General features: G+C 43.4%; 3 protein-coding genes and 1 long non-coding RNA gene across 4 annotated transcripts; 2 read left to right on the plus strand and 2 right to left on the minus strand.

The window, feature by feature from the left end:
* Positions 1–57,727: 57,727 nt before the first annotated feature.
* LOC128323679 (uncharacterized) lies at positions 57,728–84,979 on the minus strand. Its single transcript, XR_008306421.1, has 4 exons — positions 84,197–84,979; positions 80,402–80,497; positions 59,740–59,828; positions 57,728–57,940 (listed from the first exon to the last, which is right to left on the minus strand). It is a non-coding gene; the product is annotated as an uncharacterized LOC128323679 (long non-coding RNA).
* Positions 84,980–85,031: 52 nt separating this feature from the next.
* On the plus strand, positions 85,032–99,930 carry EDEM2 (ER degradation enhancing alpha-mannosidase like protein 2). Its single transcript, XM_053247225.1, has 11 exons — positions 85,032–85,264; positions 87,010–87,120; positions 87,438–87,477; positions 88,018–88,123; positions 89,024–89,149; positions 92,760–92,971; positions 94,599–94,740; positions 95,863–95,987; positions 98,114–98,258; positions 98,976–99,097; positions 99,373–99,930. The coding sequence occupies exons 1-11, from the start codon at positions 85,164–85,166 to the stop codon at positions 99,871–99,873; spliced, it is 1,731 nt and encodes a 576-aa protein (XP_053103200.1). The 5' UTR covers positions 85,032–85,163; the 3' UTR covers positions 99,874–99,930.
* A 2,073-nt stretch (positions 99,931–102,003) lies between these two features.
* On the plus strand, positions 102,004–156,641 carry TRPC4AP (transient receptor potential cation channel subfamily C member 4 associated protein). Its single transcript, XM_053247224.1, has 19 exons — positions 102,004–102,302; positions 116,835–116,963; positions 125,463–125,579; positions 130,474–130,531; positions 133,929–133,984; positions 135,453–135,581; positions 139,393–139,594; positions 140,219–140,407; positions 141,353–141,495; positions 143,570–143,701; positions 143,946–144,004; positions 145,389–145,490; positions 148,261–148,344; positions 148,989–149,079; positions 149,901–150,041; positions 150,131–150,239; positions 151,162–151,274; positions 151,792–151,998; positions 153,816–156,641. Exons 1-19 carry the CDS (start codon positions 102,156–102,158, stop codon positions 153,951–153,953), a joined length of 2,346 nt encoding a protein of 781 aa, XP_053103199.1. The 5' UTR covers positions 102,004–102,155; the 3' UTR covers positions 153,954–156,641.
* Positions 156,642–157,523: 882 nt separating this feature from the next.
* On the minus strand, positions 157,524–233,795 carry MYH7B (myosin heavy chain 7B). Its single transcript, XM_053247223.1, has 43 exons — positions 233,679–233,795; positions 232,228–232,390; positions 229,682–229,785; positions 218,539–218,682; positions 217,119–217,275; positions 216,052–216,079; positions 213,262–213,358; positions 212,441–212,464; positions 208,698–208,790; positions 208,127–208,190; positions 207,924–208,022; positions 202,346–202,449; positions 201,565–201,703; positions 200,298–200,416; positions 199,566–199,715; positions 198,730–198,900; positions 195,713–195,892; positions 195,481–195,613; positions 194,828–194,901; positions 191,104–191,191; positions 187,518–187,635; positions 185,602–185,725; positions 185,008–185,144; positions 184,370–184,625; positions 183,441–183,683; positions 182,227–182,403; positions 181,073–181,218; positions 180,389–180,479; positions 178,758–179,147; positions 176,637–176,763; positions 174,542–174,660; positions 173,030–173,226; positions 171,745–172,094; positions 170,246–170,370; positions 167,773–167,888; positions 167,267–167,459; positions 166,785–166,988; positions 162,805–162,930; positions 161,084–161,254; positions 159,957–160,061; positions 159,160–159,255; positions 158,648–158,785; positions 157,524–157,633 (listed from the first exon to the last, which is right to left on the minus strand). The coding sequence occupies exons 2-43, from the start codon at positions 232,325–232,327 to the stop codon at positions 157,622–157,624; spliced, it is 5,829 nt and encodes a 1,942-aa protein (XP_053103198.1). The 5' UTR covers positions 232,328–232,390; positions 233,679–233,795; the 3' UTR covers positions 157,524–157,621.
* Positions 233,796–252,699: the final 18,904 nt, after the last annotated feature.

A 252,699-nucleotide genomic window follows, 5' to 3' on the forward strand; every position in this document is an offset into this window, starting at 1 on the left:
GCCCGGTTTGGTTCCAACTTGGACTAACCAAGGTCAATTCGGTTCAGCCGTTCCGGTTTGACCCCGAACCTGTTGAGCTGTGCCAGTTCTGTGTTGAGCCAAGCTCGAACCGAGCCGGCTCATACACTCCTAATGCCAAGGAGCCTTTTTTGGAAGGGTGGTATATAGATTAAATAAAACAAACAAACAAACAAATAAGGAAGAGAGCACTCCAATGGAAGCTAACTTTTTCAAGCAAGATGCAAACAGCGGGTTTCTCCCAGACAATTTATTTTATTTATTTATTTTTACATTTTTATACCGCCTTTCGTTAAAAGGAAACCCCAAGGCGGTTTTCAATGGGCAATATAGAAAAGCAATTGGGAAACTTCTATATATTGCCACAGTAACAAGACCAGACATCACAGGAGCTGTAGAAATTTTAAGCAGGAAAGTGAGTACACCCACAAAAAATGATTGGATTGCAGTTAAAAGACTGGGAAGGTACCCTAAAGCTATAGCTCATTTAAAACTTAAATTGCCACCAAGTGATAATCCTGGTGTCTCCAGACAATATCTTAGACTGAACATTTTTACGACCAGAGCATACTCTGCTGTGTGAGGACTTTAATGTTTCTTCTCACAACCCTCAACAGTAGGAACATAGGATGCTGCCTTATATCGAGACAGACCATTGGTCCATCTAGCTCAGCATTGTCTACACTGACTGGCAGCGGATCTCCAAGGTTACAGCAGGAGTCTCTCCCAGCCATACCTGAAGATGCCAAGGACTGAACCTGGCACATTCCGCATGCAGAGCAGATGCTCTACCACTGAGCTATGGCCCCATTTCCTAAAAGGAATATTTTACAGCAGACAGCACTCACATGTCGTCACCCATCCAAATGTAGCAAAGGGGACAAATCATGGTCGCTACCACAAGACCAGCTCTCCTCCACACATTTCATGCTTCAGAAAGAGAACAATGGTCACGAGGCATTCTTAGGTTATCAGAAAAACAATTTGCAAATCAGAAGCCACAAATTAGAAGCCACTGCTGAAAATTCATTGTAATTTACTCTATACTCTGCCACTATCCCATCTCTCTCTCTATAATTCTCTAAGGTGTACCCGTGGCTAATCCCGTGTGTGGCAGCTCTCACAAGAGTTCACGAGCAGAAGCACCTGATTGGGCAGTGGAGATTCCAAATGCAGATAAGGAGGAAGAGCCTGTGAGAGCAGAAGCACCATGGTGATTGGGCAGTGGGGATTCCATTTGCAGATAGGGAGGAGGAGCCTGTGATGGTTAAGGTCAGTTGGAATGCAACTGTTACTAGTCAGATGTTCTTGATTGTAGAGGATTGGAATCTATATATATATAAAAGGATAGTGGGTAGGCATATGAGAAGAGAGGGTCATGAGGGAGGAAAGAGTCCCTTCAGGAGAAGGAGGCTGCCATTGTGTGAATTAGATGAGGGAACAAGGTCTGTTAACTCAGGAAGGAGAGGGTGGAGAGAGAGAGAGAGAGAGAGAGAGAGAGAGAGAGAGAGATCAGTAGGTTAACAAGGTTTCAACTCTTATTATCCCAGTCATCTCAAAGAAATATGTTCATAATCACAGAGATACTGATGTTGCCAGATTTTGTAACTACCCAGGGGTCTGCAAACAGAGGGGTTGTGAGGGAGGAAATAGCTCCTTCAGGGAAAGGGAAAGGAGGCTGCCACTGTGTAAATTAGATGAGGAAACAAGATGAACACGATCTGTTAACTCAGGAAGGAAGAGAGAGAGAGAGGGTGGGGGGAGAAAGACAGAGGGGAAGAGCAAATGGAGGAGAGAGAAAGAGAGAGAGAGAAGGAAGGGCGAGGGACGAGCCCAAGCCTGTCAGCGGCCTGAGGGGAATGAGCGGCCATGGTGGTGCCTATTGGCAGCAAGGAAGGGCCCAGTCAACCACTACTGCTGTTTGGGGCTACCGAGGCCATTGGCATAGGGAGGGAGGCAGGCAAGGGACGCACCCGGGTCTGTCAGTGGCCTGAGGGGAACGAGCGGACATGGAGGTGGCAGAAGCAAGGAAGGGCCTGGTTAACCACTGCTGCTGATGCTCCTGTGGGGAGGAGCAGGAGCAGGGCTTGAGTGAGTCAGTCTCTGGGGATAGGAGGCTGCAGCTTGGCCAATAGGCGCCAGAAACGCTTCGGCCGCAACCAAGAGTGTTGAGGGGGATGGAGTAAAGGGATGGAGGAATGACCAAGAGGGGTGAGGGGGATGGAAGCAACCAAATGGAGGAAGAGGAACAGGAGTGTGGCTCAGGTGAGGGTGGAGAGATCTCTGAGGTGAGGAGGGCTAAGCTAGTATGAATTAATCCATTTCCAAAAGTATGGTTGAACTGGCTTTTTCTTTAAAAAAAGAAAACAACACACACACACACACACACACACACACACAAAGTCATGTTATCTGGGCAAATGGATACTTTGCCCAACCCAATTACCTATGTTAATAATTTTGATATTTTAATGTATAGTATTTATAGAACCTTGATACAGGTTTTTTTTTAAGATACCCACAGCAGTTCTGTAACAAAACCAATTTTAAAAAAACCTTTCAAAGGGAGGATAGCAGGCCCTTACCTGCTCCATGCAGCTTCCTGCTGTAACAGCGGCACTCCCTCCAGCGCCCAACACACAGCAGCACAGTACTGGCATGCATATGGCCTCTGTGCATGTACAGAGTCCATGTGCATGCTGCTGCCGTTCCACCACTGCACGTGAGCTGCTAGGGGGAGCACCACCACTGCACATGGGCTGCTAGGGGGAGCACCTTTGCTGCACAGAGGCTGTTGGGCACACCGCAGCAGCAGGAAGTTGCATGGAGTGGTAGTGGAGCAGGTAAGGACCTGCTGTCCTCACTTTTAAAGGTTCCACTCTCTGCCCCCATCCCTGCTGCCATATTCAACCTGCCAAACCAGTTCATCTGACCCACCAAATCAGTTTGGCTTCAAACATTCTTTTGTATTGTTTTCAGACACCAGAAAAAGTTATATATCTTACACCATTTAGCCTTCTTCTTACTCCTGTGAAATGCACATTTATTTTCATTTCTTGGTTATTCTGACCATGCTAATGGAACAACTTGTGCAATGAGGGAAAGTGTAGATGATTCATAACACAACTTATCTGGATCTGAGCAGGAGTCTTTTTCTGTGACCCGAGAGTTGCACCACCCCATTTCTGGACCTGAGTACACCTATGCCACTTTACTCGGGTCATTGTCCTTTGCAGTTGTTTTTTTAATTATTGCCAATATTATTGCTATTACAATCTGCCTACTCCATTAGAAAAATACCTCACTCTGTTTACGTTTGCTCAAATATCAGTCTCACTGCTATTAATGAGATTTCCTCCCAAGGAAGTGGGGAGGGAGGAGAATCACAGGTTTTGGGAAATGACTGTGCATCTACTTAGATACTCAGATGCTAATCAGAGCCTTTTTTAGAATATTGTTCACATCCCAGCTTCTTCCATTGCAGTGATTTACATGGCAGAAAGTCAAACTTCCCATTTTAATGTGTGAATGCAGAGAAACCACCACATCTATCCACCTGAAATTAAAGTGACATCATGGCTCCACAAAGATCTCCCATAGATGATATTTTCTATTTGGGAGGTAATAATGGTCAGTCTGCGCCCAGTGGGATTTGCATAGCAGAAAGTCAACAGGATATATATGTTTTAATTAGGGGTCTGCGTTTCATTTTGGATACAAAACGCTTTGTGACCAAAACAGGCTATTTCGGCTGTTTTGAAGCTGAAACAAAACACCCAATGCTCAAAACAGAAAATTTTGTAGCCAAAACAAAATGTCCCTGTTTCAGATACAAATCGTTTTGTTGTTTCAGCTGTTTTGGAACTCCATTTTGCAACTGCGAAAAGACTTTCTCCTTCAGGCTCCATTTTGAGTTTTGACATCTGTTTGAATTACCAGCCCTTCCAGCCTGCAGATTGGCCAGCAAAAGCATGGGCTGATCTGCTGGCAATTGCCTCTTTATCCCTTTTAAGGAAATTTAAGGGTAAAAATTACCCTCATTGGCCAGTAGGACAGTGTGCACACTGCACGGGGCAGAGTGCATTTCATTGTTGTTGTTTCACAATGTTGTGTGTAGATCAATTGCATTTCTGGGGGCGATATGGATGTGCATGACCTTTAGAAATCTGCCTGGTTCTTTGCAAAGCTCTGCTGTTGTTGATGTGTGATGTTGATGTTATTTGGGGTGGATTCAGGACAGAAAGGGGGCTTTGGGGGCAGAAGAGTGGGTCAGGTGGTAGTGCCCTAATGGGTGCCTGCTGCCACCCAGATTCCAAAGGAATAAGGAAAAGGGCTGATTTTTACAGAATTTCTGAAGTTTACATGTCTTTGGGACAGATTCAGGGCAGAAAGGGGGCCTGAGAGGCAAAACAATGCGTTGGGTGGCAGTGCCCTAAGGGGTGCCTGCCACAACCCAGATTCCAAAGGGATAGGGCAACGGGCTTATTTCTTAGGAATTGTTGAAATTTTCACGTCTTTAAGGTTCCCCCCCTTAGGAATAATGGAGGTTTAAATCTTTAATTTAATGAAGTTTACACTTCTTTAAAGTTCTTCCCCATGGGGAATGATGGAGGTTTCAGCAACCCCATAACTTCACTTGGGGGGCACCGGGGTGGCCTAGAGCGAGTGGTGGTATAGAGCATATAGGATGCCAACCACCACCATGGGTGGCTAACCCATGAGGTACTGGGTTCTGTTGTTTCTGAGGTGTTTTGAGTGTAGATTCTCTGGCAGCATATGAGAGTAGATTCATGATTTGTCATATGCTACCAGAGAATCTACACTCAGAACACCTCAGAAACAACAGAACCAGCAGCCCATGGGTTAGCAGCCCATTTGGGTGGTTGGCACCCTATGTGCACTACACCACCACTCACTCCCGGCCACCCCAGTGCCCCCCAGGTGGAGTTATGGGTCTGCTGAAACCTCCATTATTCCTAAGGGGGGGGGAACCTTAAAGACGTGAAAATTCCTAACAATTCCTATTCCTTCAGCTATACTTTTGCTGAAACTTCCATTATTCCCTATGGGAAAAATCTTAAAACTTTAAAAATTCACCAAAAATCAGCCCTTTGCCCAATTCCTCTGAAACCTGGGTGGTAGCTTCCACCCATTGGGCACTACCACCCCCACCCACTAGTTTTGCCCTGGGACCATTTTTAAAAAATCTAAAACATTTTGGATTTGGATTTTGCAATTTCAAACAAAGAACAAAATTGGGATGTTTCGGATTGGCTGATTTTGAACAAAGAACAAAATGGGGGTGTTTTGAATTTGGGCCAAAAACAAAACAGAAAAAAAACCCAAGATGCACAACCCTAGTTTTAATGTTTTCTGATTATAGTCATTATATATTTTGCCAAAGCAAAAATAATAGTAGCATTAGCGTTATATAACTTATTATCTCCCAGCACACACTAATCTAAAGCATGCAGAAATTGCAATTAGACATAATATTCTTTTAAAAGGAGGAAGTGGGTGGTCTCAGCAGCATAATCTATGCATGTTAATCCAAAAGTAAATCACACTACATTCAATGAGGTTTATTTCCAGGATTGCTGCCAAGTTCTTAAAGGGGAAGGTTCTGTGAGAGGGAATTGTTTCAGGAAGTGATTAATTAATGATCAGTAGCAATCTCCAGAGAGCTGGGACTTTTACACACAGCAGGCTTTACCGAGAGTTTATTGGGAGGCTTTACTGTGAATTCGAAGTTGTCCCAAGGAACCAACGGAAATAGTGGATTTTTTTACCCTGGGTATAAATCAGGCTACATTCTAATGCTCAGTGAAAAACCTGAAATGTGTGTGAACTGCTCTCTGATAACTCGCAGGGACTTTGGGGTAAATCTGGCCAATATGTGAATGCACCCCCCCCCCATTCTAGAGGAGATGCGAGTTAAAGGGCTTTAAAAAACCCTTGTGAAAAATGCCCCGGAGGCACTGTTTTATAGCTGCTTCCCTCAAAAACTCAAAATAATCTTATATAAATTTAACTAAAAGTTTATTCCAAAACTCCATTTTCTCCTCTTTTGCTTCCCTTTTCCTTTCTGACTCCACCTCACACTCTCTACAGGATCCCCACTGGGACAAATTTATAAACAACCAAACATAAAAGATAGTAGATAGAATACAATGCATCCCTCCCCTTTATAACAACTAGAATTTAATTGATTTAAAATCAGTGACAAAATCTTGAAGTCTTTTAGGTGGTCCCCCGTCATGCACATTTCTCCTAACTGTTGGGTTCTCTGGCACAGCAGCTGTTAGTGGTGTTCTTTCTGGTAAAAAGGATTGTCCATCACTTTCTTCAGCCTCCTCCATGAAGTCAGAACTGGAGGCAAGATCAGAGTCCTCTTCAGTTCCTCTCTCCAGACTAGACTCCCTCCCCACTTGTCTCATAGTATGCATGTGGGAAAGTCTCGAACTGTTCAATTTCTATCTAGGGATGTGCGAACATGTTCGAATTCAAACCTGTTTGAATTCAAACCAGGGTGGTTCGAAGGTTCGAATTCGAACTGAACCAGCCATCAGGTTTGAGCTGCAGGTTTGAATTCGAACCAAACTGGGGGTGGTTCTATTTGAACTGGTTAGAACCAGTTTTAACTGGTTCTGACATCCAGAAATTGGTAGGATGGTAGATGGCACCCAGGGGTACCTGCCACCCAAACCCCAAAGCAATCGGACACTCGTATGATATTTTATGAATTTTTGAAGTTTGTTTTAATTTTTCTCTCATAGGGTATAATGGGAATCGAACCATCCCATTATTCCCTATTGTGGAGCACCCATGGGTGCCAACAACCACCCAACCCCCAAAGCAATCGGACACTCCTACGATTTCTTATGCATATTTGTAATATTTTTAATTATTTTTCTCATAGGGTATAATGGGACCAGAACCAGTCCATATCCCCTATTGTGGAGCACCTAAGGGCACAAAAGCAGGGTGGATGGTAGACAGACAAGGGTGCCTACCACCCACAAAATCCCAAGGCAATTGGACACTCCTCTGATTATTGGTGAATTGTTAAAGTATTTTTGAATTCCTTATAGGGAATAATTAGGATTGCAGCAAATGTATAGCTTCACATCGGGGGGAATGGGGTGTTGTAGAGCAGAGTGTGGTGGGTGGTAGTTCCTAGGGTGGGCAAGGAAGCTATCAGAATTATTTGAAAGGAATTGGGCAAAGGGCTGATTTTTAAGTGATTTTTGAAGTTTATGCGTCTTTAAGGTTTTTCTCCATAAAGAAGCATGGAGGTGTCAGCAAATGTATAGCTTCATGTTGGGGGCAAAGGGGTGGACTAGAGCAGAGTGTGGTTGGTGGTAGTGCCCAAGGGGGGCCAGGAAGCTATAAGAATTATTTGAAAGGAATTGGGCAAAGGGCTGATTTTTAAGTGATTTTTGAAGTTTATATGTCTTTAAGGTTAGCAATGAGAGTGGATTCATGGTTTGTCATTGAAAATCTTACATGCTACCAAAGAATCTACACTCAGAACACTTCAGAAACAACAAAACCCAGTACCCCATAGGTTAGCAACCCATGGGGGTGGTTGGCACCCTCTTTGCACTAGACCACCACTCACTCTGGGCCACCCCAGCACCCCACAAATGGCTTTAAGGTTTTCTCCATAGGGAAGAATGGAGGTTTCAGCAGCCCCATAACTGCACTTGGGGGGTGCTGGGGTGGCCCAGAGCGAGGGTGCCAACCACTTCCATGGGTTGCTAACCCATGGGGTACTGGGTTTTGTTGTTTCTGAAGTGTTCTGAGTGTAGATTCTTTGGTGGAGCCACCATTCATTCATTCATTCGATTTCTATATTGCCCTTCCAAAAATGGCTCAGGGCGGTTTACACAGAGAAATAATAAATAAATAAGATGGATCCCTGTCCCCAAAGGGCTCACAATCTAAAAAGAAACATAAGATAGACACCAGCAACAGTCACTGGAGGTACTGTGCTGGGGGTGGATAGGGCCAGTTACTCTCCCCCTGCTAAATAAAGAGAATCACCACATTAAAAGATGCCTCTTTGCCAAGTTAGCAGGGGCATATTGCTGAGCCTGGATGATTGCATCAAGCTTCCTTGTTTTATTTATTCATTAAAACTTTTTGTGTCCTGCCTTTCTAGCAAGCTAGAACATAGGAACATAGGAAGCTACCTTAAACTGAGTCAGACCCTTGGTCCGTCTAGCTCAGTATGGTCTACACAGACCGGCAGCAGCTTCTCCAAAATTGCAGGCAGGAATGTCTCTCGGCACTATCTTGGAGATGCCAGGGAGGGAATTGGGACCTTCTGCATGCAAGTGCTCTTCCCAGAGCAGCCCCATCCCTAAGGGGAATATCTTATAGTGTAGTCTCCCATTCAAATGCACACCAGGGTGGACCCTGCTTAGCAAATGGGGCACTGCATATTTGCTACCACAAGACCAGCTCTCCTTCCAAGCTATTCAAGGCAGCTTACTATACCAAAATCTTACAAATATGGAGTAACCAAAAATGCTGAAAGGAGCAACCAAAAAAACCCATGGAAAAGAAGAGGTGCACTCTAAGGGCAAAAAGCAACTTTAAAACAGACAGAATACAACAGACACTTAAAAGCACGTCACTTTTTTTTTTCTTTTGGTCTCCCACCCCTTCCTTTCCAAGTTTCTCAGGAGTCTGGGCAGAAGGGGGAGGGATGATGCAGAAGTTTGATAAATCAGAAACAACAGAATTTCAGGGTTTTTTGTTTTTTGTTTTAAAGCCAGACTTAATGAGGAATGTGCACAGGAGAGAGCAGGGGCAGGTACAAGCAACCAAATGTCAATATTCCATATTATTATTTATTTACACAGTCAGACAGGTGTTATTGACTGGTTTGTTTTATCCAGACATCGAGTCATTCCCAAGGACCTGGGATGCTAGAATTTTATTATCAGTGTTGTTGCTGTTATTATTATAGATATCGTCGCAAAATATAGGCTGTTCCCAGTAAAATTGCTTTTTGTAATTGGCTGATGGTGGTTTCTGTGGCCTCTATGATGTTGGTGGCCCCTTCAAGTTATTTTGGAATTGCACCTAGGGTGCCAATTACCACTGGGATTATTTGGGTCTTTTTCTGCCACAGCCTTTCAATTTCAATTTGTAGATCTTTGTATTTGGTGATTTTTTTCTATTTCTTTTTCTTCTATTCTGCTATCCCCTGGTATTGCTATGTTAATTATTTTAACTTGTTTTTCTTTCTTCTTGACTACAGTTATATCTGGTGTATTGTGTGGCAGATGTTTGTCTGTTAGTAGTCGGAGGATGTCCCATAATATTTTTGCATCTCCATTTTCTACAACTTTTTCAGTTTTGTGGTCCCACCAATTTTTGGCTACAGGGAGCTTGTATTTTTTTTGCAGATGTCCCAGTGTATCATCCCTGCTACCTTGTCATGCCTTTGTTTGTAGTCAGTCTGTGCAATCTTTTTACAACAGCTGATTAGGTGGTCCACTGTTTCATCTGCTTCTTTACGAAGGCGGCACTTGCTGTTTGTTGTTGATTTTTCTACTTTGGTTCTTATTGCATTTGTTCTTAGTGCCTGTTCTTGTGTAGCCAGTATTAGACCCTCTGTTTCTTTCTTCAAGTTGCCATTCTTAAGCCATTTCCAGGTCTTGGAGATGTCTGATTTTCCACTTATATTGTGCAAATAGTGACCATGCAGTGGCTTCTTATTCCATTTTTCTGCTAGGTTCTTGACTTGTTCTTTCTTGTAGGCCTGCTTTCTTTCATTGGTGTTGAATAGTTTCTCGTTCTTGACCATTTGAAGTGCATCTTCTTCACCGTCCTTGATATATTCTTCAAGGCCTCTTTTCTCCTCCTCTACTGTTTGATGGACTTGCAGCATTCCTCTTCCACCTGAGCTGCGAGGGAGGTAGAGCCTATCGACATCACTGCGGGGGTGCAGAGCATGATTGATGGTCATGATTTTCCTGGTCTTACGATCTAGCGTCTCTAGCTCTGCCTGGGTCCAGTCTATTATTCCTGCAGTGTATCTGATAACAGGTATAGCCCAGGTGTTTATGGCTTGTATGGTGTTCCCGCCATTGAGTTTGGACTTGAGGATTTTTCTAACTCTCCTGATGTATTCACTTCCTATTTTTCTTTTAACTTCAGTGTGTGCAATGTTATCAGCCTGAAGAATGCCCAAGTATTTGTAATGTTCTTTCTCTTCCAGGTTCTTGATCTTGCTTCCATTGGGCAGTTCTCTTCCTTCTCTTTTTGTTATTTTTCCTCTGTTCATTATTAATGCAGCACACTTTATTATTATTATTATTATTATTATTACTATTACTATTACATTTTATATCCCATCTTCCTCCAAGGAGCCCAGAGTGGTGTACTACATATGTAAGTTTCTCCTCACAACAACCCTATGAAGTAGGTTAGGCTGAGAGAGAAGTGACTGGCCCAGAGTCACCCAGCAAGTATCATGGCTGAATGATTATTTGAACTCGGGTCTTTCCGGTCGTAGTCCAGCACTCTAACCACTACACCATGCTGGCTCTTCTAAGTTTCTTAACCTTGGGCCCCCAGATGTTGTTGTACTACAACTCCCATCATCCTCAGCCACAAAGGCCATGGCTGGGGATGATGGGAGTTGTAGTCCAACAACATCTGGTGGCCCAAGGTTAAGAAACCGTAAGGCATACAGAAGGTAGCAACAAGAGTACAAAAAAATAAACCAGCAAGAACTTCTGCATGTAAATGGCTGGGGATGATGGGAGTTGTAGTCCAACAACATCTGGTGGCCCAAGGTTAAGAAACCCTAAGGCATACAGAAGGTAGCAACAAGAGTACAAAAAATAAACCAGCAAGAACTTCTGCATGTAAATGCTTCATTTCTCTTACACATTCAGTTCAACATGGAAACCCACACAAATAAATGCCAAAAAGCCCTCTATCTGGAATTACCCCGATCTCTCGCTCCCCACTCCCCTACAGCTAGTGAGCTGGAAACTCTTCCAAGTTATTACATTTAAGGACAGGATCTCCAAGAGCAGACTTGGCTGAGCAGCTTCATATTACATTTGCATTAGTTAAAGACAAACAATTCAGAACCATTTATCTATAGAGTGCAATCTTCTATTTAAACTCCGGAAGGTGGGGGCAGGTGAGTATGATTCTACAGCATAGGATTTCTGTGGCACTACTTAGATTAAAAGATATCAGGATGAGTTTGTGCAATGATCAAAAGATTTTGCAGAAGCTGCACCTGTCAGAAGAACAAGTTCAATTTTGTATAGACAAAACCAAAAGTGGAGTTGGCATAGCATAAGAGATAGGATTCTGAAGGAGAAAACCGATGCTAAGTGCAGAAAATGTATTTAGAGCAAGGTGTGTAAATATAGGATTAAATGCTAATGCTCGATGATAAAATTATATTGCTCGTTCATTAGACAATTCTTAATTAATAGTTTCTTGATCAGGGCACATCCTGGAAAATAAACAGAATGATAAGAAATTTTATTCACAATCACATAATGCACCAAGTTGGTTGTTTAAATGAAGTTGGATGGGTTGTTCCTTGATTATGAGGCTCCTTTGCATTAGCGGAGATAGATAAAAGGCCCATCATATTTGGATTACTTCAATGCATTGTACGTGGGGCTGCTTTTGAAGACTTCTCAGAAACTTCAAATAGGACAAAGTGCATTTGCTAGGTGACCAACTCAGTCCACATAGAGAATGCATGTTGCCAGTTCTTGGTAGCAACGATTCATTGGGAAGCATTATTATTATTATTATTTTTAATGAATTCAGGGGTGCCATAGCAGTTCATGAAGCAGTTCTATAGAAAGAAACCTTCTATTTAAACTCTGGAAGGTGTGGACAGGTAAGTACAATTCTACAGCATAGGAATTCTGTGGCACTACTTAGATTAAAAGACATCAAGATGAGTTTGTGCAATGGCCAAATAACTAGGATTGTGCATTTTGGGGGGTTTTCGGTTTTGTTTTTGGCCCAAATCCAAAACACGCCCATTTTGTTCTCTGTTTAATATCAGCCAATCCGAAACACCCCAATTTTATTCCTTGTTCAAAATTACAAAATCCGAATCCAAAATGTTTTGGATTTTAAAAAATGGCCCCAGGGCAAAACTAGTGGGTGGGGGTGGTAGTGCCCAATGGGTGGAAGCTTCCACCCAAGTTTCAGAGGAATTGGGCAAAGGGCTGATTTTTGGTGAATTTTTGAAGTTTAAGATTTTTACCATAGGGAATAATGGAGGTTTCAGCAAAAGTATAGCTTCATGTTGGGGGTCAGGGGGGACAAGAGCAGAGTAGGGTGGGTGGTAGAGCCCAGTGGGAGCAAGGAAGCTGCCAGAATTATTTCAAAGGAATTTGGCAGAGGGCTGATTTTTAGAGATTTAATGGAGTTTACATGTCTTTAAGGTTCCTCCCCATAGAGAATGATGGAGGTTTCAGCAACCCCATAACTTCACTTGGGGGGCACCGGGGTGGCCTAGAGCAAGTGGTGGTATAGAGCATATAGGGTGCCAACCACCACCATGGGTGGCTAACCCATGGGGTACTGGGTTCTGTTGTTTCTGAGGTGTTTTGAGTGTAGATTCTCTGGTAGCATTGAGAGTGGATTCATGGTTTATCACTGAAAATCTCATATGCTACCAGAGAATCTACACTCAGAACACCTCAGAAACAACAGAACCAGCACCCCATGGGTTAGCAACCCATGGGGGTGGTTGGCACCCTATATGCTCTATACCACCACTCGCTCCTGCCCACCCCAGTGCCCCCCAGGTGGAGTTATGGGGCTGATGAAACCTCTATTATTCCCTATGGGAATAATATGCGTAAACCTCAAAAATTCCTAAGGAATCAGCCCTTTGCCCTATTTGGAATCTGGGTGCACCACCCCTTAGGGCACTGCCACCCAACCCACTGTTTTGCCCCTGGGGTAATCCAAATCTCAGGATAATGTCCTGCAATAGTCTTTTAGTTACTTTCCTTGCTTTATTTGTTCTACTTGGAAAGGCTTCAGTCCAACAGAGTGGAGAGAGTCAGAGAAGTCAATTTCAATTGCAATGCTTTTCCAAAGAACAAAACATTCCATCCGAAACACAGTCATTTCAATTTGGAGACAAAAATCTCTGTTTTTTAATTCTTGATTCCATTTTGGTTACAAAACCTCCAAAATTGCCATTTTGGGGCACAAAATGTTTTGTACCTGAATTGAAATGCACAAGCCTACAAATAACACCAAACCAGGATTATTTCAGGTGGTGGGGATGAAACTCTTAAAGCTCGGTAGGAGTGGTGTACTGTTGGCTTGCGGCAGCAGGTGGGGGGGTGTTGTTAGGTATTTAAGAGATCCTGAGCCCAGGCCTACAAGCACTTTTTGTTAATTAAACTCATTCATACCCCTGCTACAAGAACAATTATGTATATGTGAAGGAAGGACTCCTTCTCTTTATGTTTTGTAAATTATTTTCATTGTATTGATTTGTTCTATTTTCCCTCTGGTTCTGTAAAGCTCCGCAGGGGTTAAAAGGTTGCAGCCTCTGACTGACAGCTAAGTCTGAGGTAGAAGGTTGTGTTGCTACTGGGTTTTGGAAGGAACGTATCTAAGTGATCTGATTGGTTCTCTCTAGGGTGCTTTCCAGAGTAAACCCTACAATGGGGTCATCATGACAAATGCCGGAAGTGTGCTTCCACACTTCCTGCGTCGTGACACCGCAGTCCCTATGGGGAGAGCAGGGAACTGTTCACACTTCCAATGCCTTGTTCAAAATTTAATCACTGTGATATAGAGCAAGGACGTCGTACATCCGGCGTGAAAAAGTTGTTGATTTGGGAGTTGTTAGTTGCTGCGAGACTGCTCTCCCTGCTGTTTACGTCCCGAATGCAACTTGACAGAACTGTTCCAGCAGCTAGTCTGGAAAGCGCCCAGGCTGAGACAGAAGATTCTGGTTGCCTTAGGTAAGAATCACCCTGATTGAGTTGTGTGTACCTTTTTGGGAGGGTGTGGGGGGGAGGGGAGAAACGAATAAAAGGACAGGAGCAGCAGACTGCTGTGTGAGCTGGAAGGCTAGCTAAGTAGAGACCAGGGGCGTATCTATGGTGGGGCAGGCAGGGTACGTGCCCTGGGTGCCACTTGAAGGGGGCGCCATTTTTAAAATTATTTTTTTTAATGGCTGCCAAAAACAAAATGGCCACTGCGCATACTCAAATGGCCTCTGTGAGGCCCAAGGCCATGCCAGGCTTCACAGAGGCATTTGAGCATGTGCGGTGGCCATTTTGTTTTCAGCGGCCATTTTAATATATATGTGTGTGTGTGTTAAAAAATGGCCACCGCACATGCTCAAATGGTCCCTGTGAGGCCCTAAAGGCCAGCGGGGGGAGAGGGAACCTTTGCAGACCCCCCTCCACGGCCTTTAGGAAGCCCCCTGAAGGGGCTACAGGTTAAAAAAATTAGTTTAATATAAGTCACTGTACAAATATACAGATTGGCACTATGTACAGAGAATCAGGGCTTGTGAATACTGAGCTAAAGCTTATGAGCTACGATTATATTCATTTGCTCTTACTTTGCTTCTTGTGATAAGTGAGTTAAATGTGATGTCTTAATAATATGGCTGTTAATGGTGAGTTTGTCTTTGAATCAGTGTGAAATCCTTTGTATTAAGGCCCACTGCGGGTTTCTTGCTCTCTTTCTCTCATTTTAACTGTCTTTCTGAAATACTAGAATATATTCCAAGCAGTGACACAGTTTACTCTGCATATCCTTTAATTATTTTCAGAGTATCTGGGAAAAGTCAAATTCTCCATTTATTTTTAAAACGTATGTAATAGTGATGCTACAATGCATAGTAGAGAATTAGACAGGCACTTCTGTTTAGTTTCCCAAGTACACCGCCACATAGTATTTGGGTATTTCATGAGCCCCAGCATACTGAAATTTGTCGTTTTCCAGCATTTTTTGGTCTCCACTGCTAAATAGTTTTTGAAATATTAGAAGATTAACAAGCTTGACTTGTATTTTTGAGCTGATATTATGGTAAAGTTATCTGAAAGATGGGTGTCAGATGTTTGGACGGGGGCGCAATTTCAGTGCTTGCCCTAGGCACTATTTTCCCCAGATATGCCTCTGGTAGAGACTGGCTGAAGCTACTAGGAAAGTGGCAGTGAGGGAGCTTGGCCTACTGGACCCTGGTAGGCCTTAGTTTAGAAGGCTAGCAAGCTTGTTTGTTCTATAGTTTTAAATTGCACTCTTGCCTAACTGAATTTTTCCATTTGTTCTTGTACTGTTGTTGTTGTTTGTTTGTTTGAAGATTGTATTCTAGTAAACGTATTCTTGTTTTTTCACTATTTTACCATTGTCTCTGTCTGTTTTGTTCCCACCTCACACCTACATGCCCTATTTATTTACCACTCTACTGAGTTTTTGTTATTCTTGAGAGGCAGAGGTTTCAGTGACTGGAAGTGAAACCAGTCAAAAAACCTAAAAATCCTAACCTGGTGGCAGTGGGTGTTTAGACTTAGGGCCAGGCTGCCCAGCCACAGCCAAGCCCTCACAGTGTGTTTTTTAACATCTCTAATATTATAAACCAGCACCTATGATGGTGGAAGCGCCAGAGAGCAAGGTGAGGTTAGGAGTTCTCTCCCATGCTCCGTGCAGGTGCCTCCACTGCTGTACTTCCTTTCTGGAAGAGGTTGTGGAGGAAGAAGATAGCTGGTGAGATTTCAGGCTCTCAGCAATTCATTGGGAGCCCATGCCCCATGGCTACCCACTAATGTGGCCCCTAAGCAGGTGTCCTTTTTAGGTTTTTTTTAAAAAAAACTAGTTTACACTGCTCTTCTGTCAGCAACAGCAGTGCTAGAGCTCTTCCCGGTGACAGGTTTCAGCTGTCCATACCACCTCAAAATGCCCCAGAAATTATTCTGGTTGACATCCTTATTAATGCTGTGTGCTAGCAGCCAAAAGAAATATACAGGCAGTAGATGGATTGTATTCTGCAGCACAGGTGTTCAAGTGCAGAGGAGAGTGATTTTAGCTGATCTCCCCTTTCCCTGGAAATGCTCTGTGCAGCCTAGTAATGCATCCCTGAAGGTTGCTTGGTATGTTCAGATAAGGTAAAGGTAAAGTGTGCCGTCAAGTCGGTGTCGACTCCTGGCACCCGCAGAGCCCTGTGGTTGTATTTGGTAGAACGAAGGGGGTGTTTACCATTGCCTCCTCCCACGCAGCATGAGATGATGCCTTTCAGTGTCTTTCTATATCACTGCTGCCCAATATAGGTATCAGCAGGGATTTGAACCAGCAACCTCATGCTTGCTAGGTTTGAGAAAAAGGTTTGAGAAAAACTGGGCTACATAAAACAAAATGGCTGCTGAGTGGAAGTGGCTTTAAGCACACACACACACCATGATGGCAGTCCCCATGTGGTCAACCACATTGAGCAGTACATCACCACAAGGTCTGAAGCCTCAATGACTTAACACTGGGATTGGCACATTTCTCCCAAGCCGACAGCAGACCATGTTCTAGGGCTGTAGCAGCATGCCTCATATTCTCTAGAAGTACAGTTTACACCATGAAGAAGCTTGCTAACACTGCTTGCACTGCATTGCAGACAAAAAGGCTATGCATATGAGCAGCCCTACCCAGGTTAGGGAACCCTACCCGGGTAGGGCTGTTTGTGTGCCGCACCAGGATCGAGCCCAATCGTGGTGCTGCCTCCCGCACAAGCCCAGGATTTGTACCCAGGCTTTTACCTGGTTTAAAGAGCGCAAGTGCACCCTTTTCGCCAGGTACAGGGTCGTTTGTATGCTCAGGCTGCATGCAGCCCAAGTGTACAGAGTCAGGTGCCTAGAGCATCCAGTTCCCGGGGGAATCCCCCAGTGCACCACACTTATCTCACGGTGCTGCATTGTGGGATTCCCGGCCTCCAGCGATCTGCACTGCATGGAGCAGCACAGGCGGGCGCCATCGGTGCATCCACAATGACCCACAAGTATCATCTGTGGGGGAAGGTAGGTGGAACTCTGCCCCCCCCCCCACTCCCCAACTAGGCGGGGATCGTCTGAATAACTTTGAAATGTTATGGGAGAAGGCTGTAATTGCTGACTGCATTGTAAGCTGCCTCCCACTATCTTCCCTGAATTCTTAGAAAGTGAGTTCTGGTCACTGAATCACAGGATTAATGAATTTCAGAGAACAACACTGTATTTTTCAATGCAATTTTTTTTTATAGCGATGGATTGTTTTGAAGGGGGAAAAGGGGGGGGGGAGGCTATTTGTGAGCTGTACCTGGCATTAAAATGGTGCATTGTGAGGAGTATATTTATTGTGTGCTCCATTTCTGTGAGAACATTCAAATTGGGTTGTAGGAGGTCACTGAATAAAGTGGTGGCAGTAAATGCAAAGGAGAATTGACAAGTTAGAGAGGGAGAAGCGGGTATTTCTTTTCCCTCTTGGCGGCGGTGGTGGGGGAGAGGAAATATTCTTTCTTTTCTTTTTCTTTTTTTGCTTCAGTCGTGTTTGTAATTTAAATGTGAAACTACATTGGCCAGAATACTCACTCACATTACAAATTCAACTCCTCCACTTTCTCTTCCATGTTATAAATGAAGAGATATTAAATACATGTTGTACATGAAGAGATGTTAATACTTAGTATGAGAGAGCCTTGCATGTGAAAATACCTAGGTGTGTATCCCTGTAAGCACTTGGAGTTCTGTGCACTCCAAAAGAATGTGGTTAGAGTGCTGGACTAGGACCGGGGAGACCCGAGTTCAAATCCCCATTCAGCCATGAGACTTGCTGAGTGACTCTGGGCCAGTCACTTCTCTCTCAGCCTAACCTACTTCACAGGGTTGTTGTGAAAGAGAAACTCAAGTATGTAGTACACCGCTCTGGGCTCCTTGGAGGAAGAGCGGGATATAAATGTAAAAATAAATAAAGAAAGAAAGAAAGAAAGAAAGAAAGAAAGGAAGGAAGGAAGGAAGGAAGGAAGAAAGCATGGTTTGTTACTTCAGGTTTTCAGAAGTGCTTGTAAAGTCATCAGCTTTGGCTGACATCCAGACTAGCATTAGATGCTCTATCTATCTATCTATCTATCTATCTATCTATCTATCTATCTATCTATCTATCTATCTATCTATCTATTTCAGGCACATTTTGCAACCCTCAGGGATATATTTTCAGGAGGTACCATGGGCTGCAGAGGGAAGGGGAAATGAATGAAAATCACCCCTCTGCCATTGCAGGAACAAACCTCCCCCCCCCCCAGCACATGCAACCTTTAGTCTGAATGTCAGCCATTGGCCACGTAATGGTTTCATGTAATGTGAAACCAGAGGTTGCCAAACCCATGGTTATTTTTTGTAACCATGAATTGCACTGCAAACATTTTTCAACGGTAGCCCGGCAACCTCTAGTTTGAGGGTAAGGGAGCCCTTCCCTCTTCCTGGTCCGTTGGGTCTGCATCCAAGCAAGCTCCATAGTGCTCGCGTTTCCAGATTGTGGGCAAAGCGTCAGAACATTTGCAAGCCACTGACCACGATCCTCAAGGGGGCACGCTGAGCACAATTGTGCCTTTTCAGAATGGTCTTCTTGCCCTCAGCAGGGAATGGACATTTAAATCCTTTAAATGCCAAGCAAGCCCTTCTTCTGACAGAAAGTGCACCGCCACCTTCATAAGAGCCCCACAACAAAACAGTCTCACACAAGCACAATTTCTGGCAGCGGGAGGATGCCAAAGTACACTATTATTCTGTTACTCCAGGAAGGGGGAGATATATATATGAAGGAGGGCAAAGGGTCCTGGGTTCTGGCCCACTGTGACCAAGGATACTCTTGTGATGGCTCACCCCAGTAGAGCAGTCCATGGAGACCAAACCACACTCCTGCCCCTGTGTCAGCTTGCTGGCCGGGTATTAGCCATCTCATGAGAGAGCCAGTCCAGTGGGGAGGACCTTGGGCCTGTAAACCTTCAGTTCTCCATTGGACTGCACTCTCATGAGTTGAGCCATCCAAAAGAGGGGGGCCCTACTTGTGTGGGACCCCCATTCTCTCTAGTTAATGACAGAACTTTTGCACAGTAACCCCCTCCTTTTCAGGCAAGCCTTTGACGCATGCAAAGGAGAATTTGACACTCCTTGTATCTGGGCGATACTGGGTGGGCAGACTGGGGAAACACTGGGACCGGGGACATATCTTAACTCTCATTCAAGTTCCCTGGGTTCGGACTGGCATTGCGGCATATGTAGATCAGCCGCCACAGGGAATCATGGGAGAGGGGAGCCCCAAATTCCAGCAGTCCCAAGAGAGTGGGATTCAGACATTCACAAATTCCTACTTCTGCACCATTTAACTGTTTTTTCATTTTACGTGTGAATGCGGCCATCGTCTCCTACAAAGGAGCTTCGGTTTATAATACCAGACTGAGGACCCTTTCCTAGGAAAGATTTCCATATTACTTCCTAAGCACCTACAGTACATTCTGTGCTTCATCTGATGGAAGCTTTTCTCTCATGGAGCAAGATCGAGTCTAAAGGTTCACCCTCCAGGCCATTATGTTCAACGTTTGTAGGCTGTGGTAGAGGAACTTGCTCCTGTTCTGTGAGAAGGGGTCTGCACACTGATGGACGTTGAAATGGAGGTCGTGAGACAGATGCAAGAGGAACCACCACTGCCTTGGCCCAGTGTGTTAACTTCTTATGTGAGACGCAAAACAAGAACTTCTGAACTGTTCCTAGGGCTTTCAGTTAGATATATTTAACTTAAATCAACTTGTACGCTCAACAAACTCTTTTGAACATATCTGAGGAACACTTAACTATACAAGCTAATGGATCTTTGATAATATCTTTTCAGCTTTCCAGTGCTTAACAGTAAAAGTACAAAATGCGCCAGCTATGTAAGTGTTTGGTTGTCATAGGAAGTCACTGGTTGTGGTCCATCATGTAATGATTTCTGGGCACCAACAAATAAATTACACAGTTTAAATTAAAGAGAGTGCCCCACATTTTTGGAATATCATAAATGTACCTAAAAATCATACACAAACAAGGTTTTCTCCGAGATCTTTCTAATATGAAGAACTTCCTTGATGAATAAATATCTTAATTAAATACAAGTAATTAAACTAAAAGCCCTATCAAATGTAGCTTGTCACTCAGCACACAACATTTAATTCAATCTTTTTTCCATTCCCTGGTCCCTTTCCCCCCCCAATAAACAAAGTCATTCACAGAAGATCAAGTTTCACTAACCCAGAAAACAGACGACGGTCAATCAACTAATTGACACAACCAAAGCTTTTATATAAATGTTGCCTAATTAAAGCTCATATAAAATTTAATATTTCAAGGACTGCTTATGTTACAGATTACTCTGTTACTAAACATGCCCTGCTCCATGAAAGATTGTGGGACCATGTTAGAACGGTTGGAATATATGTGTATTGTCTTTGTCCTTGCCACTGATGTTTGTATGTATATCTGAGTTTAGGCTTGCAGTGGAGTATAGAATGTTTGTGTCAGTCATCAGTTCTGCAGACTAATTGGTCAGTTTGTATTTCTTACCGGACTCCTGAGATGGTTATTTTTCTGTTAGGATGATTTTTCACTCAGAGTAGGACTGTTGTTTATGATTTGATAATAGTTAAGCAATAAACCTTAGTAACTTTGTTCAATAAACTTAACAAGCCTCAGTTTCCGCTCTGTTACACTCCGTTACAAAAACAACCAGAAAGACAAGCCATACATTCATGCTTCACTAAATGCACCAGTCCTTCAACTACTCAGAAGATATGTAGACTCTATACAACTATAAGTTAACAACGACAACAAATATTTATATATCGCTTTTCAACAAAAGTTCCCAAGATGGATTCCTGTCCCCAAAGGGCATACAGTGTACAGTCTAAAAATAAAGATGATGGACACCAGCAACAGCCACTGGAGGGATGCTGTGCTGGGGCTGGTTAGAGCCAGTTGCTCTCCTCCTGCTCAGTAAAGAGGATCACTTTTAAAAGCTGCCTCTTTGCTCAGTTAGCAGGGGACTGGCTGACATCTAGACCTATAAAGTACAGTACAGGCACAACATGAGAAGTGTCGTGATGCTGGTGCTTTTGACCAACACACTCACCAGCACTCGGGGTGTGTGTGTGAATTTTGATTACACCACCTAAAGTGCTCTATGCCACCCGAAAGTATGTCCCTGAGGGTCACATAGCCCACAGAGACATACTTTCGGGTGGCACCAAGTGCTTCTGGGGGAATAAGAGGTTGTCAAAATCCCCCCCTCCCGCTTCCTGCAGGAGTGCCAGTGTTGAACATAGTGCCCGCACTTTGTTAGTCTGGGTGTCAGCCACCGTTTGTTTCTTTTGTTTTACCTATTTCTCCAAGTTTGGACTGTCCAACTGGAAGAAGAGAGAGAGAGAGAGAGAAAGTGGATGGCCATTTCAGGAAGCAGCCTGGTAATGCAAGAGTTTGGAATAGTGTTTATCTGGAAGGAATGAGTTGCCTGTTCAGGTTATTGTCAGAAAGTTTTACGTATACATCTGTAGTTTTGTTAAGAGCCTTTGTATATGTTGTCCTTGCATTCAGATTTTATTGTTGTATTCAATTATGTATAATTGTTCATTATTATTTATGTTTATGTTCTAGTACCCTTAACAAAAGATTTTATCTAAAACACGTTGGGCCTAATAAAAATACCAGTGAAGCATCTGAGCGCCCAATCCCATCTCTCTTTTGTTTCTTTGGTAGTACCTATGCCCTCCTCCTCTTCCACTGCCCAGTTGGACAAAGCAGTTTTCTGGTTGATGTCTAGTCAGATTGACCCATCTTTGGTTCAAATAACTTGGTTCAAATACTTGGTTAGACATCCCAGAGGATGTAATGGGCACAATTCACCACTTGTGTTTACATATTCTGTTGCACCCTTCTCTCCTAGGGACTCCATTAACACCAAGGGCCCAAGCATACATGATGAAGAAGATTCTTATTAGCTTTAAAGCAACTCCTAGGGGTGCTAGGGAAGAGGGGCTGACACCCAGGTGTGCACTTGCAGGAGGACATTGCGCTAGCACAAAACTGTTGCTCTCCAGACTAGTGTTGCACTACTGCAAACATGTTTGCAGTTGCACAACAGCTTTGCAACTGCAGCATGCCTTGTTTGTTTTCATGGGGACAGTTGCACCATAGATAGAGCACAACAGCGCAATTCTGCAAATCCACATTTTTGACACAACCAAGCTAAATTCTTGTGCTAGCCCAAATGTGCTCATTCCACAAGTGATCAAAATCACACACCCCTAGCTGTTATTAGCCCTGCTGGGAGGAAAACCCAGCACAATATACTTGTATTTTCCCTCAACTGAACTAATAACAGCTTGGAAGGGGGAAATTTTGAGCTGGGAAATTGCATGGGACAAGAGTTAATTCTTCCCCAGGCACCATTGCTCTGATCCAACTTGCCCCCTCCTCATGTGGCTGCTTTAAAGATTGTTTAAAAGTCATGAATGTTATGACAGATGTGACACTCACATGTGCTTTGGCCCCCAAGACTTGATATTTTTTTCTAAATGACAGGTAAACATAGGAGCAGAGAAGGAAGAGGATAAATTAGCATCATTCTTAGAATTTCCTTGAAGTTCTTAAGGTATCTAACTGAATACATTATGGCTCCTCCTTCCGCAAACTACAGTCATCCTCTACAGTCATCCGCAAACTACAGTCATCCTGGAACAATGATTTGGAGAAAAGCTAGTTTACACAATTAAATCTTCTGATGTGCTTGTAATGCTTATAAATGTCACACACACCCACAAAAAATGATACAAAATAATTAAGTGGTTAATAGTCACAGCCAATGTACAAAAACAAAAGGGAAATATATTTAAAGGCAATCCACCCTTATCTAGTCCCAGTTTTACATCATCAGCACTGGAGGGACATTGGCTTAGATATCTCTTTGTTATCTCTTCCAACTTTGTAGTTATCAAGGAGATGTATCATTTCGGTAGTCGGGAAAAGTGTAAAAGGATAGCTGTGGATAATGGAAGCTCGTGTAATATATTTTTTCCCCACTTCTTACCCCCACCTAACTACTGAACTGAATAGCTGCACAGAAAACTATCTACAGTTGATTTGAATCCACCATGAATAAAAATCTACATACCATGGAACTCTATAATAAAAACTCCTGTGGTTTTTTAATGGAACCATTTTGGAATCTTTAACTACATTCTTTATCATGTGTGCCTCTACCTGGGTGCTTGGAGGCTGGTGGGAAGGGGCTATGGGTTCTGCTGGTCACTCCAGCAACTTCCCTGCCCTACCAGGCAGGTCAAACATTGTGAAAGCATTCTAGAATTGCCAGAGGATGGCCGAGAGCAGTAAGAGTTGCTGTGACTTCCCACTCTGTTGTCAGGGTCAATGGGAGTGGGGCTGCTGGTGATGCGATGAAGCCTTGCCAGTGTGAGAACAAGGCAAGGGCTACTGGGAAGGCATCTGGGTCCTTGGAGGCCCTGCTGGGTGGGGCCATGACTGGAGCCAGGAGCTGCCAGCGCAGTGCCACCAGTCAGGATTGTGTGGGCAGGCAAGCACAGCTTTCTACCAGGATTCCTGCTTGTGTGCTCCATGGCGTCTCCCATCCTGGTTAGATGTCAGCTGGCATCATTTTGATCATGAGAACCAGTCCTAAGATAGCCATGGCCCATTTGCTGGCAGATGAGGACAATTACTCAAAGTTAGCAATGCCTAACTTGTCCTTTTAATTTCAATGGGAATACTTTGAGTAATTTTCCTCATAACATGACTAACTAGTCTGGATACTGCCCACTGCTTTTTTGCAATTTAATTTTGAATAAATTAAGCCCGCTCTCCCTGCAGACGAGCAGCCGCTCATAGCTGGGTGGCCAGATTGGCTGCCCACACGGCTGCCAGCTCCATCACAGAGCCAGCAGGGGCTGCAGGGATTGGGGGCTGCATGGCCCCCAGAAGATCCAAGATGACCCACGTGAGCACGCGGGGCATCCTGGAGAGACCCCCGAGCCGGGGAGGCTGCTTGCAGGCTCCCAGTCAGGGGTCTACTCGTGTGTCGCCGCATGTTGTGGTGACACACGAGCACAAAAACAAGGTTAATTGAGTGATTGCTCCATTAACCTCATTTAAGGGGAGGGGGATTTACCGTGGCTAGCTGCCAGAAGCCACGCAGCTCCTGTTGCAACACGTGATTGCCCCAAAGCGGGCTGGGCTCCCTGAGCCTGCTTTTGGGCAATCGTGGGAATAGCCTCATTATTTCCTTCTTCAATGAAATGTTTGCTTCCTTCAGCCAAAACCTGAAAGGGTGTCCCTGTTCACCCCCCACCCTGGTTTTACCACTTAGACAACAGTTTGAGAAACAGTCGGCATTTGAGGGTTAAGCTCTTTTCAACATCTTGGGGGTTATTTATAAAGCGATTACTCTGGAGTTCATTAATGAAATCAGGCTTTAATACACCTGAGCTACATGCATGATCTCTTCATTGCAATTTATAAGAGCCTGTCAGTAAACCTTCAAGAGCCAAGTCTAGTGTGCTTTTCATCTTACTTAGGTTTAGCTACCTGGTTTCTAAAACACTGGATTGTTTCACAAGTCAAGAGATGGATTTTTAAATCCTTCAAATCTTGTGGCAAATATACAGATCTTTGTCTAGAGTTACAAATCCGATCAGAAGGTTTGTAAGCCCCACAAAAGATTTATTGGAGAAAGTTTTCATTTAGAAATGTATACTTTCCCTTCTGGGACATGTGCATAAGTGACTTATGAATAAAGGAGGATTCCAGACTGCTATTTGGGTTAGACTGATAAATCCTTCTCTTCACTTGTCACACCCACTCGTCTAAATCCTGATCTAGTTATTTGGTGCCTGCTTCTGCTTAGAAACCTGGTGATAGTTAGATCCTGTATTTTGTTAAAAGTAGAATGTTCACAGCTTCAGCATTCTGGCTGGAAGTGCAGTTTCCAATCATTGTCTCCATTTTCCAATGAGGGGCTTAAGAATATATTAGAATGGTTTTGCCTCTCAATTGTGATGCTGTGCACACAGCTAGCTGTGTTTTTAACAGCTGCTGGACAACCAGATGTTAAAGCAGTACAGCTTTCCTTCTCATGCAGCCCCTACTAATGAAGCAAAGAGGTAGGTACCTTTTAAAGTGGTGATTCTCTTATATTTAGCAGGGGGAGAGCAGCTGTCCCTATCCAACTCCAACCTCATCACAGCCTCTCTTCTGTGGTTGTTGCTGGTGTTTATCTTTTTTTTCTTTTTTTTTAAGACTGTGAGGTCTTTGGGCACAGGAAACTATATTATTTAATGCTTGTTTCTTTTCTTATGTAAAACATTTGAAAACCTTTATTGAAAAGTGGTATATAAATATTAGTCATAGCCATCGTAGTCCATGCATTGAAAACCAGGCCAGATCCAATCTTGCATTCTCCTGGACAAGAATCCTGTTGTGTATCCTTCCTTCTTGTTCAAGAAAGACACTATCCTTCCTTCAGCAGAAGTATGCTCATTTCTGCCATCTTTAGCCCATCTTTCCTCCTGTTGTCCCCAATCATCAGGACAGCAATGGGGAGCATGGATTAAGGATTGTATTATATCTGGGGTATTAAATTTTTAAAATGTGTTTTAAAATGTGTATTAAATAAATCTGGGGTATCAGACATTCCTACATGTTTTTGTTAGTTGCTGTTGCCATACTCTGGTGACGATCATGGAAAACCAACATGTATTAAGAATGGGAGCAGTACTGAGAGATCTCTGGAGGTAAGTTCTATTAAACACAGTGAGCGCTTTCTCGCGATCAGTGAGAAAGGATTCCGATCTGCAGAGGAGGAAGCTTTAAAATGCTTACCTCCTTGGCAGATATCGAGGGCTCCTTCCTGGGCAGGCGGATCGGCCAGACAATTACCAGCTACTGCCAGCAGGATGGAGGGTCGGGGGCTGGGATGCGTCTTCTCAGCCCCCTGGAACTCATACAATGCACTGTGTGAGAGGGCAGTGCATTATAGGTATCCTTCTGGCACTGGCTGGGAGGCTAGTCATGTGTAGGTGCCATGCGGAGTTGTGTGGCACAACACATGAGTACTAAGTCCAATTTTAGGGCACCCTCACACCCAAAACCCGGGCTAAGTGGATTTGACACTGGGAGCTGCGCGGCTGCTGATGGTTCACATGCACTGGCAAAACCGGGCCGGGCTTCCTTAGCCCGGTTTTGCCTGAACATGTGAATAGCCCCAGTGGCTGACATTCAGAGCAAGGAAGTCCTAGTGCAGCGAGAGAGCAGCCTAACAGAATTTCACAAATAACTGCAGTGGTACACCAGGGAAGTGGCAGTCCACCCCTTCCCCCGGAAGCCATCTGTGCCATCTGAACATAGGTACCCAAGGGCTGCTTAACCCTCAGGAACATATTTTCTGGTGGCACAGAGGGTTTCCTGGGGAAGGGGAGAGTGCCAAAAACTGCCACTTTCCCAGCACATCAGTGCAGTTATTTTGGAAGTTCTGTAAGGCTGCTTTCTTGCTCCACCAGCACTTGCTTGCTCTGAATTATTATTATTATTATTATATTATTATTATTATTTACATTTATATCCCGCTGTTCCTCCAAGGAGCCCAGAGCGGTGTACTACATACTTGAGTTTCTCCTCACAACAACCCTGTGAAGTAGGTTAGGCTGAGAGAGAAGTGATTGGCCCAGAGTCACCCAGCTAATATCATGGCTGAATGGGGATTTGGACTCGAGTCTCCCTGGTCCTAGTCCAACACTCTAACCACTACACAACGCTGGCTCACCACTACACCATGACAGGCAGTGTGACTTACTTCCACATAAACAGACATAAAATTGTGCTGTATATCTCTTAAAAAATGGCCCAGGTAACTTTAGGTCCTATATACAACATGGAGAAAGGACAATCTCACTTGGTATGGCTTTTGGAGATTATTATTCAACAAAGTGCCACAGTCCCTTTGTGGTGCACACTTCTGTTCCTTCCATACTCTCCCTTAATATTTCTCTTATTTTTTAAAAAATGTATTGACAGAATGGGAGCAATACAGAAAGAAAGTTAAGTGAATTCAAGTCCCATTAAAATTAGTTGGATGCAAGCGCTTCTTTCTTATTGATTTTGGTGGACTCGAGCATAGCCTTAAATATCTTTGGATTGCATCCAGCATTATTTTGGATGTGTACATAATTGTTAAATGAGAAATCGGCACCTGCCCCTACAGCTTCCATCTGTAACTCTGTAATCAAATACAGTCTGGCTTGGGATAGCCCAATGCTGATACTGCACTCATACCAATTGCTGAAAAAATCAATGTGGACATTATGCCATGAGGCTGTGCTCTCCAATGCAGATTCTAAAGGTCAGGTACATGCTCACAATAGTAGTCACCTTTGGAAAACACCTAGTGCAGGTGGTCATGTTTTCTAGGTTTTTATACCTCAGTATTGGTGTACAACCATTAGTGTACAGCTGGATCACTCTTCTTATCAAAAAGTGGATGTCCTGCAGGCAGATACACTGGATGCCAAAATGGGCCCAGGAAGAAGGATGCAGTGGGATTCTGTATCCTGGAGGTGTCGGAGATGCAGCTCCTGATGGCATTGATGGCATTGACTCTTAGCACCAGCAACCATATTGACCACTAGGGGCAATATGGGTAGAGCTAGTGAGCAAGGGAATTCCCTCTGTGACTATACTAGCTCTACTCTGCTTCGCTTTTATTAGACTGATAGTCTCATGTTTCGTTCCCTCACCTGAGAGACAGACTTCCTCTCCCTCTCCTTCCCCTTCCTGATGTAGCAAAATGGGCCCAGGATGTAGACATGTGGGCCTTTCCTGTCTCTCTAATGTATTTCCTAAGTAAACTACTTTACTTAGAACTTTAACTTCATGTCTCCAGACAATATTAATTAGCAGTGTTCTCCTTACTTGTGCACTACCATTATGGGTGGGATAGATAAATGATTTTCCCTCCAAATCTCTCTAACAGAGAGAGAGAGCCCCTGGTGGCGCAGTGGTAAAAACTGCTGCCCTGTAACTAGAAGGTTGCAAGTTCGATCCTGACCAGGGGCTCAAGGTTGACTCAGCCTTCCATCCTTCCGAGGTCGGTAAAATGAGTACCCAGAATGTTGGGGGGCAATATGCTAAATCATTGTAAACCGCTTAAAGAGCTTCCAGCTATAGAGCGGTATATAAATGTAAGTGCTATTGCTATTGCTATTGCTATTGCTAACAGGAGGGCCTCTGAATATGCAGGAAAATCTTAAGGAGGTCTTAAAAAGACCCTCAATATTTTTTTAAAAAATACCCTAAAACTGGAGGGGATGAAGACCTGCGCTTCTGCACTATCCTTAAATTAATGTACAGTATAAAGCTGCCACAGACCAAATCAACCCATTGGGCCATCTAAGTCAGCATTGTCTACTAGGGATGTGCACAAAACCAGTTTGTCTAGTTGGGTTTGAATCTGAACCAGATGTGAACCAGCATGTTCAGTTTTGCCCTCTGGAATGGGGGGCTGGGCTCGACTCAAATGAGAACAGGTTTGGAACTGGTTCGAGGGTGGCAAGTGGCATAAAAATTCATTTGAAAAAATATTGACTTACCACTGCCGAGGGCTGCGGTGTCCTCAAGGTGGGTCTCCGGCTGTTCCCCCTCCCCCAGCCAGCCTCCTCAAGTCTCCCCAGGCTGATTCAGCCCATTTGGGGGCCATTTTGGCCCTCTGCGCACACGCAACAGCCATTATGGGCCACCGAACATGTGCGCGGGCCATTTGCATGCCCAGGGAGATGCGTGGGGAGGCTGGCAGGGGGAGGGGGAACAGCCCAAGGATCCCTCATGCAGCAGCAGTCCTTGGCAGTGGTAAGTCTTTTTTTTAAAAAAAAAAATGAATCTTTACATCATTCGCCACCCTCAGACCAACCCTGAACCACCCCGAGAGCTTTGATCTGACCTTGGATCGAACTGGACCCAGTTTGGTCCAAGCTCAAGTCCTCGAACCAAACTGGGTCAAGCCCTCAAACCAAACCGGTTTGAGTGCAAACTGGTTCGATTTTGAGCCAGTTCTCACACCCCTATTGTTTACACTGACTGGCAGTGATTTGCCACAGTTTCAGACAAGGATCTCTTCCTGGCCCAACCCAGAGATGCCAGGGACTGAACCTGGCTTTCCTGCATGCACATCATACACTCTACCAGTGAGCTACAGCCCCATACTGCTATCAAGCACTGAGAACAGAGAGCAACATGCTGGCACCAACACTCAGAAGGTCTTTTTGAGAGTTAAACTGAAGAAAAGCAAGATAACTCAATCCTCCCCTCCTGAAGGCCAAAGGCAAGAAAGGAGCAAGTTCTCTTCCCTCCTTTGCCCCTCATGCCGGGGCAGGGGGCGGGGCAGGGTTGCGTGCCTTGAGTTAAGGAATGAATGCATCTTGCTGTGTTCATCCCTTGAGCACAATATAATATTTTATGATGGTTTCAGGGCCAAAAGGCAGCAAAGCAAGCTCACACATACACACCTTGGTTCCTGAAGCCATCGTGGGGGCTCGGCAGTCTGCCCCACTTATTTCAAAGGAATTTTTTTGATCAAGTATGTGCACTAAGGACTGAGACAGAAGAAAGCAAGACATGACAAAGATGAACAGAAAGGAAGGTATTTGGGGGGGGAGTGGCAAGATTAGGGGTTAATTGGTAGTTGATGCCCCAGAAAAAGTGACATTACGACAGTCCAAGAAAGCACTTAAAGTAGTAGTAAGTATTAAGGAGAGATTTAAAGGAGGCCATGAGAACCTCTCTGCTTTTAGGCTCCAGAATAAAACTAGGGCAGTGATGATGAAACGGGGGGAAATGTATTGGTAGAATGCATTTTCATTCTATTGCTCTCTAGTCACCAACCTGGAAAATATAATCACTGTAACGGATTGTTTCCTTACAGCAGGGCTTCTCAAATGTTCTTATTGTGAGCTTACCCAAGTCAAAATTAAAACTGTCTGTGCCTTCATTAGCATAAACAAGACAGAAAAAAGATGCATGCGTCACTTGACAGTGCTTATTCTCACCCACAAAGCAAAAACTAAGCACCTCTGATGAATAGAAAGGTAGCAGGGCCATATGAACCATCACCATACATTAAAGCAGGGGCTGAATATTTTGCCCCAGATGCAAGTAGTAGGCACATTTAGCTGCTCACATATACATTAAGCCAGGGGTGGGCAAACTTGGCCCTCCAGCTCTTGTTGAACTACAACTCCCATCATTCCCAGCCACAATAAGTTCAACAATAAGTTGACCTTATTGATTCAACAATAAGTTGTGCCTGGGAATGATGGAAGCTGTAGTTCAGCAACAGCTAGAGGGCCAAGTCTGCCCACTCTTTCTTTAAGTCAACATGGTTGTAGACAGACAGAAAGCATGAGGAGCAACTATTCACTTAATTTTGGTGGGGGAAGGGGGAGAAAATATGTTTGGGAGGACTTCAAGTGCCTGTGAAGCCACAGTTCTCAAGCGTATTCCTTTCAAAGAATTGGCCTGCCTCCAGCTAGGATGGCAGTAGGATAATGTTCTCCACTGAATCAGCAGAATAAATAGCATAATAGTCTAATAGCAATTTAGTGCAAACATGGATAACCAACAGTTCCACTCAGGAGCACACCTAGGTCCAAAAGCAGTCCGAACCTGAAGGGCTTCAGAAGGGGTGCCCCTGCCGCAAGGACAACCTTAATTTTTTGTCCCATCGCTGCTCCTGTTTCTGGGGAAAGGGGCTCCAAATGATCGGGGGGCAGAGGCCTGGAAGTCTGTTGAGGGGCCGTAGAAGCCCGGCAAGGCGCTGTGTGGGATGACCTGGCAGCTGGACACACCAAAGGGGAAGCCCTGCTGGGTGGCAAAGTTGGGGCCAGGCCTCCGCTCCGACGGCCAAGGAAGGGCGCGTGTCCTTTGCCCCCCGAGGGCATCCGAAGTGGCGGTGGCTCCTGCAGGCCCGGCATCCCACTGACGGTTGACTCTCACCTGGAAGGGCAAGTCTCCGGTGCCCTGTGCCCACTGCTGTTGCACTGCTGCACAGCTGCCCTGCGAGATATTTGCCATCCATCACCAGCATGCCACATTCCATATTAACACTATGTAGGCACACACGCCGGACAGGCCACTGCCATGGTGGGAGGCCTGCTCCACTTGCCTCTCACACACATACACACACACACACACCCCGGGGTGAGAATAGCAAATATTGGCACTGGGTAGTTGCACAGCAGCAGGGCTCTGGGAGGCCCCCCCCCCAGGCTCCCCAGGAGGCAAGAGGCCACAGACTGGGTCCCCGAGGTCCATGGCTAAATGCGCTTCTGGCTCTACTAGATACAACTGAAGAAATCACAGAAATAAAAGCATTGCTTAAAGAGTGAAGTGCCATTTTCAAATAAAAGGGTCTAGTCAGAGATAATCCATTTGAAGTCACAAGACAACGTCTGGACTAGTTATTCATGAAATCAATGAGACAAGTTAGACGTGTCTAATTTATGTCCCATTAATGCCAATGGGATTAGTCATGACTAACTCAGTATGGATGTTGTCCACTATTTGCTATTAGTAATTTTAAAAAACCAAAAAACCCTCCATCTTCAAGGAATTCAGGAAGTTACCCTAGAGACGCAAAACACTGCAAAAACAAGAGGACGATCCTTATCTACCTTCCAAGTATTGTTAATCAATGCAACGGCTTGGATAGAGGCCACTGCCCATTCTGTCTCGATCTCTCATCTCTATCAAGCATGGAGAGTTCTTTGCATCATAGGCAAACACAAGATGCTTACATCAATCAGTCGCTTCATTTATATACCATATTTTCCAAATTGTGCTCCGAATGGTTTACAACAGACAAAAATTTAGCAACAATTCAGAATGCAAACTAATAGGCGGGTACAGAGCAATGTCCGCTCAGAACTACTTTGGCCTGTCACAAGGTTATTCCCTTCCCTTTCCCCCAGTAGAGATGCTGTAACAATAAAGGTGGTCTAATATGATATGGCACTTTTTAATTACTGAAGGAGAAACATTAAATTTAAAAAAAAAACTTATTAAACTACCCAAGAACAGATGCAGCTTTAAACTTTGGCTTCAAATAGAAGGAAAATAAATTGCTTTCTTCTGCATTTCTGTGTGCCTGTAAATCAGAAATGCTCTCACCATCTCATACTGCTTCTGTTTGGCCATTCTCCCTGTCTCTGTTTTCATGTTTTCATTTTTCTATGGCTGTATGGAACATATTTCTCAGTTAAGTAGTTGCTTTCGAGAGTTGTTGCCATAACAACCGTTTCATTTCACGATATGCACACTATCTCTGAAATACAGAGTTTCTCCTTAAAGGAGCATGTGCCACACACATCAAAAGGGAATATGCACTCATTATTCTTACATTATTTTGCAGGAAAATAGATGTTTTTCAGTAAATACATTTTCTAACTTGATTCTGTTTTTTTGTTCACTGGAACTATGGTTGGTTGTTAGGAAGAGGGAGGTTTAGCTTGCCCATCATACAGTATCTTATTGTTTCCAACCCCCTAAATATTGAGAATCCTCAGTGCATTTCCCTGTTTTTTCAGGTATTTGAGTTAACAGTGCCACAGTTAATGCATTTTAAATCTATCTCAGTAGATGTAGATTTTGTTTGCATAATTTTACTAACTGTTTAAGAAGCCTTTCATTCCAATCCTGAATACATTTACCTAGAAATCCCACCAATTTCAATAGAACGTTATTTCCAAATAAGTTATAGCTGCCAGTTTCAGACTTTGAAAGGACTTCATACCTTTAAGGCGGAATCTAAATGCAATGACTTGAGAGTAAATCCCTGTCGGGGCACAATGGGAGGGGGCATGCCAAAGCCAGGGGCACTTACACCCAGGGCTGGATGAGCCTGCCCAAAAATGTGCGGGTCCCGGATGTTGGCCCCTTTTGGTGATGGCAGCACCCCACCCAGGTGTGTGATGGCTCCAGTGGCCCAAACAGCTGGGATGACAGGGACCATGAGAGTCTCGGAAAAATGGTGCAAAGTCATGCAAGATTTCGGGGTGGGATTTCAGGCTAATCCCAAGTTTCATGCCAAGAGCATGAGTTTCATGCCAAGAGCATGAGGGACTATTTAAACATGAAGTGTGCCAATCGTGTGGCCACAGACATAGGAGGGCATAGACTGAACGAGCCTGGGGATTTAGCTAGCTGAAGGCCATAGAAGGGGGCGGAACCTCCCCTCCCCAGCCAAAGCCCTGAGGCCAACCGTATCCTTTGGGCCAAAGTGCCCTGTAGAAGACCCCAGGCTATACAGGAGGATCACAAATGGTGCCGAAACCTTGGACTTTGGAACACAGATGAGCACCTGAGGGAAGACGGGTTGGTGACTGTTGTAAGCTTAAAAACCGGTGGGATAGGAAGGCACAATGTCGATGGACTTGACACAATCTGGGCAGTGGCTCGTGGAACATCAAGCTCTGATTACAAGGTGGTGCAGCAACGGTACCATGCTCAGGCAGATTGAATTAAGGGACTGTGTAGTGGCTTGGCAGCTCACCACCCAGTGCCTGTCATGACTAGAGGGGATGGGGCTGTTTGCAGGCTGCTGGCACCACTATTTCACCTCACAAAATTAACCCCAAAGGATGATGTGGAGGATTTCCTTGTAACCTTGGAGAGGACCACTGAAGTGGCCCAGTGGACACAACATGGTATTTTGGAATATTGTTCTTAAAATTTTAGTTTGTACTACTTCCAGGGGGGGAAAATTCTCAAGAGGGCCTAGTCGGGCACTATATAAAAGCTGCAGATAAACTTTGATTGTAAAAGGTTTTATGGCAGCTGGAATGAAAAGGGCTCCCCGGTAAAGTAAAAGGACCTGATACCATTAGCCGATTGCTGAGCGTTTTGGATTACGTAACTGAGATGGGCTCTTCAGTCTCCTGCAGAGTGAAAAACAACTCCAAGATATTTAAAAATTCTCACTTGTTCGATTATGTGGCCATTCATAGACCATAAGTGAGACTTGGGTCATTTGGCAAAGACCATCACCTTTGTTTTCAAATAGTTGACTTCTAGTGCCTCTTCTGCACAATAAGCACTTAATATAGCAAGCGCCTGCTTCAACCCAATTGGGGTCTGTGCTAGCAGGACCATATCATCTGCGTATAGCAGAACCAGTGTGTTTATTAGTCAATTTGGGTGGATGGAAAGCTGGATTATTTAGGTGGGGTACCAGGGAAATTAATATAGAAATCAAACAGAATCGGGGCCAGAATACAACCTTGTCTTACACCGATTTGAGTCAGGATTTCAGCCAGAAGATGTCCTCTACCACTGCAACGCATCCTCAGGTGGGAGTCTTCATGAAGTTTATATATAAGTAACAATAGGTGCATGTCTGTGGTGGAGTCCCTAGGTTTTAACCAGAGTCTTTCCCTTGAGATGAGGTCAAAGGCTGCTCTGAGGTCAATAAAAGCCATATACAGAGCAGTCCTTGGGCCATGGTATATTTCTCAACTAGATGCTGTAGGATATGAGCCTTGTCAATAGGGGAATGCCCCTCATGATACCCAGCCAGCTCAGGTACCAGAATGTTGTTGGATTTGAGCAAGTCTAAAAGCTTCCCATTTAAGTATTTAGCATACAATTTGCTGACAGTGGCATATCTAGGGTGGGGCAGCCAGGGCACATGCCCTGGATGCCACTTGAGGGGGCGCCAGTGCCATGCTGCTTCCCACCCCCTCCCCAGTTTGCAATTTTTTTAAATAAAAAAAATTAACCTGATTTTCGGCACAGAAGCCATTTGGGAGGCTTCCACGCATTGAGCATGTGCGGCAGCCATTTTTAAAAATAATATTTTTTTAAATGGCTGCTGAAAACAAAATGGCCACTGCACATGCTCAAATGGTCCCTGCGAGGCCCTAGGCCATGCCAGGGCTTGGCAGAGGCCATTTGAGCATGCGTGGAAGCTTCCAAAATGGCCACTGCACCGAAAATCAGCCTTTAGGAAGCCACGGAAGGGGCTACAGGTTTTTTTTAAAAAAATTAATATAATATAAGTCACGGTACATATATTCAGTTTGGCACTATGTGCAGAGAATTGGGGCTTGTCAATAATGAGCTGAAGCTTATGAGCTAGGATTGTATTCATTTGCTCTTACTTTGCTTCTTGTGATAAGTGAGTTAAATGTGATGCCTTAATAATATGACTTTTAATGGTGCATTTGTCTTTAAATCAGTATGAAATCCTTAGTATTAAGGCCCACTGGGAGTTTCTTGCTCTCTTTCTCTCATTTTAACGGTCTTTCTGAAATACTAGAATACATTCCAAGCCGTGACACAATTTACTCTGCATATCCTTTACTTATTTTCAGAGTATCTGGGAAAAGTAAAATTCTCCATTTATTTTTAAAACTCGTGTAATAGTGATGCTACAATGTATAGTAAAGAATTAGACAGGCACTTCTGTTTAGTTTTCCAAGTACACCTCCACATGGTATTTGGATATTTCATGAGCGCCAGCATACTGAAATTAGTAGTTTTCCAGCATTTTTTTTGTCTGGCTACACCCACTGCTAAATAGTTTTTGAAATATTAAAAGATTAATGAGCTTGACTTGTATTTTTGAGCTGATATTACGGTAAAGTTATCTGAAAGATGGGTGTCAGATGTTTGGACAGGGGGCACAATTTCAGTGCTTGCCCTAGGTGCTATTTTCCCTAGATACGCTTCTGCGAGCGATAATTATCTGGCTCATTTCCCCCCCCCCTTTTTTGTATATAGGTACTATAATGGTGATGCCCCAGTCTTTAGGTACTTTTGCAGTGCAGTCTATATAAGTAAAAAGAGAGGCTAATATGGGAGCCCATCACCTCAAATTAATGTATTGCCTCAGTTGTTATAAAATCACTCCCTGGAGCCTTGCCAGGCTTAAATTGCTTCACCAGCCCCTCGGTTTCTGAGCAGGTGACAAAATCCCAGCATGGCAAGAGTTCAACGTCTAGTTCTAATCTATACACAGAGGGGCCTTCCTGCGTGTACAGTGCATGGAAATGACGTTCCCACACCCCAGCTGGTATAACTGATGATGGGTTGAGCGGTACCCTCCCCTTTTATATTGATTTTCAGGAATTGAAAAAGGTTGCTGCCTTTGATGCATATCCTATGCATCAGATAACAAGCAAAATCTATTAAAACAATGCCCCTAGAGATCATTCACATTATTGCATACCCCACCATAAGAGTTTACACATATCAGTAATCAATATCAGTAATCAATAGTAAATAAACTGGAGCCTCAAATTAACTGGAGCCTGTCACTCATGCTCAGATTGTCTAACAGTCAGTTCTGTAGTTGACATCTGATTTCCCGAGGGGATAGAGTCAGTAGTCATTTCTGGCATTGGGCCACCACCCTCTCATAGGATGATGGAAAGTTCAGATCCTGTGGAGGTGTCCTGTATACCCCCTTCAGGTACAATCAAGTTTCCAACTATACTACCTCCACCCACCATGGGTTCTTGTTTATTTATTTATTATGTATTTAAAATATTTCTATGACACCCAAAACTTGCATCTCTGGGCAGTTTACAATGAAAATCATTTAAAAGATTAGAAACATTTAAAACCCAGTATTAAAAATATTTAAAACTAGATTGTGGTCCATCCATGACAAAGGGGAAATCACAGGAGTCCCCACCCACAGAACACCACCCTGTTCAGAGTGAAAGACCAGATCAAGCGTGTGACCAGCAATATGCGTCAGTCCCAAGACCACCTGGGATAGGCCCATAGTCATCATGGCCGCTATGAACTCCTGAGCTGCCCCAGACAAATTGGTCCCAAAGTGACCAATTTGGGGGGCAAATTGGTCCCAAGTCCCCCAGCACCACAAGCCTGGGTGACTCCAACACCAAGCCCAAGACCAAGTCCATCAGCTCAGTTAGGGACTCCGTCGGGCAGCGGAGTGATTAGGACACCAACAGAAGCCTCAGTCTATCCCTGGTCTCCAAACTTAGGTACAAACATTCAATATGGTCAGACACTTCGATAGGGATCCAGGCAAGGGAGATATTGTTCTGGTAGACCACAGCCACTCCACATCCCCGCCCACTTCCCCTCCTCTGCTCCTCAACAGAGTACCCTGGGGGAAGAAGTCGGGACCAGACTAGGCCACCAGCCTCCCCCAACCAAGTCTCTGTAATACATACAGGATTGGCCCCTTCATCCAGAATCAAATCATGGATGATTCCAGGATGATTTGTTGACTACCACTTTTGGACAGCTCCCCAGGTTGGGGTTGTTGAACGCTGGAAGGCAAGGTAATGCACTGTCACAAATGATCTACATATCTATGCACCACGTGGCCATCTGTCAAGCTGACCAAGTACGACACTGGGTCTGTAACCCGCTTGACCATGGCTGGTAGCCAGAGCAGACCTGAACCAAACTTCTGGGCATACACAGTATCACCTAACTCAAAACCTCAAGATTCTGCATGACTGGCTTTGCTGTTTTTGCCATATACACCCCACCAAATACGGGTTCAATAAATCTAACCATGATCTTACCTTTCTGCCCATTAACATTTCAACCGGAGACAATCCTATGGCTGACTGAGGAGTAATTCTGTAATTAAACAAATAAAGAGCAAAATGCACCCCAATATTTTCCCTTGCTATCCTAACAATACCTTTCTTAAAAAGACTGCACTGGGTGGTAAAGTGCAGGTGCAACATGTGTGATGCCATTACTTTCCATGAACTGTTTAAACAGCTAACTTGCAAATGGGCTCCCATTGTCTTTCACAAATACTTCAGGCAGCCCATCAACACTAAAATACATCCTCCGTTTTTCAATGGTCACTTCACTGGTAGAGGTAGTTATGGGATAAATGTTCACCCATTTCAAATGTGCATCCAAAATTATCAGAGGCATCTTTCCCAGGAAGGGACCTGCAAAATCAGCATGTAACCTTCTCCATGGTTTATCAGGCCACTCACATGAATGGAGAAGGGCCACAGACAGGGCCTTCCTGCTTTTCTGACACACAGTGCAGGTTTGCAGCACCTTCTCAATGTCCAGGTCTATCACAGGCCACCAGAAATAACTCCTGGCCAAACCTTTCATCTTAGTAATTCCAGGATGGGATCCAATTCATTTAACAGGAGCTATTTGCCCTGAAATGGAATCACGACACAAGCACCCCAGAGTATACACCCATCCTGTACAGAGTATGCACCTGTCCTCAGCTCATACTGACATTTCTAATATGGTGTAAAGTTTTTTATCGGCTACTTTCAGGCCATTTGGGGAGCAAAGATTCCCAAATTTTGGGCAACACTGGATCCATATCCATCCATGACTTCACTTATGTGGTTATCACTGGAGGTGTGTCAATGTAACTCAGCAAGAGTACATGGTCCTCAGCTTGCCAGCTGTCTCACACAATAGAAGGCAATTTAAAGCATCCACATATTACCATGTCTCTATATGACAGTGTATTAATAGTAGGTGTGTGCAGAAGTGGTTTGGCCCCTTACCGGCAGTATTGAAGCTGAGCAGTGACACTCCTGCCAGCAGCCCACATGGTGGTGGGGCTCCAGCACTCATCCGGCCTCTGCGCATGGTGTTGCTGACCATACAAATGGCCTCCGCACATGCAGGGAGGCCAGGTGAGTCCTGGAGCTGTGCCATTGCAGCCGTGCATGGGCCGCTGACAGGAGCATCACTGCACCAGGCAGCTTCCAGGTAACTGACACCGGTTACCTGGAAGCTGCCCGGAGCAGTGGCGCTCTCACTAGCAGCCCGCACACAGTTGAGGCAGCACTGCCATGGTGCTCACCGGGCCTCCACGCATGTGCGGAGGCCATTTGCATGGGGAGCAACACAATGGGCAGAGGCCAGGTCTCTGGCCAGGATTCAGAGGCCAGGTCAGTGCTGGAGCCCCGCCACCGTGTGGGCTGCTGGCAGGAGTGCCACTGCTCAGCTTTGGTACCGCCAGTACAGGACCATCTCCTTTACTTTTAAAGATGCCTCGAGCTGTTTCAGTTTATCAGTTTGAGCTGTTTCGGTCGACCCAGCCAGTCAGACTGCAGTTTGATCCAAATTTGGTCCATATTCAGACCGAACCACACAAAACAGTCCAGGCACACCCCTAAGTAATAGGCCCTCAACTGTATTTGTGAAAATGTTGCACTTCAAAGGTAACAGCTAGTTCTTCCCTAAGTGTGAATAATTACATTCAGCAGGGGACAAAGTGCATGAAACCCTATGGGTTTCTCTGAACTGTCTTCCATCTGGGCACTTTCCAGATTAGACCCTGCAATGGGCTCACATCGTATCTCAGAAGTGTGCTTCCACACTTTCTGCGTTGTGACACCACAGTCCCTATGCGGACAGCAGGGTGCCGTTCACATTGCCAAAGCATTGTTTCGAATTTAATCGCTGCGATATAGAGCTAGGACGTCGTATATCTGGCATTAAAAAGTTGCTGTTTGTTCGGGTTGTTAGTTTCCACGAGACTGCTCCCCCTGCTGTTTACGTATTCAATGCGACTTGCCTGAATGGAGGCATTTTGCTGCTGTTGAGCAGCTAGTCTGGAAAGTGCCTTCCTGGGGAGCCAAAAACAGCCCCAACACTGTAGGATGATACTTCACAAGTCAAAATCAGATCTTTATCCAGCTGCTAATGCACCAAAATGTCAAAAGTCTGCAGTAGATGCTTAGATGCCTCAAACACTTTCCTTTGTGATACTCCCCACTGCCATTTCACATTTTTCCACAACAAGGTGTACAAGGGCCAAAGGAGTGCTGAGACATTAGGCAAGAACTTGCTATAATAATTGATCATCCCCAAGTATGCTTTCAGTTCAGTAGCATTGCGTAGCATAGGTGCCTCTTGAATAGCCTTCACTTTGTCCCACGCAGGATAAAGGCCTTTGGCATCTATCTTATATCCCAAGCAGGTGACCTTGTATCAAAAAAGAAAATCTACTCTTTTAAAATCATAGTCCTGCTTTCTCCAATCTGCCCAAGACCTCAGCCTTTTTCTTTCCTTTTTTAAAATGCTCCTGTGTGGTGATTCCTGTAATGAGCATATCAACCACAACCTGAAGGATCCCTTGTACAAGTCCCTCCATTATCCTTTGGAAAATAGCAGGTGCAGATGGGACCCCAATGATAACTGCATGTTGATAGCAACATATGGTTTAGAGTCTTCATCTAATACTAATCACTGGTAAGCATTACTCATATCCTATTTTGTAAAGCATTCTCTCTCAGCCACTGCTGAAAACATCCGATTGCCGAGATGCATTCCCCCTGATGATGATGATGATGATGATGATGATGATTTTGATGATGGAAGCACATTTCATTCTTATACATGATATTTTTTAGCATGTGTAAGAGAGAGAGAGAGAGAGAGAACTATCCATCCTTCAAGGCCCTCCCTACTGTGCATTTGCATGAATCACCATCCTAGGTGTTACTTCTCTAAGGGCAAATAATTCTGCTGACTAGCCATATCAGGAGTGATTGAATGATCCGATCACACCCAAGGCAGACACTGATTGGAAGGAGGCACCAGAGGTAGGGGAGGTTGATTGAAAGAGGCAAAGTTAGAATAGTAAATCATTCACAGATGTAGTCTGCTTTGTAGGTGTGTACATTTGGCTCTCTAAAGACTTCAAGCTAGCGCTCTCTCTCTCTCTATTTCTTGTGACATGCGAGCAGTTTTGTACTATTGTGAGAAAACTACTAGTGTGTCACAAGAAATAATATTTCCCCCTGGTTTTTTCCCTCCTTCTCATGTATACTATTGTTTTCCTTCTCTTTCCTTCCATCTCCTGCCCCAGCATTGTGTATGATATTTTGTTGCTTTGCTCCTCCACCATCTTACCCAAGGGAGAAACTGTGCACCATATGAAAGGTGTGCTGCAGCCTTCTCTGAGATGCACAAGGGAAGTGGGGGCACACTTCTGGAATTGCCCACTGCAGCCAATGCTGGAAGCAATGCACGATTTGAACACACTGTGGCATTACAAGAGATACTAGATGCACCTGTAGAATGGCTTGATAACTTTTGTATTTTTTTTTAAAGAAACAAACTAATATTGTGATGCTATTGGAGTGACCCAGTGAACCAAAGTTGTGCAGCCCTGATCTGCATAAATGATTATCCTTGCATGATCTAGAGAGCACAGGAGGTCTCTCAGAGCCTGGACTTGACTAATCCAAAGTAAGAGCCAGCATTGTGTAGTGGTTAGAATGTTGGACTAGGACTGGAAAGATCCAAGTTCAAATCCCTGTTCTGCCATGAAACTCACTGTACACACACACAGCCTAACCCAGGCTAGGGCAGCCTAGCCTGGGTTAGGCTGAGCATGTGAAGCACCAGGATCCGCGTGGATCCTGGTGCTTCCACCCAGCCAAACCTTACTTTCAAACCCAGCTGTTAGCCAGGGTTAAGGGTGCAAGTGTGCCCTTAACCTGGCTGCCGGGATTGTGTGTGCACCCGTGCTGCTGCTTACAGACCGAGAGCACACAGAGACTGCCACCTAGAGCACCCGTCTCACAGGGGTATCTAACAATGCACTTCACTCATCACGTGGTACATTGTGGGATACGTGGAGGCTGGGATGACACATCCCAGCCTCCAGTGATGCACGCTGTGTGCAGCAGCATGGATCGTCATGTGGGAGTACAGTCCACGTTTCCCGCCAACATGGGATACATTTTGCACAGCCTTTCCCCCACCGATCATGTGTGAATACCCTTACTGGATGACAGGGGCCAGTCACTTCTGTCTCAGCCTAATCTACCTCACTGGGTTGTTGTGAGGATAAACATAACCATGTACACCATGCTGGGCTCCTTGGAGAAAGAATGGGATATAAATGTAAAAATAAACAAAAACAAAAGTGTGTTCTGGCTTTCAACCTAAACTTGTATTACATTTAACAATGTAATGCAAGTTGGAGAAACAGAAGAGCTTTCTAGAGTGACTTTGACGTGATAATTGTATTGCTTCACAGTTAATCAAATATGCTCTGTGTACCAGCAACAAGTATATGTTTCAAAATGTCTTATTTGTGAACATATCCCAGCTGCTTTGTGATTTTTTTACTTTGCCACTTAAACTGTACAAGAAACAAGAGAGAGATTACTGATACTGTCAAAGGCCATACATTATTCCAGTGTTTCCTACGCACGTCTTGGACTTCCCATCCTCACAATAACTCCCACTTCCATTTTTCTCTTTTGAACATACGAGCAAGAAAGAAATATATATACCTGTCCAATACTGGTCAAACTGATGAGAACAGATACTCGGAAAAAGTATTACCTATCAGAGAAGTGTCAACAGGTGCTCTGTAAGATCTATATTGAAGCAGGCTAGCAGCTCAGGTTAACAATGTTTGTTTAAAGTGTACCTTTACTGACATGGCTTTAAATGGCTCAGCAATCATCACATCAAAGCTCAGAGAACGTCCAGTTTAACCTACCATGATGCTTGGTCATACAATGGAGGGATTGTATGAGAGCTCTTCAGTGAGCCAAGGAAGTCAGCTTTGAGTCAGTGAATGTGAATTGTGTGGTCTAGCATTTAGTGAGCTAAACTAGGATCTCCTAGCAGTAATCCAATACTGAACACTAAGTCTGCAACCTATGTACACTTACATGGGAGTAAATTCCATTGGGTGCGGTGGGAAAGTTGCGCAGAATTGTGCTGTGTGGATCTAATGCTTAAATTTGTGCAATATGTAAATCCTACATCAATAATTCCAGCAGTGTCCCAAGGGCAACCACCAACATCATTGCACCTGAGCTGAGCCCTACTGGATCAGACCAAAGTCCCATCTAGATCAGTATCCTGTTTCTTACAGTGGCCAACCCGGGGCTTTCAGGAAGCCTAACAGCAGGACATGAACCCAACAGGCTCTCCTGCTTTGCCTCTCCAACAAATGCCATTCAATAACATGCTGCTTCTGAACATGAAGGTTCTACTTAGTCTTCATTGGTAATCATTGTTGATAGAGCTATTATCCTCTATGACTTCGTCACAACCCGAGCCTTAGCCTGAGATCACTGTGGCAGCGAATTCCATCAAATAATTATGTATTGTGTGGACACATATGTTTAGCTGTCCTGAATCTACTATTAATTAATTTCACTGGCTGATGCTGAGTTCTAGTATTAAGTAGGGATGTGCACAGAACCGGCAGGTCCACCAATTCGACAGCAGTGGGGGTGCCACTTTAAGAACAGGAGAGGGTGCACTTACCCCTCCCGCTGCTTTCCCCCAGTGGCATGTGTCTTTTGGAAAGCCCACCGGGGCAGCAGTGTACCTCCCTGCCACCCCGTTGCCCCCGTCTTCCAAATATGACTGGAAGTCTCCTACGTGCTGGTGCGCGCAGGTAGCAGGTAGCACACAGATATAATCCAAAGGGCTCAGAGAAGGAAGTATATAAATTATTTGTCCCATTCACAAAAAGTAATATGAGGTGATAGCCTAAAGCAGTTTATGCTTGGTATGACTAACTGCTGAGTCAAACTTCTATTTCCTAGGCAAATAGAACTGTATGCTGCCAGTGGAAACCAGATGCCTGTAGGAGTGGCGTGCTTCTGGTGGTGGTGGTGGTTTAAACACAACATTCCTCTCCTCTCATCTCCTACAGTTCTTCTCCCACAATTCTCTGACATTTCTTCTTGGGAGGAATGTTGAAATTTGGAGAGAATGGCCGGGTTCTTATGATCCGCGTGATGACAAGGAAAGGAGAATCAAAAGAGTTGTGTGGCACACACGCTCCCAATTTCCAACTGTAAGAACCTGGAAATTTTCAAGAGCCGAGTTGGCACCGCACCTACCCAACATGTAACCAGGATCGGCAACTGTAGATCAAATCCTAGATTACCGATCAGTTACAGGTTGAGTTGGCCTAGTGCCAATCTGACATTGCCACATTTCTGAGTTCTTATGACTGGAAATCAGAAGGCACATGGCCTGAAAATTTTCCAAATTTTCCAGTTCCTAGTCAGGTAGCCTTGTGAGGGCCTGAGGCTACTTTGTTAAATGTAATGCAAGTATATTTGTTTATATTTATTTTTATATTTATATTCTGCTTTTCCTCCAAGGAGACCAGAGCGGTGTATATAGTTTAGTTTCCCTTCACAACAATCCTTTGAAGTAGATTAGGCTGAGAGAGAAGTGACTGGCCAAAATTCACCCAGCAAGTATGAGGATTTGAACCCGGGTCTCCCCGGTCCTAGTCCAGCACTCTAACCACTGCACCACACTGTCTCCATGCTGTTAAAAGACAGAACACACTTATTTTAAAGTAGCCATGTAGGTCCAGACTCTGAAAGACATCTTATGTTTTCTAGACTATGCACAGAGAATCATTTACAGAGATCATTGGTTCTTCAGCTAGTGAGTTCTTCTTACCCATAACCTGAGAGGTCACATCAATAGCATCACAATGTTAGTTCATTTCCTTTTTTCAAAAAATTAGCTGCAGCATGCAATCCCATATCTCTTGCAATGTCACAGACGATGCATTGCTCAAATTCTCTGTGCCTTCTTTGTGGCCACCCCTCTTATTTGGAACAGCCTCCACCCGCTGATTCTTTTAGCCCCCTCCTTAGTGGCTTTCAAGGCCCTTCTCAAGATCTACCTTTTTTTGCCAGGCTTTTGGCCATTTATTTATTTAAATTATTGTTATTGTTCACCACCTAGATTCTTTGGAGGCGGTATACAAGAAATTCGAGAGAGAGAGAGAGAGAGAGAGAGAGAGAGAGAGAGAGATTGCCAGCAGCCTTGCATGGGATTTCTCCTTCACAGGAACTCTGAAATTCCAGATACATTTTCAGTTTCTCCTTTGGAGGAACACTGAAAACCCTGAGATTTGGAGAGAATTTCCACTTTGGAGAAAGTCCTCGAGGGCCTTCCTTCCCTCTGTCCTCACCAATGAGGGCAGCCGGAAGAGAATGTAGGGTCCTGTTCGTCAGTCTCTCCACTGCATCTCTGAGCAGACAGCAGTACGAGCCATGCAGAGAATTAATTTCAAACATAATGAACTAGGAGGGCTAATAAACAACAACTAGGGACAGACAGATAGCGAAATGGCAACCGGCAGATACAAATGAGATGAGATTTTAATATAGATTGGTTTGACAAAGATAGACCTCGGGAGCCTGCATCTTGATCAGAGATCACCTCGTCATATGGAAAGCAGCATTTTATTGAGAATCCAGTGATTGTTACAGATGGTAAAAGGAGCATAGTGTCCTTCAGAGCAATACTTTTGGAAGAAATGAAGGAAAAAATAAAGGATAACCTATAGGAACTATTCATCTAACAATGCCTCTAGAGAAGTTTTCATGCCCTCTGTTGCCCCTTGAGTTGAAACCATACTTAATGCTGCAGTTTCAGAGACCAGAAAACTTCACTTGACAAAGCAAGTTTTCCTTCAGATAGTCAATTGATTCTCAGATGTATATGCCATTCAGCTGTTCATCCCTAAGATGTTCCTAATTAATTTAGACATTTTTAAGAAGTACATAATATATATTCTCCAATTAGAAGCACGGAAACATTTATTAATTAGAAACTCAAGTTGCCTCATGTTCCACTCCTGAAACTAATGTTTCCTTAACTTGCTGTGCTATAGCATTTCCCTACTGAAGCAAATACAGACAATAATATAATAAATACATCATTTGTCAGCAGCCATATCATTTTTCTTCTTTTAGTTGGCTAAAGGTTTAGTTGCCCTGCATATTATCACTTTTTTCTTAATCTAACAAATAAGCTGTTTTCAAAATATTCAATCTGGTTAATCTTAGGCGGTGTGCAAGCCAGCATGGTTCAAGGCAGGCTTGACATCAAACTAGCTTAGTTCAACAGGTTTGGGGTTGAACTCGACCGGCTTCAGCTGGTCTGAATTCCAAATGAACCGATTTGGAGCTCTACTGCTAAATGGGAATCCGGTGAGGATTTCCCTTTGCCAGTAAAGGGGCGGGGGGCTTCTCTAAGCCTAAAGGGGGCGGGAGGGGAGTAATTTAGTACTTAAAAGTACTAGCCGCAGCAGCCACAAATGGCCTTTGTGCATGCGTGGTCACTAAAATGGCCTCCATGTATGCACGGAGGCCCAAACCAGGCCAGAGAACCGGGCCACCACCAGCCCTGGCTACTCAGGGTGAGGCCAGGGGGGATGGGGGAGAGCCACCACCAGCCCCGTCTCACACACACAAACACACCTGTGGCCACCATTAGTACTAGTAAGTACTAAATTACTCCCCTCCCATCTCTTCTAGGCTTAGTGAAGCCCCCTGCCCCTTTACTGGTCAAGGAGAGTCCTCACCAGATTCCCCTTTACCAGTAGAGCTCCAAACCAGTTCAACCTGGTTTGGCAGTCAAACCGGACTGGGTCAGGTTCGACCAGAACCAAAACCAAACCAAGCCAGCCGGTTTTGTGCACATCCCTAATTAAGCTCATATGGACACATTGTGTTTTAATACTGCAAGTTAAGCTGCCTACCATTCCAAGCAGCTGCCTTCATCTGAGGACATCTGCCATAACAATCCAATGGTTTAGTTATATTGGTGCAGCCACTCCGTATGCACGGAGGCCCGAACCAGGCCAGAGAAGGCCTGAACCGGGCCGCCGCCAGCCCTGGCTACTCAGAGTGAGGCCAGCGGGGATGTGGGGGAGCAATGCAGATGCTCTACCACTGAGCCACAGTCCCATCCCCTAAAGGGAATATCTTACAGCGTTCACATGTAGTCTCCCATCCAAATGCAAACCAAGGCACACACCCTGCTTATCAAAGGGGATAATTCATGTTCATTACCACAAGACCAGTTCTCCTGGTTCCAGGAGTTCAGCTACACCGTCTTAGGTATGCCATGAGAGTGAGGATGCCTTATTTTCTGGAGGGATATGGGCTTCCCAGTAGTGATTTATTGGCAGGGATTGATTGATTGGTTGGTTGGCTGCATTTCTATACTGCCAAGTATAGAAATCTCTAGGCAGTGTACAGATTAAAACATAATATAAAACAAAACATTTAAAATTCATAAAAACAGATAAAAATCACAATAGATAAAAACATACATTAAAATTTAAAATTTAATTTTCAGTTAAAAGCCTGGGGAAACAGGTATGTCTTCAAGGTCCTCCTAAAAGCAAACAGAGAAGGAGATGTTCTTATTTCAGCAAGGAGCATGTTCCAAAACCCTGGGCAGCCACAGAGAAGCCCTGGTCCCAAGTTGCCACCAAACGAGTTGGCGGCAACCATAATCTAACGTCTCCAGATGATCTTAATAAGCAACAGGGTTTACGATGGAGAAGGCACTCTCTTAAGTACCCTGGAGCTAAGCCATTAAGCAGGGGCGTAGCAAGGTTGGAGTGGGCCCAGAGATAAGATTTTAAAATGCCCCCCCCCAAAGCTCAGCTCATGCAGATCTCTCTCTCTCTCTCTCTCTCTCTATCTATCTATCTATCTATCTATCTATCTATCTATATCTCCTGTGTGCCACATCATCCTAAATTATTTTTTAAAAGGTTTTGTAAATTGTGTACGATGCAAGTCATTTAATGGTACTAGAGAAAGACATGCTGTTCTGGTAGCTCCAGGTCTTAAAACTTACATCGATTTTGGAGGATGAATACAACTGAAGGAAGCCTGGGTGGGTGCGTGGCTGGGGGAGTCAGTCATGTGACTTGCCTCTGGGGGCACCCCAAGGCAGTGGACCCCCAGACAACTGTCTCCCCTTGCCCTATTATAGTTACGCCCCTGCCATTAAGGGCCTTATAGGTAATAACCAGCACTTAGTATTTTGTTCAGAAACATATCGGCAGCCACTGCAGTTCTTTTAGAATCGGTGTTATATGGTTCCTTCGGGTAAACTCAGAGACCAATCTGGCTGCTGCATTCTGTACCAATTGTAGTTTCTGGACTACATACAAAGGTAGCCCCACATAGAGTGCATTACAGTAATCAGGCCTAGAGGTTACAAGCATATGTACCACCTTTTTAAGGTCATTTGTCTCCAGAAATGGACGTATCTGGTGTATCAGTCGAAGCTGATAAAAAGCACAGCCTCAACTGGGAAACCAGGGAGAGTCTGGGATCTAGGAGCACTCCTAGACTACAAACCTGATCCTTTAAGGAGAGTGTAACCCCATCCAAAACAAGCACATCTAAACCATCTCTGGGATCCCCCGACCCCCTACAGATAGTACTTCCGTCTTGTTAGGATTTAACTTCAGCCTGTTATCCCTCATCCAGCCCAATATCACCTCCAGGCAGACACTTAGGGGGGGTCATGCCATTTCCTGATGAAATTGATATGGAGAAATAGATTTGGTTGTCATCAACATATTGATAGCAACCCAGACCAAACTTCCTGATGATCTCTCCCAGTGGTTTCATGTAGATGTTAAAAAGCATTGGAGACAGTATGGAGCCCTGTGGAACCCCACACTTTAGCTCTTGTTTTTCAGAACAACAGTCTCCAAGCAACACCATCTGGAATCTGCCAGAGAGGCAGGAGCAGAACCACTGTAAAACAGTGCCACCCAATCCCACCTCCTTCAAGCAACCCAGCAGGATACTATGGTCGATGGTATTGAAAGCTGCCGAGATATCCAAAAGGATCAGCAGAGTCACACTCCCTCTGTCAATCACCAGTTGGAGATCATCCATCAGGCTGACCAAGGCAGTCTCAACCCCATAGCCCACCCAGAAGCCAATCTGGAAAGGATCTAAATAATCTGTGTAATCCAAAACTGCCTGGAGCTGAGAAACAACCACTTGCTCAATCACCTTGCCCAGCCAAGGAAGATTAGAGGTTTGGAGGGTCTTCAAATGACCCCCTAGTATTGTGGTGAGACCACAGTGTAATGTGGAGATTTTCACAGGCAAGGGCCATCTGTACCAGATCTTCCTTTCCAATGGAGGAGGTATGTCTTTGAACGATCAACTAGCTCCTTTTTGCTTGTCTCTCTTGCAGTATTTTTGCACTGTTTTAAGGAGGTTTTAGCCACCTGAGATGTTAGCCATTTCTTTTTCTGCCTTGAGTTGAAGGGGAAAGTCAGGGTGAACCGATGATGTTTAAAAATAAATAGTAATTAATTAATTAAAGCAGCTCAATAAAACTGTAGAGCAGTGACCTCTCACAACCCCAAAAAAGGGTTTTCATTTGTTAAAGGTCACTGCTATGCAGTTTTACTGAGCTGCTTTATGAAGGAATTGAGTGTTTTCTTGACAAATATTAAAATCAGAATGTGTTAGGAACACCAATCGTAGCAGCTGTCCTGTTAATGTACGACACGGGCAGACCTCTCTTCAGACATGGTGACCAAAGAACAGGAATCACACAGGCTCAGGAGCAGGCATAATCCCAATCCTCTGCTGCATGTTGTTGATGAAACTGCCTCGAGGGTGATTGATCGGCATCCCCAGTACGGGCAAATGTGGGGAATTTAGCTCAGAAGGGGAGACAGTTCCAAGCAGTCTTAATTTATGCAAGCATATGAACTCATGAAAATCGGCTTGAGAGAGGTTTTAATTAAATCAAAAAGGAGTTTATTGAAAGAAAAATAATAAAAGTAGTAAGACTAAGTTACTAGGTGGTCCTAATGTAAAAGCAATACAAATATGTATTTATGTATTTATGTTTGTTTGTTACATTTATATCCCACTCTTCCTCTGAGGAGCTCAGAGAGGTGTACATGGTTATTTTTATAACCTCACAACAACCCTTTGAGGTAGGTTAGGCTGAGAGATACATGACTAGCCCAGAGTCACCCAGTGAGTTACGTGGTTGAATGGGGATTTAAAATTGGGTCTTCCTGGTTTTCCCAATTCTAGTCCAACACTCTAACCACTACCCTATGCTGGCTCTGTTATGTTTTAAAAAAACATAATACAGCCAGCATAAAAACTTTATGTTTAAAAATAGACTATTGTAAGGCACATTTAGCTTGAAGTTCCAACATATGTGTAAATTCCCAGGTGGGCTAGAGAGAGTTACTTTAAGATGGGGGGGGGGGTAAGGTTTCAGAAATAAGAGAAAGGGATAGATTCAGCCCTGAAGGAGCTGGGCAAGAGGCTACATCACCTGTCCTCACGAAGATCCGACTCAGGAATCTAAAGACTAGCATCTGGCCGGGGAGGCAAAGTGGGGAGCAGGAGAGTTGAAGGAGTTAATGGGGTTCCTCATGAGGAGAGTTCCAGCATGAGGCCAGCTGGATAGATCGGCAAGGGGACCAATCTAAAACCAGGCACAATGAGCTGAGCCTCGGTGTGAGGACAATGAATTGGCCAGGCAGGTAGTTATTTCAGCTTGAGTGGCCCCAATGGAAAGGGGAATACTTGTTGTAGTGTAGTGTTGTAGTGTAGTCCCCAGTGTAAAGCACAAGGGATCACACTGAGTCATGAGGTTAGGGATACTTACACCCTAAAACATGCCTTGGGGGCACTTTTCTGTTGTCATATTTTGCTGTCTAAAGCTGTTCGGGTGGACTTACCTGGAATGCATTGTTACTGATCGTTGTTTCTTGGTGTGTGAATCGCCTATTGTATTCAAGGCTGATTGTAATGAAAATCAAAGTGTGCAGGTGTGTCAAAGAATATCCTCTGTTGGGACTGACTTTCCCTATAATTCTATCAGAAGTTTTATGGGCACCTTTTCAAAGTTATGTCACTGACTCACCCCTATTGTGATGGAGGCTGCTGTTGCACTTGTCTTATCTGCTTTCCCTTCCTAGCCTAATTGCTTCATTAGCAATAAGTGTTATCTCTCTTGCGAGAGGATGAGGGGAACTTTTAGAGTTCATTTCAAGTCCAAAATGACCTTGGATGCCAGACAACTCGCAATAGTTAGTTCTGGAGTCTGCTTAGCTGGGGGCCCCTCATAGAAAGAGTGGGTATGAAACTAATCCTCTTTCCAATTTGTATTTCTGGTGTTCAAATCTAGGGGCAACCAGTCCACTGCAAACTAAGCAACCTGTCCCCATGTATCATATAAACTGGGAGCAAACATTGTGGTGTAGCTCCTGAGCATAGCAAAAGTGTAATCTCCAAGCCTGAAGATGCAGCTGTAAACAGGGAGGTTTCTGGGAGCCAGGCAGAATAAGCTTAGCTGGTAACAATGTATATCTGCACTGGGCTAAGGATAAATCTTTGGCAAGCTATGTGGTGAGTGTTCTTACATTCTTAACCAGAAATGCAGCACTTTTATTGGAGCTACAGATGATCTTTTTAAAATACCAATTTTAGCTCATACCAACCAGGAGTGTTGTTCTGTACTTCCAGAATGTTTCAAAAAGAAATAATTGGGTATATTATCATTGTTTTTTATCCTAAAATTATGAAAATACCTGTAATTCTATATCTGTAGAACAGTACTGATTCCTTTTTAGACATTTTCAAAGCTTCTTGCATGGATGGATGGCCTTCCTATGAAAGAAACCTACTAATAAAGTGTCTGTTTTGCTTTGGTTTTTCCTTTTTGTATTGTAAAAGTATTCTAAGTATCCATATACTTAAGGAAGTATACCACCTATATATTTCTTATTCTGTCCAAAAACTACAACCTTAGATTTTCCAGGATTCATACTATCTGCCTTGCTGTAAAAATTACAGGATAACATCTGTGAACACTCTGAGATAATGGGTGGAAGCACAAATAGTATTTCCATGAATGGAAGGAGTTTTGTTCAAGCAAGGAGAAAGGGATGGTTTTCACTTATCTCTTCTTCCCTCTGCTGTTCCTCCAAAATCTGCTCTAGAGGGTCCCCTCCAGGGACATATTTTTAGGAGGCATAAGGAATGCAGAGATGAGGCAGGATTGTTGAAAGTCACGTCTCCCGCCTTGCGCTAATGAAACTTCTTCCATTTGCAGAAATTTAAGTTGGTAACCAACCCAATGTCTGTGGACACTCTAAGTAATAGAGAAATGCTAAAAAGCCTAAAGCCATAGTAATCTGATGTCTGCACAATCACTGGAAAGATGTTACTTATCTTTGTAATGTGTCTGTTGCCTGGTCTGAAATAACTGCAGTTCCCTCTTCCTCTCTAAGGGAGTAGGGAGCACAAGATGTCCGTTATATGGCTTATCTTCCCCACTGTGTTACATGGTTTATTTCTAAATAAATATAGAGGGATGGTATGATTGGGAATTAGTGGGCAGTCATGTATGGTTTTCCTGGAGTGATCTCCTACATACACCTGGCAACTGCCCCACAATTCATGAGAGGAAGTTACTTCCTCAAGTCACAAATTGGGCACGGGAAAATCTTTCTGTAGAACCATTTTGTGAGCTATAGAAGTATCCATAATGTATGTCTGGCCTGCAGCTAAGTTTCCATCCATGGTGAAGGATTTACTTTGGCATCAATTTCTTGTTGAAAATAAAACTGTTCTGAGGGCAGGATGTTGCTTTTAACTAGCCTGAGATGACTAATTATTAAACTCATTTTCTAAAGGTTAGCATATACAGAAAAGCAATTATACGCAGATTAAAACAAGTTCAGAAACCTGATTCATTCTGAAAGTATGGTAAACCTAAGTCTTGTACTATTTCTGAGTTTTAATGACCTCAGGAACATTTTATTTAACTTAGATGTCAAATGCAATTTCGAAATGAGAGATGAAATATATTTCATGCCTTTTTTATATAGCAGAGAGCACAATTTTCACAGGCTGATTCTTTTAGTGAATTCCAGCAGCTTGGCAGGAATGCCATGTAGATTGGCAGAGGAATACATGCAGCTTTAACCCTTTAGGCTCGGCACTTTGAGATACATTATAAAAGGAGTGGAAAGTAGATAACACACAGTCTTGTTGTTTCTTCCTACATCTCAAGGACAGACATGGAGCTCCTGTTTCAACTTTCTCAAAAAGCAGCTGCAGGGGAAGATTTGGACATGGGCCACAGCACAGCAGGGTTAAACCTTTTCCCCACCACAGTGGTTATTCAGTGCAAATCACCATCCTGCAACTGCCAGAGGCGCTCTTACCCCTGGACTTCTGGGCCAAAGACCAGGGACTCCACACCCCCTGGGGGGCCCTCAAATCCTCTTTAGTCTGTCCCGGGTGGTGTGGTCGCCACGCTGCTGGCCCGCGCACTGCACTGGGCAGCCGAGCATGACTGTGACCTGCGCTGGCAGCCAAGCATGACCTCTGCTTTGGAGACAGAGGGGGGAGTGGGGAAAGAAATATGTGGGATGGGAATATGTTAAGTTGTGTGTTGAAATGTTTCTGCTAATGTATATTTGCATAAATATATCTATTTTATGTTCTTAAATTCCTGTAAGTTCAGTTGCTGTTTGTGCCCTCAAGAACCCACATGTTAAAAATACTGGGGGGGGGGGGGGGATGATGCTTAACTTGCAGTGGGGGGGGGGCCTCCAGAGGTCTTTAGGTCCAGGCTCCAAAATCACCTAGGTGAACCTCTGGCAATTAATATTAGCCAGAGAGCGGGTTGGGGGTGGTGGTGTAAATAGGCACCTATATCATACTTGTATGTTCCTTACTCCATAGATAATAGCAGCTCTGGGTTATTTAAATCAGGGAAATGGCAAAAGGTTACTCCCTGCACTATCCAAATCAGCTCACCAGGGGTGTAGCAAGGCCAAATGGAGCTTGGGACAAAGTGAAGATTGGCCCCTGGTTCCCCTACAGGTCCACACCTTCCTCTCTGGAGAGGAGGGAAGAAGGAAGCAAAGAGCAAACAGTCGCTTAGCTAGTGGGCGCTATCCAGAAACCCCTGAGGTTTCAAGATTAGTAATAGACTTACGAATTTCCAATTGTTTAAATGCACTGTTTAAAAATAATAATTGTTGTTGGTGTAAGAAAGGGGGGATGTTGTGTGGAAATGTGTTGTAATATGTGTTGCGCAGATCCATCTTTGTTTGTTTGTTTGTTTATTATTCCTCTGTGTAAACTGCCCTGAACCATTTTTGGAAGGGCAGTATAGAAATCAATCAATCAGTCAATCAATCGGATCAGACAGTAGGTGGCACTTCCTTCTTCCTGCCTGTACTTGTTGAACTTGTCTCTTCCTGTTAAAGTAGTCTTAGCCTATAATGGCTACCTTCCTCTGAGATCTCATGACAGGTGCCCTTTTTCTCAGGGTCCAGGGACATTTGTCCCCCCTCCCTTTGAGTAATATCAGTAACTTTATTTGTTGGCTTGGTTAGGGTTTGACAGTATAGCTTATAAGAAGAAATGAAATCCCAAGAATATGTATCAAATTATATTAGGTGTTGCATAACTGAGAATTATTATTTATGTTAAGGCAAATGTTCAGTGAATGGTTACTAAAGAAATAATTAAAATTAGATGGTTGAGTCCTGAGTGATAATTTTTATTTATTTTTTATATCTGTAACTTTGCAAAATACAGATATTGAACTATAGTCCTCAAATACTTTCAGTATGAAAATGGGTACCAGAAAACAGAAACAACTAGAGTGTATGCCAGCATAATGGAGAAAGTAACAAAATTCAAGTGACAGGGAAAGTTGTCCCGCTCGAAATCCTTTCTCATATGTAGCTCTTAAGGATAAGGAGCCTTCTCAGGGTCTATATCTGGCAGCTCTAGTTTAGATTAGGTCTCTTAAGGCTAAACACTACTTTGGGAACAAGGTTTAATCAATGTTACTTAGATGTTTTGTGGAAAGGATTTATTTAGGCTTACCTTATTTATTCACCATTTCAATAAGAGTAAGGGAGAGTGGCCATTATAAAGCGAAATTAGTGAAATAGGTAAAAGTGATTCATCCCACTGGGGACAGAGTACATGCAACTTATGTTTCCTTCAGACAGATTAAATTATTAATTAGTACTTATCTCTTTATTTAAGGTATGCTATGACCTCTAGTGGTTAGAGAAAAGCCACCCATGGCTTTACTACAGGAAACAGTGCTCCGAGTTCATTTCAAGCAACAGTTCTGTTGAAAAGAAACAACCCCTCAAGAAACTTCACCTGTCTTTACGGAGATCTAGATATTCATCCCTCTACCACTGCTACAGCTCCACTGCTGGGTGGGGGCAGTGCCACACTGCACTGCTTCAGATACCAGCGGGAGGCTTGGACCAGCCCTGATGACCATTCATCACCTCTAATAGGAGTGAACAGGGCTGCATTGCACGAAACTGTAGCAGAGTTGGCAGAATCACAAGACAGCTGTGCCTTAGGACTGGCAAGCTAAGGCCTAGGGTGTAGACTTTCTTTGCAGTGCAGTCTTGCTTCTAGCTTATTAATACTGTCCAACAGCTCCAAGCAGTATTTCTGTAAGTAGACCCTTAAGGAGTATGGACTATACAGGCATCAAGAGGCGTCATTAGAGCTGAAGTACTGACGTTCTATGCGGTTTTAGGAAATTTCTGTTCTCTTCAGTTTGCTACAATGGCACTCTGAATCCTACTCAGAAGCTGAACTGTCTGCCTGGAGTCTGTGTAAATCCTGTGCTTCGGGTTACAGACAATCAATTCACCACGTGGAAAATTTTGCCTGTTTCTTAAATGTGTGCTAGTGCCACAGTACAAATGATCATGGTTGGCTGCCGCTCCTCTATCCCTAATTACTGGCTCATCCTGTTGGCCTAGCATGGATACACATGTTCTCCTATCCCTCTGTGCACTGCTGCAATGGTTTGGTCACTATTTCCTGCTTCTTTGTTTACAGACGTAGATCTGTTCTTGTGTTCATTAAGTCATCCTGCTAATGATGTTGTCTTCATTGTCTTCCATCTATCTGTCTGTCGATCATGTTTTTAAAAGAATGTGTTCCTGTCTTCCTGTCTTTTTGGAGGGGAAGTCATTCTTTTTAAATAAAGCCTGGGAAAAAACCTCTTGGTTTAAAGAGGAAAAAATGTAATAAAGAGCATTGCCCACATGCCTGTGAGGGTGGCGAAGAATGAAAAACAAACCCCTATTGTGTATCATTTGAATTATCCATGCACATTCTCTACATGCAGTGAGGGAGTGGATTTTGCCTTAAATTTTTTTGTTCTTTTTTTTAATGTGTTTGTTATGCATAAGTGGATGTCTGCACAAACTATTTCAAATAATTATTATTCAAGTTGTGTGTATACACACACACACACACACACACACACACAGGCACACTAACCCATGATGTGGGAAAATGTTTATGAACAACCATTAAATATTAACTTTGCACACTGAAAACAAGATTAATGGTATATACACATTCACCACCTGACCTGTCATCAGATCACACACACACACAAACATAAACTCAAAGAAACTGTCACGGATTGCCTCTGGTAGATGACCTTTTACCACCACCACCCATAACATTGATTATACCGGCATTTCATGAAAAGTAGTTTCAAGGAGCATTGGTTCAAGGAGCATTGTACTTACAAACAGTAAAGTCAGAAAGAATCAGTGAGGATAGCTAGATCTGAATTTGGATCTCCTCGGGGCCTGGTTGAGATTCAGGAAGAAGTGACACCGTCAGTTCCACAGTCCACTATCAGATCCTTCAGTCTCTCCTTCATAGCTGCAGGGTGCTTTCCAGATGGGAACTTAAAATTGCTTCGCTACATATAGGCTCAGTATGCGTCTGTATGGTCTAGGTACTGACACCCTCTTGCATATAGGAACAGCAAGGTGCCGTTTGCACAGTCACAGCCTGTATTTGGATCTTATCTTGAAGTTTCAGGTTTAAAGCATTGTATGTGCATGATGAAATATTAGCTGATTTTTTTAGTGCTGCAAACAGTTTGCAGGCTTGCTGGGCTTACTCAGAACTCAAATGATTTAGTTCAATGGGCTTCCTCCCAAGTAAGGGTTCATATGATTGCAGCTGTATTTTTCCCTTTGCCTTTTAGAGATGTGTGTGTTTCTGTATCTGTGTGTTGTATGATTATTGTTGTAATTGAAACGACCCATCTGCTTCTTAGTCTTCTTGTGTGCATGTTTTGCTTTGGCGCTCCCTTTCATTCTCTTGCACAATGGTACCAGTGGTACCGGGGGGAATCGCATTTCTTTTTTGCAAGAGCCCGGCGCAAATTCACTGGGGCGGGGGTGTCATATCACCTGTCCCCTCCTGTCCCCTCAAAGCCTCAGCAAGGGAGGGAGTGATGTAGAATCCAACTGCTAACTCTAACCAGCTTCAGAACGTTAGGGTTTGCTATAGGATTTTACACTATTTCCTCCCACGCAGTCTTCAAAGCACCCTGTTACAACAGCTCTGTGGGCAGAGACCCTTTGCTGAGTCACTGAAAACAAAGGGCCAAGGGGAAACATTGTACTTTGAATTGTCTTGAATGTTGGAAATGGTGGCATGTTATAAGCACCACAGTATGCTCTTATCTTGCTGGTGTCTGGGAATTTGCAGTGATTCTACCTTGGGAATAGTATGCATTGCTGAGACATTGCTGGTTCCCTTTCATTCATTCGGGACATATGCATTTGCAAATAAAAAGGTTTTCATAGACACTAAAACAACATGTTCTCTCCTCTAAGGAAAAACCTGAAATGGCTGCCCCACACTTGCCACCTTGCAAGAAAGGGCGAGCAAAGGAATACATGCATATTTTTATTGTTCATTGGTTCAGGAACAAAACTAGGTTATTCTGCTGTTAGCTTCTGTGTATGACAGTTCACTGGAAACACTTGAATCAGATAATTGGAATCCAGCTCTCCTGTTGACAACAGTACTATGAAGAAAGGAGCTGAATATGTAGAAGGAAATGATCTAATGGTTTTCATCAGTTCTTCGTTGCTAGGGAGAACGCTTTGTCATTTGTCTGTGTCTGAGGCAGCCCATTCCTCGTCATGGGTATGCTGTTGTCTTCATAGAGAAACCACATAAAGATAATGATGAGGCAGAAAATGGAAATATGGTTACAAGAAGTCATTCTGTTGTTAGACTTGATCATGGGAATATGCCAACACAGGTCAGGATCACAACTTATCATGTCTTTGAAAATGTTTGAAAAGGTGGTTTGAGCTCTTGTTTTAAGCAGGGCTAGGTGATTTGTGCACCAAAACAATAAATTGTGCATGAAATAAATTGAGAACATTTGCCAATAATTCCTTGTTTTCATTAAGTTATTCTGTTTGGGGGATTTAGGCCAGGGGCAGAGGGAAGAAGAAGACAAGAAGGCAGATGTGTATGGTACTTCCACACATTTTCCTGAGTCTTGGAAATCCTCCCCCAAACTCCTTTTTCTTTCTGGACATTTGGAAGACACCTTTAGCACTGGTTGCTTCCATGCCAGAGACAGGGATGGATAGATCTCTCAGTTTCCATGCCTTCCAAACTTTGCCCATGCTACTTACATTTCTATTCCACTAAAAATCCTTGGATTTTTATTTTTTATTTTTTTTAGCCTGCTTTCCAGTAGACTTATGAGATCACCCGGAATTCCATGTGTGTGTGTCAGTGTATCCGTACCCCACGCTCCGCCCCCATCAACTTTGCAATGCCTGGACCAATATGAACCAAATTGGGTACAGTTGTAGGGACACATAGGGACATCTCAGCGGCATAGTTTGTGATGATGTCATCCACCTCAATTAAAGATGACACACAGGTAAACCTTTGAGGCACAAGTGGGCTAACATGTGAACCGCTTAAACAATTTGAACCAAATTTGCTACAGCTGTAGGGACATATAGGGGTGCCCCAATGGCATAGTTTCTACTGATGTCATGTACCCCAATCCAAGATGGCAGACGCATGAACATTTGAGGCACAAGTGAGCTAACTTGTGGACTGTCTAACCGATTTGAACCAAATTTGCTAAAACTATAGGGACAGATAGGGACACCTCAGTGGTGTAATCTGTGATGATGTCATCCACCCCAATTCAAGATGGTGGATGCATAAATGTTTGAGGCACAAGTGGGCTAACTTGTGGACTGTCTAACCAATTTGAACCCAATTTGGTACAGTTGTAATGAGTGATACATTGGGACACTTCAATGGTGTAGTCTGTGATGATGTCATCCACCCTGACCCAAGATGGTGGACGTGTGAACATTTGAGGTGCAAGAGGTCTAACTTGTGGATTGCCTAACCGATCTGAACTAACTTTAGTCCAATTGTAGGGATAGTGAAAGGAAAGTAGGCAGATTAGTTTTTACTAGAACAACTTGTTAATCACTGGGGGGAAACAACATATTTAAGTGCTTGTTTAAATACATATAGTTTCGGGTATCTACACATATTTCCTATTCAAACAACTGAGCCAACAATACATTGTGAAGTACAGATTTAAATATATATTTCCCCAAAAATGTACAGAATGCATAGAATCTATAGACATATGATTGGTTGGGGAGCAGGAGAAGTCCAGATGACTTCTACCATGTATTCCATAGCAAATTTTGGCAAAAGAAGAAATCAGTAACATCCCTAACCTTTTAGTGCTGCTGAGACATTGTTTTTCCAAAACTAGTTGGAAGCAGAATTAAAAGGGTGGTTCTACACAGCATTCAATACAGTGCTGCATTATTGATCAATGCTCTTTCCATTGGCAGGATCACTGTAATGCTTATTCACAAACAAGTTCTATTCAACAGAGGACCTTTCCAGTGTTAATTAAATATTTCCTCTTTGCATCTTGAGTCCATTTTATTACTTACTGTTGAGTGGGGCAGTAGAATTACTGATGAAGCACCTGTTAATTGCCTCCTATAACCTCTCATAACTGCCTCAAAGCCAGTTTCTGTTCCTGTAGGGAGAGGAAGGCTTTGTTTAATTATTTTCTCTCACTTTGTTTCTGATCATTTTTAATAGTAAAATACCATTTAGTTCAGACAATTTGTTGAAACGGAAAGCTTTCAATTAAATGCCCAGAAATCATTATATGCATCAATAAAACTTTGCCTCTCTACACTGGACAGGCTGGTCTTGCAATTGAATTTTAAAACTTTAAAATTCCTACAAATCATGTCTGAAAAAGGGGGAGGAAAGCACAGAAAACACTGGACTATAATGGGCTGACACTGAAGTCTGAATTCTCCATAAAAGGTGAGTGAATAAACTATGGCAATTCTAGGCTATACTATTATTGTGGAAGCAATCATTAAATGAGAAATAAAGAAGGAAAATCTGATGTCCTCGGGGTGTATTTCTCTGTGTTATTTTTGATTCAGTGTCCTGAAAAATTTCAGAAAACATATACAAGATTAACCAAGTCCAATGACTTCCATTTCTATCTACTCTGGCTGCATTCTCACAGTCACAGTGATCAGGGCAGTGGTTCCCAAACCAGGAGCCTCCAGATGTTGCTGAACTACAACTCCCATCAGCCCCAGCTACAATTTATTATGGCTGGGGATGATGGGAGCTGTAGTTCATCAACATCTGGACGCTCCCAGTTTGGGAACCACTGGATCAGGGTTAATAAGGAAATTAGGGTTGCTGAGTCCCACTGAGCTAGTGCTGAGAACGAAAATTTCCCAAACAATCCTGGTCAAATTGCTGTGGTTAAACTTCATTTAAGCTCCTGGATAAATGCAGTTTAACCACACAGTTTGACCAAGATTGCCCAGGAAACTTGCATTCTCAAACCAGCTCTGTGGGGTTCAGCAGTCCTGGTTGATTATTTAACCAGGATCACCATGACTTGGAGAACACAGTCCGGATAATTGCTCTAGAAATTGTTAGAATGGAGTGTCCAAAAGGTTAATGACTTTTGGAGTTATTAGCTTTTAATTAATTTTAGAAATATCTTGACTCCATTGCCTCAGGATCCAGAGTGCTTCTTAAAAATGCAGTGTATAGGGCTGCTCAACTTAGGCCCATCAGCTGTTTTTGGACTACAATTCCCATAATCCCCAGCCACAGCAGTCAATAGCCAGGGACTATGGGAATTGTAGACCAACAGCTACAGGAGGGCTGAAGTTGAGCAGCCCTGGTTTATAGTAAGTGGCTCTGCTCATTTAACTACGTCTTCACTGAAAATGCTGTGCTGCAGTTTGGTTCTTTATCAATGCATAGCTGAGCCTCAACTAAGTGGTAAAAAACTCCACTTTTAAACTGATGCACCTTTCTGGTCCTCACGCTACCAAGTGGTTACATGGAATGTTGTGCAGATCATATTGTAAATGCTGGCAACTTACTATGCAACCAGATGGTTCTGTAGATTGTGGCAGAGTTCTTAAAGCTTCAAGTACGTACTGCCCAAATTCAGTATTGTTTTAGGAGGAAGGTGAGCCCATAAAGGAGACAGGTTCTGGGGTCGAGGTTCGGGCCTGAAGGTGGAGGAGGAAATGGTTTGTACTCCAAGGCCGGTGGGGGTCATAAGGGGAGAAGCAGGGTGGAGCCCCACATGGCAGGTTGAACCTGGTGGAGACGCGCTCATGGCTCCGGAGACACAGCGCGACTCGGCCCACCCAGTCCCACCTTGCCCTTGAAGAAAGACTGTTCTTGCAAACATTTCTACACAACTCTTCTAGCGCCCGTTAACGTAACGGGCTTCATGTCTACTAGTAGAATTATAAAAGCAATATGGGAGGTTGGTATGCAAAACAAATGTACATTTTTTCTGTCCTAGTGAGAAGATCTGAAAATGTTGGTTCACATTTTCAGTGTTGTTAATGCTGAATTGTGGTAAAGTTTGCTATGGAAGGTACTTTTGAGCTAGCACCTGTGACATCATCTGCACACATCTCCCCCATTCCTCAGAGTAGACCTGAAACTATTCTTTAAATATCTACAAGATTTTTAAGGCACAGACAGCCCACCTGGTGCATAAGAGGAGGAGCAATGCTGACATCTGAATTCAACTGACTGGTACATATACAAAGGGCAGGTGCAAAGTTGAAATCATACCATGGGTGAAGAACCCACTATGACCACTGTCAGAGGCTTATGTTAGTCTTCACTTTATGAGAAAGAGCAGAGCTGTGAGCCCATCTTTGACTTCTGCAAGGACTTGAGCATTTTGTGTGTTGATTCAGCAGTGTGAGTTTAAGCCCATGATTATCCTTTAAAATCCTGTGAAACACTACACATTTTCTAAACTAAGCTCCCTAAATTGTTACCATTTCCTTTTCCAGCCCAAGAGGATAAATGAATGCACACTGATAATCATTTAATTGCCTTATAAACAACAAGCAATTAGCACTACTTAAATGCTCCAATGGCACAAATGGCCTACTAGGAAGACACGATAACAGGTCATTAGATAGTGGGGTTATATAATGGAGAGCCAGACAATTGAGAGTATAAATACATTTCTGTTTCTTGCTGTGCTACTGAGTGCCATGCAAACAGAAGTTATTTGTCTCTTAGGCTCTATAACCAAATACCACTGGATTGAACACCACCAGTGTTATTACAGGGTAGTGTAAGTAAATATGAACAGAGTTCCCATTGTAATGTTAAGGGAAACTGGACAGGTTGCAGTGGGAGGTGGATCCCTGTCCATTTCTCTTCCTTGATTGAACAATGGGGATGGAAATACACAAGACATCCTCCTTTCTGCTGCTTAAGTAACAACCATATTGCAGAGGAAGGCATCAAGAACAGCCAACATCCTGACCAGCCATGCACCTGCACACCAGGAAGAAGCCTCTCCACTGCAGAAAGCTTCCTAAGCTCCGCAGCAGTTGGTGCAAAAGGGGGAATGATTTTCGTCAATCTCTCCTTCCATCAGAAGAACCTTGGACCACCCTAAAATATGTCCCTGAGCATCTTCATGCGGCCCCAGGAACATATTTTGGGGTAGCAAAGGGGAAAGAAAGATCAGCGAAAACTGCTTCCCCTTGTGCAATAACTGCTGCGAGACTCAGGAAGCTCTCTGCAGTGCAGGAACCTTTTTCCCATGTGCAGGCACAAGTCAGGATGTCCACCAGTCATGGCAGATCCACCCTACATACACTTCTTGGAAGCAGGAGATATAAGAACATGGCAAGAGATGCAGAAGCTATCTCTCTCCTTGTGTCCCATATTTCCAAGCAGGAAGCCATAGACTGCAATTGTTTCTCTCAGCCAGAGTCCAGGCTCGGACTGGCCCACAGGGCAACAGGGTATATTTTTGGTGCTGCGCCCCACCTCCGTGCTCAGCAGCAGTGAGCAGTCCCAACTCCCACCCGGGCACCTCCATCCGCCCTCTCGACAAGCTCAGGAAGGAAACCCCACTCATGGATATCTGCAGTAGCAACAAGTAAAAAGAGGGTTAACTTGTTGCTCTCCCAGCCTTCATGGTTCGTCTGGAGGCTGGAGGCTACTCCCGAGCTCGGCGTTTTCCAGAGCCAGGCTGGCTGTTGGGTTTGTTGTCTCCCTCAGAGAAGGACAATAAAACTTTTTTTTAAACCAACCCTGTGCGGGGGGTTTTCCTCCCCGCCTTATTAAAAATATTTATATGCTGCATTTTAGGAACAAAGTTCTCAAGATTCACACAGTTTTTCACATAATGCATAATCAACTTGTGGAATTCTCTGCCACAAGATGTGGTGACAGCCAACAATCTGGATGGCTTTAAGAAGGGTTTAGGTAACTTCAAGGAGGAGAGGCTATCAACAGCTACTAGTTGGAGGGCTATAGGCCACCTCCAGCCTCAAAGGCAGGATGCCTCTGAGTGCCAGTTGCAGGGGAGTAATGGCAGGAGAGAGGGCACGCCCTCAACCCCTGCCTGAAGGCTTCCAGCGGCATCTGGTGGGCCACTGTGTGAAACAAGATGTTGGACTAGATGGGCCTTGGGCCTGATCCAGCAGGGCTGTTCTTATGCTCTTAAAATGACTAAAATAGCAAAATATGAGAAAATGGTTCTTTCTCAGTATGTTTCCCCTTATAATCATTACTATTTTATTTTGCTTTGTGTTCGTAACAGTAGCTCATATATAAATAACTTACATATTGTCTTTTAATGGACTAAAATACTCCAACTTCTTGCAAATAGCTTCACAAATGCCTAAAATGAATGTTAAGCATTTCCCCTCCCCCACCAAAATGTTTTTATACACTTGCTTCAAAATAAGACTTTGCAAATCAGATCACAAGAAACTAATTTTGAAGACTTCCTTGCCAATGAAATTGGGGTAACTTCATATATGGCATTCTACTGACCTGTAAGAGATCAAATGGGCCTGCTTGCTGCTGTGCTAGGTGTAAAAAAATGCTATTTGAATTTGCTTCTAAATGTACATACTTAAGATTAGAGTGCATGTGGCTAAAAGTCAACATGTACATATACTTTATTATGACACACATGCAGGGGTGTAGCTATAATTGAGCGGGTGGGTTCAAAGTACCCAGAGCCCCCAACTTCTGAGGGGTCCCCAGCTCCAACCTTCCCTATTTTCTTCATTGTCTCCCTCACTCTAAGGGGCCACCAGGGAGAGGGGTGAATACAGGCCCCCTCTCCCCTAGCTACGCCCCTACATACATCCTGTTAATCCAAAGAGTTCAGGGTAGTGTACATATTATCTGTATGAGTTAGTAAAGAGAGAGGGGTGGGAGAAAGACTGGTCTGCTTACTGGTTTGGAATGATCTGCCAGCAGGGTGGGGTGGGGAAACCAATCCTCCAGAAGACCTAGGAGTTTCCTTTTCCCCTCTCCATCCCTTCTCAGATTATTTGGTAGAATGTGGGGTTTGGGGGTGGGTGAGTTTCTGGTGATTTGTTTTCTGCTGAAAGGGGATTTTAATTCAATTTTTCAATGTTGTGTTTTATAAGAAGGGCCTGTGAAATGCTAGTTTCCTCACTAAAAAGGCTTATTTTCCAATACAGTAACTGTATTCAGACATTACACATGATGTTGGTACATATACATGCTTTTGTGTGAATAACTGTGCATGAATTCATTTAAAAAGCAAACTTTGATATAGGCCCGTCAAATCCACAGTACAGACAGGACTGGAGATGTATTGTCATGTGCTGAACATAATGTATGAATATCTGCAGGTATGTGTGTGCAGAGATTGTACATTTGTTGAACATAACATGTTGAGTAGGACTTGTTAGGTGTATTTGTCCACTTGTCTGCAAGAAGATCTATTTTGAATAGTTCCTTTCTAATTTCTGTCTTGTGTTCTAGGGGTGTTTTGCTATAATGTAACTTATAGTGCAAAAATGCATGTTAAGATGCTACTCAATTTAGTTGTGTTTGCATAGTGATAGCAAGTAGGTCCCTATTTTCAGCAGTGAAATGTGGGAGGGTATGGAACATAAGAAGACATCATCCTGTGTATGGGTGATTCCTCTGTATTGCAGGATTAACTGATTTCATGAAAATAAAAATACAGAGTCCTGCCATCCTATGTACCCAATTTCAGAACTCTAAGCCCAGCCATTTTGGAAATGCGGGGGGTGGGGGGTGGGATGTACTTTTTATGAAGGCAAAGGGCTGATTCCTTCACATTGGGGTGGAATGATGGTCCAAGGGGGTGGGCATCCATTCCAGAAGTTTCTGTAACTTTCTGCCATGAAACAAGTCTCTTTTTTTTTTGAAATTTTAAAAAAATCAAAAAACCAATTAAACAGAAAAATACTCCCATCCATTCTGCCCAAAACCTGGCGCCCTCCCCACATACATTCCACCACCCACTCAGTGCCCCCAGTCTGGCCCTACCAGAGACAGCCCTTTTTTTTTTTAAACCTATCCCTAATAAAGGCATTGTGCCTCTTTTTGGCTGTTTAAAACCCCATGAGTGTGAGTTGCTAGAACCCCATCGTTCTTTGGGGTCCAGTTTTCTCCCCAGGGTCTCTACAGGTGCAATCTCTAGATAAAGAGCAAATATTACATGCATGTGTATGTAAAAATCCACAAATGAACATTATGGTATCATGTAGTGCATCATTTTGAATTACTGATAACGGACTGGAGGACAGTTATTCAAGCATATTCTTTAACCTAAACAACAAAGATGTTATTGACTTTTAAACCTATTGCAGAGTAAATGAATACAGAACACAGCCCATGGAGTAATGGAGGTAGGGATCTAAGCAATATGAAAATGGGGCATTATAAGTATGCCCGTTTCTATTTGTGATATGTTGGAGGTTATGAGAGGCACTGGAGAAAATTGAGAGGAGAAACTATGGTTCATAGAGGTTTCCCCACACTCTTTTTCCTGATCTGAGATAGGAAAGGGTGATATGATACACAGCTGCTCATGTCTTGATCAAGGACATAGGCCATGACCTGGTGGTCAGCAAGGCTGGAGTGGGCCCTAAAATTAGATTTGAAAATGTGCCCTCTCCTCCAGCCACAACCCCAGATGCCGGCCATGCCCTTGACACTGACACATCTCTGTCAAGGGCGTGGTCAGCATTAGAGCACAGACACATCACCTACTGGCCTCTCCCAGACTGCAAATCCTTCATTTTCTGGCTGGTGGTTTCCTGTTTCTCCCTTGCTCGGAGTGATGGAGAGAAAGGAAGCACCCAGCTGCTAAGCACTTGCAGGAAGCACTCTCCAGCTGGGAGATGCTGATGGGTGGCATGACCAGGCCCCAGTGCTGGGCACATTCCTTGCACTGACATCAGAAGCATGCTGACACACTGGCATCAGCAGGTGGCATCAGGACATGGATGAGCCATCTGTCTGCCTCTTCTAGCCAGCGAGTGTGCCATTCGCTGGCTGGGTGCTGGAGGCGGGGGGACAAGGGACCAGCATTTGCCCCTCCCTACTGAACTATAGCTATGCCCCCTTTTGAAGAGAATGCAGTCAGGAGCTAAAACATGTCTTGGGTCTATGGTAGAAGAGCAGTTTCCATCTGTGGTTGCAAATAATAGTCACCACCACTGGGAAAGAAAAATCCCCTCTGAAAGTGCTTGTGTTGATTTGACCCTCAGCATTGTTTTAAGAGTCTCCTATTTAGTTTGGTCCCCCTCTCAGTACTGTAATCAAATCAAAGTCTAACTTAAGCTATCTTTACCTTCTAAGGAACCCGTCTGAATTGCTGCCAGCTGAAAGCATGGTGCTTTTAGTTAAAATAAGCATGCAGTTCAAATTCCCCTCATCAAATATAGATGAGACACTTTAAAAAAAATACAGCCTTGCCATTAGACCATGAGAAAGAAAGAAAGAAGCCCAATTTGTTTCCAAGGGTCTGGCACTGAAATGGGCTGTGATTACACAAGAAGGAAGATGTTTCTGAAAGCATTAAGCTGATCTTAAATGAGATGACCACAATTTATTTTTAAAAATGAAAAATGGACAGTATATTCTAGCCTCTCTAACCAAGGCCTCGAAAGCAATGTTGCTATGAACATAAGAATGCTACAAGCCAGCTATACATGTGGTAACTTTTCTGAAGTTGCTTTTTGATCTTTTGATATTGACTCTACCTATCACTGTGAAACAAAAATCACAAAGCTTTGTATTCACTCATTAATTTTTGGATGTTAAACCAGAAGTGACTGAAAAGTTAACACAAGGATAACTGGTTTATAGAGGCTAAGTGTTCATTTTGTTTTTTTGATCCTTTGACTTTCAGCTCTTCCTACTGCTATAACAAGAATTGTCTCATCTAACTGTAGACACAATTCAGTCAACCTTACAACACAGCCCTATGCATGCTTACTCAAAAGTAAGTCCCACTGCATTCAGTGAGGCTTACTTATAGTGGAATTCTCATGCTCGTCATTTAATGCTCTTCGTTTAAACCAGATTTGCTCTTCAGAAATACAAAAATATGTGTTATGTATCCTAAAGATAAAGCTCTGATTTCTTTTTGTTTCTACAAATCCAGCCAATTTTTTTTAATGCATCATAACACAACCATTAGCCATGATCACATGTCTCCTGGTATGGCCAGCAACCCTGAGTACCTGGACCTGCATTTCTATCAGTACCATCCTATGTACAAATTATCTCCAACACATTCACTGTTTTTTGTAGATGCGCACACAAAGTGTTCAGATGTCCAAAGGCTTTTTCCTCCCCTAGAAGTAGCTGGGTGCTGAGCAATGGAAAACTATCTCCCCCGCATCCCGTTTCCTGACCCGGATTCAAATTCTAATGGTGTTTTTCAAATGATGTCAGTGACCACAGAACACTGTAAAGGGGTGGAAAGAATACATAAGGGGCACATTCAGAAAAACTCAGTTAAATTGTGCACTGATTAAGAATGAACACTTATTATTGTAGTTCATCATTGGTATCTTAGTGCTTAATTACAGTGCAATGTTATATTCCAGATGATGCAATTTAATTAAACTCTAAGCTGAGCAAACTAAATAAAATTTAATTAATGTGACTCCTAAAGGTCCCTTGTTATGTCTCCTAAACGTACAACATATTGCAGGTGCAAGTGCCATTTCCCTCAGGAGACCTCATTTTGCTTCCTCAATATCGTACCGGATAAATGTGTACACCCCCCCCACACACACACATTAGTGGCGGGAGGCTGCTTTAGTATGTGCATCATGGAAAAACAACAGCACTGACTCTGTATGTACAAACTGTGTCAAAGCAGTCAAACTGACAGCTTTGTTTAGCAGCAATCCATTAATTGACAACTGGATTTACGTGGCTTTCGAAACCACTGAGGGCTCATTTGCCTTATCACTAACAAAGCAAATGTCTCCAGTCTGAACAAAATGCTCAGATGAGCCACTTTAAGCTAAACAACCTCAAATGAGCTGTGACATATTTAGGAAGAACTCATTGAACACAATTTTATAATAAGGGAGATTGCTTTCATGCGCTGCTAGATTTGTTATGCAAGCAGTTGAAAAATCAAACATGGAGAAGGCTGCATTTGCCAGAACTCTCCTTATGTTGTTCGCAGTCGCCTTCTTGTGCTACATTTGAAAGAATTAATAGCAATCTGCATTGGTTAAAACACAAACACCCTCTCCCTGCTCCATGTCACTTCCTGCGGTTAGAACCATTCAGTGGACAAAAACGTCAGCTTTCACGTAACATGTGAACAATGTGGAGCATGGTTATCTCCATGCAGTAGTTCACCGTGAACCAAAGCATAACATGTAAATAAGCCTCAGGCATAAGAACAGCCCTGCTGGATCAGACAAAAGATTCATTTAGTCAAGCATTTGTTTCCAACAATGGCAAACCAGATGCCTCTGGGAAGCTCACAAGCTTCCTGGTGTTTGTCCCCTGGTGTTTGTCCCCAGCATCAGTTATAGACAAGAGATACGCTGCTTCTGAACTACCTAGTGAGAGTGCCAGACTCAAACCACTGAGCCACAATGTCAGAAACAATCAAAGAGAGCTGCTGCTCATAACTCTTTTATTTCTATTGTACTTCTCATTTATTTCCCTGCCCTTCTACAGTATCATCTTCTATGTCAATATTAAAACTACTCCAGAATAAAATATCAAAACAGATTAAAACCACCAAACTAAGAGTTTTGTTTATGAAAAATAAGTAGATGCAGTAGTAGCAGCAATGAACAAACAAAACAGCACAAAATAGTTCCCATGTTAACACTGACAAAAGGCTTGAAAGAATAACACAGATTTTACCTGGCGCCTAAAGATAAACAACAGATTCCAAACAAATATTGCTGGGTGGATATTTCATAATCAGGGTGCCACCACAGAGGAGCTCTTGTCCATGGTGCCCATTTGACTAGCCTCCAGGGATGGGGCCCTGGAACAGGGCTTGAGAAAATGGCCTCAGTCAATGAGTAGGTTCATCCAAGAGAAGGTGATCTGCCTTGAGATCTCCTTACGAACTAGTAAAGAAACATGCTTAAATGGGGTGTTGCATGTCTTCAGATTTCTTCCTGATGTCTATATGAAGAAAGTCTTCTGCTGCTGGGTGGAAAGCTCAACTCCTTTTTCTTCAAAAGCATAGAGACATCAGTCCTTCCACTCTGCCTCTCACTCTGGCGTGGTTGATTTTCCATTCAAAGCAACCCCAAGGCAGAGTGGTTGTGTTTGTGCTAGCTTGACTGATTTCTTATCCAAAGTACTTGCATGTCAGGGTCTCCTGCTTGGAACAATCATCTCCTTCTCTGGTCCAGATGGAGCAGAAGATGTTGACTGGCTGTCAAAAACTGCTATGCTTTGTGATCTCCTAAGCAGACCACTATTGCCTTCTCCATTCCACAAACTAAAAAAAAAAAAAGGTGTGGGGTGGATGGGTGGGAATGTCCTTGTGCCAGACTGAATGGTTGGATCAAATTGCTACATTTCAAGATTTCCTGTATTGAATGTGATCCTTCACTCCAGACCAGGCCTAGCATCATATCTCAACTAGTTGTCAAACGTTGCTGGGCTTTTTGTAAGGGAACTGCTGCTTCAATTATAGGGCTTGCACAACCAAATTAAGAATGTTAGTGTCAAAGTGTTAATCAGACATTGTTGCATGCTATTTCTGTGGGGACCTCTTCCAAATACTGCATCGAGCAGTTGGCCTGCAATTAAACCATCATCTCTCAACCCAAACTATTACTCAGGGTCATTGTGAGAATAAGCATTATGTAAGTGCATATTACAATGCTCTGATCCCTTGGGATAGGACAGGAGGATTTGTTTTATTTTACTTTAAGAAACTGAAGATCCAGATATTTTTGCTCACCTCTCACTACTGAATGGGAGGCATGGTGTGCATTCTGCTGAGTGCATTCCAGGAAGGACCAGGGATGTCAGCAGTGCTGTGACTGGCATTGCATTTAACTTGTCCTTAAGAAAAGAGTAAACTACTAGACTAAGACAAATCTCTTTTTATAAACCCTTAAGTTAAGACACATATCCCCATATCAGCACTGGCTGCTGATGCATTAGCATCAGCTCAGACAGGTATTTAAGACAATTCACTCATGCTCTTTTCACAGCAATTTTCATGTCACAAAATCAACAATTATTTTGCATCACAGCGATTTTCCTAGAGGAAACATTTTCTAGAGGAACATTTCTCGACTCTTATTCCAAGCAAAACATGTGGAACTCCACCATCACAGGAAAATTTGATACTTATAACTGTCAAAAGTAAGTGTAAAGGACATAACAAAACAGACAAGTTGTTCACTGATGGCCCCTTAACATGACAGTCTTCATACACAGTCAGTCAAGTAATATGAGAAATAAGTAGATTTGCTGAGCTACTATGTGGGGTGTGCTAACCCAATGGAGGAAAATTCAGGGCACATTTTATCCAAGCTAATTTTAAGCTTTGTTTCCTAGTATTTCTGAAGTGCCTTAAAAACTGTGCAATCCAAATCCAGTGTTTTTGTCAAAATAACCTCACACAGTTCACTAAGTTTAACTAGTCTGCAACATCATCAGCAAAGTTGTTACAAAAGCAGGTGTGTCAAACAACTCTTACTTATTTTAACCATCTTTCAGAGAAGCCCAAAGGCCCTTTATTGTAATGTCTAAGGTTGTAATGTCAAAGGTTCCTGTCTAAATGATATAGAATCTCTACACAAAGAAAACGCAACATATCTTCCTTTTCCATCTAGGTAGTTACAAGAGCTCCACGCCACAGGACCCAAAGACCTTTAAACCCTGCTTCAATGCAAAAGATCACAGCCACAACCCCTAGGAGGCTGAGCATTAAGGCTAAAGAAAATGAAATCACATTCTCCCAAGTTTCACAGCACTAGGCACTGTAGACAACATTCATGCATGCAACTGCCATATATCCCCATTTTTAAAGTTGGCACACTGATAACATTGGTTTCCTTCTCCCCTTCTAAAACATACCACTAAAATGAGCCACAAAGCAAATGGAATTCAGTTAATTTTTTGGAGACATGTAAAATCTTCCCATTGCAATGAGAGTTCTTTACATTTTTTAACTCCTTTTCTTAAACGGCAAGAAACCACATTTTTTCAACACTCCATGCAGACAGTGCTGAAAAGCAACTGTTCATTACAGTAAAAAACCTGGAGATTATAAATAATAGAATTATCATTATAAGTATTTAATATAAATACTTATATAAATATAAATATTTAATGTGCCAGTAATGCTATACCTACATGTACCATAGAGAACACTCTTCTTCATTTTTATATCTTAACTTATTTGCTGAATGCATGCTTGTTAAATATCATACACAGCATTCATATAATGCTTTCAAGGTTTAAAGCACTTCACATGTATTAGGACAGTTCATGCAATCATAATAAGCATAGGAGAAGCCTACAACCCTAAATCAAGAACTGTGCATACTCCTGTTTGCCAATTGTCTGTCAAGATCGGAGGCACTGTCCATGCTCATGTGCTAAGCAGCAGCTGGGTTAGAGAATTTTCCAGTTTCCCTCATTCAGCAGCTGGGTACAGCTACTCAGTAGGAGGGAGCCCTCCCAACCAGACTTAACCTCAGTGGCACTCTTACCCTTGGACTTCGGGGTCATAGTCCAGGGCCTCCACACCCCCTGGGGGCCCTCAAATCCTCTTAAGTCTGTCCTGGGTGGTGTGGTCACTGCTGGCCCACACTGTGCTGGGCAACCAAGTGTGATTGTGACCTGTGTTGGGTGCTTTAGAGACAGAGGAGGGAGTGGGGAAAGAAATATGTGAGATGGGAATACAGTTGTCCCTCACCAACCACAAGGGTTCTGTTCCTGGAAAACCTCACGGTTGGTGAATCTGCGGTTGGCAAGGCATAGGATTACATTGTAAACAGAGGGTTAGGGGAATCATGAGTGCCGAAGTGCCTAAAAGCCACAAAGAATGTTTTTAAAATCCCCCTGACCCCCGTAAAATGTCTTCTGACCCCCAGAACAGATCCCCTGACCCCCGAAATGACCCTGTGACAATGGAAATGACCCCCAAACCCCCCAAATTGGCCCAAACTTCCCCCAAATCACCCCTGACCCCTGTAAATGATCCCTGACCCTCAAATTGACCCCGTGACCCAAGAAATCTGCCAAAAAAGGCCAGAAATTTTAGGAAATGGCACCAACCATGAATACTCAAGTCATGGCTGGTGAGGGGGGTGACAGTTTGCCAGTCACGGATACTCAAATCCATGATTGGCAAACCCACAGTTGGCAAGGGACAACTATGTTATAGGTCTGGGGAGAGGAGCTCCAAAGGCCTTTAGGTGATGATGCTTAACTTGCAGCAGGGCAGGGCTCCAAAATTACCTAGGTGCACCTCTGCTTGTCCTACCCTAATTATGATCGTGTAAACTGCCCTATTACTTTGTTGTAGCTGTTACAACAACCTTGTAAGGTGAAAAATATTATCCCCATATTTCAAGGGGGGGCTGAGAGGGTGGGAGTTGCCTTAGGCCACATGGTGCATTGATGACAGAGGCATCATTTAGACCAGGGGAATTCTGAGTCGCAGCTTGATCTCTTAGATACTTTGCTACAGTAACTCTCTCTCTTTTCCTGTGTTAAAAACAACAGACTACATGAACTGCCTGATTTTACAGTACAGCAGTGGGATGTCCTGTCATTTGTAAAGAAAGCTGTGTAATGTTCTTTTCTCTTTAATCTACAATGACATAAATTTTTTTTTAAAAACTGCCTTTTTTGAACTGTCTACCTTGGCATTTGGCTGTATTTCTTTTTCTTTCATTATGTTAGTCAGGTGCTAAGTAAATAAAATCAATTCTGAACTTATAAAAAGCAATTGAAAATGTCTAGTCTTTTATAGCAAAGACTCTGTTGTGGCAGCCCACAATGCTTCAAACAAAATCAATCATCATTTCACCCTGCTCTGTGTGCTACTAAAATTAAGGATTTATGTTAGACTGCTAGGGGAAATTATTTTTAGAGAACCACCTTCGCAAGATTTTTACTGTTCATAAAATCCTTGTTTATGGTTTCCTCCCATCACAAGCAATCTCCTCCATTCCAGCATGAATTATAGATATTAATGGATGATCCCGATTTACATACAGTTTCCATCTTAATGGACACCAAAACTGCAGCAAAGGCAACAAAACCACTTCAGGTAAATGGTGTACAGTAAACAAGTCATCATCACCTTAAAAACATAATGAACCAAAAGGTGGTTGATATAATAATTACACAGTATCCTCTCCACGATCCCTACTGCTTTAAGAAATTTGCATTACTTTATCAGCAGTGCATTTGTAAGAGAAGAATGCCTGAGTTGGATAGCAAGATGGTTGGAAAAAGCACTTAAATGCAATGTGGCCTAAATATTTTAGTGATTATTATGACCACTTGAAAGCAGCAGATTCAGCATCCAATTTTGCGTATGTTGTATTAAGACCTATGAGTTCTTGCTAGAAATATATGATACATAATAACAGGTATGATCCAGGAAATGTAAAGCACTTTTAAGGCTACATGCTTATATCCATTTACTTGGGAGGGAGCCCCACTGAATTCTGTGTGAGTAGATACTGGATTGCACATCCCATTGATTTCCGTAGAAGAGTTAAACAGGTGCAATAAATCACTTCCACTTGAACGTCCTTAACTTTTGGGTCATTCTCAGTAATTATTCTTATAAAGAATGAGTCCCACCAACAGAAACATGGTGTCCCCTTCTTCAAGGGACTCCATTATGTTCACCATCAGGGCTGAGCTGTTGCCTGTTCACCTGAAATGTCCTGTTCATCCAAAGATAATCATCACCACAAAATAGACAGCAGAAATTTCATTTTCTCTAACTTTTCATGGCATCATTATAAACATAATCACCAGATCACATGATGTAATCAAACTGCTGTAATGAAAAGTAAGCAACCCTACAACTGGCCAATTTCTTAATACCAATGCAGCTCAATTTCCAAGTACTGTATCTAACATGGCTGAAGTGCAAAGACATTCAGTAGAAAAACACCTAAGCTGTTTTTCAGAAATGTATAAAGGTTGAATACCAGTACGCTTTTCCTTCATCCAACAAAAAGCAATACCTATTTGCCTCTCAGGTGTTAGCTACACAAACATAGCCCAATCCAAACTATATGCACTGGGAAGGAAGTACCATTGAGTAGAGTGAGACTTGCTGGTATGAACACTGAGGACTGCAAACCTAAAAGTAATTCTAGGTGATCAATTTATAGAGCAATAAATAGGTTGAATGTGTACAGAGTAATAAATGTGTTGAGTAGCCTCAACAAATGCCTTTCCTCAACAATAGCACATTTAAACAGAGTCAAACAGCTATATTTGATCTTTCAGAAAATGTTTCTCTCTCCTCTCCACTAGAATATCAGTTGCTTTTGTTGGCATGGATTTAATTGCCACAAGTGTTATGGGCAGCTATTAGATTGTGCCTAGGGTATCAAGTGACCAGCTATACAAGTTACTACCTCCATATTACTTTGCATATTTTAGTGTGTGTGTCTCTGTCTGTGTGTTGTGTCCCTGCGAGATATCAGGGAGCAATTCACACACAATTTGGGTTTTTCAATGCGTGTTAGAGTGTAGCCCGGTTAATATCCAGGGGCAACTTCGAATTTGCAGTAAAGCCTCGCAGAAAACCCATGGTAAAGCCTGCTGTGTGAAAAATACCCAGGGAATCAGGAAGAATAGGGGCTGAGGCTGGACATAGCCAGGTTAGCTGCTTGAGCCTATGTGGGCTCAATTCTTGGAGTCCTCTTCAAGCAGAGAAGAGAACAGCAGCATACAACTGTGAACCTTGAAATCAGCAGGCAATATGAAGCCTCAGGAGGATTGACTATTAGAGATGTGCAGACAGGTTTGACGTCGAACGTGTTTGATGTTGAACTGGTTCGGTTCGACTGTTTGGGGGTCAAACCAAACCACCCTGACCCCGGACCAAACCCTCCAGGGGGGATTAATTAATTAATTAATTAATTATTCATTTTTTAAATTACACTTACCCCCTCTGAGGGAGTTGTTCGAGGCAACAAGGGAGTTCGCGGAGGTTCCCTCTCCCCCCGTCAGCCTCCCTTATGCCATAATTCGGCCACTCGTTGGCCTTTCCCCCTCGGCGCGGTGGCCACTTTGGAGGCTGCTGCACCTGAGCAATGGGCCTCTCCGTGGCCTGGGTCACCCTCCGTAGCCCAGTCTGGCTTGGGTCCAGTTCAGACTCGAACTGAACTGGACCAGCCAGTTCTATGCATACCCCTATTGACTATGTGTGATATAAATACTATATGCTTGGCCTTCTACCCTTGCCTGGCCAGTGAAGCAGTAGCTTTGGCCTGCTACTATTCAGACCCCAACCTCTGTGACTGACCTTTCTCAGAGACTTGGGCTGTAGAGCATGTGCCTGGATTTCGGTATGGCTACCCACAGGCTGCAAGGCCTATTTCTCATATTACAGCAACAGAAAACTAATTTTTCTCACTGAAATAGTTGAAGTATATCTCCTACCGTGCAATGTCTACTTCACACAGGCATGATGAAGCATTTGCGTGTGTTTTGTCCTTTAAAAATAGCCTCTTTAGCCCCTCTTCTGTAATGTTACTGCTCTGCATCTCCTGCTCAAGATCTAGCAGCTTGAAAGAAACAGAGAGTCTTTTGCTTCCAAAGTATCTAGTCCTCCCGCTTTGCTTTCCAGTCACATACTTCATGTGTTTCAAAAATACTTTAGTCAACTTTTAGAATTCAATAACTGACTTTGATAGAGAAATTACTGTTCCAGTGTATGGTAAATGACAATGGTCTAGAACACTGTTAAATTTAAGTCTTGAAAATGAACTTTAATAAAATGTGCTCCAATAATGTACTGTGACAGCTTTTAGAGAAATCAGCTTCAATACTCTGATTCTCCCAGGAATGCAGTGAGATATACTCAAGCAGCCTTGAGCCATGGAATAAGCAAGCAGACAGCTTCATGATAAATGGTCCTAGAAACCTAAATTACAACTGCACCAAATGAACAATATGTCCAAATTATTTGGTGGCTTTTTTGTTGCAGAGACAGCTGGCATGAGCGTAGCCTGCTATCATCTTGGTCTACAAACCTACAGTGACACCTAGTGGGCAAATACCCAGTCAAGAAACAACCCAGGCCCTTGCTCAGAGGCTGCTGCAGGCTAAATGTCTCTCTTCTAAACAACAGAGCAGATACATCAAAGAACAGCAAAAATGTCAGGTTGCCTACCAGAAATGCAACACTTACTGGAGCGAGGCAGTATTGGGAGAGGAGTAGCAAATAGCAAGTGGAATGTGGAAGGAGGTGGCATGATCCCCTTCCTTTCTCAGATTTTCCTAGTGCTAGAGTACTCGAATTATTGCTATTATGTATATATATATAACACTATCAGTATACATGGCCCTTTACACAGTGAGATGATGATGATGATGATGATGATGATGATAAACAGGCCTCTACCCCAAGGACTTTACACTCTAAAATTTGACAGATGGGAGCTTCCCAGTGGGAGCTTTCCTTCTGGGGCACATAGCAGCTGCAAAATGCCTGATCTAGATTAGGACCACATAGGTGAAGAAATTATTTTTTAAAAAACCATTCCTCCTCTGCAGTATCAGGGACCCACACATCTGCATTATACACACACACATGCACAGAGACCCCAAACATTCAATAGGTAATGAGGGGAAATGACACAGACACAGGTAACAGATGAATCGGTTTGGTGTCGTTATCTACCTGTGGCCAAGTTCAAATGTGACACCGACGCCCATTCGCGTGTCAAAGCAGAGTTGAATAGGGCAGAGGTTGAAATTTGTGTACATCCAAATGTGCGAAATTGTGGTTTTGTGGCAAAAGTGATTTGTGGTTTCCCTCACCAAACTCCAATTTGAACTTTTGGTTTGTAGTGAGTTTCGCTGCTCCAGTCTGAGGTTTGAAGGTGGCAATGTTGCATCCGAATGCAGATACCACCATAACTGTGGTTTCGTGCTGTTTCTGGAACTGTAATCATAGAGAGGGTGGCCCAGACCTACCTAGGAACACACTCACTCCATGCCTGCTGTGCTTCTCACTGGCCGAATCTCTGAGCATTTGCCCTGCCCCCTTGCCTCCACGCTCCTCAAGCCATTGCCTGGCAACAGGGACACTGCCTTATCCCATCCCAAGTTTCTAAGCTTGTCAAAGGGAAAGGTCACACAGGGGCATGCCCACTTTCCACTGTGTCTCTTGTTTTCCACTCTGGCAAACAGAAGAGAAAGGGAATGGGAAGGCAAGAAGTGCACTATGTGTTTTGGTCTCCAAAAATGAATCAGTAAAGAAATTGAATAAATTTCCCTTTTTCCTGGTGTGATGGCCCCACTTTCCTGGGATCACTGATAATCAGGGCTTCCCTCTACCATGATTCCCCGCAGCGGCCAATCTGCATACACGGCAACTCCGATCCAAACCTGGGAAATTTGAATGAGAATAAATATCTATCCCTGGTCCCAGTTTTTTCTCAGTCTGCCCACCCGGTGCCACCCAGACACATGGAGCAGCCACTACTCCTTGGAAGTATGAAGGGGTTGCCTGGAGAGGAGGGGGTCACACAAGCGGCAGCCCCTTGATTTGGATGGCCTACCTCATGAGAACGCAGTCCGACAGGAGGACCAAAACTCACTGAACCTCTGGTCCTCCCCAGTGGACTGACCGTCTCATGAGAGGGCTAATCTGTTGTCGGCAAGCTGACACAGGGGCAGGAGTGCTCTTGGGTGTTCCTGGACTGCTTTGCTGGGGTCTGCCATCGCAAGAGCATCCTTGGTCATAGTGGACCAAATCCCAGGGTCCTTTGCCCTCCCCCATATACATATTCCCTCCTAGGTAGTCATCATGATCCCTTCCCAGAGTAACAGAAAAATGGTGCCCCCCTGCATTCCCCCATTGCCAGCAATTGTGCTAGTATGAGACTGTGTTGGTGACGAGGGCAGCTGTGCAATAGCTGTTGGGAGAAGGGCTTGGATGCCATTTAATGGGATTTAAATGCCCTTTTCCTGCCAAGGGTGGGAGGTCCATTCCGAAAAGGCATGAACGCACCCAGTATGCTCCCTTGAAAAGCTAAATCTAACAATAAAATCATGGCTAATGGCTGCCGCCCCACCTACATTCCGACACCTTGCTCAGAGTCTGCAGCCAGTGTCCGAGTCTGGTGACATGAGCACCACGGAGCTTGCTGGGAAGTGGCCTCGGCAGACCAGGAAGAGGGAGGGGCTCCCCTGCCCTGAAACCGGAGGTTGCCAGGCCACGGTTGGATGGACGTCTGCGATGCTATTCAGTTACAACAATTAAACTTAGGTTCATCTCAGGTTTGCCATTACATGTGAATGGGGCCTGAGTGCCTAATTAGTTCCAGTGATACATTTAAATTGGATTGCCTGTATCTATTCTGGCATGTGCAGCATTTGCATGCCAGCACTGCATAATGTTGGGCCTTGAAATTTGGTTTTTTAATGTTGCACTCATAAGTGCAGCTACTTGGCTAAAACCTGACACTGGCTGCATAGTATCCTTCACGAGTGCTTTTTATACACACACACTTTGCATTTACTTAGCATTTCTATCCATCCATCTAACCATACATTTATACCTGGCTCTCTACCACTCAAGAGATTTACAAAACAATATCAGCATAATACATTCAATAAAACAGCATTATTAATTAATTATTAATTATTATTTAACATATTTTATACCGCTCAAAACTTACATCTCTGGGTGGTTTACAACAAAAAATGCCAACAGAAAAGTTAAAACATTAGTTAAAACAAATAAATGACAACAGAGAAATTAAAACTTTGGTTAAAATAAAAATGACAGCAAAAAGTTATAACATTACAACTATTTAAAACCTTAAAACAATATTTTAAAACAATGTTAAAACTATTAAAATGGCATTCAATTAAAAGGCTGGGTGAACAAATGTGTCTTTAAAGATTTTTTTAAAATTGTCAGAGATGGGAAGGTTCTTATTTCAGCAAGGAGTGTGTTCCAAAGCTTTGGGGCAGTAGCTAAGAAGGCCCTTCCCTAAGTAGCCACCAGATGGACCTCTCCTGATTATCTCAATAGGCAGTGGGGTTCATGACAAAGAAGACATTCTCTTAAATACCCAGGGCCCAAGCCATTTAGGGCTTTATAGGTTATAACCAGCACCTTGTATTTTGCCCGGAAACATATCAGCAGCCAGTGTAGTTCTTTCAATACAGGAGTAATATGATCTCTCCGCGATGACCCAGAAACCAACCTGGCTGCCGTATTCAAGACCAACTGTAGTTTCCAGACTATGTATAAAGGTAGCCCCACATAGAGTGCATTGCAGTAATCTAGTCTGGAGGTTACCAGCATATGTACCACTGTTCTGTGGTTGTTTATCTCAAGAAATTGATGCAGCTGGCATATCAGCCGAAGCTGATAGAAGGCACTTCTGGCCACTGCCTCAACCTGGGACACCAGGGAGAGGCTTGGATCCAAAAGCACCCCCAGACTGTTCCTTCTGGGGAAGTGTGAGCCCATCCAGAACAGGCAGATCAAACTCATCTCCCGAGTTTTCAACCCCGCACAATAAGTACCTCTGTCTTATCTGGATTCAGTCTCAGTTTGTTATCCCTCATCCAGTCCATCATCGCCTCCAGGAAAGCATTTAGGCAGGTTATGCCTTCTTGTCCCTATGAAGTTGACATTGAGAAATGGATTTGGGTGTCATTTATTCATCATTATAATGAATAACATACAGAATTGGTACCCTGCAACACTACAAGCATCAAGCAAAATCTAAGCAATCGGCAGCCTAACTTATAACACATCACCGTCAAAAATAGCTTTTCAGAAAGCCGACAGGTTCAAGCCCCATAGGGCCTCAGTGGGTAAGGTGTTCCATAGGCTGAGAAGAAGGAAGGGTCTGCTTTGTTCCTACCAGATCTTATCACCTTTAACATTTGATAGAAGAAGCTCTTATGTTTCTTTTTAGATTGTAAGCTCTTTGTGGACAGGGATACATCTTATTTATTTATTTCTCTGTGTAAACCGCCCGGAGCCATTTTTGGAAGGGTAGTATAGAAATCAAATGAATGAATGAATGAATGAATGAATGAATGAATAAAAGGAGCTCTGAATAAGGATTTCCAAACAGATGTTAATGGGCTTAGGTGGGGGCACTCCAGGAAGATCTCTTTCAGAGGAAACTAATATTAGAAATGATGCTGATCCAAGAAACAATTTTCAAAGAAATAAAAGAATTGTTGTACCTCCTCCCAATATTTAGAGGTAAGAAAACACCATGTGAAAGCAATTCACTTCCAAGTCAGGGAGAAGATAAAAAGATGTTGACTTCAAAATAATGGAAAATATTTTCTTTAGGGAACTGAGTATCTATTCTGGAATAAAAAGCACCACTTGCTGATTGTATGTAAGTAATAGTAGAAGGATTAATTGCCAGTAGCTATGTATATAGTATCCAAGACACAAAGGGATTATAACTGTGTGTCTCTGTTTGATATAGAGCCTTCTGCCCAGTGTTGGATCTGCAATTGCAAGCCAATCATCTTATTATTAAACCTAAAAAAAATTTTTTTGCAGAATTCTTGAGGAAAAGGGTGCTCACCATTATAAAGCAGTTATCACTAATATTGGAGATGCAGTCTTTTAAAAAGCTTTATTGTCCAAATCCCTTAATATTGTAGGCATTTTAAAATGTTAGCATATAAACCTACTCTATCACTTCATCAGTTAACCATCAGATGGCAGTAGTTTAAAGAGCTTTCAGAAAATAAGGGTTGTTACTGTGTGGGATATTTCTGTGTAGGATAAGAAGAATTAACATTCCATAATCAAGTCAGCTATGAACACACATAGTTGCTATTATGAATATAAAGGAAAGCACAGTGGAGAATTTGTTTTGTCCCCAAAAGATCTTGAGCCATGTCTAAAAAGGATTCTTCAACAGATACAGTTATGTATAGGGGATATTATTGGATTCATCATGTTCTACTGAATCATTTCAGTGTTGCCACAACACAGAAGAGCTGACAAGAGTGCCATATGGGCTACTTTTACATCTTCAAATTGGTTTAGGTGTGTCTTCAATAAAATAATGCTATGAAAGGTTGGTTAGTTGGTTTACACACAGGAAGCTGCCATATACTGAGTCAGACTATCTAGCTCAGTATTGTCTTCACAGACTGGCAGCGGCTTCTCCAAGGTTGCAGGCAGCAATCTCTCTCAGCCCAATCTTGGATAAGCCTGGGAGGGAACTTGAAACCTTCTGCTTTTCCCAGAGCGGCTCTATCCCCTAAGGGAAATATCTTACAGTGCTCACACTTATAGTCTCCCATTCAAATGCAACCAGGGTGGACCCAGGGGACAAGTCATGCTTGCTACTACAAGACCAGCTCTACTCTCCAATTTGTAATATTGTAATATTATCTATAAAGTTTTTATCCCGCCCTTTGACCAAGGAACTCAGGATGGTGTACATTAAAGTAAAGTGTGCCATTGAGTCAATGTCAGCTCCTAGAGACCACAGAGCCACTATTTGAGCTCAAAACGGCTGTTTCAAGTGTTTTGAACTCAAAATGAAACACCCTTAAAATAAAGGGCCTGTTTCGAGCTTGAAACAAAAAGACCCCGTTTCGAGCTCCAATCATTTTGTGTATTCCAAGCGCCATATTGGAGGGCTGATTTCCCATTGCTGATTGGTTTCCTGGCACTGGCTTCCAATTGGCTTGCGATCTCCTTGCTTCTTGGTTGGTTTGTTATTATCCATATCAAGTGTTGTAATGGGCAACTGTGCCCCCATTGAGTGGGGGAGGGAGGGAGGAGGGGAGAATACAAAGGAGAGAGTTGCCAATGTATTTAAGGACCTAGGAGCCAGAGATCCCTTACAGTGTACCAGTGCCTCTTGAAGAGGAAGGACATCAGGAGACAAAGGACAGCAGACTGCAGCAGCAGAGGAGAGGAGAGTGGTTTTGTGTGGCCCTGCCTGGTCGAAGCAAGAGAGAGAGAGAGAGAGACAGAGTGCATGTGGCTTATCTGTCTCTTTCCCCCACTCCTTTTAATTTGCAGTGCCAACTGCTTTTCTTTTCTTTTCTAAACTATTTGTAATTGTACCAGCAGTCCCAGTGGCTTTAACTGGGTGCTGCTTAGAATATTTTTCTTTTCTTTTGTGGATTTCTTCTTCTTCTTCTTTCTTGTGGCCAACCAGCTCCAGTGGCTTTAATAACTGGGTGCTCCTGTGCTGACTGTTTTTGTATTTCCCCCCCTCCCTTTTGCAGCCCCTGGCTACATGTCTTTGCTGCTGCTGTGTGCCTGAATTGGACTGCATTTATTTTATTATATTGCAGGCTGGTGTGCTGTGACTCCTGTCTGGTGCCCAGCCTGCCCAGGCCCTCTCTGTTTCCCTGGTGTTCCTTTTTTGTTGTTTTTCCAGCTTTTTTATTGTTTGGGTGGGTGGGTGCCCGGCTGGTGCTCACCTGCCCTCTCCCCAGCTGTTGAGTCTCGGCCCCTGTGCCTCAGGGAGCAGCACTTGGCCATACTCCAGCAGAAGAGACTGAGAGAAGATGCCAGAAGGTAAGCCCCCCTTGGTCACTGGTCAGGTTATTAGAGAACATAGAGTTCTTAATCTTTAAATAGGGCTGGGCTTGAGGAAGGGGTTTTAGGTAGGCACTCGGACTATAGGACAGGAGGGTTGGGTTAACTTAGGAAAGGCCACATTAATCCCCTTCCCCTTTCCTTCCCCTCTGCTCACCTCATTGTTGCTCGTTCCCCTACAAAAGCCCCCCCCATTCAGGATTAAGTCCAAGTTGCCTTTTCTCTGATTGGTTCCAAGACCAACTGTTCTAAGGCACAGTCATTCAGCATATCTAGAAGTTGGACCTCTTTGTCCTGACCTGACTGTGAATTTACCCAGTCTATGTGTGGGTAATTGAAGTCACTCATTATTACTGCCCTGCCTCTCCTTGACGCCTCCCTGATTTCCTCCTGCAACTTCCAGTCACTGTCAGCGTTTTGATCTGGAGAGCGATAGCACGTCCCCAGCAGCACATTTCCTTTCAGGCCTTGTATTGTCACCCACAGGGTTTCTATGGAGGACTCTGGTCCTCCTAGGTTTTCTAGCTTGTTAGATTTTCAACAGAACTGAATGCTTTTAAGCATTCCTCCAGCAATGGTAGAGCCAGATGACCACTGTTTAATGGAAGACAGGATGCACCGTTAACTGCATGAGGACGGATGGACTGGTGTTGGATAGAAAAACAACAGCCTTCTATGCATTCAAAGGTCATATGATCTCGAATGCATTCTCTTTTAAAATATAAAATGCACGTTATAAACAGTTACAAATGCAAACTGGATTCTAGGTTTGGCAATACCTAATGTGCCTGCAGAAGCACCTGAACTCTCGGCTCCAACACGGGATCACCTACTGAAGTTGTCTTGCTGTAGAGTCAAGACAACCAACTACTGTTTAGTCATCAAACTTTGTCTGGGTTCCTTTGTCTTTGGCAGGAAAAAAACTTTCAACAAACTTCTTCACATTCAGAATAAGTAATTTCTGGAAAGTGGTGCCACAAGGTTCAGTGATGGTCAGTAGCTTAGGAAGCTTTAAGAAGACTGGGATTAGGCAAATTCGTTAAGGCTAGTCTCTATGATAACTAAACGGCGCCCCCATGTTCAGTAGTAGTGTGTCTGAATTCGAAACACGGACTGAGGACAGACAACATGTAGCTGTGGGTGTAGCTGTGTTGGTGTAGCTGTGTTGCCTTCATGTCTTGCTTGAGAGTTCCCCAGAAGCAACTGGACGGCTGCTGTTGGAAACAGAATGCTGGACTAAATGGGTCTTCTTAAATCTAAATGCTTCGAAGGCATTTCTGTTTCATGTATGTTCTTTTTATCACCTTCCAGCAGTCTAGACTCGCCTTGCCTTCTACGATCAACATGTGCAGCGCTCCCTGCTGGGGAACGGTCAAAACTACAACCTGCGGCACAGCCGGTCACCTCCTACAGCCAGCGTTGGCCTCAGTACGGACAAACCGTACGGCGCCCTCAGCCGGACAAACCGCGCGCACCCTATTTTTGCGACTAGCAAAGCCAAGGCGAGCTCTCAGAAAACTGTATAGAGCTTCGAACCTCTAGGAGCACACCAATCCGTTCGGCTCGCGTCACCTCTACTCTGGGCGAGGGCGGGACCAACGATTCTGATTGGTGCTTGATGGGGAACAAGAGGGCGAGGCTAAGGAAGCGGCGGATCACGGAAGAGAGACGAAGGTCTGAGCTGCTTGATGGCTGCGGAAGTGGAGAGCGGCTGCTGGGGGTTCCCTCGCTGTGAACGCCTGATAGATGCTGCGCTCATTCCACCCTTTGGGTTGGTTCTGGCTACTGCATGTGGCGGGGCAGTTCTCTCCTGCCACTGGGAAAGAGATCGACGTCGCCCGCTATAGGTGAGACGAGGAGGCAGGATCCTCCCTACCCTGACAGTTCCGGGGAAAGCATAGCCCATGCTGTCCTAGCCTAACCCCTCGCCTGGGATCTCTTGCTGTTAAGAATGGTGTGGCTGGCAGAATTTCAACAGGTGAAGCCTTTCCCCTTGTTGGTAATCTGGACCTGTTGGATTTCTGCCTGTTGAGAAGGTTTAAGAGTGTAGAAGCTTTGCTAAGGCAAAGGAGGTGATGGTAGACCTTCTGCTGGAGAATAAGAAAAAATCCAGCTACTGCTTTTTAGTAATACCTAAGTCATTTCTCTGTTTGAAGATGTGTAATTGCTCATTATCTAGTGCTGAAGATGAAATGAAGATTTTAAAAAGTTGGGGACTGAAAATAGAGGATAGTATATTTTTCTTAACTGGTGGTGAAGGCTGGGCTTTTGAGAGGGTAGGGGAAACTGCTTGGGGCTAACTTTTCCAGTGAGTGGAAAGGAGTGACTGATTGTAAGCCATCTTTTCTCACATCCTACAGACCAAGCAGTTCAGCAAGGAACATGTTGGGCAGAGAATGGCTGAGGTGCTGTGCTCCCACTCTTCAGTCTAACAGCCTATCTATTCATGTAGCTCTGACATGGAAGAGACTAAAAATCATTATGCGTACTAGCACTTTGCTTCATGTTTGAAAACAATGCATTGTGTAAATCCTTGTTACCTGAATAAATCCTACTTGATTAAGTAAATGAGTTTTGAGCAATTATATCTGCTCAAGTTTGTATGTAAACAAACATTTGGAAGAAAAAATCATATTTGGTTTTTAGAATGCATATGTATGATGCTGCAAACACAATTTTAGAAAAGCAATTCCTGTGTGAGAGAGGGGAATGCTTTTTAATGAATATTTATGTAAATATGTATATTTTGTTTAATTGGTAGACAGTGTCTTTTTAAAAGGTTTTTAAACAACTGTATATTGCACCTCTAGTAAATATTGCCAATCATCTGCCTCCAATGTCATGTATCTTTCAGCACTGTAGTGAGGATCCCTTCAAGTAAATGGTTATCCATATGGTAAACCTTTTAAAAGTGTCATGGACTCCATGTAGACAGTGTTCCCTCTAACAGGGATTCCCAGATGTTGTTGACTACAATTCCCATAATCCCCAGCCAAAGGCCTCTGCAGCTGGGGATGCTGGGAGTTGTAGTGAACAACATCTGGGAATCCCTGTTAGAGGAAACACTGCATGTAGATAACTTTATGGGGGTTGTAATGTTTGGATTGACGCAGAGGTCAAGAGGACCCAGAGATGTAAAGTCTCAGTCTGAGACTGCTGACTTTAAAGGAATCCTGAATCTTCCTCAAGAAGCCTTGGGGTGGAAAATAGGGAAGATGCTAGTGGGGGCATGCCCAGGGCTGTGCCTTGGAGAAGGTGCTTGGGAACCTGTTGTTGGCAACACTGTTCTGGTCTTTCAAGAACTGAGAGAACCTCTGTAGGTTCACATGTTATACACAGATTTTATACGCAGTTATTCACACACTATGTTAAATACATATAGTGTGTACACTTCCTATCTGTACCCTGAATTTGAGAGGGCCTGTACACAGGTTCATTTTTAAAATGAACATGTGTATAGTAATTCTTATGCAAACATGTACATATGGCAAGGTTACATGTATACATGTGCAATGTAACACCTGAAGAGGGGTAATGATATGTACAGTATTGCTTTTCAGTAATTGTGGATTTCTGACAATTTTTTTCTTAGGGAAAGAGTCAAGTCCATGTTTTATCATGCTTATGATAACTACTTGAACAATGCTTTCCCATACGATGAACTGCGTCCTCTGACATGTGATGGGCAGGACACTTGGGGAAGGTACTGGAAAGAGTGAATGTTCTTTCTCTACTTGTTCGTAGAATCTTAAAATAGCATCTCCTGGGCAACACCTCCATCTGCTAGAGAAAATGGAGCCTATGGCCGAGACAAAACTTATCACTGTCATCAATACAGTCAGTGATGAAGATCTGGCATTTTGATTTCATATCAATCATGAATGTGGATTTCCCCTTCCCTGATTTGGGAAGAAAAAGCTTACTGGTTTAATATCAAAGTCTGTAAGTGTGTGTGTGGCTTACATTTGATGCCAATTTTCTCCATAGCATTACTTTATGCTGTCTTCTCTTGTATTTCAGCTTTTCGCTCACACTGATTGATGCTCTGGATACTCTGCTAGTAAGTACCATCTCTCAGTAACAGCTTCTTTTTCTTCCAGTGAGGTAGCCATTCTCTGCTACACAGCTTTATTAAATTTATTGTAGCATGAACTTTCAGGGACTAGTCCCCAAAATCATATGCTAAAATCTTAGCCTTTAAGTTGCCACAAGAGACTACTTTTTTCTGTGTTCCTACTTCTTGAGTATCCCTTCATGGGCAGAGAATCATATCTTTCTCCTATTTACTCATTCTCCATTTGAGGTTTAAGAAGGGTTTATATAGTTCAGCATTCCCAGCTTTCTCATCTTTTATATTAAAGATTTGAAATGACTGGAAGGAGGTTTGAGAGAGCAGGGAATCACCTTCATGGAATGTTATGCTTCCCATTTCATGACACAGCAGCTTCCATTCCTAAGGGCAAAGAGCTTTCAGCTCAAGTATGAATGCACCTGAAATGTTCTGTATCATACCTTCTGATCTTTTTTCCCTGATGATCATTATTCACTGTTTCATGAGCCGTCTGAAACTCTGATTTCAGTTACTTTGATTTATTTCTAGATTTTGGGAAATGTCTCTGAGTTCCAAAGAGTTGTCGGTGTGCTGCAGGAGGATGTGAATTTTGATATTGATGTAAATGTTTCCGTCTTTGAAACCAACATCAGAGGTGAGCTGAATTCTAGAGGTCACTTGGCTTGGAAATATTTTGCATAATATAAATTGAGGCTGAGATTTAACAAATGTGACTTTCTTAGGTGGTTATACCTCAGTAGGAGCGGGGTGTTGCCCTCATGACTGTTGATGCACTTCCCAGAAGCATGTGTTAGAGTGCTGAACCTAAAGTGGTGATTCTGTTATATTTAATAGGGGGAGAGCAATGGGCCCAATTCAGCCCCAGCACAGCATCCCTCCAGTGGCTGCTGTTGGTTTCTACTTTGTGTTTCTTTTTATATTGTGAACCCTTTTGGGACAGGCAATCATCTTATCTGTCTGTCTACGCAGACCACTTTGAGAAAAATCTTGTTGGTAAGCAATATATCAATATTCAAAGTAATAGTAGTAGTTGTTGTTTGTAATCATTCTAAATCAGGCCTGCTCAACTTAGGCCCCCCAGCTGTTTTTGAACTACAACTCCCATAATCCTCAGTCACTGTGACCAATAGCCAGGGATTATGGGAACTGTAGGCCAATATCTGCAGGAGGGCCGAAGTTGAGCAGCCCTGTTCTAAATGCTTGTTTAATCCTATGGCTTACCTATGTTCCTGACCCAACTAGAAGCATGGTATTTCATGATGTGTATAATGTATTCCTTGCAATGATCAAGGGAAATGTTGTTGCTGGGATAAAGCAATTATAGACTGTCCCTTGAGAAGCCTAAGTGAATCTGGCTCTTCAGTAGCCACTGAAAAAAGAGCCAGTTCTCCATATTTCATGTTGTCTGTCCACATGTTCAAGTGGCGCAATGATGGGGGCAAGCGAAGGGAGCTTTGGGACTAGCAATAGGTTCATCCAGCATCCTTGATAGCACTGCTTTGCTTCTAAATAAGCATTGTCTATTCTCTTGCAGTGGTTGGTGGCCTCCTGTCTGCTCACTTGCTGTCAAAGAAGGCTGGTGTTGAAGTGGAAGTAGGATGGCCATGCTCTGGGCCCCTCCTGCGGATGGCAGAAGATGCAGCTCGAAAACTTTTGCCAGGTGAGTATCCTTGTAGAGCTTGAGAATCCATCGTTCCCTGCGTCCTGCTGTATAGACTCAAAACGTGGTTTAAGTGTTATATACGAACAGAATCATAAGCAATATGTACCATGAGCTGCATAAAACTTTGCTTGCGAACTACTGCAAGCAGAAGAGGTGTTTTGTGACGAGAATCTCACTGTGCTGAAAAGAAATATTTATGCCCCAATTGTATACTGGGCAGAAGGTTACTAAAGCTGAAGAAAGGAATATATACTCGAGTGCCTGCTTTACTCTTGACAAATGAGTATACTAGAGCAGCAAAAAGCGCTCTAGAGTGGCATGTAACATCAAGGCTCTGATGGGTTGCTAGAGATGAAACGACTAATGTAGTTCTTCCTTTGAGGAAGTAAAGGGGCACTTACTGTGCTGTGTTTGGCAGGTATTTGTCATTCAGTGCAAAAGTAAGTAGAGATAGAACATGGGGTTTTTATTGCCTTTTGAATAGTAGTGATCCTCTTAACCTGCAGTTTCTAGGACTCCTGTTTTTGTTCCCTAATGGGCTGTCATTGGTGTGGAATGTAAATCCCAATCTGTGCAATAGTGACTGATTGAGCTTCAGCATGCAGCTGTGTTCTTGCAGCAGCCCATTGTCACTTATCAAACTCTCAAATGATCATAATAAACCTAGGTTTTGATACTAAGTTTGATCAGATAATGTATTAGGACTTCCTCTGTAGTTAACCACTTGCTTGGGGCAAGTCACCATTCTTTCAGGTGAGTAGCTTTGCCAGACCTACTTAAACTGAGCTAGGCAGGGTGGTCTCTGTATCAGTCAGCAAGGAAGCCTTGCAAACAATTCCACACAAGTTACTAGCTCACCTATCGATGCCCATCTTAGTCATTTATGTCTAAAAAGACATGAAGCTTCCCTATCTCGTTGCTTAAAGGCAAATTGTAACTACCTGCCCACTCATCCGCAATCTACAAGCCTGACTTTCACAATGCAATTTAGTTAGTTAGTTAGTTAGTTAGTTTGTTTATTTATGACCAAACAAAACAGCACCTGAACAGTAAGTACACAATTACAAATCTAAAACCAAATAAAATAAATTTAAACCCCAGTTTGCAAGCATCTTATTTTGCACACCGCAACACAAAAACATGCAATTCTGTAAGTAGTTTCCTCTTAGTGATCCGCTAGAAAGAAAGCAACATGATAATCATCAGAAAGTCCAGAGCGTTTTTCATATAAGGCTCAATCCAAATGGAACGAATTGATTTATAAAAGGAACAGTGAAGCAAAACATGAGCTATTGACTCAACCGCACCTACACCACAAGGGCAGAGGCAATTCCTTAGAGGGACTCTTTTATATTTTCGCTCTAATACAGCCAAGGGAAGAACATTAAATTGTGCCTGGGGAAAAACTCTTCTCAACCTTAAAGTAGACAGTTGGGTTAAATAAGCAGCAGGCGCCGGGTCGTTTAAAAAAACTGCTACAGATATTCCTAGGAGCAATCAAACTAAGGTCTTTCTGCTTCTCTATATCTAACACTCTCTGTTTGAAAATCTTTTTAGCTACATTGTGGCTTAAAGTACGTATACATTGTTCTGAGAAGCCACATTTACCTAAGATGGTTTGGACATTCTTTATCCAGGGAGACTGAAAGTCATCCCTCAAAACTAGTGGGACAAGGCCCGAAGAGTAAGGGTGAAGTTTGAGCCAAAAAGTGACCCTGCGCAACCACGCCTGTGCCACAAACCTAATCATTGCAGATTCCAAACGTAAAGCCGCATTTGGGACACATCTAGACAGCTGAAAAATGGCTCGCAAAAAGCTCTCCTGAACAACTTAAAGGGATTGTTAATTACCTGTGGAAAATATCTGAGCTCCATACAGCATCTGTGCCAGGGTTTTAGCTTTAAAAACCACAAGTGCTGCTGGTATATAATGGGCTCCTTTAGTATAGAAGAATTTTAATATCACTGCCATAGATCTCTGGGGATTAGCAGCCGCGTACTCGCAGTGAGGTCTCCATGATTTTCGCGCATGGAATACCAGGCCAAGATATTTATAGATTTTTAACCTGTTGGACTTTTCTTCCATTAATTACCCAATTGTGGATCTTCCTTCCCTTGCTAAAGACCATCATCTTGGATTTCTGTGTATTAATAACCAAATATTCCTCTTTGCAAAATGAGAGTGAACTCAAGGCTCTTTGCATGCCGACGAGTGTAGTAGATATTATCACCACATCATCGGCGTATAATATAGAGATGGGTCTTCCTGCTAATGTAGGTTGGTATAAGGTAGGTTCATCAAGATAGGGGATTAAGTTGATATAAAAATTAAATTTAAAGGGGGTCAAAATACAGCCCTATTTAACCCCCTTCTGCGAAATAATTGGGTTTGAAAGGTGGCTCTGGCTATTTCACAATGCGACAAGTGAGACAAATCTTCCTCAAAGACTGTCTTAACTTGTTTGGCAACTATTTAACCTGTTCCAAACATCAGTTTCTTGCACTGCTGGTCACATTATCTAATTTGCAACTGGATGTAAGGATGAAACATTGCTGAATCAGAGGTGCAGTTGTATGAATGTGCAACCATTTCCAAGGGTATCCGTAATTTGAATTATACCATATGTGCTGATTTCATGAACCTTCTCTCTTCTTTCGACTTTTAGGGAGACCAGTACGATTTCTATGTAGCTTGAGGAGTTTGGCTGTTTATTGGACCAGTATTCTCTGAAACAGAGATTCCCAGATGTTGACTACAACTCCCATCATTCCCAGCTGTAATGGGCTTTGGCAAGGGATTATGCAGCTGAGGATGATGGGAGTTGTAGTCAACAACATCTAGGAATCCCTGTTACAGGGAACAGTGCCTTAAACCCCCGAACTCGTCTTTCTGGAAAAGTCCTTAGTTCATATTGGACTAAAAGGATACTTTTATAGCTGCCAACTTTGTACCAACTATTGTGCAGTTGTACAGGTTACTTCAGTTCCCCAGAATATCATTAGCAAGTTGGCAATTTCAGTGGTTTGTTGGCAAGAGAGAGAGTGTCTGAGTTCTAGAAGACATGCTATGTACATCAGAGACATTTGGTTAGTATTGGCATATGGACAACAGGGAGAGCCTGTGATGCTATTCTACTAATGAATAACCAATGAATTTGGAATTTGAAAATGCATACAAGTTGTTTGACCCCTGGGATATGTGGGGCATGCAACAGGATCTGTGGGAAAAGATCCTGTATAAGCTACCCATTTCCTGGATACTGCAAGCCTCGTTCGAACAACTAATTTTTGAACCTTCACTATGCCCAAGCTCTCTTCCATGACCATAAGGACCAGAGACATTCTATTTGTTTCAGTGAAGGCTGGGGTTCTCTGGATGCCAAACGCTATGCCAGAAAGCAAATTTCTTTGTTATATGCTAAATCAGTGAAGGCATGGAATATTGCACAATGTCTTGTTTAATAGTCAGAAGATACTTTGAGAAACTTATTTTCTTAGCATCAGCAATATGACTATTCTGGTCTGGTCAGTTCTGCCATAATATAGAGAGATGGCCTTGGTGGCATCTTTTTGCAGCTCTGTGACCCTATATGTCTGTCTTTTCAAGCTTTTCAGACTCCAACTGGAATGCCATATGGGACTGTGAACTTACTACATGGAGTAAACCCTGGAGAAACTCCAGTTACTTGTACTGCTGGTATTGGTACATTTATAGTGGAATTTGCTACATTAAGTCATCTTACAGGTGACTCAGTATTTGAGGATGTTGCCAGAAAAGCTCTTAAGACCCTCTGGAAAAATCGCTCTGATATTGGCTTGGTGAGGTTTTTCTGTTTTAAAGCTCTTGTTTGAACTATAAAGATGGAATGAACTCTCTAATGGGCAAACACTACTAGGTGAACTTAGGAAGACAGAACTCTGAATTGTAGCCTCTGATGTGCGTTGATCATAGGACTTTAATCGTGTACAAACTGGCACATGCCTATCTTAAAGATGAACAATTGATGGCATAGCCATCCTATGGTAGCTGCTTGCTACATATCTCAGGTTTTGTTACAAGAATGTCATAAATGACTATATGGAGACCAGTGTTTACTCTGATTTATTTCATCTGTGTGAGGAATGAGTTTTGTTCTGGGCAGCAATATTAAGGCAGTGTGCGTGCACACATGCATTCAGAGTGAGAGCTTCCTAGTTCAACATGAATGGGATCTTACATTAACTGAGCAGACATTTAAAAAGCTTGTGGGTGTGCACACATGTGCATGCCTTAGAGGGAACACTGATAGACCTTGCTGAAGGTCAAATATTGGTATTGCTTTTATTCCCCTTGTCTACCAATGCTGCAGTCTTGTGTATATTTAACCATGTAAGCCCTATTGAAGACAATGGGATTGACTGCTTAATTGTGCTGCATATAGTTACTTTTATCAAAGGAGGAAACCAAACTACTCTAGCATGGTTATCTTAAAATAGTATTGCTTGTTAATAATTTTCATCCTTCTGCATTCTTACAAATCAGGTTTTTTAAAAAATTGATTGGTGTAGATCAAGGTAACAGATTTGCAATTCTCTGGGTGGTGGAAAATAGGAAGCTAGCTTATACTGAGTCAGACCATTGGACTACCTAGCTCAGTATTGTCTACACTGATTGGCAGTGGCTCTCCAAGGTTTAAGGCAGGAGTCTTTCCCAGCCCTACTTGGAAATGTCAGGGATTGTTCCTGGGACCTTCTGCATGCAAAGCAGATACTCTGCCTCTGAGCTATAGCCCCATCCCATGGTGATTCTTTGATAGGCACAATTTGCCTTTTTTTAAAAATTGAAGGTATGTGTGTTCTAAAATACTGGGAAAAGCAAAGTGACTAACACTGGACTTAATGTGGAAGTAAGATCCATCCTGGGGAAAAGTTTTAATCTAGATTTGTAGTAGGTTCTTGTCTAAATACTGCTTTATAGAACTTGAATCCCCCAAAACAGCTGCTTATCTTCATGTTTAGAGACCTGTTTCTTGCTAAAATCTGGGATTTCCAATGAAGACTTGAATCTTATAATGCAGTTTTATGAACTGAAGTTCATGCTTTGACAATAATTCTAGGTTATATTAATATTTATTAATATTAATGAATATTAATAGTGCATGACTGATCTCTTGTGATTAAAAGGGGTTGTTTTTTTAATTGTCACACTGATCTTGATGCTTTTTTCAACACCATACTGGTACTAATGTCTGCTAGAATTTTGAAGAAGGGTTCTGGAAGTTAAGGTTTTTGTGGCTGTATAAATGTAACGTTTATACAAACACATATTTTTGTTAAATACTTGTATAGATGACTAGGGAACAGTGTTTGCTGAGTAATACAGAAATTAAGGGTGATTCTTATTTTAAATTATGGCCTTTGATAGGTGAGTTTTTGTCTTGTACAATCTTCTTGTTTTTTTCTTTAGGTAGGCAACCATGTTGATGTGGTAACTGCCAAATGGGTAGCCCAAGATGCTGGTATTGGAGCAGGAGTAGATTCCTACTTTGAGTATCTTGTTAAAGGAGCTATCCTACTGCAGGATGAGGACCTGATGTCCATGTTCCTTGGTGAGAAGTCTGTATTCCACTCAATATATTGAAGGTTCTTGGGCATGAATCACCAGTGCAGCATTACTGAATGTATGATGATAAACCCACTCATGGGTCTGCAGCAAAGACTTCTAGAGCAGCACGAGAGCTTATCCCTCACTCAGCCATGACCTGACGTGGCTTAGAATCACAGGGAATTACCCTCTGCCTTCCTGCTCAGCTCTTTACATCCTTCCTCTGGTCCCTTTTATCCTAGAGGCTCTTGATCTTCCAGCCACCCAGGCCTGTTAAGGGAAGCCGCTGCTGGAGTGCGTGTATAGCAGATCTGAAATCCTGTCTAGCCCAGAGTCTTGAAAGAGATCCTGGACCCAACTCCTCTTAGAAGTATGGTAGCGAGACCAAGGGCACTTATATTCACCATAGTTGATCTGGACATGTTTGCATCTACTCTGTTGGCTTTTAGGGTGCCTTATGAGTCTTCATCTCTTTCCCTCCTTGACTAGCATCTGCCCTGTAAGCCCCTGTGCTGCAAGCAAACTTTTTCATGCTGCCATTCATATTACATCTTAAAATCAAAGGATTGTGCTACCTAAAGTTGAACTCTCAGCCCCTTCAGTAGAATCTTAAGCATGCTATGATTGCTAGATGCTTACAGGATCTAGCAGCTAATAGTACCTTACATCTGAAGCTATTCTCTTGGCCTGACCCATTTCTTGCTGCATGCTGTCTCCTGACTCATATATGGCTATCTGCTCTGCTTCTGGATTGGTCTCAGGGTGGGTGCTTCAGGAAGGACTTGCTCTTTGCCCTGCTGAGTCTTTGCTGGAGGGCAATGCCAGAGGATATTGGCCCACTGGTCATCAGGTGTACATTTTGTTGCTCTTTTTTTTGGAAGATGTTGGGTTGAACAGCCCACATGAGGAAGTCCATCTTTGCTGAGCTGTATTCATTTGAATATAACTGTATTAAAACGTGTTTGCAATCCGTCTTGAAGACTTGTATGGTAGAATGGCTGGCTAGAAACCTGCTAAATAATCTAACTATTGGAAAATGTTTGAAAGCCTATTCACTTATGCTCTGAAATGTACATCTCTCAGTCAGTGTTGTATATTTTGTTTTGACTTGACCTTCTCTTTATAGATTATAACAATGCTCTAAAGAACTACACAAAATTTGATGATTGGTATCTCTGGGTTCAGATGTACAAAGGGACAGTTTCAATGCCAGTTTTTCAATCTCTTGAAGCCTACTGGCCCGGCTTACAGGTAAAGGCTGCTGTAGAATAATATCCAGTTGTTGGTTCTTTTCCATAAACATACACAAAAATCAGGATCTGTATTGTAATGATCTTTCAGTATTTTTTATTTATTCTAACACTTATATCCTGCTTTTCCTCCAAGGAACCCAGAGTTGTGTACATCTTTGTTTATCTTCACAACAACCCTATGAGCTCGCAACCCCTGCTAACTTGGCAAAGAGGCACCTTTTAGCGTGGTGATGCTCTTTATTGAGCAGGGGCAGAGTAACTGGCCCTATCCACCCCCAGCACAGCAGCTCCAGTGACTGTTGCAGGTGTCTATCTTATGTTTCTTTTTAGATTGTGAGCCCTTTGGGGACAGGGATCCAGCTTATTTATGTATGGTTTCTCTGTGTAAACTGCTCTGAGCCATTTTTGGAAGGGCGGTATAGAAATCCTCTCTAATAAAACGCTTGGTGTCCGTCCGTGGACGGACACCAAGCGTGTGTTCGTGCCTCCCTTGGCGGTTCAGGGAGCCACGACCGCCAGCACCCAGCGGACATCTTGGACGGCCACAAGCGGCTGCCCTGAAGAAGCCGGAGAAGCGCCGGCGGGGGAAACTGGCCGAGGCGGCGGCAGAGCCGCCGCCTTGCCCAGAAGAGACAGCGACCAAGCTGGGGAGACGGGGGATGGAACAGAGTTCAACGGAGGCCGGCGGGACAGAGCCGACCGTGAAGGGCCCAGGCCAGCCGCGGAGGATGGCAGCGGCGCCTCCAGAGACCTCCCGGCCGGTGATTGACGGGGGAAGAGGCGGCAGGGGAAGCCTGTCCTCCCGCCGCCCGCTCACCCGCCCTCCCAGCTTTCCAAAATCCCCTTCCCTGCTCCTCCCCCCAATTGATTACGGGCCAAAATGGCCCATGAGAAGGCCGTCGCCCCCGCCTATCGCCCACCCAGCTGCCCGAGCCCACCATACCCGCTCCAGCCCGCGATAGTCGGGCGAAGAAAAAAAAAATTATTCGCACAGTGGAAGTGAGGAGCTCAGGAACAGAGCTCCTCTCTGTGCTAAGCTGCTGCCCAAACGTCCACTATGGACGAAAGGACGCAACGTCCTTTGCGTCCATAGCGGCAGTTTGGGCAGCAGCATAGCACAGAGAGGAGCTCTGTTCCTGAGCTCCTCACTTCCACTGTGCGAATAATTTTTTTCTTCTTCGCCCGACTGCCGCGGGCTGGAGCGGATAAGGTGGGCTCGGGCAGCTGGGTGGGCGGGTGGGCGATAGGCGGGGGCGACGGCCTTCTCATGGGCCCTTTTGGCCCGTAATCAATTGGGGGGAGGAGCGGGGAAGGGGATTTTGGAAAGCTGGGAGGGCGGGTGAGCGGGCGGCAGGAGGACAGAGGGAGGAGGGGGAAATGGGAAAAGAAAAAAAAACCGAGAGAGAGAGACAAGCAGAAAGGTGGAAGAAAAAGAAAAAAAACCACTTAAAGGCGGGAGAGAAAGCTAGCGCCCGTTTTCATAACGGGCTTAAAAATACTAGTTGAATAATAAATGAGGCAGTGACTGGCCCAGAGTCACTAAATGAGTTTGATTGCTGAATAGGGATTTGAACTTGGGTCTCCCCAGTCTTAGTTCAACACTGTAACCACTATACACTGGTTCTCTAAACACCCATTCTTTAGCATACGTTGGACAATATTATGCTTTATCAAAAGTGTTGTATCTTTTTCCAAACTTGATTGGAAAAGATTCAAGGGAGCAGATTCTTGCCACCTGGCTAGCTTTTCTTATCCTGTGTGTGAGCTGTAATTCTCCCTGAGACTCTAACAAAACAATTATTATTGTACATGAATAAAGAGTGATTTCTTAAATGGAGCTGATCTTGAAACTGAACCCAATGTACTGTGTTAAATTTTTAAAAGACAAAATGAAGTGAGTTGCCACTGAGGTGCCCCAGGTTCCTTAAATGTCCCACTTTCTTAGTTTTTCTTTTTTTTTCCTTTTTTTTTAAGCCATCATATCAAAATAATGGTATTTACTGTGGCTTTCTTCAGAAGATCACTGCAATCCATGACTTCCCAGTTGTGCCTTCTGATGCTTAGTCTGGCATGATTAGTTCTACCTTGGTTATCTCATTGGGTCCTTTTGGTTTTTCCTCCCAGAGTCTTATTGGAGACATAGATAGTGCAATGCGAACATTCCTCAACTATTACACTGTTTGGAAGCAGTTTGGTGGGCTGCCAGAGTTCTACAATATTCCCCAAGGCTATACAGTGGAAAAGCGTGAAGGATATCCACTTAGACCTGGTAAGCATGAAATAAGCATATTTGTAATACTTATTTAAGGTATTTATCTCTTCAGCAAAAGCTCTCAGAGCAGCTTACTACTGCAAAGAGCAGTTTACTCAGAATAAGATAATCCTTATTTATAAATAAGCTTGCAATAAAATTATTGTAATACACAAAGATGGTGTCAGGTGAACCTCTTTGAGAGAAACTCCAGGATGCCACAAGTGAAGGGGCCTTGTTTCTAGTCATTCCTTGCCTAATCTCAGATGGGGGCGAGGGTGGTGGAGCAAGGCCCCAGAGGACAATCTTCGAAATCGGGCAAGTTCGCATGGGAGGAGGTGATGCATGCATCTTGCATGTACTGATGTACAAGAGTTATGCCAATATTCCAGATGCTTCAACAACTTGCCTCTGGGTTATCTCAAAATTGCTTTTTAGTTTGTCTAGGTTGAAGTACAAACCAGTTGTTTCTCAGCTTAAGTGGCTCTGAGAACTCTTGCTATTAAACAAGTGTGTGGGAGCTATTTGGAAGTAGGTTCCAATTAGACAGTTCTTTGCTGTTTCTCAACACAACCATATTGAGCAGCTAAGAGCAGTCTGGTTAAGAGATGGCATTTTTAAAGAAGCTGGTGCCTTTTAAATCTCACTTAGAATGGTAGAAGATCTCCACACTGGACTCTTGTGCATTCTGTGACTACATTTTGGAAAACTGAACAATGTATTTGGATTTTGCAGAACTGATAGAGAGTGCAATGTACCTATATCGTGCTACACAAGATCCCACCCTTTTGGAGCTGGGCAGAGATGTTGTGGAGTCAATAGAAAAAATCAGCAAGGTGGATTGTGGCTTTGCAACAGTTAAGTGTCTTTCGGGATTCACCCCCCTCCTCCCCGCCCTGCCGCACTTTTCATTGGCAAGCATTAGTCCAATGGTTTGTTTTATTTTCTCCTTCTGTGGAACAAATGCAATATCAGCTCTGGTTCAGTTCTACTGGAGAATTGAACCAGTCTCCTCCATTCTTACCAATATATGGTACCCCAATGCAGCTAACAAGAAGCTGCTGAAACAATTGTATGTCACTTGGCATAAGATGTAATCCTTGATCTCCTTTTTCTTTTTTCTTTTCCAAAGATCAAAGACCTGAGAGATCACAGGCTAGATAACCGTATGGAGTCTTTCTTCCTGGCTGAAACGGTGAAGTATTTGTATCTACTGTTTGACCCTGACAACTTCATTCATAACAATGGATCATCCTTTGACGTTGTGCTGACACCGTATGGTGAATGTATTCTTGGTGCTGGTGGATTCATCTTCAATACTGAAGCTCATCCTATAGATCCTGCTGCCCTGCACTGTTGTAGGAGACAAAAAGAAGAGCAGTGGGAGGTGGACAACTTGATTCGGGAGCTCTACACTCTAAAAAGAAGCAAGAAAATCACTTTCACAAGGACTTTGAATAACGGGGAAGGGGGCCCACAAAAAGACTCTGCAGATACTTCCTCTGAAAGCTGCAAGGGGCAAACAAGGTCTACACTGAAAGGAAAAAGGAAAATCCCACTACTGAGTTGCCCCAGTCAATCCTTTAACTCAAAACTGGCAGTTCTAGGGCAGGTCTTCTTAGACAACACATGACTTTTTAAAAGTATTTTTTCAGAGTTGTTGAATTAAATGTATTTTATTTGAACTTTCTATTGCTGTTTTCTTGGAAGTATATACCAAACATGGTTCTTCAAAAATGGATGCAAAGTGCATCCACTTTGGAAAGCTGATGTATTTGAATAAGATTAACAAATAACTGTTGGCGCTTCCTGTATCACTCTGCTTTGATTCTTCTGTAGTATGTTGCATGCCTTTTTAACTTGCTCTTATAGAAGGCTGTTCTTATTCAGTAACCCTAGAGGAGCAAGGTGAAAATGAAAGCTCACTCTGATAATACCATGTTGGTCACTACAGAATTGGAAATTTTAGAACTGCTTGTTGTCTTAGGCCTGTGAAGGTCTTTTGTGGAGCTGAACTCCCTAGCCTTCATGCATCGTTTCTTTCTCTTCTTGCAGGGCATACAGGCCTTTCAGTACCCAGTACCCTTGGGAAGGTGGGGGGAAAGTCCTCACAGGCCAGTGTTAGTCTCTCTAGGAGCCAATAACAAGAGCTCTCTGGCCTGTGTACCTCTTCTGCCCTCTCCTTATGTCACAGATCTTTTGGTGCTCTAGTAAAGGTGGGAGTTAACATTACTGCCTCACCTATGAACATGAAGTTCTGGTAAGAACTAATTCCTCTACTTTCCTTTCACTATAATTGAGTATTACCCTCTTCAAATCCATGTACTTCTTACTGTTAAACACCAAATGCAATATACAGGGTACAGAAAAACCGTTGGCAGTACCTCATCTGGTGATGAGAGAATGTCACTATAAAACATGCTTTTGAAATGTCCCTATGTGGCACTACAACTGCCCTAGATTTCATGCAAATTGGTCCTGGTGTTGTGAAGTTATATTATGGGAGGCATACACACAGCCTCTGGAATTCATTTATGGGATATCAAAATTTAATGTCTATAATCTTAACATATATATATCAGGTTTGGTGTAAATTGGTTTAATGGTTCACAAGTTAGCCCACTTCCACCTCAAACACTTCTATAGCTGCCATCTTGAATCAGTGAAGGAGGAGTTATGCTGTTGAGTCAGTGTCGACTCCTGACAACCACAGAGCCCTGTGGCTTTCTTTGGTAGAATACAGGAGAGGTTTACCACTGCCTCCTCCCACACAGTATGAGATGATATCTTTCAGCATCTTTCTATATCACTGCTGCCCGATTCGTCTGGGAAATATACCAGCGGGGATTCAAACCAGTAACCTCTTGCTCCCTAGGCAAGTTAAATGACATCAAATCAGTCCATGCATTGCAATGATGGGGGTGGAAACACTACTTTCCATGCAAAAAGGCTAAAAATGGTGTATGGTTCCAAACAAGGATGAAAAGAGCATTTCAAAGAGTATGGAAAGGGGAGCACAAATTGTATGAGTAGTTTTATACAGACTTCATGAACTGATTATTTGAAAGGTATTGAGTGAATGCCTTTATTTAAAAGGCTCCAGGTTGAGGGAATGATGCAGTCTAGCAGAGGATTCAAGGTGAGGAAAGGTGCCTTTTTTGCTTGACAGGTTGAAACAGTGGCTGGCTGGCTGAAACAGTGAAGTATTCCTATCTACTGAATTCAATGGGGCATACTCCCAGGAACAGGTAAAGGATTGCTGGTTTTGCAAATTACCCTCCACCCCGAAAAAAAGTTGCAGACGACCATGCCTCTATTACGAATTTGAGCTCAGGCGAGCCTTTATCTGTCTTAGCATCCCAGTTGCAAGATGGGAATAATATATGGGCCTACTTTACAGAGTCGGACCTCTTGTAAAGATATAATTAAGGGTCGGAGCTGATGCGCTTTTAAACTCTAAAGCGTCCTGTAAATTCTGCTTTGTTTCGCTTAGGAAGCCAGCCTCGGAGACCTAATAATAAATCCGAAGCATGTTTATAAGGAACCCCACGCCCGGCCACCAACGCCACGTATCAAGCACTGCTCACAAATGAAGTCCCGGTTTTGGCTCTGCTGCACTGCATATTGCCGCTGCTTGCACTCAGCCACGCCTCTCACACAGCACTCCGCCTCTTGGTGGCGCGATCTTCTGAGGACTACATTTCCCATCGGCCCTTGGGGCAGGCGCACGTTCCGTCCGTTTCTGCTCCCACCAATGAGAAAGCGGCTGGCTGTGGCCTGGCGGGCGTGCGTGCATGCGTGCGGGAGGTAGGCCGGGTGGCGGCACTGTGGCACGGTTCGGCAGGCGTTTCCCTACCAAGCGCTGGGAGGAGGGCCGCTTCCTGTTTGTGTCTCTGTCCGGGGACAAGAGCAGCCATGGCGGCGGCAGCAGCAGCAGCAACAACGGCGAGTCCTGTGCTTGGCGGGCCTGGCCGGCGCGGAGCCCGTGAGGGGCCGGTCAACATCCTGGCTCAGTTGCGGCAGGCACAGCTCAGCGGCCGGGGCCTGACGCGTGGGCCGCAGGTACTGTGGGCTGAGGCGGGGAGCCTGGGCAAGGCCGCGCTGAGTTGGTGGGAGAGAAATCGGGGCACCCCGGCCGGCGCCTCTCTCTCTCGGAGGCTTGGCCGTGTTAGGTGGCTGGGAGAGTGTTATCTGGTTGCTGCGGGCTGGCAGGGGCTCTCGCTCGCCTCCTTCTGTTCCCGGGCGCTGGTGCGCTGAGTTGGGCGGCATTCCTGCGGATGCCGTAGCCGTCTCGTTTTAGGTCCGATTACTGGGTTCCTACTCCGTTTACACGGCACTTCGTTAACTAGCCAAGCAGAAAGGACAGATCATGAGTCTTGCCCGTGCAAAGGAGCTGCTACAGGAATTGGGGCCCGCTTCTGCTCAGGCTTTAGGCCATTCATCTTCCTGACACTTGAATTCCCTGGGAAGCCCTCCCCGGGTAAGCCCTCTACTGCCGGGGCCGGTCTGACACGGTGTCAGCTTTTCTGCAACTGTAGCTGTTGAGGAATGCTATCCGAGTTCAGCATCTTCTTAGTAACGTTCAGGTACCGTGTCTTGGTTGGAAGGCTGGCGTTCTTTCTTTGTCTCGCTTGTACACTATATATAGGTCACTTGTCAAAATCAGAGGTGCACCTAGGTAATTTTGGAGCCTGGACCTAAAGGCCTTGGACCCCACCCTCTGCAAGTTAAACATTTTTTTTTAACACAGGTTCTTGAGGGCACAAACACCACCACCCAGGGCAGACTAAAGAGGATTTAGGGGGCCCCTGGGGATGTGGAGGCCAGTGTTCCCTCCAAGGTGTGCACATGCCCATAGGGTTTTTTTTAATGTCTACTCAGTTAATTTGAGATCCCACTCAGGCTAAATCACGATGGTACCACTCGGAATTCACATGTGCACACACTGACTTGATATTGCTGTCCAGAACAAAACTCATTCCATATACAAAAGACGAAAATTAAAGAGAACACTGGTGGAGGCCCTGGACTTTGGCCCTGAAGTCCATGGGTAAGAGCACTTCTGGTCAAAATGTCTAGGATGGAGGCATTCTCCATACCCTGTCATCACAAGCAGAACATAAGAGTATTGTCTTGGATCCAGAGAACTGTAAGTTGTACTTGCAGTTATGGGGACTTTCCCATTCTCTTGTGCAGCCCCTGGAAATCAGATCCCAACTAGCCCCCCAAGAATAGTGGAGAATATGGTCCATTGGGGCTGCCAAATGAGGGGGAAGGCAGCAGAAATCCCACCCCTCCCACTTGTACAAGTGGAAGTGTCATTCCATTGGCACAAACACTTGTTGAGATCCAATCCTCTGTCTCTGTTGCTGAGGTATGTGGAGTGCTCTGAATTATTTCTATTTATTTTAACTTTAATCTGCTGTAGAGGTGGGTATATCCAAGCCTCCTTTTTTTCTTTGGGTTAAGTCTACTTAACTCTCTGTTGTATTGTTATCAAAACTGGACATATCCACCCCCAGCACAGTACTTCCAGTGACTGTTGCTGGTATCTGTCTTACATTTCTTTTTAGATTGTGAGCCCTTTGGGGACAGGGATCCATTTTGTTTATCTTATTTATTTATTTATTATTATTAAATAAATAAAAACCGCCCTGGGCCATTTTTGGAAGGGCAGTATAGAAATCGAATAAATAAATAAATAAATAAAATCTGCTATATATCATCATTCTTATGATGATAACATCTCTTTCACCAAAGATAAAAGACATAATTTATTTCCCATATTCCCATCCTGTTCCTAGCTGGTGCTTAAATAACTTCTTTAAATATGTAGATTATACAATACTGGTATTAATAAGAATGAGCAGGCTTCTCATGTGTTTGTTTGTTTGTTTTAAAAAAAGCTAAGTCGGTGCACAGCATTCTCTGAGGCAAGATTTAAATTCCAGCTGTCCAAAACTGTCCATTTCTAACTTGAAAATCTGGCTTAGTTACCAAGCAGGATAGCTTAGCTTTTATTCAATTCCTTCTTTGCAGTCCAGTGAATGAAATATCCTAGGATCTATGGCTCTACTAACATTTCCTATAAATACTAGAGAAGCCTTCTGATTTGATGTGTAATCTTCTAGGGCTTAAGAGGGAGCAGAGTGGAAAAGGTGACACTGGCCGAGTTCAGACATAGTGCAAAAGCAGAGTTAAATGGGGCAGAGGTTGGAATTCCAGTACATCCGAACGTGTGGCAGCAAAAGCAACCTCCACCAAACTCCATATTGAACCTTTGCTTATCACAGAGGTTCACCACCAAGACCACCGAAGTTTGGCCACCAAAGCATTATGGTTTCATACCGATTTTCAAACCACAGTCATAGAGGTGGTGGCACAGACTCACCCAGGGATGTGGCAGTTTTATGCCAGCGGCACTTCTCGCTAGTCGCCTTTCCAAGAATCAACCCTGCCCCTCTTGTCATCTATACAGCTATGGAGTTGCCTGGCTATAGGGCTGCTGCCACACCCCATTGCAGGCTTGTCATTCTCTCAAGTGGCACAGAAACACAGGGGCATTCCCTTTTCCCATTCTGTCCCTTGCTCCCCGCCCCCGCCCCCCCCAACAGGGTAAGCAGGAGGGAAAGGGGACAGGTCGGACACTAAGTGCTCTGTTTCCAATGAAGGAAGTAACAGTGATGTATGAACACAAACTCTCCAGTTAGCAACATAAGCAGGGCACCCCATCATAGCACTGTGTGAGGGGGTGCTCTTGGTTGGGTCCAAAAGGCACCCCCAAGCAGGGATTCTGGAACAGCCAAGTTCTGTTTTCCCCCCACATAAATGTTGGCGGATGGGGCCAAGCCCCCTCCCCTTGGGGATTAATGGTCCTTAGGGTGCTCATGAGAATAACCATCTGTGAGGAATAGGCGCGAATTTACTGGGTGCTACTCTCGTTGTATGCTCCCACTTTGCCCCATTCTCTCGCAGGCTGCTTCTCTCATGAGAGTGCCAGGCCAGCAGGGCTTGATATCGAGCCAGGATGCTCTTATCAAGGAAAGCCACGAGGACTGGTACCTCAGTGAGTGCTGTCCTGATCCTGGCAACTGCCACCAGGTATTTGACAAACCATGCCCCGTGCCACCCCATGTGGGCATGTGCACCCTGTGCCCTGAAAGAGCCCTGAAATCTTTGCACCAGCAGATCTGCATACAGTGCAGCGCTGCAACAAGCCGGGAATTTTGAGTGGCATTTTAAGTCCATCCCAGAACCCAGTGTTTTCTCCGTCCATGCACACCAGGCTCTGACCACATGGGGTGTCAGAAACCCATATGGGTGTGCACAAGGCTTCACCGGGAAGGAGGGGTGGAGTTCCTGATTTTTTCAGCAGTGAGTGGAATGAGTTTTGTTCTGGGTGGCAGTATCAAAGCAGTGTGCACACTTGTTGTTATATGCCACTATAGATACCATGCACACGTGTGCTTTGGCCACCTTGCCATTATTTATTTATTTATTTATTTATTATGCAGCCATTCTCAGAGCCTCTGCATATGGGCTTTAAAGGTTGAAATCACTATTATTTTGAATTCTGCTTGGAAATAGACTGGGGAGTGTTGTTCTTTACACTCCAACTTCCAAGGTGTGCTCCAGTGCTTGGTCACAGACTCCCAGTTGGTATTCCCTCTGATTTCGCCCCCGCCCGGTGCACCCGCTCCCGCCCCCCACCAGCAGACTCTCCAGTTATCAGTAGCAAATCTAATCAGGTGGAACTGGGGAGGCTGAAAAAATTTTCTGAGGACAATTTTCAGAACAAAACACAATTTCTTTTTCAGAGCTGGAATGGATATGACAATAGACTTATACATTTAGGCATTATTATTTCTTGTTTACACAGTCAGACAAGTGTTATTGACTGGTTTGTTTTATCCAGACATCGAGTCCTTCCCAAGGACCTGGGATGCCAGAATGTTATTGTCAATGTTGTTGCTGTTATAGGTATCGTTGCAGAATATAGGCTGTTCCCAGTAAAGCTGCTTTTTGTAATTGGCTGATGATGATTTCTGTGGCCCCTATGGTGTTGAGGTGCTCTTCAAGGTCTTTTGGAATTGCACCCAGGGCGCCAATTACCACTGGGATTATTTTGGTCTTTTTCTGCCACAGCCTTTCAATTTCAATTTGTAGATCTTTGTATTTGGTGATTTTTTTCTATTTCTTTTTCTTCTATTCTGCTATCCCCTGGTATTGCTATGTCGATTATTTTAACTTGTTTGTCTTTCTTCTCGACTACAGTTATATCTGGTGTATTGTGTGGCAGATATTTGTCTGTTTGTAGTCGGAAGTCCCATAATATTTTTACATCTTCATTTTCTTCAACTTTCTCAATTTTATGGTCCCACCCATTTTTGGCTACAGGGAGCTTGTATTTTTTGCAGATGTTCCAGTGTATCTTCCCTGCTACCTTGTCATGCCTTTGTTTGTAGTCAGTCTGTGCGATCTTTTTACAACAGCTGATTAGGTGGTCCACTGTTTCATCTGCTTCTTTACAAAGGCGGCACTTGCTGTTTGTTGTTGATTTTCCAACTTTTGCTCTTATTGCATTTGTTCTTAGTGCCTGTTCTTGCGCAGCCAGTATTAAACCCTCTGTTTCTTTCTTCAAGTTGCCATTCTTAAGCCATTGCCAGGTCTTGCTGATGTCTGATTTTCCACTTATATTGCGCAAATATTGACCATGCAGGGGCTTATTTTCCCATTTTTCTGCTCGGTTCTTGACTTGTTCTTTCTTGTAGGCCTGCTTTCTTTCATTGGTGTTGAATAGTTATTCACGTTATTGACCATTTGAAGTGCATCTTCTTCACTGTCCTTGATATATTCTTCAAGGCCTCTTTTCTACTGTTTGATGGACTTGCAGCATTCCTCTTCCACCTGAGCTGTGAGGGAGGTATAGCCTATCTACATCACTGCGGGGGTGCAGAGCATGATTGATGGTCATGATTTTCCTGGTCTTACGATCTAGCGTCTCTAGCTCTGCCTGCGTCCAGTCTATTATTCCTGTAGTGTATCTGATAATAAGTATAGCCCAGGTGTTTATGGCTTGTATGGTGTTCCCGCCATTGAGTATGGACTTTAGGGTTTTTCTAACTCTCCTGATGTATTCACTTCCAATTTTTCTTTTAACTTCAGTGTGTGCGATGTTATCAGCCTGGAGAATGCCCAAGTATTTGTAAGGTTCTTTCTCTTCCAGGTTCTTGATCTTGCTTCCATTGGGCAGTTCTATTCCTTCTGTTTTTGTTATTTTCCCTCTGTTCATTATTAATGCAGCACACTTGTCTAGTCCAAACTCCATTGCTATATCGCTACTGAATATACGGACAGTGTTTAGCAGTGATTCGATTTCTGACTGGGACTTTCCATACAACTTCAGATCGTCCATGTACAGCAGATGGTTGATTTGACTGGATGTTTTAGATGTTTGGTATCCGAGGCCTGTTTTGTTTAGTATTTGTGAAAGTGGGGTCATGGCAAATACAAACAACAGAGGGGATAGTGAGTCCCCTTGGAAAATGCCTCTTCTAATGCTAACCTGTCCAAGTGTCTCGCCATTGATTGTTAACTGTGTACTCCACATGCTCATTGCTTTTTTTATAAATATCTGAATGTTTTTGCTGACACCAGTTGTTTCTAAACATTTTAGTATCCATGTGTGAGGCAATGAATCGAAGGCTTTCTTGTAGTCAATCCATGCAACACTTAGATTGGTTTTTCTTCTCTTGCAGTTTTCTAAAATCATTTTGTCAATCAGCAGCTGGTCTTTTGTGCCTCTGGTGTTCGGGCAATTTCCTTTCTGTTCAACCGGAAGCTGTTTGTTAGTTAATAAGTGTTGCATCACTTCATCTGCTATTAATCCAGTAAATAATTTGAACATGGTTGGCAGGCAGGTTATCGGTCTATAATTACTTGGAACTGCACCTTTTGCTGGGTCTTTCATGATGAGATGAGTTTTCCCAGTTGTTAGCCATTGTTCAATATCACCGCCTTGCAAAATGTGATTGAACTGTTTTGATAGTTGTTTAGGCTTGTTAGGTGTTTAAGCCAAAAGCCATGCAGTTCATCGTCGCCTGGTGCAGGCCAATTTTTAATTTTCTTTGCTCTTTCACTTATTAATTCTGGTGTTATGATTAGATCTTGCATTTGTTGGTTACATTTTTTGACCTCTTTCATCCAGCCTGCTTTTTTATTATAATCTATTGGATTGTCCCATAATTTCCCCCAGAATTGCACTGTTTCTTCTTTATTTGGTGTTTCTAGGTTTCTTGCAGTTTCTCCTTCTATGCTTTGGTAGAAACGTCTCTGATTTGACTGGAATTGGAGATTCTGCCTGTGTTGTGTAATTCTGGCTTCATATCTGCTAATCTTCTTTGTCACTGCTATTATTTGCTGCTTTATTATTTCCAGGACTTCTCTAATTTTCCTTGAATCTAGGTGGTATTTTTGGATCAGATACTGTTTGGTGTTTTCATTCTTCAGCTTCTTGTCTTTCATATCTTTCCATTTACTAGCATCTGATCTAAGCCTGGAGATTTTATTTTCTAATCTAATCTTCCATTTAGGTGATGTACTGCTTTCTTTTTTGACAGGTCCACTGATCTTATATCCGAGCTCTTGTGTTGTTTTGCTGCTGCACTGTACACTAGTTGGTTTGTTTCTTGCAAATTCTTGGTTGTTATTTCTATAAGTGCAGCATTGACATCTTTTAATGCCTGGGCAAGTTGTTTTTTGGCAACTGTTTTTAGAGCTGGAAGTCGAACCCTGGTGGTTGTTTGGTTCATGTGCTCAGTTAATTTTTGCTTTAGTTCTTGTTGCTTTTCTGTTAAACGGCATTCGGGTTTTTGAGGTGAAGGCAAAGGGGCGGTTGCCTGGTTTTGATTTTGAAACAGTTCAGTAACAGTGGCATCCTCGATTTCCAACACCTCCTCCACCTGCGCCTGAGCAACTTCTTCAATTGGTGGTAATTCTTCCATATATTGAGCCTGTGTTGCTCTTTGCAGTTCTTCCAGCTCAACTCCTGTGAATACTTTATTTCTTATTATGTATCTTCTCTGGTCTGCTAGCCTTTGATCTGTTATTTCTGTATCTGGATGCTTCTCTTTCCAAATTTGGTACATTCTTTTTAAATAACCTCTTCTAGTTAGACTAGACTTGTAATAGCAGATCATTATTTCCTTGTTGGCATTTTTCGTATATTTTTTCCAGTTAAGCGACATTTCTTCCAGTAACCTTGCAGTCTCCAGCCCTGGTTGCTCAACTGAAGAACCTGAGTCCTGTTGCCCACTTGCCACCAGATGTCCAGGGACTATAGCACCTGGCGCGGTCCTTGTTGACCTGGGCGACGACCGATCCGGTATAGATTTATTAAAGTTACGTCTCACCATATTGTTGATGGGAGAGGCACTCTTTGTCTGGCTCCTCTGGTGAGACCTGTCCAGTATGGTTGGACCTCTGGCATAGCTCTCACCTTCCTCAGAGCACACAAGCCCTACAACCACGCCAAGGTAGTGCCTCACTGGGGGCATTATTATTATTATTATTATTATTATTAACATTTATATTCTGCTCTTCCTCCAAGGAGCCCAGAGCGGTGTACTACATACTTGAGTTTCTCCTCACAACAACCCTGTGAAGTAGGTTAGGCTGAGAGAGAAGTGACTGGCCCAGAGTCACCCAGCTAGTATCATGGCCGAATAGGGATTTGAACTCTGGTCTCCTCGGTCCTAGTCCTGCACTCTAACCACTACACCACGCTGGCTCTCATACTGTATGGCCACAGTGCATGTGATGTTTTTAATCCAATGTTACACAATTTGGTTTTTTTAAAAAAAAATCCTGATTTACCTGCATAACTATTCATGGTTGTGGTACATGTGAGGTTTAGCCCAATGACTAGCCACTGACTACCAAGGCAATGCTGAGAGTCTTGTCTTCCCTAACCCTCCCCAGCTATTCATGCCAAAGAGGTGCCAAATAATTAACATATAGCAGGCAACTACCTTGCATCCTCTGGCAATTGAAAACATGATGGGTGGCTTCATCACCCCAAGGAGAAGCATTTCAGGGGCTCCAGGGGGTTCTCTGCCTGCCCTGGACTGTTCTGTTGCCTTGCAGTAAGCAAATGGGATTGCACAGAAGTAAATGATTCGATTCAGTAGTCTTCCTCTTAAGTAATTGCAGCTGTAGGATTGCAGACAGAGGCACTTAATTGATGTTAATCAGCAGCTTCTAGCAACAACTCCTGTCTGGTGGGGGGATTGAATGGGAGGGAGGAACCAGAGACATAAATAACCAAAGGGACTTCAGATCATCTGAAAGCAGCCAGCACACTTTCTTGCTCTTTCTGGGAGAATCTTTGACTTGTTGAACTAGGAACAAATTAGGCTGGCTATCACAAGAGAAGGGGTAGGGGAATCAATATCAGCCCTGCAGTTGAATGTCTGTCTATTATTCATTTACGGCGTTCTAATCTATGAAAGTTATCCACATTGCAGAACAAGTGTTAACAGACAGACCATTATCTCAGAACAGGAAGTGGGGGGAGTGATAATAAGGAAGGTAAGGAGGAAAATGTGCATTATAACAGCTCTTCCAGAGGCTTGTTTGTTTACAGACCCGGTCCTCTGTAACTTCCCCATTCAGCTTTTGTGCTTTGCATGACAGGGTAAGTGGGAAAGCTAGAGTGAGCGGAATCGGAAGCTGGCAGTTATTCCCTCTGATCCCCACCCCACCGCCTTTCCCTTGTCGCCTGTATTCCTCGATTTGACTTGGTTGCTGCTCTGCTCTCCTGCCCCTTCCAGTGTTCTCTCTAATTTTTCTTTCAACTGTGTGCTGAATGAGTTTTGTTTGGGGCGGGAGTATCAAGGCAGAGTGTGCACACATGCATTCAGAATGGGGCCTTCCTGATTCAAACTGAGTGGGATCTAAAATTAACTGAGCGGACATTTTTAAAAACTTGCAGACGCAGGCATGTGTGCACGCCTTAAAGGGAACACTGGCCCATTCCACCTTTCCTCCACCGCTTGGGTTCTTGAGCAGCAAGATCGGAGAGCCTATGTAGCAGCGATGGCAGCAGCTAACAGGCATCTAACAGGCGGCAGGATTTGGAGCCGATTCCCCTGATCTTGTCACTCAAGAGCCCAAGCGGGTGGGGAAAAGGCGGAGGGGGCGGAGAGAGCAGAGCAGCAACTGAGACTAGGGCTGAGGATTACAGGTGCTGGGGAAAGGCAACGGTGGGGAGCAGCAACTGCAGGGGGGAAGTGGCACTGTGTCTGGGAGGGCCAGGGGACTCTGGAGAGGAGCAGAAGCCAGTGGTGGCAAGAGGGCGAGTGAGCACTGAGTGGTTCTTCAGGATCGCTGTGTGAGGGTGGGTGCAAATTTGTGTGTGCGCGCACGCAGCTTAGAGGTAAAGATGTTCAACTCTCAAGTCCAATCTTTTGCCATTGGGGGCCAAATGCAATTGGGGCCCTCTGTGGATTCGCTCGACCCATGAGTGTGCAGTCTGAAGGAAGACCTGGGGCAAACGTCCCTTGGTCCTCCCCAGTAGACTGGCACTCTCATGAGAGGGATAGCTAGCCGTCCGCAAGCAACATGAGCAGGGTGCCCCATTGCAGTGCCAGGAGGGGAGCAAATGGTTGTGGGAGGTGGGGGGAGAGTCGGGTTTAAAAGGCAGCCACAAGTAGGGATTCCCAAGCAGCAATGTTATATATTTTTTCACTGAAAGGTTGTGGCAGGGGGGGCCCATCCCCTTCCCCTTTGGAGGGGTTTGCATACCCTAGCTTACTCATGAGCAAGGATAGACACTAGGGTCAGTAGTGCTTCAGTCTTAAGAGAGTGCCCCATTGCTTTGAAGTTGGAGTCACCCAGCCTAATCCTAAGTGTCAGCTAGCCCCCCCAAGAATAGTGGAGAGTATGATCCATTGGGGCTGCCAAATGAGGGGGAAGGCAGCAGAAATCCCACCTCTCCCACATGCACAAGCAGAAGCATCATTCCACTGGCACAAACACTTGTTGAGATTCAACCCTCTGTCATGAGAATGTAAGGCCATGGGGACACCCCCACACAACTCATGAGAAGAATCATCAGAGGGGAGTTAAGAGAATTGCAGAGCAAGGTCTCTAATGATGCCCGACAGTAGAACGTTCCCTTCTCCCACAGACCGCTCTCTCACAGGGGTTCAATATCAAGCTAGCTTGCTGTGTGGAGGAAAGCAGTGAGGACGGGTACCTCAAACAGTGTTCCCTCGAAGGCATGTGCATGTCAGTGTTCCTTCTAACAGGGATTCACAGATGTTGTTGACTACAACTCCTAGAATCCCCAGTTATCATAGCTTTTGCTTTGGGATTCTGGGAGGTGTAGTCAACAACATCTGGAAATCCCTGTTAGAGGGAACACAGGTGCACGTGCATGCGGACACAGGTTCTTTGGTGTCCACTCAGTTAATTTCAGATCCCGCTCAGGTTTAATAAAGAAGACCCATGTTAATAATAAAGAAGGCCCATATCTCTAGGCAGTGTACAAAATTTAAAATATTTAAAAGTCGCAGATTAAACTACATGGCAATTGAAAAAAATATCAAAAATTAATTCTAATTAAAAGCCTGAGAAAACAGGAGGGTCTTGAGGTTCTTCCTGAAAACAAACAGAGAAGGAGATGCTCTTATTTCAGCACGGAGCTTATTCCAAAGCCCTGGGGCAGCCACAGAGAACGCCCAGTCCTGGGCTTTCTTTAAGTGCAATAAAGTTGACACTTTGCGTCCCTCCCCTTGCATGCAAAGGTAGTAAAAATTCTACTTCCAATCAGGGTGGATTTGATTTAAATCACGATTTAAATCACGATTTAAATCACTAGCAGGGTGGATAAAAATCAAAAAAATCCGATTTAAATAAAAAAATCCGATTTAAATAAAAAAATCCGATTTTTTTGATTTAAATCGGATTTTTTTGATTTAAATCGGATTTTTTTTAATTTTTATCCACCCTGCTAGTGATTTAAATCGTGATTTAAATCAGTTTGATTTAAATCAAATCCACCCTGCTTCCAATCCTGGCTTTAAACAAGATTCCTAGCTTCAGACCTCCTCTTTTTTGCTTATATTATTTAAAATGGTCAAATCCTGAAGCGAATTGTCAGCTTTCAACACAGTATGAAATGCTGCTGGCAAATAAATCATAGTTCTTTTATCCCAGACCTTTGATGCTAAACCTTTTTTCAGGACTAACACAAGACTGAGGCAGTGAAACTTCAGTGTCAAATATATTGACCTTTTTTGTAAAGATTCTCTTCTGATTTTTTTTTCTTGTTCTCCTGCAAGTTTGTTTGGCACTGGTGGTAATTTATTCCTTTTTCGATAAGGCAGGGCTTGACAAATCCCAAGCACCAGGATTTGCTTAGAAATTTAAATGTGGTGCCTATACGAGTGTATTCAGTGGTAGGATTATTTAGTAAGATCTTCATTTGTCCCAGGCAGCCCTGTTTCCTCTTCAAAGAGAAGCCCATTTATCCTACCCCTCTACAATGTCCAACACGAAGTCTGGTAATTTTTCATGTGTCCATTGCCTGGCTCTTAGAGCCAAAGAAAATTTGTCAAGACCTGGATTAAGGCATTTTAAGACTGTTCTCAAACTTGGTATTTGTAGTGGATAATTGTTTCTTATTAGTTTGGAAGATTCGTGCAGCATTTGTTCACGGTTTCTATAAGACACAGTTTGTTAGAGATCTTGGCAGAGAAATCGGCTTCAGCCTACTCTAGAATAGTCAGTAAGATCATTCTTGCTTGTAAAAAGATGTCAGCAAGTTAAAAGAATTGAACTGGCTCAGTTTTGACTACTGTTTATGAACTTTGCTCACTAGTTAAGAAGTAATAAATGAAATGCCTCAAAACCAGGCAGAGAAAATTATTTTCCGTTCTTGGGGGGGGGGGTGCTTCCTCTTAGGAGCCTAGGACAGGGTTTCATAACCTTGGGCCCCCAGATGTTGTTGGACTACAACTCCCACCATCCCCAGACATGGCCTTTGTGGCTGAGGATGATGGGAGTTGTAATCCAAAAGCATCTAGGGGACCAAGGTTAAGAAACCCTAGCCTTGGAGGTTGCAAATGTGGGGTTGTGCTCCTCCTCGCCCAGTGCTGCCGAAAATGTTTGTTTCAGTTGACCAAGCTGAAAGCAAACATTCTGAAGTAGTGACTTCTAAAATGATGTGTCAAAACCTGCAGTTTGTCATAGGAGCTTTGTGGATGAATTTCTGAGTCGCCAAGGATGGATGCCTGGGGGACAGTATGACAAATGAACGAGTAATTTTGGGACAGGCAGTAAAACCAATCTGACCTGTACAAGACACAATTGTGTTGACTTGTTTCCTTAATAAATGTTTTGAGGATTGCATCTCTTGCAAATTGTTCTTGCTCAATTTATAAACAGGAAACCTAGTAGACCAAATGTTTTTTAAATTATGCCTCTTAATGCAAGATGCATACAATGCATGGAGTTTAAAGGTATATTCCTTTGAGAATATACCTTTATATTCTCAAGATGAGGGAGGTGAACCAGCATTTAAAAGCAGTGGTGATAATTGTGCGACACCTGCATTTCCCTTTGCTAAGATATGCTTGTGTTTCGGATTGAAAGTGACATGAGATCTGCCTTTGCTCTTTAAGTTAAACTCTAGTTTTCTCACCATTGCTGGGCTGTAGCAGAAGTATGACTTGTAAGTTGCCTTAGTTCTGTTCTTCCTATAATTTGTTATAATTCTTCCTATATAATGTGGCATAATTATATATGTAAAATCCAACTATTGCTGCTAATATTCACTTGGGACAACTAGTGAACTGTTAGCTGAGTTATATATGCCAGAATGCAGGGTTGGCATGATAATTCCACAAGACTGTTACATAGAAACATAGGAAGTTGCCTTGTACTGAGTCAGCCCATAGGTCCATCTAGCTCAATATTGTCTACACAGACTGGCAGCAACTTCTGAAAAGTTTTTAAAGACTTTTTAAAAGCTGTCAGAGATGGGGAGGCTCTTATTTCACTAGGGAGCACATTCCAAAGCCTCGGGGCAGCAGCGGAGAAGGCCCGTCCCTGAGTGGCCACCAGACGAGCTGGTGGCAGCTACAGGCGGACCTCTCCAGCAGTTCTCAGTGGGTGGTGAGGTTCATGCAGAAGAAGGCGTTCCCTTAAAATGCTCTTCCCAGGGCTGCTCCATCCCCTAAGGAGAATATATTACAGTGCTCACACTTCTAGTCTCCAATTCATATGCAACCAGGGCAGACCCTGCTTAGCTAAGGGGACAAGTCATGCTTGCTACCGCAAGACCAGCTCTCCTCATTAATTGGCATGATCATTTCATAAGAAACCTGCAGGAGTGAGTACCATTGCTACAAATAACTATTACTTTTTGTTATAAGTAAAAGGAAAGTTGTCCAGTATTGCAGATTTTATTTAGAAGTGATGAACATATATGGTCTTAAAAGATATGCTAACAAAGATACTATTCTCTGTAAAGATATTCCAACCCTGTTAACAAGCATCAGTATGTCTGAATAAACATCAGTAGGCCTCTTCTGCAAACTCTTACAATCTGCTTGGCACTGAAGAGCTGTTGTAATTAAGGTCACACGGTGTAGCCAGTCTCCGCATACAGAAACCTCTTTGTATTCAGATTTTCATGTGAATGACAACTTCAGTTTCAAATCTTGCCTATTATGGAAAATATTCAGTTCTGGTTCTAATCATGGTTCTACAAAATCAAGCATATTATCTGCACAGGAGCCTCTTAAGAAGGAAATAAACCCTTAAAACTTTGCAAACAATATTTATTTTCTATTGAAAACTTAAGACACTAATCAGGATGTCATGGTATATCAAAATTCTAATTAATTTTATGCTTTCCTGGTCAGATGTCCTTCGTTTTCAAAAAATTAAGTGAGATAATTTTTTAAAGTATGCTGAATAATAAGAAAATAAAATATATTGCAGAAAGGATTGGGAACACTAGGACTGGAACATTGCCTGATTTAGATATCAAACAAGGTATTGCCTTGCATTTGATCTACTTCGGTAGTAAATATGCATGGTGCACATGCACGCACACACACACACACACACACACACTCGAGCTAAAGATTTTAAGATAAGAATTGATAAAGCAGAATACTGCGCACTTATTTATCTATCACATTTTTAGACTACCCCAAACTTCCACCTCTGGTACTATGTAATTACTCTGTGCATAAATGTGTGTAATCTTAGTCTCCGAGTACATCTCAGGCAATATATGCATCTATTTGGAAATACTGGCTGACATCCAGAGCCAAGAATCACCGGTGCAGCAAGAGGAGCAGACTAACAGCACTTCAGAGAGCAGCTACACCAGTTCATCAGGGAAGGGCCAATTTTTGATGACCTACCTTTCCAGCCTTCAGGGACATATTTTTGGATGACACAGAGGGTTTCCTGTGGAAGGGGAAATTATGGCCAGCTAAGTTGTTGGGTGGTATGGTGATGAATGCTGGAGACAAGATAAACATATTTAGTCAAAAAACCTGTTGCTTTCTCTTGTAGATCACAGAAGCTCTGTTAAAGGAAAGAGACAAGCAAGCAAAGTGGAATGGAATTCCCTTGCTCTTACAGAAGCTATATGAGCATAGCCATCCCAACAGTGATTTTTCTCAGTGCCAAAGCATCTTAAAGGTAATTTTTCTGACCATTAAGCAGACTGTTACTTGGGGCAGGATGTGTTTTACTGAATCTATTCTCAGTCTCTTCAGTTACTGTAAACCAATCTACAAGCTGCACATACCTTACTGCTTGCAGTGATCCAGATAACATGACATCCTACATTCCATGCATACATCCTGGGAATATTTTGTAGTAGCCTAACCATTTATTGCTACTTCAGCTGCTTGTCTAAGATATGTAGCAAAGGCCCTGCCTTCTCTGATGTCACATCATTCTGATTTTTACAATCATTTCAGCTGCTTGCTTTTGCAAATAACCATGAGCGCTGCAATATGAGAGTAGCAAATTCACAGAAGATCGCCTCATGAACTGAAGAACTGCAAGTTGTGCAACTCCTCCAATTCACAAAAGAGGAGCTGCAATCTTGCATAAGTTTGCTGTACACACAATATTTTTCTCATTCAAGTATGATCCATGAGAGCAGCTATTTGTGCAAGCAGAGCTGGCTTAGATAGTCCAAACAGACTTTTAAAGTCGTGTGAAGAACTTGTGCTTGGCCCTTCCAAAAATGGCTCAGGGCAGTTTACACAGAGAAATAATAAATCAATAAGATGGATCCCTGTTCCCAAAGGGCTCACAATCTAAAAAGAAACATCAGATAGACACCACCAACAGTCACTGGAGGTACTGTGCTGGAGGTGGATAGGGCCAGTTACTCTTCCCCTGCTAAATAAAAAGAATCACCACGTTAAGAGGTTAGCAGAATTGTGATGCCCCTTGGCCTTGAAGCTTGGAATTCTCTATTTTTTAGTGATAGGTGCTCTAATCTGTACCTTCTGATTAATATAAGAAAAGCCCTACTGGATCAGACCAAGAGTCCAGCATCCTATTTGCAACAGTGGCTAGCCAGATTCCTTCATGTTCTGCCGTTGGTTTTCCCAGAAGCAGTAGTCCTCTACTGCTCTTCTTCTCCTTCTCTCAGCAATTAGTATTCAGAGAAATACAGTTTCTTAACCTGGCAGTTCCATTTAGATATGACTAATAGCAATTGATAGACTTGACCTCATTAATTTGTCAAATCCCCTTTTAAGGCTACCTAAGCCAGCAACCATCACTGCACATTGTACCAAAGTTCCATAAATTAATTATGCATCATATGAAGAAGTACTTTGTCATGAATCCAGTTTCATTAATGATCAAGTTCTAGTAGTATATAAGGAAGATCTCCAGCCAACTTCTCCACTCCTTGCATAACTTTATAAACTCTCTCTTCTCAGTTATTTTTTCCCTGAGCTAAATGCCCCAAACACATCAGCTTTTCCTCATAAGGAATATGCTCCACCTGTTAGTTATTTTGTTTGCCCTTTTTCTCTAGTTGAAATTGCACTATAGTCAACAGATAAAGAATTGAGCACCAGTTCCAGTGCTACTCATAAAATGTGAGACTTGACAAATGTATATTTAGGTTTCATTATTTTGGTTAGAAATGTTTCTGTTCAGACACTTGTATTTTCAGAAGCTTGACCATTCTGGCTTGATTGGCTTGATTTACTAATGTATTTTTGCCTTTTGCTTATCATCTTTGGTTCATGCCATTGTTACATCCATATACACATATGATATAATATAAGCATTCATTTTTGAAGAAATGCTGTAAACTGGTTTGTAGGAAATTACAGCAAAGCAAGCTCACATGAGGGAAAGAAATGCTGAATCATCCCTGCTGAGCTGCCTAGCTAGGCTTCTCCTAAATCTATTCTATATTATCAGTAGGTTCAAAATGATAACCCAGAAAAAAACATTGCTTGACTTGGCTCTAGGACAAGTACAAAAATCTTCCACGTGCAAGCCTACACTTGGTGAGAAGACTGATAGCTGCTGAACATTTGTGAGGATGTGTTTGCACCAGAGAATTCCCCCTTCGCCCCCCCCTTTCCTTAGTTAAAAACCAACTCTGAGAGGCTTGTAAAAAACCAAAACCAGTTTTATTCAGTTACTACAGACTACTCCCATCTGAGGATTCCCAGTTTTTAGATACAGTTATGAATACTTAGTAAGATTTCAAAAATAGGTTGCCTTAATACACGCTTAAATGTTTACAGAGGCTTTTGCAATGCCCTAGGTGTATTGCGTGTAGGCTGGTGTTTCTTATTTCACATACGTTGCAAGAAGACTATAATGGAATATGCAGAGCGCTCACACCAAAGAAATATAACATCCCTAACGCAAAGTCTGACTAAACAAACTTTTCCCTAGACTAAATTTCCCTTTTCCTTGAACTCACCAAATTCTTGGTAGGATTTCAAGACTCCTGTAATCCTGTCTTTACCACAGTTGTCTGAGTTCATCCTATATCCTGGGTTGTATTCCAAATCATGCCTCAGGAGAGAGGAAGTAGAATCCAAAACCTTTGCCCAGTGTCCGGTAGTTAGGTAGGAGGCGCCAGGAAAACCCCAGTTCCTTCCTGTCTCGCCTCAGGTTGCATCGGTTTTTGAGAGAGCTCTGCTATCTAATACATTCAGGCTGGTTTGCTGGTTACCTTTTTCTCCCCCCTCCCCCCTTGTTCTCCTTGATGGGCAACGCTGGGAAGGGAGTGCTGGGAAGGGAGGGTTTTTTTGCTGATTGGTTTTTCTCGATCTAAGCTAAACAGTTTTCTTTACAATCAATTAGTCCTTTTGGCTCCGTTTTTCTCAGTTTGTTTTACTTTGGTTTTTGCCTCCTCCCCACTCCTGTGAAGCCTGCTTATACAGGGGACCTCTTGGGAGACTCCCTATCTGCCATAACCCCCTTCCCCTCCACCGAAAAAGGAATCCAGCAACCCGAAGCTCCGCGATCTCCACCCATGCGGTGGCAAACGCTCACGCCCGTCTTCACTGACTGATTCAGGCAGCTTTTCCCTTGCCTTCCCTCCCCCCCCCCCTTCAGCCTCTAGTGAGCTGGGCGCAGCTCCTACTCTGGTGGAGGCAGTGATTTTACCCAAAGAGGGCAGCCTAGAAGGCCAGTTATCTCAAAGGAGAGGGCTCAAAACCCTCCGAATGCTGAGGCAGTCGCAAGAAAAGCAAAACGCCACAGAACAAAAGAGCAAGCCTTCGGGGCGTGCTGGAGCGAATGCCTCCCCCAACAGACTGTTTGTCGTCAATGGCTTCTGCGACTTTTACCGCCCGCCCTTCTTAGAGGGCTCCAGGGATTGATATTTACGGCGGTTTGGACAGGTGATCTATGTACGCCCACGATCACACGGACTGGCATACCACAGGGGGAGGGGGAACCTGGTTTGCCAGTCACTCCCCCCGCGTCCCAGCCAGCTGCTCTGAATACTGCCAGCCCTTGTGCACCTACAGAGGGGAGATTACCTGAGCGTCTCCCAGCTCCTGCACGGTCTGTGAGTATAATTCCTCTTGCTGAGGATCAACAGGACATGCAGCTTTCCCCTGCTTTTCAATTGTGGCTTAAAGACTGTATATCACTCTGAGTTTGATTTCTGAGTTTAATTTAATGCCCACTGTTCATCAAAGGGCAATGCTCTAGCTCAATGAGAGGGATCATTCCCCCAAATGAGAGGGGACTTCTTCCAAGGCTACCTAGGCATAGGCTTCCAAAAGACCTGCCTCTCCTACTCCTCCTTCCTGTTCCAGCTTTCCTCAAGAGGACCCTAACCTTCCTCTACCCAAATAACAGGTACCCCCCTCCACCTAAGTCCTTTTCTCCTGTACCCACTCCTTGGGTACCAGCCTACCCCTACAACACCTCCAGCCTCCACCTTCGCACTCTATGGACTGCTCTTCTTCATCTGATATGGAGGAAGGCGAACTATCACAGGAAACGACCTCCTCCCAACAGACTAGTTCCTTCAGACCTTGCATTCATTCATGCATTCGTTTTCTATTTTACTTCTCCAAAAGGGCCCAGGGCGGTTTACACAGAGAAATAGCAAATAAATAAGATGGATCTGAAAAGGAGAGTTGGTCTTGTGGTGGCAGGCATGGATTGTCCCCTTTGCTAAGCAGGGTCTTCCCTGGTTTGCATTTGAATGGGAGACTACTTCATTTATTTATACGAGGGCCTTATATATTCAGACTTGATGTCTAATTGGTTAAGACATGGAGGACTGTCAATGATGTCTCTACAGAGTCCATTTCCAGGCTTAGATAATACGGTCCCATTCCACAATTTAAAACAAACAAACCTGTATACGTTACATGTTGATGTTATAGCCTCATTAGTGTCTTCCGTTGTAGATGCCCTAGTGGCATGATTGGTTTCATATACCCCCGTGAATAACAGGGGATGTACAACTGAAGATTCCAGAAGGTAAGAAATTTGACTTTCCTATACGCAAGACACATGAGGGTGCTGCATTGGTTGTAAGGGCAGCCACGGACATCTCCGTCCTCAAATGGACCTTGGTGTTGGGGCTAGGAGTTGATACAGCTTATCCCACCAAGAACAAACAACATAGGCAAGGTTTTATAAGATATGAAGGCAGCAGCCTTCATGGCTGCCTCTAGCCGAGAATGTATCCTGCACGCATCTAGCTCTATGACAGCAGGGGTCGCTATGAGGCCCTGCCTCAGGTTACAAAGATGGAAAGTGGACCACTAATCCTAACGTTGGCATATTTTCCATTCTCCGGGGCTAGACTCTTCGGAGATTCCCAGGACCCTGTATTGGTTGAGTCTAGGGACAAAAGGAAAAGGAAAAGAAACAAAACAAAAACAAACATTGCTGGTAGCCAGACAGTAGTACAACTGTCCAGGCAAGTGTTTTCATCGAAAAATTTTCGTCCCTCCAGAGTCCTCCAAAGGTACTCAGTCAACTCCCCTGAGAGCTCTGACCATTGGGTAACATCTCCAGGGCAAAAGCAGAGCCAGCAACAAGGAAACAACAGGAACCAGGCCCAGGGACAACCTTTCAGATCAGGATTCCTACATGGAAGGAAACAATGATTCCTTCCTGCCGGAGGCCGGCTTCCGCGTTCTTGCGACATCATGGAGCCACTCGACATCAGATGCCTGGGTCCCAGAGTCGTAGCCCACGGTCTCTATACTTGCACCTCTTCACCCTGGAATCTGACAAAAAGGTAGCAGAGTTATCTAGCGATATAGCATCTGTTCCAGACTCAGGCCATCGAACCATCCCTACTCTGACACTTCCTCAGGGGATTTACTCCATCCTACTCCTAGTACCAGAGAAGGACAGCTCATGGAGGGCGGTCTAGACCTCAAGAGGCTGAACCTTTGCATACAAATGGACCCCTCTGGATAGAATCCTTCCACACAATCGGGGAAGCAGTTCGTAATCAGGAGGTTTTTTGTTTTGGCTTCCATAAACCTCTTGATGGCATACCTCCACATCCACATATCCCCCGCAGATACTCTGTTTTCCTCTCCCACAGCCAGAATTGCCAGTACAAGCCATGCCGTTCGGTGTGTCCTCCACTACGAGGGTCTCCACCAAGTTTGTGGTAGCCATAATAGTCAAAATGCAGGTAGAAACACTTTACTTCCTTCTGCATTTGGATGATCTCCGAATCCGATCGGTGTCCCTGTCCCAAACCTGCAGTGATGTGCATCACACACTACACTTTCTGAGCCCTACAGCTTCACGATCAACGACCAGAAAAGCCTCTTAGTCCCTCCCTGACTTCTTCTACATGCAGGAGCCATCTTTGACACCCAACTGGAAACGTCCCCACTAACCACAGAACGCCAGAACAAGACAGCAGCATTAATCCTCTATCATCCAGAAATTCATCATTTTTCTCTCTGTCGAAGGGCGACAGTTTCTGAACTGGCGGGTCTCTCCTGCGATATGGCGAGGCCTACTCTCACTGCTGGAAGGGATAGTTATTACTACGGATGCAAGTCTAGCTGGGTGGGGAACACACTGCATCCATCAGCCGACCCAGGGAGTGTGGTCTCCCCGCCAGATTTCATGGAATTCAATCCATTAGAACAGAGAGCCATATGTCTGGTCCTCAGAGAATTCAGCCACCCTGTACTGAACAAACATGTGCTTATCACACAAACTACGTAGCAGCATAAACTCACAAGATGAATTAGGGAAGCACCAGGTCTCGCAGCAGGATGAGGGAATCCAAACTACTCCTCTTGGGCAGAAATTCACCTAGCTTCGCTTGCAGCAGAATGCCCCAGTGGGGTGGCCTACCGACGGCAGATTGACTAATCTCCCATTCCACAGACCCAGCAAAATGGTCACGGCACACAGAAGCCTTCCATCAGGCCACAACAAAGTCGGCCCTCCTAGTATTGGACCTTTCTTGCATCAACAACCTACCACCATTGGAACCATTGTTCGTCACAAATTCCACTCACCTCTAGCGGACGCGACCGACCTGCTCACTGCCCACCTGGTTTCCTGGCCTACTATAGGTTTTACTAGCAGAGTTACTAGCAGAATGATGCAAAACTGATCTTTGGAAAAAAGCAAATCTAATCCTTATTGCTCCCCCTTGGCCAAGAAGACGGTGATTCGCAGATCTAGTTTTTCTTTCTCTCCGGGAAATGGTGGCCTCTACCTCTCTGCCCAGAACTACTTACTCAGGGCCCGGCTCTTCATCCGGAACCGACCTGGCACCAACTATATGCATGGAGAGTAAGTGCACCTTGCTGAATCGGGCAGGATACACAAGGAGGGTAAAATCCACCATTTTGGCATCGAGAAGACCCTCCATGAACAGGATCTCTCAAGCCAGGTGGGACGCCTTTTTCCGGATGGGCCTGCAAAAAAACTCCCTTTCTCTATCTCCTCAAGGGTACCCAAGGTCCCATCATTTCCCCAAGGAGGCATAGGAATGGGTCTTCGCCCCAACCCTTTCTGCAGCCTAGTCTCCCATTGGCATCCATCCTACAGTTGACAATCTTGGGCCTCACTCTCTTCACTCTTCACTCAGACAGTTCCTAAAAGGGGCAACCAATCTCACTCCTCCACCTGTTCATATACTTCTACCTTGGGAATTCAACATGGTCCTAAATGCCCGCATGCGCCTCCCCTCCGAACCCCTCAGTAAGGCTTCCCTAAGGATTTGGTCGCACAAAGTACTGTTTTGGGTAGCCAGCTCCTTGGCACATAGGGTCTCTGACCTGGGCGCCCTCTCAGCGTGCAAGGAACCTTGCTCTTTCACTGATGAGGCCGTCATCTTACAACTGGATCCCACCTTCGTTCCTAAGCATAACTCCACACTCCACAGTTCGAAAGAGGTTGTGTTACCATTGATTTACCCGGAGCCAAAACATCTCAGAGGAAAACAATAGGGCATACACTAGACGTTCTCAGGGCACTTCGAAATTATCTGAATCTCCCAAGCCCCAGCGCAACTCGGCCGCTCTCTCTCTTTGTCTTCCTTCTCTCTAAAAAATCCCTAGGACAAAGTCTCCCTAGGTGACCCTGGCTTAAGGGATCAGAGCCATGGTCCACCTGGTATACAAAACACTCAACCTCCTGACTCCAGGGGTAATCAAGGCTCTTTCAACCTGCAGTGCCAGTACTTCAGCAGCTCTTTCGGCCAATGCTCCCTCTATTTCATCGTTAGACAGCCTTCAGGCATCTATCTCTCCATTAGTTAATCACTATAGGGTATCATTATTCCCTTCTGCTCAAGTGACCATGGCCCACATGGTACTACAGCAAGTAGTCTGATAGTCTGCTTTTCCCACCCTGTCTTTTTATACGGCTTGGGTATGTTCCAGGATATAGGATGAACTCAGACAACTGTGGAAAAAGAAACATTGGTCTTACCTGTGAAGGGTTCTTTTTCGCAGTGTCTGAGTATATCCGCCACGCCCGCGGACTTCACTGCCATAGGATGGGGCTACAGTAGTGGGAGGCAGTTTGCCTACTGTTTACTGCTTCTTCTTGTCTTTGCCTGCATCCTTCCTCATTCATTTGATTTCTCCTTTTCACCAGATCTGCTCTCTCTATCTACTTAGCGCTGTAGACATTTTACATTTATAGCTCTACAAAGACCTGGCTCTGCAGTCCGGAACTGGGGTTTTCCTGGGGCCTCCTACCTAACTACTGGACATTGGCAAAGGTTTTGGATTCTACTTCCTGTCTCCTGAGGCATGATTTGGAATACAACCCAGGATATAGGATGAACTCAGACACTGCGAAAAAGAACCCTTCACAGGTAAGACCAGTGTTTCTTTCCCAGGCTTTACAGTTATCCTCCTGCAGCCAACCTTCATGGCCTCCTGTGCACCTCTAGCCAAATTTCTTCTGACAAAGAACTCCCTTCTTCCTGGCAACAGCTCTCTAGGTTCCACCCACTTGGTGTGCTGATTGGCTGAGCCCTGGAGTTCACCAGCCTGTAAGTCAAGACAGGATTCACTTCCAGTTAACTCTTTAGAGGGAGGGGAGCCTGGTCACTACATGGTGTGTTAATAATCCCAAAAATATTCACTTGATAGCTTTTGCAAATAGCTTGAATAATATGTGGAAGTATATGTGAGTACATGCACTTTATGTTTTTTTTATTTTATTTCCTGACAGGAAATTTCTTCCCTCCTTTCAATGGAAGCCATGGCATTTGTCACAGAAAAGAGAGAGACCACTCAAGAATCCATTTTTCCAAATACATACACATTTGATTTATTTGGAGGAGTTGATGTGAGTCACCTATGATTTCTCTCTTGTTTTTGGATACAGTCATGCATTCTTGGGAATGTTCAGTGACACACTGCTAGCAGAGAGATGGAAATATGAATACCCTTTTTCAAGGCACTAGTGAAGTTGTATTTGGAAACTGTATCAAGTTTCACTCAATAAAGATGGATTTAGACTGAAACATCTAAATGTGCAAAGAAGAAATTCTTTGTTTATGCATTCTGTCTTACAAGCAGACACTAAAAGAGCTGGGCCTTCCAGTTTAGTGAGGAGAGGGTGGGAATTGAAATTACTGTACTTTGAACATTATAGAAAAAGGCACTGGTAAAGACAGATGAACTACTTAGGGTAAAGAGCTATGATTATGGTGTGTGTATTTTTCCTTTTATTTGAGCCAGCAGAGGATTTTGAGTGGTACAAACTTCAGTCTCATAAAATCTCTCCTGGAAAGAATTGGTGGATGGTTTAACTCGATGTCTGACTGATCCCTGTATTGGATATTGGAAAGGAATCCCCAGCCCATCTCCACCCCCGGTAACCATTTGGGGACAGGGAGTGTTAACTTCCCTGTAGTAAGTACGGCCAACTGGCAATCCATGGGCCACTTTGTCTCTCCATCTGGTTCCACCTGGCATCCCAGAACCTTCCACAGAGGTGGTGTCTGCATACTGGTGCAGACCCAGACCATGCTGCTTGAGGCCAGCAGTTGTTTGTGAGGCTCTGCTCCTAACCAGCTGCCCCTCACCCTTTCAAAAGGCCTCTGAAACACCGTTCTTTTCAGTGCTGGGAAGACTAGCTAGCCTGGCTTGGAAGCAGCATGCAATTTTCAGAAGTGTTCTCATCTGATAGGATCCATGTACATGTGATATAATGGAAGATATACACTTTCTGTTGCAGCTTTTATAACATGTATCTTTAACCTTAATATAGCTTCCTTTTAGTGGAAGATGATGAAGGTTTGTGGTACCTAAATCCCTTTTATAAGGTTGAAATGTTTTGTAAGCATAATGGATGGCTGTTGGATAACCCCTACCAAAGATCAGCTATAAATTAACCACCAGGTCACCATTCAAGGTTTGGGAAGCTGTGTGCCTGTCTCTTAAGGATAAACTTGGAATTGTACCTTTTCTTTTAAAAAACAACTTCATGTTCTAACTTGAACTGTAACAATGAAGCTAAATTTAAACTGATTCATATAAAACATGGAGCAGCGTATACTACAGCAAAAAATTTTAAATCCTCTTCCAAGTTCACTGAGGAGTTATGAGGAGCTTTTGTCTGTATAATCTACATATTTTAGAAATAGCATTCACAAAGGCTCTGAGCGAGGATGTTGGCTGAAATGCTGTCTTAATCAGATAAGCTACCAGCAACATGGATTCTGTTGTAAGTGGCCCATAGCTTTCAAAACTGCTACTGTTTTCAACTTCTTTTCAGAAACTACAGACAATGACATTATTCTAATGATGAAAGTGCTGTCTTAGTTTATGGGCAAATGCGGGGCTTGCAACTGAATCCTGTCCCTTGCTGTGCATTAGTAGCAACACATAGGATTGGGTACTGGGTTCCCACTACCAAAGGAGAAAAGAATGAGCAGCCCTGTCTTTTGCTCTGGGGGAACAGAAGCTTTTGATGATTATAGTCAAGGCTGAGGTAATCTGCAAAATGCAGGAATCTGGTAGGGACCTTTTCAAGGAGAGTAAGTATCTTGTCGCCTTTGAGATGACTTTGCAGCAATTGCTTGGAATTGTTTTCTGGATAATACAACAGTGTGTTCCTCTCCAGTTCTATCTCAGTTCTTACATTTTTATTCTGCCCTTCCAGGGCTTTTTAAAAGACCATGTTTAAAAAAAAGGAAATTTAAAATTGCACAATGGTACATATTTAGAAGCCTACAAAGAGTGGTAGAAAATCCTCAGAACTGGGAATTTGATGCACCATTGGAGTGTTATAGTTGAGCTTCACTGTAACACTCCTCTGAGTTAATGAACTCTAGATGAACTCTAGTAAAACTTCATTTGGAAAAACTAAGAACAAGGGTGTGTGGAGGGAAGGAAATGAATGCACCAGTCGTGCAGGCCTCATCTTACACCTTTAATACACAGATGACTCCATCAGATCCTGGACCAACCAGGAAGTCAACCCTGAAAGAAATAGGAATCCTCCTACCACATATTCCATAAACTATCCTTAAGAAAGTACCTTAAGCATGTGGGAAATTTTGCTTACAACTGATTTGGCAGTCTTTTCCTGCGTCTCCTAGGGTCATAAGCAACTGGACTGGGAGAAGTCAGTTGAGGCAGACAGCTGAAAGCTAATTTGAGGGAACTCTCTGTGGCGGGGGAGGAGAAACGAGTACACTCCATTAGCAGTGTTCCCTCTAATTTTTATCATTAGTGAGTGAAAACGGTTTTGTTCTGTGTGGCAGTTTCCAGGCAGTGTGTGCACATAATTATCTCTCACACATAGAAATGTATGTGCCGCGCTGTGCGCAGCACACAAAATCTTTTTACACTTCCTACCCCCCCCTCTTCTGCAGCTTATTAATCAACACTGAAACTAGTTATTCATTACTAAGTGCCATAAATATGCACCATAAATATGGAAAGAAAAAGAAGTGTATTTTACAGTTCTACTCTTTTATTACTAAGTATAATAAAAACAAGGCAATACTTCAACAAATAGTTACTAGAAGTGATAATACTTCCGTATTCAAATTAGTATGGTAGAAATAGTATTATCACACTATTTTGTTCTGTTTGATTGCCATTAGTCACCTTGGGACTATTTTAAACATGCACTTTTGCCCTTAATAAATATTTAGATATAGAAAGAGAACTTTGATAAATGACATTTTTCTTAATACAATATCAGTGATTAATTCATGAGCTCTAGCTAGGTCTTAAGTTGCAGTTCAGAAAACAGCTTACATCATGCTGAAGTCTGCACGCTCTCAGGAGCCAGCTAACAAAGCTGAACTTAAAACTGGTTCTGATAGTACAGTATCAGTATATTAAGTTTCTTCCCCTTCAAGGCAGAGCATCTATTGTCACATTTTCCATTTATAAGGTATTCCCCCAACACCTTACAAATGCAAAATGGGACAATGGATGCCATTACTCACCAACCAACAAGCTTCCATTTTCTCAATAGCTAAAAAGCATGCAGCAGCATTCTGCACCAATAAGCAATCAGTGATTTTTAAAGCAAAAATGTATGCTAGCGCTGAAAAGTAATTGTTATAAAATTTAAAACACAACACTTTGGGACAGCAAACAAATCCAAGGAACTTCCCTGCCAGCCTACTCCCTGCTGAGCACTCTGGCCCCCTGTGCCTCTCTGATTGAGAATCAATTAGCATACAAAATGCTAATGCATTCTGCTGCTGCTCCAGAAGGCTTTTTTTTCCCCCAGCCAAGGAGAAGCAGTGAAAATAAATCCGCCAGTGGCAGGGCTGAGGTTTTGGGTGTCAGGAGAGGAAAGCTGCAAGCACGAGAATGAGAAGTGCTGGAAACAGACAAGCTGGTTGAGGGGGAAAGAGAAGGAAGAGCCCGGATAGCAACGGCACCAAAGAGAGGGAGACTGTTCCCTCCTTCTTAATAAGAGCCCACGGCAGGCAGGGAGAGGTGGAGGCAATAGGGAAAGGCAGTGGAGTGGCGGGGAAGCAGCAGTGGCAGTTCTAGGAAGCTGCGCAGAGGGCTTGGGGAATGTGCACACATAGGGAAGCCTGGACTGCTCATTTATTTCTCTCATTATTACCAGTCACTGTTTACATCATACAGCATAATGAAATTTTGCATAACCTGATCTGCGCACATGTTCTTTTAGATCTGCACCTGTGGTTTTTGGTGGTGGTGATGGTGGTGGTTTTTTTGTTTTTGTTTTGTTTTTTGGAACTGTATGTTTTGTGTCCAGTTGTGCTTTAAGCCCCACCCCCAAAAAACCCTCTGCCTTCCTTCAAGGAATCCAGGGCAGGATACATGTTCCATTCTTCCCCTCACCATTTTATCTTCAAAGTAACCCTGTTATGTTGACAGAACAGAGACCACTACTCCGAATATTTACATACCACTTTTTAACAGAAGTTCTCAAAGCGGTTCACATAGAGAAATAAAATTAATAAAGATGGAACCCAGTCCCCAAAGAGCACACAATCTAAAAAGAAACATAAGATAGACACCAGCAGCACTCACAGGAGGGATGCTCTGCTGGGGTTGGATAGGGCCAGTTGCTCTTTCCCTGCTCAATAAAGAAGACCACCACTTTAAAATGGTGCCTCTTTGCTCAGTTAACAGGGGACAGAGAGTCCTAGTACTGTGCTTACGACTAAACCAAACTGGCTCTTGTTAGTCTTGTTCTGTCTTGAAAACATTATTTGCAATTGAAAGGGGAGGGACTAAATAAAAATATTTGTCTCTTATGTCTACTTAATACTCACATTACATGTTTCAAATTTTTTCCAGTGTATTGGTAAAATGTTTTAAAAGAGTTTGCTTATTCAGTAAAAATTTGCATTATGTGTAAGAAATCTTGATCAATTGGAGAGGGAAACAAGCTTGCGCTGCAAATGTCAGTAGCTTTTCCAGTGCCTTAGAAGTGGCATCATCTCTGAGAAGCTTGTATCTTTTGTCTATTTGTCCACAGGGCTTCTGTTTAGAAGTTCAGAATATTTCTTAAGGCTAAACGTTGTGTAGACTTACTCTTGAAGTATGGCTAATCCTTGAAGAGAAGCATTGTAAACTAGGGGCATGGGATGTTTTGTTTAGTGTGAGAGGAGGAGAATTGTAGTAGTTTGTTTAAAATTGTGATAAATATCAATGGAAGTTACTGTTAAATTAACTATTCTATTTTTTATTAAAATCTATATTAAATCTAATTGAGTGTTTCATATTCACAGCTTCTAGTAGAAATACTTATGAGACCAACTCTTATTACACAAAAGAAGAAACAGAAGAGTAAGTAAATATCCAATTTGCTTCTCAAAACCTTTTTTCATTTCCTTGTCTTCCCTGCTTTGTATCTTGAAAAAGGAATTGGCCTCTAATTCATGTATAGTAAGACTGCCGTTTGATCATACAGTATGTGTTCTTGAGCACCTGTGAACATTCCAGCTTTAAGTTGAAATTAAGCTCTCATCATTCTGTAGGCAAAATCTAAATTGAAGGATATATTTTTCTAAAATCCCAAAGCAAGGAAAAAACTATATACACCAGTCATTTTCTTATTTGAGTGCTCATCTGACACTTCTAAAATTTTCTACACATTTGGAGTTAATTTCAGAACTGAAGTACCTGTATCGCAGAATAATGGCAATGTGTCTACCAGCTGCAGACAGGCTCATATAAACAATTAAAATACAGACATCTTTGGTGGTGCAGCTCATATTTGACATATGGCCCTGATTCTAAACAAATTACCTCCCTGCTCTAATCTAATTTTTGCTGCCATTGCTGTGTTCATTCAGTATTGATCAGATCTGATTATGCTGTTTATTTATTCTGTATACCGCCCTTCCAAAAGTGGCTCAGGGTGATTTGCATTAAAATCAAAAACACATAATAATACAAAAACCATTTAATCCAGATTAAAACTCATTAAAATTAAAACTAAATATCATTAAAAGCCTGACTAAAAAGATGGTTCTTTAAGGCTGTTCTGAAGGACTACAAGGAGGACAATCCTCTTATATCCATGGGGAGTGCATTCTACAACCTAGGGGAAACAACTGAGAAGGCCCAATCCCAGGTCACCATTCGATGAACTGGTGGCACCCAAAGACCCATCCTGGTGATCTTAATGAGTGGTGGGAATCTTGTAGAGAAAGCCTCTCTCTCTCTCTCAGGTAACCCAGACCTACGCTATTCAGGGTTTTAAAGGTAATAACCAGCACTTATGTACTTTGCCCAGAAACACATAGGCAGCCAGTGCAACTGTTTAAGACCAGGCATAATGTGGTCTCTCTGGGATACCCCAGATACCAATCTGGCTGCCACATGTTGGACAAACTGAAGTTTCCGAACCACGTACAAAGGCACCCTACATAGAGCGCTTTGCGATAGTTCAACTTGGAGGTTACCAGCTGGTGTACCACTGTTTTCAGGTCATTCTTTTCAAGGAACAAGCAGAGTTGTTGAATCAGTAGCAGCTGGTAAAAAGCACTTCTGGCCACAGCCTCGACCTGAGGCACCAAGGTGAGACCCAGATCCAAGAGCACTCTTAAGCTATGAACCTGTTCTTTCTGTGGGAGTGTAACCTTGTCGGGAACAGGAAATTCGAACCCGTCTTCCAGATTACAACCCCCAACAATGAGCACCTCCATCTTGCTTGGATTCAGCTTCAATTTAAGCCCATTACTGTCTGTAGGCAGGCATTTAAGGGGCTAATGCCATTTCCTGATATTGATAACAAGGATAAATTGATTTGGGTGTCATCAGCTTATTAACATCCAGCACCAAGTCTACTGATGACCTCACCCAGTGGTTTCATGTAGATGTTAAAAAGCATTGGTGACAGAATGGAGCCCCGAGGGACTCCCTGTAGTAGCTCTTGTTTTGAAGAGCAACTGTCACCAGGCGCCACCATCTGAAATCTACCCAAGACTTAGGAGAAGAACTGTAAAAGAGTGCCTCCTATCCCCAACTCCCTCAGGTAATCCAGAAGGATACCATGGTCAATGGTATCGAAAGCCGCTGAGAGATCCAAAAGAACCAGCAGAGTCACACTCTCTCTTGTCAGTTCCCTGGCAAAGGTCACCTATCAGGCCGACCAAGGCCATCTCAATCCCATTGCCCGCCCTAAAGCCAGTTTGAAATGGGTCTAGATAATCAGTTATGTCCAAGACTGCTTGGAGCTGATCAGCCACCACTCTCTCAATCATCTTACCCAACCATAGGAGCTTGGAGACTGGCCTATAATTATCCATCTCCAGGGGTTCTAGAGCAGGCTCCTTTAGAAGATATAACCGTTACCTCCTTCAAACAAGGTGGAATCCTGCCCTCCCTCAGTGAGGCATTAATGATATCGACTAGGCGAGCTCCAACAACTGCCCTGCAAGATGAAATTGGCCATGTTGGGTGAGGATCCTTAGAACAGCTGGTAGGCCATACCACTCCAAGCAGCTTGTCCAAATCCACAGGAGTCACAAACTGAAACTGATCCAATCTAATCTTGCAAGACGGATTGCTGGACACCTCCCTAACTGGCCTGCAGAAATATTGGAGTCTACATCAGCCCAAATGCAAGAGATTTTATCTTCAAAGAACTCATTGAATAAGACAGTGAGACATTTTCCGGAAGCAGAAGGGGCTTGAATTAAACCCCTAACAATCCGGAAAAGCTCTGCTTGACAAGAAATGGCAGACGCAATACATGTAGAATAAATTTGCTTCCTTGCTGTATGTATTGTCACAGCATAGGCCTTTGAATGGGCTCTATGCTGTGTCTTATCGAATTTAGGATAAGTTGTTCTCCATCTGCACTCCAGTCATCTACCTTGCCGCTTCAGCTCTCGTAGCTCTTCTTTATACCATGGAGCTAATTTTGAAGTAGGTCAAAGAGGACACTTAGGAATGATTGTGTCTACTTCCCTGGTAAGTTCCCTGTTCCAGCTATCTACCAGAGCATTGGCAGAACCGACTCCAAAACCCTCCAAGGGCCTTTGGAAGCCTTCTCGGGTGGACCATTCTAATAGGTCCACCACCACCCCACAGGGGTCAGACGTGACTGTGAGACCAATCTTAATCAGGATGTGATCTGTCTATGACAATGGGGAAACTACAGGACACCCCCACCCACGGAACACCCCCCCCCCCGCATCCAAGTAAAAGACCAAATCCAGCGTGTGACCAGCAACATATGTAGGTCCTAGGACTAATTGGGATAGGCCCGCAGTTGTCATGGTTCTTATGAACTCTTGAGTGGCACCAGAACAAGTCAGTCCCAAACTGGATATTGAAATCACCCAGCACCAAAAACCTGGGTGACTCCAACATCAGCTCAGTGACAAGCTCAGTTAGGGAGTCTGTTGGAAGCATGGTGGATGGTACACCAACAGAATCCCCAATCTGTCTTGAGTCCCCAGCCTAAGATACACACAAAAACTCAATATAAGGCAATTCTCTCACAGCGATGCTGGTAAGGGAGATATTCTTATGGAGCATAGCCACCCCACCCCCCACTTTCCCTAACCTGCTCAGCAACAGAGTACTCTGGTGGTAAGCTTGTAAAATTTTACCAGCTGGGATGCCTACTGTTTATAGTTTTTGCATATAACTGTGCTGTTAAACAGTATTTATATGGTATATATGGGGTGAATAGTTCAGGAAGCACTAACTGGCATTTTGTCTTTTGCAGTAAGTGATGAACTTATCAAGGATTGCTTAAGCATATTGTACAACACATGCATATGTGTAAGTTGTGTTCTGGCAAATATTTTCTTTTTATTATGGAGTTAGCTTAGGGTAGTCTTGGTCTGATAGAGAAGAGTGTAAAGTACTCAACTTATGTTGGGCTTTAATATTCTTGATACTAAAAATTTTATTGCTGCTTTCACTTTCTCTAAATATTCTTTTTATAAGCATTTCCTTACTATTTATAGATGAAGCATTTTAAGTGCTTAGTAATACAGCAGCTTGCTGTTGGCGTTTGTTTGCATTCTGTGTTCAAAGTTCATGTTACTTTTTTTGTTTAAGTTGAATGCGGAGCTTTTCTGATTTTTGCAATTGGACTATTCACTTGTAAGTTTTAACAGAGTTGGTAGTACTTGGAAATGATTTATGTTCCTGGTTTTGCTAAATATTTCTAAGCAGAACCTTAAAAAATGTTGAGAAAATATTCATGGAGAATTTGACATGAATAGAGAAGCTTGAACAGCAACTGATACCACTAATGGTATCTGATTTTTGAATCTTTTCCCCCCCTCTGGCCTTGCATATTGTTGCTTGAAAATAAGTTCCAAATATTGCTCAGTACTCTCCTCAGATACTTGTTTTTTGTTTAAATGCTTTTTAGACTGCCTGATTTTTCTTAGCTAGTCTACAGTTGATGCTTGCCACATGGGAGTAGCCCTGCTCCGATGGCTCCCCCAACTGCCAGCAGCAATAACTGGAGATGATCAAAATCACATGGGGGAGGAGGAACTTCTGGCCACCTTTATCCATTTGCTTTTTGAAATTGTGTGTGTGTGTGCGAAATGTATATCCTGCCTTTTGCCACAAATGCCACTACTCTTACAGTTGGGGAAATCAAATCAACTGTTGCAGTTTTTAATATTGACCAGCATGCAGACTAACATTACATTAGCAGAACAATGTTTTTCATCTCACAGGAGAGGGTGATTTTTGGCACCCCCCCCCCCCGGCTCTTTCTGTAACATCCGGTGCCTGCTGAAAATTAAAGTTGGGGGACCCTGAGGAACACACTTCAGAACGCAGTTATTTATTTATTATTTGATTTCCAAAAATGGCTCAGGGCAGTAGCTGCAGAGCAAAGGGAGATCACCAAAAATTGCCTCCCTAATGTGACAAAACACAGTGTTCTTCTGGCATGGCAATAATCTGCATGTTGACTAGTGTTCTGATACACTTCTTAGTGACACAGAGCACCTAGCAGTGCTGTGCCCTGTCCTTTCACTGCACACATAGTCTAGCTGTGCTGGAATTCAGAGAATTCAGCATTTGATACAATTCCACTGAAGGTTTTTATTTTATTTTTATTCTATTGGAAACATACCAAAAGCATACCATGTATGAAGAACTACTGCCCTGAATGTCTTGTAATGCTCTTGGAATATGGCCACCAGATAATTAAGACATGTGAATTATTTGCATACCATGTTTGTCTTGTCTTGAGTGTGTGTACTCTTTCTCATCCTTGTAGACTGAAGGGGTCACTAAACGATTGGCAGAAAGAAATGATTTTGTGTTGTTCTTGTTTACATTGATGACAAACAAAAAGACATTCCTGCAAACTGCCACCCTTATTGAAGACATCCTGGGAGTGAAAAAGGTTTGTCAATAATTCTTAATGATTATGTATAAGCTTCTGATAATCTTGAAAATCTTTGCTTGTAAGCTGAACTGTGTAACTGAGAAAAGCCTCTGAAAATCCATATGTTTTGTTCCTAGCCTGAGCTACGTGGAATACAAGTCAGGCGATGTGTTTCTGATCTAACTACTACTTTCAGTGTGGGCATACTACTCAGAGTATTTACGCTCTTGTGCTAAAGTACAAAACTGCTGGGACTTCATTGCAAGCCCACCGCAATGAAAGTGTATCAGCACCACCTGCATTATGCTGTTGAACTTGTCAACCACTTGCCGTTGGCCATTTCTGGGGAGTCACTGACTGGGGCTGCAGGGAGGCACACTGCATCCCCGTGCACCCACTTTTTATGAGAGCGCCAGCGGGGCAGGGGCTGCCCCTTAAAGGAATACCCCGTGCCCACGCGCTTGCCCTCCGAACCAGCTCGAATGCTGGTCTACAGAACTGGTTTGGCACTCCCAGAATGGAGCGCCAAATGGTTCCATGCACATTCCTACTAAATATAAGAGAGCCACCACTTTAAAAGGTGTCTCTCCCAGCACAGTTAGTAATGAAGATTGCCATTTAAGTATTGTTCTTTGGGTCTGCATTTGAACAAGTCTAAACATAGTTTGCAGAGGACCGTGTTGAATAAAATGTCAGGCAAAAGCTTTGGGCATAATAGATGTCAGGAAACATGAAGTTTCAGAAATGGCCAAAATGTCCTTATGAAAAATCCCCACATACACCCTAATACAGGAGACCCTCCGTTTTTGCAATTTCTCCCATCACGATTTCTGTTATTTGTGGGTGGGTCATAGAGACCTGATTTCTTTGTTCACGGGCCAAAAATAGCCCTATTTGCGGTATAGAGACCTGGGTTTTTTTGCACACTCAGACTATTTGTGGCTAAGTGCCACCCAGAAATGACTTCTGGTGTCATTTCTGGGGCCATTTTGTGACTTTTACACATACACACACAGCCCAGAAAATGGAGGATTTGGGGGTTGGCAGGCCACTGCTGGAGAGCAAGGAAATGTGCTTTACTACTCTTATTTTTGCCCCACCCTACTTTTTATAAGATTTGAGCACACTTAAGTGTGCTGAGGAACCCAACCTCACAATCCCCATATACTCAAGGTCGAGTTTATCCGCATTCCCTGTTTGCAGCATTAGATCGGAATGGAACCCCATGAAAAAAGAGGGCCTGTTCCCAAAGAAGCTTGTGAAATTAGTGGTCACAACCTCTTTAACAGTAAATGTTAGATTCTTTTGAATATTATTTTTTATCATGGAGGCCCTTGAACATATCAGATGCTTGGATCAGTTCCTAGAGCTATAATGTGGATAAAATTAAGACATAAATAGAGGAAAACAAAGAGCTAGAGAACTATAGTCTGTAATGCTCTAATACGAAAGTATTCTCATAAACAGAGCACAGAGGTCTATTATGCTTTTCAACTATTTATTCTGGGGTAATTACTTAAGAACAGCCTTGCTGGATCAAGCCCAAAGCCTATCTAGTCCAATATGCTGTTTAACACAGTGGCCACCAGATGTGAGGGCCAGATGACATCCACCCAAGAGTTCTGAAGGAACAAATATGAAATTGCTGGTCTCCTACCAAAAATATGTAACTTGTCCCTACAATCAGCCTTTGTACCAGAGGACTGGAAAGTAGCTAATTTTACTCCGATTTTCAAAAAGGGATCCAGGGGGATCTGGGAAACTACAGGCTGGTTTGCTTAATTTCTGTGCCAGGTAAATTGATGGAAAGCATACTTAAGGACAAAACTGATAAACATATAGAAGAAAAGGCCTTGCTGAAGGAGAACCAGCATGGCTTCTGCAAGGGCAAGTCTTGCCTTGCTAACTTTTGGAGTTCTTTGAGCGTGTCAACAGGCATGTAGATAAAGGTGATCCAGTTGACATAGTATACTTGGATTTCCAAAAAGCTTTTGACAAAGTTCCACACCATAGGCTCTTGAGTAAACTTAGCAGTCATGGGATAAGTGGACAGATTCATATGTGGACTGGTAACTGCTTGAAGGACAGGAAACTGAGGGTAGGGACAAATTGACAGTTTTCATAATGGAGGGAAGTAAGAAGTGGGGTCCCCCAGGAATCTGTACTGGGACCAGTGCTCTTTAACTTGTTCATACATGATCTAGAATGGGGTAAGAAGCAAATTGGCCTAATCTGCAGATTACACCAAACTATTTAGGGTAGTGAAATCCAAAACAGATTGTGAGGAGCTCCAAAAAGATCTCTCCAAACTGGGTGAGTGGGCGACAAAATGGCAAATGAGGTTCAATGTAAGCAAGGGTGAAGTTTGCATATTGGGGCAAAAAAACCTAACTACACATATACACTAATGAGGTCTGAGCTGTCAGTGACCGGACAAGGGAGAGATCTTGAGGTTGTAGTGGACAGCTCATTAAGTGTCGACTCAATGCACAGCAGCTGTGAAAGAGGCAAATTCCATGCTAGCGATCATCAGGAAGGGGATTGAAAATAAAAATGCTGATATTATGGTGCTCATATAGAAATCTGTGGTGCAGCCACAGAGAGGGCATGCCCTCCCTCTTGCCTGTGGGTTTCTCAGAGGCATCTGGTGGGCCACTGTGTGAAACAGGGTGCTGGACTAGATAGCCTTGGGCCTGATCCGGTAGGGCTCTTCTTATATTCTTATGCCTCTGGGAAGTCCAAAAGCAGAAGATGAAGGATGCCCCCTTTCTTGCTTCTCTACAACTGGTATTTAGAAGCTTCCTGCCTCTGACCCTGAACGTAGCTTATAGCCATCAAGACTAGTAGCCATTGATAGGCCTGTCTTTCATGAATTTGTCTAAGCCCCTTTCAAAGCCATCCAAGAGGGTGGCTATCAACACATCCTGTGGCAGAGAATTCCATAGATTAATTATGCGCTGAATGAAAAGCTACTTCCTTTTATCAATCCTAAATTTCCTGGTAATCAGTTTCATGGGATAATCCCTCATTCTAGTGTTATGCGAGAGAGAGAGAGAATTCTCTATCTAGAAAGAGTTCAAATTGTGGGGAAGTTCTGTAATATCAATTCCCTAATTTGAGAATCTATTTTAATTCCAACTTGCAGACAGTATGGAGCAGTAGATAATGTAGTTAAGTAAGATCTGTGGATTATTTTAATTAACTGCATATTTCAAATGATTGTTCACTTGGATGGTAGGAGGGCATTCCATTGCTTTGGTGCAGTATGACCCATCAAGGCTGTTGTGTGGTCCATCCCTGAGTTGGCATGACAGTTTGCAAAACTGCTTCTTTGAGATTGGCTTATATGTTGGCTGAGTAATGTTTGAAAGCTTCAGTAGCATTCCTCCTCACACCAGTGTCTGCTCTGGGAAGTGGGGAGGGCTATCCTGACTTGAAAGAACATCATGACTGCTATGCCCCCACATGATCAGAGCTTTTGTACTTGGGTGGCAGTTTTGCACAGGTATGTGCAAAGAATAGGCAATTGCTGTACTGATCATTGTAAGCCACACAGCAAATGTATTCTATGCAAAATGTTCACTTAAATCAGGGGTGGCCCTCCAGCCAAGGTTCAAAAACAGCTAGAGGGCCATGGTTCCCCACCTCTGAGTTAAATGCTGCTTTGTTCCCTAGAGTGATAAAGCGAGTTCTACCTAAATCTGCAAAAAATGTAGAAAGATGAGTATACCTGTGAGTTATAACTGTGGCCTAGAACAGATGAACATGGAGTTTATTTTTTTCTAGTATTGTTGTTTATTAGCAATCAATAGAATTTTTCTCCTTTTAGGAAATGATTCAGTTAGAAGATATTCCAAATCTCTCCAGTCTAGTCTCTAGCTTTGACCAGCAGCAGCTTGCTAACTTCTGTAGGATCCTCGCAGTTACAATTTCAGAGCTTGATACGGGCAGTGATGACAAACATACACTACTTGCAAAGAATGCTCAACAGAAAAAGAATTTGGGTCCTTCTCGAGCTGAAATTAATCAAGGTAAAGTGTCCCATTTCTGACATGATGCATAGCTTGCAAGGAGACTCAGGAGGAGGTGTGACAGGAAGACACTATGTACAATATTCCTGTTAGAAGGCTGTCAAGGGGTCAGTATGAAGTTATTCACTGAGTTTTTTAACTCAGTAATAGTTCTAAGCATCTTTCTACTTCTGTTTTCTTTTTCTTTGTCATGTGTCTGTATTTATTTATCCTATTTCTATTCCGCCCAAAACTTGCATCTCTGGGCGGTTTACAATTAGAATAATTTAAAACTTTAAATCAGACAATTAAAATCATTTAAATGTTAACATCATTAATATTAAAATCATTTTAAAATATTAAAACTATATATCTGATTAAAATTTTAATTCTTCCTGTGATTGTTAGCTGCCTCAAAGTTGCTTGATGAGGCAAAATAAAAGTCTGTTAAATAAATTGAATATTGGTGGGAACACAACCAGTTGAAGTTTCCCACTCATCTTGCTTTGTGCTCTGCTTGACTCAAATAATACTGGGTGTCTTATTTAAATCACGTTCACTACCATCTTAAGAAATTTTAATCACACATGGATGCTTTTCAATAATATAGCATTTTAAAACAGTGGTATTTTATTTCTGTCATAGCTACACTCCTCAATATACCAGGATTCATTGAACGGTTGTGTAAACTTGCCACAAGGAAAGTGTCAGAAACAACGGGAAGTGCCAGTTTTCTTCAGGAGCTGGAGGAGTGGTACACCTGGCTAGACAATGCACTTGTAATTGATGCACTAATGCGTGTGGCAGATGAGGAGACGGAGCAAAGCAGCACAGGTATCTGTTATGAATCTGATAGAACCGCTATTTTATAGCCTTCTAGCTTCATCCCCTATAGGTCTTTGTGTGGCATGCCTTGGAAATAGGGGCGATGTTCCTTTTTTAAAAAACAAATCTTAAACAATATTATAAGATAAGACAAAGATTCCAATAGCTTTTTGCTCTTCAGTAGCTATGCTTAAGGATAGTATACGTTCTAGAAACTTAATACCACCTCAGCTCTCTCGCTGTTTTCACAGTACTTACTCCAAAAATTAGTAGGCTTGCACTGATATCCTGTACATATCTGCAGGGTTCCTTTATTGTGAAAAAGCCATACCTGCCTTACTGGCCATGTGCTTAATTTATGTACCTGCTGTGGGAAACCACAATTAATAAAGTATGTTTGGGTGTGCATGTGCTTTAAAAAGAATGAATATGGATTTTGTATATTACACTACAGGTACGCTAACTTTGTTCTGTAACCACAGTATCCATTTTTCCAAAGGAATATTCAGTGTTTCTGAATATTCAGAATCAGGGCTTTCCTTTGCACTTATACTGACACTTTAGTATTGGAATGGAAGTATTAGCAGCAGCCCCTGGAAAAACCTGAGCAGCGTTGCATGCCCCTTTGGATAGAGTGATCAGTTATATTGTTTTGATCAAATTAACCAGTTTTGCACATGCATGTATGTGTGTATTGTAACTAGTGTTCCCTCTAAGCCGTGCGCATGTGCGTGTACTCACACGTTTTTTGATGTCCTCTCAGTTAATTTTAGATCCCGCTCAGGTTTAATCAGGAAGGCCCCACTCTGAATGCATGTATGCTCACACTGTCTTGGTACTGCCGCCCAGAGCAAAACTCATTCCGCACACAGACAAAAAAATTTAGAGAGAACACTGATTTTAACTATTGAACCTTCTGTGAAGGCTTCTAAGCTCAAAATGTTTCTTGCTTAGAATCTTCAGATGAGAGTGGATTTGCCAACACCTCAACAAGGAATCGGATTCCGCAGTCCATGAAGATTATGCATGAGATCATGTACAAGTTAGAAGTTTTATATGTACTGTGTGTGCTTTTAATGGGCAGACAAAGGAATCAGGTGAGCATCTGTTCCTAAAGATTCAGATGTGTGCCATGTATTGAATGAATATATCCAGAGATAGCTTAAAATCTGAGTGTTGAAACTTGGTTCAATTTTGAACAGGAAGAGCTACAAATTATATTCCAAGAAATGGCAAGCCTTTGCCAAAGCTCCATTGAAATGGAGCATTTTCGTATCATTGCCATTTATTTCAGTGAGACCTGAGGAAGAGAAATGCATAATATTGCTCCAAACTGCAATATTTATTTCAAGGAGTTTACTCTGCCATTGTGTTTGTATTGGTTTTTGCATTTTTGTTGATGGTGACATGTTTGTGTTTTGTTGAACATGTTTTGTGGAGAAATAAAAAAAATATATTAAATACATTGGAAAAAGCACACAGGGAGGAAAACCACCATGCCAACGAACAGGAAGGAAGAAAACTGGAATGGTGCAGTAGATTTATAAAAGAGTAGATCCCGGTGTATTTGAGTAGAACTCTTCTTCAGGGGACTACAACATATAAAATATACCAAAGAGGAAAATAAGGAATAGTTATAAAAAGAACTGTATTAAACTACAACCATTTAAAGAATAGATAAAAGCAAACCATGATTATAACAAGTTCTAGTAAGAACTAACGTGCCTACTTTGCTTTCACTATCTCTATAACTGTACCAAATTTGATACAAATAAGTTTGACGGTCCGCAGGTTAGCCTACTTATGCCTCAAAACGTTTATGCATCCATCATCTTGAATCAGGGTGGGTGACATCAGACTATGTCATGGAGGTGTCCCTATGTGTCCCTACAGCTGTAGAAAATCGGTTCAAATTGGTTAGGTGGTTCACAAGTTAGCCCACTTGTGCCTCAAAAGTTTACATGTCCGCCATCTTAAACTGGGCGTGGATGATGACATCACAACCTATGCCATTGGAGCATTCCTAAGTGTCCTTACAGCTGTAGCAGATTTGGTTCAAATTGATTAGGCAGTTCACAAGTTAGCCCACTTGTGCCTCAAAGGTTAACGCGTCCATCATCTTGAACTGAGGTTAATGACATCATCACAAACTACTCCATTGATGTGTCCTGTGTGTCCCTACAACTGTACCCAATTTGGTTCATACTGGTCCAGGCGCTGCAAAGTTGATAGCATGGGGCGGACACACACACAGAATGTCAGGTGATCTCATGAGCCTACTGGAAAGTAGGCTAAAAATGGAAATAAGATAAACCTCCAGTACATGATTAGCAAACCAGAGGCTGCCAGCTCAAATCCCCACTGGTATGTTTCCATATAACCACCTGTATCGGACAGCAGCAATATAGGAAGTTGCTGAAAGGCATCATCTCAGACTGTGTGGGAGATGGCAATGGTAAACCCCTCCTGTATTCATTCTACCAAAGATAACCACAGGGCTTTGTGGCTGCCTGGAGTCGACACTGCCTCAACAGCGCACTTTATCTTTATAATGACAAAAGAGGTTACAATAAATAACTTCTCACAAACTAACAAGTTAAAACAATATAGGAGAGAGATATAAACTAACTAAAACAAGGTTATAATAAATAGCTTTTTGCAACAAACTAGCAAATTGGAACAAATGTACTTAAATAAGTAAACCATAGATAATAGTAAATAGCTTCTAAACAAACAAATGGAGCTACAGATGGAAATAAAAATATCTTTATAACTATTCCTTATTATCATATTTGGTATATTTTAAATGTTGTAGTCCCCTGAAGAAAGTTCTACTCAAAAAGCGTCGGGATCTACTCCTTAATAAACTACTACTACTGCGCCATTTCTGTTTTCTTCCTTTAAAATAAATGGGACAAAGTTTAATTGACGACCTTAAAGGACTAACTTACTAATGAAACTAACCTCCTGGTGTATAGCAAATTTTTAAAAAATTAAACTTGAACAGGACAATGCCAAGATTATTAATTCTGTAATACTGCTAATTAGTTTGCATAAAAGTGTTACCTGCCTTGGAAGGCTAGATGGCTGTAAAAGTGCAGGGTTGTTATATTCCAATGATTAAAAGCCCAGAGGTGGTGGGTACACTTACTCAACATTCTTCTTATCTAGGTTCACAAAATGATTGCAGAATTCAAATTAATCCCTGGCCTTAATAATTTATTTGATAAGTTGATCTGGCGCAAGCATTCAGCATCAGCCATCGTTCTGCATGGGCATAATCAAAACTGTGACTGTAGCCCGGTGAGTATTCCTTAAGTTTGTTCCATTGATATAGGGCATATTCTTTTGAAGTGGCAGAATGCTGTTAAGAGTCCAGGTGTGCCGTGCTAAGAGCTAGCCTCTTTGGATTTTGAGATGTTTCTGATTACTAGTAATAACCTCTCTAAATGCGATAAATACTTAAAACTGCATAAGGTGGCTTAATTTTTCTCCAGATGCCAAGATATTATAAAAGATCTTTTTAATTTTGGGGGGGTGTTGGCAGGATATTACCTTGAAGATTCAGTTCCTGAGACTACTACAAAGTTTTAGTGATCATCATGAGTAAGTATAGAAGACGTTTGTACTAAACATTGTCACTTGATGGACAGTTGAATTGGATGTGCGTAATAAATTGGCTCAGGTAATTCAGAACCTCCTTCAAAGTAACTTACGGACAGGAGTGTATGCTGCAGTTGCCCTTGATCTGTGTTAACTTGTTATATTTTCAGGGAGAGAGTACACTAATCTAGGAAAGTACCACACTCATGAATTTCTCTCATGTCTTTAGAGTTCATTTCTTAAGAATGGTATAGGGCATCTAGTATCTTTTAGTCTAGGGCTTTACAGTATGTATTACTTTTCACGTTTCTTTCTGCTTGTGGTGTGGAATATATGTTTGAGTATGCCTGGGGGTATGATTATTATATACATACCAATACATATGTCCCAGTGCTACTAGTATAAATATGTGTGGAGAAATCTCCTTCCAAGTGCTAGAGAACTACTTGGTTGCTCCTCTAGGGAACCATTTCAGAGCTTATTTACCCTTGACCATGTGCTCTCTTTCCTATGACTGCTTACTTCCCACCCACCCAATGCATGCATTGAGCCAGTAATTGTGTCACTGGGCCAGACTGTGTCACGGGTGTCTGTGCACTTTCCAAATAGTGGGTGACAAACTACTATTTGGGCAATCAGAATCTCCATTTTGGTTTTGAAGGGCACTAAGTTGGTTTTGCTTGTTCCATAAGCTATTATAGAGGGAGTGTGGCTCTTTGAAGTTGAGTATTTCCCAGCTTGGTGTATGACAAGTCAAGGACTATAGGCATGCGCTTGTACGCTTTACATAAGTGAAACCCAATTCTTCCTGCCGCTGCTGGGATTGACCAAGCTATTCATTGGATGCCGGGGGAGCCAAAGAAAATGTAGGGATTTCTTGCACTCTCTACCAAAACCACACCTGATCACTAGATCAGAGCTTAGAGAGCAGATTGCCCCCCAAATCTCCAAACTTAAATTCTTTATCAAAATGTTATGTGGGAAAATACGCTAGAATCATGCAACTACATCAGGGTGGGCAAACATGACCCTCCAGCTATTTTTGAACTACAACTCCCATCTTCCCCAGCCACAGGCTGGGAAAGATGGGAGTTGTAGTTCAACCACTAGTTGGAGAGCCAAGTTTGCCCACCCCTGAACTAAATCCTACCCTATCCAAGGAGGTTCTATCCATCATTTCTTTCTGTGGTTTATGCTCATCTTCAGTAGCTGGAACAGAGGATGTTGTGAGATGCCAGTGTTGACTGTGTATGTATTTCATACAATTGTGAAATGAGCTTTTGGACCCCAGAGGAACTGAGATTGTGTGTATGTTTGAAAATAGACTATATGTTTACATTTACAGCAATGAGTGGATGTGCTCAGTCTCTTCTGATTTTTATACTAGGAACAAGTATCTCCTTTTAAATAGCCAAGAGCTTAATGAACTGAGCGCGATCTCCCTCAAAGCCAATATCCCAGAGGTAGAGGCGGTTGTCAACACAGACAGGTAAAGAATAGGGTATGCGTGTTTACATGCTTCATTTGTTCTCTTTAAAATTGTCACCGCGTATTCCACACTTTTCCAGACCTGCCACTTGGTCCAGCAGTTTCTTATTTACTTGGTTATTATGTTGAACCAGCAAAACGATTAAGAAACCACACCCTTGCAACCAGTTGTGTGCATCGAACAGCCCACCAGCTCTATTGCTTGGGATAATTTTGCTTGCAGTCCTTTGCAGCCTGACTCCTGCTTCCATACCTGAATCCACCTTCCCATCCCTAATATGGCAGAAGATGTAGACATGTTATCAATTGGCTATGTATGCTGAGGCCACCTTAGCTAGTGAAAGCTGGCTGCTTAGCAGCTAGCTTGGGTAGAAGGAGTGTGGATAGTGGCTTTTGAGAGTGGGAGATGCAGATGAGGTTGCAAATGAAAGATAGTTTCAGTAGGTGATGGGAAGTAGGAGAAAAATCTGGCGGGGGGAGCAAGGAATACTTAGGTGTAGGTTCTTGATGGCGTTACTGGTTTAACATTTTAAGATTCTCACAAAAGTACGTAAGAACTGTGAAACTTCTGTTAACACTTTAAAACATATTATATGTAATTAACACATTTCATCACACCTGTATCCAGTTCAAATATGCATTACATCTAAATTGTCTTTCTAATGAATACCAAAAAGGTTACAGATGGACCTCATCACATGCAGTCCCAACACCCGAGGATTTGCATATTCATGGTCTAGGGATGTGCACGAACCTGTTTGGAGGCCCTCTTACAGGCCTCCAAACAGGTTTGAACTCTGGGCCAGTTTGAAGTTTGATGGCGGGGGGTGCCGCTTTAAGGGTGGGGGAGGGTGCATTTACCCCGCCTGTGCTCGTTACTCGTAAAAACCTTCGGGGCAGCAGCATAGCTCCCTGCCACCACCACCCCTCGTGGCCAGAAGTCCCAGGTGCGCATGCGCACATTGCGTGTGCGTCAGATGGATGCGTGCGCACACGCACCCAAGACTTCCCGCTGAGTGGGGGGGAGGGGCAGCAGGGAGGTACGCTGCCGCCCCAAAGGTTTTTACCGGTAACGAGCACCAGCAGGGGGAAAGCAGCGGGAGGGGTAAGTGCAACCTCCCCCGCCCTTAAAGCAACCCCGCCATCGAACCACCCAGCCACGGTTCAGTGCACATCCCTAACCCGAATTTGGCACACACTGTTTTAAAACAATTAAAATCCACGTATCCATGGTTCCTAGGCCATTTTGCTGAAAGGAGCCATTTTGTGGCTCTTCAGTTTAAAATTTTTTAAACTGTGATTTATTTTTGTGGAAATCTGGCTGAATTGGGGCTTTGGGGAGGCATTTCTGGACATGGAGAGCATGGTGTGTTGCTTTTTTGCTCCTGTGTCTGCATTTATTTATTTTTGTCCTCCAGGACCCTAATTCCCCCAGTTCCCATTCACTCAGTGTCTCGTTATGCGTGGTTTCGTTATCCACTGTTGTAGGGCAGAACAAAACCCCTACAGATAACAAGGTCCATCTGTACTGCTGAATGAGTCTTGTCCAGTGTTTTGTTTTTCCTTCATCTGAGACAAGAGGCATTTCCGTCTAAGCACTGCAGTTCTTTGTCGAAGCAACAAAGTAAGCTTGTGGGTACTGGTGATATGCATCCAGTTGCTTTAAAAAGGAAGCAGCAAAGTGCACTTTTACAATCCTTTCCATACCATTTTGCCTCATTGGCAAGGAAAATAATGGAATTGATAGCTTGTATCAGTAAAAGGTGTTATATGTGGAGGACAAGGACATCTCTTCATTCCCTCTCCTCCTCCTCCCCCCAGTTATTGAAAGAACTCTCTGTTCCAAGTGCCAGTTGCTCAGGGACTGGAGAAGCCAGCAGAGGTGCACTCTGGCCTCTTCAATGGGCCAAAGGACTAAGAGGTTGCTGGGTTGTTTTGTATTGTTATAAACTGCCATGGGGAAAACGATCAAACGGCAGGATATAAATCCTCAAATAAATAAGCAATAAGCTTTTGAGAGTGTCTGAGGATGATTATTTCGCATCTGCATAACCGTTATCAAGTGGAAGAATGACCTCCAATCTTCTAACTATTGGGGCAAGCGCACATGATGTAGTGCTTTTCATAGGAACATATGTAGGATAGGTGAGTGTTTTCATGTTGGATCAAAAAAAGCAGGAAACTAGGCCAAGCAAAACATCTTATTGGACCAGTTCCTTTTGTAGTGCCGGAGTATGCAAAACTAAACAGTTTTTAAATTGTAATAAAATCTAGATTTTAATTTGGGATAAAATCTCTTTATTCTTAATCTGGAATAAAAGAGTAACTAAACATGTGCTCATGCACCCTTGCACAAACAAGGGACTGGATGCATACTAAGTTAGTCAAGATGAAGCACTGTTGAAATTGATGATATATGAGTAATTTAGGTCCCATTAATTTCAACAGGGCTTAATCATGACTAACTTAGTCTAGATGCTGCCCAAGGTTATTTACAAATGTTGATTGTTTTAAGCACCTGAGATTGTGTCCTATTAAAATGGGTTTCAAAGTTCCAGTAGTAAATACACTGACCAGCAAGAGGAGTTGGACTGGAATGGTGCAGGGGGTTATATAGTCCTATTAAAATAGACAAGGCAATTGTCCTTGATTGCTGCTGTGTAGAACTGGACAATATATTAAGACTGCAGAGGAATCTTCTATAAACTTGCTCTGTATCCTCACACTGTAACTAGTCCGTTTACATACTGTAACTTTCCCCCATATTTTAGAAGTTTAGTCTGTGATGGGAAGAGAGGCTTGCTAACCAGACTACTCCAAGTAATGAAGAAAGAGCCAGCAGAATCCTCATTCAGGTGAGTTCTGTTCTTGCTACATGGAGCATTGTGTGCTGCTATAGGGAAATCTAGTCTTCAGGGCCTGGAGAGAGAGAGAGTTTCCTGACCTGCTATTAGAAAGCATTTTTAAAAGCTTTGCCTCTAAAGTGCTCAAGAACAGGACTCTGTCACTCAGCACAGCTTCCTGTCCGTCCTCATGGGGTTCAAAGTGGCTTGTTCTGTGGAGATGTCTGTTGTCAAAACCTTGGATCCAGAGTAGTGATGTGTACATGTGGGCAGGGGAAATCCATACATGCAGGTAGAGCTTTATTTTTTGTTGCAGCAGTTCCCACAGAGAAAAAGATTACTTAACCTAAATGGCAGCTTGTTTTTCAGGCAAGGGAAACTGTGACAGCAAAGCAATAAACAAATTCCATTTGCATGCCCATTCTTCCCCTGTGGACAGCCATCACTTTTTAAAATTACAACCCAAGGTGGAACTACTATGTATTTTTGTTGTGGTCTTTGGAATAATAGGATTTATTTATTTTTTAAATAGTGAGGTAGATCTTGTTTCTTGTCAGTTCTCTGTGTGTATGGGTAGAAAGGTTTCTTGTTGGTTTTTCTAATTCACAGGTAAGCAGGTACCCTTTCCTTAAGAAGCTTTTCATTCTGTTCTGTAGGTTTTGGCAAGCAAGAGCAGTTGAGAGTTTCCTACGAGGTGCTACTTCCTATGCAGATCAGATGTTCCTACTAAAGAGAGGACTGCTAGAGGTAATTAAATGTTGTGCTAAGTCAAAGAATGTATGAAACCTACTTTTTGTAAAAAATGGATTGATTGCTAGGGGAAGCTGCTAACATCTAAACTATTAATCTAAACACAAATTAGTCAGTGCTGCAGTCTGTAATTGAGAGTTCAGGATACCACCTGAACTTTTAGTGCTTGTCATAGGGATGTCAAATGGGCATTGAGCAGGCACTTTAAGAGGAGGAAGGCAGGTCTTCCCTGCTCCTCCACTCCCCCCCCCCGCAGAAGAAATGGAATCTGAGCATGTGCGGACGCCATCTTGAGTGCCCAGTGTTGCTGACCACTCAAGATGCTGTCCACACATTCTCAGACGCCATTTCTTGCCTGACACTGCCCAAAGGCTGCTGGGAACAGGGAGCTTCCTGTTCCTAAGCAAATACAGCCGGGCAAAAAAAGAGAGCAGCAACAGTGCTGCTCTGGTGCAGTGGAGGACAGCAGAGAAGCAACAGAGGGGCAGGTAAGACCTGCCTTCCTCCTTTTAAAGTGCCCACTTGCCCCCAGCCGAAACAACTTGGTTGGGGCATCTCAAAGCATTTTGGTTCTGGGAAACAGAGGTGCCAGAATGCATCGAACACATCCCTAGTTTGTCATTTGGCTGTGCCTTCCCATCACTGAACCCAAAGTTAGAAATGGTCAAATTTAGTCCTCTGTCCTGTCATACCTTCTTGTAACAACCATAGGAAGTCAGAGCCATTTTGTTGCTGATCTTCAAGAAGCAAAATGTGAAGGTTAGAGCTCAAAACATAAGACTACCTTGGTTTTACAGTAATATTTTTCCCTTTGTCAGCATATTCTCTACTGCATTGTTGACAGCGAATGCAAGTCACGTGATGTACTTCAGAGTTACTTCGACCTTTTGGGAGAACTGATGAAATTCAACATAGATGCTTTCAAGAGGTTCAACAAATACATCAACACAGATGAAAAAGTAAACCTAAAATCCCAAAGCGCCAAGCAGAATATCAACTTTGTGTTGGATTGGACCGCAGACAGTGTCTAATGGTTTTGCTCTTTTAGTTCCAGATATTCTTGAATCAGATCAATAGTTCACTGGTTGATTCCAACATGCTTGTGCGTTGTATTACTTTGTCGCTGGACCGATTTGAAAGCCAGTCAGATATTAAAGGTAACAGGTTCATTTGCTTGAGGCCAAACAAGGGTTTTAAAAGTAGCAAGTATGTATCTAAGACTTTTTCATGAAGTCATCAGAGACGTTGTGGCTGCTAGAAATCTTCCTGAAATTACTGTGCATGTTGGCTCCCTATCTGTGGTGAGCAGGTCATGGGCAGGTATCACTACATATAATTGGACTCTCTTTTTTTGCATATCTAAATTCTGGCTAGCAGTGGCATGCTTGTGGACAGAAAGTCAAAGGGCTTGGCTATTTCAAGCAGCCGCCATGGCTTGTGTGAATTGGCAATAAGAAACAAGTAAAATTCTTAGGGCAGGTTCACATGTCATGGTGAACCGGCGATTTGTCTGAGCTGCCGGTTCCCTGAGCACCCACATGAGCCCAGGTTCTGGTGTCGGAGAGGCTCTGCCAACACTGGACATGACGAGCGAACCCTCCAGTGTTGGCACATTCCACCTTACTCAAGATATGGAACCAGACATCTGTACCTCACTTCAAATCTTGATTACATATGTTGGGTTCCCTACCACAAGTAGAGTAGAATATGCTGATATTGGTGGGCTCACACATCATGCCCAGTGTTGGCATAGCTTTTCTGATACCAGAAATCAAGTTTGCGCACATGCTCAAGTGAATGTTAGCTTGGTTGAAACATTGGTTCACCGTGATGTGTGAACCCAGCCTTAATATCTGGTTGGATGAGCACCAGTTATTACATATGTTGCTGTCAGTACTGAATTCACAAAGTTGTAATTTTGAAATATGCTTTCCGTGATGACTTTCTCCAAATTCCTCAGTCCATTTAATCTAACTACTATATTGTGGATGAAAGCAATATTGACAGTGATTTCATTGCTTTTAAAGGTGTCTCATTCTCTTGTCTCTTTAAATCTAACTCCGCTTGTCTCCTCTGCAGTTGCAGAAGTCTTGTCTGAGTGTCGCCTGTTATCATACATGTCGCAGATGTCCATGAGGATGTCCTTCCTCTTCCGACTCATTAATATTATTCACGTACAGACACTCACACAGGTAAAGAGCTGGCATTGAAGTCCCATGGCTTGTGTATAGGCCATCTGAGGAGGTCCGTCTCCAGCTACCGCCAACTAGTTTCATGGCTACACAGAGACAGGCCTTTTCGGTCACTGCCTCAAGATTGTGGAATGCGCTCCCTGCTGAGATACGATCCTCCACATCTCTGGCAATTTTCAAAAAACACCTGAAGACCCATCTTTTCGCCCAAACTTTCTCAGCGTTTTGAAAATTTTTAGATTTTCATCCCTGGTTTATTTTAAATTGTTTTAAGTTCTTGTATGTGTTTTTAACGTGTTTTATGCTATTGTTAACCGCCCAGAGACGAAAGTTTGGGGCGGTGTACAAATTAGATAGATAGATAGATAGATAGATAGATAGATGTTGATACCTGATGTATTAGATACTTCTCTTCAAGCGCATAACCTTTGGACTCACAAATTCCATAAACTCTAGAAATGCCTATTTACCAACACCTTTTCTTCAATTCACTATACTGATCTTTATTTTACTTTAGGAAAATGTAAGTTGTTTGAACACGAGTCTAGTTATTCTAATGCTGGCCCGAAGGAAAGACAAACTCCCCTTCTACCTGCGTACATTGCAAGAAATGGAATACACCAAGAAATACCCAGGCTTCATTCTGAATAATTTTCACAGTCTTCTGCGTTTCTGGCAACAGCATTACCTCAACAAGGACAAGGACAGCACCTGCTTAGAAAATGTATGTCAGCCATTCCAACTACTTTGACATAGGAAGCCTTCTTATACTGAGTCAGACCATTGATCCATCTAGCTCAGTATTGTCTGCACAGACTGGCAACGGCTTCTCCAAGGTTGCAGGCAGGAATCTCTCTCAGCCCTATCTTGGAGAAGCCAGGGAGGGAACTTGGAACCTTTTTATGCAAGCATGCAGATGCTCTTCCCAGATCAGCCCCATCCCCTAAAGGGAATATCTTACAGTGCTCACAGGTAGCCTCCCATTCAAATGCAAACCAGGGTAGCCCCTGCTTAGCAAAGGGGACAATTCCTGCTTGCTACCACAAGAGCAGCTCTCTTCCCATCACATCCTCTTGTATTCTGTGATGGTGGCCCAATGGGGAGGAAAGAACTTTTGAATGAGAAAAATGAGTGGATGTTATGATAACAGTAAATTGCTAAATGATGTCCAGTGTAATATGATGGCCACACTAGTTTGGGTGTATTTTACTGTGAGGGAAGTGGAAGTATCTGTGTTTGGACTTAGACTGCAGTGAAGCACATTTGTTTCATAGTGATCCCAGTTCCTAGTGAACAAGTACAGTACAGACATTTTTCATAATGGTGCGCATTTTAGTGCTACGTCCTATTAAACTCTTACTTTCCTGTGATAATTTACAAATGTAAGCTACTTTCAGAATGTTTTGTATTAGCACAGCATAATGGATCCAAGTGAATTTAGTGGATCTAAACTGGACAGAACCTTTCGCTTGTTGGCAAGCACTTCTTGATAAGTGTACTTGGATTATTGGTCCACACAGTGCCAGACTATTGCCCTGAGAAGCATTAGTGTCAGGTACTCTGTATATCTCACAGCTTGCTCAAAAACACTGGGTATGCCATGTGATAAGTTCTGGAGTAACTCTTCCTCCAAAGAAGGGGGTTTTTGAATGATAACTATAGGAAATTATATGTGGAAACTTTCATCTCAGTTGAGCACTGGTACTGAGCATAGAACATCATTTTAAAATGAGAAGACAGTTTCATGCCCTTTAAGCTGTGAAAATAGGCTTGAAAGTGTGTAGCCAATGTTTGGAATCTTTCTAACCAGAGAGTGGCTCCATAGACTTTTCATTAGTCAGGAACTTCAGCCCTCCTGGTGACTAGCTTAAGCAAAAGTGAGCAATATGCAGATTGGTTTAATGTGAATAATTTATACCAGTAGCAGAATTCAGCTTTTCTAACTAAGTACTCTGTATATGCAGCCCTGTACATTGACCACCTAGAATCAGTTGGGCAATTGTACAAGAAGCAGCTATGGGTTTGGGTCCATGGTTGTCCCAACACAGAGTTCTGTTGTGTTGTGTTTTGATCACAGGAATATTTCTGAACTAGAAAAGACGACTTTATGTGAGACCAGTTCCTCCTTTTCTTGGACTGCGAACATACATAATGTAGCATAGCAAGCTTTCAAGTCAAGTGAGAATTTCCAGACAGAAAACTGTTTCATGCTAAACCTTGCTACCCTCTCCTTCCCTACTACCATAGTTGTTGGGAAAGGTACTGGTATTGCTGTGTGTGGTAATGAATTGGCTATTCCTGTAACTGCTTGTGTGCAACATGCTCCCTAAAGCAAAATGGGCTAAATTGTACATTCAGTTGCCCTGACCTAAATTCAAGGGGACTTCCAGGTTTCCCTGTCCTTAGTAACGGGTGGAATGCAACTAGGTTTCTGTTCAGAGTTCTTGGTGGCATTTTAAAGTACCAGTGAGTAGCTTCAAATACAACCAAGTCTCAGTGGTACTTCCTGTAGTCTAAACTTAACTTTCTTCTTCTTTACAGAGTTCATGTATTAGTTTTTCCTACTGGAAAGAGACTGTCTCTATACTGCTTAGTCCAGACCGGACATCACCTTGTGCCATAGTTAGCTACATTGATGAGGCATACATGGACATTGACAGAGATTTCACTGAGGAGTAATTCTTCAAGATCTGGCTTCCAGTGGACTGTGCTGCAGAGGGGATGGATTTTCAGGGATATGCTGTGTACTGTGTGCGCAAGCTTGGAACCATGGGATGTTACCATGTTACTTTTCTCTCTCTCGCTCTCTCTCCAACCTCCCAGCTCTGTTTGAAGAGCAAAACTTCACAAACTTCCTGGGCAAACACATTCAGGGACATTTAGTGTTCTGTAAGAAATTGTCTGCAAAAAGCCCAGCCTTTCCTGTTCAGTGTGACTAGAACTTTTTGAGCTTGATAGATGGGATTCTTCAGATGTGCAGTTTTTAGCTGTGGCTTTTCCTTCTGGTTATCAGGATTAGATGTTACAAGTGCAGGCAATTTCCTGGGCCATCCAACACAAAACAGGTCAGTTTTATGGGCACACCAAATGCACACCAGCCACACTTAGACACCTTATAGGCTTTCTTTTAATTTTAATTTTTATGCTTTCCTTTGCATTGGGATTTGGGATTTCGAGTTGTGTTCAGGGGGTTTTGTGCTTAAATTCTTGGAGGCAGTTGTGCTCTCCACTTCTTTGCAAACTATTTTGGAATTGCTTCCTACCAAACTGTGTCCAAAGCTCTTATTTTGTTGTGGTATTGCATTCAGAAGTACCGCTATTCCTGCAACCTGTTCTGTGGAAATCTCGTCTCCAGCTGATTTTTACAGTGTTGTCTAGAACAGGCATACATCGTGGTAATGAAATTAGCCTAGTTTTAACTGGGTCCATAAATTAAAATTTACTGGGTTTTTCTCTAAATGTTGCAGCCTGACCATTTGTCAATAACCAAGGCAAGTTGGATGTTTCTTTCCACAACCCTGTTTTGGCTAACAATGCAGTCCACTCTTGAGCAGAAGTCATACTAATCTGCAGTCCTGGAAACCCAGCACTACATGCTAAGACTGCAAATTAATAATCTTCTGATGGATGTGTATTTTGCTCTTGAAATAGAATAGCTACTGTAGGTGTCAACTCTTCTCTCCTGTTGGTTTCCCACTGAGTTCGAGATGAATCACTCAGCAGATCCTGAGTTTGCTGTTGTAACTGCCAGAGTTAGAAGAGGTCACCTGCCAGAAAGTTTCTCTAGTGAACATTTTGCTAAAGCACTTTAAAGGGTTTATTAAGCATTAACAGCCCTTTTTCTCCCTCAACTTTAGTTATTCTGATTATCCCTTTAATGTGTGAATTTACAATTCTAAAACTATTTTATTTTATGAAGAATGCACCACTGTGAAAGGCCTTGTGTTAGACTGCCACACAGAATTTGCACCTTGATGTAAGACTTTTCATCTGAATCAGTGTCAGAATCAGCCCTTAATTACACGGACCTTTTTGTAGTGTCCACTTGAAACCTGGGAATGAGGAGTGCTTGACCTGCTATTTCTTTGCCTGCACTCCTTGTTGCACCTTACTTTTACCTAAAAATAATGGAGAGAGCAACTGTATTGGAGCTGCTTTTGGCATGAACTAATTGAAAAACTTGCCTAAAATAAAAAATGCTCCCACTTCCAAGATGAAGTGTAGTACAATTCCCACATAAAGGCCCAATCATTCTTTGGTTTGGAGAGTCCTAATGACTCCATCTGTTAGTGGAACAAAGCCGAACTTGGTTAGGACTAAACTCATGTGTCTCATCTCTTGTGGTTTTCCTTCAAAAAATAAATTAAAACCTGGGGGCAAATTTCAAGCATGCAGCAACCAGTGGCATGTTTGACAGAGGGATTTTTTTCAAGATACGTTTAAATATCTCTTCCCTTGAGGCACTTTGTTCACCCACATGCCTATAGCAGATGCCACTCTTTCAAGTGAGTCCAAATGTTGGGACAGCCTTCAACACAGGCAACTGCCTCTGGTTTTTAAGCCTTTCCTTCCTAGGTTTATCCCTCCTCCCCGCCCCCCCCCCCACACCCCGTAGCTTTCGACATGCATTTGTGTGCTGAGTCTATAACTAGTAGCCATAATACCTCTAAATAAATACCATGAATTTGGATGCCTGTTTAGTATATTAAATCCAGCCATAAATCTGCAAAGAATGCACTTAAAAGTTCATCACCATTTGTGCATAAAATTGTGTTTTCCTTGCCATTGAAGAGTCAGGCTGTTTTCCATCCTTATAAAGTTGGCTTGAGTGAGACTGTAATGCAAATTCCTCAGCTGCTTCTGGGGGTGGCTTGATGGTTTTTTCCATTATGCTCTGTCTGTGTTTGGGAGGTGGGTTTATTGGTGTCAGCAATTCCAAGGTCTTGGGTTGGGAAGTTTTGACTCAGGCTGCACCATTTGCCTTCTGGTTCTCACAAGGAGCTTGTAGGTTTGAGAGTTATCCTGTCACTGCTCCTCCTATGGAACCTTCCCTGCAAATGGCTAGAGACTGCAGTGATAAGATTTGGATTCAGTACAAACTGCTTCAGGGCGTGGTGCTGGTGAGTGACTCAGATGTGGCCGAGAAAAGAAAGTGGCTGTATTGACTTTGGTTTGGATTTGTAATCACTAAAGGAATGGAACTGATGTGTGGCAGAAGGGTGGGCCCCACCAGGCCAGCAAATGTTCCTGGAAATTTAAGTATCTCAAATGGATTAATGTTCATGCTGCCCCAGATTAATGCTGATTTACTAACAGCACATAAATGTATTAAATGGGAACTATTAAAGAATTTTATTTTAGAAAGAGTGGGAAAATTGCATTATTTATTTTGCACTAATCCTTACAGCAGCTTAGTTATTGTACTTCATACCGGAAAACTCCAATTAGGTTTATTAATATCTTAAGTATACGCAGGTGAACTTGTCAGGATCAGATTTACCTACAGCTGTAATCTCCGAGTGGAGGTGTGTGGACCTCTTGCTGGCAGGTTTCAATTATTCTTTTAGTGGGTGCATGATAATCCCTGAACAGATAAGTAGGTGGAAATTCCTTTTCGTGTCCAAGGCTAGGGGTGAGCTCAAGGAATTTCTACATAAGTTCAGGTTTTATTGGCCTTGCATGAAATTCCACCTGTGTAGAAAGCAAGGATATTCCATATGAAAACTTGCGAGCTGAAAAAAGAACGAAATAATATGCTTTGAAAGGAGGTCACTGTTCCACTTAGCCCCTCCCTTAGTCATGCTAATGGTCTGCCGAGTTGAATGTGGGTGCAGTCCAGTCCCATCAGGGTCAACTGCATTTCTGCTACTGAAAATCCCATCTCTAGATGTTCTCCGCCCGAAAGTTCCTCCTTTGAAGGAATAGGATATCCAGACCCAACCTGGCTGGAGCCTGCGTTCCCATTTCTATGGATTATTTCCACTTAATTTGAACCTTGTGGGTTATCTCCTGTCCCATGTTCTTTCTCTTGACAGTTTTGTTTATATCCATACCTATTGCTTTTAGTGAAGCTTGCAGACATTTTCAGATGGCATGTATTCTAGTACCTCAAACTGAGTGCCTGGAAGTGTGAAGTTGCCGTGCCTTCACTACGATAATAAGGAAACTTTCTGGCAAAATGGATGTCCCAGTTCCCTCCAACACTTGCAGATAGGCCATGAAATAGTCTGTCATGAAAACTAAGTAAAATCGATTTCAAACTAGGCTTTATTTATTCACTACAGAGACAGCAATGGCTGTTGCAGCCATTTACAGCTATATGACGATGGATGTTGCAGTACAGCTTCTTATTCTTCATGCTATAAATTTAAAAAAAAAAAAAAGGTTTGATTCAACTGGAATGATGTCCAGCAGCTTCCCCATGTCTTCCCTCCCTCCCACTCAGCCTGTCTGTGAAAGATTTTATTTTCTCCAATTCCCAACTCAGGGCTGCCACCACTGCTCACATGTACTGCACCCATTTCCCTGCAGGGGCATCATTAGGAGGTGACCCATGGGGGCCACACCCCAAACAAATTGCTCACAGCCCCGAATCTTATCAGCCACCTCCCTTCTTCCAGAAGGGACTTCTTCCAGAAGGGAGTGCAGCAGTGGACACTGCACAGAGCACATTCACTGCAGCTTTTGCCATCAAAGGTGCTGTATTATATTAGAGACTTTTAAAAACAGATGTAATTATCCTTGGGGGACTATGAATGCATTTAATTACCAAAACAGGGGCCGTGGGCCCAGGGCCTGGATCTTAAGTGCCTAGCAATGTCCTTGCTTCCCTGGGTAGGTGGAGTTTGGCCATTTTGAAAGAAGATTGGCACTGTGTATAGGCAATGGCTGGAAGCCACTAGCTTGCACAAGTGGAGGTGTGGATCCAAGGAATGCAGGGAAGAGTCTAGCCTGGCACCTAGGGTCAGAGATTCTCTGGGACTACAACTCCCATTATCCCCAGCCACAATGGCTGTAGTCCAGTATCATCTGGAGACCCAAGTTTGAGAACCCTGGACCTAGACACTAGAGCTGCTTACCCCAGAAGAGCAGAGCAGCTCCTTCCCTAGTGACATTCAGATAATAGGCAAAAACTTGTTTGGCATACACCTATGGTTGTTGCTTCTGGCTTTGGGTAAGCTTTGTTTTTTAATGATTTGTCTATGGTGCAGGTTTATTTTAAAATCTGATTTCTTCATTTTTAATGTGCATTGATGTGGGCTGTCTTGAGCAAATTACTATTAAAGAAGGGTGGCTAATATATACACGGATTCAGCTGGCCCAGTTCTTCCCCATCCCTGTCATCCAGCATAATAAAGGAGCTCAGCCCTCACCTTCAGAGTCACAACTTCCCTAGTGCGAGCCCGCAGCTTGTTCACTTGTGTCTCTGCAATGTCTGCCCGCTCCTCAGCATCATCCAGTTCATGCTGCACCTTACGGTATTTCACCAGGTTGGAGTTGGCTTGCTGCTCCTGCAAACAAAAGACCGAAATGGATGCCAGATACTACCCCCATGGCCTGTGCTATGCGACTGCTGTAGCAAGCAGCGTATCTGTTAGAAGCATGAACTTCCAGGCTTTGGTAGGTGGTGAAACTGACATTGCGCCTAAAAAAAAAAAAAAGGCTTCTACATAAGAAGAAGCCTATTTAGACTTGCATTTTGGCATGCCAAGAATTGGCATATTATCAAGTGGTCTCTTTTTGGGGATACGTTTCTTGAATTATTGCAGTAGACCAGGGAGGGGGGACAGGATGTTGATGGCTCCTTCCTGCAGGGCCAGGCATGAGCGGAGGGCCAGTTAGCTCTGCCTTTGGAGAGCAGGAATGTCTGTGTGGGCACACTTACTGCCTCCTCAAACTGGCGCTTGTAGCTCTTGACTTTGCTCTGCAGCTTGTCAATCAGTTCTTGCATCCGTGCCAGGTTCTTTCTGTCCTCTTCCGTCTGCAAGGCAGTAGTCCGACATGGGTAAGTCCTGCCCTACCAGTGTTCCCTCATTCCCTCTTTATATAATGGGGCTTGACACTTCTAGCTCCTAGCAGTTTCACCCTCCCTAGAATAAGCTTGCACTTTTATCTCCCTTTACCCCCAGAAGCACTCCACCCTTGCCCAGCAAAGCATCGGGCTGCCCTGCAAAGCACAAGCTTATTTCCACCCCCCACAATCCCGGACTATTGGCCACTGTGGCTGGGAATGATGGGAGTCCAAAAACAGCTTGGAGGCCTAAGTTGAGCAGGCCTACTATAGATGAACGCTTCTGGTGCAAATAACACTTGAAGTGCTCTCTGAAAAGGGCTTGAAGTGCTCTCTGAAAACTCCTGCCCTAGTGGTGGTGGCAGTGAGAGAATGGGGCTGTGGGTCTTACTGGCTGCATGATGCTACCAATCAGGAATCACATCACCAACATGTTGATGTCACAATGCCATTTATTCAAAGACACATTCGTGTGAGGGCAATGCTTCCTGCTCTCCGAATGGAAGAGCATCCTTGCCACATTGTGTAGCTGCCCCATTATTTCTGGGATGGGAGGTACATTTTGCGGAGTAAACTTCTTCATGAAACATACCCACCCCAGTTTCAACTCAGCCCTACTGTCAATGGGAGCAAGGGAAACTGGTGTGATGGTGCTGAAGCTATGGATGTACCTGGTAGGTCAGTTCTTTGATCCTGCGCTCATACTTGCGAACACCCTTCTGAGTCTCCGCATTCTTCTTCTGTTCTACGTCCAGCTCTCCCTCTAGTTCTCGCACCTGAAAAGAGCAAGCAGTAGTTAGTTCTCTCCCTACTTGGCTCAGAAACCTAGAAAAAGATGTAATTGTCAAACTGGGCATGTGGATGTTACTCCCCCATGTAGGACTCTACCATGAAAAAGTTACAGAGGACGCTTGCATACTCCCACCCTCTAGTATCCTGCTGGAATTGTGACGGAGGTTTCTCTTTCTCTCCCCTGGAAGTTGGGTAGGTATTTCCACTTTCAGAGTGTCTAACTCGGGTGTAATGTAGCTGGAAGAGATTGACTTGCACATTCTTCTAGGCCTGTCTTGGCCATCTCCCTTCTAGAAGGGACCACTCTCACTAAAGGGAAAAAAACCTATCTTTTAGGGTTGTTGATCAGCACTGTGTTGCATTCTGTGTCAAGGAAACACACATGCTGTGATCAGAACAAGTTCATCTGAGAATTATTTTTCTTTGTAGGAAAAGATGCAAAGTATTTGAAACTTTTTGCACACCTAGAAATGGGCCATGTTTTATATTTGTAGGCTGCTTTTCCATGAAGGGCTTTCGCGCTGGCTCACAAGTTAAAAAACAGGAGGAGGAGGAAAAATAAAGGCAACAGGAGAGCAGAGTTAAACTTCCTTGGCCCACTTAAATTTCTAACCTTTGCACACTTCTAAACTGTTCTCTGCAACTATGGGAATGAGCCCCAAAATGCTAGTTCCTATGACAGATACCAGTCTTGCAGATGGTATCTGTCATAGGAGCCTAAGTTGTTGTTAAGCTTTAGGGTGCTTAGTCAACTGGGGTTCAAGCCTGAGTGGGTGCTTCAGGTTAAAGTCAACTGAATATTGGGCTTGGGGGAATAATTTGTGTTAAGTTGGCCAATACGCCAAAACAGAATGGAGTTGGGAGGAAAGGTCTACTAGCTTGAAAGTTGGCTATATACAGACTTCTGCTGAGTCAGTCTTGCTTCTAACTGTGAATGCCTCTTGGCCCACTAAGGACAGCCACTACAAGAAAAGGGGGCTGTTTGCACAGCCACTGTCCCACTTACCCTGGCTTCCAGTTTCTGGATCTGCTTCTTGCCTCCTTTGAGGGCAATCTGCTCAGCCTCATCCAGCCGCATCTGCAGGTCCTTGATGGTCTGTTCCATATTTTTCTTCATCCGCTCCAGGTGGGCGCTGGTGTCTTGCTCTTTCTTTAGTTCTTCTGCCATCATGGCTGCCTGGTGGGATGAAAGCCAAAGGGCTTGCGTAGCATCATTAGGCCCCGGGCTAGTCCTGCGCTATCTATCTCTGTGGCACACATGCAAAGCGGGCTAGTCTACAGGTCAAGCTTGCCAATTTACAAGTGGAAATGTCCAGCACAACTTGTTACAGAACTCATGTTCAGCCTTAACTATCCATCCAATCAATCAGCCACAGGGACCATTCTAAACATTTTTGTCTAAAACATTCCTAGATGAAAAAATGCCGAAGGCATTAGGTGAAATACTGTAATGACATCACTGCTGCCCCACCCCATATATTCAGACGCCTAGATCTGGATGAGGAAAGACTATCAGTCCGTGCGGCTGTCTCTCTGTTTCTCCAAACACATCCTAGTATGCCATGCTGTGCTAACATTCCTCCTCCGCTGGGAGTCACTGCCTCTGCTCCACCAATCTCAGAGGCTGAGTCAACCAGATTTCGATATGGTAAGGGGATGTCCAGTCCTCTTACATAATCCTGAGACTCCTTGCCCACTTCAGGAATCTCTGGTTCCCATCCCCCTTCCTGTAGCATCAGCCCTACCCTTAATTCCTAGCCATATGTGCTAAGGTAGTTGTTTCGCCTCACAACAACCCTGTGAAAGAGGTTAGGCTGAGAGAGAAGTGACTGGCCCAGAGTCACCCAGCAAGTCTCATGGCTGAATGGGGATTTGAACTCTGGTCTCCTCGGTCCTAGTCCAGCACTCTAACCACTACACCACACTGGCTCTCCATATGCCAACCCTGGTGAATATATGATAGTGAAATTGCGAATTCTATGTAGGCAGAGCTGGCATCATGTTTAAAAAACATACAGTTAAATACTAAAGAAGTGTTTAAAACAAAATCTAGCAAGTCTCCAGATTTCGTTGTTCAGATGTTGATGTCAATATTGGACTTTCAGAATCAAAATTTGCCATCAAAACTTCAACTTTAATTCGCTTCTGCCAAGTCAAGGGGATGTTTCCAGCTTGGTATAAAATGCACTATATGATGTTGTACATCAGCTATCAAACAGTCAGATCAAGACTGCCACTGCATGTCAGCGGTTAGGTACTATTAGCTTCTGCATGTCAGCTTTCAGATACTACTATGTGTCAAGTTGCTGGCTGTCAAATGCTGTGTTTAAATATCCACCATCAAACCCCTGCTAACTTGGCAAAGAGGCACCTTTTAATGTGGTGATGCTCTTTATTTAGCAGGGGGAGAGTAACTAGTCCTATCCATCCCCAGCACAGTACCTCCAGTGACTGTTTCTGGTGTCTTGCTTATGTTTCATTTTAGATTGTGGGCCCTTTGGGGACAGGGATCCATCTTATTTATTTATTATTTCTCTGTGTAAACTGCCCTGAACCATTTTTGCAAGGGCGGTACAGAAATCGAATGAATGAATGAATGAATTCAGAGGAGAATGAAGGGGGAAGCTTTTTGAGCCCAAATAAATGAGAAGTGTTGATATCCCATCCCATCCCATCCCGGCTTCTTTTGCAGGGCTCCCACCCACCAGCCCTCTTCACACCCCTTACATCAGTAATGGCTTTCTTAGCCTTCTCTTCTGCATTCCGACACTCCTGCACAGCCTCCTCCACCTCGGTGCTTAGCTGGGAAATATCTGCCTCCATCTTTTTCTTCTGGTTAATCAGGCCTGTGTTCTGGGAAAGAAAAGAACCATGATGAGCTACTCAGGATGGTCACCGGTGTGCAGAAAGCTAAGAGGAGATGCTAATCTCTCTCTCTCTCTCTCTCTGCTATGCAGTCAATAGGGTCACATTGTTGTAGTGTAACAAACCAAGCCCAGTTGCTCTGCCTGGCAGCTAAACAATCTAACCAATTCAGCTAGTCTTGTTTCAGTTAGATTCAGAACAGAATAAGAAACTGTACTGTGATTTGGAGAGAACATGATAAAGTCACGTGCCTTTTATTCCAGATTACCTAACTTGGAATATTAACTACCCTTTCAGGGTTTTGTGTCCACAACACCAGCAGAGTTTGGAAGTACACCTCACTCATGAAGCAAGGATTAAAAGTAGGGAGATGAGAAATTTTTACTAGCCTTTCCCCACACCCTGCTTATAAGTACAAAAAGGGGATCAAGGTGTATTAACTAATCTGCGACATTATTTACCCTTTAGTATAGGATGAGGAATTCCTCCCTCCTCTACTTATAGGTCTTCATGCATTTCACGATGGGAGCCACTGGCACACACACACACACACACACACCTTGCACTATCGGCTGTGGGCCTGTGCTCCTCCCAGCAGCCATCCTAGAGGCACACACCCCAGTGGTGAGGGAGGAGGGCAACATCCTGAAGGTGCTGCAAACTACCTTCCTGTCTTCCCTGCCACCACCTCCACTCCTACAGAAGGTGCAAGGGTCCACCCAATCGGCTGGGGTGGGGCGGGGAGAGGCAGGTCAGGGGCTCCCTACGGGCCGCACAATGAAACACACTGTTCTAGGCAATATAAAAACCATCCGTGCTGAATCAGACTAAATAATCATAGGAGCACAGGAAGCTGCCATAGACTGGGGCTCTTCTCACGATCAGGAAAAATCAGACTAGGAAAGCCTAGCCCGATTTTTCCTGATCACGGGAACCACCGGGCTTGGCTGCAAGCCTGGTGGTTCCTAGGCGGGTAACCCACCTAAGTGCCCCTGCCTTTAGCCTGGGTTTGCGGAGCAAGTGCTCTGCAAAACCGGGCTCCCTGATCGTGAGTAGCCGTGGTGTGGCCCTGCGCCATGGCTACTTGCAAGTAGACCCCCACCGGGAGGTGAAAAGTCGCCTCCCGGCTCCAGGGGTCTCCCCAGTATGCGTAGGGCATACTGGGGCTTCCGGGGGCTGAGCGGCCCCCAAGCTCCCCAGCCCCTGCCGGCTCTGTCACGAAGCTGGCAATCATGAGCGGCCGATACGGCCGCCCAGGGCTCCCTGCCCGATTGTCTGTGGGGAGAGCGGGCTTAGCCCACTCTCCCCGCAGCTTTGCGAAAAGCGGGTCTTGCGGATCATTAGACCTGCCTCACTGAGTCAGACCATTGGTCCATCTAGCTCAGTATTATCTATCCAGACCGGTAGCGGCTTCTCCAAGGTTGCAGGCAGGAATCTCTCTCAGCCCGATCTTGGAGATGCCAGGGAGGAAGCTTGGTACTTTCTGCTCTTCCCGGAATGGCTCCATCCCCTGAGGGGAATATCTTACAGTGCTCACACTTCTAGTCTCTCTTTCATATGCAACCAGGGTGGACCCTGCTTAGCTAAGGGCACAAGTCATGCTTGCTACCACAAGACCAGCTCTCCACCAGGGCATCTAGTCCAGGGCTGCACAACTTCAGTCCTCCAGATTTTTTTGGCTACAACTTTCATCATCCCCAGCAACAGTAAACTAGAGGACATCATTCAGCTTGCGGACTAATGGTGCTATTCTATACTGTGGGCAAGAGGACATCCTGTGATGCTATGGGAAGTGGGTTTTTTTTATTTTTTCAACACAATCATGATTCAGAGGTGGTTTACCATACCTCATTCCTGAGAGAACCCATTTCTAGCCAAACAAGGACTCATAGGTCATTTGGCCACATCCCTATTATGGAGAGGAGAGCTGGTCTTGTGGTAGCAAGCATGACTTGTCCCCATAGCTAAGCAGGGTCTGCCCTGGTTGCATATGAATGGGAGATGATGTGTGAGCACTGCAAGATATTCCCCTCAGGGGATGAAGCCGCTCTGGGAAGAGCATAAGGTTTCAAGTTACCTTCCTGGCATCTCCCAAGATCAGGCTGAGAGAGATTTCTGCCTGCAACCTTGGAGAAGCCGCTGCCAGTCTGTATAGACAATACTGAGCTAGATGGACATATGGTCTCAACTTGGTATATGGCAGTGTCCTATGTTCCTATGTTCCTTTCTAATTATGCAAGGCTATGAATAAGGCATGATTTTAATCTATGGACCAGTGAACTCCCACCCAACAGAGATGATTAATCTCTACAACTATTGCTTAGATAAACTGAAGCCTTTTCCAAAGCTTGATTGAACATTCTTCCTCTTGTGGAATAGGAGGGCTGAATTAAAAACATCCGTAGAAGAAACAGAAGGTGTGCTTTTTGCAGACTTCAGTCCACAGAAGATCTTGTCCATTTTATAAGCGAGAAGTAAGAAGACCTCAGTGCAAAATATATCCATCTATGTTGGCGTCAAAGCCAGGATATTCTCAAGATAAGTTGCTGTATTTGCTAAACAATACTGCCAAATACTGAATGCTATATTTAGGACAGCAAAATTTATTGTTCAAGCACTACTAGTGCCTTCCAAGGTAATGGAATGCTGTAGATTACTGTACAGGTGAAACTCGGAAAATTAGAATATCGTGCAAAAGTCCATTAATTTCAGTAATGCAAATTAAAAGGTGAAACTGATATATGAGACAGACGCAGATTACATGCAAAGCGAGATAAGTCAAGCCTTAATTTGTTATAATTGTGGTGATCATGGTGTACAGCTCATGAAAACCCCAAATCCACAATCTCAGAAAATTAGAATATTACATGGAACCAAGAAGACAAGGATTGAAGAATAGAACAATATCGGACCTCTGAAAAGTATAAGCATGCATATGTATTCAGTACTTGGTTTGGGCCCCTTTTGCAGCAATTACTGCCTCAATGCGGCGTGGCATGGATGTTATCAGCCTGTGGCACTGATGAGGTGTTATGGAAGACCAGGATGCTTCATTAGCGGCCTTCAGCAATTCTGCATTGTTTGGTCTCATGTCTCTCATCCTTCTCTTGGCAATGCCCCATAGATTCTCTATGGGGTCAGGTCAGGCGAGTTTGCTGGCCAATCAAGCACAGTACACTGTATACTTTTCAGAGGTCCGATATTGTTCTATTCTTCAATCCTTGTCTTCTTGGTTCCATGTAATATTCTAATTTTCTGAGATTGTGGATTTGGGGTTTACATGAGCTGTACGCCATGATTATCACAATTATAACAAATTAAGGCTTGACTTATCTCGCTTTGCATGTAATGCGTCTGTCTCATATCAGTTTCACCTTTTAATTTGCATTACTGAAATTAATGGACTTTTGCACGATATTCTAATTTTCCGAGTTTCACCTGTAGACCTTGATAGAGTGTTTGATATTTTCCTGGTGTCATGATTTGCAATGCTTCTTATTGCTCAATGTATGAGGCTTGTTCTAAGGTTGACAATTTTAGAATGGCATATGTGGTATATTTCAATAAATGGACTGGACTTGGCTAAGAGCAGGCAGGGTTCCCAACATCTCCAGATGTTGCTGAACTGCAACCCCCATCATCTCCAACTACAATTTATTGTGGAGTTCACCAACATCTGGAGTACCACAGGTTGGGAACCCCTGGCTTAGATAACTGTTGATCCAAACATGAAGGGCCTCTGTCAGTAATTAGTGACACCATTTCATCTTACGTCAGCCTTTGATTTGCTGTGAGCTGTGGAGCTCATCTCCCCCATGTCAACTGGCCCAGTTCAGACTCACCTGGGAGTGCAGCAGGTTGACTCTCTCCGTGGCTTCAAGAAGCTCCTGCTCAGCCAGCTTCCTTCCACGCTCAGCCTGTTCCAGGGCTGCACGCAATTCCTCCACCTCAGCCATCATCAGGTTGTTGCGCCTCTCCAGGGCAGCGGCCTGCTCTTTCAGGTCATCATTATAACGCAAGGTGTCATCCAGTTCTATTTGCAAGTCCTGTCAGTCACACCAAGAAAAGCAGTCAGTTTTACATGAGAAAGAGGCCAGATCTAGATGCCTTCTGGATAGCTAAAGGCAGCATAGAACTTTAAGGATCCTCAAATAACAGGCCCGATAAAGGGCAGCATCTGGCTTGCTTCAGAGACTGGGTGTGGCCTTTTCTCATAAACGGAATGAAATAAATTGTGTGATTGCAACGGAGAGAGACAAAAACAGATCTCTAGAAGACCCAGTGAGAGCAAGTTCCATCTGAATAAAGGTCCATCCAGACTGACCTTCATTTGGGCCTGCAGCTGCCGCACCAGTTTCTGAGACTCGGCTGCCTGGCGGTTTGCATGGCTGAGCTGTATCTCCATCTCATTTAGGTCTCCCTCCATCTTCTTTCGCAACCTGGTAGCCTCATTTCTAGCTTTGGCTTCTGCGTCCAGTGAGGCCTGCATGGAGTCCATGGCTCTCTGATGGTTACGCCTGTAAGAATAAAGAAAGATGTAGGTCAGGGTCACACAGCTTCAGCCCTCCAGTTGCTGTCGTACTGCAACTCCCATCATCCCCAGCTACAGTGGCCAGTAATCAGGGATGATGGGAGTTGTAGTTCAACATCTGCAGGAGGGCTGAAGTTGTGCAGCCCTGATGTAGGAAATCAGGGATTACAGTGAGTTGATTTGCTCCATGCTTGCTAAGAAGGCAGCAAATGATGCAAAGCTGCACCCTTCATTGCTATCCAGTCCACAAGGGATAACTAGTTATGTAAAGCAGCCTGCCTAATATCTTCTGCTCCTACCTCAGGTTTTCAAATTCTTCATCCTTCTCTGCCAGTTTCCTATCAACATCAGCTTTGATCTGGGACAGCTCCAGCTGGATGCGCAGGGTCTTGCTCTCCTCATGCTCCAAGGCTCCCTAGAGGCAGAAGATGATGGAACATGAGTGGCAGGTTTATTGGGGATTCCATTCCCCTCAGTGTGCTTAAGATTGCTTGTGAAGCTCACTATTATGACAAGGAGGTGCTTTGAGCAGAAGCTGACGTGATCTTTTCTAACCACTAGATGCCACTGTGAAGCCAGGTAGATGGCGGGCTTCTGCTTTTTCACATGGGGCTTTTAACGCCCTTTAACTCACATCTCCTCCAGAATGGAGGGGGTGTATTGCATTCACACATTGGCCAGATTTACCCCCAAGTACTTGCAAGTTATCGGGGAGCAGTTCACACACAATTCAGGTTTTCCACTGCTCAGTAGAGTGTAGCCCAATTTATATCTAGGGTTAAAAAAAAATCCACTATTTGTGTCAGTTTGGGGGGGCTCCACCTCCCCCCCCCCCCGGTTCACAGTAAAATCTCCCCTTCAATTCGCAGTAAAGCCTGCTGTATGTAAAAGTCCCTGGTGAGATTCAACAGCAGGGCACAGCCAGAATCAACAGCAACAAGTGATGGATTATAGGTGGACGTGGGGGGAAAATGGAGCAGATTTGACAAAGACTGGCATTTAAAGGGGCACTATACCATCCATGTCCATTCATGATGCAGTCCTTATGAACACTGTAGGAGCTGGGCAATCCTCTCCCACTCTCTGCATTTTCTCATGGGAAGACTGAACCTCCCTCAAATTGAGTAGGCTGCCACCCAAACTTCCTGTCACCAGCACCTCAGTCAGGCTTTAAGAACGTAAGAACAGCCCTGCTGGATCAGGCGCAAGGCCCATCCAGCCCAGCATCCTACTTCACACAGTGGCCTACCAGATGCCTGTGAGAAGCCACACAGGCAAGGTTGCTCCTCTACAACTAGTATTCAGAGGCATCTTGCCTCTGAGGCTGGAGGTGGCCTATAGCCACCCTACTAGTAGCCAATAAGAACTAGCTTCGATTCCATTCATGCTGTGACAGGGTCTTGACTTTCCCCCTTTCTCAAAGGGATACAAGAAGCTGCCTTATATTGAGTCAAATCATTGGTCCATCTATCTCAGTATTGTCTACACTGACTGGCAGCTGCTCTCCAAGATTTCAGGCAGGAGTCTTTCCCAGCTTTACCTGGGACTTTTACACACATGGCTTTTAGCTCTCATCCCCTCCGGAATGGAGGGTGCAAGTCCACACATCAGCTGGATTTATCCTGAAGTCCCTGCGAACTATTGGGGACCAGTACACACCTGATTCTGATTTTCCCCAAATTACTGCTGCACACATTCCAGCTTGGCCCAAATAATGTCAGGGATTTAAAAAAATCTTCTATTTGCAGCAGCTTTTTTTAAAAAATCGAGCTTTCTGGGATGCCCCTCTTATCCTGTGATTTGTGGAGGGACCATTGCCAATAATTTGGCTTATTTCATAACTCGCGCTGGTCACCATAGGAACTCAGGCTTTACATCTGCAGATGTTGTTGGAGGATGCCTGGAAGCTGATGTAACCTGAGCCCTTTGTGTCTGAGCTGATTCCATGAGGCGGCGTTTTTCTTCATCACAGAGAGAAAGTAATGATTTCTACTTTAAACTTCCATGGCTTCTTAAATGGTCTGGGGTGGGGGTGGGAACATGAGGTGATGAAGGCAGTCACAAAGGCAAGTTCATTATAAACAATCAGCAAAGATTTGGGTCAGATTCGGCAGGTTCGGCTTAAGCGTTGTGTTGTTTGATCCGGCTGCTTGGCAACTTGTCTTGCCAGTCTTCCATAACTAACTGTCAAGCTAACAACAACAAAAAATGGTCTCTCACCTCCTCCTCTGGGATGTGATTGGTTGGAGAAACAACCCAGAACAAGCTGTGGGAACGCACACAGGAAAAAGATCTACAGGGATTGCAGAGAGGAGCCAACCCTATGTGAACGGTCCATTTAATCCTCCAAATTAACAAACAAAAACCAAAAACATATTTATATACTGCTTTTCAACAAAAAGTTTCCAAAGCAGTTTATGTAGAGAAATAATAAATAAATAAGATGGATCCCTGTCCCCAAAGAGCTCACAATCTAAAAAGAAACATAAGATAGACACCAGCAACAGTCACTGGAGGTACTGTGCTGGGGGTGGATAAAACCAGATACTCTCCCCCTGCTAAATAAAGAGAATCACCATGTTTAAAAGGTGCCTCTTTTTAAACATCTGCAAATCTGCTGTAAAGCGGATTCGCTCTTCAGGTACCCTGAGGCATGAAGCCATGTCTGGATAATGCCCTGGAGATGCCAGGGATTGAACCTGTGACTTTCTACATGCAAAGCAGATGCTCTACTATTAAGCTATAGCCCCATCCGCAAACTAAGGGACTAACCTCAGCCTCCTCCAAGGCAGCCTGGATGTCATTCTTCTCACTTTCCAGGCCTTTCTTCAGCTTCTCCAGCTCATGGATGGTTTTGCCACTCATGCTGATCTGATCAGTCAGGTCAGTGATCTCCTCTGGATGGGAAAAGACAGAGCCAAGACTTACAAGACTGCTTCTAGCCATGGGGATCCAGGTTATCCCAACCAGATGGTTTGTATTATATCCCCCTTCAGGGCTGGATCTGTTTCAGAAGCTATAGTGAGTGAGTGTAGATTCTCTGGTAGCAAATGAGTGGATTCATGGTTTGTCACTGAAAATCTCATATGCTACCAGAGAATCTATACTCAGAACACCTCAGAAACAACAAAACCCAGTACCCCATGGGTTAGCAACCCATGGGGGTGGTTGGCACCCTCTTTGCACTACACCACCACTCACTCTGGGCCACCCCAGCGCCCCCAAGTGCAGTTTTGGGGCTGCTGAAACCTCCATTCTTACCTATGGAGAAAAACCTTAAAGACGTGTAAACTTCAATAATCACTTTAAAATCAGCCCTTTGCCCAATTCTGGTAGCTTCCTTGCCACCCTTGGGCACTACCACCCACCACACTCCGCTCTAGGTCCCTCCTTTACCACCACCCCCGACATGAAGCTATACATTTCCTGGAATCCTCATTATTCCCTATGGGGAATTCAAAAATACTTTTAAAATTCACCAATAATTGGAAGAGTGTCCGATTGCCTTGGGGTTTGGTGGGTGGTACGCACCCCTGGGTGTCTACCACCCACTCCAATTTTGTGCCCCTAGGTGCTCCACATAGGGGATAATGGACTGGTTTGAGTCCCATTATACCCTATGAGAAAAATAATTTTAAAAATCAAAAATTTGTAAAAAAAAAAATCATACAAGTGTCTGATTACTTTGGAGGTTGGGTGGTAGGCACCCATGGGTGCCAACTACCACCCCACCCACTTTGGGAGGTGCAAACCAGTTCAAACCAGTTTGAATCGAACCCCCCCCCAGTTCGGTTTGAATTCTAACCAGCAGTTCAAACCTAATGGCTGGTTCGGTTTGAATTCGAACTGGTTTGCACATCGCTATTGTCAACCATGATGTTTTTCTTCTTCCTGCCCTTGATCTTCCATTGCAATATTAATTGCAGAAGACAATATCTCTGATGTCTCTTCACATGCCCCAAATATTCCAGTTTCCTTTCTTTTATTCTTAAAATTTCCATGTTTTAATTCATCCTTCACGGAACTTCTAAACTGGTGACTCTATCTACTGTGACTCTATTTGCTAGCCCACTGGACTTCAATGCCTGATTTAGGACCCACACAATGCTTACTGGATTCCAGGTAATTGCTCCCACATTCTCAAGCCTATCTTGTAGCCTTAGGAGCTAGAAGTTTGTTTGGAGAGGGGGTGGAGGGGAGAGAGAGAGAGAACATGTGCATTTAGATGATGTGACAATGCAATCACAGAAGACACCCAGCCCTGATGATACCTTGCAGGTTCTTGTTCTCGCGTTTGAGAGTCTCTAGATTATCCAAAGACTCCTCATAGGCATTCTTGAGCTTGAAGAGTTCCGTGCTCAGACTGCGTGACTCTTTCTGAGAGGCCTCCAGATCTGCCTGCGTTTCCTCGTACTTCTGCTTCCATTCAGAAAGGATCCTGTCAAAATTACGCTGCTTCTTGTCCAAAGCAGCCGCCGCCGAGTTGGCTCTCTCCAGGTCGATGGACAGGTCTTCAATCTCTGTCTGCAGACGGTGCTTGGTCTTCTCCAGAGAAGAACACTTGGCATGTGCTGCTTCCACAGCCTCCTCCGCCTCCTGCAGCCGGACAGCCAGCTTCTTCCTGCAAAGGAGCCTAGTTAGCTAGGGGAAGAGTTGCTACCGAGGGCTTGTGACCACAGCACTTGCAATGTTGATTTCATTCACCTACAATGCTTTTCACCTTTGATACCGAGAAACAATCTTGAAGGAAAATTTGAAATAATTGATAGATAATAAAACTAGAGGGGAACTTACGACATACTTCCATTTTTCTTACAAAGCTCTCCTGCAGCATCCCCCAACATGGGCCAATATCCTGACTAAGGCTGGATGCATGCCAGCAAAAAAAGCCTTGGCCTTGGTCCTGCTCCTGAAGCATGGGTACACGCATGTGGGAGGGGCACAATTGTAGCCAATTTTCCTTTCTCCTGGAAACATCTATGTAAGGTTGCCATATTCTGGCTTTCCAAATCTGGGTGCCTAATTAGCATTATATGTAAATTGGCTTGAAAAAAATTTTTGAGCAGAATAATGACTGCACATTTTACTCCATAACTCCTCTTCTACAAGGACTAGAGATTTTAATAAATAAATAAATAAATAAATAAATAAAAGAAAGCAAGCTGAAATCCAGGCAAATCTAGGTGGGCTAAGCAATCTGGGTGAAACCCAGAATTCCGGGGGGCATGGCAACTCTATGCCACCCACAATTATATATTTCCCTGAGGATTGTTCAGCCCTCAGGGACATCATTTTAGGATGCACAGAGCACTTCCAGGAAAGGGAGATTGGCAAAATTCCTCCCCACATGAAAGCGCCTCTGCTTCAGAAGTTGGACTGTAGCTGCTCTGTCTGTACTACTTTTGCTTGCATGCACATAGCCTTAGAGGCCATGGAGTCTCCCCATGACACTGAATTGTGAAGTTGCCTTTCGGCACCATTGGAGTGTTGAAGATGCACAAACCTTCATTTCTGCACAGAATTTATTTCATATGAACAACCATTACTGGAACTTACTTGGCTTCTTCTAATTCTTCTGTCCTCTGGATGGCATCTGTCTCATATTTGGTCCTCCACTGGGCCACTTCAGCATTGGCCTTTGAGAGAGACCGCTGGTGCTCCGCCTTGGCCTCCACCTCCTCTTCATACTGCTCCCGCAGAAGGTCACAGTCATGGCGGGATGCTTGCAAAGCGTGAGCCAAGGCATTTTTAGACTGGAAGATTGAAACCACATGGATTAAAATTAAACCAAGGCTTCCCAAATCCTTTGCCTGAATCCACCGATCAAAAGGTGAGTATTTTCTTATTCTCCAGTACCAAACAAATGCTGAGATCTAGCACATCCACACAGATCCTGCTAGGACTATCCTTCATAGAAAAACTGCTGTCAAACTTATTACAAAAATGTAATAAACAAACAAATAGTGAATATGGCTGCCTTCTATGCAAAAACAAAAAAAACCCCACAGATGCAGAAGCAGGGTTAAGGCAATCTCACACACGGGATAAACTGTAAGTAGGCAGAAGTGGGTTTTCCCTCTGAATATCTTTATGGACATGCACCCAGAGGGTCAGCTTTGGCCTTCAAACCACACTCTGGGAGGTCCAGATATACTAGTGAGCTAGAAAATGTAGGCCCCAGTCAGCCATCTTATAATAATTGCCCTGTCTGAACCAGGCCAGGAGCGTAGCGAGGGGAGAGAGAGAGGGCCCATGTTCACTTAGTGAACACACCTCCACACTCACGGCGGCACTCCTCTAGCGGTGCGGGTGTGCACCCTCAGTCACTCCCTCCCTCCCCCATCTCTGCTTCCCCACTCTAGCTGGCTGGCCACCCAGCCGCCTGCCCAGTACCCCTGCCATCACCTCTGCTGCCGGCCATTGCCAGCTCTGCCTCCTGCTGCCTAGCTCCCAGTCCCACTCGCCTTCTAGTAGCTCATCCGGGATGCTCAGCAACTCCTGGACTCAGGATCCCTTGGGTTCTGTGAACCTGTCCACTCTATTATAGCTCCAACCTGAACCAGGTCTTAAATTAGCTCATCTACCATCAAAGATTAACCTGAAGTTGCGACTTAGAGATTTAATGGTATGGAGAAGAATCATGCTTCCTTTGGAATTTTTTTTTTTTTTTAGCAGTGTCTCTCCTGTTTAAAAACAGTTTGCATCTTAACACTATTTTAATCTCTCTTTTCCTGGATGTGCAATATTATTAGAGAGCTCCCTCTAGTGCTCAATGCACAAGTCTGCAACCCGAGCTCAAACCTACCTGTGAGCCTTGCTATCTACTCTGAAAGCTCTGTTCCTGAATCCTAATGTTATTTGGAGAAGCTATGCTAAGAGGATTTGGTCCTGAACAGTGGGGTATACATATTTTTAATAAATAAAATAAACAACTTCAATACACTTTAGGATTCAGCTTAGGTTCTGATGTTGAGCCCTGGTAAGTGTTATTAGCAGAAAATAAGTCTCGTTCTGCACTGCAGAGCAGCTTTTTACTGCAGGCATAACCCTTGCCATAAAAAATGTCACCTTGGTCTCTTCTTCTAGTTGTCTCTTGAGTTCATCGATGGTCTGCGTAAAGGAGGTCTTGCCTCGACTCAACTGGTTTATAAGAGATTCCTTCTCTTCAAGAAGCCGGCTAAGTTCCCCTAATTGCGTAAAAACCCAGACAACTCAGTTAAATTGCTTCATTAAAAAACTCACATTTTTTTCCATCACTTTGACACCCAACATATATAAACAGCAACTTTCAGAACAGATCCTGACTTCTTACACAAGAAATTTCAACACAGAATGTGCCCTTTTTTAAGGGTTACCAGTGTAGACAGGATCATCCTGTTACGATGCATAGTTGCTGCCACTGGCATGTACCTAATGGGTATGCTATCAGCTTGGTTATTATTTCTGTAGCCCTTTTAGGTATTAAAGGGCTCTATCTAGCTAGCTATCATATTGATATACTGTACTGTATATGTACTGCCTAGGCGGGATACATAATCCAAATCCAAATATAAAATAAAAACAATTAAAACACATTTACAGAATTTTAAAAAATCCCCAGAATAAAACAAAATAATTTCACAGAGTAAAACAATTAAACAATTTAAAATTAGTTTAATTAAAATCCTGAGAAAACAGGTGTGTCTTAAGGGTGTTTTTGAAAGCAATCAGACATGGAGAAGCTCTTATTTTGACAGCAAATGTATTCCAAAGCCTTGGGGCAGCGACAGAGAAGGCCTGGTCCTCAGTCGCCACCAGATGAGCTGGTGGCAACCATAACCAGACCTCCACGGATGATCTTAATAGGCAGCAGGGTTCATGACAAAGAAGGCACTCTCTTATGTATCCTGGACCTAAGCCATTCAGGGTTTTATGGGTAAAAACCAGGACTTCACTCAGAAACATATCGGCAGCCAGTGCAATTCTTTTAAAATCAGTGTTATATGGTCCCTTCGGGTTGTCCCAGAGACCAACCTGTCTGCTGCATTGTGTACCAGTTGTAGTTTCTGGATTATGTAAAAAGGCAGTCCCACATAGAGTGCATTACAGAAGTCGAGCCTGGAGGTTACCAGCATATGCTCTACTGTTTCAAGGTCATATAGCTCCACCTAATGGCACAGTGGGGAAATAACTTGCCTAGTGAGCAAGAGCTTGCTGGTTCGAATCCCTGCTGGTATGTTTCCCAGACTACGGGAAACACCTATATCGGGCAGCAGCGATATAAGAAGATGCTGAAAGGCATCATCTCATACTGTGCTGGAGATGACAATGGTAAACCTCTCCTATATTCTACCAAAGAAAACCACATGGCTCTGTGGTCACTAGGAGTCGACACCAATTTGATGGCACAACTTTACTTTAACTCCAGAAATGGGTGTAGCTGACTTATCAGCTGAAGCTGATAAAAAGCACTCCTGGCCACTGCCTCAGCCTGAGAGAGTTTTGGGTCCAGGAGCACTCCAGGCTATGTAAGGTAAAGTGTGCCATCGAGTCGGTGTCAGCTCCTGGCAACCACAGAGCCCTGTGGTTGTCTTTGGTAGAATACAGGAGGGGTTCACCATTGCCTCCTCCCATGCAGTGTGAGATGACGCCTTTCAGCATATTTCCTATATCGCTGCTGCATGTTATGGGAAACATACCAGTGGGGATTCGAACCACCTGCTCTTTAAGGGGAAATGTAGCCCCATCCAGAACAGGCAGATCTAAACCATCTCTCTGGTCCTGACCCCCCGAAGTCAGTACCTCTGCCTTTATCATCCTTATCTCAGTTATTTCCTATTACAACTACTTTGTGAAGTATGGAATGAGAGGGTGACTTTCTCATGGCCTCACGGTTCGCAAGAATCAGAACCTCCATCTCTTATGCTCATATTCAGCACGAGCAGACTCCATCATCTCTGCTAGGGCTGATAATCCAGCCTGAATATTCTGCAGCTTTTCATTAGAGGTTTATCTGGCATAAGAATACCAGGCATCATCACTCATCAGGCATCAAGTCTGCTTAACTGGACTGATCTCTTCTTGGATCTCTGTATCCAGCCAGCATGCAATCAAGCGTAATGGACTGGAGAGACTGGTCCTCTATCAGCCACTCCCAGGTCAACAAAGTATTTGCCCAACATACCGTTTTCAGTCTGCAGCCTCCCGCGCTGAGTGCTCACTTCAGCCAGCTGACGCTGGAGCTCTTCCAACTTTGATTTGGTTTCGCTGAGCTGATCCTCGTAGGTTCGGCACAGTTTTTCAGCATTTGCCTGCAACAGCAATGAAAGTCTGCATTTCTGAATTGTCAATGCATTAAAAAAAAAAAAGGACAAGAACTAGATTAAAAGCTCCATTATCCTGACTGTCTCTTCCACTTCCTTATTCCAGGTTTGGGGATATACTAGGTGATTTCCCCCCCAGTGTGTAACTGAGAATATACCAAGTGTCCTAAGAAAAGGCAGCTACCTCCTCTACCCTGGAGGCTTTACACACAGAGCTTCTACCCCAAATCTCCTTCGGGAAAGAGTATGTGCATTCATACACCAGCCAAACTTACCCCGAAGCCCCTTCAAGATTCTTGGACCCACTCCACACACAAATCAGGCTTTGTGATGTGAATTCTAGCTTATCTCAACATATTTTCAGATTTTTAAAATGCTGGTTTTAAGTTACTTTTTCTGAAAACACTGGAGCAAATAGGGAGAGGCACGGACGTAGAATCATTAGCATGATAAGAGGGATGCTCTCTTTAGAAATGCAGATATTGTTCTTCAGGAAGCAATTTCTCCCCCCACCCCCCACTGGCTAGAAGGAAAACACAGACGCATGCCATGCGAACTTTTTTCAAAACACAACCCGAGAGCAGAGGGGAGGGACTGCTGCCCTCAATGCCGCGAGTGTAGTTCGAAGTGTCTTCGCTCAACATTTACCCCAAAGCATGAAGCCATGTGCGAATAACTCCCTGGTAAGGAAGTTAACTATGTAACTGCATAGCAATGCTAATCCCTGTTGACTGTGCAAACCAAGAGGGGAACAGTCAGGCTGAAGCAACCTACACATCCAGTGCATGGGGATTGGAAGCCCAGAGGCACCACATCTGATCCCTATTTACAGCCATCTGGCTCACAAATTAGCAGACACAAATTAGCAGACTGATGCAGGACTATACTCTGGGTTTAAAAAAAAAAGTCAAAACCTCTGCATCAAAAAAGCTGAACTATGCAATTAGACTATACCAAATAAAGATAAAATTAAAATCATACACATTTGCCTAACTTTGCAAAATGTATTCAGTTTGTGCTAGTTAAGGAGGAGTGGAGAGAAACTAGGCAGGACCCTGAACCTCACCCTTTGGTTACTAGAAATCCTGCTCTGGGGGCCAAAGGACAGCTGTACTCAAAGCAACACATGAACCAGATATTGTTTTTTTAAGTACCAAAACCACCATTGTAGGACAGACTGATTTGGCATGGAGTGTGGTGGGTGGATGAGAGGGAATTAATATTTTCCTCCTCTGCCATTTACATATTGAAAATCCCACATGAAAAAATTATTTCCACAAGTAGCCACCATGAGCAACGTCAGGGGAGGATTTTCAGCATGAAAATGGCAGAGGAGGAATGTGCTAACACTCCCCCACACCTGCCATGGTCCCATACCTAATAAGCCCTTCCCAGCTGTTTTGGAGCTCAAAAGGACCTCTTCTCAGCCACTTCCTGTCCATCTGTTAATGCCCGCTCACTTCCTGCCCATCTGTTAATGACCCTGAGATGTTACAGCACCTTGTTCATATGCTGACCATTTGTGAATACAAGGCTAGAAACTTCCTATGCCTTAGGAAATGAAAGTTGATATTTCCAAGATGCTGAATTAAGCACCCAGCACCAAATGATGTGCAGTTTCCACCCCCCACCCCTCACATTTGCTTAGCATCACACAGACCTAGATTTAAGCTTCATTCTAACTTTACATTAAGACTGTTTCAAAAGAGCGGCCAACAGAAATGTAACAGTTCTTATGGGTGGCACAGGTCAACGCAGCAGCTGTGGTGCAAAAATGCAAGATAACTCATATGTGTGGGACTCCCCCAGTTTCTGGTTTAGAGTTACAGTGCTGAACTAGCTGTAGGGTAAAGCAGATTGGCCCATTCACTCCCATGCATGAAATAATCCACCCTGAAAATGAAACCTCACTCCTACACTCCATCTCCTTCCACCGCACCACTTGCACCCAAGAAAGAGAACAAGGACACTGCGTCACTCACTTTGTTCTTGGTGAGGTAGTCAATGTTGGACGATAGATCATCCACTTCCATTTTCAGCTCACTCTTCTCCTTCTCCAGCTTCTGCTTGACGCGCTGCAAGTTGTCAATCTGCTCCCCCAGTTCAGCCACAGAGTCTGCATGCTTCTTGCGCAGAGCTGCAGCAGTCGATTCATGTTGCAGGGTGGCCTCCTCCAGGTCCCTGCGCAGTTTCAAGAACTCTGCTTCTCGCTTTTTGTTCAGCTCGATCTGACAGGCTGTGGCACCACCAGCCTCCTCTAGCCGCTCACTCAACTCCTCCAGCTCATGGGCTACCTCCGCCCTCTGCTTCTCCACCTTGGCCCTGGCAGCCCGCTCGGCCTCCAGTTCCTCTTCTAGCTCCTCAATGCGGGCCTGTGGGTAGCCACAGAATGGCAGGAATTACCAGATAATTCTGCCCAGAAGAATAACCTGCTGGTTTTGTCCAGATTCAATTGACTCACACCAAACTTCTACCTGGACTTCTATCAATATGTGGATTGGTAGTGAATTGGTAGACTACTTGGCAGCAAATAGTCTGGAGCATCTACTATCATCTGCAGTGGATGACTTAAAAATCCTCTAGAGCTATGCCAAATGTTCACCCAGTTTGATTTTCAGCACAAAATATGTGCTTTTGAAATGTTTCCAAACTCCACCCCGCCCTGTGAAAATTCAGTTTTTGTTTTTTGCACTTCCTGACCATCATTATTTCTCTGATCTTCTACTGCTTCAGTGCCATATTTTCCTCTTCGTTGGGACTTCTCTCATTCACCGGCCAATCAGGAATTAGGTGGTGAATGTGATGTCACAACCCAACCTAGCCCGTCAAATGTGGCTATGTGCCAAAGTTACCAAAAGCAAATAAAGCCGATTGTGAGTGAGGACAATGGTTTCTGGACTGACAACAAGGGTAATTCAAGGCAATCAGCCCACTGATTATTGTTACTCTAAAGTATCTACATGAGTCAACACTTGTTTTACCCTTCACTGTGACCCCTAAAAATTGTTGAGGAGAGTGCGCTCTTTCAAGCGGCTGAAGATGTTAAAAAATGCTCCCCTTCCCCCAATTTGGTTCAACCTTAAATTCCACTCTCAATTAGGGCCCACAGTGAAAAGAGCACAAGTTTTTCCAAACACCACCCAAAACCATGGCCACACAACAGCTGCCTGTGCTCCCAACTAGTCACATACTATAAAGCTAGAAGTGCAGGAATTACTGTGAAACGGTTCTTCCCCACACATTCCCCCTGTGGTATCTATAGCTTTCACTGCTCTTACAGCTACCCCAATCAACACCTAACTAGAATTTCTCCCAGTATCCAATTCCTTCATAGATTTCTTTCCAAAGCTACAATAGAATTATTCTCTCAGGAGGCTGCTTCACACATTGCAAATTTTACAGGGACACACACACACAAAGTTACAGTCCACATAAACTTGCAACGTGGTCTATACAGCAAATGTATATTTAAAACTTCATGTACCTTATTGGCAAATATGGTGGGCAGCCTCAACTGACACTGTTGTGTGGTCACCTGGGGCTAAGTATACATTTTCAGTCCATCCTGTGTGGCCCACCATCTGCAGTCCCCAAACAGCCCTCAGAGCTTTACCTGGAGTTCTTTAATTTTCTTCTGCAGTTGAGTTGCAAGGACTTGCTCATCTTCAATTCTTGAATTCAGCTGGTTCATTTCAAAGTCTTTCCTATGAAGGAAAGTAAGAACAACCTCGGTTTAGGTTGAGAAAGAGATTTGTGGGACTCTCTGTCATTTTTAGTCCTATACAACCAAGGAAGAACTGCTTCTACATTCAATGTGTTTGAAAAAGTGAATGGGTAAGTGAATTGATTTATGGGAAAGTTTCCCTGCTGGTTGCACTGTCAAATAATTCCTCCTCCTCTGTCCCTCACACTGATCCCAGTAACTGGAAATTACACATGGGCATAGGAACAGCAAGAAGAGAAGCCTAAATCCTAAAATTATGTGCTAAACACCTATTGAAATCTATGGGGCATAAACCCAAATGGGTCTCCCTCTTTCTCATGTCACATGCATTTGTACAATGACTCATGTAGCAGAGCCTTTGCCTCAAGGGTGGTCTTTAGCTCCTGTAGAAAAACCAATAATTAATTTCTGTACATTTCAGCTGAGAAATTCCAGGATGGATAACAAACACCATCCAATTGTGAAGTATAGAAATATATCATCACTGCCACTAGGATTCTGCAAAGCAGCTGGCAGAATTTGCTGGACCTGATTGGTTTGACCTCATGGCATCTCCATGAATTGTCTGCTCACTTTTTGAGTTTCTCCTCCAGCTGCTGCTTGTCATTTTCCAGATCCATCACTGATTCCTGAGTGAGCTTCAGATCACCTTCTAGCTTGCGCTTTGCTCTTTCCAAATCCATTCTTATCTTCTTCTCTTGTTCTAAGGCACTTTCCAGCTGGAGAGCACAAAGGATAAAATACAGTAAGGGTATTCACACGACTGTGTGGGTGGGCATGGGGGTGAGGGAAAGGCAGTTCCAAACTTACCTTCCCTGCAGACAACAGTGAAAAGGTTGCTGGGAACACAAACTGTGCTCCCAGATGATCCATGCTGTGCCAAGCAGCGTGGATCTCCAGAGGCCAAGCAATGTGTCCCGGCCTCCGGGAATCTCACAATGCACTAAGCAAGGTGCATTGGGGAATTCCTCCATCAGACGGGTGCTTTAAACACTCGTCTCTGTGTTTCCTTGGGCTGTGCAGCCCGAAGAGATACACGATCCCAAAAGCCAGGTTAAGGGAGCACTCACTCCCTTTAACCTCGGCTAAGAGCCAGACTTAAAAGTAATGTTTGGCTGGGCAGAAGCGCTGGGATCCTCATGGATCCCAGCACTCCACACGAGCAGCATCGCTCAGGCTAGGCTGCTCGTAAGAACTGCCTCCCAATGTACATGAAATAAGATCCCACACATTCTGCCACCTAATGCCTTTGTCCCTTCCTGTACCCCGCACTTGATTAAGCTACCAAACTGGTACTCTTTACAATTAAGCTTGTTCTTTACTTGGATGGGAAGCTCAATCTTGTTTAAGTGAAAAACTTACAGAAAAATCTATCCCAATCACATAGTTATGAGGCTGGAATACATGCAATATAGAGATATTCCTGGGTAGATTTTACAAAGAATTAGACATCATTGACTAGCATAGACAGTGTTTCTGGTTGAACATCAGAAGTGCTCATCCACACTCTGATGAGTTTCTATCCAGCTGTCTATCATATAGACCACTATATATGGTCTGTACCCACCACCTAGAGATGTACATATCAGGCAGTATAGAAATATGATAAAATAAATAAATAAATGGATGCTGAGACCAGGCAAGATGGGTTTAGCAGATTCTTCTGTCAACATGGGGGACTTTATATCGTTTTCTGCTATCACAGACTCGTATATCTCTTGACTCACATCATCCACTTGCTGTTCCAGCTTGACTTTGGCCTTGGTCAATGTGTTAACTTTGTCCTCCTCAGCCTGAAGGTCATCTAGAGCCTGCTGGTGAGCTTCCTGCAGTGCTTTCTTTTCCTTGGTCAGCTTAGCAATTATCTCATCCAAAGCAGCCATTTCTTCAATCAGGTTTTTCACCTATGATGACAGAACAAGAAATGAGCTTGGAGGGACAGATGGGCCCATTAGAGTAAATGTGAGCAAACATTTAAAACTCACCTGACTTTTGATCCTAATAATAATGTCAATCATAGAAGATGATAATTTGTTATTTTCAGGTGAGGAAAGAGGGCTCATAGGAAATTATGCCTTCATTCATCCACACCCCAACGTTTGTTATTTCTGCTAAGAGAGACCTGGAAAAGTACCTTTTTTTTCATCCTGACATTCTGTTGTGATAGTACACAATATGGATTTCTCACTGAGCTAGTGACACTTTCAGCCATCATAAAATAAACTATCAGCCTCCCTTAAAAAAAAAAAAAAGTGGCTGTGCCCCTGGCTGATTGCATGTGAGTACAAGGAGTACTCATTAAGACACCTCAGGGCAACCAGAAAGGAACTGTATATTTCCAGATGCTATTAAGAACTGCAGATGCCCAGGGCAACTCAGGAAATTAGCCTGGAAGCTACTGGACCCCAGCTGTGCTTGCAGAGAAGACTAATTTTTTGATATTAAAATATTCATCTTGATATTTTAATATCTTTAGACATTTTGATATTTTAAATGTGTACCTTACTTTTCTCTCAGATAATTCAGTGTGGCTAACAAAGTGTGTCTGTTATCAGTCACAATAAAATCAAGACAAATATGCAGCAGCAGAACCGGTGGATATGATGATTTCAGTAGAAACTTGGAAGTCAACAATAATCAACCACACAGGAAGAGTAACCCATACCAAAAAAGGCAGCCCAAAGGTCTTTTTAACAAACCAGGTTCTTGTCTGACATCTATAGGCACTCAGTTGGAGCCAGGCAGGTCTCCTCAGGGAGGCCATTCCACAGAGTTGATGCCATCACTAAAAAGGCTCTGCTCCTAGTAGTCGCTTGGTGATCTTCAGTCAGTGGGGGCTCACAGAGCAGGTCCCCAAATAGAGGGCACAAGGAGGTATGTAAAAAAAAGGAGATTCATAAAGTATCCAGGTCCAAAACTATTTAGGCACAATTCTGCCTACCTTGTTTTCTGTGGCATGTTTTTCCTTCTCCACTTTGGCCAAGGTAATCTCCAAGTCATCAATATCTTTCTTCAGCTCAGCACATTCATCCTCCAGCTTTCGCTTCTTAGAGGTCAGTTCTGAGTTCATCTCCTCCTCATCCTCCAGACGCTCCATCATTTCCTTCACCTTGGCTTCCAGCTGGATCTTGGTCTTGATCAACAGGTCACAGCGCTCCTCTGCATCAGCCAAATTGTCTTGCTCCTGTGAATAGTGGCCCAAACTTCAGACCATGGGACTGTGCACCACTGGTAGATGTTGCTGCTATATTCTCAAGATAACCATTATATATGTTTTATATAATGGTAAGGTGTAATGGTTAAGGTGCTATTAAGGTGTAATGGTTAAGCAGTTATTATGTCGCTTTTCTACATCCTTGAAAATTGCACGTTTAATCTTCAGTTCATTTGCTGTCTCCCACTCCCCACCTGGGGAAATATCTGATCCACTAAACTGGGCAGACTAAACAGTCAGAATTTTTCCACATGTGCAGAACAAGGTAACAGGCACAAAACTCAGCATCTCAGGAATCACAGCTTTCATTTGAAATAAAATCAGATCTCATTCTTGCATACTAAAAAGAGAGCACACATGTTCAGTCATCATATGCCTCAATATTCATGGTTTCCATATCCGCGGTACAACTGCAGAATGGAACCCCTGCGAATATCAAGGTCCTCCCGTATACACTACTGCCATATATTTTCCAGCCCAGAATCTCTGAATATCTTTAGTATTCTTTTCCAATCTGAAGTGCCGACCATTTAAAGGCATATTTTGGCTCTTGGTGGACGATTGCAAGGCACGCCCACACTCACTCTCTGCTTCCTCAAATGACATACAATTCTGCCTATGCTACATTTGGTGGTTTAACTGTACATATTACTCACTGCTTGGAGCTGCAGCGACAGATCGTTCTTCTCTTGGATAATGCTGACTTGTTTCTCTTCGAGCTCCTTCCTTTTAGCCTCTGACTTCTCCAGAGCATCCTTCAGCTTCTGGAACTCCTCTTTAAGGGTGGCCATTTCCTTTTCTGTCTGAGCTGACTTGAGTAGGGGCTTGATCTTGAAGAAGAGCTTCATCCAAGACCAATTCTTGACAGCATTAAATGCACGTAGATTCCACTGGATGGTATACAGTGCATCCCTGTAAGGAGCAAACCATTTTGGTAATCATAGAATCTGAAAGGTCGAAAGATCTTAGAGGTCTTTTAGTCCAAAATCCTGCTCAGTACAGAACCTGCCACAGTGTCCCTTACAGATGTCTGTCCAGCATTTGGCTGAAAATCTCCAGCAAAGGTGAGCCCACCACTGTGCAAGAAAGATTTTTCCAGTCTAACACATCTTACCATTAGGAAATTTCTCCTGGTGTGTCAAGTCTAAATCTACTTCCTTGGAATTTCAACCATTAGTATAGTGAGGGTTGGAAATGCCTTTTAACACCTGTGGCTAACTGGTCATGGAATTATGGTGATCCCAGTGGAAGGCAAAGAGTGAAGGTTTGTGGCAAGGTCTATTTATTACTATACCTTCTGCCAATGATCCATCCATATTCAATTCGCATCAGCCGCCCACGCATCCTGGCTTGCAGCAGGGTGATAATCTTGGCCAGACGTTCATCTCGCATCTCCTCCAGTAGACCCAGCAAGCCAGCTTTGAAAAACACCTGCAAACAAATGAACAAGAAACATCCATGGCATTGATATTCGAATGCAGGAGATGTTTGCTTTGAGTAACCTCTTTAAGATATTCTGAAGGACATAAGCATTCCCTGAGTATAAGCCCTTGAACAAGACCAGAGTAGTGGGTATTGGGGGTAGGAGGGACTAACAAGCTGTAGGCAGCAAGGAAAAGAAAATATTTGTGTGTTCATCAGAACAAATAAAGATTATGGAAAAACTAGGAGAACCTGAGCAAGTATGCTGAGAAACTACATGTTCTTAACAGAATGGCAGAACATCAGGTATGAGAGACATTGATCAAGTGGTGTGAAAAAGATAAATGAAATGAAGTTGCTATAAAAGGAAGCATATGTAAACTTACCCTGCACATATGCTCCCATCTTCAGGACTTTCATTACACAGCATAGCAAATTATTTCACTGCAATTTACACACAACCTACCTTAGTGTGTCCAAACTTGTACTGAGAATGGTCAAGGTCCAAGCAAATCAGCAGCTTCTCTGTGGCCTTTCTGCTATCCACAAACTTGTCATCAGGAATAGCAGCAGGGTTAAGGATACGGTAGCTGTAAAGATATAGGTCATCATGTCTATATGCTCAGGAACACATGTTGGCAGTCAAAAGTGCCCCCTCACCTACAGCTTAGCTACTTGACCACTTTGGGAGAAAATAATTAAATTCATGCTCCCCTGCACATCCTTTGCCATGGGACAGCTGTGACAATATTGGGCTTGCTCTGAAGCCATATCCTGATTGGTTGATGGATTCTTTTCCCCCTGGCCCTCATATTCTATACTCAGGAACTTTGACTTTACATATTTTCATTCCTCCAGCCAGGTTTGCAAGGAAGATATGAAGACTAAGGCCTTGTATGGCTGATATGAACACTGTGCCAAATCAAGGTAAGTTAGAACAGAACATGATGAGCACCCCAACTTGCCTAAATGGAGCAGAAGGTGGAAACTGAGCATTTATCAGCCTGTCTTTCTCTCTTACTGTCCTATCAGTACACCATGGGAAGGAGACTAGAAGCTCTTGCTGTATGCTCCTGAGCCAATTCCCCAAGAAACTATTGTAATAAACTTAAAGGGGTCTCCCAGAGCAGTACCCATCAAACTAATTAAAAGGGCCTTTTCAGTGCCATGATGTATGCTGGGATATTTTGATAGTGTGGATAAGGATGGAAGCAGAATGCAACACGGAAATGATAATACCTGGTTTTCTATGACTTTTATGGGCATCCTGCATAACTAATGCCTACATTCTGTAATCTGAATCAATTGAGCAAATACAGTACTTGTATTTGCATCTGGATATCAGCTACCTCACTAGCAGATGCTTTCAAAAGAAAGCCCCCTGCCTAGCACATCATGGCAGTCTATAGACCTCCTTCCATTTGCCATGACAGGCTGCAGTAAGGAATTTCCCAGGACAGATCTGTATCAAGGGAGGCAGTTCGTACCTCCTTGAGCCAGAAATCAATGCAAGACTCTGCACTGAGGAAGGTACAACCTTCATTTCTGAGCCTCAACCAATCACAGCCTACACATTTTCAAACTTTTCTCCACAGTCTCCATGAAGACTAGTAATCTGAAAATTGAAAGTGATGACTTTTGGCGTCTTTATGCTTCATACTTAAAGCAGCATAACCATTGTTCTCTCTTCCCAAAGGAACCCCAAGAACTGCAGTTAGTGGCAGGGGGGCTAGGGATCTCTAACAGCACCCTCACATACAGTTTCTAGGATTCCATTAGGGAAAACGCTGACAGCTAAACCAGATTAAAATGGATATACATTTGTAGTGAACACATACCCTCCCCAGGTCACATTTGTTGCCAGTATCCAGATTCCACAACCACAGACCTGTTGGAGATGAGACTCCATCCATAAGCATCAGCTCCCAATACCCAATAACTCCTACTGATCACTAGGGACATTGGGAGTTAAGGCAGAAAGTGTAGGACTGTCCCCTTGTTCTCTCTTATTTCAGTGTCTCTGTTCGAAGTCTCTTCTGATGGGTAGACTGATATTCTTAGGATAGTTCCTCCTTCTTTGTTCCCTATGTTCCTTCTTCTTCTTCCTTCCACCATGAGGGAGCTTGTGTAGGGTGCAGGCCTTTCTATCTAAGTTTGTGACTTCTTAAAATAAACCTTCAATTGCTTTTGACCCTAAGCAATTGCCTCCAGATCTCCTCTGTGAGCTCTATCCTCCTCAAACCGGATTTCTCTGCTAAATAAGTGGTTGCTTCAAATTCCCTACAAGAACAGACCTGCAGGTGTACATACAGCCCTATTTATAGGTATCTAGCAACTAAGAGTTTTTAGTGACCAACATAGGTAAGATGAAAGCTGAGTTACCGCTGCTTGAAGTCAGCATAGAGGAGCCTGTTTGGAAACCCTTTCCTACAAATACGGATGCCTTCTAGCACTCCATTGCACCGCAGCTGATGCAAGACCATGAAGGGGTCCATAGCACCTGAACAGGAAAGATAGAAATGTGTGTGTCTAGATATAGTTCTGACACCTCCCATCCAATGGCTCATCCAATGACATCAATGCATATACTTGTAAATAATAGTACTACTAATGTATTTGAAAATAAGTATATGAGAGGAGAGAGGAGAGCTGGTCTTGTGGTATCAAGCATGACTTATCTCCTTAGCTAAGCAGGGTCCACCCTGGTTGCATATGAATGGGAGACGATGTATGAGTATTGTAAGATACAGAGGTGTATCTAGGGAAAATAGCACCTAGGGCAAGCACTGAAATTGCGCCCCCTGTCCAAACATCTGACACTCATCTTTCAGATAACTTTACCATAATATCAGCTGAAAAATACAAGTCTGAAGGTCACATACAAGTCACATATCTGAATATGTGTACAGTGACTTATATTAATTTTTTTGTTTAAATTACCTGTAGCCCCTTCGGGGGGCTTCCTAAAGGCCAGGGGGGGTCTGCAAAGGTTCCCCCTCCCCTCCCCCCTGCTGGCCTCTAGGGCCTCACAGGGACTATTTGAGCATGTGCGGTGGCCATTTTTAAAAATAATTTTTTTTAAATGGCCACTGAAAACAAAAGGGCTGCCGCATATGCTCAAATGGCCTCTGTGAGGCCTGGCATGGCCTAGGGCCTCACAGAGGCCATCTGAGCATGCGCGGTGGCCATTTTGTTTTTAAATTTTTAAATTTTAAAAAATGGTGCCCCCTTCAAGTGGCACCCGGGGCATGTGCCCTGCCTGCCCCACCCTAGATACACCCCTGGTAAGATATTCCCCTCAAGGGATGAAGCCACTCTGGGAAAAGCAGAAGGCTCCAAGTTCCCTCCCTGACTTCTTCAAGATAGGGCTGAGAGAGATTCCTGCCTGCAACCTTGGAGAAGCTGCTGCCAGTCTGTGAAGACAATACTGAGCTAGATAGACCTATCGTCTGACTCAGTATATGGCAGCTTCCTATGTTCCTATGATATAATATAAACTAGCTGGGCCGGGCTCAGAGCATCTGCACCTCTGACCCAGCCTACCCACCCACCGTCACCTCTTTCTTCCTCCCCCACACACCTGCCCCCGCGGCTTTCCGGCCGGCCAGCCCACTTCTTCTTCCTGCCTCCCACTTTCTAGCTGGCCCACTGCTTCTCTCCCCGCACCCCCCCCCACCCGCTGCTTTCTGGCCAGCCAGCCAGCCACCACTGCCGCAGCCGCCATTTTCCTCCGTCCCGTCTATACCTGTGGCTATCCGGCAGCTCTCCGAACCCTTGCGAGAGCTGCCACACATGGGATTAGCCACATGTATTCATTCATTCATTCATTCATTCATTCATTCATTTGATTTCTATACCACCCTTCCAAAAATGGCTCAGGGTGGTTTACACAGAGAAATAACAAATAAATAAGATAGATTCCTGTCCCCAAAGGGCTCACAATCTAAAAAGAAAAATAAGATAGACAACAGCAACCAGTCACTGGAGGTACTGTACTGGGGGTGGATAGGGCCAGTTACTCTCCCCCTGCTAAATAAAGAGAATCACCACATTAAAAGGTGCCTCTTTGTCAAGTTAGCAGGTATGCCTTAGAGAATTAAATATATAGATAATAATTTGAGAGTTCAAAAAATAAAGGACTTGCACCTGTGTAAGGCTAAGGAAATGAAAAATGCTATATATGTGGAATTAAATGCTATTAATATTGATTGACTCATTGTATTTCTATACCATATTATGCCAAATGGCCTCAGTTTATACAAAACACAAAAACATGACAAAACAGCAAATCAAAACAGCAGATAAAGTAGAGCCAGCAATTAGAAGCCCAAATAAAGATCACACAAAAGTCAATTAGATATCATTAAAAGTGCAAGACAGCAGGATGGTCCTGTACCTGACACTTACAAGATAGCAAAGAAGGCTGCAAACAAACAAGTGTGGGGAGGGCGTTCAGTAATTTGGTCACTGCAACCAAAGAGGCTCTCTCCCCAGTAGCCACTTGCCTAAGTTCCAAGGGCAGGAGCACAAAGAGAAAAGCCTCTGCTGAAGATCTTAACTGGCAAGCAGGCAGTCTTTTAGATAGCCTAGCCCCCGGTTGTTCAGGACAAACCATCACTTTGAACTGAGCCTAGTCACAACCAGGAAGCCAGTTAAGACCTTCTATCACTGGAGTGGTATGTTAGTGACCATCAGCCCCAGTTAACAATCTGACCACTGGTACTTTAACTGTACCAGTTGAACTTTTTGGATCAGGCATGTAGCTGTAAGAACATGTAGCTGTTGGAACAAGGTGGGGGGACAAATATCCCTGGGCCCCTGAGGGAGGGGGTCCATCGGCTGGGTGACATCTTACTCTTTGCTTTCCCACTTATAACTCTCTGAAGCAGAAGGTGAGGTCAGAGGCCCATCTTCACCTTTTGTTCCAGAGACCACTCAAAAGGAACACAGCAACACAGGGAGCTGCTCTATACCATGCCAACAGATCACTGGTCCATCTGACAGGTTACATGCAGGAGTCCCTCCCAGCCCTATTTGGAGATGCCAGAGAGTGAACCTGGGGCCTTCTGCATTGGAGCAGGCAGATGCTCTTCCACTGGGCTACGGCTCCATCTCCTAAGAGGAATATCTTACAGCTCTCACATGTAGTCACCTATTCAAATGCAAACCAAGGCAGACCTTGCTTAGCAAAGAGAACAATTCATGCTTGCTACTGCAAGAGCAGCTCTCCTTCCCAAACCTTGCTATGCCCCTGTCTTGGATGCTTTTCAGAGGCAGCCCTACAGACAATACATAACAGTAATAAAATGTGAAACTTGGAAGAAAGTAGAAGTGAGAAAGGGAGAAGGAAATTGCCACCTTTGTAGTCTGATCATAGGAATGTGCAAAATTGGTTCACTTGCGAACCAGACCACTGTGAACTGGGCTGGTTTGAGCGGTTCAGTCATGAACTGCTTCAAATCTGTTCGCTTTGCTGCAGTTCAGTCTGAATTCGAGCTGAATGCAGACCCCTATCTGATCATAAGCACATTTATTCAGACATAAGTCCTGTTAAGAGTTTCAGCCTTAGTACTATTCTAACAAAGTTGCACTATTCTTAGTGCCATTCTAAAAAAGTTGCACTAGCACAAGAAGATTGAGCAGTTGTGCTAAAAAGGGGAATATGAACAATTGTGCAAAAGTTCCATTTAAAACAAACATGCCACAGTTGTGCACTGTTATGCAAGAAAGCTTGTGGTAGAGCAGCACTTGACTGGAACACAGACTGCAGACTTAGCACAAGTAGCTAGCCCAAGCACTCAATGTCCTTCTACAAGCACTTTGTCAGAGTGTCAGCTAGTATTTTTAATGTATACCCTGCTCCAGACATCAGAGAAACGGCTAAGAGATCCTTAAAACTAAACAAACAGTTCTGTATGCACAACCCTTCTCTTGGCCATTTATACCGACATAGTGTGAGACCATGTACCTGGGGTCTTTGTTTCATTGGGAATGATGCAGCGAACAAAGTGGGGCTGAGTAGCACGTAGGTTGGTCATCAGTTTGTTCAGGTTTTCCTGTAAGGCAGACATACAGTGTTAAATACTCCAGCTCTTCTTGGCTATACTTCACTGCCCCATCTCAATGCATCTGAATGCTACTGTGTAAAAGGAAGCTATCGATTCACAGTCGGGTTGTGTGAATGAGTCTAAGGGCAACAGCATTCAGGGCTGCCAGGGGCACAGTGCTCATTGTTCCAAGCTCTCAGCCTCTTCTGTTCAGCAGGCAGCATCGGACTCTTATCCTATTATTGAACTGCAAGGACAGGGTGAGGAGGGCTCCACAGAGATACAGAGCTGTTGGCATGTGTCAGCTACTAACCATATGCACTTTGCATTGAACATAACATACTTTGACTAGCTGTGGTTAAAGGCCCGAGGTAAAATTGGTGTCCACCACAGGAGGTTGTGTGAGTTTTCTGTTAAGAACATAGGAAGCTGCCTTATACGGAATCTGGCCATTGCTCTATCTAGCTCAGTATTACCTATATGAACTGCCAACAACTCTCCAAGGAGGAAAGAGTCTTTCCCATCCCTACCTGGAAACGTCAGGGATTAAACCCAAGACCTTCTCATGCAAAGCAAATGCTCTACCCCTGAACTGCGGTCACATCCCCAACACTTTTAAGAGCTATGCCACCACTCTTGCCCCAATTTGCAGGTTTCAGGCAGAAGTTATATGGCCTTGTTTCCAATGAGCTTAATCACTGGGACAGATGTCCCCTAACTTCATGCTAATCCATCAAGGAAGAATAAAACAGGTTTCACATAGATATCTCCAAAAGCTATTGCTTGGCTAAACTAGACCTGACAAGGGCACATCCATATTTTGAAGGGTGGGGGTATAGAGCTGCTATGCCCCCCAGAAGTCCTGGTTTCACCTGGATTTTAAGCATCTCACCCAGATTGCTTAGCCCACCAAGATTCACCTGGATTTCAGCTCTCTCTCTCTCTCTCTCTCTCTCTCTCTCTCTTTCAAGCTAAGCTCTAGCCCTTGCAGAAGCAGAGTTATGGAGCAAAATGTGCCATCACTAGTCTGCTAAAAAAATATTTTCAAGCCAATTTACATAACATGCAAATTAGGCACCCAGGTCTGGAAAACAAGAATATGGCAACCCTAGCTGGTGGGGGGGTGGGGGGACGCAGCTTAACCATACAGTCTCTGGATCATTCTTTTCCCAACTGTGAAGCTTGGCTCTCAATCAGATGGACTCACAACACGGATGTTGCTAATTGATTCCATGCAGAGCAAGTGATGTCCAGCTAATTCTTTCCCAAGACAGGAAAGGCAGTTGGCCAAGTTGTTCAAACCCCTGTAAATCCATATTCGTTTTCTTCTTCCCAAGAGTTGTCCTCGCAGTCAAAAGTGAGGAGAGAAGTAGCACAGACTTAAAGTGATGTTCATGTAATACATTATCTAAACATCACTGCAAGTCTTAACTGCCTCTCCCTCAGCAATGGAGAAGCAGCCAGGAGGTTTTCCAAATGGCATTTTACTACTGCTTCACTATGATTAGGGTTGAGGGGAGTTCAGACAAAGGGGGGGATTTGCAGGGACTTCAATATGGTAACAGCCAGCAGCACTATTCAGATTTTTTCATGATGACTGCCCCTTAATGATCGCACCTTTAAAATGTTGCAATTTGGGGGAGTGTTGAAAACAGTTGTGTGCAATACTCCGGCATTTTTATGGAGTGGTATGGGGATACCCCTGAGATTAAGTATGAGAGGGAAGGGTGGCTACATCTAACAGGAGCACACTAGGACAACAGGAAGGTTCAGCTACTGCAAAATCCATAGCAGGTTTCAAGCTCTATAGTGGGTGGTTGCACGTGATGTAGGAGATTACATGCTTGGTTCACACAAAAAGCAGAGTTTGGGAGCATCTTCAGGGATCAGGAAGCCCGTGCTCCTTCAATTTGGTTATCTATCTATCCATCTAAAGACAAAACTTCTCTCCAGACCTTTTTAATTGCGTAAGTTAAAGCATAAAAAGGGAACTGCAACAAAGGACAGATGTTTCTACGTGTATACATCAGCTTCAGTGTTCTATGTCCCACTGTTTAAAATCCATACTCTTATGTCCACGACTTTCCCCAATGTAACTGAGCACCTGGTTAATATGTAACAGAAATGAGAGACTCCCCTTTCTGTTATATGTATGAATAACAGAAATTATGGATTTTAAACAGTGTTTGGAATTTTAAGTATGGATTTTAAACAGTGGGACATAGAACACAGAAGCTGACGTATATACGTAGAAACATCTGCTCTTTGTTGCAATTCCCTTTTTATGTTTTAACTTGCGCAATAAAAAAATCTGGAGAGCAGTTTTGTAGCAGATCCATCATGCGTATTGCGTTGCCATTTTATCAACTATATAAAGATAATCAAGTTGAAGGTACAAGGACTTCCTGTTCCTGATCCCTGAAGACCATCCCAAACTACTGCTTTTTATGTAAACCAAGCATATAATCTCCCCCATTCCCTGCATCCCCCCCGCAACAGAGCTTGAAACCTGCTATGGATTTTATCTATAGATATATAGATATAGATATCTATAGATAAATATAGTGTTCTTGTGCAAGAATGCTAATACATCAGAGCAGCCCAACATGATAGATCCTTTTCAGTGAGTTAGCAATGTGGTAGATCTTTTAGTTGCTCTAGTGTACTGGTGATCTTGCACAAGAACATCAATGAAAAAATCTCCAGGCAACAGTAAGAATGGAAAGTGCCTCAATTCCAAAGGGAAGCTTCTCATCCTCCCCAGGCCACTCCCACTGAGACCCAAAATGTGGTTTGGAGTTAGTGATCCATTACAGTAGCTGGAGCTTCCCATTGATCTAGTGTGCAGCTGTTGCGCAAGAACACCAGGGGAAAAACAAAGACAGAAAATTACATTGGGGGTGAGGAATCCACAGGCACCATGCTTGTGCACACACAAGTACTCTGCCCTTTCTCTTCACTACCTGGGCACAGGTGAATGCACCAATCAGAAACAGGAGGCAGGGGCCTCCTCTACAACCATATTGGCCAGAGGTGGGCAGGATGGATCAGGGGAAGCCAGCTGTGTGAACAAACCAACGTTTGAAAAACAGTAATGAAATGTAATCAACCACTGTAAAAAGTAGCAATGTGAAGAGCCCTGATTTACTCAGATGTACGCTTATTTACACTTGTACTCACATATACACGCTTTACATACTTTCATCCTAAATTACACCACTTCCTTTCACAGTAAGGCCCCAGTCTGGGAAACCTCCAGTAGCTATGCAGCATGGACATCACAGGGGCAAAAATAAGCACTTCCCTGCCACACAGGGAACCAGGTTTTGCCCCATTCTAGTACCCTTCTCATTCAATTCCTAATCAAGTATGAAATACTGATATTCACCAGGAGCTGGTACAACAGGGACCATTATAGATTGATTTGAAAGCAACCCTGCTCTCAAGAAGGGAGAACATTCTGGTCCATTGGTGGAGAAGTGCCAGGACCTAGCAGTCTTAGTGTCTCCCTGGGGTTCAAAGACCTTATACTGGAAGTTAAGCGCAGAATACCTAGAAAAGCTGTCATCTGTATGTACAGATGGAACAAAATGAAGTTCTGCAAGGTCCAGCCAGTGATTCTACTAAGCAGCGTCTAACTCTTACCTTGTGCAGCTGTGACACAGTTTGGAATGAAGCGGCCTTCTTGCGCTTCTCTTTGCCATGCTTGCCCAAATCATCTGCCAAATGGATAGCAGAATTATTCATTGTTTATTTTTATTTATTTCCTGGTCTAAATAATAGACCAGGAAGACTGAAGGCAGTCTCGTATTGTAGGTAGTTGTAGAAATCCACTCTATATGGTTAGTAATTGTTAAAAATGTGTAGTGTTTACTGTATACTATGTGGTTTATTGACACAGTGGTGTTCATTTAGTTCAGGCAGACAAGACCTAGGAGACTGGTTCTGTTGCTTAAGTTACTGGGGATTTAATAGTCCAGCTCTATTGTGTCTCTAAGCTCAGAGAACGGTAGTTTGATGTAGTTCCATCTCTGAAGCCAAACAAGTCTTGAATTAGTCAGCCAGCACCTGGACAGGGGATTGCCTGGGGATTTCACAGAGCTGACTCAGAGGCACAGCAAGATACCTCCCTCCCTTGCCTTTAAGCACTGCTTATGGGCTTCCTGGAAGCATCTAGTCAGACCTTGTTGGAAACAGGATGGTGAACTAGATGGACCCTTGGTCTGATCCAGCAGGGCCCTTCTTACGTCTCTTATGTTGGCTATATGCAGTAGAAAACAGATGCAAATGTGTCTCACCTGAAGAAGAGCCCACGTAGTTTTCATATAAGGTAGCCAAGAGCTTGTTTTGTGATTTTTGGAAAATGGTCACCACCGTCTCATTCAAGGGATCTTTATTCTTATCTAGCCAGCCAACAATGTTATAGGGTACCTGTCATCAAAGAGCAAAAAGGAAAAGGTAACAGAGGCTGAATACAGAGAAGCAATACCCAATGCCCAGAATAGGGGAACTGTGGAAACCAAGACATACCACTCCTGCGTAGTGCACCAGCTCAAAGTGGGCCTCATATTTGCGCTTCTTATCTGGGCGGGGCTTTTGGAAGTTGGGCGATTTCCCAATGTGATTGTCATACAGTTTGGCCTTGAAGGACATATCAGAGGCTTTGGGGAACATACACTCTTCCTCCAAGATGGAAAGGATTCCCATTGGCTGTGAAGAAAGGATACTGATCAGCAGAATGCAGACGAGCTGAGCTGATATTAATTTTGCCTGATGTAAGGGGCAGACTCAAGGAACAATCACTGCCATGTATGGCAAATAGTTACCCCTTTAAAAAAATCTCTTATATACAACTGCCTGCAATTACCATGCAAAGCACAAGACGGTACCATAGGGCAATGAACCACATTGTTTTTCAAGTGGGGGCCACTTTGGTCAAAAAACCCAAAACAAAACAACACCTTCAGTGTGAGAGCCATTTCCCACTGTGCTGACCTCTTCACAATACTGTGCTTTTCTCTGTGCTGGGAGGGCCCTTGAAAGATGGCGCTGTCTCTTAAGATCTCGATGGGGAAAGGGCTGGGAAGGGCTACACTTCCCAGCACTCTGTGCATGCCTTCCAAAATGCTGCAGGGGCTCAAGAAGCCTCTGTTTCCCTTAAAGGAGTCCCAATGGCACTGGACAAAGGACTGATGGGCGCAGTAGGAACAGTCGCCTCTGAGTAATGCCAGTGGGACTGTGCAGGGTATTCAGCTTTGGCCAAAGTGCCACACAGGCCAAATACACAATTAGTCAGGGAGCTACACTTAGGGCTGAAGGGAGCTGCCACTGACTCCTGGGCCTTACAAGGAAGAACATGGGCATCGTGCCATCAGTCAAGTGGCCTGTTTTGCACCAGCTACTGGGAACATACAGAGAGTTTTTACCAAGGGGTAGGACTTTGATTCAAGGGGTAGGACTTTTATGAATTTTTTTTTTAAAAAATGATTCATGGACCCTTTTATGAGGTGGAGAAGCCACCACAAGAGGTCATTAGACTCTCAAAATCCATTCAGTATAATGTTCTTCTACAAGCAGCTCATGTAGAAGGATCACAAGATTCTAAATGCCTTGGTTCTAGCATTTTTTACATGATTTGCATTGCAAGGGATTTCTTTCACAAGACCACCTTAATACATGCATATTGAACAGAAAATTAACACCGTGGTGACTCTTCCTTCCACCTCAAAACATGTTTTTAAACTGAGTCCTAGTTTTAAAGATATTCCTTTGCACTGCTCGCAGAAGAATATGCTTCACTCCAGAGCAGAATAGAATTGTGTGATGACATTTCCCTTATTTTTGTAGAGAAAAGCAGCATCGATTGTAAAACATCATTTCCAAATAGTTATGCTTCACACGATTTTTACCAAGCAGAAATAGCAAGCCACTAGAGATATTCAGAAGCCTAAATTAGTCACTTGCAGTAAGAGATAAATCCCCATTCAACCATGAAACTCACTGGGTGACTCTGGGCCAATCATGTATCTCTCAGCCTAACATACCTCACAGGATTGTTGTGAGGATAAAAATAAGCATGTACACCTGAGCTCCTTGGAGGAAGAGCGGGACATAAATGTAAAAAACAACTAACTAACTAACTAACTAACTAAAAATGCACATTACACTCAGCTCGTCCAAACGTGTTCCAGGTAAGTGTCCCTTGCAGTGAAATTGTTTTGAGCACTTAGCAATTGCTTGCTACAATCAATGGAACTAGTTTTCAGTCAGAAATATGAAGAATTAGCAAATCTGGTTATAACCCTGGAGGAAGGCTGTTGCCTGGGCTTGTCACAGGCCCCCACTGACATCCAGAGGTGCACCTAGGTAATTTTGGAGCCTGGACCTAAAGGCCTTTGGAGGCCCTCCCCTGCAAATTAAGCATCATTATGCTCAGCCAGATGGCCACAACACCCGGGGCAGACTAAAGAGGACTTTGGCCCTGAAGTCCAGGGGTAAGAGTGCCTCTGTTGACTTCAGCCAATGGCAGCAGGAACACCAAAGATTGGGGGAGCTGACAGCCAGCTCTCCCTTCATAGTAGAAGAAGCTACTTCTCCCTTCTCCTATGTCCTCCAGTTCCCATGCTCCCTGTCCCTGATCCTTTAGCCAGTTATCGGTACCATCTTCTCTCTCCTTGAACTCTTTTGGCTTCCCTTCTTCTCCTCCCCCCCCCACTCCCTTGAGCAGCTTTTCTCCCAATCTCTCCTCGAACTCTTTCAAGTTTCCTTCCTCCCCACCTTTGGTGTTCTTGACTGGCTTCTCCTTCCTTCCACTGAATTTCTCAGTTAGGCAGACCACCCATCACAGCTTCCTTTTCCCATCTCCCTCAGCAGTAGACACGCATTTTAACAGTTACAGCAGAGGTCAAGCATTTAGCCCAGACACATGTAGCATCAAATCTCTTACCTTGTATTCAATAAAATATATTTTTATTTGGACTTTTAAACCTGTAGTTGTGACTTTTGGGGGGCAACTGTCCGTTTCCCTTATGGCCATGCTTACAAGGTCTCATAAGGTGATAAAAGACTCCCATCGTAACACCTAAGAGCAACAGCTAGTGGCTTTATTTATAGCAGGGCTGCACAACTTTGACTACAACTCCCATCAGCCCTGGCCACAGTGGCCAATAGTCAAGGTCCAGGGATGATGGGAACTGTAGTGCAACGATAGCTGGAGAGCCAGGTTGTACAGTCCTGATTTACAGCATCTCTTTTAGTTGTCCCCGCAGCATAATTTTTATTACATTGTTTAACTTACTAGAAGCTAACTTTGGGATCTTTTAGATGGAAAGGAGGAATATAAATCTTCAAAAGACATAAACAAACAGAAAGGGAGTTATTTTGCTCTATTCTAAAAAGATTCACCCTCCACTATTGCTCATCTAGCAGATTGGTTAAAAGGAAGAGGGTAACAGAATCAGATACAGTTACATGCTCATTACCTGTCCCTTTGAAGGGCTCACATCCACATAAAGCCATATTTATTGCAGCATTGTGTCCAATGTTACCTTTTCAATCAAATCAATGCAAGCCTGCAGGTCCAAGCCAAAGTCAATGAAGACCCATTCAATCCCTTCTTTCTTGTATTCTTCTTGTTCCAGGACAAACATGTGATGATTGAAAAACTGTTGCAGCTTCTCATTGGTAAAGTTGATGCACAACTGTTCAAAGCTGTTATACTGCCCGTGGAAAACAAAAGCTTAAGTGCTTCAGACTTCACAGTTTACACCAAAATACACCATAGATATCCCCCCACTCAAGAGCATTAAAACATCTGTGTGATCTTTTATGGGTCCTGAATTGGAAATTCTCATCACCTTCACCAAACTACAATTCCCAAGATGCTCTGGAGAAAGCTATAATGTTGGGATAAAGCTGATAAATGTTTTGGTTTAAATGTAAATCAGTCACCAAAACCTGGAAAATCTCCAATAGTGGGTGCAGCAAGGACACGATGGGTTGTTATCTAACTATGAATGTTGATCATTCAACAGCTCAGCATTTGACTGTAAGCCTTTGGGCAGGACAATTGCAGTCTTTTCTTTATTGACTGCACAGTGGCCAGATGGACCTTTGGTCAAATTGAGCAGGGCTCTTAGGTCATATGTTCACTCAATGTGACAGCAGATTTCTTCAGCTAAAGGAGTTTTTTGCAGACAAATCTTAACACAAGATTTCAAAGTACTTTGTAATGTCATGAATTTCTTTGAAAAAAATGGAATTAGGTTCACAGATCTTTGATTTCTAGATTTCATTGGTAATCATACCTGGTGGGGGGTTTTCTCATTATACACAGTTAATGCACTCTTAATGAAATAGTTCTGTGGTCAGTTTTGAAACCCACCTCAAAGATCTCAAAGCCTGCAATGTCCAGAACTCCAATGAAGAACTGTCTGGCTAGTCTAGTGTCCAAAGTTTTGTTGATACGAAAAACCAGCCATTTGAACATGCGATCATAAGTTGCTTTGGCCAAGGCTCCCACTGCATACACCACCTGCAAATGGTAATATAACAGTTTGTCAAAATAAATATTTCTCCCTTCTGGTTTTGTTACATACTCAAGGGTAAGGTTATTTCCGGGTGACAACCAATATGAGCTGGGGAATTCCTTTTTAAACAGTGACCTTCAGTACACTGCTAAATAGCATGTGGGTAACTAAAACTAAAATCCATTACACACTTACTTTAGAGGAGGGCTGCTCATCTTCAGCCCTCCTGCAGATGTTGGTCTACAATTCCCATAATCCCTGGCTATTGGCCACTGTTGCTGGGGGTCATGGGAGTTGTAGTTCAAAAAACAGCTGGTGGGCCTGAGTTGAGCAGGCCGAAAAACTTACTCTAAAAGTTTAGAGTACGTCCCTGTGAACTCAGTTGGACTTACATACAAGTAAATATCAGTAGGATCAGGCTACATCATTGATGTTATTTGACAATTTAAATATGGGTGGTTTAAGTGATTCCCACTTACCTGGCATCATTAGTATAGTATTATTATTGACATTTATATACTTCTTTTCAAAGATTCTGCAGGAAGATGGGAGGCACAAGGCCACCCCATACAGTCCTAAATGCTTACCTGTTCCACATTCTGACCTTTGGTCACATATTCATTCCCAACTTTCACCCTGGGATGGAGTAGCCCCTTGATTAGGTCAGCTGAGCTGATTCCCATGAGGTAAGAGGCTTTATCAGCACCTGCAATGCAGCATTGAGTCATATGAGGAGGCAGGCATCAGTGAGAACGCAGTATGGGCTTCTGTCACTGAGAACCCCTTGACTGAAAACTGCCTGTCAAATGGGCCTCCTTATAGTCCACACCATTTAAAGGCAACACAAGTCCTGCACATCAATACTGCAAAGTAAGCAGCAGCAACAATGTCTGGTGGAACCTGAAAGGCTGACAGATTTGTTGTGCCATAAGGTTTCATGTGGGAGAGCCCTATGCTTTATGCCACTATCAGTTTGTTAGCTAGACAAGGGTTTCTTAACTTTGGGTCCCCGGAAGGAGGAGGAGAGCTGGTCTTGTGGGAGCAAGCATGACTTGTCCCCATAGCTAAGCAGGATCTGCCTTGGTTGCATATGAATGGGAGATTTGATGTGTGAGCCCTGCAAGATATTCCCCTTAGGGGATGGAGCCTCTCTGGGAAGAGGATCTAGGTTCCCAGTTCCCTCTCTGGTTTCTTCAAGACAGGGCTGAGAGAGATTCCTGCCTGCAACCTTGGAGAAGCTGCTGCCAGTCTGTGAAGACAATACTGAGCGAGATAGACCAATGGTCTGACTCAGTATATGGCAGCTTCCTATGTTCCTCCTAGGTTCCTATGTTGTTGGACTACAACTCCCAGAGTCCCCAGACATGACCTTTGTGGCTGGGGATTCTGGGAGTTGTAGTCCAACAACATCTGGGGACCCAAGGTTAATAAACTCTGAGCTAGACTATTTGCTCTTTTTACTGCAACAGACTAAGGGTCAAGCTACATCACTGGCCCTTGATTTTTGTTTCCTAAATACCACCAACTACATTGTTTCCTAAATAGCGGCCAAGAGCTGTGGAACCCAACAGAAACCATGTCTACAACATGAGAGGAAAAGGCAATTTAACCCTTTACTCTTGCCCTCATCCGCAGTGAGTGTGCTGTGAATCAGGACCATAAGAGGGCGGAAAAGATTAAATGCCCTCTCCCCCATGGCCAGAGTTCTGATCCCTTCCCTGCATCTACTATTTAGGAAATAAAACTCAAGCATGCAAGGGTCAATGACATGCTTGATATAATGTGTATTTCAGCTCTAACACAGCTGTCCTGGAATTTGTCACTAATAAGGAGCAATGCAGACAAACCACTTACTTTCAGTGCCTTCAGCCTCAGCCTGTTCCTCACGTTGTTTCTGCTTGAATTTCATGTTGCCAAAGTGCATGATGGCTCCTACTATTTTATAGCAGCCATACTTCTCTTCAGGGCTGAAGCCCAGGATGTCCATTGCATGCTGCAGAAGGAACCAGTGAAGGCATGGTCACATAACAACAGCCTCACTCCATTCATAAAAAGAAAAACAAGAACCCAGAAGGCGCTAACCCTGATTTACTAACCAAGATGATATGGATTAATTTCTCAGGATACAAATACATTGGTATGGCTTGCGCATTCAGTTGTGTGCATGTTTTAATATTAAAATTATGTTATTAAAATTAAGTAACATGTGGAATAGCTTTAATTTTACCAAAGTACTTGTATTAAGGGTTTTGCTGTTTTACACAGACATGATGGTACTTATGGTGTATCTTTAATACACCATAATACACACTACACACACACACACAAAATATCTGGTCTAACTTAAGGTAGGCAGAAATTCAATAGGTGCAGCTTCCCACAGCATGATGGGGGAAAGTGTACCTGCTCATTTTCTGCCTGACATGTACTTGAAAAAGTCATAGAGTTGTTGGAAAGGAGTGGCAACCTTTTTTGTCTACTTCTTTTCACACAGATCTCTTTACATCCCATTTCTCAATGGAATGCTTATATATTTCCATTGAGAAGAATGGTCCTAAAACTGGCTCGATTGTCCCCAGACTTCACAAGGAGACCTTTCTGCCTCCATATGATTTCACAATGGATAAATGCATACATCTGTAGCCAACAGTTCTTCTCCATCATCCAAGTTGTCCACAGTAGTTACACCTTGTGAGCAGAAATGATAGTCATAAGGGTTGGAAGACAGCAGAAGCATATCTGAGAAAGAACAGAAAGGAGAGAAACTTTATATTTTGCAATCTATACTGTAGGAAGCAAACCCAATTCTAACCATGCGAGTGAAAGAAAAGAAAAAGGCACATGCCGTGTTGAACCTAGTAGTCACCCTTTCCACTGAAGTAAGGTTACAAAACTGATCAGCTTTAAACAAACCTTGCCCTTAAAACTGTGGGTTGTTGGTTTTTTTAAAAAAAGAATGATAATTTCCAGTATTGAACTAATTATTTATTTGGCCACCTTGCTAGGCAGAGTGCTGGACTAGGACTGGGGGGACCAGAGTTCAAATCCCCATTCAGTCCTGATACTTGCTGGGTGACTCTGTGCCAGTCACCTCTCTCTCTCAGCTGAACCTACTTCACAGGGTTGTTGTGAGGAGAAACTTAAGTATGTAGTACACCTCTCTGGGTTCCTTGGAGGAAGAGCAGGATATAAAATGTAAAAAAAAAATAAAATAATAATAACAGAGAAGCAGAAAAAACTTTTTGTCATTTAGCCCTGATCCCATGTTGATGACATGGCAAGCCAAGGGTGACCAACCAAGAATTACCAGGAGAAACCAATGGAATATCTCATCCTGGATTAGTTTACCCAATGGCCTTTGAGCAGCTGCCATCTACCCACTTTGAGCAGATGACATCTACCCACGTTTTCAGGGCTGGTGGGGAATAAACAACAGGTTATGACTCCCCCACATGCCAGCAGGTGAAAGAAGCAGCTCCTGGCAGCAAGGAGAACACTTTTGTCACCAAGCCCATGTTCCTCTGTTGCTGCCATGGTGAGACTTGGAAAAGAATATTCTCCAATGTGTTTAATAGAATGGATAGAATAACTCTCCGAAATATTCTCTTCAATTCTAATTAATGCATTGGCAAATATTCTTTTCCAAGTCAGTCAGGAGTCAAAACGATGATAGAGCATCTTGCTGTTTGGTTATTCATTTTCTTGTTCAACTGTATTTTGATTCTAAGCTGCTTTAGGTACTCAGTGAGGCTATTCACACGATGGGAGAACCACCGGGTTCGGCTGTGAGCCTGGTGGTTCTTAAGCAGGTCACCCACTTAAGTAGCCCTATCTCAGCCCTATCTTGGAGATGCTGCCAGAGAGGGAACTTGGAACCTTCTGCTCTTGATACCCTGAGGGGAATATCTTACAGTGCTCACACATCAAGTCTCCCATTCATATACAACCAGGACGGACCCTGCTCAGCTAAGGGGACAAGTCATGCTTGCTATCACAAGACCAGCTCTCCTCCTCTAACCGATAATATGCACATGTATTCTTTATGCCAAACATTGGCTCCCAAGTACAAAATGAGACATCTGGATAATCTAAGCTTGCAACCAGGACACTTGAAGAGAATAAAGTTATCCTCCTGCCCTATCATAAGGGATTTTTTAAATATTCTAGTGTGGGATACACAAACCAATTAATGCAACATTCACATAATGCTTGAAACATTATAACACACACTCTTCTGTTCACTGAAATTTACCTCTTTATAGAAAACTATAAGTTATAATGTATGAAGGAAACTCAAGTTTTCCATGAAAATAACCCCTTGGAAAGATTCCCACACAATAAATTTTAAATTGCCTGTTTCCTTATGTATTTCCTGGTTAAAGTGGCCCTATTTAGGCATTACATTACATGTGCACACAGGTGTCTATACACATGTACATGGTTTTGTACAGGCTCCTCAAACGCAGGGAACAGATATGAAGTGTACTATTTCATGTACTATGAATACACTGTACGTGCACACACTGTCCATTTTGTGAATAAGACTACAGGTGATCTGCAGTCTCATTGTTAGACAAGAGTCCATTTTAATTTGCATACATGCAAGTAATGTTGTGTGAATAAATAAAAAGTAATTTCCTCCCATATACTACCGCAGCTTTGCTGTCTCCAGACAGAAGACAGAAACAGATCTGGATGTATCAACTAGCAGGATGTCACCTGTTGCCCTAGCTTAGTGCCTGGAAGGGCACACAGTCTCTGTGATATGGCTACTGATGTGGCATGTGCAGCAGCCTCTCCCACTAACTACATATCTTAGGAATACCCCTGGGCTGCTGACTGATTTAGAAGCGGTCAGCCTTGGCCTGGTGACCACCAGATAAGATTACTGCTCTGCAGAACAATTCACACACACACCCCCAATAAGGTATTGTTTATCACCTACTACTGAAACAACTAGACCAGATTCTTTATTGCCGCAGGGGACTATGCTAAACATTTCTGTCTAGCAGGAAAAAAGATTCTCCTATGTTTCCTGTTTCAGAACGTCTGGTTCCATACTTGAAAGATGCTTCAAGTGCACATCATAACACAGTTGGGTGGGATCATTCTTGGACGTTTACTTTCCCCCTTTAGAAAAGTCCTATGGGTAGTGGCCTATGAAGGAACTCTCTACACACAGTGTTCCTATTCGTAGCAATTAAGAAGGGTGAAGGGAGGAAGAAGAGCAGGTGGAGGAGGAGGAGGAGAGAGACATTTTCCACACTGTTGCTCCCCAGAGCTAAGGCATTGCTTTTCTGAAATCAGCTAAGAGCAGAATTAAAACAGAGGTTCTACACTGCACTACATTGTGCTACATTATCCAGAAATGACCTTCCCCGTGGCCAAGATCTTCCTGTAATGTCCCAATAGCAAATATTCCTTTGCTTGCAGCTGGTTGTTTTTATTGTTTCTTCTTAAGCATGGCTGGAGGATTAGTGATGAAAAATTTGCACTAATAACTCCTTGAACAGCATCTCTTAATTGCTCCAGGGCCCATTTCTGTTTCTGCTGTGGTATTTTGTGATATATCTTTCTGAGCTCATTGAGAGTCTTGCTGGTCAAGCAGCAATTTAGGGCTTTATATACAAAACTAATCTTCCAGGGAATTGTGTTAATATCCCCTCATCAAAATTTGCACCTTTGCTCTAGCCAAGGGAAACACAACGACAAACAAACAAACAAACAAACAAACAAACAAACAAACAGCTTCTTGCTATGATGTGTGCCTGAATTTCCCAACCAAAAGGGTCCAATTGCTCAGTTGTAGCTGGAAAGCCAGGAAGCAATTACTTAACACATTGTCACTCTAGAGCAGGCCTGCTCAACTGTGGTCTCCCAGCTGTTTTTGGACTATAACTCCCATAATCCCCAGGCACAGTGGCCAATAGCCAGGGATTCTGGGAGTTGTAGGCCAACATCTGCAGGAGGGCCAAAGTTGAGCAGGCCTGCTCTAGAGGCAGCTCAGTACCTTGTCTGCTGAGAGAATGCTTTTCAAGAGCATCCATAGGACATCTAGACAGGGGCATAGGGATTGTGGAGCAAGGGGAGACAATTTGTCTCCTGGCCACCAGAGTCTTGGGGGGGCTGCCAAGGCACCCCCTCTCCTGGCCACCAGAGTCTTGGGGGGGCTGCCAAGGCACCCCCTCAACCTCAGCTAGGGTGCCCCCTTGCCCCCCTCCCACACCCAACCAGTGAACAAAGTGCTCACTGCCTGAGAGCCACGAGTCATGCTCCTCTCCTCCCCAGCCAGCGTTTCACTGAAGCACTGGCTGCGGCCAAGCTCCCTATGCTCCTGCACCTAGGGGTGATGTTATCTAGTTTCTAAATCTTAATATAGCAGCTGTGAGGAAGCTCAGTTCAGACTGGGACAGAAACAGCAGAGATTTAATTCCTCTTCTACCCCATTTCCCCATCTCTGGGCTCCAACTCCATCGGACTGCCTAACCGATTTGCCACTTGCACCTTTAGGTGCTCCTAGAAGCCTTGATGGGGGATTTTCAGAAGGAAAATGGTCCAGACACCCTCTAAATTCAGATTGTGGTCTTAATCTGAACTGGGGTCCCAGAGACTGCTGTTTTAAGATTTAAAAATCTCCCAGACTAGACAATGGCCCTATAGTCTAATGTGGCCCTATAGTAAGTCCATAGGACCATATAGTAAGTCCATGGGACATTTGAGCCCACTCAGAAACAAGGCCACTAGAAATAATTTTAAATGCTTAGCCTTCCCACCCCCCATTCATTCATTTATTATTTTGTGTATTTATACCCTGCTTCATCAACAATCACAAATTGGTTACAAAGTAATATGAAAGTATGATAAAAAGAGACACGGGCCTTTTTGGTTGTGGCCCCTTGGCTTTGGAATGCCCTCCCCGAAGAGCTTCACCATGTTCCCTCCTTCAGAGTTTTTAGAAAACAACTGAAAGCACATCTTTTTAAAGAGGCTTTTTAGTGTTTCATCTCTGTTTACATCTTTAGTTTTTATAGTTCTTAGTTTTTAGCTTTTAAAATAACTTTAAATATGGAACTTTTAAAAAATGAAATTTTAAATGTGATTTTAGCCTGGTTTAAACTTGTTTAACTTAAATTCAATTAACTTTATTAGTCTTATTTTACATTGTAACTTTTTATTAATGTTGTGAGCCACCCCGAGCAGTAGTGTACTGGAGGGGTGGGGTATAAATATTCTAAATAAATAAATAAATAAATAAATAGAAACTCAAGTATGTAGTACACCGCTCTGGGCTCCTTGGAGGAAGAGCAGGATATAAATGTAAAAATGATAATAATAAAAATAATAAAAGTAATAACCAAATATATGTTAAGCATGGTGCCAATTGTACAAACTGCTGGGATTTTGCCATGGACATTGTCTCAGTTCTTTATATGGGGCATGCGTGTATATATTTGAATGCGTATGTGGGGGTGGAGTCGCTGTGTTTGTTTCTCTGCTCTTCACTTGCTGTCCTGCATTCAAACTGAGAGGTTCTCCCTTTCTCTGCATAAGAGACTGCTAGTCTATTTATTGTTTTCTTAGCCTGTGTTATAGTTAGTAATAAACATCAGACTCTTGTTTCTCTGTTAAAGTTGGCTGCCTCATCAGTTACTTACAGTAGATAAGTGATCTCTCTGCAACACAAACAACTGTGCAATTGTTTGTGCAACTGGGATTAGCCTTAACTTTTCAAAGGCAATCTATAGCTTCAGGCAGGGGCATTATTAGGGAATAGCCCGTGGAGCACAAGCCCCCAATGAATTGCTCAGAAACCCGAATCTCATCAGCTATCTCTCTCCTCCATGACCTTTCCAGAAAGAAAGGACAGCAGTGGAGGCACAGAACATGAGAGAGAGCTGCTAGTCTCACCTAGTTCTCTGCTGCTTCCACCTTCAGGGGTGCTGTTCTGTATTATATTAGAATCTTTTAATAACATACATAATTATTCCTGGGGGGTGGGGGGGAGATATTTGATTGAGTTTAATAATCAAAAGTGGGGCTGTGGGCCCAGGGCCTGGATCATTTATGCACCCAGCAAGGACACTGCTGGCAGCTGGCATTACTCAGCAGCCCTGGATATCAGACTGCTGGACACTCCTGTTCTGCAGTTCCGTGCTATATTCTTTCCACGCTGATTGTCAAATTCTTTTACATATTGTTTTAATGTCCATTACCTTGGATCTCTGGCTTCTTTCCAGAAAGAATTTGATAGTAGATATGGTAGCTTCTCTCTCCTGGCTGCTGGAAAATCACTCTTGATTTTTCCAGCAGGTCTAGAAATAGAGACAAAGGATTAGATTGTAGGGCTACTTTTGTTTATCAGTCCACACGCAAGTCCCTGGCAACGTAGGATTTCATATGACAACCATTTACTCACAGATGTCAATGTCGGCAGAAGCCAGTTTTCCTGACGGACCAAAATGGATGCGGATGAACTTGCCCTAAGATTAAATAAAAAGGAACCTTACTCAAACACTGGGCAAATGAATAAAGGCACTTGTTACAAACTGTTAATGTTTAAGGGATTCTTTGCATTTTACTATTCCCAACTTGGAGATTCATTGCCATTTTGGGAAAAAGTACACCATTGTGATATTTAATACACAAGTCTTTCTGTATATCCATCAGGAAGTTATGCATGTTTCAACTCCCCAGTCCATGTAAATGCATGCACACGAATGCACACAAACACACAAATGTCTTTCCAAAGTATTATTTGTTGATTGATGTTAATTTATGCACCCTTCTAGGTTTTAACCACATAAGAGAATACAGAGTCTCCTTCCTGAGAAGCTGTTGTATTTTCTGAAGACCACAGTACAATAAAATAATAACAATAAGAGAATTAACAGAGAAGGAAATAGTTCACTGCAAGTGTATAATAATGTATTCACATGCTAGCTGTTTTATACACTATACATTGGAACATTAGTACAGAATATACTTACAAACCGTGAGGAGTTGTCATTTCTCAGGGTTTTGGCATTGCCAAAGGATTCCATAGCTGGGTTAGCCTCAATGACTTGATCTTCAAGGGTACCCTAAGAGATGCAACCATAGAATAGTTCAGATCCCCAAAGCTGGTTAGAACAGCTTTACCCCAAATACTGCTGAGAACAAGCAGAAGAACACAGTGCAAACGAAATTATTACTTTCTTCAACCCTGAGTAATACCAGCAGTTGTCAACATATAACATTTTACCTCTAGGAAGGACTCAACAAGCATCTCCCCATACAGAGCCAAACTACATATTATTTCAGACAGCAGGGAAAGGGTGTGTGCCATATTTTTGAATGGTTCCTCACATACAAAACCCTCTTCATGTATTAAACTATCACCTCAGGGGGCCAAACTACATGTTACATTAAGTGCATTATTAGAGCTGAGATAGTCAATGTTTCTGTACTAAGCAGAACTGCAGGGGTGATCTGGATTGAGACCAAGATTGGGTCTGGATTGGGACCTGGATTGGGGGGGGGGGTGCTTTATTTGCCCCAGAAGGAAAATTCCCATTGACACAAATGCTTAACATTACATGTAGTATGGCCAGAGAGAGGTTTTTTTAAGCCTCTCTCTGTCTGAGTTTGTTTACTACACCCAAGGACTACTTATGAATGCTTTGAATCATTTACAATAGTATAGCCCCACTACCACTTCATTCAATCAGGGATGAGCAAACCTCTCCATTTCCATTCCATCTGAACAGCTTTGTTTCATTTCTATTCTGCTTTATTTGACTACAAATGCTTGGATTTTTCCCCCATCACAGAAAAAAAATACATATTCAAACATGTATTTTGTTCAGATATTTTCATCTATTACTTATTCAAACAGCTGATGCAACAATGCATTTTAAAGAAGATGTTTAAATAGATGTTTTTATGCAAACATGCAGAGATTATGAAATCCACAGACACAGGGAGGAGAGCTGGTCTTGAAGCAGCAAGCATGAAATAGCTCCCTTTGCTAAGCAGGGTCCACCCTAGTTTGCATTTGAATGGGAGACTACATGTGTGCACTGTAAGATATTCCCCTTAGGGGATGGGGCCGCTCTGGAAAGAACAGAAGGTTCCAAGTTCCCTCCCTGGCATCTCCAAGATAGGGCTGAGAGAGAGAGACCTGCCTGCAACCTTGGAGAAGCTGCTGCCAGTCTGTGAAGACAATACTGAGCTAGATAGACCAATGGTCTGACTCAGTATATGGCAACTTCCTATGCTCCTATGTCTCCATATCTTATAAAATCCAGAATACTGAGGAGCAGGGGGAATGCATTCCATCGTGAATATTCTTGATCCAGAGTACATAATGGCTCTGTTATGAATAGCACTCAAAAGCATGTGGCAAATGCCTTTATCTAGAGTGAACAAAATGTCTGGCTGTTCATTACATCTATGCACCATACTATATGTGATGTGGGAGATCAAAGACTGGATCTACCAACTTCCCCCACCCCCGCCCCCCCCACACACACCCGTAGCTGCTATTCGCTGTAGAGGGAGGAAAGACAGGTGCCATATAGGTGTGTGTCTTCCTGTCCCTCTTTGCAGAGAACAGCAAGTTCAAGGTTGGGGCAACTTAAGTCATGGAAAGACTTAGGGGGGAGAAGCGTTCACTCCTCCCCAATTACAACAGTGAATCCATTCAGGTCCCCACATGGATGCTTTTCATGAAAGAAAAATACATTAGGGATTCAGTCACAACTCGCCCACATCACCTGTAGTTCCTTCTTAAGTGCACCAAACCATGTTTGTTAAAAATTTAACTTAAAATATCAAGGAGATCATGGAGGCTACTAGATGTGATTCTGCTGAAGATTTCTCTAGGCTGGTTTAGGGCCTGTAACTCCTCGACGTGAAATGAATGCACACCACAAACACAGTTGTGTGGAAGAAGTAATGTTTCAGCCAGCATGTCCATGAATATAGGGGGGAGGGGGCTTTAGTCCTTTGCCCTTACACAGGGGCATAGCTAGCCTGCCTGCGGCCCGTGTGCGGACACGGCAGGTGCCCCGATAGCCCCGCCCCTGAATCTGACATCAGACGCAGGGGATAGCCATGCCCCCCACGTCTGACATCAGACGTGGGGGGCGTGGTCTGGCTCCCGAACGGAGTCTTGAGGCTCCGTTCGGGAGAAGCAGCTTAACCACTGAAGGGGCTGCGCGGCCCCTTCGGCAGTTAGACAAAGGCTGGTGCTGCGTTCGCAGCGCAGCCCAGCTGCGTTGCGAACACAGCACCAGCCTTTGTTTAGCTCCCGAAGGGTCTGCGCGGCCCCCGCTCGGGAACTAAACTACCGCCCCCGCGTCTGATGTCAGACGCGGGGGGCGTGTCAGGGCCGCGAATGGCGGCTCCTGATTGGGCACGGCTCAGGTTCTTTGAACCCGTTCGCCCAATTATAGCTACGCCCCTGCCCTTACAGCAGTCCTGATCTGGATCCCTCTGTGACTGCTATTTGACCACAGAGGTGCCAGAGATGCACTTAGTTAATTTTGGAGCCTAGACCTAAAGGCCTTTGGAGGCCCCCCTCCACTGGAGCCCCCCCCCAAAGTAAGCATCACCCCCTACACACACACACACACACACACACACACACACACACCAGTGCCAAACATTATTTTTAACACATGGGTTCCTGAGGGCACAAACAGCAACTGAACTCACAAGAATGTAAGAATATAATACAGGTTTATTTATGCAAATATGCATGAGCAGAAACCTTAAATGAGCAGAAACATGAGTATGCACCTTAACATACTCCCATCCCACATATCTTTTTCCTCACTCTCCCCTCTGTCTCTGAAGCATTCGACACAGGTCACAATCACACTCAGCCACCCGGTACAGTGTGGGCTAGCATTAACCACAACACCCAGGACAGACTAAAGAGGATTTGGGGGCCTCTAGAGAGTGTGGAGGCCCTGGACTTCAGCCCTGAAGTCCAGGGGTAAGAGCACCACTGCTTATAGCAGCATTTTCCAACTGATATGCCACAATGCACTAGTGTGCTGCAGAACATTGGTGGTCGGATGTGCCACACTGACTCACTCTTTCCTAAAGTGGGAGTTTAAACTCCTTGTTTTTGAAGCTGGTTCACCCCATAATGGAAAATGGAAGGATGCGTCCCTTCTGGTGCATCGTTACAAAAGCAGGGAGGTTAGACTCCCTGCTTTTGGAGCTGGCTTGCTCACTTATGCACCACGAGAGACACAAGGATGGAGGCACAAGGAAATAAAAATAGATAAATAAATAAAAATCATGCACCAACTTAAAAAAAAAAAGTGTGTCTGTGTTGCGGGGGAGGGGGGCAGTATGCCCCAATTTTATTTTATTTTAAGTAAGTGCTCTTCAGGATGAAAAAAGTTAGGAAAAACTGGCTTAGAGGAAAGCTGTCATTGACACAAATATTTTTGTGCCAAACATTTGTATGTTGAGATTTTGCTTTCATGGAAGTGTTTGTTGTGGAATTTTCTGTAGGTTTTCGGTAAGATCCTATTGTTTTGCTTTATACTGCAGGTTAATAAAGTCCTCCCTATTCAAGAATATATTTCTGAACACTAGTATGAAATCACAAGGGCCGAGTCACACAACTGACCTGTAAAAGGTTTAATCTTGTGCATAGTTACTGCTGTACTCAAGCACAATGTTTAAGCACTAATAAAATTTGATTGTGTAGTTCTGTCTTTTAAATACTTACCCCAGTTTTAGTGGCAGGAGCTTGCTAGGAAAAGGTAAGAAATACAGATTTACAACTCCAGAAATACAAAATCAGTCTCACAGAAAATGCCAGCCAAAGAAGAGGACATTCCAATTTTGTCCATAAGACCAGAAATTCAAAAATTATTAGCACTTCCAATGCAAAAAAGATTAACATTTTTAAAATAAACCAAAAATGTGTTAAATAGATTAGATCAAAATACTGGGAAGCATCAAGAAGCAAGGGAGTTAAAATCCAAACCCAGGGAAGGAAAACAATGCTGGTGAATTTCTTTCTGCGTAACCAAGTCCAAAAATTATCAAGAAGAAAAGAAGCAACTGCAAGACTATCCCAAAAAGAAAAAGGAAGAAGAATTTAAAAAGAAAAGAAAGGGGGAAAGAGGAAAAGAAAAGGAATGCAAGATGGAGAAGAAAGAGAGTAAGAAAATGCTCAAGACGAAAAAGAATCAAAATAAATAATATGAATAAAAGGGAGGGAAACCACAAAAAGCAAGGCTTAAAAGAAAGTGTTACAAGGTTGCATGGGGGTGTTTTTCCCCCCTTTTTGAAAAGAAAAGTCATGGAGGTGAGGGGAAAGAGTTGGTATCTTCAAAAATCCTTAAAGTAGCCACTGTTTGAGTTCAGCGCCCACTTTTAAAAACTCTTTCCCCAAAAGTAATTTTTTCAAGCCTTGCTTGTTTCAAAATAAAAGAAAACGCCATGTCCAAGCACGCTGCCAAACACAAAAGTCGTCCAAAACAAAACAAAACAAAAATGAACAAAAGAAAACAGCCAAAAACATTTTTCAAATGAGGGCCTTACTCCTTTCTTGCCCGGAGAGTCACCCAGGGCTGCGACAATGGCAAAGTACTGAATGACCCGCTTGGTGTTTACAGTCTTACCAGCACCAGATTCTCCGCTTAGAGTAATAGAAATACATAGATCAAGAAAGGGAAGCACTACACATACACACACACAAACAGCCAGCCAACATCCCAACCCCCCAGAAGTATACAATAGGGTTGTGGTGGGGGGTAAGGGAAGAATGTTATCACGTTACACATCTGACGTTCAAGGTGCATTTGTTTGAGATTTTCCAGAGAAGTCCTCCCAAAAGGCATGGGCAATGGGACATGGAGGAAGCCTCTTCTGCCATTGCTCCTGAAATGGTGTAGCAGGGGATACCCATGCTGGCTCAACATTTGCGCCAGCTGCTGTGCAGATGGACAGGAGTCATTGCAAGACGAAACACCTGCAGCATATCGGTTTACTGAAAGACTGTATTTTTACCTCATATGCACCTTCATTTTGCACCCATATTGTACCTGTTTGTTTTTCCCACCATGGCTAATATCAGCTTTGGGAGAGGGATGTGTGCAGTGATGTAGTTGCAAATTCAGAAGTGCAGGCGCTCTCCATGACAGCCCCCATAGCCATGTCCACCCCAACAGCCAGAGAAGCGGAGAAGTACAGACACTCCGTCCCTGCACGTCCCCCTTCCACAACGCCCCTGGATGTGTGTGATTTGGATCAGGGTCATGCTGTGCCAATTCAGACTGAAGCTATTCCGGAATCTCCCGCGACCCACACACCTAATATGATACAGGAGGAAATGTTAAACTTCTCCCCCTGGACTGCAGCCCTGACCCCTATTGTGCAGACCCCCAAGCTGCTTTTTGGACTAAAAGGGGGGGGGGATATGTTGTCTGTGCAATCACTGAAGTTTCCCATCATGTCTAATATGGCCCTGCACACAGTCAGAGCTTTTACAAGATGTCCAGTTTGTACAGGAGGCTTATACTAAGAACTGGAAACAAGACAGCTGCAATTATACAAATGTTCTCCACAGGTCTGCTTGCCAAAGGGCAGGAACAAATGGGACATGGAAGGCTAGCAGTCCTCCTAGAAAGAACAGCAAGGGTTTTAGAATAGTCAAGGTGCTTGACTATCACACCCTCTGCTCTTCCTCTCATTCATTAACGTTTAAGGGTAATTTAGTTCCTCCTCTCAGTTTATATGAAGAACAGAGGCTCTGATATTCCTTCAGTTTCCCCCGGTATATAGAAAATAGACGCACACTTTTGTCAAGTGGAAAATACTTTCAGCCACTCTTGCAGATAAAGGAGGACATAATGAGAGGAGAAACACCTTCCCTTCTTCCCAGTACAAACCCCCTAAAAGCTTTGTTCATCCACACAACAGAAGCAAGTGGAAACCCCCCAAATAGAGACACCCTGGCCCAAGCCCAGCAGGATGGCTCCAAGGGCTAGGTTTCCTTATCACGCAGGCCTCTATCATCCTGCCTTCTGTCTGCAAAGCCCTCTGGCACTGGCCTGGCATTGATTTCATGCCTATAGTTAGCTGTTCTTCCATTGTAATCCCAGCACACAAAGAGCCATGCTCAGGGAGGGAGAGTGGCCTCTGCAGGACAAGAGCCAAACATCTCACGCTATCAGCCCCTGCTTTACCTAATTAGGTCATGGCCAAGGCTACAAACACGTCAGGGGCTCTTGGCAGCAGATAAGGCTTTATATAGCCGCCGCCTCAATAGGGCAGTTTCAGTTAACATGTCTTCTTGCTCCTCACAATCGGGCCTCGGTTGGTTCCCACACATAACCCTTCATTTCACTCCATTTCCACCCATCATTCATTCTCCAGTCGTCCAACTCGTGATCCTTTTTATCATCTTTTACCCTTAACCGACCAGCCTTTGTTCCTTCTGTACCCCCACTCCGCTCCCACCAAGCTTTAGCCTCTTCAAGCCCTCCTCACTCAAAGACCACTTGTAGCCTAGCCGGATTCGTTCTCCTCCAGAGCATTAACCCCCTCCATGCGTTCACATTGCCACCTAACCACCTCCACAGACATTTACTCTGTAGGTTCCATGTGTTACCCAAACAGAGGTGTGTTTTGCTCTTCAAGCTCTTGTTGGAGCATATTCAACTTGTGACCCACCAGCCATGTTCCATCGCCCACCAAAGACTTGATAAACATCTTGTTTTTATTGTCTGCCAGGGACTGCAACAACAGGGGAGTTGTCAGACACCTGATGACTGCTGATGCCACCCCATCAAGACAAATGGGCCACAAATTGTGCAGGCCCTTTCTCTGCTGGGTGCCTCAGGATCTTTGTTTGGGCAGTGGATTTGTTTAACTGGGCTTCTTTTCAGTGACTCCTGTCCTGCGCATAAGTAGACATCTTGCTGAAAGAACAGATGGGGCAGAAAGGAAGTACAAATAAACAAAGTATGACCAACCACACGCTGACAGGAATGTTCTGTCTACTTTTGTTGGCAATGGACTCCTGGGAGGGCTGTAGCAGCTGTTAGGTTATATGTAAGAGCCAGAAAATCTCTTCTGAGTATATGTGTGGAGCAAGACGGAGGGGGGGAGCATAGGCAACAAGCTGAAAGGGGAGGATGTAAAGAGGCACCAATGACCCCTAAAGATTTTGCAGCGTGCCCAAATAACTTGGCTTTCTTTTCTCGACAGGGATACATGGAAAACTTCCTGTACCAGCGTTGGTTTCAAGGGTAACCAACAGTTAGAGACCAGGAAAAAAACACAAGACATGAAATGATGGCTCAGAAAGAGAGAGCACAGTTCACTTACGTGATGAGCATGGACTGGTTCTCACGATCTGGAAGAAAAGGAGCCATTGTTAGACTCTGGCTGTTAATTTTAGACTCTGCAAACTGCTATTATTTTATTTTATTTTATTTTATTTTATTTTATTTGTATGCCACCCAAAACGCAAGTCTGTGGGCGGTTTACAAGAGAACAAGAAAAATAACAAATAAAAAGGTTAAAACACCACAAAAATTTCAAATGTTAAAACTATTAAAAATCATCAGACTATTAAAACAGTATCTAATTAAATGCCTGGGTGAACAAATGTGTCTTGACTGTTGTAAGAGATAGGGAGGCTCTTATTTCAGCAGGGAGCATGTTCCAAAGCCTCAGGGCAGCAACAGAGAAGGCAGGTCCCTGAGTAGCCACCAGATTAGCCAGCGGCAATTGCAGACGAACCTCTCCTGATGATCTTAATGGGCAGTGTGGTTCATAGCAAAGAAGATGTTCTCTTAAAAACCCAGGCCCAAGCTGTTTAGGGCTTTATAGGTCATAACCAAGACCTTGTATTTTGCCCGGAAACTTATCGGCAACCAGTATAGATCTTTTAAGATAGACATGATATAGTCTTTCCAAGATGACACAGAGACCAACCTGGCTACCGCATTCTGGCCCACCAGATGCCTCTAGGAAGCCCTCAAGCAGGAGATGAAGGCACGCCCCCTCTTCTGTGGTTGCTCCCCTGCAACTGGTATTGCAGGGGAGGCATCCTGAGCCTAGAGAAAGCCTATAGCCATCAAGACTAGTTGTCACTGATAAACATCCTCCAAGAATTTTTATAAGCCCCTTTTAAAGCCATCCAGACTGGTGGCCATCACCACATCCGGTGGCAGAGAGTTCCATAGGCTAATTATGTGCTGTGTGGGAAAGATAAGAGATAAATAGTTTTCATGCATGAGTATGAATCCTCCTAACAACTGAGTATCACTGGGCCATTGTTCTAAAGTTTTAAGTGCAGTTTTAAGGGCATTGGTTTTAGTGCAAAGGTTAGGATTAAGTTGCTTTTGGATTCCTTTCCCACAACATGAGAGGAAGGATCAGATACTTACTGCGTAACATGTCATTGTAGGCGTTGTCTGCAATGGAGTAGATGTGAGGTGGGACCTCAGACCTCCGCTTTCCCTTATAGGCTGCTACCACAGGAGGAGTATAGACTGGAAGCCATTTATATGGGTTTATAGTAACACAGAACAAGCCTGAATAGGTCTAAGGGAAACGAAAAGGCATGGGTAGGAACAGGATAATACAGATGCTACCATTCTTCCACTTGATGATGGGACAGGCATTGTTTTGGACAGGAATGGGCAGACATCATTTGTCTCCTACATCACGTTTCAGACCACGTTATTCTTTCGGAGCTTTTCTCTGACATACAAATAAACTACAACAGCTGACATCTTGACTAAAGCTGGGCTCATGCGAGCAAAGAAAGCACATGCACAGTGATAAGACGTGCTCTGAGCAACATGTAGTTATGTCTCTGAAGGCTGCACAACCTTCAGGGACAATGGACATAACTGCATATTACCCAGAGCACTTCTGGGGGAAGAGGAGATTAGCAAAAATTGCCCCACCCACCCACCCCCACACACACTTTGTGCACTCATACTTCAGAAGCGAGGGTGCTACTGCTGTGCTTTCTTTGCTTGCATGCGTGCAGCTTTAGTCAGGATGTCAACCAATAAATAACCTTAAAATAGTCTTTTGCCATTTAGTATTGAATATATCCAACCTTTGAACTTTGCTGTTAATCTTGCCTGCCCTACTGAAATTTGAAATACAACCCCTTGAAAGAGAACAAACTGGCCTTATAGTTTACTTATTCTTCTCAATTAAGTAAAATTGCTAAGTAAAAACATAAAAAATAGTCTAGACTCTTGTCTATCACATTTTAAAATGAAAGTTGAATCAAAGGTATCAAGCTATCCTCATGTCTCTGTAAGCAAGAGGCCATTTCTACTATATTTACCCAAATCTAAGATGAGTTTTTTTCCTAGTTCTTGCCTGTTAAATGTGTGGCGGGGGGGGGAGGTCATCTTAGATTCATAATCCTCTTTCTTTTGGGTAAATACAGGTACAAGTATAACCTGTATCTGAGCGTATATTGGTGCATCTGAATGTAAAATGGTGCCTTAAAAGATAGAGGGTTAAAAATACAATACCTGCAATTAACCTCTACCTTTTAAGGCAGGTCTTACATTCAGATTCTCCTCCTATTTGGGTATGTACAGGAATGTCATGTGGGTCGGGGAAAGAAAGGACATTTCATGACATGAACCTTGCTATTTAGGATACAGTCCTATTGTACCAGTACAATACTGCTCGGGCCAGCTTACAACACTAAATATAGCAAGGATAGCAGGGAGTTTCTGAAAAAGGGAAACAATGCTTCATATGAACATGAAGTTTTACTCTTTTGGTCAGTGCCATTTTCTTGATTTAGATATGTCCTTCAGATCGCTTACTTACATAAATCATCCACTTGGAATAACGCCGTTTCAGGTTATGCAGCACAGAAGCCTCATTGAGGTGAGTTAACATGGCCATGTCTTCAAGCATGTCAAATTTGGGAGGGTTCATTTGCTGGATGTCATCCTCCTTAACGGTAATAGTCTGTGAGGATTAAAGAAAAGGATTCCACTTATACTGTGAGATACTGTGCCAATTCTGATGGCGAACTACTAGTTCCACCAACTCAGACATGATCCCTGTGTTATCCATAGGCCACATTTTAATTATTAGTAAAGCATAATATTCAAAAGGTCTCATTGTACTGCAAAATATTTTTCTTTCCCTTCCTCCTAAAAACAGGAGCAGGGATTAAACTAGTGTTAGAACTTCAAATGGAGAATTATGTTGTAAATGTAAGAGAAGAGCTGGTCTTGTGGTAGCAAGCATGACTTGTCCCCTTAGCCAAGCAGGGTCCACCCTGGTTGCATATGAATGGGAGACTTGATGTGTGAGCACTGTGAGATATTCCCCTCAGGGAATGGAGCCGCTCTGGGAAGAGCAGAAGGTTCCAAGTTCCCTCCCTGGCTTCTCCAAGATAGGGCTGAGAGAGATTCCTGCCTGCAGCCTTGGAGAAGCTGCTGCCAGTCTGTGAAGACAGTACTGAGCTAGATGGATCTATGGTCTGACTCAGTATATGGCAGTTGAATAGCTGCATAAATCTTCAAGTACAAGTGCATTGGGTTCTTTTAGCACAGGGGTTCCCAAGCAGTGGTGCCCCAAATGTTGCTGAACTAACTCTCATCATCCCCAGCTGCTGGGGCTGGGGATGATGGGAGTTGTAGTTCAGCAACATCTGGAGTACCACTGGTTGGGAACCCCTCTTTTAGCTTAATCAGGAACCCGGGGCCCTACCCAGGCTTCTCAGTTTCATGGAGTGAGAGTCCTCCTGTGCGTGTGCATACTGTTATACATATATAGGTTCACTGCAGACATCCAAATGAATGCATGAAGGTTGGCAGCAGGTGCTGAGGGTGCAATCCCACACATACCCGGCCCCGCCCCCGCCACCATCACATTCATCACATTGTCTGTACAGTGCCTTGGTGTTGAAATGTAGCATTGGGCCCTGAACCTGATCCTGAAAAGCTTTTATTATATTTGAATCTTCAAGGCAGGGTTTGCATTACAATATATTTTATACTTCTCCTTTGAAAACAGGATGTGGAGATTAAGCTGCTGTTCAAAACTTGACCACAGAATTGTTTCCTGAACACATGTACCAAATTTTACTCTGATATTTCAGTGTTCAAGGGAGATACCATATGACATTAAAAGGTCTCATTCTGCTGCACCAGTTCTCCAGCTGAAAATTATTATTGCTGACTGACGTGAAATTTGGATACATCTGGGGGTTTTTGGGGGGGGGGGGTTGCGTGGGGGTTCAGGGGTCTGATCCCTCAGTTTCCAGTTTAGCTCTCCACACTTCCACTCTCCCATTTAAAAAAAAACAAAACCTTGTGTTTTTCTAGTGAATAGAGACAGCTAGGTCACGTGTAGAGGAATGGTTTAGACAAATTCTGCTCCACATGAAGTTAATGAAGAGCGCCCCACAAGGGGAGAGAGGAAGTGCATTCTCACATCCTGTGGAATTGGGCCCAGAGAGCAGAAGAAAAACAACGAAAAATGAGGAAAGCTTTTTGTAAATTGAGGACTATTTAAAAACTGAGAAGTTATAAAGCTGTTTTCTTTTTTCTCCCCTCACCCCACCCCACCCAACAATTGTCCTAAAGCTGAGAAATGTAAAAAAGGAGAATTGGAGGGGAAAACCTATAAAAAGCAAGCAGAAAAAATGGAGTTTTTCCCCAAATCCCAAACTATAGTAAATAAAATATTTAAAATTATTTTTACTAAAACCTTTTCATAAAATCCCACTTCAGCCCTCAAAAGCCATTTTTATTGAAGGTGTTTGTTATATTTGTGCACTGCCCCAAATTTTCATCTCTGGGTGGCTTACATCAACATCATCAGATTTGTTAAGCAAATCTGATGAAAATACTTTCCTGCTGAAATATTTTGGGCAGTTCTATTTCAAAGAAAAAATCAGCAATCTATGCCATTTACTTTGAAATCTATCCAGACTATTGTTGGGACAAGGTTTTCTTCCCTCCAACTTAGTTAATTGTGCACTGTGTGAAGAAGTACTTCCATTTGTCTGTTCCTGAGTCCTTTTGTGCTTGCACTATTGTGCAAGAGGGCTAATCCTTCCAAGTGCTGCCCATACTCCAGAAGCACTCTAGAAGAGTGAAATCATGTCACTGAGGGTAAGCAACATGTTTCTGCTCTTGCCGAGCACTTCAAGAGGGCTGGGCGGGCAATGCTCAAAAGTACTAGCACTCCAGACAACTCTGCAAGCACACAAAGACTGGGTGAGTTGTGCGAGAGTTCTTCCTGCATCCCCACAGAACTTACTAACACATGTGCATCATTTGTCAGGATGTGAACACTGTTTTAAAGTACAGGAGCTTCAATATGTGCAAATAAATAAATATTTGAAATGACTCAGATTTGGAAATAGAACACAACTCCGGTTCATTTGAGAAGGTATTTCCTTGAATTTTTCAAGAAAAGGCAAGCATTGTTCAATTATACTTAATTATAGGATGCCGTGCAAAGGATTGAAATGGATGACCCAGTGATCCCTTCCAACACTGTGTTCCTAGATTTTCAGCTCTATGATTTTGTGGAATACTCCCTCCATGGTACTGGACTTTCCCACACAGCAGGCTTTACCGCATGTTTTCTGCAAGGCTTTATTGTGAACTCAAAGTTATCCCAAAAACCCAATGCAAAAAGTGGATTATTTTACCACGGATATAAATCGGGCTGCAGTCTAATGTGTAGTGAAAAACCCGAATCGTGTGTGAATCATGTTTGGCCTGGCAAATCATGTTTGGCCTGGCATCCTAGGGTTTTTAAACTGTTGTAAATGTTCGGCCTGGTTCTCCAGGGTTTTTAACTGTTTAAATGTTTTAACTGTTAATGGTTTTATGCTGTTTTTATAGTTTTGATTTTAATTGTTAATTGATTTTAATTGTTTTTATTTTGATGTAAACTGCCCTGAGCCATTTTTGGAAGGGCGGTATATAAATCGAATGAATAAATAAATAAGTGCTCCCCAATAGCTCACAGTGACTTTGGGGTAAATCTGCCCGATATGTGAACGCACCCCCTCCATTCCAGAGGAGATGCGATATTCTGGCCATTCTCAAGGAACTACTTTGTGTTAATTTGCCAGTACTGAGCACTAGACAGAAAATATGGCAAGACAGACTGTTGGTCTCAGTGCTTGGGCAATGAATGGCACCCAAATCCCATTTACTTTCAAGAGTGGAGCCTTAGGGATTTAATAGGTCTTAGTCACGCCTTGTCGTGACTCCTGTAATTACTCTGCAATTGCTCCTGCAGCTCTAATGCGGCTGACGCTGTCTTAAGATTGTGCAGATAAATATAACCTAAACAAAACAGTATGCCACAGGGTTTTAATCAGGAAGGTTTGGGGTTATTTAGACAAACAGCTGAAGAGTACAATTCATTACTTATAATAACTGGATTTAATTTGATCCTACAAACCCAGGAACTGTAATAACTATCATATTACACATCTGTGCCTGATTAGAATGAATTGCATTTAAGAAATGTTACTTCTCTTATGAAAAGAAAACAACCTTGACAGTATTAGGTTAATTAGGCATTAGGCAGGAATATCTTATAGTTAAAAACACAACTCACACCACCATCACCTGTTACCTCCCCCTTGCTTTCCAGCTCAAAAGACCCACATACAAAATGGCTTTTCCGAGAGGCGGACTGAGCTGGCGCCGGCGTGCTGCCAGCTTGGTTCTTCCAGCCCTGCCCTCGGAAGCGGCCGGGTTAGGGTTAGGGTTAGGGTTAGGGTTAGGGTTAGGGTTAGGGTTAGGCTCCTGGGAGGGGGGGGCTGGGACAAACTAGCCGCGCCACTGAAGGGGCGCCGAGCGGCTTTCTTTTCACCTCAAAAGTGCCATATGCTACAAAATCATTTTTAGGGTTCAAGAGCCCTGAGACCAAGGGGGCTTCAGCAGGAAAGAGCATAGGGTAAAGGTTCAATACCCCCATGTACATACTGCAGTTGCTACTCATGGGTAAAGTAAAGCTCTAACTACACGCTGATGCATTTGACACAGGGCTGAACAGTTTCGGCTTTCCCGCTGTTTTTAGACTACAACAACCATGAACCCCAGCCACAATGGCCAATAGTCAGGTACAATGGGAATTGTAGTCCAACATCTGCAGGTGGGACAAAGTTGTGCATCCCTGATTCAACATCACATGTAGTTGACCCTCAGCGACTGCAATCCAGAAATACAGTACAGCTAGGCATTGGCAGAAATGAGGTGAGAGATGGCTAATAGGTCCCAAGGATTACAAACAGTGACTGATATTCTGGGGCTGTTCACACTACCCGGTGTGTGGGCAGAGTTCAACCTACCTTCCCTCGGATGACCACTCACAGCCCGGGAGGCACATAAGCCGCACGTCCACACGACCAGCATTGCCAGGAACAGCGCAAATGACTTTCTGTGCTGCTCCCGGCAGCACTGGTAAACAGAAGCAAGAACTCATTGTCTTGGCCTCCGTGGATCTCACAGTGCACCATGCGCTGAGTGCAGTATACTGGAGGGATCCCACTGGGGACAGGTGCTCTAGGTGTCCATCTCTGTGTCAGCGCAAGCTGCTTGCAGCTCATGCTAGAGAAAATCCTGGCCCCCAAGGTTAAGGGTGTGTTTGCACCATGCATTAACCTTGGCTAGGAGCTGGGCTGCCACGCTGTTTTTAGCCATGCGCGTGTTTAGCCACACATATCCCAGCGGTTCTCATGGACCGCCAAACCCAGGCTTGGCTGCCCATGAGAACAGCGTCTCTGACTGAATTTCTTTTGTGAACCACCCAGAGCCTTTGGAGTCAGGCGGTATATAAAGTTAATAAATAAATAAATATTCAATGTAAGACCCAAGAAATTAATAGGAGAAGTTAGTCATTACTAACTTATATTTATTTACTTGCTTATTTGTCTTTTGGATTCAAACCCTTGTTGGTCACCATAGGATATGAGCATAATGACCAGAACCTTATTGAATCATCTCTCTCTCTCTCTCTCTCTCTCAACTAAATAAAAACATATATCTAAACCAATAACTTTCTTATTCCTTGTGGTTAGACTGTCGAAGATAAACGGTCTCAACTGCAGTCCTCCACTCTTGTTGGACTACAACTGTGAGAGGAGAGCTGGTCTTGTGGTAGCAAGCATGTCTTGTCCCCTTAGCTAAGCAAGGTCCACCCTGTTTTCATATGAAAGGCAGACTAGAAGTGTGAGCACTGTAAGATATTCCCCTCAGGGGATGGAGCCGCTCTGGGAAGAGCAGAAGTTCCCAAGTTCCCTCCCTAGCATCTCCAAGAGAGGGCTGAGAGAGACTCCTGCCTGCAACCTTGGAGAAGCCACTGCCAGTCTGTGTAGAGACAATACTGAGCTAGATACTGACTCAGTATATACTGACTCAGTATAATACTGTAGTATTATTATAATTCAGTATAATACTGTAGTATAATACTGACTCAGTATATGACTGACTCAGTATAATACTGTAATTCTGAGTATAATACTTATACTCAGTATATGGCAGCTTCCTATGTTCCTAACTCCTTTAGTTATCTATAAGTTGTTTTTTGTTGTTCTTCTGTTTTAATTTGTGTTAAAAATTTATAACCGTTTTAATTTGGTTGTAATTCTGGTTTCATTGTTTGTTTTGTAAACTGCCATGAGACATTGGTATGTGGTGGTATAGACATGTAATAAATAAATAAATAAATAAATAAATAAATAAATAAATAAATAAATAAATAAATCTCTCATCATCCTCAGTAACAATGGCCAGTAGCCAGGGATGATGGACGTTATAGGCCAATATCAGCAGGAAGGTCACAGTTTGAGACCCCTGGACTAGGTTTTGATTATATCAAGTTAGATATCATTTGCATATTGGTGCTACTCCACACCTCTGCACAATCTCCCCTATTGTCAAGGACAGGTTGGTACCCTGTAGACAAATCCCCAACAAATCTCATAGAAGATCACCATTGCCACTCTCTGAAGCTATTCACGTGCACAGGCAAAACCAGGCTAAGGACGCCCAGCCCGGTTTTGTCTCCGCATGTGCACCACTGGGATTGAGCCCAAGCCCAGTGGCACCATGGTGGCAAACCCACCTTGGGAGCCACCCTCCTAAATGAGTTTAGGAGAACAAGTTCTCTCCTAATCCCATTTTTCTGTTTGTCTGCCAACCCTGGCTGCTTGCAGTCTGCGGGGCTCCCGGCCAGCTTCAGGGAGAGGAGGGGGGATCCCCATAATGCACTATGGGAGCTCTGGGGGGGTGCAGGGTGATGCATCCCAGCACCCCAACCCTCCAAGCTACTAGCAGCATCTCATAATCGTCTGGGCAGATGATCTGCCCACCAAAAAAGGAGCCCTCGGTCATCTGCAGGGAGGTACGTTTGTTAAGGCTTTCTCCCCACTAGCCCTCTTGCCCTTTCTTACTGGTCGTGAGAAAGGGCCACCTGTGTCCTCCTTGCCAAAAAACCACACTAATATCTGCCAAGGCCTACAATCACATCACAGACATAAACAAAGGTACAATCAACGTTAACAAGGTATCGAATAGAATCAAGGTGTATTATACTCTGTTGATCCCCACGCATAGATAATAATTCAGGAATTTTTTAAAATAATAAATAATAATAATAATAATAATAATAATAATAATAATAATACAACCAGGTTGGAAACTCAAACTTTCTGGCAAGGCCTGAAGCAGCAAAACTATCTTATTGAGAAAACAGCCCAGGACAAGGTAAGAATCAATATCAAGGCAAGGCTTTAGGTGTTTTTCAAAGCAGTTGCCAGATTATTTCCAGTTACAGGTGATGCAGCAATCTGTCCTCCTGAAGGAAGAGTTAGGAATCCCAACCACTAATGTTCTCAGCTTTCCTGAGCTTGGATACTTCACATTAGCCTGGGAAGAATAGACATGGGTCCACTTCAGGACCATTGGCATGTCATGGGGGAGGGTATCTATCTATCTATCTATCTATCTATCTATCTATCTATCTATCAGATTTGTATACCACCCCAAACTTTTGTCTCTGTGTGGTTAACAATAACATAAAAACAAGTTCAAAACAGAAACAAAAACTTAAACCAATTTAAATAATTTGAAAGCAAGCACAGATTAAAACCTAAAAATTTTAGGGTATGGGGGCTGGAAGATTCTAGAAGCATTCTCTAAATATTCAGCTTTCTTTTTAAAAGGTACAGGAGGCCTGCATTTTCCACAGGTTCTCCTATCACAGTTTCCACTATTTGTGGTCAGGCGATAGGGGCCAGTTTCAATTTTTGCAGGAGTGAAAATAGGCTATTCTATTCTATCTCCTTTGCATACTGAGGGCAAAAGGGTGTGATTTGCAGGGAAAATGCTTGGGGCCAGGAAGAGATTGATTATTGAATTAAAACACATTTGTTTGGCCTGGCCTTTCAGGGCTTTTAAAAATAAATAAATATATATATTTTTTTAATTTTTAATTTTTAATTTGATTTAGGGTTTTTAATTACTTAACACCCCCCCCCCCCGGCCTTGTGCAGATGGGAGGGAGTTTGTCCCAGCCTGTCCTGCACGAAGACCAGGAAGGGTTCCGTTTGACCCTTTTGGTCAAGGGGCGGGGTTTCGGCCAGGATTGGCCGATCCCCGCCCCATTCTTCATTCTCTCTTCAGTTGGGACCAGGCAACCACAGGAGAAGGAGCTCTCCCCTCCCTCCCCCCCGGTACAGAGCGGGTCTAGTGACTGGCCGCCTGAAGGGGCCGAGTAGGAATTTTTTTCTCCCAACGCATTGGCCACTGTTGGGTTTTTTTTCGCCTACTCCGTTCTGTGTCCTGGGTGCGAAGTTAGAGTTAGGTCAGCCACAATGGCAGGAACAGTGTGGGCGGGGTGGTAATTTGAGGGTTAGAACATCGGTGAGCACCCTTGGATATGTAAAAGAGGTGATTGGTTAATCGCTCCTTTGTAGCCTGTGCGGCACGGGGAGAATGATTGCCATGAACCTTGCTTCAGGACTTCTCCAACCTTCGGGCTGTGCGGTCCGGGGTGGACGAATGCCTAGAAGTATCCATATCCTCTCTTACAGAAGGGGGGGTCGGCTTTGAAGGAATTGGGTGGAGTGTACCTGCCCATTCCCGAGCCAGGGTGTGTCGCCCAGTAGGGCACTGGGTAGGATTTCAGAGTTCTGACCTGCTTCTATTGGCCCGCACCGTTCTCTAAGGGTGATTAATCACCTGGTGTTCCAGTCTGCCATGCTTTGTGTAATAGTTAACAAAGTTGTGGCCCTTTTCTTCCATACTAAGTCTACGTGTTTTCTTGAGCTGGGGTCTGGGGACAATGTTTAATTTTTGTTTTAAAATGTTTTTTTTAATTGTTAGTTGTTTTATTGTTTTTAATTTGTTTTAGCTTTTCATTGTTTTATAAGTTGTTTTAATTGTAAACCGCCCTGAGCCATTTTGGAAGGGCGGTATATAAATCAAATCAAATAAATAAATAAATAAATAAATAAATAAATAAATAAATAAAATAAAATAATAAATAACCCTTCACCAGCAAAGTAAATGTAAAAATGTAAAAACTTTATTTCGGTCGTAGACCAGCAATACAACAATATTAAAATAATAATGATAATAACAATAATAAGATGATAATATAAAATCAGACTACATTTATACGCATTTGGCATATTATATAACAATATTTGGCCACGATATGAATAAAGTACTTTCTTCACTAGCTGAATGTTTCCTTTTTCTCCCTGGCTCATGAGGGAGAAAAAGAAAGCACCCAGCCAGTGAAGGGTGCTTTGCCAGCTGGAGTGGGGTGGAAAATGTGACAGGAAAGGGGCAATGCGGGGGGTAGGTGGCCACCCTGAGACCCTGGAACATTTGTGTGCCCCCCACTCCATTATTACTACATAAAGCTTTGTTTTTCTCCTCATTCTCTGGAAAACAAAGCTGATAGTACTGATTTACAATATTATTTACTGATTTACAACAGATTGTATGGTGCCATTAATTAGTCATGTGTGGGGTGGATATTAACATGGCCAGCTCTTCAGTTATATCAGAGCTAATTGCATTAAAAGCAATGTGAATCGACTGATGTAATGTAAGATCAAGTTAGGTAAGATCACAACTTTTGAAATGAACAGCGAGACCAAAATTTACTCCCAATTACACTGATATAATCACAGAGTAGGTTTAGTAACGTGCACTACAGAAATCAAGCACAGACAGCAACATCGTGCTGCTTGATTATCCATCCCAGTGCCGTTCTTGTTTTACCAAGGAGTAACTTGACAGCTTCAAACTGGCATAAAACTGCTGCAGAGACCATATGTTATTGTTGTTGTTGGTGGTGGTGGTAGTAGTAAATAGCAGTAGTCACACCAGCACCGTTTATTTAGAATAAATAAAAAATAATTTTGGACAGACCAGTTGCTTGTTGTTGTTGTTCTTGTTTTAAAGTTAATTGCCTGAAAAACTAATGGGTTGACAGCTCTAAAACTACATATCACCATCATTTCAGAAAAATAATGTAGGTGATTCCTGGGTTTTTGTTGCAATGATGTTAATCCAGTGTGTAGCATAACTGAGAGCAAAACATAGCATATCATTTCCTCCGCTGTTCTTTTCGGAGGCTAGCTGGCTAACCAAGTCCATTGTAGCAACTGGTAGCTGAGCAAGGCAGACCATTAAGGCCAAGGACTATTGTTACAGCTGTTGAAATGAGATAGTTGATCGTATCTGGGGACAAAGACAAGGGACTGCACTGTCATTCTTGCAACACCTTTGTTTAAGAGAGTCTTTCTGAAACTATAGGTTTGTAATATTTTGAAGAATTTTGGACTGTAGGAAAGAATTTTGTCAAAGGTGAGGTTTTATTGAGAACCAAATTAATTTTCATTGCCAAGTTAGTACTGTTTAAATAACAGGTATGAAGTGCTTTATATACCGACAAAAAGGTCTATAATAAACAACAATAATAGTAATCTGATTTAATAATGACTGGTTCTTACATTACAACAATAGCATGGTTACTGAACCTCTGTAGCTTCATTTCATACTGCCCCAGTAATGTCCAACAGAGGAGAACGTGTAGGAAGGACTGCTGATTTATTTTTAAATTTCTCTGCTGTTACCCCTAGGTTGTGGAACACACTCACCATGGATATAAGGGGACTGTCTTCCTTGGAGGCCTTCAGGAGAGCGTTAAAGACACGTATCTTTAGCCTGGCTTTTAATAATATTTAGTTTCAATTTTATCTAGTTTTAATTGTAATTTTAATCTGTTTTTAATTGGTTTGTGATTTTAATTGTTATGTATTTTTTTATTTTAGCGTAAACCGCCCTGAGTCACTTTAGGAAGGGCGGTATATAAATCAAATAAATATTTATATACTGCCTTCCCACGGGAAACACTCTCAAGTCAGTTTACAATAAACAGTATAAGGACAATTGAATAAATGAATGAATACATATTAACCAGAAAAAGCAGCAGACTGAATAAAAAAGCCCGAGCAACAGCACAACAAAACACATTACAACAGAATAATATCAAGAAGCCCAGGTCTTTGAACAAAAAAACCCCAAAAACCCAAAAAGGGCAATCTTCACCACCTTCTGAAGATAATGAAAGAAGTCTCCAAAATGATATTGTTACTTCTCATGCTGAGGGAGGGGTGGTAAACGCTGCAGTGGGAATCCAATAACCATGCCACCATCTCCCTTCCACATGATCTCTGCCGCTGTCGTTTTAACCAAGCAGTGTGGGGTGGAAACATGGGGAACAGGCAGCCACACCGCCCTTAAAACATAAAAAATGGTCTTGTTTCCTGACCATTTCAGAACCAAGAATCGGAAACTATATGCCAGGCTTAAATACATTTCCTCTCCCACATGACCAGCTGGAGGCTCACCTTTTCTTCTGGATTTGTCTTGTTGCACATTTGTCCACCAACTAAGGAAATGCTTACCTTTTTATCTTTGGTTTCCACAGTGACTTTGCCACCAGAGGATTCTTTGATTTCAACCTCAATATAGGCTTCCTTTTCATCTGGGACCCAAGCCCTCTTCTTTCCTTTAGGATTCCCAAAAAAGATAAGAGAACACTCAGGAAAGGAATGCTGAGTTGTGTGGGAGCCCTTTTGCAACTCCTAATTCTTTTCATACAGTGCATCAATAAGAATAAAGACAAGAAACGTTAACCACAAAATTATTATTTATTCTCCTATTATCAAACCTGGAAGTGCTGGGTATTACATGCCAACTTTTGCTTAATTTCTGCCCATTTCATTTTAAGACTGATGCAAGTATTTTGCTGTGTTACATGTCACAGGTAAATAATGAACCAAGGGTTATAGCTGGAATAACTGGGATGTTGTATGATTTATTGATTACGTTTATATCCTGCTCTTCCTCCAAAGAGCCCAGATCAGTGTATATGGTTATGTTTATCCTCACAACAAACCTGTGAGTTAGTTAGGCTGAAAGATAAGTGAGTGGCTCACCATCACCCAGAGGCGTATCTAGGGTACCCAGTGAGTTTCATTGTTCCACTTGGTTCTCCCCAGTCCTAGTCTAGTACTAACCACTGCACCATACTGGCTCTCGGATGCTTAAGTAAACTTTCCTATTTATTTGCAAAAATAGTGCTTGCTTTTTCATTTCATTATGTTCTTACTTTTTCATTATGCTCTTATGTTCTTATTTTTGTTGTAAGTCAGTGAATTCATGCATGAAGAATGGTGGCATATCTTTTCAACAAAAATAAATACAAACAAATGTGGGGGGAAAGATTCAATTTGTTTTATAATTTTTTATAATATATGCTGTTGCTTTTTTGGTTTTATTTTAGAACAGCAAGATATAAAATAATGGATTTGGCAATTAATGGTGTATTGTCTTAAAACAGAATCAATAAATCTAAGGTTTAGTTATATAAAAGTACCCCTCGAAATCAAATTTAAATGTTGAAGTTGTAAATATTTAAAGCTTCCAAAGTTCATAATTGCAAGCAATATTTCTTCAATACTTTATTGGATTCAGATTTTGAAAATTTAGCTATTTTTTAGCTTTTTGTGCATAATGTTTTTCTACTGTACTCAAGGTACATTTGCATATATGCCATAAGCAAATGTTCCTTGAGCACAATTGGGGAGGGGGAAGCAGAAAAAAATCTAAGAACGCCTAAGTCTCCAAAATCTGAATCCAATGACGTATTGAAGAAATATTGCTTGCAATTATGAGCACAGTTAGGCTCATTTTAATTAGTCTTCGTCAATTAGTCTTCTTCTTCAGTTAGTCTTCTTCAATTTAAGAAGACTAACTGTGCAGACAATTGCGGTCAATGACTGTGCCAAACAATTTGACCAAGAATTTCTAGAACTGCCTAATCAGACACATTGCTGTTTGCCCAGTGAGATCCAGAAATGTGTTATTTCTAGTTATTGCTTCAAGAGATGCCCAAATATAGCAACCTTTTATAGAGTTTGCCTTGGGACACTTAGCTGGGTTGCAGATTTACCCATGACGCATTTATCCTCAAGTCAAGCGGAAAATATATTTTTAGGACAAACAAAGGCATTATCTTCTGACATTCTATGTGCATTAGCCTTGAGGTATTTATTGTGAAACAAACCTGATCATTCTTGGATCGTGTAAGCTGAAGCAATGACAGTGGAACAACCCACATGTAATATGATAAGGACAGGGGTGGAAAGGTATATGCAAAGAATCTTGTACCATTCTTGCAATAAACTCTTTCCCCCTTGAGTGACATATCATTAGGAAACAGCTTCTTAAAGTAAAACTGTCCATATGTTTCTAGTGACCAGGTATTTCTATCTTATACAGTCCTTCCAGAAGAAGTGGACTTCACAATGTGAATTCAAAGCAAAAGCCACACTATCAGCACAATGTGTAAATAGGATCTAAGATACAGAAGGAAAGTAAGCGACAATCACTTTCTTGGCCTCGCTATTAAAGCACCAAAATGACTAAACAAAGGGACAATTTTATCAGGTGCATTTTGCAGTGACAGGAGAAGCTCCACCTGCCATAGGTTTCTCTTTTACACAACTCTTGATGGTAAAGGCAAGAACTCTCTTGGGATCCAAGGGCACACACAGAGGGAAAGCGTGAGGAGCAACTTCTCACTTACACTTGCTTGGGGGGGAGGCACTATTGGGGAGGATATAAGAAATATAAGGACTGGCAATGGGAAGAGTTTAGTAAAATGGGGGTGGATGCTTCAAAAGTTTAGAGGGGATCTGTACCTGGCAACCTTTATAGCTGCCAAGCTCTTTGAATTAAAGCCAAGTCAATTGGTTCTCTAACTTTCTGGAGTTAAGCATAGGCAGAGATCTGCTGAATTGCAGTTTCCATTGTTCCCCATGGTACACTATGAACTACCAATAGGAAAATTAGATAATGCTTATGGATTCCCTAGAGATATCAACACCGAGAAGGAAGGTAGGGGACAGCATGCTATGAATTCCTTTGCTAGCAGCAAATGTCTTACCATCAAATGGGAGGTTTTGATATTTCATCATCTCTGCATAACTTTTCCTGAGGTACTCGGCAGCTTCCCCAAATTCTGCCATGTCCATCATATGAGCCATCTTGCCTACTCAATGGATAAATTCTGGACAGCAGCAAACAGATAAGCTGAACACCCTGGAACACTGAGAAGGAGAGTGAATGGAAGCTTTACAAGTCCCAAGAAAATGTGCCCCATTCTCTTTTGCTTCTGTGTGAAAAACTAAAATCACACACAGCTTATTTGGCTGGTATAGCCAAGATCTAAAAATATCTATAGGCTCCTGTACATCAACCTGCATTACCTACAGAATTAAATCCTCACACTACTGGATCAGCTACTCATTTTCTGCTGGGTGAACAGAAGGTAGCCATCTAGTGCAAGCCTTTGAATGTTTCAGAATTATAATAATAATATAAAAAACTGTATTACAATTGCAATATGCTCATTACACACCCCATCACATCTTTACTATTAATAATAATCATAGCAGCAGCAATTTGCTAATGTAATCCTATAATTTGGGGGCTGAATGAATGTAATCTTCCATAGTTAATGCAAGTTTCTTACTAGAATATTTCTGGTCTAGTGATAATTTTTATATCTATAAAATAAAGGGAAGACTTAACTAATCTATTATGTCATCATGAGCATATACGCTTGCTTAAGAACATAAGAAACACCCTGCTGGATCAGATCAAAGTCCACCCAATCCAGAACTCTTTTCAAGAGTTCAACAACCAGCAGGCACTGAGTGGCCAACCAGAAACTGGCCAACCAGAAACTGGCCAGTGATCCACCAGTGGACCATGTTCTACTCACTACTTTAGTATACCTATGCCATTTTAAATTGCAGGGGCATTTATCTGTAGATCATCACTGTGTTCCAACTTTGGTTGGAGCGAACATCTGCAGACTTCTGCGTACATCAGTAGTAATAGGTGATGGATGGAAGCACAGCATCTTATTATGAAGGCTACTAAACTATGAAACCTGGCCAATGCATACATTACTTTTACAAAACACCTAAGAGGACAAGATCTATTATATCAGAGTTGCAAAAGAGTGGTCAACTTCAGTGACCCCATTAATCCTTGCATTATCAATAATCTTCTGATAAGTGGTTGTTGCTGCAGTTCTGGCAAACAGAAGTCACAGCAACAAACAGCATTCATATTCAATATAACGCATATTCAAACACTACATCAGTAACCCACACTTTGTTGCTCTCAGCTTTGCCCGACATCAATATATCTTTTAGGAATGCCCATTTTTTTCTTTTCAAGGTGCCCTTGACCTCATCAACCCTGGCACTACCCCCATGAGTTAGTATCCTAGCCACATGCTTCCTGGTCCCTTTTCTACTATGCTAAGGGAAGCAGATTAATAGCCCAGAACAAACGTGCAACAAAGACATGCTCTTTATTACCAACCTTGGCTACGGGGCTGAGTGACTGTGTGTGTGTGTTCAGTGAAACCCCTTTTTATTGTGTCCGTCAAGGTCAGGGTAGGGAGAGATATGTCAGAAATTCCCATGTGTCATATCCACACAGCTCCATTGGTGCTGCTGTGCTACTGCCCATAGAGACACAAAAGGCAAACTTTTATCTCTCTGCAGATGCAGGCTGGTTATTTTTACTCCTGTATTGTCAGGCTATTACAAAGGCAGGGAGAGGGGCTTTGACAGGCAGCTCAACACCAAGAGTAATTCTGTTCAAGGAAGGGAAGAGAACTAAGTTCTGTCACATCATCCATTCATTGTGTCTGTTCTTTTGCCTTTGTTTCCGCTTCTGACCACAGACTTCAGCCCATCTCATACTTTCACTACCAGGAGGGCAATTACTGAACAGGATTGATTGGCCATTTTTTATCGAATGCCACAGTGATCTCAAAATCCAGACCCACACTGAAGTTTTTCATTTTGGTTTTGATTACCTGGGGGCGGGGGGAGAGAATGTTACTGGGATCAAGGAACAAATTTTTCAGAAAGTCTGCATGGTAAACCAGGAGAGGGTTTCTTGCTCTGGACCTCCCCCAGGTTTGTTTAAAAATCCTCTGGTAGAGCTGCTGCCAGTCTCCTATGAGACAAAACGAACTTAGAAACTTAGAACTTAGAGTGGGTAGGCCAAGCAGACACATAGGGAGACGGACCCACGTTTCCAGCCCAGATCAAGTTTAAAACAATAAAAATCTCATTTATTTAAGTAGATATAAAAAACAGGACAGTTCAAAGACAAACAAGACAAAAACAGTTAAAATGCACACGTAAGGTACCTTTCTTCCTGTCTGGTGTTAGTTAAGCTGCAGTTTAGAAAACAGAAGCTTGCATCATGGTATAGTCTACACGCTCCTAGGAGCCATGCAGCATGGTCTCAGCTAACAAAGCTAAACGAATAGAAAAGTAATTTTTTTGAAACAGCAATCTCAAGAGTCCCCTCCGATGAATAACTAACACCCCATCTCAGCTCAGCTTCACATAAGTTGGCTATTTCCTTTATAGATAAATATTTGCAAAAGTTTGCAAAACATTTGCACGGAAAAGAGGTAAAGTCAGCTGCTAATTAAATTCTTCTTCTTGTAGATGGGCAAAACATCCTAGGATACGATGTTCAGACACTTATTTCAGAAGGTAAAGAGGCTATTCCCACGATTTCTCCTGACTGTGGGAACCACCAGGCTCGCAGGTGAGCCCGGTGGCCTTCAGGCGGTTAACCCGCCAAAGTAACCCTCCCTTTAAACCGGGTTTGCGGAGTGAGTGCCCGCAAACCCAGTTTTAAAAATCATGAGTAGCTGCAGCACGGCTCCGCGCCATGGCTACTCATGAGTAGACCCCTGGTGGGAGGCTGAAAAGCAGCCTCCCAGCTCGGGGTCTCCCCAGTATGACCTGCGCACTCGGGTGTCGGAATGAGTTTTGGGGCTCAACAAAGGTCCCTCCCATCAGAGGCGGATTTAGGCACGGACCTTAGGGATTAGGTCTGTGGCCACCTGTCTTGGGGGGGTCCTCCCCAAAGCCCCACCACTGCCCCATGCTCGCCCTGCCGTTGCCCCACGCCACTTAAATCTCTCTCTCTTTGTTTACTTTTAACCATCCGCCACTGTGCAGCGGGGATGGCCACTTGAGGGGAGACCATACACGTGTGCAGCAGAGGCCCAAAATGGCCCGATCTGTCATTTGGGAGGCAGGCGGGCTCTGGGAGGGAGCTCTTGATGCGGCCTCTGCCGCCTCCACCTCCCCCGTCTTGGTCTCCTCTCAAGTGGCTGTCCCCACCGCACAGCGGCGGATGGTTAAACGTTTTTTAAAAATAACTTGCCCCCCAAGCCCTCAAGCAGGGGGTCTCCGAAGCCCAGCCCCTTCAGGTTGGGACTTCAGAATTACCTAGGTGCGCCCCTGCTTTCCATTAGGGATGCACCGAACCAGTCTGTGATTGAACTGATCTGCAGCAAACCAGGCCAGTTTGACTGGTTCATTCGCAGACCAGACCATTGCTGGCGAAAGGGGTCCGGACTGGACCGAATCCGGTTTGTTCACAGACTGGTTTGCTGGTTCATGCACCTGCTTCCAAAGATAATAAAAGGCAGCAGCGGGGGAGTGGCAAGAGAGAGGGGCCTTTAAAAGGGAAAGAGAAGGCCCTTACTGGCAGGCCTGCACGGTGCTCCCCCCACCCTCTCAGTGGTGGTGGCGGTGGCACTCAAATAAATGGCCTCCACGCTTGTCTCTCAACATCATGCAGAAGATCTTACGTGTCACAGTATTTCCTTCAATTCCAGTTCTAAAGGTAAAGAACATTTAGCAGACATGCAATATAATAACGATAGACTGAAACCCTAGGCAAAATATAGGAAAGAAAAACGTGAAGGAAGGCTTGAACCAACAAAGGCTATTGAAGGAAATACTGTGAAACGTGAGATTAAAGAGTCTGTGTATGCTGAACAATTACATCCATCCATTAGTGTTAAGGAGGAAATGAGAGAGGCAATGAAATGTATTGGCCAGTAAAGGGTGGTGAATAAAACGTTAATGTTGGAGAGCCACTCATTTCCCCCTCCTTCCCGCTCTCCTGTCCTTAGATTGGTCTCTTCAGCTGTGGTTAATCTTAAATGTTTCCAGCTGCTTGAAATAGAGGATTGATAACGGTGTTTGGACATTGAAACATGTTTGCTCAATTCTGGAAGATCTGTTGGGTATTTTATTCTATTTTACACATTAAAGAGGTCTAAAAAAACTTGTCTTCCAATATCTGAAGGGCTGTCACATAGGAGGAAGAGCAGACTTACATAAGGACAGCCCTGCTGGATCAGGCCCAAGGCCCATCTAGTCCAGCATCCTGTTTCACACAGTGGCCCATCAGATGCCTCTGGGGAGTCCCCAGGTGAGAGCTCAGGGCATGCCCTCTCTCCTACTATTACTCCCCTGCAACTGGTATTTAGAGGCATCTTGCCTCTGAGGCTGGAGGTGGTCCATAGCCCTCAAACTAGTAGCCATTGAAAGACCTTGTCCTCCATGAATTTATCTAAACCCCTCTTAAAGCCACCCAGGCTGTTGGCTGTCACCACATCTTGTGGCAAAGAATTCCATAAGTTAATTGTCTGTTGTGTGGGGGAAAAATACTTCTTTTCAGGGGCATATCTGGGGTAGGGCAGGCAGGGCACGTGCCCCAGGCGCCACTTGAAGGGGGGTGCCATTTTTTAAAATTAATTTTTAAAAAATGGCCACTGAAAACAAAATGGCCACCATGCATGCTCAAATGGCCTCTGTGAGGCCTTGGCCATGCTAGGCCTTGCAGCAGCCATTTTGTTTTCAGTGGCCATTTTTAAAAAATAAAAAATAAAAATGGCCACCACACATGCTCAAATGGTCCCTGTGAGGCCCTAGGGGCCAGCAGAACTTTTTCAGACCCCCCACCCCACAGCCTTTAGGAAGCCCCCCGAAGGGGCTACAGGTAATTTTTTTTTAAATTAATATAATATAAGTCACTGTACACATATTCCGTTTGGCACCATGTACAGAGAATCAGGGCTTGTGAATACCAAGCTGAAGCTTATGAACTAGGATTGTATTCATTGGCTCTTACTTTGCTTCTTGTGATAAGTGAGTTAAATGTGATGTCTTAATAATATGGCTATTAATGGTGAGTCTGTCTTTGAATCAGTGTGAAATCCTTAGTATTAAGGCCACTGGGAGTTTCTTGCTCTCTTTCTCTCATTTTAACTGTCTTTATGAAATACTAGAATATATTCCAAGCAGTGACACAGTTTACTCTGCATATCCTTTAATTATTTTCAGAGTATCTGGGAAAAGCCAAATTCTCCATTTATTTTTAAAACTTGTGTAATAGTGATGCTACAATGCACAGCAGAGAATTAGACAGGCACTTCTGTTTAGTTTTCCAAGTACATCTCCACATAGTATTTGGGTATTTCATGAGCCCCAGCATACTGAAATTTGTAGTTTTCCCGCATTTTTTGGTCTGGCTATGTCTACTGCTAATTAGTTTTTGAAATATTAAAAGATTAATGAGCTTGACTTGTATTTTTCAGCTGATATTATGGTAAAGTTATCTGAAAGATGGGTGTCAGATGTTTGGACAGGGGGTGCAATTTCAGTGCTTGCCCTAGGCACTATTTTCCCTAGATACGCCTCTGCTTCTTTTTGTCAGTCCTCAATTTCTTGGCAATCAGTTTCATGGGATGAACCCTAGTTCTGGTGTTATGTGAGAGGGAGAAAAAAATATCTTTCTCCACTTTCTCCACACCATGCATTATTTTATAGACCTCTATCATGTCTCCCCACAGCCATCTTTTTTTCTAAACTAGAAAGCCCCAGATGCTGTAGCCTTGCCTCATAAGGAAGGTGCTCCAGGCCCCAATCATCTCGGCTGCCCTCTTCTGCAGCTTGTCTAGTTCTACAATGTCCTTATTAAGATATGGTGCCCAGAACTATTTGCTGTTGCTCCTGAGGACAGGTCTAGAACTAGATTCAGGCAAGACTAGACATTAGGAGGAGTTTCCTAGCCATAAGAACTGATCACACATGGAACGGTCTGCCTTGTGCTGTGGTAGGTTCCCCTTCAGAGGAGGTTTTCAAAAGAGGCTGGACAGCTATTGGTCAGGGATGCTGTAGCAGTTTCCACCACTAGGCATTGGCCATTGGGTTGGACTAGAAGACCTCCAATATGCCTTCCAACTCTAAAATTCTATCATTCTACTGGGAGTGAGCTCAGCTAGAAGAAGCATTTGGGAGGCAAGGCAAGTGCAGGTAGGGTTTCCAGCCCTCCAGTATGGACTTGAAGTCTCCAGGAATCTGCATCAATCTGCAGGTGACCATTGGAAGCAGCCCTGGATATTGTAATGGCTTAATAATGAGAAAAAATACTGGAGAGAAAAATATCCAGGCATAATTTCAGTCTCAGAGTAGGAAATACTAGTTGAAGTTAGGGTTCAGTCACCTCCCCTGCACACCCTTTTGCTCTAAAATCCTCCTTCCCCATGCCAGCCACCGATTATATGCAATTGGGGCAGATCTAGGTTTAAGCTTAATCTAGGTTTAAGATCTAGGGGCTTAATCTTTTAAATAAACAAATGATTTTGGTTTTATTTTCTTTTAAAATAAATCTCAGAAAATGCCAAGACTGTGCCCTTTCCCAGGTAATACTCACATAATCATATACTTCCAGCTCTTGCAGGCAGTGGCTGAAATGTCAGTACAAATTGGGTTTTGTGAATGGCCTGGGAGCTCCAGAGGCTACAACCTTGCTGAGCTAAACCGATGTGAACCTAATCAGTACTCTGGATGCAAGATGATGAGGAGGCCCATTTAAAAGAACAGGATCTACATATAAGAATATGAATACGACAAATATTTATATACCACTTTTCAACCAAGTTTCCCATAGCAGCTTACTTAGAAATTTAAAAAGCAAATAAATAAAATGGCTAAATGGCAAAAATATAATAAACAGCAGACTAAATGACTAAGTGCCATTGGAATAAATGAGACAAGATTATCACGACTAACAAGTCTTGTTCATTTCAGTGGGACTTAGTCATGACTAACTAGGTCTGGAGCTTATCCATGTGTGTGTGTTTTTAAGCCACATGACTTGAAGTTTCTTTTCAAAGCTGGCTGCATATAGGTGGGGTATCCAATCATATACAGGGGTTGAGCCACCATTGAACGAACAGGTTCAAAGAACCCAGGCCACCACAAATCAGGGGCCGTGCCTGGCACCCCAGCCACACTCCCCGTGTCTGATGTCAGAAGCAGGAGGCACGGCTTTGCTTGCAAACGGGGCCATGTTCCCCATTTGGGAGCAAATAGCAGACAGCATTGTGTTTGCAATGTAGCCAGGAGCTGCTCTCCCTGCCTTTAAAGGCATTCCTGGCCTGAGAACGGGGCACAACTTCACTTGCAAATGGGGCCATGCCCCCCATTTTGGAGCAAATACCAGCCAGCACCACATTCATGGTGCGGCCAGGAACACTCTCATCAGATGCAGGGGGCATGGCGGGGGGCCCCGTAGCGGGAGGAACACAGGCCACCGGCTGGCTTCCTCCACCATTGATCATATACAAAGGGCTATGATGTTTCAGGGAATGAATAATTCAGTCACCATTTACACTGGCCTGTGTGAAATCCCAAGGGAGGGCATTGTGCTGTTGCTAATTACCAGAGTCCCTTCTTGAGAAATATTTCTCCATCAGAAGCTTTGATTAGAGGCAGGAAGTGGAATGACAGCAAGCTGCTGGGCCATTTGCTGAAAGGTTCTCCACTCAACACATCTTTCCTATCAGCTGCTGGGAGGAGCGAGTAGAGCAAGGGGGCTAACTCACAGATTAGATAGAGACAATCTTCAGAGAAGCTATTTCAGGCATATTTCCATTTTGTAAGAATAGCCACTTAAAGAGAACTGTTCAGGGATGGCACATCCAGATGCTGGTTCTCTCACCCTGGGCCATGCTGCTGCTGGTAATAATAATAGTTGTAATAATTTATATAGTGCTTTTTGAGAGCTCAAAGCATTTCAAATGCATTATATCAAGTATAATATATTTGAATAGTTTTTGTAAAAATTAATTTTCCTGGATGATCATGAAAGAAGCTTGAACTTGCAAGGCTGCAGAGACTATTACACTGCTACCATTGGCCCAGGGTTTCCAGGTAATATTGCTACCAAGAAGTTACTACTGCCAAACTTCTTGGTACTATACTGATGACTATCTTTTCAACAATGGATATTCTCAAGGAAGTCCTGGACAGCAACAAGCATTAGTCAGGGCTGTAGCCCAGCATGTTGCCTGCAGAAAGTCCAAGGTTCCATCCCAGGCATATCTGCTTAGGGCTGGGAAAGACCCCTGCCTGAAACCCTGGAAAGTCACAGCCAATAAATACAGGAGAACCTCATTATTCACGGAACTGCTATTCGCAGTTCTGTGTATCCGCGGAATGTCTAATAGACACCTGTTTTCAGTATCCATGGATACGATAAGGTTAAAACCCACATATTCAAGGGTCCTAGAGGGCTGGAAGTGACCACGGAGGTCCCTTCCGCTTGCCATTTTGTTTAAAGGAGCCATTTTGTGGCTCGTTTTTTGAAAAAATCAGAAAAAATGAACTTTTTTCGTGATTTTTTTTGTGGTTTGGGGAGGCATTTCATCCTCTGGGAGGCATTCATTGGCACATGGGGGACCAGAGAGCATACCACAGTAAGTTTTCTCACTTTTAGGGACCGGTTTGGGCCTTTTTTCTTCTTCTTTCTTGCTTTTGCTTCCCCCCCCCCCCGCCACTCTGGAACCTAGCCCCACTTTCCCCATAGCCGTAATGCTATCGTGGTTCTGTTGCTTGCAATAGTAGGTGAGGAGCAGAACCCCCGCAAGTAACAAGGTTCTCCTGTATGGACAGTAATAACCCATGTAGATGAATAGTCTGACTCAGTATAAGACAGCTTTACACGTTCGTATATATGTATGTTAAAATGCACAGGGAAACTTATATATACACACACACATACATTTTAGATACTGGAGGTAGTAGTCAATGAATGGGTTCCTTTGCAATTAGGAGATTGTGAAGATCTATTTGTTTGTTTATTGCATGTATAAATACATGTTTGCATTACATCTTTCTTCCATGATGGAACTCAAAGCAGCATGGATTGGATAGGGTTGCCTAAGTGGCCTCCAATCCAGGCACTGACCAGATCCAAAGATGCTGTCTCATGTGTTTTCACACTATGCTCTGGGAGCATTTCTTCCTCTCCTCCTCCTTCACCTTAATCTTCAAAAAGATAAAGATGTCCACATCTTTACACATGAGAGGGTTGCCAATTTTCTCTTCCAGTGGCAACCCCATGCCTTATAGGCTATTGCTTTAGGGCAATGATCACGGCCAAGAGGTAGAGCATCAAGTGTGCATGCAGAAGGTCCTAAGTTCAATCTTTGGCATCTGCAGATAGGGCTAGGGAAGACCCCTCCCTGAAAACCTGGAGAGCTGTTGCCAGTCAGACAATACTGGCCTAGATGGACCAATGGGCTGACTCAGTATGTAATCCAGAGGACTCCAACCAGCTGCCCAAGGAAGCACCTTGGGCAGCTACCAGGAGAGGAGGTGTGAAAAGCCCTATGTGGAACACCACATGTAGTGCTTTTGATTCTGACCACAGTCTCCAGACAAAGGTTGATGCTAAACCAAAAGCTGGATGGGTGAGGTTAATAGGAGCCATGAGGTAGGGATTTGCACAGAACCGTGGGCCAACTCGAAGGGGGGGGGGAGATAAATTTCATGGCGGGGGAGGGTGCACTTACCACCACCACCACCCCGTGTTTCCGCCACCGGTGCTCTCTGTCAAACTAGTCAGGCGGGGCAGCAGCGTACCTCCCTGCCGCCCCATCCTCTCCTCAGACTGGAAGTGACTGGAAGTAGCCCACGTGTGTGTGCACTTCAGGTGCATGCATGTGCACATCGCGTTCACTCGCACACACATCCCCCGCCCTTAAAGTTATCCCCCCGCCTTTGAACTGGCTGAGCCGCCAGGTGTTCAAACCTGTTCGGAGGCTCATAAAAGGGCCTCCGAACAGGTTCATGCACATCCATGAGGGAACTGCAAAGAGTGACCTGAAGGGAAGGCAGAAGATACTTAATTTGGCCCATGGGCTTGAAGTTGCCCACCTCTGTTCTTGTTAGTGCTTGTGACAATGGTGCCTTTCCTTTGATCCATAGCAAAGTTCCTCATCACCTTACCCAGGGGACATAGTACAAGATGTTACAGGAGCATAACTGGATTAAAAAAAAAACTTGGGAGTAAGTGTCACCATGAAAAACTGCAAGGAACTCCCTTCTAGGGAGGTACTTCATGTGGGTCTTCCTGACCCATTTCAAATCAGAGAATTGAGATCTCCTTTCTAAATTCCCCCTGAGGTTTCAATAGGATACAGGATATTTTGCCATTTATCCCAAACGGGTGTGTGGCGTTTGTTTGCATTGTAGTTCTTAACAGCTGCTGCTTTGAACTGAAGAGGTGTCTGCATTTCATGTACGAGGAAAATAATCCCCCTACATTGTAAGCATATCAGCTTGGCAGCTTCAGAAAGCATAGTGGTGAAATACTGCTTCATAAATTAGATTGTGAACTACTTCTGTCTGTAACTTGGCTCTGTATGGCTCCCAAGACAAAAGAAAAAGAAAAGGGAGAGGGACCATGACTGTGTTTAGGATGTGTATGTGGTTCGTAATACAAATTGTGTATTGGAATAAGAGGTAGTTTTAAAAAAAGTTTTCATTAAGATTGAATCTTGAAAAAAGAAATGGCACACAAGAGTAGAAGGTGGAAAGCTGTGCAACAATTAAAAGGAAATAGACTTTCCCAGGAGGAGGAGATCTGGTCTTGTGGTAGCAAGCATGAGTTGTCCCCTTTGCTAAGCAGGGTTTGCCTTGTTTCACATTTGAATGGGGGACTACATGTGAGAGCACCCCTTAGGGGATGAGGCTGCTCTGAAAAGAGCATCTGCATGCAGAAGGTTCCAAGTTCCCTCCCTGGCATCTCTGAGATAGCTGAGAGAAACTCCTTCCTGCAACCCTGCATAAGCCACTGCCAGCCTGTGTAGACAATATGGAGCTAGGTGGACCAATGGTCTGACTTGGTATAAGGCTGGCAGCTTCCTATGTTCCTTCCTATGACTTGTTAAAGAGGTTAAGTGAGGCAACCTGCTCAGGTGGTGGCCGCACCACATGGTAGCAAGTTGTGCATCCCACCCTGACCCTGACCCCGTAATCATCATCTCACCTGCCTGATGCTCCCCCTACCCCAGTGATGTAGTCGCAAATTCAGAAGTGCAGGCGATCTCCATGACAGTCCCCATAGCCACACCCACCCTGACAACCATGGTCCATGGCCACGCCCATCCCAATGACCACACATCCCACTTAGATAGATACAATAATTGGGGGGGGGGGTCTGTTACAAGAAGTCAAGGATTATGTAGACTGTAGAGAATGTACTAGCATGCATAACAGGAAATGCCCACTGAAATGCTATGGTTCCTTCCAAAGGGCCATAGGAATGCATGGAATTTCCAAATGATAAATGCAATGCATTCCATGGCCATTTGGAAGGAACCAGTGCATTTTAGTGGGCATTCACTGTTATTCATTTTAGAATGTCCTGACAATAGTCGTCCATAGGACTTGCATGCTGATGGTCCCAGGTTCAATCCCTGGCAGCATCTCCAGGTAGGGAAAGCCTCCTGCCTGAAAAGATGGAGACCTGATGCCAGTCAGTGTAGACAGTACTGAGCTAGATGGATCAGAGACTTGCATTCTGGGCGATAGACAAATGTGTTAAATAAATAAACAAACAAACAAATAAATAAATAAATAAAAATCAAGGGTTTGACTCTGCCTTGATAAGGCCGCTACCTATGTTCCTAAAACAGGAAGAATTGTAATAAACAATTAGAATAGCAAGACCAGCACATTATGTAGAAAGCCAAGGGCTTTGCGTCCCTGCTGAGACCCTGGGGGGGGGGAGTACTGGGACTGCATCCCTGCCTGTCCCTGCAGCACACCCCACTGCTGTACCACCAGCCACCTTTCCAGCATGCTGCCTTCCACTTCTCTGTTCTCTCACTGCTCATCAGCTTCTGGGTGCTTAGAGACAGGATTCTTGAGGCTGGGTGTTTTTTAACCTGCCATGATATTTTGTTAACAATTATTACAAACAATAGTGTGGAAGTGACTACCTTTTCAAGGAATATAGCAACATCAACTATATGTAATCCAGCCGCGACATGACTAAGGAATGGGTAATTGTGGCCAGATCTGCCTTCTTGAGAAAGGAACTTAGCTGGCTCACTAGCTGAAGCCATGCAAAGGCACTCTGGCCACCACCTCCACCTGAGTTTCCAAAAGCAAAGCCAGGTCAAGCAATACCCCTGAGCTGCATACTTGCTCTTTCAAGCGGAGTACAACCCCATCCAGAACCAGTAGAATCTTCTTAACCTGACTGGCTCTCCTACTGACCAACATTACCTCCGTCTTGTCCAGATTCAATCTCAGTTTATTAGCCCACATTCAACCCATCACAGCTTCCAGCTCCCGATTCAGGACATCCACTGCCTCCCTAGGATCAGGTGACAAGGAGAGATAGAGCTGAGTGTATCTGCATCTGACAACTCAGTCCAAGTCCCCGGACGACCTCTGCCAGCGGTTTCATGTAGATGTTAAACAGCATGGGGGACAAAACTGAACCCTGTGGGACCCCAAAAGCCAATGGCCACAGAGCTGAGCAGTAGTCTCCCAGCATCACCTCTTGGACCTTCCCCCCCAAAAAGGACTGAAGCCACTCCAAAGCAGTACCTCCAACTCTTATACTCGAGAGGCAGCCCAGAAGGATACCATGGTGGATGGCATCGAATGCCACTGAGAGGTTCAACAGAACCAAAAGAGATGCACTCCCCCATCTAGCTCCTGGTGTAGATCCTCCACTAGAGCGACCAAGGCAGATTCAGTCCCATATCCAGGGCAGAAACCAGATTGAAAAGGGTTTAGATAATCCATATCATCCAAAACCCTCTGCAGCTGGAACACCACCACACACTCTATCACCTTGCCCCAAAAGGGAAGGTTAGAGACAGGTTTATAGTTATCCAGGTTGGAGGAAGTAAGGGGGGGGGGGGCTTTTAAAATAATGATCTTACTATCACCTCCTTGAGGCATGATGGCATCCTGCCCTCCCTTAATGAAACATTTTAAATCACCTCCAACCAGCTTTTACCTCCAGCTTTGATTAGCTATGAAGGGCAAGAGTCAAGAGTACACAATGTCGCCCGCACACTGCCAAGGATCTTGTCCACATCTTCAGGCTGTACTAACTGAAAAGAATCCAACACAATAGGACCAGATGTCTAAATCAGCACAGATGCGAGTGACTTTATCTGCAAAGTGACATGCAAACTGATCAGATCAGGCTGAAGATGATTCCTCCTCCATTACCTGGGGAGATGTGTGGAGCAATGTCTTTGCTACACAAAACAGCTCCGCTGGTCTACACTGAGCAGATGCAATGCAGGCAGACAAAAAATATTTATTTGCCACCCCCACAGAGTAGTCCCTAAAATGGGCTCTAGCCCGTGTTCAGTCAGATTTGTCACGACTCTTCCTCCTGCATTGTTCTAGCCAGGTCTTCATCATTGTTTCATCACCCTATGCTCCGAGGAAAACCAAGAAGCAGAATGTACTCCACCAAGCGGGAGAAGGCATTTAGGAGCAACCGTGTCAACAGCCCGGGCTATCTCCCCATTCCAGAGATTCACCAGGGCCTCGACAGAGTCACCAGCTCTGGACAATGGAAACTCCCTGAGGGCTGTCTGGAAACCAAGTGGATCCATAAGCCTCTGGGGGCAGACCATTCTAATCAATCCACCAGATTGGCAAATCTGCAGAAGGCAGATGGAGCAGTCAAACTAAACCCCACCAGATGATGATCTGTCCATTTGGGGGGATGGAGTAGATTTGTGGGGGTGGAGTAGATTTGAGCAAGGAGGAGGAGTCTGGATTTAAAGGCAAGGCAAGGGATAGTGGAGGGGAATGGAAAGGGAAACCAAAAGTGAAGAGAACATATTCATGCAGTCCTGAAGAAACCTTTTCTTAGTGTATCTTCCATTGTAGAAGGGAAACATCTATCATGGCAGCAAGCCATAAGAGAGAATATTTTAATGAAGTTCCTGTACCTGTGGCTAGGAAAGGCATGTGTATGAAAGGCAAACTGCAACAATGAAATGCAAGGCCTAATTGCCCAAATGAAACAGCATTATGAGAAGTGTGTGCCTATTATAGTGTGTAAAGAAAGGAAAGATTGTGCCGTCGAGGCAGTGTCGACTCCTGGCAACCACATAGCCGTGTGGTTTTCTTGGTAGAATACAGGAGTGGTTTACCATTGCCTTCTCCCACACAGTATGAGATGATGCCTTTCAGCACCTTCCTATATTGCTGTTGCCCGATATAGGAGTTTCCCATATTCTGGGAAACACACCAGTGGGGATCCAAACCAGCAGCCTCCAGCTCTCTAGGCAGGTTGCTTCACCACTGCGCCATTAGGTGGTGTCTATTATAGTGCATACCTACCTTCCGTAGCCACCTAATGGTGCAGCAGGGAAATGACTTGATTAGCCAGAGGTTGCTGGTTCGAATCCCCACTGGTATGTTTCCCAGACTATGGGAAACACCTCTATCAGTCAGCAGTGATATAGGAAGATACTGAAAGGCATCATCTCACACTGCACGGGAGGAGGCAATGGTAAACCCCTCCTGTATTCTACCAAAGAAAACCACAAGCCTCTGTGGTCGCCAGAAGTCAACATTGACTCGACAGCACACTTTACCTTTACCTACCTTCTAAAATTGAAAGCCCCATCTATTTCTAAATATGCATTAAAGTTATATTAGAAAACAAGAATGTACTTTCATAGAAAATGATGATTAAATAGAATCTTCCTGACTAGTAATTTAAATTGTGATCTAAATCCTTCTGTGAAGCGCTTTAAATCGTATTTAAATCGTATTTAAATCATGATTTGAATCGATTTTATTTAAATCAAATCAACCCTGGTATATTTGTAAATAAACCAAGTATTATGAAGACTCCAAAAGCCTCCATTGATCTCTTCTCCAAAGGAAGCTAGAACCTGAGTAGTGCTGCACTCCTGGAATGCCTCACCACTTGAGGAAGTGAGGAGCAGGCAGGCATGTAACATTAGAAAGAGCAGCAGTATACATCAGGACCAGTTCCTTCCGGTTGGCTCACTCCCATTTATACTTAGGATGGGGACATTAATGTGAAACACACTATTGCTTTTCTTTCAGAAATCTGACGTGTGGCAAGGTCCCCGCCCCCTCCGGAAATGCACTTTGCCTCCCCAAGTTTCGTACGCCCCAGGTTTTCTGGCATCAAGGCAGCATTTTACTCAGTAAGTAAGATAAATTATAAGTAAATGAAGCTTGTGTAACTTCAGTGCATGTCCCCTTAAGTTCTAGAAGGAAGAGGCCCTTTAATAATGCAAGAGTTAAGTGAGGTTTTGTTTGGAGGGTTTTCTTCCTTTCTCTTTGCATGTTGTTGTGGAGTTCAGATCTAGGTTCGAGGGACATTCAGAATGAGCTTTTTCATTTTTTGAAGGCCCCGAACAGCTTGGCTCAGATGAGTTGTATGGCTGGTGTTTAAAAAGGGAGTGGGGGAGTGGGAATGATTGTGTTAATCAATTCAATTTATTACAGTTAACAACCAGCATTAGAAACACATCACATTACTGTTGTTACACAGCAAATACATCAAAATATACAGTACATCACATGTTATTAATAAACATCAAGATACAATAACCTATAAATCAGCACTCAGATCACTAACATTTTAAGTAATATTGGCACAATATGTGCAGCAACTTATCTGGATATATAATACAAAGCACTTCAGAATACATTATTGTGTTAGTTGGTATCAATACAAAATCTATGAATTCTACAAGCTACAACACAAAATTTAGTAACACTACAAGAACTATCAGAGTGTTGGTCTGACAGGACGTGCATAACAAAACACTCTTTCAATCTGCCCGGATAGTCAGACGTGGAAGTGGCAAAATTAACCCATGGTGTTTATCCCGGTAAAAAGAGCAACATAAAAGAACACAACCCACTGTTTTGATTTCTAGATTTTCACACAGGCATGTTCTGTTCATATATGGGATATCCTGGTATCTATCATCCAGTATAGCTGATGGTAGCATATCACAGCAAGCCTTTGTTAACGCTTTCCTCAGTTTCAGAGTTATGACTGAATTATTTTTTGTGTACATTTGAGAAGTAGGTAGACTTAGTGAGTAGAGTGCCTGCTTAAGAGCTGGCAGGGCTGGAGGAAATGCCACACTGCTGCCAGCCACACTTCTTATGCGGGACACAGCCCTTGAGGCATACATGAAACCGCTGGGAGACATCAGCAGGAGATTTGGTGCAGGGTGTTATCAATATGCCAATGACACCCAAATATATTTCTTTTTATCAATTTTATCAGGTAATGGCATAACTTCCCTAAATGCCTGCCTGGAGGCAGTAAGGGGCTGGATGAGAGATAAAAAACTGAAATTGAATCCAAATAAGATGGAGGTACTGACTGGGGGAGGGGGGACTCGAGAGATGGTTTAGATCTGCCTGATCTGGATGGAATTACATTCCTCCAGAAAGAACAAGTACACAGCTTGACAGTGCTCCTGGATCCCAAACTCTCTCTGGTCTCTCAAGCTGAAGCAATGGCTAGGGAGGTTTTATCAGCTTCGGCTGATACGTTAGCTATGCCCATTTCCGTAAGGGGCTTACAGGTCTTTCAGCTCTCATGCTTCTGTTTGTCTTTTTTTCAGGTTTGCTTGTTTTGTTTTTAGTGTTTTATGTTTCACTGTTTAACTGGTTTTAAAGTTTTTAATGTGATTTTTATGGGGGGGTTATTATATTGTAACTTTTGTAAACCACCTTGGGATGCCTCATGAAAGGCAGTATAAAAAATTGAACAATAAATAAATATTTTTTGAGGAAAATGACCTTAAATCAGTGGTACATATGCAGGTAAAATCTACTGTAATGCACTCTATGTAGGGCTGCCTTTGTACATAGTTTGAAAACTACAGTTGGTGCAGAATGTGATAGCCAGACTGGTCTCCGGGATAATCTGAAGAGACCATATAACACCAATTTTAAAATAACTGTGCTGGCTGTTGCTAAGTTTCTGAGCGAAAAACAAAGTGCTGGTTATTACTATAAAGCTATAGTACTATAAAGCCTATAAAGGTTATTACTATAAAGGTTATTACTATAAAGCTCTGGATGACTTGGATCCAGGGTATTTAAGAGAGTGCCTCCTTTGTCATGAACCATTCCACCTATTAAAATAATCTGGGGTGGTCTGATTATGGCTACCACTGGCTGGTTTGTGACTACTTGGGACTGGGCCTTCTCTTTAGCTGCCCTGGAATTCTGAAATGCACCCTCTGTTAAAATCAGAGATTCTTCATCTCCTGCTGTTTAAAAAATCCTTAAGATGCTCCTGTTTTCTGACACATTTAATTAATTTCAATTGACTTTTTAATCATAATTGCTTACATCATTTTATCCAGTTTTTATAGTTGTTGTATTTCAAGTACACTGCCTAGGAATGTACATGTCAGGTGGGATAGACAGATAGATAGATAGATAGATATGCCAGTGCCAAGGGTCTGAAAAAGCTGGGCCAGCTCCACCCCATCTCCCCCTTCTCCTGCTGCTCACCAACCTCTGAGCTCAATGGGATGGGAATCCCATCCCATGCACCCAGAAACCGATAAGCACTGAGCAGTGAGAGCTGTTCACCTCTCTGAAACAAGCTCCCCTCTTGCCCACTTACCCACAACGTCTGAAGCAGCTTGTTGACACTGAATATCCTCTGCATCAGTGTTTCTCCCCTGCACGAGATTAATCCATATAATCTAGACAATAATGTGCCACACACAGAGACCCAAGATGAGCAATGTGCATCACAGCAGAGATTCAGGCATATAATGCAACACAGATAGCTCCAGATGATGTGTGCAAGAATGTCAAATCATGTCGGATATGGCTATTTCTTCAACCCACTTTTTAAAGCATTTGACAAAATGATTTTGCAGACCTTTCAAAAACTGTAAGTGCATGATCTTACAAACCACCACTGAGCCACAAATTGTGTGTAAGCCATGTGAAGTATAATTCCCAAGAGACCATTGAAGAGAATTCCATAGAACTTTCCTCTATGAGCAATTCCCATAGATGTAGGAATATCCATGTTGCGTTTTTAAAAGTGGAACAATGTTATACAAAATTGGGACTCAAGCAGTTGCATAAAAATGAGGGACACTGTGGAGTAAAAGATGTACAGATTGTAGTAGCCTCAGAAATAAGACAAAGGGGCATAAATACGCTACCGAGCAGGCACCCACCCCTCTGACTGGCAGCAGATGAGATTTTACCATCCCTGGCTCTTCTTGAGAGAGGCAGTGCTACATTGACTGGATGAGTTATTCTCTTCACAGTGGGTATAATTCTCTGACAGACTCAGCTGGAGAAAAACCTTGAACCTGAGCTATACCCCTGGGGATCACTGGGATGCTGTTTAATAGGGACAAGGACATGATTGACTTTCTTTTAAGAATGTGATACAGAATGAAAGTTAGCCGCTAAAGCTCTTCACTCACTGGTAGGGAGATGGCAGCTAAGCGCCTTAAAGTCCTGTCTGGACACTGTAATTAAGGCCTCTGCCGCAGACACTTGTGGCTAGGGCTACTGGATGTTCTGAAGAACCGCAGTTATTCTAAGGTCTTCTTTCTAAAGAGCTATTTTGAATAGCAGCACGTGTCGGATTCCAGGAGGGTAGCTGGGTGTCATCCGTGTAAAACATACAGTTGTTGTAGATTATCATGCATGCAATGCCAAAGCATGACTTAATGGGGCTTGAGCAGAAGATTCATTCAGCCTCTGGGCAAACAGCATTCAGGGTGAACCATCATTCCGTTTGCTCCCCTCTCTGAACTCGAACACATCAGAAGAAGCAGTGCCATTGTGTTGCCTTCTCCCAGAGCTGACTCCGCTTGTTTTCAGTCACGCAGGGGTTCAAGGCTGCAGTCTGGAATGTGATGTGTGAAGCGATCCCCAAACCTCCAAATCTCAAAGCCAATTATGGCCTAGAGATTGTGGTTGAGTTATAACCATCAGTGGTGTGATGTGAAGGTGGTGGAAGAGACAGCTCTGCACAGGACCAGCACAGGATGCATATCCCTAAGACACTTCTATGCTCCTGTTTGTGTCCCACAACACCTTGCCAGAAACATTCAAAGCTGCCTCTTGAACGTGCCCTTGGATATGCATTTTATAGAATTCCATGGGCTTTACAGTGAACAGAGGTTTCAACCTGGGTTTCCTATATCCAGACCAAACACTGGTATTTTGTGTTAGAAGGACTTAAAGTAAATCAGTATATTGCAGCAGATTTCTTGAGGGCCTTCATCACCTGGCAACACTTTATAACAATGAGGCACACATGCATAAATATGTGTGTAACTATTGCCCCATCTTCTAAAATGTGTTTAATTCATTTTATTATCAGCCCATGTGGAGACTTATAGTTATGTAGAAACATTCCTCTCAAAAGCTGTTCTAATTTAAAAACAATTAAATGGACAAAATGTAAATTTGATTTTTCTGCATTATTTTTTGCATTAACAACTTTCACACAAGTCTGCTTGCGAGGAAGAGGCTCAGAGATACTTTTCAGGCTGCAATCCAATGTACACTTGGGAATGCATGCCTTTGGAAACAGGGAAACTTATTTGCAAGTCTACATGCCTAGGATGAGGCTGCAACTTCACAAACAATTGTGTGATTACTTATGTGATTGAAGATCAATGTTCATATTTTGCTTATTATGAACACTTAGGCCACTTCCCTCCCACAAATGGCACTGAAAGTGCATTTGAGCCTCTCTGGGACTATCGATGCTGTGCATGAGTGTTGTGTTAATAGTGGATGGAAATTATAGGAATATAGGAACCTGTCTTATTCCAAGTCAGACCATTGGACCATCTAGCTCAGTATTGTCTACACAGACTAGCAATGGCTTCTCCAAGGTTACAGGCAGGAGTCTCACCCAGCCCTACCTGGAGATTCCAGGAATTGAACTTGGGACCTTCTGCATGCAAGCAGATGCTCTCCCACTGAGCTACCTCCCCATCCCCTAAGGGGAATACCTTACAGCAGACAGCACTCACATGTAATCACCCATCCAAATGCAAACTAGGGCATGTCCTCTGCTTAGCAAAGGGGACAATTCATGCTCACTACCCACCTAATGGTGCAGTGGGGAAGTAACTTGCCTAAGGAGCAAGAGGTTGCTGGTTCGAATCCCCACT

This window comes from Hemicordylus capensis, chromosome 4 (genome assembly GCF_027244095.1).
Source record: "Hemicordylus capensis ecotype Gifberg chromosome 4, rHemCap1.1.pri, whole genome shotgun sequence".
Lineage (NCBI taxonomy): Eukaryota > Metazoa > Chordata > Lepidosauria > Squamata > Cordylidae > Hemicordylus > Hemicordylus capensis.

Coding starts and splice junctions, on each gene's coding strand:
- EDEM2 (XM_053247225.1), top strand. CDS start 85,164: ATGCTGCGCTCATTCCACCCTTTGGGTTGGTTCTGGCTACTGCATGTG. Junction 87,121..87,437: donor GGGCAGGACACTTGGGGAAG/GTACTGGAAAGA, acceptor CTTGTATTTCAG/CTTTTCGCTCACACTGATTG. Junction 95,988..98,113: donor CCTACTGGCCCGGCTTACAG/GTAAAGGCTGCT, acceptor TTTTCCTCCCAG/AGTCTTATTGGAGACATAGA.
- TRPC4AP (XM_053247224.1), top strand. CDS start 102,156: ATGGCGGCGGCAGCAGCAGCAGCAACAACGGCGAGTCCTGTGCTTGGC. Junction 143,702..143,945: donor AAAACTGTGACTGTAGCCCG/GTGAGTATTCCT, acceptor GGGTGTTGGCAG/GATATTACCTTGAAGATTCA. Junction 150,240..151,161: donor AAGCCAGTCAGATATTAAAG/GTAACAGGTTCA, acceptor TCTCCTCTGCAG/TTGCAGAAGTCTTGTCTGAG.
- MYH7B (XM_053247223.1), bottom strand. CDS start 232,327: ATGGCTCATATGATGGACATGGCAGAATTTGGGGAAGCTGCCGAGTAC. Junction 218,683..229,681: donor TGGAAACCAAAGATAAAAAG/GTAAGCATTTCC, acceptor TAATCCTCACAG/ACTATTACCGTTAAGGAGGA. Junction 180,480..181,072: donor CTGGAGGAGAAACTCAAAAA/GTGAGCAGACAA, acceptor TTTCCTTCATAG/GAAAGACTTTGAAATGAACC.